Source organism: Parambassis ranga, chromosome 2 (assembly GCF_900634625.1).
Source record: "Parambassis ranga chromosome 2, fParRan2.1, whole genome shotgun sequence".
NCBI classification, from domain to species: Eukaryota; Metazoa; Chordata; class Actinopteri; family Ambassidae; genus Parambassis; species Parambassis ranga.
In genome coordinates, this window is record NC_041023.1 from 37,926,201 (window position 1) to 38,212,448 (window position 286,248).

The 286,248-nt window shown below is 43.0% G+C and overlaps 12 protein-coding genes and 1 long non-coding RNA gene across 40 annotated transcripts; 5 read left to right on the plus strand and 8 right to left on the minus strand.

Moving 5' to 3' along the window:
* The first annotated feature begins 40,992 nt into the window (after positions 1-40,992).
* On the plus strand, positions 40,993-63,915 carry prox1a (prospero homeobox 1a). Its single transcript, XM_028397494.1, has 7 exons — positions 40,993-41,518; positions 43,695-44,114; positions 44,190-44,801; positions 44,987-46,216; positions 48,619-48,726; positions 53,976-54,170; positions 62,420-63,915. The coding sequence occupies exons 2-7, from the start codon at positions 43,764-43,766 to the stop codon at positions 62,603-62,605; spliced, it is 2,682 nt and encodes an 893-aa protein (XP_028253295.1). The 5' UTR covers positions 40,993-41,518; positions 43,695-43,763; the 3' UTR covers positions 62,606-63,915.
* Positions 63,916-90,736: 26,821 nt separating this feature from the next.
* LOC114453123 (sodium/potassium-transporting ATPase subunit alpha-1) lies at positions 90,737-105,367 on the minus strand. Its single transcript, XM_028432796.1, has 23 exons — positions 105,144-105,367; positions 99,013-99,126; positions 98,599-98,658; positions 97,805-97,906; positions 97,627-97,728; positions 97,429-97,542; positions 97,195-97,329; positions 96,894-97,011; positions 96,545-96,813; positions 96,164-96,472; positions 95,056-95,190; positions 94,670-94,865; positions 94,419-94,594; positions 94,198-94,334; positions 93,922-94,072; positions 92,894-93,062; positions 92,663-92,817; positions 92,467-92,590; positions 91,896-92,041; positions 91,686-91,816; positions 91,501-91,602; positions 91,327-91,418; positions 90,737-91,113 (listed from the first exon to the last, which is right to left on the minus strand). The coding sequence occupies exons 1-23, from the start codon at positions 105,153-105,155 to the stop codon at positions 91,085-91,087; spliced, it is 3,078 nt and encodes a 1,025-aa protein (XP_028288597.1). The 5' UTR covers positions 105,156-105,367; the 3' UTR covers positions 90,737-91,084.
* Positions 105,368-107,650: 2,283 nt separating this feature from the next.
* On the minus strand, positions 107,651-116,483 carry LOC114453282 (sodium/potassium-transporting ATPase subunit alpha-1). Its single transcript, XM_028433095.1, has 23 exons — positions 116,316-116,483; positions 115,895-116,005; positions 113,954-114,013; positions 113,145-113,246; positions 112,917-113,018; positions 112,729-112,842; positions 112,510-112,644; positions 112,152-112,269; positions 111,811-112,079; positions 111,430-111,738; positions 111,152-111,286; positions 110,878-111,070; positions 110,631-110,806; positions 110,420-110,556; positions 109,956-110,106; positions 109,714-109,882; positions 109,484-109,638; positions 109,160-109,283; positions 108,941-109,086; positions 108,722-108,855; positions 108,548-108,649; positions 108,349-108,440; positions 107,651-107,860 (listed from the first exon to the last, which is right to left on the minus strand). The coding sequence occupies exons 1-23, from the start codon at positions 116,325-116,327 to the stop codon at positions 107,832-107,834; spliced, it is 3,075 nt and encodes a 1,024-aa protein (XP_028288896.1). The 5' UTR covers positions 116,328-116,483; the 3' UTR covers positions 107,651-107,831.
* LOC114453292 (uncharacterized) lies at positions 116,469-125,698 on the plus strand. Its single transcript, XR_003672430.1, has 4 exons — positions 116,469-116,591; positions 122,838-123,037; positions 123,389-124,092; positions 125,214-125,698. It is a non-coding gene; the product is annotated as an uncharacterized LOC114453292 (long non-coding RNA).
* Positions 125,699-134,557: 8,859 nt separating this feature from the next.
* Positions 134,558-144,161, plus strand: obsl1a (obscurin like cytoskeletal adaptor 1a). The gene is made up of 24 exons (XM_028400500.1): positions 134,558-134,839; positions 135,339-136,509; positions 136,589-136,858; positions 136,920-137,180; positions 137,256-137,561; positions 137,634-137,900; positions 137,984-138,259; positions 138,420-138,534; positions 138,650-138,810; positions 138,891-139,163; positions 139,238-139,513; positions 139,583-140,134; positions 140,208-140,483; positions 140,563-140,832; positions 140,904-141,170; positions 141,240-141,509; positions 141,591-141,857; positions 142,024-142,290; positions 142,368-142,480; positions 142,558-142,711; positions 142,790-142,951; positions 143,107-143,211; positions 143,283-143,549; positions 143,629-144,161. The coding sequence occupies exons 2-24, from the start codon at positions 135,402-135,404 to the stop codon at positions 143,904-143,906; spliced, it is 6,561 nt and encodes a 2,186-aa protein (XP_028256301.1). The 5' UTR covers positions 134,558-134,839; positions 135,339-135,401; the 3' UTR covers positions 143,907-144,161.
* Positions 144,162-148,079: 3,918 nt separating this feature from the next.
* On the minus strand, positions 148,080-155,772 carry LOC114431327 (carboxy-terminal domain RNA polymerase II polypeptide A small phosphatase 1-like). The gene is made up of 7 exons (XM_028398934.1): positions 154,895-155,772; positions 151,194-151,342; positions 150,977-151,078; positions 150,657-150,713; positions 150,205-150,297; positions 149,941-150,126; positions 148,080-149,870 (listed from the first exon to the last, which is right to left on the minus strand). Exons 1-7 carry the CDS (start codon positions 154,962-154,964, stop codon positions 149,742-149,744), a joined length of 786 nt encoding a protein of 261 aa, XP_028254735.1. The 5' UTR covers positions 154,965-155,772; the 3' UTR covers positions 148,080-149,741.
* A 1,301-nt stretch (positions 155,773-157,073) lies between these two features.
* LOC114446033 (striated muscle preferentially expressed protein kinase-like) lies at positions 157,074-185,563 on the minus strand. 7 transcript variants are annotated; one of them, XM_028421444.1, is made up of 43 exons: positions 181,603-181,956; positions 177,543-177,585; positions 176,956-177,124; positions 176,362-176,460; positions 174,602-174,752; positions 172,846-173,634; positions 172,332-172,732; positions 171,889-172,035; positions 171,621-171,803; positions 169,392-169,513; positions 169,204-169,292; positions 168,948-169,123; positions 168,687-168,873; positions 168,540-168,613; positions 168,309-168,467; positions 168,032-168,221; positions 167,730-167,959; positions 167,536-167,655; positions 167,350-167,454; positions 167,066-167,272; positions 166,870-166,993; positions 166,620-166,792; positions 166,438-166,550; positions 166,199-166,367; positions 165,973-166,072; positions 165,270-165,470; positions 164,922-164,979; positions 164,761-164,838; positions 164,504-164,676; positions 164,384-164,410; positions 164,142-164,294; positions 163,745-163,787; positions 163,563-163,628; positions 161,012-163,484; positions 160,775-160,942; positions 160,516-160,638; positions 160,162-160,326; positions 159,468-160,086; positions 159,144-159,383; positions 158,840-159,063; positions 158,679-158,754; positions 158,454-158,603; positions 157,074-158,292 (listed from the first exon to the last, which is right to left on the minus strand). In XM_028421444.1, exons 3-43 carry the CDS (start codon positions 177,086-177,088, stop codon positions 158,055-158,057), a joined length of 9,516 nt encoding a protein of 3,171 aa, XP_028277245.1. In that variant the 5' UTR covers positions 177,089-177,124; positions 177,543-177,585; positions 181,603-181,956; the 3' UTR covers positions 157,074-158,054. The 7 variants fall into 7 exon arrangements, with proteins under 7 accessions (XP_028277245.1, XP_028277262.1, XP_028277239.1 ...); XM_028421461.1 differs by lacking the exon at positions 181,603-181,956 and adding an exon at positions 178,882-179,723 and having other exon boundaries at positions 176,956-176,985; XM_028421438.1 differs by lacking the exons at positions 176,956-177,124; positions 177,543-177,585; positions 181,603-181,956 and adding exons at positions 183,671-184,171; positions 184,719-185,563.
* On the plus strand, positions 180,877-188,034 carry inha (inhibin subunit alpha). Of its 2 annotated transcripts, XM_028421499.1 has the most exons (4): positions 180,877-181,176; positions 186,617-186,700; positions 186,780-187,165; positions 187,248-188,034. In XM_028421499.1, the coding sequence occupies exons 3-4, from the start codon at positions 186,889-186,891 to the stop codon at positions 187,973-187,975; spliced, it is 1,005 nt and encodes a 334-aa protein (XP_028277300.1). In that variant the 5' UTR covers positions 180,877-181,176; positions 186,617-186,700; positions 186,780-186,888; the 3' UTR covers positions 187,976-188,034. The 2 variants fall into 2 exon arrangements, with proteins under 2 accessions (XP_028277300.1, XP_028277290.1); XM_028421489.1 differs by lacking the exon at positions 186,617-186,700.
* Positions 188,035-189,052: 1,018 nt separating this feature from the next.
* On the minus strand, positions 189,053-193,910 carry LOC114430358 (gap junction gamma-1 protein-like). Of its 2 annotated transcripts, none has more exons than XM_028398616.1 (5): positions 193,696-193,910; positions 190,847-191,118; positions 190,548-190,773; positions 189,799-190,476; positions 189,053-189,580 (listed from the first exon to the last, which is right to left on the minus strand). In XM_028398616.1, exons 2-5 carry the CDS (start codon positions 191,084-191,086, stop codon positions 189,567-189,569), a joined length of 1,158 nt encoding a protein of 385 aa, XP_028254417.1. In that variant the 5' UTR covers positions 191,087-191,118; positions 193,696-193,910; the 3' UTR covers positions 189,053-189,566. The 2 variants fall into 2 exon arrangements, with proteins under 2 accessions (XP_028254417.1, XP_028254418.1); XM_028398617.1 differs by lacking the exon at positions 193,696-193,910 and adding an exon at positions 193,533-193,667.
* Positions 193,911-196,033: 2,123 nt separating this feature from the next.
* Positions 196,034-209,638, minus strand: stk11ip (serine/threonine kinase 11 interacting protein). 7 transcript variants are annotated; one of them, XM_028400080.1, is made up of 26 exons: positions 209,588-209,638; positions 209,097-209,164; positions 208,803-209,005; positions 208,634-208,708; positions 208,470-208,565; positions 208,269-208,376; positions 208,113-208,184; positions 207,901-208,030; positions 207,690-207,793; positions 207,519-207,608; positions 207,370-207,411; positions 207,109-207,279; positions 206,949-207,030; positions 206,364-206,864; positions 206,094-206,290; positions 205,899-206,009; positions 205,476-205,707; positions 204,645-204,802; positions 204,340-204,574; positions 202,733-202,842; positions 201,937-202,034; positions 201,177-201,358; positions 198,597-198,681; positions 197,763-197,845; positions 197,117-197,337; positions 196,034-196,695 (listed from the first exon to the last, which is right to left on the minus strand). In XM_028400080.1, the coding sequence occupies exons 2-26, from the start codon at positions 209,161-209,163 to the stop codon at positions 196,555-196,557; spliced, it is 3,594 nt and encodes a 1,197-aa protein (XP_028255881.1). In that variant the 5' UTR covers position 209,164; positions 209,588-209,638; the 3' UTR covers positions 196,034-196,554. The 7 variants fall into 7 exon arrangements, with proteins under 7 accessions (XP_028255881.1, XP_028255884.1, XP_028255880.1 ...); XM_028400083.1 differs by having other exon boundaries at positions 201,177-201,355; positions 209,455-209,622; XM_028400079.1 differs by having other exon boundaries at positions 209,455-209,622.
* Positions 209,639-212,548: 2,910 nt separating this feature from the next.
* Positions 212,549-219,408, plus strand: igfbp2a (insulin-like growth factor binding protein 2a). The gene is made up of 4 exons (XM_028397053.1): positions 212,549-212,967; positions 217,964-218,145; positions 218,643-218,783; positions 218,865-219,408. Exons 1-4 carry the CDS (start codon positions 212,568-212,570, stop codon positions 219,027-219,029), a joined length of 888 nt encoding a protein of 295 aa, XP_028252854.1. The 5' UTR covers positions 212,549-212,567; the 3' UTR covers positions 219,030-219,408.
* A 294-nt stretch (positions 219,409-219,702) lies between these two features.
* igfbp5a (insulin-like growth factor binding protein 5a) lies at positions 219,703-224,173 on the minus strand. The gene is made up of 4 exons (XM_028399544.1): positions 223,366-224,173; positions 221,275-221,477; positions 221,079-221,198; positions 219,703-220,934 (listed from the first exon to the last, which is right to left on the minus strand). The coding sequence occupies exons 1-4, from the start codon at positions 223,688-223,690 to the stop codon at positions 220,797-220,799; spliced, it is 786 nt and encodes a 261-aa protein (XP_028255345.1). The 5' UTR covers positions 223,691-224,173; the 3' UTR covers positions 219,703-220,796.
* Positions 224,174-237,138: 12,965 nt separating this feature from the next.
* Positions 237,139-285,166, minus strand: tns1a (tensin 1a). 14 transcript variants are annotated; one of them, XM_028421683.1, is made up of 35 exons: positions 285,056-285,166; positions 273,517-273,631; positions 272,121-272,158; positions 265,750-265,788; positions 264,610-264,651; positions 261,531-261,580; positions 261,007-261,178; positions 260,880-260,930; positions 260,671-260,793; positions 260,532-260,596; positions 260,172-260,255; positions 258,183-258,295; positions 258,035-258,095; positions 257,857-257,932; positions 257,642-257,771; positions 257,388-257,453; positions 257,186-257,311; positions 247,744-249,399; positions 246,541-246,621; positions 246,149-246,312; positions 245,990-246,074; positions 243,775-243,849; positions 243,568-243,594; positions 243,393-243,465; positions 242,794-243,320; positions 242,621-242,707; positions 242,417-242,545; positions 242,248-242,346; positions 242,101-242,178; positions 241,960-242,031; positions 241,528-241,554; positions 241,123-241,291; positions 239,398-239,466; positions 239,295-239,324; positions 237,139-239,218 (listed from the first exon to the last, which is right to left on the minus strand). In XM_028421683.1, the coding sequence occupies exons 1-35, from the start codon at positions 285,149-285,151 to the stop codon at positions 239,089-239,091; spliced, it is 5,025 nt and encodes a 1,674-aa protein (XP_028277484.1). In that variant the 5' UTR covers positions 285,152-285,166; the 3' UTR covers positions 237,139-239,088. The 14 variants fall into 14 exon arrangements, with proteins under 14 accessions (XP_028277484.1, XP_028277445.1, XP_028277477.1 ...); XM_028421644.1 differs by having other exon boundaries at positions 245,927-246,074; XM_028421676.1 differs by having other exon boundaries at positions 245,990-246,086.
* Between the last annotated feature and the right edge of the window lie 1,082 nt (positions 285,167-286,248).

Here is a 286,248-nt window from a genome sequence, read left to right on the forward strand (position 1 = left end):
ACTGGAACATTGGAGCGAGGAAGAGCCTGAGCCTGTGTGTATGTGTGTGTGTGTCCTTTGGAGAGCTCTTTAAAGTAGAGAGTTGCCCGAGGCAGAGTAGGTTGAGCGTACGAAGACAGGCAGATAATGGAGGGGCATCTGTGTGCCAAGGACTGCACCTCAAAGTCACTCACACACACTAAAGTGCATACAAACAAGCACATGGACGGTACATAACTACCTGAAACACACACACAGCTGCCCACACAATACACATTTTCTGTCCTTGTGTGATTCTATTTATCATTTTTATGTGAATGCTTTTTTTAAGATGTCTCTATCTCTATCTCTCTGCCCCCTTTCCTTCTGTTGTCCCACTACTTCAGTTGTTCTCTTCCTCCCCTCCCACTCTCCACTCATGTCATATCTCCCTTCAATTTCACATATCTTGAATTAGCTGCAGATAGCCTTAAGTACCCCGCAGTCCACTTCAGATAGGCCTTTATTCACAGATGGACAGATATACAGCATGTGTGTGGGGTAAGGAGGGCAGTGATTTAAAGGGCATAAAAGGGCCTAATGTGGGCTTTTATATGCTGTAGGTCACTATCAGAATATTTTATTATTCATTTTCAATTAGAAACTACAAGTGGTGCAGATTATATCACTTGATAATGACATTCAGTGAAATCACCACACAAAACACTGAAAGTTTCATTAGTCAGGAGACAGTGAAGCATCTGTACAGTAAATAAACCGACTCCCATAAGGTCTGCATTAATACCAGCCACAAATCTGCAGAGTTTCAGTTCTGATGTGGAGATGAAATAAAAGGCTCGGTGCCACATCCGCCCGTCTGTTTAATAACAGCCTCTGCTTTTGTTTCAGGGAAATACATTTTACAGTGTGCCTTGGATGATGCGCTGTATATTTATGTGCTGCCAACTTAATTCCAAGCACCTGCAACCTGCGCTAGTCACCGCAGGACAGATTAACGGCCAAAAAACACACACATTTGATTTGCACAAATTGACGACCACAGCCTAAATAGTCGGTTTAATAGTTTATAAGAAAGCAGAAAACCTTAGAATGTGCATGTGTGGACTTCCTTTACGCATGCAAATACACGCTGCAGGTCAACCAAACATCACAAACAAAGAACACCTATTATTCAGCATGTACACATACACGTCCTTACATGAAGAATCTACTTTCTGTTTTATTCACAATCTCTCATAACCTTGAATCCCACAAGAGGAGCAGAAACAAAACAGTTGCTCTCCTGCACGTGGTTCGCCACTGTTCCCAGCATGCATCATTCAGCATCAGTGTGCATCGGTGACAGGTGACTGCCTCAAGTCATATTAAAGAGTAACAATATTGGCAGCAGGCTCCGCAGCTTCCAGGAGAAGCACAATATGCAATGTAGCTATGACACAGAAGATGGGTTCTCTGACAAAAACACAACAAAGAATTTTGCAGTTCCACAACTGTGCACTTGAGCATGACACCGAAACTGAGGCCTGTTCTATGATCAAAGTGGCATCTCAAACTTCACAACTCATTCTGTGCTTAAACAAACCCTTCCATACACTTCAAATGTGAATGTATACTGTGTCTTACAGATTCATTTCCATCTTTTTCAATCCTTGCTATTATCCTTTTGCAGCTGGAAGAGATGCCCTGCTTACCTCTGGCCTCAATGCGTGTCTGCCTGTGCTTTTGCCTGTGAGCCCGGCGGCATGAAACACGTGTGTGTGTCTTTGTCTCCACCAGAGGAGAACGAGGTGCGTACATTAATGACTGTTTTATGTTTCTTGCTATCCGAGTCTCTTTTATTCACGTTGGCCATGACGGCCTAATATCTGCCTGTCAAACAACTTCTATTCAGCGCGCTAACAGACTGGAGACTGATACTTAAGACACACAAAAAAACCACACACCTACGTATACACGCTCACACTCTCCCTCTGCAGATTAGTGGGTGGTGAAGGAGCCACAGTGGGCATTATGTACTGTTCTTGCTCCAATCAATTACTATTCATTTATTCCAAAGGAGTGACCGTGCCCTGATCTGAAGAGGTATTATAACTAGTGTGTGCCTTGCAGTTTATTCAAATCTTTTTTAACAAAACTTTGTCTGTGTTTTATTCTCCTCCTACCTCTGTCACCTTCTCGGCTGTGTGTTCACTTATTTCTCTTGTCTGCTCCCATATCTCCTCCTCCTCCACTTCCCTCTCTTTTGTTCGCATCTTTTAATTTTTCTCCTGCTTTTTGATTACTTCCTTCCCTATTCCTGCCCCCTCCTCACTCTGTCCTTCCTTCATCTCATCCCTGCCTGCATCACTAACATCTCTCCTTGCTTATTTGATTTCCTTTCCTTCTATCTTTTGCTTTAATTTCATTGTAAGACAACCAAATTCAGCTGTATTTTAAAGCGACTACACTCTTATTAAGCTACAGATGTTAAAAAAGACAGAAAAAGAAAAAAGACAGAATTGATTTTTAGCCTGTTTTATGCTCAACCAAAACATATATTTCCTATTATCAGCAATAAAAAAAGGCGAAAGGAGAAACTTCTTGACGGGACAAAAGTTTGGACACATGGCAACAAAACATTTTTGTGGCTCAGCTGCTATATAAATAAATAACTACATCTCTGTGATTTTAGTAGACTCTCTGAGACTTTCGACCCCCTTAGCCACCACCACCCGCCTTCCCTCTCCATTGTGCCCAATGTAAAGTACATAGTAAAGCCTTGTAGTCCTAATAACGTCCAATTTTAAGCCCTTCACATCCATTACCAACAATACTATTACCCCCCCCCCCCCTTCTCCTCTCTCACTCTCTCTCATACACACTCTCTGCATTAGCCTTGGGGAGAAAACAATGTGTGGTGGTGACACTGGTCTCAATGCACTGCTTTATGGTGGGTCCATGTGTTTGTATTGCCTAGATGGTCATTCATAAAAAATAAATATATATTTACTTATATACAGTTTATGTACAATAAAAGGACATTTGTGTTTCCACCTTAACTTTGTGAAGCCACTTCTACAGAGCAGGGGATGATCAAAAATTTTATTAAATTTAAAGAAACATCCATCATGCAGGGTCAGAGACAGCAAAAGTTAAAGACGCTTTATATAGGAGAGACAAAAGGTATCTATCAAAAATGTGTAGCAGGCACCACCCTGTTTAAACAGGGTAAAAGTGATACATAAATAATGGCTGCATTAGCAATAATCAAATTAATTACATTACATTATGAGCTATTTGATTGTCAGGAGTAGTTGTAGCTGAGTGGTGCTCTGATGAAGAAATATTTGCACCTGCCAAAGGAATCATTGTTTGAATTACACTCAACTGCACATCCTAACTGTTTCATTCAGGCTCAGCAAAGATGTCTTGAATGCACTGAACTGCAGCCTGGAATGCACCACTTTAAAGTAATTGAAGATAAATAGACTGGAAGTGAAAATCAAATTATTTTTCCAGGAAGAATTTTTGAAACAATCCAAGCTAAAAGTTCTGGATGTAGCCTCAGTTGTGATTTATTTCAGGTGTTTAAGAATCAGAATTGGACAATATTAATCCCAGGGGTGAATTGTAAAAATCTTTCTTCAAGGTTTCCCCTGCTCATTTCTCGCATTCTTGTTTTTAATCAAAACTCTCTTTTTAGTAAACCATGCGCCCTCTCTCAGTCCTTCTCCTTTATGCTTCGGCCTTCCTTCCATAATTTCTTCAAATCCACATAAGATAGCCCCCACTTCAGAGGTCAGACCTCTTATCTGGGCTTCATAATGGTTTCTGAAAAGCAGAGCACTGTGCATTGCAATAATTAGCAAACCGTCGGACAATAGATGCTGCATAATCAGTATGGAGATGTATGCTGCCTGCCTATCAGTCTGTGCCTTTCCCAAACAAAAACTAAACACTCACCGCATTTCTGCTTCCTTGAAGTGTGTATTCATTTGTGGAGCTTTTCATACAGTAGTTTTGTCACACCGTGCTTCTTCTTTTTTTTTCTGCCCCCCTTTTTCTGTCTGGCTTGTAAACCTTCTCTAATGTCTTCATGAGGTTATTTTTTTACAACTTTACAGCAAAGATTGTGTATATGTGCTGCACACATCCGCACACTGATTTTGTGTGTTTGAGGTGCAGGGTCGAGAGCAACAAGTCACAGCCTGTTGGTCCAGACAGAGTGCCACCTAAACACTTAAACCTCTTCAGCCTCAATGGTTCCTTTACATGTCCCCCTTCAAAGCTAGTTTCCATACATTCTCTGCTTGTTTCAATGCTGCACTGAATATACATTGCAGATGTAACATTATTTTACGACGAAAGAGCCATTTGTCCTTCATATGCAAACAATCTGCATAAAAATTATGCTTAAATGTTCACTAGCATGTTAGATGGTGAAGTGGGAGACAAAGAGGTCAAGGTACCATCAATGCTGGAAGTTTTTGTTTGGTCATGGACCACAGCTGTTGGCCTTCAGCAGCTAACTTTTACCATAATTATTGTAATATAATAAAACTTCAACAGTATATACAGTGAGATGGAACCGTCTGCTAGGCATTACTGTCGGTGCATCTGGTGCCCACAGGGTCAACTGCAGGTTCCCCAGGAACCACTGATCAGCAAAGGTTCGCTCCTTTAATCCTGGAACATCTCCTGGTGGTGGAGCAGTGACAGCGACGTCTCTGAGGTGAAGGTGGGGGGGTTCAGTAGAGTTAGACCCTGTTCACACTGGGGAAATCAATCTGTCTAGAGCGGGATATGGGCCACATCTGGATATATCCGGATCGTTTTTTTTCTGAGTCTGAACAATGCGAATCCGGATATATCTGGATTGATTTCAATCAACCTCTCGGAGGTGGATCTAGACGGATTGGCTTGCATCTGGCTGAACGCAAATGCAGCTAGCGAATCCCACTAATGACGTGATACTTCCGGTTCACAGGGACAGTGTCCGGGACGCGTAAACAAGCTGTATGTAAACAATTGTCGAAGTACAAAAGCTTTGCCCCGAGTTTATTTTCCTGCGATTAAACTGCTTTATGAACTGAAAAAACAAAAGAATGAGCCCAATCGGTGTGTTTTTTTTCCCATTAAAATATTCTCAGACATCTCGGCATGCTAGTTTTGTTATTGTTGTTGTTTGTTGTTGCCTTTGTTTAGTCTTCACCCCTTCTCAGAACGCAAGTGCCACCATGGCGACAAAGAGAAAGAAGTACAATGTGAAATTGTCAAATATGCCAATGAAAATTCAGGAGAGCAGCGGCAAGACATTTTTCGATTGACGCAAATAGGGAAAGAGATAAATTAAGGCTGAGCTTCAAAGTCTGTCTGAAGAAGACAGTAAGAGGGCCAGACTGTGTGGTAGAGGGAGAAAGAAGGTTAGCAAAGGATTAACTATTTGGTTAAAAGTTCCCTCTCTGTTTGCCAATAAGTGGTCATTTTATTTATAGATCAGCTATGAGAATAGGCTGTGCAATGACTTTTATATATATATAATATAATCTGCCTTTATAGAAGAGGCTATATTCAAGAAATGTGACCTGTTAGTGCATCTGAGAATACGAAAAACAATATAGCATGAAAAATGATGGTAAATATTAGCATGTTGTCTTAACATGGGTAAGTTTTTGTGGCAGAATTTTAACTGCAACGTGATTTTTTTGCAAGGAATGTTATCAACTGCCAAGACGGGAAAAAATGTAAAATAATTAACATAAAAAGGTTATAATGCTTCAAAATAAAATAAATCTGAGGGAAAAAAATTAAAAAAAACAAATAAATCAAAATAAAAACTTGAAATACTGCTGTTGTCTTGTAATTCTGTGAAGAGTTTAATAAAAGATGACCTCCATGATCAGAGCACTTAAGCAATTTGTAAAGAAGCATCATTAAAAAAACATCCAGAAAGCACTACTGAAAGTTGGACATCTTCCTTTTTAATTGAATAAGCAGTGAAGATGAAAAAAAAGTTAATTTGTTTTTTTTTCTGTCTTGGTGACCCTTTACAAGACAATTTGCATAAATGCACTGCTGTGTGTGTTTAGGAGCACGCCAAGGTCAGAACCTTTCTATTTATCTGTCACTGTAGATTTTAGAAGGATATTCACCGCTCGGTGTTGTGGATCTAAAGTGAACTTGAAGTTTCCTTGAATACTGCTCAGCAGAATGTGTGTTTATGGGCAGCAAAAGGAAGATGCTATCACATGCTCTTGAAGGACACAGTTCTGATGATGTGCAATCCCACAGTGTGACATACTGCCCGTGCTATTCTATCCCCCCCTTTTGAATTTGCATATGGGGTCATTAATTTTCTCAAAGCCACGGACTTAATGAGTGGATGGCCGAGAAGCTGAACAGGATGCAAATAATAACATTTGATAATGCAGAGCCACAAAAGAGGGGGAGAGGCTTCCCATTCACTAAGAGGGGACTTGAGGTAAATATGCACAGTAATTATATATCAGTGCACTTTAATTATGAGGCGACACAGGGGGAGCGAGGAAGAGAGAGAAAGAAAGATGGACAGAAACAGTGAATTAGACGTATCAGTGTATAAATTAAACATTTGAAATGAAGACAGAGTGAGAGAGGGACTAATGGGAGAAAGCTGTGGTTAGACATGACAGAGACTTTGTGAACCCTTTTGGCATTGATCGCTCATAAAATGATGCCACAATTATACTGACTAAACAAATAGTACATGTTAAGTATCATGTCTTAAAAGTAATCATCGCAGTCCAGGCGGAAAACACGTTAGCCTCTGTGCCTCTCCACAAGCTAATTGGAGTCAGGTGTTCCAATTAGAGATTTAAAAGGTGCCCCTCCCTTTAAATTTGGGATGCTGCCATCTTAATCCAATATATAAAGGTATTGGAGCAGGCAGCTCACAAGCTGAGATCTACAGGGACGTATGCACTTTTAGAACCAGCCTCAAGTGGCCACTTGAAGAACTGCACCTTTGGCATGACTTCTGATTTGCAGTGGTCTAAACCATTATCTGCCCCAATATGTATCAATATTTAGGTTCAGGACAATTGTGTCAATGACAAAACAAGGGAGAACATGTGACTAACGTTCTTAAAAATATAAAGACACTTTTCACAAATTAATTCACTGAGGAAATTTTTGGGATGGATGGAAAGATGGACAAAGAGAGAGAGAGTGAGAGAGAGAGAGAGAGAGAGCTCTTCAGAATGGGAATGAGGAGAATGAGGAGTGGGTATGGAGTGGACAGATGTGCTCTAATGTGTTTTGGCCTGTTTTCTGCATGGACAAAAAAATAAGTACACACAGGCGCACACACAGAAGTCAGTCAGCCATCATATCTGTCATCTCTTCCTTTATGTCACACTCTAAAAGAGGTAAGAAAAAAGTGTATTCTATCCTATTTTTGTTTACTTTTCTCCCCTTTTTCTTACTCTTAAATGTCTGTTCATGACACTTACGCAAACATATATTCACAAATTTGTCCACAAACGTGCATGCGTCCCCCTGTTTACATGGAAAGAAACCTAATGTGTCATCCAAGCACCTAGTGCATTCTCTGCTGCTGATTTCAGCCAATCACACAATTAGGGTGCTGATGACCCATCTGTCCACATGATTGGCTGATGGATGTGCCTGAGTGTGTGTGTGTATACGTGCATGCCTTTGTGTGTGCATCTCAGTGTGAAAGGGTCTGACGAGCCCCCAAACACATCTCGCCAGTGACAATTTTCTTTTGTTACCCGCAACCACCAACATTTTCCGAGAGACAGACACAGAGCTAATGCGAGCCCGTGAACAACTTAATAGCACTTGAACCAGTTTGCCAACTTGGAGAAATGATTTCATTCAATTAGATAATTCTCCTCCTCTCCCTCTCCCGCTCATTCTCTTGTTCTCCGGAATGAGTCATTTGTGATATAATAGCCACATAATGGCTTGAAAGCGGGTTCAGCAGGAAAAAGACAGATGTAGGGTGAATAAAAAGTGAAATGGTGAGGTAAAAGAGGCAGACGTCACGAAAGCAACCATTTCTATGCAAGCACATGGAAAACACACACACACAGGCACACCTTTTACTCTATTTGCTGTCCATTAAAAGTGTGTGGTGCTGAGCGATAGGAGAGGCGATAGCATCTTCTGCGATGGTATCTGTTATCGAAGTACACGCGTCCTTCAGGCGTCCATCGTGCTATCGCTCCTCTCATCTCTCCTCTATCTCTCTTGCCATCCGTCTCCTTTTCCTCTCCTCACCTTGCCTACTTCTCTCATACTTCTTGCTTTGTTTTTTCCCTCTATCCATCCCCTTTATTCTTTAATGTCTCCTTTTTTCTTACTGATAACAATCAGCCAGGCAGGACATCAGGGTCACTATATCCTTACAGTACACAAGCACACAATGAGACACTAGTCCTCTATTATTTTTTTTAAAAAAAGGCCAGAAACTTGGTATGAAGCAAAAATCCAACTTGTACTTCAGGTGATGATGGTGCATTCAAGGAAATTTCTATTTTTTGTTAAGGCCACAACAATTTTCTTTCCACAACATCTGTTCATGTTTTTGACCTACAAATATAATAATAAAAAATAATAAAACCTTTATTTAACCAGGTCAGCTGGAAACCAGTTTTAATTTAAAATGATAACCTGGCCAAAAGCAGCAAAGAAGGGACAATACAAAACAGTAATGAATTAAAAACATAGAGATAAATCATATAAAATGTTGCACAGATCGGAAAAGTAAGCACACCAAAACTGCTGGGGCAGCATGATGAAGACAGCTGACCCCAAAAACAGGTCTCACCCCCTGCATGCCACACTGCCCTGTTCACACTGGAGAAAGTCAATCCAGCTAGAGTAGGATTGAATCCGGATATTTAAGATGGATATGTTCAGACCTATTTTCAAATCTGCACATCACACACGCATGTGCTTTTGTACGCGACCCGGACACTGTCCCCGTGAACCTGGAAGTATCACGTCACTAGCAGGATTCGCCAGCCACATTTGCCTTCAGACCTGAGCCACATTTGAGCCAATCCAGCTAGATCAAATTAGAATTGAAATCAATCCACATATATCCAGATTCACGTTGTTCAGACTCAGAAAAAGACTGATATATCCAGATACGGCCAGATGCGGCAGATACTCTAGTCGGACTGATTTCCCCAGTGTGAACGGGGTCTTATTACAGGAGTACATTCAGCAGCAGACTTAGACTACTGAAGAGCACCACAGAACACCAGGTGTGAACACCTTCCTGCCAGTGGCCATCAGACTGTATAACTCAGAACAGATAATGGTCATACTCTCCACTGGTCTATATTTTAGCACCTTTATTTCAGCTATACACACATTGTGTACAGTCATACTGCTTACCGCTCACTGTGTGCTTTGATTTGGATTTTTTTTTATATTTATATGCTTGTATTTTAATGTGTAACCTGTAACCTCTGGAAAAAGAATTTCTTCTGGGATTAATAATGTTTTATCTTATCTGATCTGTCTCTAAGAGTTCTGCTATTGACATAAAAAGGTTTTTCAAAAAGCTGACAAAATACACATTTCTATAAATCTGTCATCTCAAGCAAACCTCAAGCCTGAGCAGGCTCCTGAATAGGGACCGATGGTTACCTTGAAGGCCCCAATACTCTCCTATTCTCCTCCCTTTACATCATTCTCTATAGCATTTCAGCAAAGCCTTGATCCACAGCTGAATAGGTTATTCCTAATTCCTCTTGTTCCAATGTTAATGATAAGCCTCTGAGTGAAAGGAGGAACAGTGCTTTGTTTGAGTCTACACTGTTGCACAGAAACATTCATTCTGGGTATTTGATTCAAGCAAATCTAGATATTTTCTATAACTTTATTATTACTATAACTGTAACAACAGAATTGTATTTGATTTTCTGTGTTTGAACTTTGCTCCTCTGAGAATGCTTAACACACACCCAGCACTCACACACTACCTTGTCCCTCGCCGACTTTAACCAGTGCTCATACATGACATGCAAAAACTGTCACACACACACATGTACTGTACTCGATTTCTAATCAATTTCTGCATTGTTCTTCAAGTGGTCTCTTCAGGTAAAAGCCTGAATTGGCCGATCGCTTCCATCAAGGATTTCTGCCAAGCACTGTACTCAGCTGAGAGGGGGAGGGGGTGGACATGATGGAAGACAACTCTCTAATTCTTGTCTCCTCCTGTCTTTCTTCCTCACCTTTGCCCGCACATATACACACACACATGAATGAACTCCTCCAGGAGGCAATCAGGCACTTGTGGAGGGGTTGGAGTAGTTCATACAGATGTAGTGCTCTGAGTGCTTACTTGAGTCAAGAGGTCATGTCTTAGCCACCACCCCTCTCTTGCCCCTAATCATCCTCCATTAACTTATTTGTGGGCGCAATTTTTCTACAAGTGTTTTCTTGCAAACAATTTTACATACATTTGTGTCTCTATGTATTCTGATAAATGATATGCATAAGAACAGTGCAGCTGCAAGTGTCTCTGTGTGTGTGTGTGTTAGAAGAGCATCCTCGGAAATCTGCCAGGGGCCACAGGGGTGACGGAGGAAACGAGTGAAGTGAGAGAGGGAGAGATTACGGAGGTGATGGGTGAGATGCTTGATGAGAGGGAAGGAGCCAGCCGAGGAGAGGAGCGAGGGCAGGAGGAGGTAGGGGCGTGGAGGAGGGATGGAGAGAGCGAGGAGAAGAGAGCTCTTGAGAGGAAGAGGGTGGTAATTACTTGAGCTCCTTTTCTTTCTACTTTGGATGGGTTTTGTGAGTCGATGAAACATGTTACAGTTTACAAGTGGAGAAGAAGAACATGCTCTGCTGAAGGAGCTACAATTAATGAAGTTTGTAATAATAAATCCCTTTTTTTTGTTTTTACTGACCCCCTTGAAGGTGGAAACAGTACTGGTTACCCAGATTAGCAACACTATTTCCCATGCATCTTTTAACAGGCTAAATCTTTTGGTGTGATAGGAGAATGGGCCGGCTTTTTCAATGACTACAAACATCCAGAATGTGCACATGTAGCATTTATCTGACCTCTGATGACTTTAACCTGTGAAAGATCTGAGGATTTGATCAGTATGGGTGACAGAGTGGAGTAAATACACCTGCTAAATGTGCACTTTTTTCTCGGTCAGAGCATATCTGACCACCAAAAATCCCATCACAGAGCCGTCCCAGGCTGCAGCCGACAGTAATGATGCATAGGCTAACCTATGACCGTGCCCTTGTCGAAACGCTACCAGTATACTGGCTGATGGATGGAGGGACGGACAGAAAGATGAAGACAAAAGAAAGGCAGAGGAAGGAGTGATGGATGATGGTGGTGCTGAAGGCACGAGACAGAGTGATTGATAGAAAGGGAGAGAGATCAGAAGGAAACAGCAGGTGACAGGGTAAAGACAAAGCCAAGGGACACTGTGTAGTGTCAGATTTGTGTGTGTGACAGAAACAGGGATATACGTGTGTTTAAGGGTCAAGAATGTGTTTTTTTATCTTTTGATGATAAATAGCTCTCTGGTTCACAGCAGGAGCAACAAAAACTCCTCTCATCCGTCTCTTTTCCTCTCTGATCCTCTTTCTCCTTTACACAGCGGGATCCTGTTCTTTGACAAAGGCCTAAAAAATGAAGTCAAGAGGTGGCAAAGCCTCCAACTGGAAGAGCATCTTGCGGGAAGGCAGGGGAGGCCAGCTTATGGAGAGACTGTCTGTCTCATCCAATAGAGCCCGCATAAAACTGATACATTTCCAGATTTTGTAAACACGCTGCTAGCATGCCTATTAAATGGTGTCTTCAAGCAAGCGTCCTTGTCCCCACTTCATTTCTAACATTAGTCATCTATGGCGCCTCCCCGGTGACCATCTCTAAACAGTCATCCAGCCTGAGCATCTCCAAGACACACACTCATCCAGAGAGCTCCCTCCTTCTACCTCCAGCCTCTTTATAATACTCCGCCTGTGATTGCCGTATCCTCAACGGCCTCCCAGGAGTGTTGAATTTCAGCACGTGTGCTTGTGTTTGCTCTGCAGGGACATTCTTTGTAGCGTCAAGAGTGTCACCTCACCCTCTCTCTTTTTTTCTCTTTCAGGAGGATTACCCCATTTATTTGTTTTTCTTTACCTCTAGGACATGTCCTTATATTTTATCACATCTTTCATGTCCTTCCTCTCTCCTGTCTTAGCAATTGTCTTTTTTCCCCCTCAAATCACTGTTAGCATAGAGTTATCAGTGCTTTTACAGTGTTTACAGCTGTTAGCATGCTAACATCTTAGGAATGCTTATTTTTAGTTGTTTATTTAGAAATTTAAAGGGACTTTTACTCAGAAAGCTAATCCTTCCACAGATTATCCTGAAGGGTGCCATGTCGGAGTTTTTTCAGAATAAAAGCACATCAGGTGTACGTCTTTCAGAGGGCATTTTGTTGTGCAGAAAAGGCACTCAATAGGATTAAAACAAACGTTTCCAGCATCTGTTATACACACAACAATAAGAAAGGAAACTTCGTTTCTATTCTCCTTTCCAAATCACCCGATCTTACATCCTTTGAGACCTGCATTGTTCTAGCAAGTATAAATAGAAATCAAGAAAAAGTAAGTAAGAGACACAAACTTTTACTTTTTTTTTATTCTTTAAAGCGCATCCACTTTATAAAAACAATCTTCGTCCATGCAGTCCAAAACGATAAGCCGGGGAATAAACTTCCACTAATGCTCTTCCATGTTTGTCCTTCAAACAGGCCTTCAGTGGCAGTAAAAAGAGGACTGCTGTCTTGGCTGCCATTATGCCGTATAGACAGACAGTATGGCACTAGAAAGAGACGTGTCACCAACCATATGCTCGCTTGAACACAATGGACGTTGAGTGGTTGCGCCTATCCTCAAGACGACACGGGCAGACACACACAGACGCACACTCAGGTGAATGTATCAATACTCTCCTGCTCCTTCCTTTTCCAAATTGAAGGTAATCCCTTCTCATATGGGCAATTTTTTTGCTTTTAATTTCTTTTCCTCCCTCGCCTGTTTGTCTCTTTCTCCTCTGTTTCTATGCCATGCAGCGAAAACAGGATGCATGTGATAGACCAGGAGGCTCCTTGCCGTCCCTGGGCACCACCAGTGTGCACTGTGTGTGTTTCTCTTCATATGTGTGTCAGCAAGATAGATGGACGCAGCTGTTAGCCTAACACTTCCTGTGGCCCCCCACACTGACCTCGCTGTAACCTGGAAGTATTTCTCAACACCACGGCCCAAGTCTTCCTCTTTGGAGCTGATCCAGGGCTAAGCAGCTTGGCTTTCTCACAAAATAAAGGCAATAAATAAAGGTCTGCTTTTGTCTGCAGACCCTCAGAGAGAGATGGGAAAGGAAAACATGTCAAACTGTATCTATGTGCCACCATTGGTGCAAAACATGGCCTAACCTCAACCCTACTGAGGCCACCTGACCCTGCTTTAATGTATTTGTAAAGACAAAAATCAATGTTTTTAGCTCAAACATCTGTCACTCTGTTTTCAACATAAGCCACCTTCTTCTACCTCTTTCTAAATGAATAAAATCGCAATAATAAATGAATAACTAGACCATGAATAAAAACAAAAGGTGACGTGCCCAGTATGAGTGGCACCCTGGAAACTGTGTACTAGTGCATGCTGCATGCTTATGTGAGTAGATTTCATACATCTCAATATGTGTATATGTGTGTGAGTCAAGGGGCAATGGGTTGAATGCGCAACTTGCACTCGGGAGGCCTTGTTGGGCGTCAAGGCCCGGGGCTCGCCTGAAGGCACAGCCCGTCTGGAGGAGCCCTTAGTTGGGTAGCAGCTGAATAAAAGATGGGAGGGAAGTGTCAGTCTGGAAGGCCAGGAGCATTGGGAGGCCCCACGACCTAGCGGTGCAGACACACAGATGCTAGCGAAATTAGAAGGAAGAAAGGAAAATTAACAGAAAAAATAAGAATTATTTGTTGTAAGATATTTGTAAAACAGAATAATTAAAACCCTGCAGTATTAAGCTTCTGTTCATTAATAAAAGAAAGAAAAGTTCCTGTAGCAATGGTCTTTTTTAAAGGAATGTAAGCAACTAGCAAAAAAGTGGAACCTTTAGCAATGATCAGTATTTTAGTTTTAGTTTTGACTGGTTTTGATTGGTTTGTAAGAGTGATTTCCTTAATTTAACTTAACGTAAAAACCAAAAGCACACAAATCCTGTTTAAAATGTGAATATAAATATATACTACTATCAATATCTGTTTTAAATCCTGCATTTTGTGTAGTGTAACACTATGTCTGAGTGGTAAGTGTGTGCAAATGAGTCGAGTGTGTGGGCAGGGATGAGTGCCATCCCTGTATGTGTGTGTGTGTGTGTTTGTGTACCTGAGTGTGTGTGCATGCAGGTTTTACATTTGAATGGAATCTGAAGAGCCTCAATGTGTTTCTCTAGCACACTGCACAAACATGGCTAGTGTTTTACAGACACCTATTACACCTCCTGAAGTGCACGTGTATGTGTGTGTGTGTCTGTGTGTTCAGACACATTATCAGCTGGATATAGGTTGGTTTTAGGAGCTGCACAAATTGGTCTTTGTTTTGCACGAAGCCTTGGAAGATTTGTTATGCAGAAAATATATTTTACTAAACTTTATCTTATGACAGATTTAAAGAAAATAAAATTAATTTCTGACTTGACTTCTACTTAATCTGTGCAAAAAGTATAAAAAAACAAGGATTTGTCAGGATACAGTATATAAAAAGGATATTAGGGGAGACAGAAAGTAATAGGGCCCTGCATCAGTTATCTCAGCCTCTCAGTGTTAGCTGATAGAATTGAAGTGTTTAGCATGCATGCTAATCACTCACACAAGCATGGGATTACCACTGCGCTCTGCCAAGAGTCCTCTCCCTCTACCCAATCCCTCCATCCATTCCTTTAGCGATACCTTCAACTTTCCACTACACACCTAAATATCCCTCCATTTTCCATTTCTCTTTCATCCCTCCTTCTGTCACATCGATGGATGACATGCTGTTCTGCAAGTCGAACGAGACAGCAAGAGTTTAACATCTGATGGACGCACAACACACACACAGGGACTGGCTCAATCCAGGCTAATAATAGATGATTGGTCATCATGGGTGGCGGGCTGGGAAAAGAGCACACTGGGAGTTCATAAAAAATGAATATATTACAGAGAGATGAGCCGTTGTTTTCTGTGTGAAGGGATCTAGTTCAAGCTCTGGGGTTATCTCGCTTATCCACAGTGGCCACTGTGCAAATATTTTACCAAAGATTTCATGGAAGCACCTGGGCTACACTCACACACATTCAGGCCAAAGTCTGTGAACAGCCACCGGGTATGTTATCCTCAATCCAGCGGATGTCATGACGCCCAGTTGTGTAAACGATTTCAGGATCATGGCCTGGGGTTGGGAGGGTGGAATATGTGTACCTGACTCTGTGTATGGGTTGTTACATTTGCTGCTTTAAAAAGTTAATAAAAAAAAAAAACAAGGACTTGACTGATCATATTTCAAGTGATGGATAACTTCAAAATTTTCATTACAGTCAATAAATTCGACGCAGTTTTGCAAAACAGATGAAAATACCACAATATGTGCAGTGACCAAAACCTGCAGTTCCTCGAATGACCACTTAAAGGGACTGGCTCCTAAAGTGAGCTAATTTCTACAGACATCCATATTTACAGCACAAATACACATGTTTACAACCTGGTATAAAACAGTGTTGGTTTCCAGGTGGCGAATATTAGATATTTGGGCTTAAAATTAAAAATAATTAAGAAGTATGACACCTTTGTGTGGTTGGATTTTCAATATACTGCAGGATAAATGCAATGATCGCAGATGCAAACAGTGAATGGAGTGCTGCTTTTCTCAGTCACAACACTGCCACTGGCATTAAGGAGTAATGTTATGGTTGCACATAATATAGAGTATTTATAAATATGTAGATAATGAAGATTCCTGTTGATTGGAGGGGAATGATCTGGCATGGGATTAGCACACACAAAGACACACACATACACTAATTTTTGCTTATTATTCGTCTTCCATTGCCCTCGGGCTATCTGTGTCTTCTGCGAGACAGAGTTTCCTTAGACGTCAGCTATAATGGATGTGAATGATGTGCGTGCATGCTTGAAATCCGCAAAAAAACAACAAACCTTGACCCATTAGTGTCCATCTCGATTAAATGCATTCGTCTCCTGTGCTGTGATTTTGTCTTTCTCAAGGCTTAATGCTCGTATTTCACAGGGACGTACAGACAGTTTGGATGTGTTCACACACAAAAAACACAACTATGATTGGGATGGGATGAATGGCATGGATGAAAACTGGGAATGTCTGAGTGAGATCAGCACCACGGACAGCGCTAAAACAACTCGCATTTAATTTTCCTATTTTAGATGACACCGTGCTCGCCAAAATAATACTATAAGGTTTATTATTTGCATATTATTTTGATCTCATTTTGACTTCCTCTCTGTGTGCTGCATCTCCAGCCTTCTCTTTCTCTGCTGTTATCTCCCTCTGTCTTGGCATCTCTCGCTCACCCTCCATCTTTCCACCCCACCACCCCATTTTAGTCCACTCTCCCTCTCTCTCTCTCTCTTCACAGTCGCCCTGTGTCTCTCGCCCTCCTTGCAAATAGTGGCAGACTACTGCAGGGTCCTGGTGTGAGGTCACAGGCAGACCTTCTTGTAGCATATGGACGTGTTTCCTTCCAAGAAATCGGCAGCCAGATGAGACCACACACATACACAGACAAACAAACACACATTGACAAAATAAGGAAAACACGTTTTCAAATGCGCACACACACGCACACCAACAAGCAGTCTAAGTGTGTGAGATTAAAGAAAAGCAGAAGCTATCTGATCTCGCTTCTGATCTTCTCTCTGACCCAGGGGCTCAATCTACTTGACTTGGCGTAATCTTGGTGTTAAAACACACACACACACATTCAATATGCCAGTAATCCACCGAATCCATCGCTGAAGGAGCGCACACATGAACACACACTCTCTATTAATCTATCGCAGACTCGCGATGACGAGCGCACAAACTCCTACAGAGCCCTGTAATCTTAAATACGCGTCTCAAACGCACACAGAAGTTAAGTGGTATCGAGTAATCTTTAGTGGGCTTCAGTGTGAGGTCTTGGACTCACACACGCTCGAGCATATGCAGATACAGCACACACACACAGAGCTGGTAATCTTCCAGCCAGCTGAAGTGTAATCAAGAAGGAGACAGCCATATGTCTGAGGGTGCTGAGGCTTGGCCTTTCTCCTCCTATTTCTCTTGCTGTCTTTCAGTTTTTCTTTTTGTTTTTGATCTTTTTATTAAACCGTGCTCTCATTTTTTTTCCTTTGCCACTTACTATTATTTTCTGCCTCAATGCAGAGAGAAGAAAAATGAGTCATCTTATCAGTGCTTCAAGACTGAATTCTATTTAAGAAAACACACATTAAGTATGAATGTCATAAATTATTTTCTAGACTTTAGATAAAATTTTTAATGTTGTTATATTATATTTTTCCAGTATAATCTGCTCAATTCTAAATGCAGGTAAATGTGTTTGTATTTAGCAGGCTGTGTGTGTCCCGGTCCCCTATGTAGAGACAGCTGGTGTGGCAGTGACCCTGGCTAGAAGGAACCTCATGCTTCTTCACATCTCCACTATTCCCGAGGCCATTTTTTTTCTTGCGAGCTTCGAGTGCCAGCAGTCATGACGACATGTTTTGTGGCCCCATACTCTGTGTAAACCGCCTCCTAAAAAGCCCCTGATTGTGAAGATTTAGTCCAAATTCATAAAGCAAACAGCTCAAAATGATTTTTCTGCCTCCTCCTCTTCTTCCTCCTCCTCCCCTCCTCCAGTCTATCCCTCTTGTCCATCTCAGTTTCTTATCATCTATTTTTTCCACTACTTTTTTAGTCTTTCCTTAATCCTCCACCCGTCCACTCCCCTGTCTGATGAAATGACCATATCTAATCCTCCAGTCCCCTTGGGAGAGATGTAACTGTATTAAGACAGCAAATCCATGTCCTTACAACTGCTACAGATGTCTTTCTTTATCATCCCCTATTTCTCTTTCTATCACTCTTTCTCTTCACATCTTCCACTTAAATCTTCTAAATCTGCTGTTCATAATCTTCTGCTTCCTGAGCTCCCAAAGTGGTACATGTACGAATAATCTCACATTATGTTTTTGTGGATTTGTTTTAGTTTTTATGTTCTGTCTGTTTTATAATTCCTTGCACTAAAGTCTTACAAGGTTCATAACGCAAAAAGCATGCAGTCTGCTTTTCAGGAATTAAACAAATCTGGATATTCTTTTGTCATGACAGGGAAGAACAACGTTAGGAAATGTGAGAAGATGATTTGTATAGAAATATTGTGTTTATTAAGGAAACTATACTTATGTAAATCTTGAAAAATGACTTACTTTTGCGTCTTCATATCTAAAATTTATCCTTCCCTCCCTGCTGAGCACTGACAGAGAAGGCCGATTGCTGTTCATCAGCAGCTGATGCATACTGTACATGTTTATTATCCTGTCTTCCTGCCTTCCTCACTTCCCCTGCCAAGAACACAGCAGCAGTTATGTGCAGATGTGTCTTTTCTTCTTCATTACACATTAGCCACTCATCCTAGTGGACACTGAGTGAGTGTGTGTGTGTGTGTGTGTGTGCGTTTCCTCTGGAGTCCGTGTGTGTGCGTTTCCTCTGGAGTCCTTCCAGGTGTCTCAGTGCCACCCTGCTGATCAGACAAGCAGAAGATAAGCTTGGTGTTTTTCTGCTCCATCGGCCGCAGCCGCTGCTTCACTCCTGTAAGCAGGTGCCAAAGACACAAACAGAGGAGACCTCACGATAACCTGACCGATACTGCCTGGTTGTTATGCTTCTCTAAACCTTTCCTGCGAACACTGTGGAAACACTTCAATCCAGCAGATTCCTATACTGTATGTAAAGGCACGGTGGTGGTAGTATCATGTTTTAGGCCTCTTTTTCTGCATCTGAGCTAGGACGACTTGCAATCATTAATGAAACATTAACTTCTGAATTATACTGACAAACTGTAAAGGTTAATGTCAGCCTGCAAGCTCTCAAAAGAAAGTGGGTCATCCAGCCATCCAAGAAGTTAAAGAAAAATAAACTTCATGTTTTTGAATGGCTTTCGAGTCAAAGTCCTGACCTTAATCCAACTGACATGTTGTTGAAGGACCTGAAGCAAGCAGTTTATATAAAGAAACCCAACAATATCTCAGAATTAATGCTTGTAAGGGGCAAGAGAAATGAGAAAGGACCGGCTGCTTTTCAGAAAAGTAAAGAGAATAGGTGCAAATTTAAATAAATATGATCCAAAAAATCACAAGAAATGCCCTTGACAAAGTCCTTTATGGACAAAATCTCAAGCTGATCTGCTCCAACAGTGCACCCAAGTTAGGTACAAACAGCGTTCACCTGGTTGTTTCTAAGAAGCAGGGAGGGTAATCAGGCTTTTCAGATCAATTGGACATCAAACACAGCTCAGTGTGTGAATTTTATCCTCTAAACACACAGAACAGCTGGTCAATCGAAGGCAAAGCAAAGCTCACGAACACAAGAGGCTGACAGGTGCGTTTCACCCGGCTTCACTGAACATTAGGCTCACTTTCTGGCCCACTTTAAATCCAGTAAATACTTAAAATACAGTTTATCAAGCCAATTTTCCACATGGAAAGGAGTACAGCCTCTTTTCCTGGGTGTGGGCAGAGCAGCAACACAATGACACTAGTTTCAACTGTTGCCCCTGAGTCATTTCCTCCGGAAAGACAGGGTGACCACACAACGCAGACACACATCTACTGTACACCGAAATGATCCTCATATAAATCCGAAAAACACATTTTACATTATTCAACACTGCAAAGATTGAGGTGAGCTGCATGACTCAGACTCCTCAGCACTGAAAAATAACAATACAGCAAATAACAATACAGCAATGGATTAAAAATACAAATCTTTTCAGCAAGCACAAACACTTGAAAATTAATCAAGTATTCTAGGAATCCATTATTCATAATGAATGCATCTTTTTCAGCTAAAAATCTGAGGATGGATTTTCTCCTCCAAATGAAGACAAATATCTCAGCGTGGCTTCATATTAGCAGGATCTTCAAAAATAACAAGCATACAGAACTGAAGCCTGAATCAGAATCCTGCTGATGACCAGACTTCTTTACATGCATAAAGAATTGTTGTCTTTAGCGCTCCATTCTAAAACATGCTAACGAGGTGTGTCTTTTTTCCAAATAACTTGCAGATCTTGTGCGTCTGGTGAGTTGCCAGAAAAAGGTGAACTCTTATCATCCTTTGGCTCGTTTTTAAAAGCATTCTGAGCTTGTTGGGCAGAATAATATCTTTCCTTTGCGGGCATTTGTGCAAAATGTGTGCATTATATTTTTTACATTATTTAAAAATGTTTATTAAAGCAATTATTTCCACTTAGGGGAAACACTGGCCTGGCACTTTCCTCACGCTAGATGTGTATAATGGGTGCTGACAGATTTACTTTTCATGATTTCTAACGACATAAAAAGGATGTTCGCCACACCTACACTATGGAAGCGCAGGAAACAGGAAACATAAAGTCTTAAAACACACATAAAGGATCGGTATGTGTGCTTCATTTTTGCACACATGTCACAAAATCCAGGGTACATTTAGAATAATGTGCATTTTTACTCTATATATATATATATATATAGAGTAATAAATATGTCCAAAAAAACAATTCATTTGCCTGCAACACTTCCTGTTCAAGGTCACACAAGAGGTGAAACAACTTTTACTTCCAGGGTCAAAGGTTTGGGGCAGGTGTAGGACTGCAGCTGCATCCGCAAGGATGTGATCAAATGTGTGTGTGTGTGCATGTGGCATGTGTGTGTGGGTTTGCGATTTAATTTCATCACTGAAATTCATACACAAGTGAAGCTTTCTGCGCATGATGTCCTCTCTGTTTTGTACTTGTTCCTGACTGAATTCATCCACTTTAATGTGCACATATTGTCATATAACTCACTATGGGAGGGCAGAGGCTTACTCCATACACGCACACACACACACACACAATTTACCATTGATTGAAGTGACTCAATACACTCACAGACAGTGCCGACTTGAAGCAGGAGGACAGAGCCTGTGGCAAGGTGATTGAGGGAGTCCTGTGTGTGTGTTGGGTGTGTTTGTGTGCTTGGTTGGCAAGAACAACTGGTGACATCTGCAGATGAGTGGCATTAAAGACAGACATGAAAGGAAGTCTACATACTTGTCCCTCATTTCTTTGTCTTCCTACAGCTATCGATATTTATTATGTACATCTCTCTCTATCTATCTCTCTCAGATGAGTCAGGGTCTTTAGTAGTGTGTTCCAGAATCGCCTGCCGCCTGCTCTTTAGGGCTTCAAACACACAAGGTGAGATCAGCACAGATCACAGAGAGGGACAAAAAGATGATTGGAGGGAGGGACAGAGAAGACAGGTGGGAGGGAGAGGATGTGGGGAAGGAAACATTCAGAGGGAGTCCAGCAGCAGGAAGGGATGAAAGTGGAGAGTGGGATGAAGAAAGGAAATGAGGTTGTGATTAATCTGCTGTTGAAAGTCACAAATTAGGTGCAATCGGTGCGTTCAAGTGCAGACTGGATGTCTGAGAATCTCTGCTGTTCACACAAGTACGTGTGTATTTTTACCACTGTTCACATGGACAGCTGTTTTAGTGGTGAGAGTTTCTGCCTGCCTCACAGCAGTCATGGCCACAGCAAAGCTCTGGGCAAAGGGAAGTGAAGGGCACCACTAGCTCAAGGCAAAGCCCAATAGGTAGCATGAAGTACAGATGCACACAACTTTTAATTGTAAGAGGACATTTAGCATCTTAAATGAACACGGAACTCAATCTGTATATTCATCATTGTATTTTTCAGTTAAAGTAGTCATTGACTTAACTCTCCTCTACAGACATGTGCAAAACCTTTTGCTAAATACTGGATTAAATCTTTATTAAGGAGAGGATATTACAGCTGCATGTCACTTCACACCTCCAACTGACCAATTTTGAAGCTATATTTTGGAGGAAATGTATCACAATTATGTACCAAGCTGTGTATTTGTGTATCCACCATTGTTGGAACTGGTCTTCAACTCTCCTGATAAGTGAGATAATTATGTTAATGCTAACAGCACAGCTAGCCTTCCGAGGTTCACCATGTCAGCGTTCCTCACGTGAACCGAGACACTCGCCGAAATGTCAGCCGCCGCCTCCTGTGTGTACATGTGTGTTGAAGAGAGATGGCTAGAGATAAAGGAGAGATGGCCACAAGTGAGCAAAGAGACACACACATGCACATTTGCATGCTCTAACACACACACACACACACACCAAGCTCAGATATTAATTAAAGTTCATTGCTTCAGTAATTAGCAGGGCAGGATAATACCAATATGTGACTTATTGCCCCCCCAGGTTCAGCTCTCCCTCGAACTTTAATTGAATGAGCGACATTAAAAACTTCAGAGGCCATTTAGCAAGGTTGACTAAACAGTCGTAAACACCAAAGGAAACACTTCAAGTGCAGGAGAACGGCTTCTCAAAAACCATAAAAAGTCTCCTTTTTCCATGGCTCTAGGGTAGCCATGATCCAAAGTATAGTAGTATAGTAATAGTTTAACACTTTAGGCTCTGAAGAATATAGATAAAGTTCACTGTAGGCATGTTTACTAAGGGACATTTTATGGAGATTGACTGGCTTCCCAAAAGCAGAGGATTGGACCTGCTCTGGTTCTTCGTATTCGTAAATACAACACTCCTAATTTCAACATGTCACTTGCCAAATAGAACCTCTTATTTATTATGACTTAACCCTCCTAATTATCCTTCTCTATCCCATCTTTCCTCGATCTATTTGCCTTTATCTAATCATCAAACCAATCAATCATCATACCTTTGTGGTTCTGCTGTCTCTCAAATCTCATACATACACACACACACAGATATACATCCTCATGTACACATATACAAAGGCTTGCACACAACTACATATACACTACACATTGTTTCTGCTGTGCCTTTGTGCTCCTTTAACCTTGAGGTCTGCAAGTGTCCAACTGTGATAATCTTTCAGACTGCCTTCATTACTATACACACACACACACACAAAGGCAGGCATCAAGGAAAAGCAGATACATTTAAGCAACACACACATACACACAGGTAATAGGTGGAACATTTAAAATCTTTTTTTTTTCTCACTATTGACTATAATCAGCATAAGGCTCATCAGATAGGACAGTGCTATGTGTGTGTGTGTGTGTGTGTGTTATTGGCTGTCCTCCGCCTAACTGGCTAGACGGACACAGCCTCCAGGAATGTCAAACCTCCAACCTGCATTTTGATGTGGGTACCCGCAGTCACTTGTACACCGTTGCCCACCATGTGTTAGTCTGTGTGTGTATGTGTGTGCGTGTGTGTGTGTGTGAGAGAGAGGGAGGGAGAGAGAGAGAGAGACAGGCCCTGGGCATCACAGTAACTAGACAGGTACACAAAAGAATAGAGAGGAAACTTTCAACACCACATCATTAGCTGGTGTGTGTGCATGTGTATGTGTGTGTCTTTATGTGTGTAAATGTGAGAAAATTTTGGTTTAAGTATGTAAATATACATTCTAAATATACATTGGTTACATGTGGCTGTAAATGAGAAAATCCGCCTTAATAGTGTGTGTGTGTGAGTGACAGTGGCTTGGCATGTGATCTGCCCTGCCACTCAGTCTCCCCCCTGTGCTCCCTATTCTCTTTCATTTGCACTCTTCCTCGCCTTTCATCCCTTCGTTCCCTCTGTGACACAACCTGTGGTTTTTGAGAAAGTATGGATTGACTGATTCTTTCAATTATCTGTGTGTGTGTGTGTGTTGGGGGGGGGGGGGGTGTCCACGCTCGATCCAGCTTAGTCTGGCTTGTTTGCAGCCCTCCAAACCGCTAGGTGTAACCTCATAAGATCTCGTTCTTTTGTTTTTTTTAGTTCAAAAAGCAGTTTATTCCTTTGTAGCCCTGTCAAACATAAACTCGTCGTAGTTTGACGCTTGTTCGACCTGGACACTGTCCCTGTGAACCCGGAAGTATAACGTCGCTAGCAAGATACGCTAGCCGCATTTGTGTTCAGGCCCAAGCCAAATGTAAACCAATCCGGCTAGAATTAAAATCAATCCGCTCTAGCAGGATTCGGATTGATTTCCCCAGTGTGAACAGTGGCAATGTGCAATGGGAGGGTCGTCGGCTAACGCAGGGGCTAAAATTCCTCCAAGCAGTTATGGACGACTGATGCTGTTACCAGAAAGCTGCTGTTATTGCTGCACAAGAGGTCTCCACAGACACTGAAAGTATAAGGTTCACATACTTTGTCCACTCACAGACAGGTAATATTGGGTCATTTTCCTGAATAAAGGGCCTGAGGCTATTCAGCAGAAATCAATCAATGATTGCAAGGCCATGAAACTAAAGATGCTGAGGTGTGAGCATCAGAAAAAAATGCCAAATACAGTTTGTGCTTCTTTCCTGATACAAGTTCGGTTGGGAGATTATCTTGATAAATCTTTACAAAGAAAACCCTCAACTGTATTTTTGTTTATTATATATCTAGTAACCTTACAGATTGGAAACGTGCTTTGAAACAGTCTTACGCCACCTTTACAAACTCGCTCAATTTAAGAGAAAATAAGACTGCTCACAATTCATAGTGAGAAAAAAAAAGAATTCACATCCTGAAAAATAATTTCAAAAACACATAAAAGACAAGGTTATGGCCTAGACGGTTACAATTGGAGAATCAATGAAAAAAACTTGTAGGAAGAACTGTGAGTTGTGAGCTCGGGTGCCACTGATTGGACTTTCTCCTGGATTTGGACTCAATTATGTTTCTCTTTTATTTCTCAAGTTTAAGTGTGAAACCTCTTCATCTCTTCATCTACCCTAGGAAAAAAAAAACAAATCCAAAGTTTCTCATCTGCAGCTGTCATTAAAAATTTTTGTGCCAAACATCTTTGGAAGTGCATTTAAGGCGTATAAATGAATCTAGTATAAACAAAAATGGAAAAAAAAATGGAAAATAAGTAAGCCAAGCCAGTTCAGTGTACATGTATTTAGACACAAAACAGCAATCTTTTCTCAATGCCCCTGACAGCATCCTTGGAAAGATTTAATTTTCCCTCAAGTGCCTGCCTCCCATCTCTTAGAAAAGTCTGTTGTCGCGTCTCCACAAGGTTCCCCCACTCGGAGGATGCCATTCTCTTCGGTCTGAGTTCAAGTGTCTAATCTTCTGTGTCTCAAGGTCAGCATTTGTATGCACTCTTAAGTGTCTTGATTCAAACAAATGAGACAAGAAAATTAATCGGAGGCAATATATGAAGTGTTGACTGTGTGTGTGTGTGGAGACAAAAATGCAAATTATTGTGTGTGCCCAACTGAAGTCGGTAGAGGTAGAGCTCAGCTGCTCAGGTCCCGGGCCTGATGGGACCAAGAGAGGGATGAAAGAGAAAGATAAAAGACAGGGAGAGAAAGGTGAAAGAGGGAGACAGATCACTGTGCAGAGCGGAACAGTCACAGGTTGTGTGCGTGTGTGTGTGTTTTTTAAGTGTGTGTCTCAGTTTGCCTCTAAATGTATAGATGTTTGTGTCAATTTATTGTCTTTTTTAGCTATCAGGTTTGGTCTGCTTCCTTGCATCTGTACCCCAAACATCCAAATTCTGGTGACAAAGTAGTGAAAGCAGGTAACACTTGAGGTCAACATCTATATAAAGTAGCTTGGTAGAAAACTAGTAAGCCATAAAAAGTAGCCAAAACTACAGTACCTCCAACGGCCACCCGAGGGTGGCTCCAAAACTGAGTCAATCCCCCCACACATCCATGTTTTCTTTTGATGGCAGACAAAGTGGTGCAGACATATGATGGTTGGTGCTAGCATGCTAACACTGCAATACACAAACAACAGCAGAATACTGTAGAGGATGAATATAAATCAGGCCGTGAGGATTAAATATTCCACTTGTTGTCACATACATGTAAATAAAGCTTTGCACAAAGGTTCCCTTGTGGTTATGATAAAAAGGGTGTTGCTCCTTTGTGTAGGCGCTTTAACGAGTCCATAAAAGTGGCATGCAGCAGTATGCACTGACTATAAATTTAATTCGATAATGTGCACTATATTCTACGCTGTCACATTTTGAAAGGAGGGTGTCTTTAAAATTGTTAACACTGTGAAATGTTCCGGACAAGTTGATGTCAGTTCATCCTTCATCCATCCAGCTATGAATGAGAACATTTTATGTTTGCCATTCATCCCTTCCTCTACTTCTCTTTTTATTCTCTGTTCCCTCACATGTATTATTCACCCCATTTGGCAGCCAGGTTCACACCTAAATAAACCTCCAGCCGTGTTGTCACTCCCTCCTTTTTTCACTCCTCTCTCTGTGTTTGTATCTACTTCTTATTTAATTTAAACCTCTCAAACATTAGGTGATTGATAAGCCTGATACCTGATAGAAAAGTCTGTGTGAGGCCAAGCTGCTATAGGAACATAAAGCAGGACGTATGAAGGCATTAATGAAATTGTGTGTGGACATGTTCGTTTTTCCCACAGGCTGATTCCAGATGGCCTCAAAGACTGTAACATCACATGCACACTAAGTGATGACCCACCCCTGAGACCAGTCTGTGATCAAACAAAACACATGAAAGAAGAAAGTGGAATCAAAAATGTGTGGTGGAGAGAGGCCAAAACCTGCCTCACAATAAGAGCAAAAAAATGGATTGGATTTATATGTGTGTATCTGACTTGATAGGGCAATTTTTCAAGATCAGGAAGGCACCCCCACAAAGCCAACACAAGAGTGGTCAGTGTTCAATCAATGCTGGTAAGTCATCTGGTTCAGATGTAGCAAAATGGGCCCAAACCATGATACTACCAACACCAGATGGGATAGGGTTATATACTGAAATGCAGTTTTCTACCATGAACACTATGGTTGTTCAGTGTTCTTTGCATCTTTGGGTCACAAATATTGCAGCGAGACATTGTTATAATCTTCACTTTTGTTGGTTTTGTTGACTAATAAGACCTCGTTCACACTGGGGAAATCAATCTGGCTAGAGCGGGATTCGGGCCGTATCTGGATAAATCTGGATAGTTTTTTCCAAATCTGAACAACGCGAATCTGGATATATCTGGTTCGATTTCAATCCACCTCTCGGAGGTGGATCTAGCCGGATTGGCTTACATCTGGCTCAGGTCTGAACACAAATGCAGCTAGCGAATCCCGCTAGCGACGGGATAGTGTCCAGGACGCGTGAAAAAGCCGTATGTAAACAATCGTCGAACTACGACAGCTTTTCTCCGAGTTTATTTTCGACAGGGCTACAAAACAATAAACTGCTTTTTGAACCGAAAAAAACAAAAGAATGAGCATCACGGGACACAAAAACGCATGTGGTATGCGCACGCGCAGTTCTACCGCGGCCTGAACGGACTCTGTATATTGCGAGGCGCCACCTAGCGGTTTGGAGGACAACAAACCAGCTGGGTTAAGCCGGATTGAGCTCAGAAGCGTGTGTGCCAAATTTGAAAAGAGGTCTAAACATATCCAGGTTAAAGGCTATCCGAAATTCAATCCCACTCTAGCTGGACTGACTTTCTCTAGTGTGAACAGGGTCTTAGATCCTTGGGTTGTCATCTGTGTCTTGTTTAGCTTTCTGTATTTCAGTCTTTCTTCGTTCGTGTGCGTGTGATGTACCTGTATATGCTACGTGTCTGATCCTGTGTCTTTGCTTCTTCCTCGTTTCACTTCAGGTTTTTTTATTGTCTCCTTGGCCTTATTTTTGAATAACGCTCCCCTTCTGTTGGTTTGACTTTTTGTATCTGTATTTGGGTCCTCATACAGTTGATATAAAAATGTTTGAACGTAAGATCTGGAAAGAAAAACGACTTTCTTTCCACATTGCTGCAGCTCGCTGACCATTCTGTGCCACAGGGGCCGAACAAACACTAAAAGACGAAGCTAATTGTTTCACCCAGAGTCCATTCTGTCTCCCTCATTCCTCTTTACTTGGACCGGTCCTTTCCATCATTTCTTCTAATTTCTCTCAATTATTGTCCCCTTATGCTCCCTCTCATGGCTATCTGTGTGTGGCCTCCCTGAACTGTACGGCCATTTATTGCCTCTTGCCTGACTCATTGGCATGCATTAAGCAAAGTACAACAATAACATACGCACGCGCACACACACAAACAGACTTGCACAAGAAGACTGTCTTAAATCGAGGACATAGGACCAAATTAAAGGTAAAAGCGCTCTTGGTTTTCTTCTTTTCACCGGTTGTTCAAAAACAAGCCATGCTCAGCGTCCTTTTCCCTCTCTCTAATGGATTTTTGATTTTTGCACAGCATGCAACACAATTAGCTCGTCTTTCTTTTTTATTAATGACACATTTACTCTTTTCTTTTCCCTCGCTGTTGTTTATTCTTGCACTAAATTGAGGAGCCACGAGGTCTTAAAAGTGGACGGCAATTGTGTAAATGTGAGGCCATAATAGCCATTTAAATAGAATTTGGGCTTATTATTTTGGGTTTTGTATGAAAACTTTAAAATGTTCTGGCTTTATGTTAAAAAAAGTACATAAATCTATCTATAAAACAAGAAATATCTGGAAATGTCACCATACAAGACAGTAACAGGTATCACAAACAGAAAGTAAATAAACTAATTATTAAATCCAGCAACCATTCAGTGTCACGGTTGACCTTCCTTCCACACAAAACATGAGGAAGAAACACTGCTATAATAAAGGTAATATATATATCTATAATATATGTTTACATGTATGACCTTTGTTTGGTCAACCTCTCAAAGAGATTTTTGTCCTGAGCAGGACATGAACTGGGCTTTTATGATGATTGTTGATTGAGGACATAAACATGTGTTTTCTGTGTGACCCTCGCTGATTCAGCGCAGGAGACAGAAGGTTTCCGGTATCAGTGCACCACACGAGGTTACATAAAAACTGTGCTTTTCTGATGAGGACAGGCTGCCAATTTTCAGTGCTTGTAATGGCTTGCAATGATTCTTCCCATAATGCAACTGCTCCATGCTCACAACTATATTCAGAGAATAAGTATAGGATTATTAATCTAATTAATCTATAGGACAATTATGATATCAGGTGACAACACATCTTCATACACACAAAATAGGGACTAATAAAGGTTTCTTAATCTTAATCTTATTCAAGCTGTATTCAGATATATCTAGATAGATTTTTTCTGAGTCTGAACAACGTGAATCCAGATTGATTTCAATCCACCTCTTGGAGGTGAATCTAGCCAGATTGGTTTACATCTGGCTCAGGTTTGAACGCAAATGCAGCTAGTGACGTGATACTTCCGGGTTCACAGGGACAGTGTCCGGGTCATGCACAAAAGCCGTATGTAAACAACCATTGAACCACGACAGCTTTGCCCTGAGTTTATTTTCGACAGGGCTACAAAGGAATAAACTGCTTTTTGAACCAAAAAAAAAAATGAAAGAACGAGTGACACGGGACAAAAAAAAACGCATGACACATGCACGCATGCAGTCCAACCACAGCCTGAACGGACTCTGTATATTACGAGGCGCCACCTAGCGGTTTGGAGGACAACAAACAAGCCGGATTAAGCTGGATTGAGCGTGGACACACGTGTGTGATAGCCAGATTTGAAAATAGGTCTGAACATATAGAGCTTAAAGGCTATCCGGATTCATATTTCACTCTAGCTCTAACTTTCTCCAGTGTGAACGGGGTCTAATTGGCCTATGCTCTGATAACACCAGCACCAACACCACCAACACCTTCTACCTGCTGAACACTTCAAAGACGAGGGGATTCCTGCAAATTTAACCTCTAACTGGTGGCAGATGAGGTCACACAAGAGATTTTAAAGTGTTTTTAATTTTGAAAATCACATTCATTTATGAGGTCCCAGGATACAACAGTTGATGAAAATCAAGTTTGACTGAATAGTGCTTTTTTTATCACACCACTCCAAGCAGCTTCAACAGTCTTTCCACCTGCTTCACACTTCAACACAATGCCACATGTGGCCTTCACGTATAAGAGTTTTCCTTCCTCCATATTCTGGTTTATAACTCATCCCGCTTTCAAGAAAACACTCCTACTTGCGTCCTTTGTTCTCACTGCCTTTATTCCTTTTGTCATTTTCCCTTATTGTCTTTTATCCTCTCTCATTCCTGCAGAAATCTACCACCAACACACAGACACCCAAACAGACTTCCCCTGCCAGGCAGAGGACGGCCATGCTGCCGCCGTGCCACTGACTAACTTCTGGCACAGAGCGCTACAGACACGAAAATCCCTCTCAAGGAGCAGATGCTTACTTCCTCTTGACATATGCCCCAGAGATGGAGCAGGGAAAGGGAGGAGATATTAGAGAGGGGGGAGGGTGTTAATCTGGAGAAAGGGGGACATGAGGATATAGTAAAGAAAACAGCTCAAAAGGAGCATGTTTAAAACAATGTAACAAATTTTCAAAACCTAAATCCCTTTTAAAGCCATTAATAGTTTTAAGAAAAGCTCTCACTTTGTAATAAATACGAGCAAAGGGCAGGGTCGGGGTCACAGTGTCAGAAAATGAGCTGAGAGGACAGTCAGCTTCTTCTCTGCTAAAGGACAGATGGTGTGATGCGGTGAAAGAAAAGATGGAAAAAAAGGAGGATGATTTTACTGCTTTTTAACTCACATTCACTCTGTTTGGCTGGGATTAAGCACAGAATTCCATTTTAGGGATCTAGGCGGAGACTACAAGGCTGACCCTGGACCTGCTGGAGGGATTATATCTCCCAACAGGCCTGAGAGGGCCTGGGGATCCCCCAGGAAGAGGAGCTGGAGGAAAGTGCCAGCCCCATGTTCCTAACACAATCCTGATGGATTAAGCAGCTTGGAGATGGATGGATGTTTTAGAACAGCTTTCTGCTTTGAAATGTGTGGACAATGGGTCCATACATGATGCTGTGAGTGACAACACATAATCTTAGTAATTAGATTACTGGTAAAGTTCATACAGACACAATGTACTCATCGAAAAGTATGTATGAACCAATGTTTAAATGTTAAAAAATATAATGAATATGTCTGAATACCTACACAGTATAAACATTAAAAAACTAGCAAGATGTAGCATCCACCTCAGCTCTAATTTGTATCTTTCTTCAAGGAATTAACAACACAGAAACATGTGCACACCAACATTCCCATCAACCCGCACTGCTGCAAGGTGAAATCTTTTCATTAAAGAAAACAAACACACACACTCACCGAGCAAGCGGCAAACAGCAAGTCTTTCATTAATACGCACAAGAATTTAATTAGCGGCTATTGATAAGCTTCGTCTGTCTTAAGGACGTGTTTGTTTGTGAATATGTATATGCGTGTGTGTGTGTGTATGTCTGCGGATCTTGAGCTCGTTATGCAGTCATTATACAGTTATCTTCTTGATTTGTGAAGCATGAAGAGGAGAAGCGTGCATGGTGTAAGCCATAAACACGGTGTGTTGACGGATTAGATGGGTGTTTTTAATCATCTTAATTAAGCCTAATTGTTATTTGTTGAATATGTGGCATTTATGAAGTTCATAGGGATATAGCGCATACTAATTAAAATGCAAGATCTGCATTTTATTACAAGAATCTGTGAAGAAAGTGGCGTCAGTTTGATCAGAGAGTAATGACACACAGTGCAGATTATGGCTAATAAACAAGGATACACTGATGAAACTGTAACACAGAGGCGGATTATTGTGCCGTGTGTGTGTGTGTGTGTGTGTGCTATAAGACGATTCTTCTGTGTCTGGGAAGAGTCTATTGAGAACAGTAATTACATACTATCATCTCTCTGGAAGATGTTCCAGGATCACACACACACACATCCAAGCTCCTGCCAAAAGACAACACCCAGGACTCCCCTCCTAGATGCACCTGAGGATAGAAGAACTGTCACCACACACATCCTCACACCTGAGTACGCTGCCGTGCCAGCAAAAGGCCACAGCACCGTCTGTTCACGACACACACACCTACCTTATCTCACGCACACACACTCACTACATCTCTATTAGTTTCCCACTTCCTGTGTTCTTTTTTAGACTTCTCAGTGAAGACACACACACTGTAAGAGGCAGCTCTAATCTCTAATCAAATACAATAATTAATGTTTGAAGTCACTCTGTGTTGGACAGATGTGGACTAAAAAACAGTGCGGTGGGCAGGTGTGAGTAAACACACACAACAGTTGTGTGTGAGTGTATATTATGTGAGTTAATTGTCTAAAGAAGTAAGACATGTCCTCATGTATTATTAATACAATCACATATTTAGCAGGTTGACACCTTACCCAGGTGGTGCACACTCACACACACACATTGAGCACACACATTGAGCTTGTAATAAAATCCCTGGTGACCTGAAGATGAGGAGGACAAGAAGAGGAGGAGGAGGAAGACACACCTGTTGTTAGCTTTCTTCCAGATGGAAGTTGGGACGGACGGATCGAAGGAGGAGACAGAAGGAGATCCTGCGAGAGGAGAGAGATTTCAGGCATTAATAATGGATGACAGATCCTTAGAGACCATGTTAAGGCATTAATAATGGATTAGACTCAGCTGGATGGGGCAAGGGAACACCTCAGCAGAATGTAGTGTAGAATGTTGTAGAAATATTGTGCACTAATTTTGCTGTTTTGTGCACAAATCTATCTTTGAGTCTATTTTTTGGCAAACCCCTGACCCCTCCTGGGAGAGATTTCTGACAACAACACACACGCAGAGTCAGCACAGCAGTAAATATCATTATCAGTGTGTTAGCAACAGTAAAATATCCAAAAATCATATAAAAATCAGAACATAAAGCAACAAAACCTGTGTATTTTTTTTCAACCAGTCTCCTACAGTCTGATATATAATGGGATGTTTTCAGAGACATATCATTACAGCACAGCTCTTAAAAAAAGAACAAGGTAAACCTTCAATTCATTCAAAATTACAGAAACACACCAAAACATTTCCTGAAAGAGGCCAGAGGTGTAGTTTCCAATGAGAGCGGTTACATGGCAGACTGAAAATTTGTGCATAAGAGGAGCGGCAAGGAGAGGGCGCAAGCTAACTATCACTTATACACACACACACACAGATGTAAAATACAGATGCCTCTACAAAAACATATTTGTGTACACAATAGATGTTGGTGTAGCGCCAGTTGAGAAGGGGAAGGATGGAGACACACACACACACACACACACACACTTTCTACTCACTTAAACTAAATGTCTGGCCTGATGGTGCAACAAAGACCTCAGCTTGTTGTCTCTCTCTGGCCAATATGTGTGTATAATTGTTGACACACAGCTGTACACACAGATCAACACCATCTACATGCATGGCACACACACGCGCACACACACACATGCACCATATGGGTGTATAATTACAGTGAGTGAAGCAGCACTAAAGAATAATTACAGAGGCTGGTTGGTTTTGTTGTTGTTGTTGTTTCCAACAAATAAACAGTACACAAACAAGATGGAAGGGGTTGAGCCGCGGGTCGCACCGTCTCCGGGATGGATTGCTGTTCTCTTTTACGTGTTTTACCAATCTGTTTGAGCAAAAATATGTAGACGACTTCCACTTTTTGGATAATGGCAGCAGGAATTTACAGGTGTCGGGTGCAAGTTGAAGTTTCTCCAGTTGAACATGTGTTTTTTTTTTTTATCTGTGCCATTGCAAACATAGCTCTCAGGTCTCATGCTCATTGGTTAAAAGGTGGGATTGACACATTTTCCAGATTAGTTCCAAGTTCCAAGTACAAATACATCCAAATAAGGAGTGTCCACATACTTTTGGCTAACTTTATTTGACTCTTTGCATAATTTTTTCTGTTCTGTTTTAAAGAGTTCATCTCCTTTTTAGACTTACTTTTACTGATCCACTTTTTCCTCTCTCTATGCACACACACACAAACACACACAGTGCCCAGGCAGTCACCTGCGCTCAAGGTAAATGGAGTGTGAGGTTTTACTGGTGCTGTGATTGCGGGGTACGGCTCAGGAGGAAATAAGTGTTTAGTTTGTTTACGTGCTATCAGACAGCAGGTGGCGGAGTCAGCACACCACCTCTTGACCCACACTGGGGAGCGAGGTGGACCGGGGTGCGGGCAGGAAGGGGAGGGGGGTGGTGGTGGAGTGTGGAAAACTTGCTCGGAGTGCCGTCTGTGTAGGTGTATGTCCATCACTATCTGGCAAAAGCCGGTGTGTAATATAAGTGTGCAAAGTGGTAGGGGAGGTGTGAGGTTGTGAAGGTGAGGGTTGTCCCACTGTGTCAGACAGAAAGAGAGAAAGGAGGGAGGGAGCTCTCTTACATGTGGGGAAAAAAAGGAGAGATGAAAAATGGCTGATAAATGAATGCAGCTTTGTTCTACAGAAGGGCCGGGATGAGCGGCTGATGAAGAGCTAACTCTTACTGGGAAATCACAGCTTGGCACAGGTCTCTGTCTTTCATTTGTTTGCTCTTTATTCCAGTTCCTAACCCTCATTTTTTTCTTTTCATTTTACTGTCATCAACTTTTGCTTGACATCGCCATCTAGCTACACCAGTGTACTGCACATACATTTCTTTTTTAAATATTTTTTAACCTGGGTGTTTCTGCTCTAAACATTCTACATAAACATGGATGTCAATAGGGATCGATCCACTTTTGGAGCCAGCCTCAAGTGGCCATTTAATGATCTGCAGTCTGGTTTCGCAAAGCAACGTCCAACAGTCATTAACAGCCCCTATCATACAAGCAATGAAGGCTTCTGTGATAGATGTGACACAAAAAACATAATATATGATTTTGGCATAGTTATAACTTTGCATATTACAGTAAACTACTTCAGAAAAATGTTTTTCAGTATTTCCACGACACTCATTTTGCCTTTGTGGTTTCAGACAGAAGTGACAACCTACTTGAAACCTCATTCATCTGTGAAATTCCTCCATAAGCACCTAGTGGCATAAAAGCATCCTGTAGCCCTTAATGCACTCAAAACTCTTTGGAAAATATAATTTCATCAGTACTATCTTTGTCATGGTACCATAACAGTGCAGAACTGACAAAATAACATTGAGACCTATGCAGTAAAATAAAAGGCTGACAGAAAAACACTGTTAATGTGATTGCTAGAATCACGATCTTAAATACATTCCTTCTAGACATGTTTACTTCAGCTAGACTGAGCTTCACCATTTAATTACTTGTGTGTGTACGTGTGTGTGTGTGTGTGCATATATGGCTCTTGTGTATCTTCCTCCTCATGTGTGTTTAACAACCCTATTACTTGTTTTTTAGTCTAAACTTCTTCCATAAACGGGAGCACAGCTCGGCTTTGGATGGGCCCCCGAGGCATTTCCTTACGTGCGTAGTGACGGGGGAGGGCAGGAGGTAAACCTCTGTAATTCAATTTCAATTAAAGGAGAAGAAGAGGAAGCTTTAATTGATTGTCGTTATGCCAAAGTCCTGCATGCGTGCGTGTGTTCGCTGTACACACACACACAGATGTCCTACTTTCTCCTTGCTTGCAAGCAGGACGTTTTACATCAACACTGTATTTTGTTTACTAAATGTTATATACATAAAATCCTTCAAACTGTCTTTTTAAGTGTTTAACTAAAAAAGATGATTTGAAAAAAATTGCTGAAAGATTAATTCATTTTTATCCTTTGTGAATTTTATTAAATATAAAAGTCAACAAACTCAATCAAACTGTTTGTTTAAGCTACTTTCCCTGTTTATTCTAATGTGCCAAGGGCTATCATTATAATACTCCACGCAAATATGGCAACATTATTACACTGAGCATAGTTTGATCCCCAAAGTGATGGCCACTCAAAAAAAAAAAAAGTCCTGCCTGCCCGCCTGCCTACTGCATTGTGTACAAAACGACACGGGTCAATGAGTAGATGTGAAAAAGGGAGAAAGCTTTTACTAAGTTTGTTTTTTATCCTTGTTTGTGTGCATTATTTGTGCTGTGGATTTTTTATTTTTTTTGTAATCGGCATCTCCTCGTCCCTCATCTGGCTTTTTTTTTTTTTTGGCTCCGCTACAAGGCGTTAATGAAAGCATTTGAAGCAAACATGTTGATTTTTGTTTCCATGGGGATCCAGAAGGCCTGACAATGTCACAGAGGCTTCGGCCAACAGACTGGTGAAAAAAAACACTGCTGCCTTTTTCCCTCCTTCATTCGCATTGTGTCCCACTATTTTCCCATCTTCTTTTTCTTCATCATGCTTTATTTTTTAACTCTGCTGCCTCTCTTGTTTTCCTGTTTTTTCAAGCAGCCCTTCAGCTTTATTTCTCTCTTTTTCTTTGCCACTTTTCTCTTTCCTTTCTGTCTCTGACCCTCTCCATCCTGCTCACTCCCTTTCTTCCTTTGTTGTCATCTATGTGTGAAGAGCTGTGATAAATAAAGACAAACGTAGCAGTATTTGTGTGTGTGTGTGGTTTTGAGAGACGGACGCCAGCTTTCTGATAGCATTGTTAGCCTCTCCACCTCTCCTCACTCCACTGCACATCCAGCTACAGGCTTTCTTCCCTCCCAACACCCCTCTCCATCCCTCCACCCGCCTAGGCCCTGAGCCAGGAAGGCGGCTTCGGGGGCCAGGACGGAGGCTTCATTGTGGGGCTGCAGGGGGCGTTGGTGCTGGAGGATGAGGACCAGGGATCCAGGCCAAGCCCCAGACCCAAGACCCTGATCTGGCTTGCCAGCCGGCCCACTAAAGGGCTTTCGTGGTTGGGCACAACATCAGGGCGAGAGGGGAGGTGGAGGCTGGAGGTCTCAGTTGCGGTAATGGCAATGGCTAGATTAAGACCTTCTCTTAGAATGAGCACAATGGAGAAGGTCTACAGCAAAGCCGCACACACAAGTGCACACACATACACGCTGCCCCTATTCAGCTTCATGCATGTTGCCCATCAGAGGCAGAAAAGCATGAATAAATACATGAGCAGTGTAGAGCTCCATAGGTCTGATAAAAAGAAAGAACACATGAATTACAGGAGCTGAAAGAAAAAAAAGGAAAAAAAAGAAACATGAATAATTTTGATGGTTTGTACTACAGTAATTGTGACAAGAGCAAAAAAAAAGAGGGAGGAGAAAGATTAATTATGAAAATCCTCCATTTCCCTGAGCTGAAATGGAATAATTAGGAAAAGTTAGGAAGTCTGAATTAATTGTAAACTTTCAGGGTCACTGCAGAAGCTGTATCAGGGTTACGGTGGCACACAGTTGGCCTGGCTGCTCTGCTGTAACAGCAGCATGCTGCCATTTCTACACAAAATAACTAGGTGTTGTTTCTATAACTGATAATGCTTGTATTATTTCAAGCATATGTTTTTTTTTAGCTTTAATATACACGATGCATTCACTGAACAATGAAAAGTTGGATAAAAATGTTTATTGTCATAAGAATGCTAAAAATGAGTATGTATAGTTTAAAATAACACAACAAAACACACACTTGTCCCTCCATTCATAATGTGTGATGTAGAGTGTTGTAGGGATTCAGGGTGAGAGGTTAAGGATTACATATATCGACCAATGAGCACATTATTTTGGAGCAAAGGGACTATGCTAAATAGCTGTGTAGCTGAGCGCTAAACATCTTAATTTCTCCCAAAAAACTGTCAAGATTATTAAATGCAACATAAGAACATAAAATCACGTGTGTTGCTTTATTGAGTGCTGTTCATTTTCCTTTGTGTCAGCTAATGTCGATGTTTTTGGTCACAGAGGAGCCGAGATACCTGGTAATATCTGCAATAAGACCTTTTTCACCACCTCTTACCTCTTCACATATACTAGTACTTCTGTAGTCAAAAGTGTGCATGCATGTGCGTGTATGTGTGTGTGTGTGTGTGTGTTTGCGTCAGAGCTCTCAGAAAGGACCCTGGGACCCTCCTCAACAGTGAGAGCTTTTAGCTCTTCTTCGCTAATGTCCTGAATAATGGCATCTTGATGGAGAGCGAGCAGACAAAAAAAAAGAAAGGGAGGAAAGGGGGGAGAAAAGGGAGAGAGAAAGAGGGGGAGGAGATGGAGGAAAAAGACAGAATGATAAACCTCTGCATCCATCTGTCTTTACCTCCAGACCTCCATCAGGAGCTGGCCTGTCATTATTCCCCCTCTCTGCCAATCTATTTTCATTATTCCCTTTTTGTGTATTTTTTCAGCATGATGATGATCAGGGAATTTACTTGCTCTTGCAAAAAGACACATCTCAGTGTGTACATGTACATTGTGTGAGTGCACCTGTCTGTCCACATATAAGGAGTCCTTACATGAGCCTTTTAGCAAAGTGAACTTTTGATGACATTGAGGCATTACATGGAAGAAAGGGGGATGTGCTGTTTTTAGTCTCAGCTGCAATAATGGCTTCTATATGCTGTCCCTCACAAAAGCTCCTCTCTGCTTCAAAGTTGGAGAAGTTTCTTGACATGTACTTTTTCTACAAAAAGGACTCTATGTGTGGAGTTGGAACTGCAGGAACTTGCAAGACAAGCCAGCTTCTTGTTCTGTGCCACAAAAGAATCTGATTTTGGGCCACATTATGAAGCTTTGTGTCACACAGAGGACATATCCTCATCTTATGTCACGTTTCATGTCCAAGTGGCACCTTGATTTATTTATTCCACTGATAGAAAACTTGCATTTGCTTCACACTGATACCTCAAAAGATGCAAAGCTTGACCACAGTTGGTGTGTATGTGTGTGTGTGTGTGTGTATGCTTAGGCTGTCAGTTTGGCTCTGTGGTTAAATCTGACGAAACGAGCAGCGGGGCAGTTGATTAAAAACCTCAGAGCTGCTATTTGGGTTGTAAGGTCACACTGGGATGCCAGTGTTCAGCTGCACTGAGCAAACTATAGGGACTGTTCAGGGTGACTGACCGTGACTAGAACACACACACACACTCTCTCTCTCTCTCTTGCTCTCTCTCTCTGTCTGTCTCTATCACACACTTTCTGTCTCACAGTTTCCACCTTCACTAGTAGGGGTCACTGTCACCTGAGGTAAGTAAATACAAGGATGTTAAACATTAATATGCTTATTTTTCAAAGTGCAAAAAATCCCACTATTAGTGCTTCTGTGGCTTTTTAGGAAACTAAACTCTTAATATAAATATGTTTACATTATTTTTAAATGAACGTTTATTCTGTGCTTTCACAGTGCAGCAAAACAATTTAACACTGTCTCCTTTTCATCCTAATCCACCTATATTTTTTGGCCTTTTTGGCTGTGCGTCGATTCAGATACACAAAGACCAAATATTCGCGCTCATATGAAAAGTTACCAAACTAAAAAACAAAATGGCATCACCCTGGGCGCGATGCTCAAATAGGTCATAGCTGTTTCAGCGCATTGTTGAGTGCGGGGAGGGGGAGGGGGGTTTGTGTGCTTCATTGTGGTGAAGTTGAGTTGCAGTGTCTGTGCCAAATAATTGGCAAAACGATCCTTAGAAAAGCTGGGGCCTGATTGCCTCTGCATGCAAGGACAAACCTGTGTATGCACGGAACACACCTCTGTCTCCTCAGGGAAAATATTTACAATGGAATATTTGACTTTTAATACAGCATTAAACCACACGACAGGGCTGCGGGGTGCTTGAAATAATTGTATTACTTCGTGTAAATGCCGGTTATTCTCATGCGTAATTATGTTAAGAAGAGACGTAGGATAAGTGGCACTGAGATGCAGAGCTCTGATACAAAGAGGAGAGATAATTAATCATGAAAAACAATGAAGGAATTCCATGAAAAAATGCCATGACAAAAAAAACCTGCGTCCTGACAATAACTTTAAATAAAACATAGGTGTTGTTTAGTAGGAAATGAGGATGGCCCACACGCACGAAGCGCAACAGCATACCTCTGCAAGAGAAGTCATTTCTATTTGATCAGTCTGAAATTAATTAAATAAAAAAAAAATAAAAAAAATCAAGATGACAGATGCTTTGTAAATATTTTCATTTCCTGTTTCAGAATCAGAATATTTATAAAAACATAATTTGTGTTAATGTCCTTTTTTCTCAGGAGATCCTTGACACTGCAACCCAGCAATGGAACAAACACACACCTCAAAACCTTCACAATTTTATTTAATTGTGTGTAACGGTGATTAAATGATTGGACAGAAACTTTGACAAGCCAGCAGTGACTAAAATGCGCTGAAGACGCGGTCTGTTTCTCAAAAGGCCTCTGTGCTATAAATAACATTTTGATTTTTGTTCACTCAAACTTGCAATTCTGCCGAAGTGTCCTCGAGCAAAGCCCCGATAGGTGGCTGACTTCTGATCTTTGATGGAACGTTACCCCATCATTTGTCTTTGTGGTTAGAGGAACTTTTATTTTAATCCGTGGAGCCGCTCCGCGCAAAGGTGCGCAAAGTTGTGTCCAATTACGCACAGGAAATTAGAGTCACCAAATGTTTGTTGATATGTGTGGACATACGTGTGGTGTCTCTGAAAAGAAAACAGCCCATATTAATTAAAGAGCATGTTTATTAAGACTTGAGCTGATACGAATTAAATGCATGCAAAGTGGAATTTAAATCTGTTTTTATTGAAGGACTGTTATGTCAGAATCATTTGCTAATTGGCCCGTTAAACTGATTTTGTGGAAACTAATTAAAATCTAAAAACGGACACGTGATGCCCTTGAAGTCCAAATAAACTAGACATTTATTGTGTAAACAAATTTGCGGCTTTTAAGAGAGAGATTGGAGAAACTGACTATCAGTTTACCCTCCGCTTTCTCCTCTGCTCCTCTCCCCTCTCTCTCTTCTCCGCTCTGGCAGCGCGGCGTTTTCTGGGAGCTCCTTATAAATAAAATCCACCGTGCCCGACTCCTCTTCCTTATTGGTCAGGTGGAGTAGTTACCTCACTCCGGGAGCGGTGACGCAGCGTCTTCACGTATCCTTCATGTGTGCGTCTCTTCTTGCGTCTTATTGAGAGTCTTGCCGTCGGTCAGAGGGAGAATGCGGGATTCGCGGCGAGCCGAGAGTGCCGGACGGACCGGGTGCGCTCGATACTAAACACTTCCCATCCCGAGAGGAGAGCGGCGCACAAGAGCAGACTCTCTCTCGCTCTCTCTCCTTGTCTCTCGTGTTACTCTCTCTCACATACACACTTCTGTATGAGATCCTCTCTCTCTGTGTCTCCCTCTCCCTCCCGCACATACACTCACTCACGCCCGCGCGCACGCACGCTCTGCATACGTCTCCACTTTGCCGTAGTAATTTACGGCATTGATCTCAACAGCGAGTGCGGATCTGTCTCTAGTGTTTGCCCTTTCTTCGACGGACCGACTTGGAGAAACGATCCAAGAGAGAAGTAAGTACAAATACTTTTTATTTGTTACGGTTATAATCAGGCCTGCCACTCGCGAGGGGGACAATTTACAGTGAGTGTGTGTGTGTGTGTGTGTGTGTGTGATTTATCTGAGCACACAGGCTTAAGTTAACTTCCACTGTGTCCAGTTCGTGGACGCGGTCTATCTCATACGCCGCGGATACAGATAGTTTAGTTAAATCTTGGAGTGCTTTCCGAAACCACTTCTGCTCATATCGACTCACTTTACGCGTGTTATTCTCAAACTGTCTAAGAGTTCTTGCGCCTTTATCACTGATTAAACTTAAAAATTACAATGAGGTATGGTTCAGTGCGGTTTTTGTATTTTTTTTATTTTTGGTTTGGTATTAGTGTGCGTACCTGCGTATTTTATAGCGGCTTTTAAATGAGAGGATGATTAACATGTCATTTAAAACCGAAGTTTTAATATGATATATTCCGTGAGATGGAGAGCTCTTTATTTGTGTTTCAGCGCCTTTCCAATTCAAGACAAAATAACATTTGAGCAGAATAAACAATGTGATTATTTGAAAACGTTCCCCTGTGACATTCAGCATGTCGCTGCGGTGCATTAACTGTCATTTGGGAAGAGGAAAAATCTCTATCTGCTCTGCGTAAAAGTAGCAAGCAGCTTGCGTTTTCTGTTTGGCCAGCGGTTCCCCCTCTGTCAGAGCGCACAGAGAATAAGCCACCTTAAATGTTTCAAACATTTCTAAAGAGGTTGCAAAATATAACTTTTTTCATGTTTCATGTTTGACTTTCCAAGACAAAAATGTTATTCTTTCTAATCTTTATTTTAAGCGTGAGTAACTCCTTTCACTCATTTCCTTTAAATTGAAGTGCAGTTATTAATCAGTCACTTCCTATTTCAGTTCACAATTATAGAGCAAGTTATTCCTGCTCTTCAAATTCAGGTTAAAACACAAGTTTCAGTTTTGATGCAAAACCACACACACAATCCACACACACACTCTCACATCTCCTTTCACTGTCTGTTTTAACATTAACACACATCTTCTATTTTATTCCTCTGAACTTTTGTTTCTTACACTGATAGATGCTCGCTTTGACCTGAGACATATTTCAAAAGTTCTTTACACTGTTTTGTCTCCGTGTCGCTGTGTGTGTCTGTGCCAGACCTCTGCCCAGAGTAATGCTGAAGAACCAATAATGCAAACAGAGAGCAATGTGTGTATGCATGCATGGTCAGTATCTGGGTCACTGCCCGGCACTGTGCTGAGGGACTAGTGTCTTTTAACAACAGGCATCATATTTAAACTAACCCTTCTTGCTTGCTTGGAAAGGCTCTTTTATCCTGTACAGTAACACAACAGTGTGTGTTGTTGCCCCAGCATTAATGCAAAAGCATGTTTTCTTTGAACTCTTAGGTGACAACACTGCAAAACTGTTTAAGGAAGCAACTTTAATTTGTGAATTATTTCCCTAAGTCAAGACAGTGAAATCACTTGCAAAACAGATGCAAACATGTAACATGGAAAACGCTGTGTGCATGTAAGGGATCACACAGATATTAACCAGCATTATTTACATGTTTAAAAATGAGCAGGGTGTATTTTTGCTCATGCTTTTGCAAGTTTTTTTTTGTTTTTGCATTTGCATTTGCAAGGATTCTAGTGTCAGCCTCTAGTGAAAGTTTTTAAAGATTCACTTGCCGTACAATGGATAAGATGCATTCAAACAAAAAAGCAAAACTTTTAAATATACTGTATGAAAAACTTTTAAATGCCCAAGTGACAACATTTACTTCAAAATAAAACTGTAAAGATATAAAACAAAGAAGTTAAAAGGAGCCCAAAGGGTGAAAAGTGCTTTGAAGTCCCTCTGACAATAAGACATGTCGATTCTCAATGGCTCCTCACAAGACGTAGAAATCAAGGTTAGCCCTCGGGGGATGAGGAGGAAATGAGAAATGATTTTGGTTATTACAGGCAGGTGTTACTTCTCTGTGGGAATATCTCCTTGAACTATTTTAAAGGGTGCATTGTTTCTCACAGTGGTTTCCCTGAAATGTAATTTCACAATTTTTAGTGTGTGTAAACAGGCATAGACGAGTGAGATGTTTTGTTTTTAATCATTAATTTCTGCATTTATTTTGAGATTATTTAATCTTAGTTCCGTTGTGCTTCATGTTGACCAGGTAACCCATCTCAGCTTGTGTGCGTCTGTGAGCACCCCCCTGGTCATGTCTGTTTAGTTGCCCTGCGTGATGCCTGATCATGACAGCACCACCCTCCTAACCAGACAGACCAAGCGCCGACGTGTTGACATCGGGGTCAAAAGGACAGTGGGTAGCGCGATTTTTGGCCGCGCCAGAGAGACCCTGCTCGACAGAATGAACCAATCGCACGGCCCCGATCAGGACGGAGACTGCTCACTGGTCAGTCACGGACATGGGGGGACCAATGGCGACGGAGAAAAGTCCAACGTTCTTAGAAAGTTGCTCAAGAGGGCCAACTCATATGAAGATGCCATAATGCCTTTCCCTGGCGCTACGATCATCTCTCAGCTGTTAAAAAACAACATGTCAAAGAACGGAGGGAGTGACTCAGGCTTTCAGGTAAAACCTTGCACCAATACCAGCGATTCATTAAATGTGTTCCCTTTTATTAATTCTCTGTTTCTGTTTTCTCAGGGGAGTGGAGCTCTGTCTAGTGGAGGCTCTGAGATCCAGGCCGAGGACGCCTGCAGCAATTCCTCCAGGGACAGGGACAGTCCATCTGACTGCCTCTCTCCTGGACCTCCTCTTCCCCCTCCACCTTCCTCCTCCTCTTTCGGGCGGCCACCGCCAACTCCGAGCCTCAACTCTCACGCTTCCTCTCAGCCCCTCTCTCTCTCCTCTTTTGACTTGGACCGACTCTCAGATGAACACCTTCGCGCCAAGCGGGCCCGTGTGGAAAACATAATTCGCGGCATGAGTCACTCACCGCTGGTCCGGCCCAGCGCCGGCGACCACAACCCAGAAAGCAACAGGGAGAATGAGAACAGCAGCAACAGCAGTAATGACCACAGAGGAGGAGATGGCAACAACACCAGTAGGCATGGCCGGAGCGACTGCCCGTCTTCCCTCCTGAGCTCGCCAAGTTCACGTGGCGGCGTGGGAGGCGTTGGTGAGGTTTACAGGGAGAATAAGAGAAAGCAGCGGCTGCCACAGCAGCAACACAGCTTCACCCAGCTGGTGTGCTCCAGGCAGGAGCAGAGACAGGAGGAAAGACGGCAGCTTAAGCTGCAGCTGGAAGACATGCAGGTTAGTTGCAGATTAGGTTGGAAAAGTAGAACAAAAATAGTGCAGCATAAACTTTTTCACGTTATTAAAGTTGTTCTATTTTTATCTCTCCTTCATATTTTCCCATGATATTTAAAGTATATTTACAGTAATGTGTGACCTTCTGGCTCAGAAGACTTCTTTAACTTTCTTTCTCCTTTGTACAGAAACAGCTGCGTCAACTTCAGGAGAAGTTCTACCAGATTTATGACTCGGAGACAGAAGAAGAGGAAGAAAATGGCGAGAATGGTGAGGCTGACCGAGGTGGAGAACGAGAGGAGGATGGGAACTTGTCAGAGGACAGCATCCGCTCTGACGGGCTGGAGGAGAGGCACAGAGACAGAGGACGGCACAGCCATGACGACCTGTCTGAGCTGGACCCGGGTCTGTTTCTGGACCGGGCCCGAGCCCTCCTCCGTGAACAAGCCTTGATAGACGGAGAAATGGAGGAGGACGTGGACAGCAGGGAGGAGGAGAGGAATGGAGAACGGGCGATGAAGAGGAGAGGAGCAGCAGGAGGAGGAAGGCAGTTAGCAGAGACTCTAAAGCAGGAGCTGAACTGTGCCGTGTCACAGGTCGTGGACACAGTCGTCAAAGGTTTCTCCTCACCCAAGCAGACAACCAATCACCATCATGGCTGCCACAGCAGCACGCCAGCTGCTCCTTCCTCATCCTCCAACTCGTCCTCTTCCTGTCCTCCACCTTTCGGCCCCCTGCCCTCCCTAACCCCTGACTCACGCTTTGGTGGCGGCAACTTGGCCCTCAGTCTGAACGGCGATGGCAGTCCTACCCCTAACTACCACTCCTCCAACCAGAGGCTGCACTGCTTTGGGGACGTCATCGTCCCGAGCCCGCTGGATTCATTTGGTGGGCTGAGTGGGGGGCTGAGTGGCAGACTGAGCGGTGTGCCAACGCCCAATGACCAAACAGAAGCACTGCCGCTGGTTGTGCGCAAAACCGGCGGAGGTGGAGGTGACAGCACCAACTCCTCTCTTCCTCCTCCTCCTCCTCCTCCTCACCACCACCCTTCCCTCCACCCGTCTCCCCTTACGGCTTCTCTCGGGTTTAGCCCACCATCATTTCGCCACCCGTTTCCTCTTCCTCTCATGGGTTACCCCTTTCAGAGCCCGCTGGGATCACACGGGGGTGGAGCCGGCTACCCTGCAGGCCCTAAGGACCACCACCGGTCCTCACCCGATTCCATGGACATAACCCGGGAAACTGTCAGCCTCAGAACCAAAATGGCATCCCTTGGAGGAGGCCATCTAGGTCACCATCACCACAGGCAGACCTCTCCGAGCCAGCATGGGCCAGAGGGTCTGTCGTTGGCCCTCATCAAGTCTGAGTGTGGGGACCTGCAAGACATGGCCGACATATCTCCCTACTCAGGCAGCACTGTATCCTTCTCACTGTAAGGTTTTGTATTAGCGTGAGGGAGTCTACACATTCTTGCATTTAGAATAATTCAGATTATAAAATAGTCATTAAGATTATAATTATTGTAACCAAAACCAATATTGTTCCAATTATTGCTATCCTCAGCAAGAGTCACACATCTAATACAGTCAACCACTGAGACATCTTAGAGATGCATCAGCAAGAGGAGGCAATAGTCACACACAGTATCAATTAATCTACATTAATTGGTTCCTGGTTTAAGCCTCTTGTTTCCTCAATGAGTGGGGAAGATGAAACGGGCGCGCCAGGTCTTGCAAGAGTGGGAAGATTAAACAGGTCGCACACTGCTCTCTCAAGCTCTTTTAACTCTATGCAGCAGGTTGTGGTGTTTAAAGGTGCTGAGAAAGGCTCATGAGCTCCCTCTTCACACACATACACACACAAACCCACACACAGTCTAAGACACTCTTGTGCTGTTAGGATCTCTTTCATCACAAAGACTTTGTACATAAACGCTCAAAGCAAATCATATTTCACTTTGTCTGTGTGCATGTGTGTGTTTCGGTGTGTGTGAGGGGTAAGACCTTGTACATAGGAGCTCAAAGCTAATCATATTTCAAAGAGAGGAACAGGCCAATGTTTGGCCTCATTGATGGCAGCTTTCTAAACGTGTGTGTTTTGGGGTTGTGGGCACACATAAAGAGAAGTGTAAAATCTCAAATGTATACACTGATTTCGTCTTTAAAAATTTTAGCTCGTCTTCTCTCCCTTTCACTCCTACTCACTTTCATTTGTCGGCTCTCAGTTGCTTGGCAGCTGTGTGTGTGTTTTGCCTCCTTTCTGTGTATGTTTGTGTGTGCCCGTGCACACACAAACATACACTGCCTTTCATGGCGGGTGTGTGTGGACAGGTGTTTGCAGGTAGCTGTTTATCTTTTCGTTCCTAACCTTTCATATGGAGAGGGCTTCTCCCAGGCCACTACGCAGGCACACACACACACAAACACACTTTCGACTCACACATGTGCTCAAATGCACACGTTTGAAGTGAAAAGGAAGAAAAAGACTTTGAACCTGACAAATAGGAACTCCTTGTAGCTGTGATGAGGATTTGATCACAGTGCAGCCTTCAAAGCTAATTTAGATGTTGCTTTAATTAAAAAAAAAGAAATATTTGACACATCTCTTGATCCTGCTGAGCCACTTCATTCCAAAAAAATCCCTCATTCTTTTGGTAGGAAGGAAAAAAATCTAAAATTGAACATTAGTATTTCAATACTTTTATTAAAAATACTAAAGACCTTTCTATACTGAAGACCCTTTAACAACCCAGCAACCACTGATTTTGTCAAATATTTTGTAAAAGTAACGGAATATTTAATTTTTTTATGAACAAATAAACTAGTACAGGATGAGATATCAGTTGTACAGTTAGTAGTTTAAAAGCCTGGCAGGTAGCTTAAGATGTTTTACATTGATCACCTGAAAGGTTCTCTCTCACTCAAACTCTCTCTCTCTCTCTCTCACACACACACAATCCCTCAGGTCTGTGTATCGTTAATCCTTTTGTACAAAGCTGAGCAGATGTCCTCCATTCATTTATGAATTTATCCTCCCCCTCTTCCTTCCCCTTTCTCTCTCCTCTTCCCCTCCAAATCCTACCCTACACCAACACACACACACACCTGGTAACAAGGTCAAGTTACAGCTGATACAGTGAGCCCTGCACAAAACACTTGCATTGACAGATGTGTGGTACACACCAATAGGAAAGAAGCAGCTAGAGGAGGACATCACTACTGGTGTTGTTTATTAACTGACTCACTTTAGCTACTATTACATAACATTTGCTGTTTTTAAATTCATGAAAACCTGAACACAATGTACACACACAGTGACAGGTTGGTATGAATGTTAAATAAGTGATGGTGTTATTGTCCAGTGATCTGATGTATCTGCTGCTAAATGAATGATGGATGATGGCTGTTATCAAAGGCAAGTGTTGTATCGTGGTTGTCAAGTTACTGTTATTGTTGCACTAGTTTCAGGACGACCCGAACAGTTGTGTTTCTTTATGCTCTTTCCTAGACTGCTGATGCTCCTCTCTCCCCTCTTTCCAATCATATAGGGCCCCTGGGGGTTTCTTTATGTGTGTGTGTTTCTCTGTGTGCTAATTGACCTTGCAGGGGGTTCCATTGATTGCCTCATCTTCTCTGATAGATTATAGAGATGTTAATGTGGTGGGGAAATGGCAGCATGGTGGGGCACAGCTGTCGTCACACACACACACACACTCCCTCAAAAAGGCCTTCCACAATTATTATTTTTGAGACGGTGGTAAGATGTAGATCGTTACATACACAACTCGACTCGTCTGGTTCCTTAACATGTCACTACCCAGATTCAAGAGGGCTTGTCCCCCAACCACCTGAAGAAAGCCAAGCTGATGTTCTTCTACACCCGCTACCCTTCCTCCAACATGCTCAAAATGTACTTCTCTGACGTAAAGGTAAGACCACCCTGCCTTCTCCTAATTCTACTTTTCAGTTTCATGTCCTGTCATGTTGTGACTGTACTTTGAGAGTTTGAACCAAGAACAAGAACCCATTTCCACATCAAACTAGCACATGAATGAATAATTGTTTACTACCGGCACACATTTACATGATACACTGTTGCATAGAAGCATTGGAAGCCATACAAGTTGCAAAATAATTCATTTTGTGTGCATATAATGTGGGATGATAGGAACTTTTTGGAATCAGATTTTGTGCTGTGAAATTCAACTTTCACTGTTGGGTTGCAATTTTGTGCATTTATTATTCAGTGCATACGTGCGTGTATGTGTGTGTGTCAGTGCAGATGGGTGCTCCAGTCTGTCACATCTTTGTAGGATAATTAGAGTTTCTGGCCTTAATCGGCCTGGGGTTGTAGGGTGGTGGTGGCGGTGGGGGTGATAACGCCCACTTTCTTTCTCACACATACTGTAAAAACCCCTCCCAACACAAAGACACACATTGTGACCTAAAAGTTTTTATGCTAACACTGTCACTACATAAAATGAGAACTTTGCTTTAAAGGCAGAAAAAAAATCAGAATTTAGCGAATTTAACAGGATTCACAACAAAAAGAAAAAAAGGTAAATAAGATGACTAAAACAATGAAATAATAGAAAGTGTGTGTGTTTGCGTGTTGGGACAGTTTTGTGAACTTGACAGAGGGAACGCAGGGAAGGGAGGCCACACAAATGAAAGGGATGACAACAGAACAACAGCTTTAAAACAAAGACGCTGATTGTTTTGTGTTTACAGGCTGCTACGTGTTTTGCAAAAGGAGCATACGGCTCCTCGACAGATTCAGGACGCTGTATTCAAATGAGCAGCCACACACACACACACACACCAGCTGCCCTTTGGCTCATATCTGTGGTGACCACTTCCTCGTGGCAGTGCCACATCCTCATCGGGCTGCCATGGCAACAAGGGTCGCTGGGACACCAGGTTGCTAGGCAAACACAAGGTTGCTAAGCCTACCTGCTCCCAGTAGTGAGAGTCCGATTTGTCATTAACTAGGACTCCATTAGGTGATAAAAACCTTATTTTAAAAATAAAACCAAGACAATGAGACATCTGATAAAATTACTTTCAAATCTATAAAAAAGAAAGATTTATTAAAGGTTTTTTTTTCCTAGAAATCTCCAAAATTGTTCAATTGAACCAATTTTTCATTCTTTTTAAATAAAATCTGTTCAATAAAAACAAGCGTCATGACACTAAACTTACTTAAAGGTTCTTGTCAGAGGAAAGAAAAAAACTACAATGTGCTGACACTAATAAATTCTATAATCAGCTTAAATCACAATTTCAATTATCTGCTTAATATTTATGTGGCCAAATCAAGCCTGGCGTTGAGGGTTTTAATTTGGAAAGTGAATAAATTAGAACTAATGAGTTAATGCGTAGGCTCAGTATATGAGTTTATCTTTTGGAGATTGATATTAGCTTTTAAAATTAATCTAGTCTCCAATCTGTGGGTTTATCTCTAAACTGATATTCAATTAATCTCTTCAATCTCAGCAAACATGGATTTAGATTAGGAGATGTTTGCAGTGCTTCGGCCGCCACTTCGCTCAGCAGATTGACAGTATTACAGCCTCGGCATGTAGCCGCAGTCACAGCCACAAACAGTGGATTTGTTTTCCAGAGGAATTTATCATTTTAGATTCACAGAGGGAAGGTATGCTGAGTGATAGTGACACACAAGTGGAGCAGGCATCTGTGTTATAGACAAAGTTTCCAATAATTTCCCTGTCTACTGTAACATGATCCAACCCCAGACCGGTGAAAAGAAGAGTGAAGAGTAAACAGTGGGTTGTTACATGGGGACAACAGTGGCACAGTGGTATAGCAGGGTTGTCCAGTAACCGGAAGGTTGGTGGTTCGATCCCAGCTAGTCATTGTATGACACTGCTTGGCTGTAAAGAATTTCCCTCTATGTAAAATAAAAAAAAAATAAATAAATTACATTTGCAGTAGAGAAACAGACAGAGAAAAAAAATCCACTATCTAAATGCAGTTCCTCAAGTGGCCACTTGAAGGTGACTTAAAAATGAGTCAGTTCCCATTGACATCCAGGTCAAAATGTAGCAGAAATATGTAGTATTAGTATAAAGTTTACTAGTTGTTAACCACGGAACAATGGTGCTCCGTGGTGTGAAGGGACACACTTTAGCTTTAGCAGACAAAAAGAAGCAGAAGAAATGATAGTTATTCATATTTTATGCAAATAAAGATTTATAGGCAAATTTAGTTTTAATTGAGTCATAATCCCAGTTAATCCAGCATATTTATCAGTGGGAGGAACTCCACAGAAATTACTTTGCCTAATAAAAAAATGAATCATGGATAATCCTATTTGTGATGAGTGAGGCTGTTCTTTTCGAGGCTTTGCTAATGTGTGTGTGTGTGTGGAGGAGAGAGCGTTAGAGAGGGAGAGTACCCTGTTGCTGTCTGTGTATGTCCTGTTTCATTGTCCCTTTGCATTCATTACACTCATCATTTCCAAAATCCGGGTCAATGTCTCTCTCTTTTTCTTTCTCTCACCCTTTCTCTTACTCCCACTGCCTCCCCCTCCTTCCCAGGGAACAATAAGTAGCATGTGTTAGAAGGATCAGGCAGATTCACTGTAAGGGAATTAGGGCCCTGAATGGCTTCCCCTAATTGGACTTGAATGGACTTTGTCTATGGGAAACTGGTTCTTAAAGATGAGCCTCTTACGCACAATGGGCTCCTCGCTCGGTGTGGGAAGTGGGTTGAGCTGTTGAACTGTTTTAGGCACAGATGAGCACACACACCAGATCTTAATTGCACCGCAACACCTCTTGCCTTCTGACCAGACAATCATATCATAATATATGTTAGCATAAGATACTGGGGTCACTGCCGTCTCGTCTTCAGAGAGTCAGGGAGAGTAATTAAGACCTCGTTAAGACTGGAGGAGGATTAATTAGACGCTTGCCGGCTTGGGGAGCTCCTTCTAACTCACGTGCACTCTCACTCTCAGGGTTTTTACTCTCACTCGCACTGACACCAAGCAGTGACATTTATCAACGACAGCCCTGAAGACTCTTGCCTTGAGTGGCTGAAATGACATCTCGATGCCGCTCAGCAGGAATCAATTAGCGCCCAACCCGTCTTGTCAATTAGTTACACAATAAGTTACACAGCCAATTTGGCCTTGTCGGGCAACAGCTTGTCTACTGATACTGATTCAACTCAACTTGCAATTATCACATTTGTGTTCAAATCCGTCCCAAGGCGACATTCAAACAGTCACATGGTGTACATACTGTTTAGTCAAGCAGAAATAACCTAAATCATAATTTTAAAAAGTTACTACAACAGCTATTCCTCCAGGATCCACAGGAAAAACCTTCAGCGCTACAACTCGCACAATTCTGCAGATTGTGCACATTCGCACTGTCCTCTATAAAATTTGCAGAGCTACGACGAATCTGCTTGAAGTGGGCACATTCTTAAAGGATGTTTGCCCTTCCAATGTGGCCTGGGGGGGCTGACAACACCCACCATCGGGGGGGAAGGATAGGACTGGAGAGGGAGGGCCGCCCTGACACTTTCTCTGACACTCTCTCTTTCCCCTTTTTCTTTGTAAACACAAAATGGCATTCCTCAAACTCAGCATTTTGCCCCCCCCCCCTTCACCATCACCTCCATTCTCTTTCTGTCTTTTGTCTCACGCCGCTGATTGTGATGAGCTGGATGGGGACGGAGGGTGGACGGGAGGGCAGGTGGTTGAATGACTGGGTGTGTGTGTGTGTGTGTTTAGCAGTAAGGTTTTGTAAATATTACTAATCTGTAGTAGCTTAAAAAAAGGAATCAGGACATCTAGATTTAGGATGTCTGGGACGTTAGCTAGGATGTGGAAAGTGGAATAAATGTCGCAACAATAAGCTGCCAAGAGCAACAGAAGGCAATCTCCACTAGCATTAGCATCTTTGGAGAACTATAAGTGGATAGTATTTTGCACTATTGTGTCCACGGTATTCAAATTCGAATGTGCTTTTTGAGTTTCCCTAGTGGCCAATGTTGGTACTGCAGGTAAAAAGCAGTCAGATGTACAGATCTTGTGTTTGTGTTTGTTAAGTGCTGAGTTATCATGTTCCTTCTGTGCAACTCTTTTGTGGGTCAAAACACCCCCCTCTCCCCACACACACACACTCCCCGCCTGTCCTGACTCTCTTTCCTCTTTTGCAGACACACACATAACCCCCCAATTATGCTCCATTATGTCACCCCCTCTGACCGCTCTCTTCCTTCTCCGCTCATCTTTCTCTCTCGCTCTCTGTGCATTCCTTTTTCCATGCTACCTCCCGCCATTCATCTCTCTCTCTCTCTCCTCTATCTGTCTTTCTTTCCCCCTATCTCTCTCGCTCATCCCTTGTTCCTGTGAGACAATGTCTTGTAACAATACTGAGCTTAATCTCCGTGTCAAAGCCGTTTTTCCCCTTCACTGAACACAAACACACACACACGTGCACTTTCACTGGGCTGTCACTGTGTTTTTTTTCTCTGATTCTTCTGAGAAAGAGAACCCAAAAGGCCATGTGAACATCACACACACACACCAGTAGCCTTATAAAATATTTTAACAGTTTATTGTGCACATTTTGTCAGACATTTTTTGCAGTGTGGTGTAAAGGCCTCCAGGGCAGGAACAGTGTTTGATGAGACTTGTTTAATGTTGGTTTAGCTCAATTTGAATGGCCTCACAATAAGTTAATATTGGGGACACTGTTGTTTGATTAGGAAGGTTTCTAGAGATCCTTCAATGAGGGGCCTGAAGGTGCAGGCAGTGTTTTAGTGGCTAATGAGGTGGATAGAGATTTTAAGCATGTGTGTTTATTGCAAGCACAAATTAAACTGTAATTCTCTAATTTAATGATTACAAACTAATTCATCTGAAGCAATTAATACGTCTTTGTGTTACTGCATGTAAAATGCAAAACACAAAGTAGACGTCGTGCCATAATCCAAGATGAGCACTCATACAGAGGCAAATTTGATGACATACCATCATGCAAATAAACACCAAAGCAACTCTCTTATTCATGCACAGCTCCAAATAGGAAGCAGCAGTCAGCACTAAATCTACTAGTTTATCAATTTTATCATGTGAGTTTCATCAACAAAAGTCTTTATAAATTATGAGCCAAAAATGACACAAGAAATCCTTTTACAGTTCAATCGCTGCATCACCTCCCAGCTGATCAAGTGGTTCAGCAACTTCAGGGAGTTCTACTACATCCAGATGGAGAAGTTCGCTCGGCAGGCCATCAACGAGGGTGTGACCGCCTCCGAGGAGCTGGCGGTGGGCCGAGACGCGGAGCTCTTCAGGGCGCTCAACATGCACTACAACAAGGCCAATGACTTTGAGGTAAGCATGAGGGAGGTGGCTTTCAAACTTTTTTAGAATAAGCCAAATCACTGTAGTTTTGGTTTGTTTAGCTTTCAATTCAATCAAAGTATGATTCATTTTAAGTTAAGTAATTTTAGAGGTGACATATTTTTCTTTTTTCAGAATTTCCACTTCTAAAACTAAATTCAGCATAACTCACTCACACAAACGTCCTCTACTAAGTCAGCTGTTCAGAGCGCAACAGTCACCTCACGATTCTGCTGAGGTGTGGATGTCGCAGTATGCCTGTGTGTGTGTTTGTGTGAGTGTGTGTGTTCGATGAGGCGAAAGAGGACGCCGCTCGAGGCGCGGGTGTCCTTGTCAAAGCGATTTGCAGAAGTCACATTCTCTCCCTCACTTTTTTTTCCTCCCAATATTGGTCCAAGGGGACCTGAGGGCCCTTAAACTATGCAACGTAACATCAGCAGCATTTAGATGTCTATTAGCACACACCTCAATGCTGACACACACACACACATTTTCTATTTATTTATTTACATTTGCTAAGGGAGACCAATGTTAAGCAAGATTTGCACACAGACTTTAAGGTATCCTATTTGGAGGAATGAAAAGCAAATGCTTTGCATACTTTGCATAACAAGAGTCACGTAGCTTTTCACAGGTGTGTATGTAAAGAGCGTGTACAGGAAACGGACACACACACACACGCAAATAATTCATGTGTGTGTTTATTTTGGCTGAGCTTCGGTAGGGTTATTTTTAGGGACTGCAGGGTTAAGGTTCAAACAGGGGCCAGAAGCAGAAGATGTGTGACAGCGCTACACACAGTGTAGCCTTAAAATGTAAATCAATCACTTTTAAATTAAACTTAAAACAATATAAGGTTTGTCCCTCAGTTTCAGTGCATTGCGCGCACACTGAAAACTGAAACTGAGACAGGCAAACTGTTCAACAGTGAATGATCAGTATGTTGACACTGTCTTCACATGTGCACACTGTGACTGCACAGTATCTGTCTATTATTGTTATACAGCAATAACAGACTAAGAAGACGGAGAAACTTTTCAGGATTTTTAAAAAAAAAAATTCTGTCAAAGCCCATGTCCCAACAAGGGACAACCAGACATGAGAACCAAAGCAAATATAATCACAACCATAACAACATATGACCATAAAAGGTGCTGATAAAAACACTATAAAAGCTAAAGTGAAGGTGTGTTTGCAAAGGTACGTATACATTTTCTTCCCCTACTTTGTCCCCTGCTCTGCCTGCCTCCTTCTCTCTCTTCACCTCCCTCTTTCCTTTCCTTTGTCGCCCTGAGGGAACATTACCGGCTGGGGACCCTCTCTCTCTCTCTCTCTCTCTCTCTCCTTTGCTTTCTCTCTCCCTCTCTGTCAAACTCAGAGGCGTGAAACTGGAACCACGGCCGATTCAGCAAGTCTCCTGATGTACACACACACGCACGCACACAGAAGTCTTCTCCTTTTGCCAAATTTAGCATCATCAGAGTTCCACCTTGGTTTGTCCCCCATCACACCTCCCTCTCTGCCTTCCTCACCCATACTCTCCTTTCTCTTCTTTTTGTTTCCTCCCCCTCTTCCCACTCACCGTGTCCTCTATCAAAATGGTTCTCTCCAATTTCTTTCCTCTTCTTCATCACCACCTAACCCTTCTCTTCTTCTTCTTTGCCACTAAAACTCTGCGTCAAATTGTGTTTTGTTTTCCTGGTTAAATCAGAGCTTAATCTTATGTGGAGTCTGTCATTAGTAATCAATCAGTATTTTACACATTAATTGCTGTAGAAAAGGTGAGTGTAATTCACTAGGAGTTTGTGTATATGTGTGTGTTGTCTTACAAAGTTGGCGTAAACAGACCCTAGTAATTATAGCAGCTTCATTAATTACCTCCTCCACCCGCCTCTCCAGCCACATTCTTTCAACTCTTCTTTCTTGTTTACCTCTCTCGCTCCATCCTCACTGTCTTCCTCTCTCCTCCTCTCTCGTCTCTGAAACAATTTTGTGCTAATTGCAGCTCTGCCCACTAACTAATGAGGAAGGCAAAGAAAGGAAGGAGGCTGGAGAAAGGGAACAGAAACAGGGGAATATTCTCATCTTCAAAAAAAAAAAAAAAGTGGGAAAACAAAAAGAGATTTTCTTTGCCAGGACACTCGGGGAAAGGTGTCAGCTCCCACCTCCTGCCAAGAGGGAGATAAATGTTTCCAGTTTTTTATATGGAGAACAGATTGACGGGTTGTTGGTTAAGTCTGCCAGCAGCATTGGGCATACCACTCTTAACTTGCCTCACGATGTATGTGTGCAACTCTCACAAAAAAAACTCAACGTAAATGCAGCAGAATAGACCTGCAAAGGCCTGGAAAGGGATTAGGCTGTCATAGCTTGGTGTGTGTGTGTTGTGTGAGGAGGGACAATGAGACATTTTTATGAAGCCTTCTAGAGGACATTCTCATCTTTCCAGTTCAAGGATCCTCACTGGCTCTGTCAGCACCAAACCACGGCACAGCTGCGCCACACACTTGTGTTCACACACACACACAGACACTCGTTTGTCTAAAAGAGCAGAGGTGCCCTCCCTTGAAGGGTGGGTGTGGTCGCTACCAAAATCTGGTCTTTGACTTTGAGCGACACATACACACAGACACACACCTGGAGGCCACAGAGTGGTCACACACTCACATTTCAGGGATATCTGGTTTCATAAGCTGCGCACTTCATAAAAGGCTTAACTTCTCATGTCTTTCTCCGCCGTTTTAGATTCTTTTGTTTTGCTCTTCTTATTCATCTTTTCACTCATCTTTTCCGCTTCCTCTTCATACAAGCCCTCTGAAGAGGGGCTGAGGTCGACTCCCACTCCCAGCAATCAATTTTGAAAGTAGGATTCGTATCTGCGCTGGAGCTGGGTTTTATTAGTTTGTGGATACACCTAAAGAACAGCCTATTAGCCTTAAGTTTGTCACCCCCCCCCCCCCCCCTCATTCCTCCTCTATCTTCCTGTTGTCCTCGCCTCTTCTAACCTACCCAGAAGGCGCACACACACACAGAGGAGTAATGATCAGCCTTTTGAGAAGAGGTGAATTTCAAAGACTACACCTGTCCTCCTTCCTTTTTTCTCTCTCTACCCTCTGGACAACTACATATTAAAGCACTGTAATGCCATGTTGTTTTAACACAGCAATTGTTGTAAAGTATGCAAAAACTACAGTATGACGCGTCAAAGAAAGAAAAGTAGGAATTAAACTGGCAGCATGTTTTAGCTGTTGTAGACACTGAAACACATGATTAAAATAATAAAATGGGTATTAAATAGTCAACAGTACAGTCTCTAAATACATATTTGCAGGTCAAACATTTCCTCATAATGTTGAAAAACAGGCATCATTATATTTCCTGATGCAAATAATTTGTACATGCAAATAAGTTTCAAGTAAACAAAGCCATACACACACACATCAGCTCATAGTCTACATGAAAACACGCTTGAATCTTCCTTCTTGCTCCGCTGCTAGTTAACAGAGAGCAGTATGGAACAGACAATGCCACCTGCCAGTTTCTGTCACTATAATTATAGCTATCTGCTTGCAGCGTGTGTGTGTCTTAGTATTCCAGTTGAGAAGAAGAAGGCATCATCTTTGTCACTGAGCCTGATTGGAGTCACGAGGGGGCGGTGTATGTATGTGTGTGTCTGTGTGACTTCTTCCTGTAAATGTGTGTGTGCTGTGCATGCAGTGATTCCCTTCCCCTGCCCCAGCTGTCTCCTTAGCTTTAACAATAGGCTTGGTAACAAAGACGTGGCCTTCAGCCTCTATCATGTGATACTAGTGGTCTGCAGCCTCTCAGTCAGATGACCCAGGCTATTGTCCTCTATGGGTGACACACAAAAAGAAAAAATGAAAAAAACGCATGCACAAGGAAGCGCACAACACACACACACACCAATACAAGGAAGCACAGCACGTGTATGAACGTGCACGCGCGCGGTGATACGGAGACACTTGTTAACACTGAAATGATGAGATAGTGAGTGCACACACACAGACGCAATCTCAGGACGCAGACCCTTCCTCTCGATCACATGCAGTCTGAACAAAGAGAAACTTTATTGTCATTGTCCTGGTGACAGTGACATCAGTGACTGATTGACAAAAGAGCAGCTGAAAAAGGAAACATATTGCTGATGTCCTGAAGGAACCTCCCATCTCCACTCTCATCTTAGAACTTCACTCCTACTATCTGAACTAAGTGCTGCCAGAAGTTTTTTCTTGCTTCACTTTGAAATGGCTGCTATCTGCCTGCTGCAAATATGGGTGACTGTGTCAAAGAGCACCTCAGCAGAAGGTTATTGTCTGTGTTATTTATGTGCAGCAGGAACAGGGACAGAACTGAATACTCTGGCTGGCTAAGAGGAATCATGGTGTGCTTTAAGTAACATTACTGTGTGAGCTTTAGGAGCTAAATGAGAAGAAAAGACCTTTGTACAGGACAGGTGTGCAATCTTACAGTGTCAAACCAAAACAAGATTGTTTTGGACACAAATTTGGGAGTGTCCAAGGTGGGGCTGGGTGAAGAAATACCAAGAAAACCAAGTGTCCAAGCAACAAGAAAGAACAACTTCTCAGTGTGTGTGTGTGTGTGTGTGTGTGTGTGTGCATGACTGAAACCAGGTCTGATAGCAGCAAGAGAGAAGGAAAAAGGAAGCAGATGCTTGTGTGTTGGCACAAAATGATACGTCCCCCCCCCCCCCCCCCCCCTCACACACACACACACACACACAACCTTTGCTCAGTCCACAGAAGCAGCAGCAGCAGCATGAAAGAGTTCCAGTATTGTCTTCATGATAGAGGAATAGTCCCCTGACCAAAGAGCAAAGCAGACCTCAAGGCCACAGACAAAATGGAGTAGAAAGGTGTACATGTAGATGAGTAAACTGTGTCAACATCTCCTTACATAAAACAGAAGGCACAACACACACACACTGCCTCTTTCTGTTTGTACACCTTGAGAATCAAACATATGGTGTTTGTATAGTGACTTCTTAAGAGCCAGTTGTGCATGTGTTTGTGTGTGTGTGTTTCCCCTTTTTTTGCGAGATGTCGAGTGAATATAGAGAGGAAAAGCAGGCAGAAAGGCATATGGGACAGGTAGAGTCAACTGAGGACAAACAAACACAGATATCTCTGTCAGTCTCATGGTGACCGCGTGGAGACAAGACGCAATCAATCCTTTTGGATAGAGGGAGATGAAGAAAGAGGCGGGGCAAAAGAGAAGAATAAGAAGCTATTGTTTAACTTGAAAGGTTTTTCTTACTCAAGGTTAATCTACTTATTTCAGTGCAGGGCTATGCTTACACTTGAATTGTTTTCAGACATAATTATGCAACATCAGAGTTTGACTCCCACGAGTGTGACACACACACAAGCCAGCTCTCTTTTGTCAGGTGACAAGAGTTGATCATCCTTTAGGGCTATATTAAGTTTTCTGATGTGTTAAATTGGGACAGTGTATTCATAAAGAAGTAACCTACTTATGAAGGGCTCTCCTTTATTCTAAAAATATTATTAGTGCAACACTGCCCTTTTGTGCTTGTGGCCTACACTGTAAAAACAAAAAAAGAGAAAAACTAAATTAGTGAAACCGCCATCACTGTTGCTATGTGCACATCTCTGTGCTGTTTTTTTCTTTTTACTCAAACTACAACATCAGTAGTTTAAATAATGATCATTTATATTACGTTTACTGCCGTTGTTTCAACGTTAATCCAATAGTGAACAGCAACACTGCAACAATGAAACTAAAAGGCTAACAAATTATATATTTTGACTACATTTTGAAAAATGATTAAAAAAAAAGCAAAAGTGGAAGAAAAAGTTGTACTTCTTTAAGCAAATAAAAGTGATTTCTCTTAAGACTAAATTTCCAAGAGAAGAAAAGGGAATAAGGAGGCTGGTGATGAAGGGAGAAGAGTGAGTGGATAAGAGGAAGGGGAAAGAAACTAGGGAAAAAAGCAGGAGGGAGGGCATCCCAGTAGGCCTCTTTGTTGGGCAGCGATTTAGAGATTTACAGGCTCTTGTCCTTCTGTGTGTGTGCATCTATGTGTGCATGTGTGTGTGTGTGCGTGCGTGCGTGCGTGAAGAGAGAGTAATTGAGCCTCCCTTCATCCAATATTTACCCACCAAACCAGAGCAATCATGCGAATTATGTTTACTGGGAACCAAGTGTCTTTCTTCCTCTTTATCTTTCTGTCTCTTTCTCACTTTCACCATTCCTCCTGCTCCCTCTCTCTCCTGGCAACTAGATACCATATCAAGATCCTTGCCAGGAGTAAATCACACACACACACACAGAGAGAGCGAGAGAGAGAGAGAGAGAGAACAGGCCCATCTGTATTGATGATGGCCTAATTTAGATCTCTTTATTGGACTGATTTACGATGGCCAGACAAATCTGGGCATCTGGACCCAAGTGTGTATCTATGTGTGTGTATGTTTGTCCAGTCGAGCTGACACCCAATATCATCCCTGCTTCATTTCATTCTTTCTGCTTGTGTTTCCCTCTCTTACCTCTGCGTTAGTCAGCGGTGTCCTTTTTGTAGTCTTGCTTCAGCACTTTGAGCCTTTAGCCGCCGCAGCGCTGACACACACGTCACCCTGAAACATTAAAAAAAAAAATCACCATTCAACACACCGAACACGGCAGCAACAGCGCTGCAATGCAAAGACACCAAGACCGGGGCAATTCTAGGTCAAGGGCACGGAATCTCTTACTGTCCATCTATACATGGCGGCTTTTGTTTCACAGCTTTTGCAATTTGAGATGATCAATCAGAAATGATGGATTAATAAAATCATACAAAACAGAAAATATAAGAAGAACAGCTAAAGGTCAAAGATGTGCAGGTCAGTGAGGAAATACATTTTCAGGGCGTAGGGGCTTTTAAGATGAGAGCAAAATTGAACAACTAGAGGATGAAGGGATGTATTCCTGGTGGGAGAGGACGCCACAAAGGCACATTCATCTTTGAGATCAAGCTCAGGTTTCAACTTTTATTCGTCCCTGTGGGCACTTTCACAGCAACCATTAAACAGCATCTTGACTTTGGGGCTTTCTCCATTTTCTTGCTTGGTGTTAGGATGGGTTGTTTGCGGGCGATTTACTAAAACCAAGATTTGTTTTGGAGCATGAGAGTGAGGCAGATGAAGTGCTGCATCTGGCCTCAGCAGAAGTAAGCCAACATGTGCACAACATATGTGAAAACTCCTCTAAGACCTGTTGGGAAAACAGGTGATGAGCTGATAGAATGTGCAAAGCTGTTAACAAAGCAAAAGGATCTTAAAGTACAACATATTGTAGAGCTTTGTTTTCAATGTTACTGCAAGTATTGTAGATATCACCAAAAGTTTTGTGTGTGTGAGGGGGCGCATGTGTGTACAGTAGCGTCTATACAAAGACAATGACAGAGAGACTCATTGAAATAACTGTGTTCTCAAGGGGCCAGCTAAAAAGAGAGAGAGGGTAGGTTGGGGTAGACAGAGTATATGAGAGTCCAGGGAATCATTTAGGTTGTGTGTGTGTGTGTGTGTGTGTCTGAAGTGATTCATCCGTTCTGGTGGCGGCTAACCTTGGCATATCCTGCCACGCGTGACGGGGTTACACCCAGACGGCACTCTACTGTCCTCTACACGTGTGTGTGTGAGTTTGTCAGGGTGTAGAGGTGGTATGTCTGGAAGAGTCAGCAGAGTGTGTGTGTGTGTGTGTGTGTGTATGCATCTGCATGCAAGAAAAAGAAGCAAAGAAGAAGAAAAAAAGAGAGAGACAGGGTGGAGGAAGGGGGGAGAATCCTAGTCAGGTTGTTTAGTGTCTTTGTATGATCTTGCCCCCGGGAGAAAGGGCAGAAAAAAAGAATGAAAAATGTGTGTGTGTGTGCGTGTCATTGTTCTGCTGTCAAACACTGCTACAAGCGCACACATAGCATCAAAACACACACATAAACACACACAAAGCCTTGTGATGACAGTATATTTATGCCTGCATTGGAAAGGACAATTAGATCCCTGCAATTCTTTCATTCTTGTTGAAACTCTGCCACATACACACACCTGCCATTGTCAAGGACTGAGTGTGTCATCTGTCATTATGTGGGTGTGTATAGCAGGACATCGAACACACAGCTGGGGGCTATTAAGAAAAGCGAAGTATTTAAAGGAGGTTCTGAAGAAGAACAACCAATCAGAGCATCCCTCTGTCTCCTTCAGGTTCCAGATCGATTCCTGGAGGTGGCCCAGGTGACTCTCCGAGAGTTCTTCAACGCTATCGTGGCTGGAAAGGATGCAGACCCCTCCTGGAAAAAGGCCATCTACAAGGTGATCTGCAAACTGGACAGCGATGTTCCCGAGGTCTTCAAATCCCCCAACTGCCTACAAGAGCTCCTCCATGACTGACTAGCACGAGGGAGGAAGCCAGGCAAACACAGCAGACCTCCCAGGACTGTAAGGAGGCTGTAGTAAGATGCCTCCACAGGTGCCGATAGAGACACAGGTCTTTAATGAAATGCATTTGTTCATAACGTGATGCAGTGGTTTCACTCGGAGGCTGCTGGACAGGTTTGTTGATTTTTTTTTGTTGTTTTTTTTGCTCAGCACATCTTTTAAAGACTAAAGAAGATGTTTTATAAAGAAAAGAGTCTGATGATGCTGAAATTAGTAAAGTATGTTGGGACGAAACAGCGAGAAATTGAAAGTCAGTGAGAAATTGAAAGTCCTTGCACTTACAGAAAAGTTTCCTCCTCTGCCGTTGTTTTTCCCCTCCACCTTCTCTTTAACAGAGGGGTGAGGACGATGATGGATGAATCTTCAGCTCGTGACTTGAGGTCGGGGGCACACTAAAAATAAAGAAGATAATATATAAAAAAATCTTTTTATTGTGGATGTTTTTGAGTTACATGGACATTTTTGGGGGAAAAAAGTGATGTTTCTGTATTTTTTTCCTCCTTTGTATGAGCTTACATCCTCTCTTCTATGAACCCTTGGTCACAGATGCACACACAAAACTACATTTACACACACACACCTTGAATAGGAAAGCACAGTAGCATTCCCAAATCCCCACCCAGAATAAAAACTGGGCAAAAAAAACAAACTTAGTTGTTGTTTGTTCCTATTCATTTCCTCTCCTCTTTTTACTTCATCCTCCTCTTACTGTACTGAGACTTACTGAGTGTTTGTTTTGACTGTGTGGCTCCACCTGCCCCACCCCTTCACAGCTGCCCCTCTAGGCTTGTGTAGCCTTTGAGTGTCCCGAGCATGAGAGATAAATTTCATAAGAAAAAAATTGAAATACTTAATTTTTAGGCAGCATATAATTTTAATATGACAGGATATAGGTGTCCAAATATTGTGTTTTATTTCTGTTCTCGGATCTCAATTGTTGCATTTTATTCTGAAAGGTATTTGATTTTCAGTTTAATTTTAAGGTGCAAATTCAAAGCTATAGTGATACATCAAATCATGTGTTTGTGCAATATCCACTGCTGACATTAGCATGCTAACATGCTTATGTCAACAACGTCATTCTCTACAGAAGCTTTGTGAATTTAAATCATAACAATTGATTCCAATATAATCTGTCATAGATCACAAGGAACACAATAAAACAAAGTTAGGATTTCTCTCTGCTCTGCTGGGCCCAGAGGGGCGGCTGCACCAGCCAGGTCATGTGTGAAGTGTTTAAGGTTTTAACAGCAGAAAAAAAAGACAACAAACAAAAATGCTGATATTTGTAGCTTGTATAGATGTAATAATTACTCTGATCACTCTGATATTGTTATTATTTATAACTGAAATAATTATTCCTATTAATGTTATTCTGATGATGATGATTATTATTAATGCTTGCTACAGATTTGACCAGTGGTTTACTCATTGTTTATCCATCACACTGCAACATGAAATAAATTATTCTTTGAACAAAAATGAGGGCTCATTTGGAAGTGTGTGATTGTACTTTCGCCTGGTTTATTTGCGCTCGGCAGAGGTGCAGAGGGCGTTGACCGTTTGAATGTGTCTGCCCACACACACCGACTCACCATCAACCCAAGCAGTAACTAGGCAACATGATGGCCACTTTAACTCTGTCCATGCCCCCTCTCACTCTGCCTGTGTGTCACCTCCCTCCCTCACCCTCTCTCTCGCTCGCTCGCTCGCTGGATTCTGTATAGGGGACATGTGATCCCTTGTTGTTGTTGCTGATGAATTGAAAAGAGGAGCGCTGTGTGATTATTGTCAGCACAAAAGCCTCAAAAAGCTGCTGACGCCTAGATTAGGCAGTACAAAGACGTAGGGACACACACAACCACACACACAAAAAGACATAGGTACAGCTCACACACACAAAGACACAGGGACAAGGCCTGCCTGCCTGCCCTCGTTGCCCTACCATCCTTCTCAGTCCTCTTATATACCTCCATCACTGATATTACTCTCTCCTCCACTGTGCTTCCTATCTCACAGATTTTATTTCATCTATCCTCTGCTAACACCACTCACCTCCCAAACACACGCGCCATGCCCTCTGTGTGTTGGCGCCAAACACTAACTGGCATCATACAAGGCCAACCACCATTACCAGCATGGGATAAAGTGCCAGCACTCAATGTGCCTCTCCTTTTTCTCTTCTTCACATACACACGAATACAGCAAGGACTCCAATGCCATTAATAATACAATAAAACAGTGCAATATAATAATAGCTTTGTATAAAACAGTGTAAAACTATTAAAGATGTCTTGTTTAATAAAAGCATTAACTTCTGCAAAAGTAAACAGGCAAAATATCTTTGATTTGATTGGTTTGACACTAAGGGTCATTGAGCAATAAAAAATAACACCATATATCTGTGGAGAGAAATGGGAATGGGAGATAAATGTATTTTGTGTCCTCACAAATGTTTCAATCTATACATAAGGTGGAACAGCATAAATGTGTGCAGATCCAAAGTTTCCAGCAGCACTTAAATGCAACATGCATTTATAAATCTGCACAAGTCTACAAGCAAATCACTCACATTTCAGTTTTAGAACAACTGACAACAGACACACAGGAAAGGAGTCGAAGGTTATCTTTTGCATTAGCTTACACTGCCAAAGCTTTTCATTCCAGCAGGAGGGGCTGAACAGGAGGTGGGGTCACTCTTTGCTCTATATGATCACACACACACAGACACACACACATACTCGCCGTCTGCCTGTGAAAGCACATCTGAGCAGCGCAACAATAAAACAGCTGTGTTTGTGTTGGCCTGATGATTGTTTCATCCTCAATCAGCCCGTCACAAACACACTTATTGTCCGCAGAGGTGGCATGGCAGCGATACATCTTAGGTAACTGCCGCCATTATGGAGTAGGGAGAGAGTTTATTAAAAGGAAACTCTCTCCTCAACATAACTCTAATAGCTGTAACAGTCTTCGCTATGTTAACTGCCACTAAAGAGTGTGTGGGTGTGTGCCAAGTTTTAAAAAAACACAAAATTACTATTTCAGCAAAGAAAAGAGTTTGACTTCATAATTTCTACATTTACATTTAACAGATTGCGTCTTTACCTTCCAAAGCAATTGAGTCAAAAACTCAAAAAAGTCAAAAACACTTATTTTTACAGTCTCCCACTTACATTGAGGTCAGTAAGTATTTGTCCTGTCCTTGCTGTGGTTTATTTTTCATGCTAAAATACATTACATGGTTTACAGGTTGTGGAGCAAAACATTGCACACATCTCTGTGTATTGTTTAGTGTATCATGCTACTTAAATGTGAGGTCAATAGGTATTTGATCAATTTGATTGCAATTTTTTGATTGATTTTTTTGATTGATATGCTTCTTACGGAGCCACTCCTTGGTTTTCCTGGCTGTGTGCTTTGGGTCATTGTCATGTTGGAAGACCCAGCCACGACCCATCTTCAATGCTCTGACTGAGGGAAGGAGGTTTTTGCCCAGTATCTCACAATACATCCTCTCCTTAATGCAGTGCAGTCGCCCTGTCCCATGTGCAGAAAAACACCCCCAGAGCATGATGCTACCACCCCCATGCTTCACAGTAGGTATGGTATTATTGGGATGATACTCATCATTCTTCTTCCTTCAAACAGGACAAATGGAGTTAAGACCAAAAAAGTTCTATTTTGGTCTCATCTGACCACAGGACTTTCTCCCATGTCTCCTCTGGATCATCCAGATGGTCCCTGGCAGTCTTCAGATGGCCTGAACATGGGCTGACTTAAGCAAGGGAACCTTCCGTGCCATGCATGATTTTAAACCATGACGTCTAACCTTGGAAATGGTGGTCCCAGCTCTCTTCACGGCATTGACCAGCTCCTCCCGTGTAGTTCTGGGCTGAATCTTAGCATCATTGATACCCCACGAGGAGAGATCTTCCGTGGGGCCCCAGTCCGAGGGACATTGAGAGTCATCATTAGCTTCTTTCATTTTCTGACAATTGCTCCAACAGTTGTTCTTTTTTTCACCAAGCTCCTTGCAATTACTTGCAGCAAGTGATCAAATACTTATTTGACAAAGTAATTCACAAATAAATTGTTAAAAAAATCATATGAAGTGATTTCCGGATTTTTATTTTTAGATTCTGTCTCTCACAGTGGAAATGCACCTATGCTGAAAATTCTACACTCCTCCATGATTTCTATGTAGGAGAACTTGCAAAATCACAGGGTGATATGCGTGCATATTTCAGTAGCATGATACACTAAACAATACACTGATAGAGATGTGTGCAATGTTTTGCTCCACAACCTGCAAACCATGCAATGTATTTTAGCATGAAAAATAAACCATAGCAAGGACAGCTATTAAGTTATGACAGAATGACCCACATTACCACTACACACACTTGAGGTGACAAAACTGTAAATATATGTAGAGGTCTAAGAAAAAAATGGTTTTAAATAAGATGACTTAATGACTCAAGCAAATAATCAGCTTGAAACTCTACACTTCAGCTTGAGGAAGTCTATCATACAACACAAAAAATAGTTGCCAATCAAACACAAAGTGTTTCTTTGTCTCGCCTGCACAATCGCACAACAGAGGATTCACCCTCCCATCACCAGCTCAGGTAGAACCACTGTGCCCTGTCTGACCTCCTGCTGACCTGTTAGACAGCTAAACTCAGTTCTAATTATTACTGTAATGCACTGACTTGAAAGCATCACTCAAACAAACGACTGATTGAATCGGACCATCACTGGCTGCAGCAAGCTTGTAGAACAGACTTTAATTAGCCAACTCTGCAGGTTTATTCGAATCAGTCTTTTAAGATGGCACCCAGGTGAATGAGGCTAATTGTTGTTCAGAACAGCTGCAGTGAAAGTGCTTTCGCTTCTCCCAGCATGCACTACATCCCTTTATTTCTTCAGGATGTTCTTACCCAAATTCACTCTTTATAATGTCATGAAAATTAGTGCATTCATCCAAATATGCATTATCATTTTGTGTGTTTATCTATCAATATTTATGTCAAAGAATCCATCCTTCCTTCCTAACTGGAATCTATATCCCTCTTCCTCATTCCTCCCTCCAACCCTCCTTCCATCAGCGGTCTGTTCGCTAATCAAACACCATCTGTCCTTCCATCCCCAACCTGTCAGGAACAGCTGCCAGCCGCTCTCTTAACAACACTTTTAACAACCCTGCCGCATCTTCCACGGCCCGCCGCCTGCCGCCGCCTCCACTGGGCGGACGTCGCCGACGAGGTCCACCGCCTCCTTTGCGGGCACATGCACACAATCAGTGCAGCACACATACCTTTGCAAGTGTAGCCTATTAGCTATGAGGGTCACAGATGAAGACAGAGTGAGAACAAGTACAAAAAACAAAAGCTTCCGATGGCCTCTCGCTGAACCTCAGTAACACCGTTATGAACCATGGGCTAAGAAAATAAAATTCCAGACAATGGACAGATAAAATGAAGGCGAGATGGCGCTTGGTAAACGAATGGAAGTCTAAATAGTAATCAAGGGAAGAATCAGCCGCCTGCTCAAAAAAAGGGTTTAGAGCTAATGGTGGGAAGTAAAAGCTCCCAACACTCACACATAAGAACACAATTTTACACACATGCACTGTACAATCACCATTCACACACTGACATAAGAAGACAGTTAACTCAAACACACAAACTCGTACAAACAATTCAATCATCACAAATGTAACACACACAGTTTCCACAAACTGCACTGCTGTTGTCATGAACATGCCAAGACATTTTCAAGTGTTATATCCTGAGGAACTCCCCCAACCAATCATTGGCTCATAGGCCAGATGTTCACTGGTGCTTCAATGCAATGTTCTCCTGGCACAGACACACAGGCGCGCAGTACAACACTGGCTGGCATCTTTGTCGTCTTTCTCCCTTTGCGCATATGAGCTTTTGATATGAAACTGAAATGCCAAGACTGCACTTTTTCATCACACAAAAGGGAAGGAAAGTGGGGTCGGACGGGGAAAGAGAGAGATAAAGGAGGCAATAAAAGAACAGAGAAGAAGAAAAAACAGACAGAAGTCAGGGGGGCAAGGGCAGAAAGAAGGAAAAGAAAGACACCAAAGATGGCTGCAGAGGAGTGTGCAGGTGCTCTAGGTAAGTAAAACCATGCCACCTGGTGGGAAAGGTCACACACAGCCAGCAGGGGGGGTGCTTGGTTGGTAACTGAATGTTCTTTATCGTACCACTAAGTTTGTTATACAACAGGACAGTGAAGTGATCTCAAGTTTGACCTCAGAGTGAGGGAAAAGTAGCCAACAAGTGCTCAGCATATGTGGAAAGACTCAGGAAGCTGACTAAGAGAATGATCAGTGGGCTTACCTATAATTCATGCTCTTCATTTAATAGAACAAATCACTAGCTTTGTTTTTTGTCTTGGATGATATTCATGCACAGGTCAAACGATGTGCTCTAAATGGGTAACCAAACACACAATTTAACACAGTGGCTTCCATAACATAGTCACTGCAGGGGATCCTTCACGTCCATGCACCCAGCAGATGATCTATGGATGTGGTATCTAAGGAGTTTGGAGGTCAATGCCTAGGTGTGAAGTGGAGGGGAGTATAATCCTGCTGTGCCATTTTTGTGGTCTGCAACAATTTTGTTAGGACTGCACTGTAATAAGATGCCAAACATGACCTGTCAGTGGCTACATTATAAAACAAAAATTGCCTGAAGAAGAAAACTGTCTGCAGATTTTAACTTTTTGCAACCACTCCAATTTATCTGCCTTTTTTTCCTCTTCCTGAATGAATTTAATGAACAATATTATTCATACCAGCTCCCCCCAAAACAGATGAGATTTATTCAAAGGTTCTTTGCTTCAAAGAATGGCAGGAATGACTTCATTGAAAATGATTTTTCGAGGACACCTGCATCTTTTGTGCTTTTCAATTAATGCTCTCTGATTAGCTCTGCTCAATGGGTGTGTAAAAGTCATTAAAACAATGTCACATTGTCAAAGACGACAACAAAGCAGCAGAATACGGCTAAAAACTGGCTCACCAGTTGAATATGGTCGCCACTACAAAGAAGCAATGATGATGTGGATTTTAAATGTTACAACGTGAAAGTCAGAGCTGCTATAATCAAAGCTTTTAAACTTTTCATTTGTCGAAAGATGTCTCTGTGCTATCAGACATCCTGGGAGCAGCGACTGGACACCCCGTGATGGTAAAACCCATCCAAGCAGAGAGTGGAGACATCTGGAATGGAAATCAATACAAGCTCACACAGAGCAGATACGGGGGCTTACGCATGCTTATGGATATACACACACATTTTCAGTGTTTGCTTGGACACACATGCACTTGAGGGGGTGCGCCAGCCACGTGTCTCATGTCCAATAAGGGCATTAAGTCTATCAATAAGAGCCTTTCAAGTATACCAGGGGTTCTATCAGATGGCACACAAATAATATGCTCTCATCACCACACACTCACACACACACACTAAAGATCCCTCTTAACATGTCGTCCTTTCACCAGACAGAAATGGAGAGAAGCCTCGGGCCATTCCATTTTAATCCAGACCACCACCACAACCTCTCCTGACATCCCCACACTTCTGTGTCCTCTCATCTAAAATCTAAAGGGGAAACACGGATCAGGGCTTTTTACCTGTTTTTTCAAAGGTAGTCGGTCAGATTCATGTGACGGATGTGATCTTTCATCCATTCATTAATTATATAATTATTTATTATGTGTTTTTAGGCAATTGCATGTGTTATCTTTTAAAGAAATTAGAGCAAAGTAAGTACAAAGAACAGCATATCTGATATAAACTGATTATTCTGCCCCCTGACTTGTCAATTTCAGGGTGTCTGAAGCAGTATATAAAGGATTATATCACAAAATGACATTGGAATGGACCAAGGTCCAATCAAGCATCCATTTGTAAAAATAAGGGACGAGTCTCCACAAACACCTGAGCCAAATAACCTAAAATATGACGCTATATTTCAGCAGCTAGGTGGCATTGAAGTAATAAAGAACTAGGCCACATATTGTACAGCAATCTGCATAAAACATCTCAATACTCCAGCAGAGACATAAAACAGCATCAACAAGTCACTTCCTCTTTCCTTTCCTTCACATATTTAGAAAAAGCTTTTGTGGATAAAGTCTCTTATGTGGTTGTGAAGACCCTAAAGTGGAAAAAGAAATTAATTTATCGAGGGCTGCTAGAAGAGCCCTCTTCATCTCTACATAGAGAGTTTAAATACAAAATGACAAAACGAGTATTATTGCAGGGCAGCTGCTATGTAACAGGCTGATAACATGGGAGAGTAAAGTTATAATGTCAATAAAAATCAATGGAAATGGAGGATAACAAAGAGAACAGAGGGGAAGAATCTCAGGCCTCCCATGCTTGTCTGTCCACACTTAGACTACAAATAAGCATGCGCGGCTTCTTTGAACACGCAGCGGTCAAGGTTCACTGGCAGGTCAGCTGAGGACTGTGTGAACAGAGCATGGAAAATAAAACGCGTGCACAGACAAAGACACTTGTGGACAGCTGTCAATTGGCAGCTAAGTGGGTCTGAGGTGAAACAATGGGGCTGAAGGAGAACGGTGAAGAGTTTTACTAGGGTTAAAAACAAGGTTAAGCTTTCAGGTTGGCATGTGCCAAATCACCGTGAGATTCGGAAGGAATCTGATGTGTGTTTGCAATATCTGAATACAACTTCTGAGACACTGAGCAAAACACACTAAATTTTGAATATAAGAGTTTTCTTTTTCTGTATTTTGATACACTTTTCTACGTATGCTGAGCACTTGTTTATTGAGCTCTGTTACTCCAACTTAACCCAAATAAATGCAGATTTGTGTGTATTTTTATTTCTGAAACATTAACCCAACCTAACCAAAGTCAAAGTCAAAGTCAGCTTTATTGTCAACTCTGCTATATGTGCTGGACATACAGAGAATCGAAATTGCGTTACTCTTCACTCCGCAACATGTAACTAAAAACTAAAGTTAAATATAAAGTGTAAAAAATGTACCTACAATGAGGCACACACAAAATACAAGGCACATAATGAAGGCACAAAGCAGTAAGAGTGCAAAAGATGTATAGTGCAAGACAGTGCAGTTGGCATAATATAAACAGGAATGGTTTAACTTATAACAGCTTATTGAGACTGGTATGAGAGTGCAAAAGATGCAATGGTGCAAGACAGTGCGGTTGGCATAATGTAAGAAAGTCAATAGGGATACAAAAGATTTTAAAAAACGGATTGTTCAAGCCTGACAATCTAAGCCTTTGATCAGGATAATAGAGACTAACATATGATAAATGTTATGAAAATATTGGAGTTTAAATTACAGGAGTTCTAAAGAGCACTGTTGACTGCTAAAGCGTAGCACTTTTTCTGATAAACTGTAAGTCTACAGATGGTAGCTGACCTCAGCCGACCCTAATCTAAAGATAAAAAAAAAGCTTTCCATAAAGCCTACTCTACGCAGAAATATTCTCCATCATTGTAGGAGAAATGAAGACAATTCTTCACTGCAGCAAATAAATGTGAGATCACTGAACTCAAAATAAAAACACATGCTAGGACTTACAAAAAAAAATGTTTTATAAATATAATCTGAGTTTAAGCACTTGGTGACTTGAGGACGTAATCTCCCCAAAGACCACACAGACTTGCTCGGTTAATCCTACTCTTCCTCATCCTCACCACCTCTTCCATCTTCTGATTACAAGCTCCATCTTACACACAGATGTTTCCATCTATTGTATCAAAAAATTAGATAAGCAGACATTCATAGCTTTTGGTATGTTTAATAACACAGTAAATTTAAGACTTTGAGTAGAAGCCTCATTAAAAAAACTTGATATTATGTAGCTCTTCAGAAGAATCATAGCAATAACACAAACTGACAAAAAAGATGGCTGCCATGTGCTCTCCTGATGAGAGCCTAAATTGAGTGGATGCAGGCCCCGGTTAAGCCCGGCTGCATTTTACCCAGCCAGAGGTTTTAAGGCAACATGCGAACTGATATTTAGTGATTGAATGCAGTGCCACCAACCCCCCAAAACCCTCTTGTCATTATAACACAGTTTCTCCTTGAGAACTAAATCTACTTATGATTGTTTTTAGATTTCTTTTTTATACGTTTCTTATCGTTTTCTTTAATACAAAATGACAATCTGGACATCGTAATCCATCATGGATTTAACGATTTCCCCATACGCTCTGTTGCCCCTCCCTGAACCAAGTAATCGTGATGATTTAGCACAGTCTGACTCAAGGGGGATAGAAAGAAAGGAGAGATGAAAAAAGAAAGGGAAAAAGAAAACATGACAAAAAGAAGGGGGAGTTCAAAGTAGTCTCTTATTAAACAGACAAGCAATAAACCAAGTCTGAAATATACATAAATGTTGTCCAAGCTATGTACCCATCACGGCACCCTCCCCTGACCCACCTCTTCCCTTTGGCCTTGATAGTATTAGAAAAATGAAAACTAAATCTTTATATTAGAAAGATTGGAAAAATTGAATTACAGTGCTCATACAGGGGCTGGATGGATGAGCCAGAGCCTAATCTTCATCTCGGACAGAAGGGGTTGGGGGGTGAAAATGATGAAAAATGAAATAGGGTGTATCTGGAGGCAAATGGGAGGGAGAGGGGGAGGAGAGATAAGAAGTTGGGGTCATCACCTGTGTGGTTCGTAAAGCTTTTCTTTCAATCTCAAATCCAGCAATCAGTTTAAGCTTTGACAAGACAAAATACAGTGGGAGGCGAAGGCAGTGCAGCAACCTTACCTCACCATCACAGGACATTTCTCACATGTCATCATAAAGATGGTGTGCTGAAAATCAACATCAGATAGGAATATACGCAGCTGATTCATCATTTTAAAGATTCGTCCACTCGACATGTATAATATTAATTAAAGTTTATCATCAGAAGCTGCTGAGCTGAACATTAACAGTACAACCTAGTGCCCTCTGCTCTGACCACATCTCCACAACAGTTTTAGTGAATATTTCACAAGGAAAAGAAAGACTCTGAAAAATGAGACATCTACTCAAAGAATTCAAATGAAATTCAGGAAGAGAAGAAGGCTGCCCTTAACCCTGACCTTACATGTCCTCCTGCTTTAAAGCAAACCCTGTTTCCAAGACAACAGCATCCTCTAGTGGTGAAACAAGGTGATGCACACGTTTATACATACACTATTCAGAACGGGAAACAACTATTAATAAAAAAATATTAAAGGTAATTTGGTGTTAATATAGGTATACAATCATTTGAAGTCAGAATTGCTCCTTGGGGAGGGCATGCCTGAAAATATGTGAGCATCCCTCCATGAATCACATTGAGTTTCAGGAGCTGTATGCCACCGTGTCCACCAGATGTCCCCATAGACCACCCATAATTCTACTCTACTCTTGTTGGTTTTCAATTTTCCATTACATAACAGTACACACAGTATTGTGTTGCTGTTTGATGTAATTAACCTCTGGATCTGTTAAGGATAAACTCCTTATTTATGGTAATCTGTGTCAGTGACAAAACCATGGCTTCTCATTTTTGATTTTTGTAGGATGTCACTCAGATAACAGTGACTGTTCTTTGCAATCACATTACTGTGCTGCCGCTGCCTCATCTGATGATATCTGGACAGTGAGAGAGGATTAAATAAATCTACAGAGCCACCAGGGGCCCTCAGTGATCTGTTGTGATCTGTCCCTGTAGCTGCCAGCAAACAGCTCACTCTCGTTATTCACAATCAGCTGTGAATGGATGCAAAACCTATTTCTGTGTTTTGTCACGCAATCCCAGGAGCTATGTTCGCCGGCATAGCAAAGGCACAGCCGCAGTTTCCAGGAGGCTGCTAAAACCATCAGTCAGTTGATTAATGCCTTTTGACTCCCAAGGATTATTGAGTGACAGAAAATGAAGGAAGAAAATAATGCATTACAGCATTCAATTAGGCATGACAACACTGATTGTGTTAGAGAGGCTATTTCTAGCTGTGTCCACAGCTTTCACACTATAAAAAAAATGTAAACACACTTGAACACAACATTCTTCTCCTCTGACATGTGGAAAGAAGAGAAACAGCAGGGGGTTGAGAGAGTGACATATTGGAAAAATTCAATCCTCATTCAGAAAGACAGATTGGCAGGCCACTGCTGTTTAGCTGGGCTGCTCGGACTAATGCTGTCAGCTTCACCCAGTGTAAGTGGTGTCTGTCTATTAGGCCCAGTGATACTGAAACCTGCGTGCAGGGATTCTGTTGCTTATGTAATTGCAATGAAAAGAATTATTCAAGCCCCTCTTAGAGGTGACATATTAATATATTATTTGCCTATTATTTGTCACCCTTGCCACTCTTAAAGGGGGTTGAGCTCTCTCTAAGTTGAGTTGGACTAACAGGAAAAAAATTATGTTGGACAAACTGAAACACATTATAATGCTAAAATGTACTTGTTTTGAGTTGGGGCTACGCATATTTATTGGATGGAAATCACAATTTAATGAGGCACACTGTGGATGAAATAGAACCAACAACCTCACAGATTGTGCTGCTCCGACACCTCTATTCTGTAGCCTACTCCTGCCTTCCTATGATTTATTACAGTTTGCTTTGCGAGCGTTTAAATGAATCCTTCCCTGCAGGGTGTGGAAATGTAAACCCGGATTAATAGTTCATTAGAAATGTATCATTTTTTATCCAGCAAAGTGAATTACGGCTCATTTTTCCCCCTCCACCTCCCCGCATGTTAGGAAAAAAGATAAAAGCTACTGATATAATCCTCGTTTGTATTGAATTTAATAGTAGACATGGTTGACTCGCCTCAAAAAATCCATTAGCAACACATAAACAATTAGAAAATCATTAGCATCAATGCTTTGTTTCTTTAAGGCTGCAGACTGATGATCATTTTCTGTGTAGATTAATAGTTTTCATGTTTATAAGTTGGTATTGTGTATGATTGTGTGTGATTACTGACTACTGGATGATAACTGGAGATACAGAGGGATGTGTGTAGCTACTTCAGCACCCTGGCACCAAAATGGACACATCATAAATTTAAGTCTGCAGTAATGATGAGTTCAGATGCTGCTAATGGTATTAATGGTATTGCAATGACTTGCTGAGCTGAGCTCCTTGAAAGAAAATGTGCAGCAGATTGCGATTTTGCTCTCAACCTGCATTATCTCAGTGCGAGAGGCTTTTAAGACAAAAATTCTTCTCTTACATTGGCACCACTGAGCTCATACACAAACACTTTGTATTTCCCTCACGTTTCCCTTGTCAGTAGTCAGATTTAGAGTGTGAGAACGAGGAGAGAGACTGCATGTGTGTGTGCTGCAGGGTCTAACCAACTGTGGTCTGTGGGAGATTGCATAACACGATTAGACTGCAGGAATCTGAGAAAGGACTCCTATTGTTCATAACCGTGAGGGAAACTGTTGTTCGAAACCATGTGACACAAGGTCAGAGTTCAAACTCACAGGAATGACAACATGAGGCCTGAGGCTTCACATTTGCCTTCTCAACATCGAGTCACCTTTCTCTGCACTGCTTTCTATGAGCACATTGGCAGTGGCAGAATACATGAGACCATTTCCATTTTCCAAACAGATCAAACATATCTTGAGCTTACCATTTATATATATATATATTTTTAAATATACTTATGTTTCACTTCCAAAGATGAAAACAGGCACACAGCTCTCCCTAAACATCCAAATGGCATCCCCTGCTGTTAAAGTTAACCCCTCATTCGAGCTCAAAGACACCATGCTAAGATCTGAAGGGTGCTTTACACGCCTTAAGCCCTTGCTGTGTGTTTAAGCCTCTAATCTGTGCACTGAAATTCTATAACTGTTTTATTTCTCAAATTGAGGAACATAACTATTAAATTATTCACAAAAGGGTAAAAAAAGTGGTCACCTTGGTTTAAAAAGCAAGTGTTCAAGAAATGAACAGAAGTCAGTGTAATGTCTGTAAAATGGATGGAAACAAGACTGTGTGTAACCGTGGGTTAAGAGCAGCAGGATCAGCCCTCCTTTGTCTAGTAATAATTAAACTTTAATGGTCAATATAGCTGGAGAGAGGCTGAGAGCTGAGGGGGATACACTAGGGGCTTTACACTGCACTGCAGGAGGAAGAGACAAAAGAAAGGAAGGGGCAAGGCAATGAGAGGAATGAGACAATCAGAGATGTAGATGATAAACAACGAAAACAGTGTGGATGTCTTTGCAACACTGTGGAGTCCTGTATGCGTCACACAACCCAATTAAGACAAAAATGAAGACAAAGAAGCACAGATTCTCCACAGCAATACTGCAAGGAAATGAATGTGTGTTCCTGATGAATATTGATTAATACATATTCAATTTTTCATGTGTTAAAACCAGGCTGAGTTCCTCCACAAACTGACACACCATACTGCAGAGCTTATTAGAAATGAATTGAGGTGGAAACGCTAAAAGAGATGGAAGAAGGTGAGGGAGGAGAGACTGTGATGACACCTGTCGAACTGATCTGTCTGTGGGCTTGACTTACAACAAAAAAAGTATGGTACACAGAACTCAAATTTATAGATTTGCACTGTTTTTAGTTGTGTCATTTGAGATTCGCAGCCTTTTCACTGCAGCTCAGCAGTATCTATTCTGTGTTTTTACTGCAGCCATAAAGCCAGACAGGGTGAGGCAGGGGTCTAATTTATGATTTCATCAATCTGCTTTAGCTGAAAGACGGGGACATCGCTTGCAGCAAAGCAGCATTATCTTCTAAATATCTTTGCTTTCACTGAGACTTACAAATCAAGAGACAAGGCAGGGAGGAAGAAGAAAAAAGGAGAAAGAGTAGCTGAAGGACAAAAGCCACCATACAGATCCCATATGGCTCTTTACATTGAAATTTATATGCGTTTCCTGCACTCAAAGTGTCATTAACTAGAATTCAAAAACAGGTAAGCAGTGACACTTCTAACCCTAATCTGAGCTTTTAATGCTCGCCATGCGAATGCTTAGCAATATCCAACATCCAGCATTGGAAGAAAACCCCTCCATTTACAGCAGGACATCAGCCATCTGTAAATGGATTAAGCAACTTCCCCTGGCAGACAGCACTGTTGGGCAGGGCTTCCCAATGCACCACCACCACCACAACACACACCGCCGCAACAGAGTAATCGACAGTCTGGGAGTTTTCCTGCTGATGATGGACTTTTCTTCTTTTTCTAATCAACTGGTCTACTCCGTTATCGCTCTGCCGTTCTTCATCCCCGCCCCTCTGCTGTCAGTAATGGTCTGGCCTCAGTGACACACCCATGCATACACACAATACTGTGCATACTGCAGTCTTGTTTTGTATTCCCTCAACTTAACACACACATCTAACTGAGACAATGGCACACCTGATTGTGATACCACAGGTTATGAAGAAAAGAAGCCTATGGGACAATGACACAATCCTGCATGTGATGTTCGGGGACATATGGTTAGTTTTATCTACAAGATTATGGTAACACTGATTTCTTTGCCAAACTTTCGCTTCCTTCTGGATAGCAACCACCCTGATGTGGCTTCTGCTGATAGCATCTCATTTAGGTGCCCATAAAAAAACTGCCCTAATGGTTCATCGACTTACAGCCCCTGCACTGCACTGCTCCTCAGTCTGTCTCTGCATCTGTAAAGCCTCACGGGAAATTTCCTCTACTGCAGACACACCCATACAACATAATACCCTGCAGTAAGTAAAGAGGCAAAAGAGAGGCAGGGTCTGCAAGAGAGTGAGTGAAGAAGCAGCGAAAGAAAGTGACACCGCAATTACACTCATGGATATTAAAGAAAATTCTGAGCTGCTGCGGAGAGAAGAGGCAACAGGGAGATGAAAGATGGGATGTGATTATAAAATCTGATAAGTGAAAACTCCCAGACTGCAGATTTGGCTCTGCAGATTACACTCTTACCGCAGTGTGTGCATTCAGCGCGACCACAACAAATAATGAATGCATAATGCCACTGCCGCTGTTTGTTCACTTAAAGAGACTGCCAATCGAAAGTGCTGAATACATCCGTTTTTATTGCCTCTTGTGATTAATAGTGCGCTTCACAATTTCACAATTTCATAATTCTGCTTGCTCAGCTACTCTTTTTGCCATCAATGTGGTGTTAAGCATGTACTGCAGTGCTTCTTGTCCACAGCCCCAGTAAGAGAGGAAGCAGAGGTTCTCTATTCAAACTCCTGTCTTCTAATACTCATCAACCAATAACTGCATCAAATGCCTATTGTGCCAATTTCTGAAGCAATAGCATACAGATATGAAATTCTCTTTGGTTGACCAAAGCCCTGAATCCCATAAAAGTCAGAAACCCACAGCATACAGAAAGCAGAAAGAGAATAAATCTTGTATTTTCCCCTCATCTTCAAGCTTTCTGTTAATAAGATTATCTGGATTATATGTCTGTCTGTCATCCATAACTCCAGCCAAAACAACCATACAACACTTTCACTAAACTGAATTCTATGCTCTTTGGACATTAAGCTTCTTGTGCCTGACCCACTTAAGCTGAAGGCCACTTTTGTTGCTGTGTTTGCCAAGTTAAATAGAGCATTTACTGCTGGTATGGATCTACATCTGAATGTGCTACCTGAAGAATGTATGTAGATGCAACAGATTGAGAACACATCTGCAGGTGGCCTCGTTTTTTTTATTAAAAAAAGCTCGCAAAAAGCGGGTGACCCCTTTCTGTCGAAAGGCACAGCTGCTCCACCTACAGTACCTACATACAGGTACAATCGTATGTATTTCTCTTTGCATATTGATACTGCCTACTGTTCATGTGTGTGAGATCAATAAGTGCTTGGAACTACAGAGGCAGGTAATCAGAGTGATTTATCTGTCAGAGTGTCAATCACCAGCATATTGATCAGCTCTATAAAATGACCCTATTTGTTATATAGGAGACACACAACCTCTGCATGGGAGCCATCTGGGCTGAAGCTGCCCATGCAGCTGCACACACACATACACCATCAGTCATGTACTGCACACACACTGATCTGCGTATTTTATGCATGCAATTTGAGCATAAGACATTCTAGTGTGCATACAACCGTGCATTCATGCGTGTGACTCAGCTGCATCTATCACATGATGTTAGATTCCTCATGTATCTGTAATGCTGCCCACATGCATCCTCTGCTGGGGGGAGGAACACACTCACGCAGGGCTGCTGGCGCAGCAGCAATATGGACGTGCATATATATGATTTAAGGATGCATATATGGAAGCAGGCATGTTACAACAAAATATTTATCTTTTAGATCTTCAGGCCGAAAGATGAGGATTGTGGGATCACATATCCTTAGGATCATGGGAGGGCTTTATAACATACAGGTATTTAGCTCAACTTTAAACTACAAAACTATAGCCTGGAGGTAGTTATTGGTTTCCCATATGTAAACAGTGATTTAGATTACACCTGGGGCAGGTGAGTTCAATTATCAGCTTTAATATTCTATGCAGTGTGCTCCTTATCTGCCAAGGATTTAGCCATTTTCCAGTATGTCTACATTGTATAATAAAGAAAACTGTAAATTATGAGTGGATCATATGGTCTACAGATGGCTTGCAAATCCTTCTCTGCAAAAACCATTGAGATTTGTGTAATATCCAATAAAGAAAAGATAAGAGTGTGTTTTGGTGTTGATACAAGTTCCTGTCTGCCTCAGCGCTTCACCACATGGGAATTAATTAACTTAATCAGACAGAAGCCCTTCATGTTTCTCTAAAAACCTAAATGTGGTAATGCAGGTGTGTAGTGCAGTGTGTGCATGTGTTATTGGCATCTTCCCTCCTATTGTTTGTTCAGCCGGGGAGGCAGTGTACAGAGTGCTGAATGATGGCACAATAACACAGCAGCACACACAGTACATGGTGTGTTTGTTTTTAATATTTGGGTCATCAAGGTGAGAGGTGTACTTCCTCTTTGACTATACTTTCTGTTCTACCATCCAACCTCATTTATCATAATGAAGACGAGAAGACACTGTTTTCTGTGTATGACAGATTCCATTAACGACAATTAGAGTGAGTGCTAAAGGCACTTAATGTTTCTGCTTTCTCCTCTGTTAGATTACATTAGACCATGATGGAGGTAAAGTGGCCAAAAGGAATGGGGTGTCGACTGCCAAATGAGCAAAAAGATTTTAATTTTTAAGCAGCTATTCTTTCTGAATTGCCAAGCAATTATGTGGCCAAAATCTGTCATTATATCAAACATGGATGTCTCTCACTACTGATAGCTTTCTTGCTGAGAAGGAGAATCTTCCGTTGATGTATCTTCTCCTCCCCCTCCTCCAATTTTTGCCCTAATACCTCTCCATCTTCCTCTCCCTCCCATCCCCCCTCTCCGAAGCTTTTTTACCCTGCCACTCTTTTTTCCCACTCTTGCACATATTGCTTCTCTTGCTCTTGTTTTCCTGCCTCGCTACTTCTTCCTCTGCCTCCATCTTTTCATCTTAATCCTATACTGTCCTCTCTTTCCCCCAATGGTCCAGTTTTGTATGTGTCACTGACAGTCTTGCTGGTATCCTCCCTCTTTTTTTTCTTCCCTCTGATCCTTCTCTTTTATCCCATATCTCTCCAGATCACACTTGCTTCATCTATCCAACTCTCCATCCGTGGTTATTTATTATTCATGAATCTCGTTCAGAGAGGGGGGGGGGGGGATAAAGATGCATCTGCAGCTTCAAGAGGACCCTTTTGCATGTGTGTGTGTGTGTGTGTTGGCTACCCGCTGTGCTCTGCATTGGCACAGAGAGGCAGCTTCAGACTAGAAGACTTCTGCTTCTTCTTAAAAACAAAATACTGTACATTTAAGAAGGATGTTCAGCTTGATATGCAGCGATTGCTAAACTGGGGCTGGAGCTTTAACGCAGAACACATAAATATGAAGTAAAACAGTGCACCTCGGATGATAAATTGTCCTATAACATAAACTGCAGCCATATTTATGAGCGTTTGGGATAAACAGGCACTGTGCATGTTTATTTCAATTTCTGTCAGACTAAAAGACAAACTGGCTACTTGTTTGGGTGACTCTTGAATCATATTTCTCACAGGACATGAGCAGCTGATCAGAAATTTTTTCAAGTTTCACCAATTTAGCAGGTATTGGAATTTTTAGCTTAACTACACTGTATACGGCTATAAATAAACAACACACTGTACCCATGAATACATCTTGCGGTGCCCGAGGCTGCTCACGTCCAATCTAATACAAACTGACAGCCACCCACACAAACACACAAGTCCAACTACTTTAGCTTCACACGTTCTCATCAAGGAGAAAGCGAGCTATTTGCCAGTGTGATTTGCATAGCGAGACGTGTTTAATCAATATGATTAAGAAGCACTTCATCTACACATTAAGCAGATCTGTGGTGTGGTCAACACTTTGAAGTTTCCTCCTTTTACTTTTTCACCGTGTCAGCTATAAACCTTGAATCTGAATAAATAGATTTTGCTCATTTGTCCAGCTGTGTGTTTTTTCAACAAGAGGCCTTTTTTAATCAGACCTTTTAAGCACTGTGTCCACTCATGACTGTTTGAAGCAGCTTCAAAGAGGCCTTGATCATACAAAATTCAGTACATTCTAAGTACTGAAGTACAGTACAGTACACAGAAAATTGTTTGTCAGTGGCTAAAAATAGGTGTGTCAGTGATAACACTAGAAAAAGCTAGCCAACCTTGTCCACTCCAGCTTCACTAGTTTAGTTTGTACCTGTTAAAAACAAGCCAAACAGGGTACACTTCACTAGTTCAGTGTGATCATCTTTAAATGCACTCAGTGGGGATCTCCAACAACCATCCCTTAGCTACTTATATATATATATATATATATATATATATATATATATATATATATATATATATATATATATATATATTTCCATGAAAGGAGCTTCCCTTGGCTCATATTCACTTGTCTCCCAATACTTTAGCTTATTTCAGAACTGAACACCATACACCAATTACTGAATACTGGGTGAAATGACCAAGTATTTTTGGTGCTGTCCCTGTCCTAAATTCCAGGTAGGATCTGTCACTGGATGTGTCTGCCAAGTCTGCCTTCTGTTCTTGGGATAACACCAATGCACATTAGGAGAGGGAGACATGGTCATTCTGTCTAACACTTTCAGCTAAAGATAAAGATTTTGATATTTTGCCTAAAGAAATGAATGGCCTTCTTTTGTGTGTGTCTCTGCCACATGGTGGTGTAGGTGGGAAAGAAAAATGGCCTCTTTCCAAGTTGGATATTGACCTCGTTTTTCATTTTTTAGCTGGTGCAGGTCCAGGTGTATCTGCTCCTCTACTCACTCTATTTTCTTGGGCATGGGCCTATTGTCCTTATTGTTCAGGTACTGTAGTGGCATCGGGCCAGTGATAATACAGTCACACTAAATATTTCTTAAGAAAAGCCTTGCAAGTGTAGAATCACCACAAACATTAAAAATCACTGGTTCTTCACCTACCAGAGCACAGTCTCCGAAAATTGGCTGTAGAATGATAAGCCACCATCTTTTTGCCATATTCACAAGCTCATCAATGAATGATCATGTTCTGCACCGAGTCCTCCGACAGTCTGCTTTTCAAACAGTGGCATGATTTTAATTTGGCAGGAAGCACTTGAGTTGCTGTGGCACTGACTGCAGAGAGACTAACTGTTTTGGGGGCATGTTAGGAAGCCAATTTAGCCTGAATTCTGCTGAGGCTGAGGAGGAATAGAAGAAGACAGCGGGGGGAGGAGGGGGGGGTGAGCCGTGACATAATGTTTTGAGGCAGAGCTCTGTCTGCTGGGACTACCATGATGCCTCTCAGTTCCTGGTAAACACACTGCTAACAGCTAGGTGAGGCAGCGGCTAAAAATAGCTCTCGCTGTGCCCACCACACCCACACATCATGTTGCACACACACTCATGCATATATGTATGCAGTGACACATGCATGCACGCAGTCGCACAGGTATCCGCACGCTTTCCTCCCTTTACCCTCCATCTCCTCTTGGCAGCTACTACTTATCATATGCTCTCCAACAGATGGTGGATATGATAATTACCAAACAGACTAAACAGTAAGCAAATGAAAGAAATCATCAGTGTGCCCATCTCACACATACGCTTCTGCCACCTCTGACAGTCTGATAATTCCTTCCAGAAATGGAAACAGAAATCTCAGGCATGATTTCTGCATGCACACATCTAGCCACGTTCATAAATTAAAGATTGCAGATATGCATTCCATAATCACAGTACAACAGTTACTCTTTTGCCAAGAGCGCGCAAACCAATGGTTTTAATGAATCCATTTATTAGGAGAAAGCGTAGAAAATGCAGTTTTTTGGTGCTAAATCCTGAACCTTATTACAAACAAAATAGAACATTCTGTCCTGCCCTCTCTCTTACCCTATAGTGCCCTATTTCTGAGGGTAATAGTCACAAGTATAAGTAAATAATTGCAAACCATACAAATTACAAGGCAAGCCAAGTCACCATTTTTCAGTGAATGCTGAGCTGTAATTCATATTATTTTAGATTAATATTAGGTAACGCAGCCTGAAAGTAGGTCATGTTTATTATGTAATATGATGCACTGTCTTTATCTGAAGATTGAACTAATACTGTGAATCCGACTGCCAATTCTTCACAATAATGTGTCCTAAATAGTCAAAACAAAGCCAGTAGCCATGTCTTATTAAAACTACACTTAGTGAAGCGACCTTTTGCAAGGATTTATTTGTGCTACATAAAGAAGCAGTGTAACCTCAGCTGATGGAGCACAAAGCTGTCTCCACCCTGAAGACGGGAGACGCTCTATATCATCATTGCAACATAAATAATGGCTCCTGTCAGCCTGGAGGTGTGAATCTGCCCCCAAACACATTATTCACACCTGCTCCTATTTCTGCTTTTGTCTTAACATCTCTCCTGTCCTTCTTTGCTCTTATGCTTTCTTCTTCAATTTTGTGCCTTGAGGCTCTAACAATTAATATAAAGGCTATATTTCATAATTAAGGCAAAAACTCTAATGGAACTCTCACAGAGCGAAAACACGCCATCTGAGGAGAAAGATGATTTTTAATTGCTTCTGTGTGGACATATTTGAAGTGACACCTCTGGTTATGGTTGAACAGACTTCCAAGCAGCATTCTCTCCTCTGCTCTGTAGTGAAGCCTAATGTCAGCAAAGGTAATGCTCACATCTGTATGCCTCCAAGTGAGGCTTTACCTGCCTCTCACTTTTGTGTTATCTCTGAACATCTTCCCCTTCTCATCTGTTATTTCCTTTTCCCTACTCATTTAAATCCTTCCCACTTCTTACTTTACTCCTAAGCTGCCATATTCCATTACAGCAAATATAATTACTCTTACTGTGTGTCACTCCCAAGGTGTGATCATGTCTGCCTTACCCCCTGTAGCCTTGAAGCACACATGAGAAATGAGTGTGTGGGTGTGTGTGTGTGGTCCCATGGTACTTGTTTTGCCAAAGGCTGCACGGCCTATAAATCCACCGCTATAACTCTTCCTATTCATAAACATGCATCTATCTTAATATGCAAAATTAATGTGCATGCTGCAGCACCTGATAAATGGGGCCACGCATGGCAGCCAAACACACAAACGAGGAAAACATCTATTGCTCCTTTTTGTGTATGTGTGCTTATGTGTAAACACCATTAACAACTACACCAGCAGCAAAAAAGTAATCAATAACCTAAAAAAAGTTTGTCTGCTTCCAACAGTGCACTGTCAGTATCATTAAATCCCATTTTTATCAGACCGTAATGTCAATTTCTATGATTGATGTGACTCTCAGAACTTTTTCTAAATGAATGGAGAAGATCTAATCAGATAAAGATGATTAATATAAGTGTTATGGCAGGGAGCATAAGATGTTATATGTTCACTGAATCACCAGTAATGTCTTTAATTCAGTTAAATAACTCGGCACCTATTTTGACAATTAATTAATTGATTGATTAATTATTTAGGTAATGTTTTCAAACACTAATGTGAACTGAATGTGGAATAGTTTGGTTCTTGGAGGCTAAACAATTAAAAAACAGTAAATGGCATGTGGCTCAGAATCTCAATGTGAGGAAGGATCTATTTGATTTTTTTCTTTGTAAAAAATTGGCTGTTAATATCTGAGAAAAAGAGACCAGGGTCATGTCTATACATCTTCTCTCCTCACCCCAGTCACCTGCTCCCACTTCTCCCTGTTCTCTCCCCTCCATCATATTCTCTGCCAATGTATGTTTCCTGTTATTTGCGATTTTGATCTGTTATGTGCTTTCAGCCCTGAGGTTGATATCAAGAGGACACTCAAATCTTATTTCATCTGGGCTCGCCCAGGCTCAAATGGCTGTCCAATCTTATTTTCTCGTTCCCTGGTGGCCCCTAACTGAGTTTACGAGACTACTACCAGGAACGAGGAGGGTTTTCCCAAAACGTTAACCCCTAAAGCCAGCTGCAAGCAGGACACTGAAAGCTGCCATATCAACCAAAGTTCTTAAATGTTTTGTTTCATTGTCTCATCTGTCTAGAACAAATGCTAGGGATGCCATTTTGCAGTGTTGTATACTCATGCTGCATTTGTGTGATAGGCAGTAACTGGAGTTGCACACCCACTGAAGACCCTGGATAATGTGTTATCACTTACTGGCACAGTGGATCTTGCCCCTTCGGCCAAATTTAGAGATGCTTTTTAAATCTCATTTCACCCACGTTGGCTGATGATAACTGCTTTTACTTCTCCCAGGGAGCACTGGGAGAGTTCCTGGAAAGACACAGCAGCAATCAGTGTTACAGAGCTCATTATGCATTATGCGTATATATGTATGTATGTAATTCGTTAACAATGCACACAAGCTTTTGATAATGACAGCCAGTTGCATCTTTACCAATATCTGAATGAGTAAACACTCCTCCTGCCATAGCAGAAATGCTGTGCGGCCTCAGAGGACTGTTGTTGTTGTTTGGTCCGTTCAGCACAGTAATTACCGGGGGGAACCCCAAAGCACACACAGAACAGGGGAGAGGGAGAGAAAGCGTAGGGGAGTATAAGCAGGATGACACACTGTTTCCTGCTGAGGCTGAACCCAGTCACCTTTATAGAAATACACGGATTAGAACATACCCTGCAGAAAGTAGTCCCTAAAAAAGGAGCAAATGGAACATGCATCATTGATAAAACAAAGAAAAAAGTCCTGCATATGAACCACATGCTATAAGGTAAAAGTAGGGTAATCTTAAGGGATTACTAAGCCACAAATGTGATACAAGTGCAGCAGACTGACTTATTTATGAAGAAAAACTGCACTGCCGAGCTGTGCCGAGTGGCCACAGACAGAAAGAATATAAATACACTGACGCAACATCTTCTTTCCACTAGAAGGACTGTCAATGAGAGGAGGGCAAATTGCTATTTTTACTTCTTTAATTATAGCAAAAAAAAACTGCATATTCTGTGAGATGTATTTCTATGTTCTGCTGGCTTTGTGTGCAGGCCAATAACGACCGCATTGTTTTGGTGCCACCAGCATCACTGGTGGCTAACTGCTTGGCTTACTCACCCACGGAGAGACACAACCGAGAGCGGGTTTTGTGTGCAGCTGTGTGCGGTTAACACAACACAGCATCTATGCTGATGTGTGTGTGCCTCTCTGTGTGAATGTGAAGTTGTGCGTTTGTGGCCGAAAGAGAGAGAGAAAGTTGGCCGAGGCAGTGGAAAATCTGCGAGCCAGAGACGATGACGTTGGCTGAGTGGAGAAGAACAAACAACTTCCTGAAAACCTATTCAACACTTTGACTGAACACTCGCTCCAACAGACCTTCTCCAGCTTTCTCTCGCTTGCTCTGCTGTTCACTGGCTGCAGCTGAGGTGCCCTGTTGTTAACTCTTTGTGTCTCACATGGTGTCAAAGAAACAGTCAAACATATGCTTATCATTTGCAGCTTTCTTCCATCTTTCCCCATGGGTTTGCGCATTTCAGATTTGCCTTGAACACACACCAGTTCTTCATAAATGTCACCTTCTATGACAGATCACAATTAACATTTTTATACTATTCCCTTTGGCCTTTATTTTTGTTTGTTTCTGCATTAGCAAATTCATGCATCGATAAGGAATGAATGGAGCTACAGGGCAGATTATATACTTCACCAAAATCATAAGTGCAAACTTTTTGGTTTCACAAGTATGAGACAAACAGCTTTCATGTAAATTTACGCAAGTGAGCTCGTCTCATCTTCTGCATTCTTAGACCTGTCCAAGCAGATCTCTCCAGTTTATTACACTCCTGCAGCGGATGATTTCATCATTAGAGACGTTTTGTATCCTCCTGCAGTTCCTGTTATTATTTCTGCAGGAGCAACATGGTTTATTCATCTGTAAAGTTTCAGTGTTGCACTGAAAAAAATAACTTTTGCCTGAGGGCTGCCTCCTGCCTCTTACTGAGAGCACTGTGGATGTAGGGAGGAAGAGAGCACTGCGGCTTGGATTAGCCATCAAGACGACAAAAACAACGACGACGCAGAAACCCATAGTCATTTAAGACACAAAGAGTAATGCAGGCATGAGTGGCTCCATCTTTGCTCTTGGACAAATTTTCTGGCTGTTTGGGTCCTTTTACAAATGGCGGGCAGCAGCTGTTACAAGGGTCTGCCTGTAGCTAGAACGACAATGAGACCTATAAACACATAAGAGTCTATTCATGGTAATATGTCTTTTGGCTTGTGTCTATTTCTCTACTGTAGCCCCTGAGCATCCCTTTAAGCCTGTCTTTAGTGGGTTCATTTTACTGTACACCTCAGTCACTTGACATGTAGCACACAGGACATAAAGTCAGCTGTCAGTAACAGAAGGCTGTTGGGGTTTCCTTGGGCATATGGGTTAACTTGTGATTATTTATTGCCTGTTTTAATGATGCTTGATGTAGAGTATGTCTTTGTCAGTTGTCTAGCTTCCTTAAACAAGTGGAAAACATGTAGGCCTTCAGTGCAAACACTTCAGGAGAGGACTCAGTCCAGTAAAATAGTCTTCTGAGAAGATATGGGTGTGTAAGTTATGAGTGTTTCCCCCCTGCCTGCCTCACCATGCCACATGACTTTATATGGAAAGGAAACAGTTTTATCTCAACAAAACTGGAGCATGTGGAAAGATACATGAAAAAGTAGCAAGTGTCACATTCATGTACAGGACATGAATCAAAGATCACTGTAGATGCAAAAAGTAATGATCGCTGTGACACGAAGCAGCACAGTGCTGTTCCGGGACAGGGAGTGTTGTTACAGTAAGTAAAGTAAAAGTCACATTTTGTTCCGGGGAGATATTTCACTCAGTGACAGAGCATAATATGAACTGTTCCCTCTGTGTCTGAACATACCACACATTGGGAGAAAGACTACTGCTACAACATCACATTTTTTCCTGCTGACTGAAGACACACCATGTGACTAAAAGAACTCCATAAGCATCTTCAGCTTATATGACATCTGTCACCACAATCTAACCCTCTCCGAGCACAGCGTCTCCTCAGAGACAGGAGAGGGAAGCGAGCTGCGCCGTCAGCACGCAAGCGCACACAGACACACACTGGAGATCAGAGAGCCAGAGCTGTCACTGGGGTCAGCCGGGAGACGTGCGGTATCTTGACAGAGCTGAAGTGTTCGCTGACACAGAAACATAGACTCACAGTCTGTCCGCATCCCTTTGTGTGACCACTTGTGTGTGTGTGTGTGTGTCTTCCTGTTAACCACATCACATTATAAGACTTTTACCTTTGTTAAGTCTTCAGTAACATCATCAGATGGTGGGTGGTTCTGTAACATGAAGAGGATGCACAAGTTTAAATGTTGTTTTCATCATCACTATTTAAATACATCTGTGTGGTGTAGGGTCACATGGTGATGATGGCAGTTTGGTTACATCTACAACAATTAAGCACACTGGAAGTGTTATTATGTGGCAATAAAAACATACAATGGTGTGGTATTCGATGCCACGTTGACATCCTTATACGTGTCGTGTTGATAAACTTATAAACCACTTGATAAACCATATTGACTCAAATTTGGTCAACAACGGAAGACGTGTTAGGCTAATCACTTTTGGATAGCAGCTTTACGCTAGCTAGCTATGTACCTGTAGTGTGTGTTGGCTAACCTTACCGCTTAGCTTAGCTTAGCTTAGCTTAGCTTAGAGCACTGAAATAAACGCTGTAACATTTTTCTATGTCACTGCTAATTTTCTTTCTTTTTGTTTTCGTTTTCTTAGCATTTTACTGCGTAATAGAACAAAATACACAACATATTACACGATGTCATCACGACACCTGCATCGAGACTGAACAACTTGGGCTTCGCAGAGGGGGGTGTTTGGAAGGTACCACGCCAGTTGAGGTTTTTGTTAATAAAGCCTGATTTAAGTAATTAAATTAACAATATCGAAAATGTAAGGTAATTCAAAGCTTTATTATCATATCAACTTGTGTTGTATTGTTTAAGTTAATAAAAAATATATTTATATACTTTCTGAGACACATTTTAAGTGGTGTCATTAAAATGCCACAATGCTGTGATGTGAACACATGTGCGCTCCAGAGTTTATATAGACTCTGTATCTGCAGCAAGTATGTTATCACTCAGCAGTCCTCAACTGAGAGCGCCTGCCTGATAAGACTTTCCCTTGTTGTGCTGATAAAAAGCCTGCTCTACAGTTTGACCCGTGGCTCAGCCTAAACCAAAACCTGACCTGAAAAATGGGGATGTAGGCCTATATAATTCTTAGTATGTGTGTAGGATTGTTTAATTAGGCCTAAACCTGGATTTTAATTATTTAATTACACGCTGAGATTAAATGTGGGGTAAACAAACAAAAATAAAAAAAAGCAGTTTATCCTTTACAGTGGATTACTTACATTAGTAGAGATTAAACCAAAAATGGCAGCACATAAAAACACACATGATAAATGAGGACAGGAGTCACTTGTGGGACCTGACTCGAGCGCATTTTATTGAACGTTTATAACTGTTAAAAACATGTATAAAATTGGTCCTGTTTCAGAAACAAGGCACGCATAGTCATGTCAATGTTCAGTGTTCATGTCATTATTAGCATTATCATTTATCAACATCATCATCAGCATCATCAGCATGTTCCATCTCATTATTTGTCTAATAAGTAGTATCAAGCATTCCCTAAATATAAAAACACGTTCCAATTTTTTTTTTCACAGAGGTTAAAATTTTATTCCGAGCAGCAAGACAATATTCATGCAAAGACGGGAGTGGAGGAGAAGATGCGAGCTGACTGGACTGACAGGCTGACAGGTCTTTAATAGTAGGTCTCCCGTTCCACCCAGCCTAAACATGCAGAAAAGAGAAAACACAAACATTTAGAAGAGTGGATATCTTTCATTTTATATTTAAAAACACGCAAAGAGACGGGCACTGTTGGAGGGAGGAGGGAAAGGTGGAAAACAAGGTGGGGGGGGGGGGGGGGGGGGGGGGGGTGAGTGCTAGAAAAAACAAGGAGGAAAAAAAGAAGATAATAAAAGCACGGGTTTCTGGACTCACCTCCTGGGCTGCGTCTGAGGATCAGCTTACGGATTTCATCATAGATAAAGATGAGCAGGGAGTAAGGGAAGGCGCAGAACCACCAGTTGGGCCTAGAAAACACACAGAAAAAGGTGAGAGCCTAATCCAGAGCCCCAGGTCTGTAGGAAAAACATGTGACAGAGCTTTTCTTACTTAAGAGGGTACATTCTGAGGGCGACATCCATGCCTGGGCAGTAGGAGAGGAAGGCAGCCAGGGCGGTCTCTTCAAACAGCCCAAAGATCAGGATCTTGTTCCTGTAAGAGATGAGAGAGGAATTTAAAAGAGGATCTGAAAATAAATTAAATTGTGTGTTGTTTAAAAACAGAGAAAAGCTCACTTCATGCCCTGCTGGAAGACAGAGTTCCTCCTGGTCTTGCAGATGATCAGATCAGCCCACTGCACGATGACGATGCTGACAAAGAAGGCTGTGTGGCAGGTGAACTCCACAATCTTTCTCTGCTCATAAGTCTAACAGAAAACAGGTGTTTTAATAAGAGCAGGCCCAATTCTTAACTTTCCTTGTTCTTTTTTTGGAACAGAGACTCACCCATTGCTGTCCGTAGCTGTCCTCCAAGTCGTTGATGTATTTGTTATCCCAGTTCACTCTGATGCCAACCAGCGTGGAAGGCAGGAAGCCATTTTCAGCCAAGATCACAAAGTAGGTAAAGAAGCCCGCCAGCGCCTGGATCATTCCTGCAGTAGGAGATCAAACTATATCAGTGTCTGTTATCTTTTGCAGTTAATTAGAGCTAGCAATACAACCAGGAATCAGTAAATGATTGAGGAAACAAGCTAGTCTTTTGGGAAGATGAACACCATCAGTGGATGAATGAGGAAGATTATAAATACATTAGATTAGTGAGTGTTTTAAGGAATTAAACGCTACTTTATGGGCATCACTTAAAGAGGATAAATGAGCACAAACTTCATAACCTGATTCTTGGCTTTATTACCATACAGGGAGCAATCAAAAGCTGGAGTCACTGCTACAACACTCCAGTTCTCTATCAGTGCATGCCTATTTATGGTGCATGCCTCTCTTCCTGTTATCTTGGACCACCTAGACACTGAGCTCCAGGAGAATCTACCAGGCCACACACAGCAAAAGGATTTTTTACCGATTTGTCCATAAGCGATGCTGATGAGCCTCTCGTTCACCAGTTTGTCTGTTTTGGGGTTTCTGGGCTGTCTCTTCATGATGTCGCTTTCAGCTGCTTCGTAAGCCAAGGAAATGGCTGGGACCTGGGAGACGGGTTTATCCGTGTTTAGATGTGATTTTTACATGCCAGCAGTGTGAAAGAGAGACTCTGTTACCATGTCAGTTCCCAGGTCAATACAGAGGATGGTGACGGTTCCCAGAGGCAGAGGGATGTTGGCGATGATAAAGAGGAGGAAGGGCGTGATCTCAGGGATGTTGCTGGTCAGAGTGTAGGCGATGGACTTCTTCAGGTTGTCAAAGATCAAACGGCCTAAAGAGTACATATGTGTATGTTAATACACATTCAAACGTAGTGATTATTCCGCTCCAGGAGTACAATCTGTTACCTTCTTCCACTCCTGTGACGATGGAGGCGAAGTTGTCGTCAAGCAGGATCATGTCGGCAGCCTGCTTGGAGACGTCAGATCCGGCGATGCCCATAGCGACGCCGATGTCAGCTTTCTTTAGAGCAGGAGAGTCGTTCACACCGTCGCCTGTCACAGCCACGATGGCACCCTGTGAGGAGAGAGGGGAGGGTGTGAGTTTAAAGCCAAAATTTAGTAACATGTTGCTGACTTAATGCTGAAAAGGAGTTTGTCACATTCTCAGATGGGAAGTGAAAACACTAAGGTAACAGGTGTCACATCCTTTTTGAGGAAAAGCCAGTCACCAGTCTTGCGTTTGAGTGATTTTTCCATTTTTCTGGTGTCACATTGAATCATTTCCTGTTCAGTGAAAGAAACTGTTTATTTGAAAGAAGTGACAGCTGGGATAAAAGTGGATAAAAAGGAGACAGAGCCGCATGCTTAATAATGGGATTGGGATAATAATGGGAAGGTTATTTGTGTCCCAAACACAAGCCTTTTTAAAAGGTGGTATACAACAAATGCGCACCACTAAACCACTGGGATTCCTTGTGATGTAGCAAATCTTTCATCAACACTATTAGTTTTCACTGTATCATGACTGATCTCTGTGAATTTAATGACCGCAAACTTGCATTAAAAAATAGGCAGCAATACTGAGCACAGAATCAGTTCAACGATCAGCAGAGGTTGTTCACTGTGACCCCTTATTAAGGAATAATTCAATAAATGCTTCTCCTTCTGCCTACTACTGCTGCACTCATGAATATTCATGTGTGTGAGCTCACAGCTTGACAGATGTTATGCCTGATTATTCAGCCAACATTAGTCATCAGACCAAAGCGTAAATCATAAATAAGCATTATCAGGAATATAGGAATATCAAATATTCACCTGTGGATTTACATAATAAATACGCTGGCTCATGCTGTGTTTGCCAAACTGTACATCAGGGGGCTTATAAGGGCAGGAAAATCATCTGCGTCACGCATGTCTTGTTTTGTGTGTACCTGTCTCTGGCAGCCCTCTACAATGATTAGCTTCTGCTGCGGGGAGGTTCGGGCAAAAACAATCTCAGTGTGGTGCTTTAGGATGTCGTCCAGCTGCTCTGCGGTCAGATCTTTCAGTTCACCACCGTGCACGACGCAGGCCTTGGCATCTCTGCAGGGAACATTAGGACATTTCAATACAAAGATATATATAGATGAGTGATGCTGACTAAAATGCAGACCAAAATAAAACTAGATAGATAAAATAGATCATGGGGTACGGACGGTCTCTCCTACCTTGGATTGACTTCGTTAATAGGGATGTTCAAACGTGCAGCGATATCTTCAACAGTCTCGTTGCCTTCGGAGATGATACCCACACCCTTAGCGATAGCCTTTGCTGTGATTGGATGATCACCTGTTACCATGATAACCTAAGAGAAGGGAGGATTTGTTCAGATGAGTTAATCTCATTCTCATTTACAAAGTAAAAAGATATGTGGACTTTTAGAGCTCACCTTGATTCCAGCGCTCCTGCATTTGCCCACAGCGTCGGGCACGGCAGCACGAGGAGGATCAATCATGGACATGAGGCCAATGAAGCACAGGTTCTCAGTGGGGAAGTTGACCTCATCAGTGTCGAAAGCAAAGCCTTCTGGGAACTGATCATCAGGCAGGTTGTAGTGGCAGAAACCTAGACAGGACAGAGTGTTTGAGGTCCAGCTCTATTATTTTGTTAATTTTAATCTCAGCAGGGGTTCATCCTTACCTAGCACTCTTTCTCCCAGACCTCCCAGTTCCAGGTAAGCGTTTTGGAAGGCGTCTTTCATCTCGTCGTCCAGAGGCTGCTCCTTGCCCTGCATCATGATGGTGGAGCAGCGGTCCAGAATCCTCTCTGGGGCTCCCTTCATCACCAGCAAGTGCTTGGATTCTCCTTCAGATGAGGAATTCTTGTGAATGGAAAGCTGGGATGACAAAGGAAAAAAATACACCAGGTCAGAGAGAGGACTGTGTGTTTTGTGTGGATTTCCTTGACATTCAATGTATGTAAAACGATGAAGAATGAGTTCAAAAAGTCAGAAAGATTTATCATATCTAAAGGCTCAGTTTCCCTTGAAACTTTCACATTGACAATGATGATTCAAACATTCATACCTGGTACTTGTTGGTGGAGTTGAACGGAATCTCAGCGATTTTTGGGCTTTTCTCTCTCATTTCTTGGACTGATCCACAGCACAGCTCGATGCACTTCAGCAGAGCCGATTCAGAAGCATCACCGGCCACATCTCTCTGATGAAGATAGAGAAATGGAGAGATCAACTGCTGACTCCAATAAACATTCTTAAAGTGTATTCCACTACATAAGATGTGCGAGATAGGAGGTTGGAAGCTAGCCATGAAAGAAAAATGCTAATTTTCTCTCCTTTTTTTCCCCACATATAATTACTGGCCTTGATAACAACCGACCCTGTGTTTACCCTCATCTCAATCATGTAACAGCAACTGTGGAGAAAAAAATAATGAGCACAGAAAGGGAATGACTGATAATTAGAGCGGCAACGCCATCCACACATTTACAGGTGATTAACGCACATAGATACATGTACAGACTCAGGACACGTTAACGGGTTATTAACATAGGGTGAAAACAAAAGACTGGGCTCACAGGAAGGTCTAGGAGCCAAGACACATTGTGTGTGTGTGTGTGTTTTTTTGCTGTGTGCTGTAAAGGGGGTGGAGTTCGGAATAATTATATAGTAACAACACGAGACTGTGTGTATATATACTCCTGGGAGTGCGATATGAGCTTGAAAACAAGCATGTTTATATGAGGTTAAAAATCTGTTTCGATGAGTGCAAATCCAGCTCCAAACTGTTAATGCTTGATAACCAGGGCTTGTTGCAGCAGCCCACTGAAAACGCCAACACAAAGAAATGAAGCTTACATGTTTTTTTTACAAATATGCTTTGAAATGTTGTTTATGATGATTTGAAATGATGTTTGAAACATTGAGCAGTGAAACAAATGTGTACAATGGCTGCAGTCTTGTGTGTTTTTACTTTCATAAGAGTCTCTTGTCCTTAATTAGATTTTCACTCACACTTGAAAAGGAGCTGTTGATGGTTAAAGAAAGGATAAAATCTTTTATAGCTCTGAGAGATAATTGTCTGAATAACATGAACTCGTTTTCCCAGACTAGGTTTATTATTGGGTTTATTTATTCACATAAGCAGACCAAGAAACATGGGGCAAAGAACCCACCTTTAGAATGGCAATGTTGCTCTGCTCAGCTAAGAATACGGCGCGGTTACAGAGTCCAGCAATCCTAGCCAGAGAAGCCCAGGTGGCGGAACTTCTGTCGAAAGAGGTGCCACTCTGGTTCTCGGTTGTGTCAGCCTCATGGATCTGGTTGTCGAACCACATGTGGGCTACAGTCATCCTGTTCTGGGTCAGGGTGCCGGTTTTGTCTGAGCAGATGGTGGAGGTGGAGCCCAGGGTCTCCACGGCTTCCAGGTTCTTCACCAAGCAGTTCTTCTTGGCCATGCGCTTGGCGGTCAGGGTCAGACACACCTAAAGACAGAACTGTTATTCACAACCACACAACCTTCATCAATGAAATCCATCAAAGACGCCACAACTCACAGTGACGGTAGCCAGGAGACCCTCTGGCACGTTGGCGACAATGATGCCAATGAGGAAGATGACGGCCTCCAGCCAGGTGTAACCGAGGATGAGGGAGAGGATGAAGAACGAAACACCCAGAAAGACAGCCACACCAGTGATGATGTGAATGAAGTGCTCGATCTCAATGGAGATGGGGGTGCGTCCGACCTCCAGTCCGGAGGCTAGTGTGGCGATACGACCCATAACAGTGCGGTCTCCAGTGCTGATCACAATACCACGAGCAGTTCCTGTGGCCAGGATTGAAAGAAGAGATTGGTTGTAAAGTCTATGACCTGCTGATTACACATGACAAATCCTGCCATCATACCTTCAACACAGTTGGTGGAGAAGAAAGCAATGTTTCGGGTCTCCAGTGGATTCTCGTTGGAGAAGTCGGGAGTACGGGTCTGAGGTTCTGATTCACCGGTCAGAGAGGAGTTGTCCACCTGAGAAATGAGACAGCAACTGTGAGTGATAAAACACAAGAAAAGCAAAAGGAAGGAAAACAAACTTCCTCCTTGGAGGTTCATCCCTTTGGTTACACGTGATTGGCAGAATGGGAACGGATAGTTCCATAATGGAGAATTTAGGGGCAGGTGACAGAGGATGAATGAAAAAGCTCATTTTACCTTGCAGCCATGGGCAGAGATGATTCGCAGGTCAGCGGGGATCCTGTCGCCACCTTTCACCTCCACTAAATCACCAACCACCACATCCTCAGCATTGAGGCTCTTTTTCTCACCGTCACGGACGACCAGGGCTTGCTACGAGGCGAGACACGACAGAGACAGGCATTTACTTGAAACCCTTATTGTTACTTAATGGTATGGAGCTTGAGGAAAGGAATGAATTATGCGGGGCACCTGTGGGACCAGATTCTTGAAGGAGTCCATGATCTTGGAGCTCTTAGCTTCTTGGTAGTAGGAGAAACAACCAGTGATGATGACAACAGCAGAAAGGACGACGCCCAGGTACAACTGTGAACATCAACTGCATCTTGTTAACATAAAAAGTTGCACTTTCTTCTTGCTTGCTTTGCACATGTAGTAATCTTTTCTTACATTATCATTGGCAGGCTCCTCCTCCATTGCAGCCTGAATACCATAGGCCAGGAAACAGAGAATGGCACCAGTCCACAGGAGCATGGAGAAACCACCAAACATCTGCAGGAAGAAAGAAGTGGGTATTTCCTGCTGGTCTGAAACACCTTGGAAAAATCTGTTCAATAACTCATGTTACCTGTTTGCAGAATTTGACCCACTCTGGTGTGGTGGGAGGAGGAGTGAGGGCATTGGGCCCATCACGGGCCAGAATCTCAGCAGCCTTCGCACTAGTCAAACCCTGAAGAAAAAGGAAGGAGAAGAGACAAACTCACTCATAAGTTGTGTCTGGACATACAGCCAAATTTCATCATTATTGTTTGCCAGCAAACAAAGAAAAACTCCCAGCCACATATTAAAATCCAGAGGGGACAGCAGGTGCTACTAGTCGCCTGGCAACGCAGAATCAACAGAAAAACAGTGCAGGTAGGTGGGAAGAGGAAGAAGGAGGACATATTAAAAGAGAGCAGAGGCAAATAGAATCATACTGTATGAAAATCAGGGCAGAGGAGGAGGAGGAGGATGAGGAGGAGGAGGAGGGGTTTTGGTGGCTAATAAATTATTCACAATAGCTGCAGCATGCATGCACACGCATGCAGAGCTCGGAGACCCCCGGTTAGAGGCACTGATTAAGTATTCTCCTTGATCTTTCCTGCATGACCAGGACAACATTTGCATAAGGAGAGAAGAGCTATTTGGATGGGTTGTTTTTATGAAAGTATTGCAGGTTTTACCTTTGTTATATGAAAAAATTTCAGCAAAGTTCAAACATCTGAGGCTTATTAATCATTCATCATCTGAATGTCAGCTCTCAGACTGAAGAGATAAATGGCATCCAGCCTGCAGCTGATTCTTGATCTTTAGTCTAATCTTCGTGATATATGCAGACACTTCTTTTAAACGACATGCCAAAACATATTTCATCGCACTTACATTGGTGAGGTCTGTTCCATATTTGCGATTGAGCTCATCCAGGGTCAGCTTGTGATCATCCTGCAAAGACAAAGAGGACAAAAGCATTACTTCTATGTGTATCCACTCTATGTATGTTTGTTCAGCGACATTTACAGAGCATTGTGAGCTGAGCTGACCTTTCCCTTCCACAATGGCTACCTCTCTCATAAGGAAGACACAGAGAGGTAGTCACAGTTGATAAAAAAAGGGGGAGAATTAGAAGCCGGCAAACGTCAAAGAAAGGAGGAGGTAGAAGGTAATAAGTAGGAGTAGAGATCATGTAAAGGCAGCAGAGGTAAGAGGAAGAGAATGAAACCCAGCAGGTGAAATTATAAACATACAGATGGGATATTCCTCTTGAAGGTAGGAGTAAAACAAAAGAAAGTGACTCACCATATCCACTTCCTTCTTCAGTTCATCCATATCCTTTTCTTTCTTCTTCCCCTTCCCCTTCTTCTTGCCACCCTGCTCCGAGGTCGCAGCCAGCTCATACTGCTCTCGTCCATCCTGAAAACCCAACACAGCAACAGTTCACTGACAGCACCACTCAAGCTGCCATTTTTATTATTACTTTTACAGAGCTGGCTGATGGCATGGATGCAATGCAGGCAGTGAGAGTACAACAGGTTCTTACAGCTGGAGGGTCAAACATTTGTTGCTATGCACACTCTGATCACAGGCAATGAGCTAATTTATTTTAGGAGCATATATTTATATACTGGAAATTATTTTATTATTACAGAAGATGATTAGCGTTACTGTTTAAACAAAGGGGTAGTGACTGGTTTTATGATTATGGTTTGTTAATCTTAATCTTTTAAGTTAAGATTAATAACTTAATTTCTTCTTTTTTCTGATTAATATCCGGTGCCAATGAGGCTAAACCAGTGTGTGTACGCGTTTTCAAAATGAAACCTTGAACCCTTTCCTGTGTGGCACAAAAGAGCCCATGCATAAGTAATCATGCTGACTGCTGCTGAGGTGTGTTTGAAGCAATGCGAGGATGACTCAAATATGCCAGAAGACATTTTGTCAAACTGCATCTTTATAAAGCCTCCTATGTAGGCCAACGCACTAAACACAGCCCGTCTAAAACTGAGGAAACATTTCAAAGAATCCTAGCACACAGACATGTGATATCAATGTCTTGTAGACACCAGCTCCATCTGGTACTAACCTTAAAAGCTGAATAAACCAGCTCCCTTGTGTTTCTTCAACTGAATATTGGTTTTAGGGGCCATTCTAACTTAAGGGAGGGGCAGGCACCATGTGGTTTGGGGTCAGTTGGAAGATAAGGCCATCTTTGCCTTGTGAGGCAGATTAGGCCGCTAATTACACTTGTAAAGAAGGGCGCTGCTGTCTCAGACTTAAATACACTCATTCACCAACAGCTTTTCTAAACATAACCACCAGTTGTGTGCCTAGACCTGACAGAAATGGTACCCAGGTCTAGCTGAAAAACCTCTGCAGGTAATGTCTAAAATTAGCACGACTTGACGACTCCTATCACACCATCAGCTACTCTGGCACAGACATCCCCTCTCATTATCAGCAGCCTCTGTAGCCGACAGAGCAACAAAGGCCCAAGCAAAGATTGTGTCTTCTAGAAGGGTGAGAGCCAGAGGGTGTGTGAGACAGAGTGACAGAGTGAAGGCGAGATAGTGAGGAAAAAAGAGGGGCAGAAGAAAAGGCCCTGGACATCAAAGTCTACTCTACTACTACTTAAAAAAAAAGCGAATAAAACTCACAAAATTCTCTTCCCTTACACAAAAACATTCACCAATTCCTACAAATAGTATGACTAGAATGGCCCAACACTTAATAGGCTTCTTCTTCTTCTTAACCCATATGCGTCTCAGGTTATCGGAGATCACAACATTAGAAGCCAACATTAGAAGCCAACATTGATTAGCGGCTAAAGCTCATCAATAATGCAAAATTATACAAGGATCAGAGGTGTTAGCAAGGGGGAACCCAAGTGGGCCATTCGTCGCACCACAGCCATTTTGAAAACAAGATCATACCCAAATATGGACGTCCTGATATTCTACAGCCTGAGCCTACAAAGTTTCCCACCAGTCCAAGAGTGTGTGATCCCAGCACATGTTGTTATTGCTGCTCCAGCCCCCTGGCCAGCTAAGCTGGGAAAACACTGAGGCTGGTTCTAACATCAGTCAAGACCAGATCTTAGCCTTTGGACCCCACCACCACCACCACCACCCCATGCCACGCCACCCCACCCAGGGGCCATCTGGCATTAGGCAAACAGCAATCCAGAGCACAAACGATGTTTTCTATGTATGTGTATGCGAAGGTTATTCAAACACAAGCATTCAAACACCGGCATTTGTTTACACCTGACAGTTAAGACACAAGGAAGAGTCCTATCGTCATGCTGCAAATCAGAGTCAGATGCAGATGGTGTTGCAGTAGTTAACGTCCTTATGCTACATGCCCACAGGATGTGTAATTTCCACAATTTCCACACCTACTGTTTATTGTTTATGTTTAAGCAGCTGTGCAATCAAATCTCTCTCGCTTCTCCTCTTAAAGTTTTCTCAGACTATGGTGTGAAAGCAAGACTTAAAGGTCATGATAAAGCATCTGTAGTGTATTCACCTTTGCAACTATATGCAAAAGGGCCTCGTTTGTGCCTTGAAAAGGTCATTTGTCAATTAAAAGATGATGTTTCTCTAGTAGAAGGTTACCTCGAAGAGCAGCATTCAAAGTTGACAAAATGTGACAGTGAAAAACTAAATAAGCCAGTGTTAATGAAGCCTTCTGGACACTGGACAATGGCTCTTTGTTCTCAGAACTCTGCATCAAAAACACAAAACAAAAAGCTCAGGGAAGGCTTCATGTGACTGGTAAGACCACAGGCATGTGGACTATTCTATCCCTCTCTACGTCAGCCTTAATGGAAAGTTGTGGTGTGGTGCTAAATTTGGACTGAGACCAAAACTTTGGACAAGTATAAGGACATGCCCAGACGGATCAAAATCGCTTATTTGGTAACGTCATGTTTGTTTTCTATTCTAAAATTAGCCAGCAAAAAGCAATAAAAATGAGCACGCCAGAAGGAAAGCGGGGCAGGGATTTATGTGAGTGCAGTACATCCTTCCCCCTTCGCCTGAGTGAACAACCTCCTAAAGGCTAAACTGAACATCAGAAGAGTGTTCGGTCAAGCGCCTGCATATTTTAAACCTTTTTTTCTCCCTTTACAGGCAGAATTCCTGTGAGCAGTCCTTCCTGGTGCCAGAGTCTTTTGCCAGATACACAAGCTGCTCATTGAACTGTGCTGACACACACACACAGTCCTGGGACTTTGCCCGGTTGCTACCAGCAACTATTGCCACACCTCTTCAGATATGTGAATGGACAGAATCACGTGTTGTAGTCCCCCCCCCCCTCCTCCTCCTCCTCTCTTTTCTTCCCATGCCACCCCTTCCTCCTTTATTCGTTCATTTCCTCCAACTAAACTTTTTACTGTTTAAACAGTGAAAAGAAAGTGTGTTGATTTACAAGGAGGGGGTGTTTAAAACTCCCTTCACGTCCTGTGCAACTTTCAGCTTTTTCCAAGCTCAACAAATGAATGAAGGCATGAATGCCTTTCTTTGTTGTGGTAAAATAACAATTAGCTTGGCTCCACAGTGCAGATCCATGAGTGTTAAATGAGAATAAACCTAAATTCTGAATTCTGACTGTGTTATTTCTAAAGAGGTGTAAGACTTTATACCGCATGTTAAAATGTCACAAAATGCCGCCGGGCTTCGTAGGGTTAAAGTAAAGCAGCACATGACTCAAATGAGCATAGTTGCATCATTTCCTTTAAAAAGGGGAAGAGCTGAAGTATGCTCGTGTCAAATATTCATACTTCCTGTAAATGCAGGAAGTATGAATGTTTGACACGAGCATGCGTCAGCTTGTAATCACATGAGAAAATGACCCATTGATTCAGGAGACAGTAACTGGGACCTAGGATTAGGCATGGACAAATGTCAGATTTCCTTGTACGCCTGTACATGGATGGAGGAGGAACAGTTCTGTTTTTAGTGTCAATGTTCCACTTTTGCTGAGCAACAGGCTCGCAGTGAAAGAGCTGCCACAGAAAACAAATCGCACGGCTCAATCTGCTTAGCCAACCAGCGGCAGAGAATGAGAGAAAGAAAAAAGATAGATAAAAAAACAGTGAGGAGGGGAGAAAAAAAGAGGGAATTAAGATTGGGTGAAAAGGCAGAAAGAGGGAAACAGACAAGGGGTGGCATGTGACAAAAGCTCCAGCTAATACACAGTGACTGCCGAGCGGAAAGAATGCTAAAACCTCAGGAAGAGATAGAGGAGTAGAGCAGGTACAAACAGAGAGAACAAGGGGGGAAACAGACTGTAAAAGAATGGATGTGAAGGTGGGAGTCCAGTGCCCCTTTGGCTGAGATTAGAAGTGGCCCGGGGCTGATGTGTCGGGTCGGTTTATGGTGTAGCTGCATTCTCTTGCTCAGGATTACAGCCACGAAAATAATGTGGGACTTTTCTCAGAATTCTTAAAAAAAAGATCACAATTTTCAATTTTTCTCAGAATGGAGACTTTCTTAAAGTTAGAATTCTGGGAATAAAACCTGAGATTAAAGTTAGATTTTTTTTTTTTTACAGTAGCCGTAATCCTCTTCTGTACTAATCTGTATGTAGCAAACCTTTAAAACAGCCATAGAAACACCAGTGGATCCTTCATTTTGACCAATTTAGCATAAAGAATTAGCAGCCAATTAGCTTCAGCTAAACATACGAGTGTTCTAAACGTGAACACCAACATGTGCAGAAATTCTCTGTTGGACCAATAAATTCATCTGCAATGCTAGCTCTTCTATTGCCCCTTTGAACACTGCCACCTATTGGTAGAAAGAGCTTCCCATAATGGTAAGGGTGTGTACTTTTCTAATTTTCAATAATTCAGCCTGTAAAGGAGAAATCATATGAAAGACTATGAAATATTTAGTCGCACCATCAGTCTCCTGAAAGCATCTCTGTCTCTGAGATCATCACGGCTTAGTTTCGGTCTGTCTGCAACCCTGCCTCTCAGGTCTGACAGCCAAGTTGCTCAGCGGTGGCAATGCGGCAACTGGTGCCTCTTGGCTCCCCTTAGTATCACACACACACACACACCTCCCTCTCTGAAAACAATCAATCCCTCCTCTTGGCTCACTTCTTGCTTTTGTCTTGTTTACTGCACTGTGCTGAGGAAGCAGGGGAGAGGGGGCCTTCTCATACCTATGCTCCTAAACAACTACTTCTTCCTCACACCACCAAGTCTCCATAGTGCCGATTATCCTCCTTCCAGGGCTCACTATTTGTCTGTGCCAGCCCTGGTTGTATTGGGAGAAAAGGAAAAGGGGGCAGGAAAGGAGGGGGAGATGCAGTGGGGAACTGGAAGGAGGTTGGATGGGGGCAGGGCATGGCTTTCATCACATATGAGAGGACAGGGAAAAAGGGGGGAGGAGGGGAGAGGGGCAGCAGCAGCAGCCAAGAAGCTGAGAGAGAGAAGAGGCGAAGATTTTTCAGAATCGTAAATGAGCAGCAGGAAAAAGACTGAATGAGCCGTTCTGGCTTCACATCTCCCACCAGATCTCTCTCTCCCCGTCCCATCTTTCTCTCCATCCGCCTTGCCGGCTGAATCTCTAATGAGTGCGCAGGATGGCAGGGTGTGGCGATATATCATACAATGGGGTTCAATTTAATGCAAGTTGGTGGAAAATAACAGGCAAAAACAATCCCACACAGGATGACTCTTTATTACACCCTCCTGTGCTTGACAACGTTTAATTAAAACAGCTTCAATGGCACGATTTTGAGCAGACTAAATCAAATTTATAATAAAATATAATATAGCAATTCTCTATTTCCCTTCTATGTTTGCAAATAGCACTACTTCAGTGCTATATACACCTTCTTGCTGGCCTAAAAGCTGTGGAAGGTAGGTGTGCAGATGTGACTTTAGATAAGTTTAATTGGTCCACAGAGCAACAAATCTCCTAGCAGAGAAAAAAAATGGGCTGGACCGTGAACGCATCCATCCCACTGCCACAGCCATTGTCCCCCAGAATGCACAGCTGCGGCTAAAACGTGAAAAAGCTAGCAAAACACCACAGATAGCATCACTTCACGGTCATAAAAGCCAAAAACATATGTTTGCTACTTGAGCTACTCTTCTGCGAAATCACCCCCAGCAGCCGTTCACAGCGTTATTTTGTCAGTTTCTTCGCAGCTAAAAACTTTGATAGTGCAGGCGGTTGAGAAACATCCCGTTATGTAACCGGACACGGAGCGGTTAAGACTAGCATCTCAAAGTTGATTCTGAGCAGTCTGTTCACTGACAGACGAAATTGCCGCTAGAACCCGGGTGGAAACACGGAAGTGTCCTCTCAAGCGGGTTTATCTTTACACACATGTGGCCATTAAACAAACCACTTGTTAGAATGTCGAAGTTTTAAAGCGGCAAACACACACAAAAAAGACAGAAAGCGAATACTCACTCCTCTTCCCATGGCTGCCCGGCGGTTTGTCTTCCTACTTCAAATAAAAAATCTCAAACAAAACTCCACGTTTTGAGAATATGTACAATAAAAAGTTACAATAAAATTAAACTCCTGGATGTGCCCGTTATTGTTTTTTTTTTGTTTTTTGTATTTTTTATTTTTGTTTTCTCCAGCACGTGTCACTCCTCCAGAGCACACATCCGAGCTCGCGAGCTGCCGCGGCAGACCCTCCGATACTTATAGACGGCGTTCCTGCCATTGTGACGTCGACGCCGTTTGCCATGGTAACCCCACGGATGGAGGCGGGGCTTCCTCCGTTATTGGGCGTTTTTTGGCACACACACACACACACGCACAGTCAGCTTGGATGATATTAATTCGATATAAATATCAATTAAATAACCAATAAATATTGGAGCAAAACACAATAATCAATAATAGGAACGATTACAGCTAAAGATGGCTAATGTAGCTTAATTTAGGTTTCACATTTAAATGTAAAATTGTATTCTAAAATTCAGTGTGGTAGTTAATTAGAAGACAAAAGTTTAGCAGCATGTTAGCATAGACTTTTTTAAAAATACAATATATAGTCCTAAATTCAGTTCTATCTAATCTAGTTCTAAACTTCTTCACACACACACACACACACACACACACACTCCTGATTCATCTGCACCTCTCCCAGCTGCACAGCTGGGTTCACAGACACCTCCTTTCCCCTGCTGCTTTGACAAGGTTGTTGCGTGCTGTAAGCGGGCAGCCAACTTCTGAAACTTTTGCTTCTAAATCAAGAGCTGCAAAGGCAGATACACATCACCTGATTTTTTGGCCCCCTCATTAGCTCCACAGCCCCCTGAAAGTAGTCCAGTGGGGCCCCTTCTTATTGTTTTCTCTGACATATTTCTCCTTTGCAAAAAAGGCTGCAAACATCTCTTCTAGCTCTGACCCCCTCCAACTCTGAGGTCTGATCACACTACAGCCATGCTAGCAACCTTCACTGTGCAGCACTCTTGTGGCCTTTTTTGCATCTGTTCCAAGAGCTCTTAAACCCTTTCATCCCACAACACAAATGAGTGATTTAGTATTTTATCCCTGGATCTAAGCCTGAAACCAGAAACATTCAGCAACTTGTTATATGGCCAGAAGAAAGGAAGTTCCAGGCTTGTGTGCACAATGCAGAGCTTCATATTTTACCAGTCTGAGCTAAATGCGGCATTCCTGTCTGTAGCTCCACTGTGAAGTAGACCCGGCCAGGCAGGATGAGCCTGTCATTGGAGTGCTATTGTATCCTGATAGGTATAACATCTCACTCACTGTCTGGCTCCCTGTGTATTATAATGGACTTTATCAGCTGGCCTGGAGAGCACTCGACAACAGCTGACAAGATAAACCTGAGATAGAACAGGAAGATTTCACTGCCTCAGCTCCACACACACACACACACACTGTGGTTGCTCAGCTCTTCTTCCACCTCTTAAATATAAGGAGTAAAAAAACAAAAACATAGATAGATTTAATTCTCAGATGGACACACAGCAGCAAGCCCTGGCATTGTGCAGGCGAGGGTGTGTGTGTGTGCGCACACTCATGTATACATATATACTGAATTTTTGTGATGCATTCGCATGCATGCATATGAGATAACTCGCGTGTTGCAAGCATCGGTCTATAAATAGCCAAGATTTTATTTAGATGTTGGAGCGAGCGAGAGAGGAAAGAGAGAGAGAGAGAAGGTTCTCAATTGAGTTGCCATAGCAACAGGCACGTTCAGGGGCCCTGCTTGTGAAGGAGGGGTGAAGCCATGATAATGTTCTTGTCTGCTACCTCTTTGTCTCTCAGTGAAAACGCCTACAAAAAATATAATTAATTCTTCAACACAAGCGCCAATATTTGTTGTCCTCCCCTTTCATGTTGACGTCCTCACTATCCCTCCGCTTCATTCCTTTCTCTTCCTCCATCCCGCCATTTTATTCTCTGCAGGCTCTGTCTTACACTAGCACCCTCTGCTGTAAAGGAAATTACCTGTGAAGCTGGAGGGAAGAGGGATCATCCTGCATAATAGCTCGATTGTTTCCCAAGTGTATGTGTGTGTATGTGCAGCCGGCCATCTGTGACAAGGGTGGTACCATGATAGCGTGCCACACACACAAGAAGGGGTTCATAATGACCAGGGTAAACACAAGTAGATAGCGCTAGAGTGGTCTCAGTTAATTTTCACTGAGGGCCTCTTTGCGTTAGCAGTCAACAGAGCAATCCATTGCAAACACAATAGTGGCAGACTGGCTCTTGAGATAATGGGCGCACACACACACACACACACATAGTTGACATGCTGGGTAAAGATAAAATGGGATTAAAACGGTTTAAATCCTGATAAAACTGACATGATTAGTCTATTAAAAGATTAATCAATCAACACTAGATTTTGATTGGTGATGGGGGATTTATCACTATTCACTGATTTCCTCATTTTAAAAAGAATGGCACATGCAACCTCTGTGTAAAAGTTACAGAAATGTTTTTTATTGTGCATTACATATACATCAATATTAATTTATCCATGCTTTTTTATGTGTGTTCCTTTCTTTCTTTGGCTCTAGCATCTTCAAAACTTCATCCAACAAATATGTAACATGGCAGAAAATAATGATGAAACACACTCCCACCGTGACTGGTGTGGACTCAGTAGTAGGTCTCCAGCTCCACCCAACCTAGAAACCGAAGGAGAGACCGAATTAGGGACAAACATTTGTTAAAAATAAGCTTCTAATAATAAATATTAGCCTCCTTGAGATTCAAACACGTTATTCACCATGGCTGGGCAGTGTAATGTTCACTGATCTGTACTGTGGGGCTCAGATGTAGCACACACACACACACACACACACACACACACAGCTGCGTCCGAGCCAGCCCTGCATACAGGTTCTGCTTAGCATCGTGGGTGGAATGAGGCATTAACAACGACAGGGTTGGGGGTTCACATCCCATAGGGGGGGCTCTACTATCTGCCACAGTTCACTGGTCTGTGTGAAGAAGCAAAAATAGACACCTGCGGTCCATCTTTTGCACTGCACACCAGTATGTCATGACTAAGATCAACCTTTCCATTTAGTGGAAAGGCCAATAACGCAAGTTAGCAAGTAGAAAATCAGTCAATAAATTGAATATAATATAATAAAGATGAAGCTATTCTTACCGCCTGGGTAGCGTCTGAGGATGTATCTTCTTACTTCATCATAGAGGAAGATAATCAAGGAATAGGGGAAGGCGCAGAACCACCAGCTTGGCCTGTGGGTTCGGATGAACAGACGGAATTACAACAGGAATGTGGCACAGCACAATAATGAGTAACACTTGAGTTTTATGCTATTATGGCTGTTAGTCATGAAACTTACTTGAGAGGGTACATTCTGAGGGCGACATCCATGCCCGGGCAGTAGGAGAGGAAGGCAGCGAGTGCAGTTTCTTCAAACAGTCCGAAGATCAAGACACGGTTCCTGTGGAAACAAATTCAGTCAGAACAATGTTTCATTCAAAGATGTGTTGTGTGCGCCTCTATGTGCACATACTTCAAAATTCCCTGCTGCACGATGGAGTTCTTCCTGGTCTTGCAGATGATCAGATCGGCCCACTGCACGATCACGATGCTAGTGAAGAACGCTGTGTGACAGGTGAACTCTACGATCTTTCTGCGCTCATATGTCTGGTGGGAAAGAAAATTTTCTATTTAAAGTCAAAGCAAACTGACATTTTTTTGGCACTGTTTTGAGACTGGTGATATCACTGACCCACTGTTGTCCGTAGCTGTCTTCCAGGTCATTTACATATTTGTCGTCCCAGAACACTCTGATTCCTAGCAGGTCCATGGGGAGAAAACCATTCTCAGCCAGGATCACAAAATAAGTGAAGAACCCAGCTATGGCCTGCATCATGCCTAATACAAGAAGAAGAGTCAACATACGATTCTAAAACATCAAATAATAATGCACAACCTCAATGTAACTTACCGATTTGTCCATAAGCCATGCTGATGAGCCTCTCGTTTACCAGTTTGTCAGATTGGGGGTTTCTGGGCTGTCTTTTCATGATGTCGCTCTCAGCTGCTTCGTAAGCCAGGGAAATGGCTGGGACCTGGAAGGAAATAAAAATCACTACTTTACTTTCAGGCTCTCATCATTGTCATTTTAGGAGCTAGCTTTACATGCTATACCTTAGTTTGTACAGCAGTCTAAGCTATCTTCCATCATGCCATATGATAATACATGTACATGTACATGTTAGTCTTTGTTTTAAGGGCAAAAAAATGCAGTCAGTGCCATCAAAGAGCTCACCATGTCAGTTCCCAGGTCAATACAGAGGATGGTGACTGTTCCCAGAGGCAGAGGGATGTTGGCGATGATGAAGAGGAGGAAGGGTGAGATCTCAGGGATGTTGCTGGTCAGTGTGTAGGCGATGGACTTCTTCAGGTTGTCAAAGATCAAACGGCCTAAAGCAAACAGTTAAAGCTGTAGTCTTCGTTCCATATTAACACAGAGATAGGTGGATATAGCACAGGTCTTACCTTCTTCCACTCCTGTGACGATGGAGGCAAAGTTGTCGTCCAACAGGATCATGTCGGCAGCCTGCTTGGAGACATCAGATCCAGCGATACCCATAGCGACGCCAATGTCGGCCTTCTTCAGAGCAGGAGAGTCGTTCACACCATCACCTGTAACGGCCACGATGGCACCCTGAAGAGAGACGTCGTGTCAGGATGTTCAAATGTGACATCACTTACTTTAATCCCAATCCGTGTGAACTCACCTGTCTCTGGCAGCCTTCTACGATGATCAGTTTCTGCTGTGGGGAGGTTCTGGCGAACACAATCTCAGTGTGGTGCCTAAGGATGTCGTCCAGTTGCTCTGGGGTCATCTCTTTCAGCTCGCCACCGTGCACGACACAGGCCTTGGCATCCCTGAGAAATAACACAGACGGCAGCGTTAGGACAATCCCAAAAAAACAAAACCGCAGAGAAAATGAATGGACGCTGACACACTTATGTGTGTGTGCTGCAAACACACACTCTAAACTTGCTGATGAAGGAACAGTTAAGCCCAGAGACACAACTAGATTTATTCGTCTGCATTGAATTAATGGTAAAAGCTTTTTTGGCTGGGTAGATTTCAGAGCCTTGTTAGCCAGCAGTGATTTAATTTTGCACTTATTAGTGCTGATATTAAGCAAAAGGAGAAAGAGGCTGCAGCAAGTTGGAAAAAAAGAGTGCTAACCTGGGGTTGACCTCTGAAACTGGAACATTGAGGCGTGCAGCGATATCTTCAACAGTCTCGTTGCCTTCGGAGATGATACCCACACCCTTAGCAATAGCCTTGGCTGTGATTGGATGGTCACCAGTCACCATGATGACCTGAGAGAGGACTAATTTAGTCAGAAAAATGCCTAAAGATGTAGTTGAAGAGGTCACTTGAAGATGCTGCACACCTTGATTCCAGCACTCCTGCATTTGCCCACAGCGTCGGGCACAGCAGCACGAGGAGGATCAATCATGGACATGAGGCCAATGAAGCACAGGTTCTCAGTGGGAAAGTTCACCTCCTCAGTATCAAAGGCAAAGCCTTGTGGGAACTGATCGTCAGGCAGGTTGAAGTGGCAGAAACCTGAAAACAAAGGGATGTTAACCAAGAACTTTCTAATCAAAGATGTGGCTAAAAATTTAGTTAAGTTGTACCCAGCACTCTCTCTCCTAGTCCTCCCAGCTCCACGTAGGCGTTCTGGAAAGCGTCTTTCATCTCGTCATCCAGAGGCTGCTCCTTGCCCTGGATCATGATGGTGGAACAGCGGTCCAAAATTCTCTCTGGGGCTCCCTTCATCACCAAGAGGTGCTTGCTTTCACCTGCGTTTGAGTTCTTATGGATGGAGAGCTGAGGAGAAGACAGGCTAGTTATAAATGCTGTTTTTTTAGCTGGCCAATAGGAGGCATTAACCACTACTGAGTACTCTACCTGGTATTTGTTGGTGGAATTGAAGGGGATCTCAGCAATCTTGTTATACTTGTCTCTCATGCCAGCAACAGATCCACAGCACAGCTCGATACACTTCAGCAAGGCTGCTTCAGAGGCGTCACCGGCCACATTTCTCTGGATTTAGCATAAAGATTAGGAATTGAGATCATAGTAGGGGCATTATTTGAAATGAAAACAATTTGTCTGAAAAGCCTTCAGTTGGATTAATGATTTTGTAGTGCAGCCTGCCTCACATGGAATGTGAATATATTACAAACCTTCAGGATTGGCACATTGCTCTGCTCAGCTAAGAAGACGGCACGGTTGCAGAGTCCAGCGACTCTTGAAAGAGAAGCCCAGGTGGGGGAGCTTCTATCAAAAGCGGTGCCACTCTGGTTCTCGGTTGTGTCAGCCTCATGGATCATGTTGTCGAACCACATGTGGGCTACAGTCATCCTGTTCTGGGTCAGGGTGCCGGTTTTGTCTGAGCAGATGGTGGAGGTGGAGCCCAGGGTCTCCACGGCTTCCAGGTTCTTCACCAAGCAGTTCTTCTTGGCCATACGCTTGGCGGTCAGGGTCAGACACACCTAAAGACAGAACTGTTATTCACAACCACACAACCTTCATCAATGAAATCTATCAAAGACGCCACAACTCACAGTGACAGTAGCCAGGAGACCCTCTGGCACGTTGGCGACGATGATACCAATGAGGAAGATGACGGCCTCCAGCCACCCGTAGCCAAGGATGAGGGAGAGGATGAAGAAAGTAACACCCAGGAAGACAGCCACACCAGTGATGATGTGAATGAAGTGCTCGATCTCAATGGCAATTGGAGTCTTGCCTCCCTCCAGACTGGAAGCCAGGGTGGCGATACGACCCATGACAGTGCGATCTCCAGTGTTGATGACGATTCCTCTAGCGGTTCCTAAATAAAGATTTGATATTTAGTGATGCTCAGTGTTTTATTTTTGAGTCAAGCACTATCTGTGTTCTGTACCTTCAACACAGTTGGTGGAAAAGAATGCAATGTTCCTGGTTTCCAATGGGTTGTCATTGGAGAAGTCTGGAGAACGAGTCTGAGGCTCTGATTCACCGGTCAGAGAGGAGTTGTCCACCTGAAATGGTAAGAAATTTCATTTAACATTTATAGAAATTCAGAGAAAATTCATAATTATGTGAGACTTTAAAATGTATCACTAATCTCACAATAGATTTTAATATTTTTCAAGGAATACATGACTAAAGAACATTCATTTTTTCCCTCATGGATTTTTTATTTATTTAAGACTAATCTCACACACAATCTACTTTTTCTGGTGAATGCTACATTGGATTAAAATATCTAAGGTATGGACCTTGCAGCCTTGAGCAGAGACAACTCTCAGATCAGCGGGGATCCTGTCTCCACCTTTGACTTCCACCAGATCTCCAACCACCACCTCCTCAGCGTTGATGTTCTTCTTCTCGCCATCACGGATGACCAGGGCTTGCTATAAAGAACATATATACTTTTAACCATCCTGAACATGTCAAAGGAACATGTTTTGCTTTCATTACAGTCAGGACAGCCTCACCTGTGGGACCAGGTTCTTGAAGGACTCCATGATCTTTGAGCTCTTGGCCTCTTGGTAATAGGAGAAGCAACCAGTGATGATGACGACAGCAGAAAGCACAACACCGAGGTACAACTGCAGAAAGAGAGAAGAGACTGTGAGCTGGTATATCTTTTTAGATACTAATTAATAGTTGTGGACTCTCATACGTTATCATTGGCAGGTTCATCTTCTGAGGCAGCCTGGATACTGTAAGCAAGGAAGCACAGGACAGCACCGATCCACAGCAGCATTGAGAAACCACCAAACAGCTGCAGGTACAATGAAATAACTTTAGACTTGTTTCACTGGCGGCAAAGGCTGAATTTACATTTCTAAGATTTGAATATTCAAAATCATTCAATGAAAATGTGTGTGTATTTTAAGTCTGCTTTTACCTGCTTGCAGAATTTGACCCATTCAGGTGTGGTAGGTGGAGGTGTGAGGGCGTTGGGGCCATCTCTGGCCAGGATCTCTTTTGCTCTGGAGGAGGAAAGACCCTAAAAAGGAACAAAGAACAAAGAAATTGTATTATGTAAACAGGTACACTGCTATTACCATGAAAAGATGGCAGGTTTGTGAGAGGAAAACACAACAAACCACAACCATGGGAAAAGAGATCTCTCTAATCCCACAATTACAGCTTCCTCTATCAGACGCTGAAAGGATGTCTGCACTTAAGAGTACATGCTTTTACTTTGAAGTATAGAAATGGAGAGAGCGACTGAAGGTCTTTTAGAAGGAGCATTTTTCCATGTTGGTAAGGTCAATAAGACAAGAGTTCCTGCATGAATGAAGCCTTTGTTTTGGGGCAAACTCAGACAGATCAGATTTCAGCTGATAATCAGCATCAGTCGAGCATTTGTCCACTGGGGAGGCTATATCAAAATGTGTAACAGGATTCTGTGTCTCTCTGTGAACACCATGAAACATGAAGAGAAACTATTGTGTTTGTGTAGCAGCAGCGGTTCCTACATTCAGTGTAATTTAAAGGGCCAGTTTTCCTTTTTTTTATTTAGTTATTTCATACTACCATGTGACACAATAGAGTAGTGTAAACGATTCTGTGTAGGATAGTGAACATATGTTTTGCTCTGGGACACAATAATAATCACTCATATTGAAGTGCTTTGACCTCTGTCTTCACTGTCAGATATTCAGTAGCCCTTATGCACATACACACACAGAAACAAACCAACTTGCTCACCCTGTTTAGGTCGGTTCCATATTTCCTGTGAAGCTCATCCAAGGTTAACTTGTGATCATCCTATGGAGAGAGAAAGAGAAGGGGATTGAGAGACATTGCGTAAAAAAACAAATCCCTGTCATTTTAAAACCACAGATATTATCTCCTTTGAGGATTAAAAAAAAAGAGAGAGAGAGCCCCGTCATGTCCTCACAGGGAACATAAAGATGACAAGGCAAAATCAGGATTATGGATGCATGGATACAGTGATTGAAAAGTTGCAGCCAAACATGAGGGCTAAGCCATGATTACATACTGAATGAACTCATCCCAACAGTCAGTTTGCTGCGAGCAAAAACCATCCTGCAGAATCAATGTCACCCAACTGACATACTCATGTTTGCTCCATGTGTGTGAGACATTTTGTTCCACTCTTTCAGACACCTAGCAATAATAGTCAAGATCACAGAGCAGAGCGGACCCATTCATGTGCCTACACTGAATGTGAAAGTGAATGAATAGACATTTTCTTGAATGATCTGCATGTATATCTGCCTCTATTTTATGCACAAAGTGCTGAAATCTGACACAAAAAATGAGAAAGATGGGAGCAATACTTTGAATTTGGAATTCATCAACCTGTCCTGTCACATTTACACTCAGCTCTTTAGATTCAGTCGTGTGTAATTGGTCAGTTCTACCTGGCCCACCCCCACCGTACTGCATTATAATGAGCCAGCAAAGAGTTCCATAGCAAATGTGCCATGGATAATATGCTATCACATGGCCTCAAACTGCTGCTGCTTTTTTTAGCTGTTAGTCAAGAGGGTCTGTGAGGACATTTCTTCATACTCAGGGCTCCAAAAACATCCACGTTTTGATTCACAAATTCTATATTTATTATTTTTTGTTAAACTTGGTCACAATTTTAGCACAATGCCGGCTGCTTTACATTGATATGGAAATGCTTCCCATGGTCTTTAGCTGGACTTTGGCACCTTAGTTAATTGTATGATGGTGCCATAATCATTAACTCCCTAGATACCAGCCTACACTCTTACTACTGCTGTGCTATTATTATTTAACCACAATATGAAATCTGCGGATTACACATCCAACACACTTAAAGGACAGGCAGTAAATGAAGAGAGGGGAGGACACGGTGGGTTGGCCATACGGTTACTATGGCATTGAGACGTCCTTCAAGCGGCGGAAGGACTTTGAGATGTAGTTATGGAGGACAATAATCATTAATATGTCACCAAAATTTTACTACTTAATGACGACCTGCTAGGTGATACTGGGCTTGATTCTTAGAAAACAAGAAGAAATAATCAGAAAACGTGGCACTTCTGTAGAAACTGAGACTTTATAAATAAGCTCAATGGTGCTTTGAGAAGAACAGACGCCGCCTTGTGAGCTGACCTTGTCAAGGGCACCATCCTGTTAAAGGCACCTTTGTCCAAAACAGTCGTCTCCTTCTCAATTACACCTTTATTAAATTCACAGTGCACCGTTTAAATTTAGAGAGTAGATTTGGTGCGGTGAAATCATGCACTATCCCTTTACTATGAGGCCCCGCCTGACCTTGGAAAGTGACCTCAGCGAGACTCAGATTGACAAAGCGCTGACATCAGTGGAAATCAGGCAACTTTACCTCCTGATCTATCGACAGCAGGATGTTTCAAACACAAACCTTTACAACTTGTGAGAGTGAAAGGAGGCACAATAATGTTTGCTGTTTCTGGAAAAGGGATTACTTCAAGATAAGCATGACTTAGATGTTAATTACAACTGGGAACTCCTTAATAACATGTAACAGGGGTGTAGGTAGCAATCTTTATGAAATGTAGGGTCAGACAGCTACATCTCATGTGACTCTTCAAGCAGGGGAGGTTTGACTGTGTCATTACTGTGACCAAAGGTAGGGCTTGAAGAAGACTGACACCAGGAATCACTCACCAGGTCCACTTCTTTTTTCAGATCATCCATGTTCTTCTTATCTTTCCCCTTCTTGCCTTTTTTATGCCCGCCATCTGACGTAGCTGCCAGTTTGTACTCCTCTTTCCCTCTCTGTATAGAAGAAAGTGAGAGAAAATGAGCCTGTGAACAACACGTGCAAGGACACTTCTTCCTTCTCTGTAGCACATGTAAGAGTGTTGCTGTAAAAACATGCGGTTAAACTTGTGTTAATCGTTTCTGGAAGGAAGAAGCTGCGGTAACATGTATTACTGTACTGTTTGAAAAACAAAAATCTACACTCTCACAAAACTAAGGCACCACAAAGTATGTAAGCTGTCAACTTGTGACCAACAAAAGTAAAAACACAACATTAGCCTCTTACAAACAAGGCCAAAACCTGTGACAAAGTTTCAATACTTACTCCCAGCCCCATGGTTGCACTGCAAGTCTGAGACCAGTCAATCCAATTCTCTTTTAAATTGATACTTCTCCGCCTTCTCTCTCTCACACACACACACACACTCTCTCTCTCTCTCTCTCCCTCTCTCTCCCTCTCAGCTGTGTGTCTTCCGCACTCCCCAGAGCAGAGAAGATAGACGGCTCCACATTTGCACACCTTTATACCCACAACCGTTGGCCCACCTGCAGCAGAGGAGGAGGGTGTGGGTGGAGCTTGTTGGGAGATGAAACTGGACAGGTGAGTAGCAAAGCTGAGGTGGGGGCGGAGGTGGTGGTGAAGGTGGTTAAAGGAAGAGAAAGGGGGAGGGGGGTGAAAACTTGCTCAACTTCCCTGTTCTTTCTCGTCTTCCACTTTTTTTCTGTCACCTTAAATTCTATTTGTTTTTCTTTCCTATAACCCACGGCGGCTTTCAGAGTGACGGAGAATCCCTGTGTTTACTGTCTGTGTGTTCACAGTTTACAGTACAAACAGGAACAAACTGCAGTTGAAGAGTGAATGAGAGATAAAGCTAGAAAGTCCAGTTCTGGAGTTTTATAGCAAAGACTCAAAAGGTGAGTTTTTTTCCTGTGAGAAGCAAAGGTGGAATGCACAGGGAGTCTTTGGCGTGCCCTCTCTGTCTAAGGTCAACATGCCCTACAAAAAAAAAAAAGCACAGCTCAGAAATTCTTGTTCCCTTCATCTTAACCAGAGGATTAATATACAGAATGTCCTAAGAAAAAACACCCATGTCTGTGCTGAGAAATGGGCACAATAACACATTTAATAGGAACCAAAGGGGCTCCTGTGGTTAGCCGAGCAATAACAGAGAGGGTTTAAATGAATGATTAAGCAACAGAACTGCGTCCTTGAAAAGACCATCAGGCTTGACTTTCTGGACTACCTTTTGAAAGCACAATGTCATCAGAGATCTAAGGACACCAACAAGTGCACTTCCTGTTCATTGAAACTTGCAGGGAGGATAGCGGACTGTCCTTGGCTGGTCGGCTGGTGGGGGTTGTTTGTAGTAAACTGTTTGTAGTCACTCGACTATGCAGGGAGGAGGAGGAGGAGGAGGAGGTGGAGAGTGCTGTGATGTAAAAATGTGGAGACGGAATGATAGTTCAGAAATGCAGTATTTTCCCCTTTTTGTGGTGCTGCAAAGCATTAGCTAACTAACAACACATGCCCCATGGCACATCAGTCTACAGATGTGTGTGTGCATGCTTCTCATGACCATGCCTCCTCTTCCAACATCATGTTACACACTTTACAGGATTTGTACTTCTTCATGCTTTAAGACCTCCCATGCAGAAATAAGGCATTGATACACACCAACAATAGTGACTGACTCTGTAATTAAAGGAGTATAGGCCCCTGTTTAGCCTAAAACACTGCTCTGCTATACATAAACAGCTTGGGAGTTGAAGACGTGAAACATGGCCTTTGGGATGCAGTAAGCACAGGGGGGTCAGATCCATATTATGAGGGGAAACATTAGCAGCAGCCATGTTGTTGCTGGTCAGAATCTGGCTTTTGTCTTCCCTGACCCTGAAGTAACCATGACACATGCTTGCATTAAAGTGCTAGTTTAGGTGTAAAAATGCACACTAAAACGCACACACATGAAACGGCAGGTCCAAATGTCTATATAAAGCTGCACTGTCAATGTTTCACTACAGAGCAGTCGCAGTCGCACTTTGGACTGAGTGTGACGTCGAGGCATTTAAAATGTTTAATAATCAAACCGAATGCACTGATTGAGAGCACAACTTCAATTCAGACAAATGAGTCAAACGGCAATAAGCCGTCTTTAGGTGGACATTTAGATGTGTTTAGGTCGCAGGGCCTCCACAGACAAAGATCTATTGTTTCTCAGAGCAGAAATCACAAGATTCCAACCTGTGACTTGTTTACTGCAATCAGAAATTGCACCTAATTACTTATGTTCCTGCTCTGGAAACACTTTATTTAATGTGTTACCATTAAACACTTTTACATCTGATGGGAAAGAAGAAGTAAGTAACCACAGACATGACTCAAATCCAATCCACAACATGATGAGAACAGTATGTTTCTTAGCCCACAGAGCTTCCAGCATGCATCACAACTGCTTGGAAATATCGACCTGAACCTCCCAAATTTTAAAGCCAGTAGAGGTCCGGAATTCCTAAAACTTCACACAACTGTTTGAAATTCCCAGCTTAGGTGCTTGCCTCTACCTTGGAAATCTGTAAAAGGAAGCCTCTTATTGGATGGACAATAATAATTGTGCACACAGATTGTTAAAAAATTGCCACTTTCAGAGAATATCTGTGTCAAAGCATGACATCCTGCTTCTTTAACGTTCGTCAAAACCACAGATAAAAGTGAGGAGCTGGAGCTGATCAAAGACACGGAAATTCGGCAACGAGGTGAAGTCAGATAAATCAGTGAGAGAAGATGATCAGAGGAACGAAAGTCTGGAAATGTGTGAATTGTGGGCTTATGTAGAAGCAACTGTATCTTGCACTAATTAAGGCTCACAACAACCAGGTCAGAGAGACACAACAGAGGCAAGCGAGCCAGCCTATTTATAGGTTTGCCCGAAACCTGCTCTCCCAACCAGCTTCTGACAACGCACGCAGCAGCATCACAAGTGGTGGTGGTTTGATGGTTCAGCTGCTCCAACATCAGTGGACAGTAAATTGGATTTGGATCTCTGTCGACTTCAACCCATGTGATGATGACGAGTATTGAGTAATCTCTGAGAGATCTATGCATGGCTCATTCAGACCACACAGACACACACTCTAATCTGGCTTGGGGATTAACGACTGCAATTAGAGAAATGAGAAGGGGAGATGAAGGGAGAACGAGTGATGTGTTTATTCAGATTGTATTCTTTGATTGTTGAGGTCACAGACAAAATGGGCCCAAAATGGGAAGTTTTTATTTTTAGAATTCATCTCTGTGCTCATCTCAATCTTGATATTGGACCGTGTTGTGTATATAACAAGGAACAGACTATTTTTACTCAAATTCCAGAGCAGGGTGTCACTTTTCACAACTTTTATTTTGCAGCAATGTAGAAGTACAACAGCACAGAGAACCAGTGAGGGGATAAAGAAGGAATGAGTCAGTGTAGGCACTGCCGGCCTGGCTGATCCAAAACCCTGGCAAAAGCAACAAAGAGCCACTGTTCTCGCTCTGTCTCTCACGCACTCATAATGCAGTGTGTAAAACCCCACTTTGCTGACAGACCCAACACACACAAACAACAGAATGTGACTTACTGGAAGCTTATAGATGAAATGCTCATATTGAAATGAAATATATAAATAAATCTCAGCTTTTAGGATTATCTATTGACACATAATGGAACAAGTGCAAAGTGTTGCAGGTGCATTTTTCAGCTTGTTAACACCAGGAAAAATCATGTAAACCAACATTTTTAACAAAAACATGTTAAGCTAAAGGACAGATTTCATCAACCAGGATCAAGATCTGCAAAAAAAAGGCTGGCTCCAAAATAAAACCAACAACATGCATTTTTATCCATCCATCCAGACTGCCAGGTGTGTATATCAGACAGAGAACACCAAAAAACATGACTTGAGTAGAAGTATAAGTTTTCTTTAAGCAGCATACTCAAGTAGAAGTATTCAATATATTTCTTGTACTTAAGTATTAAAAGTAGTCTGTTTTAAAATGTACTCAAGTATTTAAAGTAAAAGCATGAGTATTACCTTTTAATATGTTATGTAGTTAATAAAGAAAGCAATCTTTTGTCAATATAGATCAGTGGTTCTGTCGTTGCAGCAAACCTAAGAGGCAGGGCGGGTGCAAACAACCCCATGTTGTGAGGCAGCTTGATCATCCAATGGCAAGCCAGCTCCACCAAACCTGCTCGAAATCATCTGTAGAGCCATACTGCTCTGGCAGTGAGACTGTAATTGTAATGGAGGCACTGCTCCAATGTGTCACTGGGTGGGGGTTTTGTCACTTGTTTCATGACAGTGTGTCGACCAGAACACAACTTAAGGGTACACTATGACAAAGAGGACACAGGGATGGATTCCCAGTCTTTTTACTTATGTAGATGGAGGGAGTGGTGGAATTAGTTTAGTTTAACCTAAACAAATTCCTAGAAGTAATAAAAGTTACTACAGTCAAATGGCCACCAGGCTCTGTGGTGTCAAAATAACATTTCTCCCTTTTGCACAAAGCTCTAATATTAATAAAAGAACAACAAACATATCAGTAACAAACTGTTCCCAAGCTGTACTGGGAATACAATCTCACATGCACCATGCACTTCTTATTACTAAATTATCCATCTATCCTCTAATATTTATCACTATTGAATTAACATGATTTAACAATATAGCATAAACAAGCATATCGAGAGACTATAGGAGCACAAAGGATGGAGAGGAACAATCTAACTGAGGCATCTGTGTCATTGAACAACAACACAAACACTTGTGGGTCAGCAACACACTCTACTGAGAAACATCCACCTTCTCTCAGTTTCTGCCTCAGTTGCAGGCACTTATGTACTCATTAGGCCTCTGTAGCTGCACAGAAGTGTCACCAAGTAACAAGTATTCAACTCATCCAAAATATGTAGTGAAAAAATAAGACTTCAGTAAAGTACAGATCGGGCCTTTTACAGTAGTGAAGTAGTGTTACTTGGTTACTTTAAATCTCTGATAATAGGTGAATCAATACTGAAAACAGTGTTTTTCCCAGACGCGGATTCAGCATCTGTCTGGCTGGGAGTCACATTCAGGTCAAACAATCAGTCAGTGAATGTGTTGAAATCAAATATTGCACATTATGTGCTCCTGATAAGACGTTGCCTAATTGTGTTATGAAATTGTTATCCTGCTTCAAGAAGCAATATTTTTAAAAAGTCCACAGCTGAGTGCTGAAGTGAGCTACTTTACACTGCAGTGTGTCATTACGACTTTCCATTATTGTAAACAAGCTGCTACTTACTCATTTTGGTTGCATCTATCAAAACAAAAGGGCATATAATTTGATGCCTTAAACCCAAGGTTATGTTTATGCCAGCTGAAGCAGCTATAGAATTACAGAATGAACTGTAAGTTAAATAAACTGGAAACAAAACACATTTAGAAATGCAACATAACGTATCAATGAATCACTTCATTCCTGTCGGCCTTCCTGTGCTGTGCATGCAGTGTCTTTGAGTCAGTGAGTCAGGGACAGTGTGGCAGTGTGTGCTGAGTTTTCAAAATAAAAGCCCTGCTGGGAACTGCCATTCAAAGCTGACTAAAGCTGCTTTCCCTGAAAGAGAGCAGCAGCAGGATCTCTACTGACTAACTAGGTCAAAGTTCAAAATAAACAGTGACTTCTCAGAATGGCAGACAGCATATTTAATAGCAAGTTGAAGTGAAGTTGGATGTCAGTCATTTTTTTTTAAAAAAAGTGTTCCTTTTATTTACATATAAATAAAAATCTGCCACATTTATCCTTTTGCCTAACACATCTCTGTGTTTCAACGTAGATATAAATATAGTTTTTAATTTAGTTTCCGCTGTGCTCTTTAGCTGTTAGCATAGCTATCAGAGGAAGCAAGAATCGCCATGGAAACAGAGCAGGAAAAACCTTCAAATGCATTTCTCAATTGCTGCTAGCTAGATTAGCTTAGCTCGTGTCCCACATGAAAAGCCATGGGCACACCAATCATCAAAAGGATGAAGTGTGTGATTCCTTTCACTGTCAAACATTTCTCACTGGAGTTTTAAGTCCACACTGTCCACACATATTCTATCTTGCCACATTTTTACTGGAGCTATTTAATATTACAGGTGTAATGTTCCTCATTGGGGCATCGTAGAAAACTTAAACTGCTTGTAAAAAGTAAAACTACAATGTTGTGACTTCTTTTTTTGCTTTTTGACATTGCCTTCTAATCTCTAAAAAAGGACAAGAACATGTCGGGAGAAGCTTGGAGCAGAGGAGTGAAAGTTGAGGGAGGAGTCTTACAGATAGGAAGAGGAGGAGACTCCTCACATGATTCCTGTGGCATGTCTGCTTGTCCTTGGAAAGGACACCTGCATGTATCTCACAACAACCGCTTCCTTTGTTTGACTGTCCTGTTTTTTTCTACATCCCTATCTCAAACTTTCTTTCTGTCTTTTTTGTGCACCTTATTTGCTTGAAACACACACACTTACAGCCCCTGTGCACTTTTTCCCATATTGCACACACACACACACCTGTAAACTCCCCCACTCTTCCTCTACATTACCATAATCTTGCCGTCACACACATACCCACGCACCCCCGACAAATTCCTTTGCTGACTCCTCCTCCTCTGTGAAGACTTTCCCCTGGGGCCCACACAACCTTCCCGCATGGAAAACTACCAGTGTGCACACAAAGACACACAGATCTGTGCTAACAGTGGACAGCACTATAATGTGGAGACAGAGAGACACAATGAAAAGGAGGTGGGTGATGGTGATGATAAAATTTCCAAACTCTTCCCACCAGACTCACACGTGACCACTTCAGTATTTACACTCATCATGAAAGGCCACCTGATGGTGAACAGACTCCCTTCTTTCATCATACAAGCTGGGGGGAGAGAGAGAGAGAGAGAGAGAGCGAGAGAGAGAGAGGGAGTGAGTCCCGGCCAAAGCAACACCACCTCCCCATGGACTGATCCTCCCTGAAATAACTCTTGCTTGAAGGTACTTTGCTATGTTAATTATACATTTCCATACGCAGAATGCCAGCTTAACCAACCAGCTTAAAGGTATACAGCAGAGTTGAAAATATAGCATCTGCAGTTACTGTGTAGGTCTACAATGCCAAATCATTAAGTTTAGCACGGTCCAGGTCGGTTCCTGCAGTCGGAATACAACCAAAGGAACCTCGCTGACCCTTTTCATCCTTTCCATCTCTTCTTCCTTAGTTTTTCTAATTTTTATATTGCTAGTTTTCCTGGTTTTGTCGGGTCTCCACCTTTGAGCTGGGTTTTCTTATTTTGAAAGTGTGTTTGTGTTTTTATATTGAAGTTTCTAATCCCCATCTTGTTTCAGGTGCCTTGTATTCCTCTCCTCATCTGTTCCCTTCTCCTGTTTAATTACCTGCCCAGCCCTAACACTCCCCCCACTACTCGCCACATCGTCTTGTGTGTTTCTTTTCTTTTTTCGAGTTCCGAGTTCCTTGTGTATGACGTTACCTATTTTTTGGATTGTTTGCCTTTGCCTAGCCCTATTTGTACTTTTGCCTGTGAGATAGATTACTTGGTTTTTGGACACAGCGGACGTTACCGATTCTGATTTTTGCCTAGGCCTTTGTACTGTGGCCTGGTTGGACTGCCTTTTTGTGTCCTAAACCCTTTTGTATTAAACTTTAGATTATTCTTACCAACCGAATCTTGTCCTGCATCTCCACCATTGACAGTAAAAACTATGGACAGAGGAAAATGGGAAATGACTCGCTTCTGGAGCCAGCCCCCAGTGGTTGCGGCATGAACTACAAGTTTTGACACTTCCGCATGGGCTTCAAGTTTGCCACTTGATCTCCACACATTTTTGACAGGTTTTCAGTCCTAGTACTATGTGTGGAGTTCTGGCTATAGTTCCTTCAGTTACACCAAAAGTTCCTGCCTGTGAGTTCCTGCAATGGAATATGGCCAGTTATGTCATTCTCATACCAACAACAATTTTCCAAGGATTTTTCCAATGACTTCAACTATTCTAATATGATGCAAGGCAACAGTTTTCTCCGGCGGAAAAACGTGAGTTATCATTTGTTTACACTAAACATACATTCAGCTTTTAGCGTATGTGGGTACATATTCACTCAACTATTTACCCAGAGAGACTCAGCAAAATTTACCACAATAGGATGGAAATGTTTAGATTTAATATCAGACAATAACAGATGTTTGTATTATTTATCTAACTATATTTAGATTTAATTCTGTTGTCTTAAAGGATTGTTCCGGCTGTATGTTTTATGCCATGTAGCGTAACATCCAGATGTGCAGACATGTGGCACTTTGAGCTGCAGCTTAAGTATTAGTCCAGTTTTCACTGTGCAAAATACATATACGCTACATCATCCCCCCATCCTCCCGTTATGATTAAATACAGCAGCACATCGTTCTGCATACTACTGTAGCTGTGAAAATGTTCTCCACTGCAACAGTTTTATTCACAAGAGCCCTATTTAGCCAAAAAAGACATCATAGTGAGAAAACACACACTCTGACAGTTGGTCTCCCAGCATGTGTCAACAAAGAAGCAGCGCAAATAAGGACAGCTTACTCATGTACAGTGGCACACACTCAATGTTTATCTGAGTGTGTTCTCTCTCTGCACATTACAATGCATCCTCCAATCCAGATTAGTGACACACACACACACACACACACACACACACACACAAATGTCCTCATCTTCCCTACGTAGACTTTTCTGGTGATCAAACTACACAAAAAAATATGATTTCCATAAGTATGATCTCCCATGCAGGGACATTCTGACTTAGGCCAGTGTTGCCTAGCAACAAGGTCGCATGCATGATGCCTGTGTGTGCGTGTGTGAGTTGACTTGACTCAAAAAAAATATTGCGTGTGTGCACAGCTGCAAACTTCAAACGTCTGAGGATGATGTGTGCACTCTTGACACACAATCTGACCTTCGCTTAGGGACATTTTTCTAGAAATGAAAACGGACGAAATGTCCTGACTGAACTTTAAAAAGTGAGAATACAATTATCTCTGGTCGGGTTGTCTTAGGAACATCTGTGTGTTCACTGTCAACTTTTGAAATGAAAAGGAAACCCTTTTTACATATTTATGTAATGTGCATTTTGCAAATCAAGATAACTGTCACTGTATCTGCTTCTCACCAGAATAATCTACACAGAAGAGCAAACCACATTGCTTTGTGCTGCTGTGCACAGCTCTGTCAGCAGTGAGGGTTCACTTTTAAGAAGAAAAGGCTTTCAAGATGGAGATGTTTTCAGGGGACATATCGGACAACATTAACGCTGATTGGATTTGTTGGAGCAGAAACTTCTCCAAATGTAATGAAGAGGAGGAGACGCATTTTCTGGTTAGCAGGCATGTTTAAGCAGTCCACTCATTATGATTCAACCACAAGCTATATTCTGGTCATTTTCACTCCTGTCGCATTTTTCAAACCACTGTTGGCTCTTAGTTTACTGCAAGATAACGTCCCCTATGGAAACAGCACAATCATGAACATTACAACATGTTTTGCACAATATAACACAGTTAAAATTGTCATGACCTGGTGTTTAGTTCTGGTTTTGTTTCCTTGTTTTGGGTTTTCTGTTTATCCTGTGTCCTGTTATCTTTGTTAGGTTGTTGTTCTGTCCCCTGGGTTTCTGTTTTTGTGATGTTGTCTTGTGCTTCCTGTTTTATTTTGATAGCCTTGTCATCCTTGTGCATTGTCTTGTGTTTTACTTCCTGTGTTTTCCCTTCTTGTGTGATCACCTGCCCTACTGTGTGCCACCTGTGCCTCGTTGTCTTCCCTGGTCCCTTTGCATATAGTCTGTGTCTTCCCCTCTGTCATTGCTAGTTCGTCTCGTCCGGTGAAGGGTTTGTTTCTGCCCATGTCTCGTCCATGCCATGCCATGCCATGCCATGCCATGCCATGCCATGCCATGCCATGCCATGCCTTGTTCCTCGCCTACCATGTACTTCTGCCTGACCTCGGGGTGCTCCAGCTAGTAGCCTTGTTCATGCTATGTTTTTTGTTCTTGCCTTTTTACGCCATGTGCCTGTTTTCCTTAATCTTGTTCTGCCACGCAAAGTGTGATTTTTAGTTAGTTATTTTGTACTTTTCTATTTGACCACGTTGAGTGAGATTTTTGGTTTTTGTATTGTTTTGCCCTCCTGGCTTTGAATAAAGGAGCTTTTGTTAATCTTAACCGCTCCATGCCTCTGCATTTGTGTCCTTCCCCTGATGAACCCTGACAAAAATGTCATAAATCCTTCAAAACACAAAGCATAGTGTATTCCCAAAACTGAGACATTTTACCACTTCATTTTAAATCTGATAGCAGCGACACATCTTAAAAAAGTTGGGACAGTGGCAAAAAAAGGCTGAAAAGTAATAAATATATATCAAATGGAGGAGCATCTGACAATTAATATTAATTGGCAACAGGTGAGTAACATGACTGTAACAAAGGAGCATTTGAGAGAGGCAGACACTCTCAGATGTAAAGATAGGCAGAGGTTCACCAATCTGTGACAAACTGTGTCCAAAATGTGTTGCTTTTGGACACTTGGAAGATCCCACCATCTACAGTGCATAATATGATCACAAGATTCAGAGAATCAGGAGGAGAAGGTCAAAGGTCACACCTGGTGGCCCATGATCTTCAGGCCATCGGGCATTAAAAACAGGTATGATTCTCTACTGGACATCACTGCATGGGCTCAGGAAGACTTCCAGAATTCACTGTCTGTGAACACAGTTCACTGTACAATCCACAAATGCAAGTTAAATCCAGAAACGCCAAAGCTCAAGCTAAACGGCTCTGAGGAACAACAGAAAACTGTTCTGGATCAGAATTTCAAAACATTTTTTTGGAAACCATCAATACCGTGTCCTGCAGACCAAAGAGGAGAGGGAACATCCAGCTTGTTATCAGCGGACAGTTCAAAGGCCTGCATGTCTGATGGTATGTGGTTTCATTAGTGCCTTTGGTGTGGGCAGCTGACACATCTGGAAAGGTACCATCAATGCTGAACAGTACATAGAGAGAAGGTTTAGAGCAACATATGCTCCCATCCAGACTTATATCTGCATATCAAATACAGAAAGCCTGATGAGCTTCTAAAAAACGTATTTAAATTTATGCAGGTTGTATGTGATTTTTAGCTTAGATTTGGTCAAATATGGTGCATTCAAGTACAATAAATAAGTTCAAAGACTGGTAATACTTACTATTTTTGTCATTTCTTTGATAATGATAAACAGCATTGCATGAAATGTATATAATTATGTATACAGGAATACACACAGAAGCAATTTTAATGGACTTGATATAATTGTAAACACAGATGGGGCAGAGCTGCACACTAAAACCGAAGCTTCTCCCTTTCCTGGTGTCTGGTAAAAAGAGTGCAAGAAGGAGAGGATTTGTGCTAAAGGGGCCCTTAGGGGCTGATCCTAGCAAGGAAAGAGCAGATGGACTCCTTGAACATGCACACACACACACACACACAGAGGGATAAAAATGGATTTGCAATTGGAGCCTCAAGGGGCCAATATGATGCTGGATGCAGAAAATTATTCCACATAACTTCTGTGGAAAAAAAAATTTGACCACTGTGATCAGTTCAATGGCCACACTCATGAAAGCATGGATTTTGAATGAGGAAAGTGAAAACTCACATAATGCATGCACACACATGGAGAAGCATGGACTTCTCTGCGGGGCTGGAGGGGCGGATCTTAAGAGCCCCTTAACAATGACGGAGCCAGAGAGATGGATTTACTGTGGTGAGGAGGGATGAGAAAGGGCAGCCCTGATGGACGGCTGCAGTATATGCACAGACATGCACAGGCAGACGTTTCAGATGCTTGTTGGAAAAAAAAAGGAAAAAAAAAAATCAATAACTGTCTGACTGAGACACGTCTTCTGTCTTTCCATCGACACACGCTGGCAAACAACTCCCCAAACGAAACACTCATGTGGTCCAAAAAACACACACACTCGCATCTTAACCTCATTACTTGGTTTCCATGACAACAATCCACACCCCACTCTGAAGATACAGTGTGAGTAAGTTCGTCCCACATGTGTGTGGATTAGTGGCATCCATACGATGGCGAGATTATTGAAGCTGAGAGAACAAGATGTCATCAGCATCTGCTATCATGTTCTTGTCACCCTGTTGCCGCTCCATCTGTCTGTCTAGATATCTATCAGTGTCTGGATCTGACTGGTAATCTATTGTTGACTTGCAAATTAAAGTTAATAACAGTTAATTCGGTTATTTGCTCATATCCTACTGGACAGTCTGAACAGATTAATCTCACATAATGAGAATGCATTTTCATCCAGCTATAAACAAACATGGGTAGCTTTCCTATCCCGAGCTAAGCCGAGGCCATCTCTGTCCTCAGGATGGGGACAATTCTGTGTTATTTAACTAGTCTCCATGAACTTTAAACATCCATGAAACCAAGAGACTGGAGTTCCACTGGTGGCCACTAGAGGCTGGCTCTAAAATCATACTACTCCCCATAGATCTCATGTTAAAATGTTCAACTCCACTTTTTACAGGTTTAAAGGCTAAAGGAAGACAATGGATCCTCACATTTAACTGCTAACCTTTTGCAATGCCTTGCATTACAGTCATGTCAGCTGTCTCAGAAAAGCCTTGTTTAATCTGATCATGGCAGGATTTAAAAGCTGTTTGTTTGGCCACTTTGGATAAGTGTGATTTATTACCAAATATGAAAAATTAACATCTTTTGACACTGATTTGTCTCCTCCCATCTGTCAGCCTGCCTGTCACTGTTGTGAATGAAGTGATGACACACACACGGCATCAGCACAGCATGTTGTATGGTGTGGGTAGCTGACATTTCACTGCACAAAATCACATACACATATAAATCCTGATTTCATTTTCTCTTTCCTTCTTTCTTTTTTGCCCCGATCGAGCACACTTGTGCTCTGGATTATGTAATGCTTCATTCCCTGCTCCGACTTTCTGCCATTTAGTTATCTAAATGGCAATGTGCGCAATGAATCACAGAGCTGCCACAGTTTAATATAGCATGCACGTGCAGTGTTATGTAACAATCTAATCAGCATGTAAGCAGAAAAATATTACCTCATGATTATTATCTGGATGTGAGAATGAATACATGAATGAATACATGAATGAGCAGAGAACACAAAGATTTTTTATGTGCCATTATACAATCTACTTCTGCTGTTAATGTGGGCTTAAGATATATATTTATTTATTTATTTATTGGAGCTTAGTGAAAGTTCAATCAGGCAGAGTACTTCATTCATGCATTCATCCATCCCTCCCCTGCAGACACACCTCTCCATTCATAGCTTCAGATCTTAGCTAGTGCATTTTGATCAAATAAGTCATTTTTAAGGTGCCAACAGCTGTGTTGCAGGACACAAAGTTCTCACAGCACAGCTGAGCATGTGTCGGAAGTGGTCATAATTACATTCTTCACAACAGCATGCTTTTCAGTGGCAGGCAGGAACTTATACAGCAGCTATTTGGAGGCTACACGTGACAGGTGAGGAGGTAACTATGGCGATCCTGCAGATAGCAGGAAAGATGCTTTTTGCACTAACATACAAATACCAAAAACATGGAGGGTGGCACTTACTTCCTTTACTTTGTGTGCTTTTGCTGAATAGACACTTTCACCCAGATTGCATCAGGATACATCTTCAGTGCCGTGTGTGTCGCCTCAGGGTAAGCCAGCACCATCATTATCTCTCCTGAGCGGAGAAGTGGGCCAACTTCACCCAGCCAGGAGAAAAGGTGAAAGGCTGGAGGAGAAAAAGACTGTGTGAGATAAGAAGTCATGAATAAAACTCTGCTCTTGCATAATAAACTGATAACTTTATCAACAGCAGATGTATGTTTCCCGTTGAAACTGAAGCTGATATTTACATGAATGGATGGCCGATGTAGCAAATATAACACATAAATCACTGTGACTTTAGCATGCTTTTTGCATAATTTCCCGATTATATCAGGAGCAAAACACACTCAGCTGCTGAGTTAGTGTGGGCGCGGGATAGTTTGCTGGAACGTAAAAGGCACTAGCATCATAAATACAACCAAAATACCCTCTCAGGACTCTGATTGGTCTGTAACACCCATGATTCGGCCACAAGCATATAGCCTGGCGATTTTCACATTTGTGATTCCAGATGACACATTTATTGTAAGTGTCTTTTACTAGCTGAATATTATCTATAGTAAAACCCAGCAGCAGAAATAGCTGAGGATTAGAAGGTGGGTATAAGATATAACCATCCACTTGCAACAATCACCAACCTGTATGAATGGCTCACTCCATTCCCTGAGCATAGGAGGCGACATGAAAAGGCGTATTATGTTATTGACGACATCCTATCAACATCCTGTGATCCTTAAAAAAATATGGCTACTCTGATCAGCATCCCTTTCAGAGAAGAAGAAAAAAAGGTTCATGCGGGGGACATGTGCGTTCTCAGTTGCCACGGTAATGATAGCACCAGCATCAGGATGTGTGCTTTAAATAACCCTCTGTCTGTCTGTCTGTCTCACTGTGTGTTTGTTAAAAAAATATATTCTACACACACACATCCAGCTTTGTTTCTCCCCTTTTTTCACACATACACCTTAGATAAACTGTCACTAATTAGAGACAGTGGTTAATTAAGGTTGACTACCCACAGGAGCTTCACGGTGAGCAGCTTTATGTTGATTGACATGTGGTATGTACGCACATGCTGCCCAGGGATCCAGACATTACAAGCTTCCTGTATGTATATTGTACATTGTAAGAGGATGTTAGAGGGAGTCAGAAGATGTGGATCAGCTGAAAGAAAGGGTCAGCAGATGGTTGCCAGTGGCGACCCGGTGGTGTGACGGCATCCACTGCTCTCCTCACATCTGTCATAACGTCCCTGAGCGTGCGTGTGATCATATGTAATTTAGATCCACATCTGCCGCTAAAGCCCAGCTTGTTACATGACATGACTCTGCCTGAAATGTCAGTGTGCTGTAAATCACTCCGCTGCATTCAGGGCACTTCAAATGATTCACAGAACTGGCATAAAATGTCAATGAACTATCATCCGTGTACAGTAGCGACAACAGAAAATGTGCAGATGGATGTGAAGGTTAACATGTCACATTGTGTAAGGCAGACACAGCCCTCTCTTGGCTAGAGTGTGTCTCCACTTTCTCTCCACATCTGCTTCTGATCAAGAAAAGTAATGCAATATTTATCTGATACAACATCTGACCCACATTATTAAAGCAAATACAACACAGAGCTGGCCAAAAGGCCAAATCTAGGATCTAGGAGTGTGTCGACCAAACACAAAATACAGGTCTGAGTTTACACAGCACACAAACTTGTGGAAAGCCCTCAGAGTAAATGCTGGTGTAGCTGTGAGATATAGAATACCTGCAGTCCAGATCCTGGGAATACAAAACGCTGCCCTAATGCACAGGTATTTGAGGCATGCATACAAGAAATGCAGGCTGGTGTTAAAGGTTACACACACCGTCCTGAACCTGAAGGTCACAGGGTTCATCTCCATGTTTGTACATTTTAGCTCTTTGCTAAACTCCAGTTTATTTGTTTCTTGTACCTGTTTAAAGGCTCACAAACAGTAAATAGTGCATTAGTTAGGGACTATTTTCAGCTGTGAATGAATACAGATTTAGTTTTAGGATTATGTAAGTGAGTTTATAAGCTATTTGACGTAGCTATTTAACATGGTGGAGCTAAACTGGAGGGCTACATCTGGGAATAGGTCATCAACCTTCCTACTGATCTAAATAAGGAATAACTTCCCAAAATTACTATACTATACTACTAGAAAAACTATAACTTTAAAAATTGATGACAACGGTATTCTGTCAGTGCTGCTGCCCTATAGTTCCAGTAACCTGAGTAACTACTTACAAACTTTCATTTTATCAATTACTGAGCTAAAACTGGGGCAAATGTTGAATCAGAGCTAAAATTAATCTCAGGAAAAAAAATAACAATACTTAAGTCCTCCTCTTTCTGCCTCACACACAGATGGTGTTTATATTGAAAAAGCCCTCCTCCTGTCTTTCCCAGAATCCTTTGTTGTTCCTCCCAGCACGTCTGCAGGTTGCATGGAGAAAGTGGGAGGAGCTACAGTGTCAGAGGTCACCTGACATAAAAATGTTCGATGTTTCTTTCTCCCTATATCATCTATCAGTCAGCCCTACGTCTCCCTATTCTCTGTGTACATTTGCTCCCAGCGGTTAAAGATGGTGGGTTTAGGGGCGTACGTGCAGCTGGACACGCTTCCTGCAGTCTCTGGGGTTTCATCCTGGGACCAGGATTTCCAATAAGACACTGCTTGATGCATTGATTTTTCTTGTGTAAACTCACACTATCATCTTTGTTTAGAATTCAATTAGGTGAACAAAATGAGTGGTTATATAACTTTATATAGTAAACAATATGATTACTATTGACATGTGATGTACATTCTCCCTTTCTACAAGCAGGTCAAAGATCTTGCTGTGAAGCTTATTGTGCACACACTTTATCTCAGGTCATCCCCTTAAAATAAAGCTTTAGCTCCACCTACTGGACAAAAGTGACACCGCCATACACAAATACATGTATGTAAGGATTTTATTTCAATGGATTTTTGCTACTAAAATTATAATATTAAAAGGGTTGTTTCTAGCATTTATAGGCTAATTAGCTTTGTTGTGTTATTGTAAATGACCACGACACTCCCTACAAGCCAGAGAGTCCAGCATGCAGAGGTGAGAAAGGCTTGTCTCTTTTTTCCAACAGTTGCTCCCCTGCAGCTGCCAAAGTGAAGTTTCACCTCTGCGGCAGGAAGGTGCACCCACAAAGGAATGTGTGTTTCCAAAAACTCCCTCTTGATCCAGCCTGCTTCAAAAGCAAACAGCTGACTTTCAGAGGGAATTAACTTTATATGTAAAAAAATAAATTGTATAATCTTAATTTGATGATAATATTCTTGACTGACAAAGCATGCGGTCAGGCTCAATCCTCCAGCTTTTTATGCTGAAACCCAATCTCAGGACAAAGATCAGCTTTTGATTCCTGATGTGGTCGTCACACCTAGCAGCTGCTGGATGACGGCATAAAAAAAACTACTATCAGGAGGCCTAAATGGAGCCAGCGAGTCCTCCAAATGAGTCACACTATTAATTTAACCAACACCTGCTTGTATATCATTTATTATATGTAGTTTTAGGGCACATTCAAAGCTATGCGACCTGCGCTGGAGGTCGCATATTTATGACAACAGCTCACTGTGTTTTATAAGCGAGTTGGAGCGATATCGTAGACAGCCATTGTCTGAGAATGCAGGCAACGTCACATTCAGATCTGTCACAGAGGGAGACCACTGTTAAGTGCATAAGTGCTGTCACTTGCCACAATGTCCATCTGTCATTCATCTCTCTCAGTCAACCAGTTTTGACCTGCACTCTCAAAGGAGATGAATTAAAGGAAGTGGCATCATCATCTGTTTCCTAACACCTCAAACGTGAGGAGAGCACTTAGCAGATCATAATGGCCTTCTGACACTTTTTCTTATCAGTGTTCACTGAGGGCACTGTCACACGCCATTAATCTGCTGGTGTTTGAGGGTTTCTGTTCAGTTTGCCTCCACTAAAAATCATAATCTATTTTTAATTTCCAATGGAATTTCATTTTAATTAAAAAACAGCAGCAAATCCACAGTGTCTAAAAAATATGTATTTTCATATTTTTTTTTCACATTTTCCATTGCAAAACATATCTGACCACTACATTATTCTCTAAAGGGGAAAAATAATAATTGAAAAACAAATTCTTAGATAATTATCAAAATTAAACTAATAGATTTTTATTATTTTTTGCTGAAAAACCTGAAATTTCTGAAATATTAACATGAGGTAAATTACAATTTAATTTCATTTTTTTATGCTTAAATTTCCACCCCAAAACAGAGGCTATTTATAGCTATTCATAACCTCATGTCACAGTTTAAACTTATATTTCTGTAATTATAATATAGAGATGACATTGCCTTAGCTGTTTTAATTAAATACTAATTTACTTTTTACACTTTTTTGCTTCGCCTTTTAATGTTTCTGCCAGGATCAGGTTTAAATGTTTGTGAATCCACAACAAAATCAGAAATAATTTTAAACAAAGGTCTAAAATCATTTTGTTATTTTACCATTAATCATTTCTTGACTAATTTGGCCCTATTCATGGGTCGGCGTGACTCATGACACAAAGAGCTCCAGCAGGTGGGGTGTCCTTTCTCTTCTGAGGTTTAACTCAGGATATCTGCAAAGCTGAGTGATCTATCTTTAGCGATGCGCTCTCTGTGAATGGAGAGCCTAAAACTTTATCTGGTCCTCCGTCATCGAAGCTGCTGGTATTTTTAGGGGGTTGGTGGCAGCTGCAAAAGCATTCAGTGACCCCCCTCCCCAACTCCCTGCCCTCCATTCCTACACTGCCTCTTTCTCTTTAGCTGCTGGACAGTGATAAGAGTGTCAGAGCTGAGGCATAAACCAAGCACTCCTCTGACTGACTGAGGCCACTTTCCTTCAACCTGATAGGACACAGAGGATGAATGATGTGAAGCGGAGTACACAAACAAGCTAAGGAACGAGAAGCTGAAGTCATAAATAAAACGAATTGCTAACGGAGAGCTGAATCAGCTTTTCAGGAAATCGTGAAGACATAATGCTATAAAGACAGCAACTGTTTCGGCGAGTGGTAAGTCTGTTTTCTGATCACTTAAAACTGCTTAATATTTTCAGCCCTGATGTCACTGCTCAAAGTAAAGCTAACATGAACACATGACTACAAGATCCATGCCACTAAGGAGACGTACAGGCCACACAGGTCCCATACGTTAACAAGTCTGTTTTGTCCTGGTTAGTTCCTGCACAGTTTGCATGACACATGGTCTCCTGTGTCTTTTTTTGGACAGACCACTTTATAAATACACTCTTCAATGAGCTACAGCACCAGCTGTGAGTCAACCAGGTTACTCAAACTTCACCAAAACATGCTTTCTTCTGTTATCACAAAGACAAAAATCCACTGTTGCACACAGAGACTCACGTTTGAGTTAAAGTTAATTTTGATGTTTGATGTCTAAGAAAGATTAGATATTTGTCGTAAAATACACAATTTCTGAAGTTGTTTGGTTATATCCTGCTATAAAAGCAGCCTAAAATATGTTAAAAACTGTGGTTTCCTTATCTTACAGCTACAAAGATAAGAAGCTAAATTAGAGCAAAAGGACTGTCTTCATTCAAACCACACAATCACCATGGATATCTTTGGTGGTGCTCCTCGCGTTCTAGGCTACCCACGCCCTGTTTTAGCACAGTGGGGAACTGACGCCACACTCAAGTGCCAAATTGGCGGGGACCCTCGCCCAGATGTGATCTGGGAGCATAAAAATGTCCAGATCACATCTGGAGGACGCTACCAGCTCTCAGAGGAGGGCAAAGCTTACATGCTGACCATTAGTGGAGTGACACAGCAGGACGCAGGCCAGTACATCTGCAAGGCTAAGAACTGCATAGGGGAAACGTATGCAGCAGCCTCGCTTAAAGTGGAAGGAGAGGACCAAGATGGAGAGGTCAATCGTGTGAGAAAAAATGGAGAATCAGCAGGACATGTAAATGGCTTCTGCACGGCACAAAACGGTGAAGAGAGAATGAATGGAGAGCACAAGTTAAGTGCAAAACGAGAAGAGCTTGATTTAACATCCGATGATAAACCACGATTCCTCATCAAACCACTTTCTCTGCGAGTGGACCGTGGAGAGGACGCCGCCTTCTCCTGCAAAATCTGGGGGGCACCGTTGCCTGAGGTGATGTGGGAGAAGGACGGTAAGAAGCTGAGTGACATCTTTGAGAGTTCACACTTCAGTGTGAGCAATCAGGATGGTGGCTGGTTCCAGCTGAAGATCTACAGGACACGCATGCCAGACAAAGGTGTCTACACCTGCAAGGCCATCAACTGCAACGGCAAGGCCCTGGCAGGCGCTGTGCTCCTTGTGGAGCCGGTGCCGGAGCGAGGGGAGAGTAAAACATCCTCAAAGCTGTCACCCAAGCACAGAGGTGGATGGCTGGGTTTGCAGAGAGAGGAGCAACCTGTCAATGCGTCAAAGGTTAAGAAGTTTGCAGTGGCGGAGGGGAAGCACGCTAAGTTTCGCTGCTTTGTGACGGGGAAGCCGAAACCTGAGATAGTTTGGAAGAAAGACGGGGTTCCCCTAGAGCCTGGCAGACGTCATCTGATATTTGAGGACAGAGAGGGTTACTACACGCTGAAGGTTCTGTACTGCAAAGTGCAGGACACAGGGCTGTATGTGTGTGCGGCATCCAACACTCTGGGGAACACACTGAGTGCTGTTCACCTGTCTGTCAAAGGTAGGTGGGACTTTCTACTAGCTGCCTCTGACATAACGTAGTAAAGTATTCTCAAACTAATGCACCTGTTTCTCTTTAGGCCCAGTTGTGAGGTTCAGGCGTCCTTTAAAAGACGTGGAGGTGAGGGAGAGGGATGTTGCTGTGTTGGAGTGTGAGGTGCCCGATGAGTCGCTCCCAGCTGCCTGGTATCTGGAAGACCAGAGGCTGATGCCCAGCAGTAAATACGGGATGGAGCAGAAAGGAACCAAGCGCAGGCTCACCATCCATGACGTGGGGACGGACGACGATGGCGTTTACCTCTGCGAGATGCCGGATGGAGGAAAAAGCATTGCTGAGCTGTCAGTGAAAGGTAGGCGTTCTTTACTGTCACATAGGTTGGAGCAAAAACTCATGAAATTTTTAACTTACAGGCACAATTGTTCGGAAGCTTCCCCGGAAGCTGGAGGTGCTGGAGGGTGAGAATGCAGCGTTCTGTGTGGAGGTGGAGAATGATGACATGGAAGTCCACTGGTTCAAAGATGGTCTGAAGCTAAATGAGACACACCAGACCATCCTCAAGTCTTTTGGCAAAACACACATTCTGGTCTTCGTCAACGTCGCCTATCACGACTCAGGTGTAGTGACGTTCGTCGCAGGAAGATCGAAGACCTCATCACGCCTTAAGGTCAAAGGTACCTGCAGGAAACACACAACAGACATGTAAATCCCCACCCACACTCATTTATTTTCTTCTCCATCCTTATAAGCTACAAGGCACAGCCCTCCTATTTGTCCTGGTGGAATCACAATGGACGTAGACAGGCCCAACAGCGCCCTGCTCACCTGGGTTCCGGCCCCAAACAGCCCAACCTCCACCCGCTCTATGTTTGTGCTGGAGAGGCAAGAGGTTGGTTCTCAGGAGTGGCAGAAGTGCTTCACATCGGAGACTGCCACATCAGCCGAGGTCACAGGAGACAGTGTGCCGTGTGAAGGCGACTACCGCTTCAGAGTCTGCTGCATCAACAAGTATGGTCGGAGTGGGCATGTGGAGTTTTCCAAAGTGGTCCATTTGGGTAAGGAATGCACTGTGAAGATGAAAAACACACGTTTAGACAGAATAAACAACATAAACATTTTCCCCTTAGCTCCTGGGCCCAAGATCCGCAGCCGCCTCAAATGCTGTGAGGTGGAGGAAGGAGAGGACGCTCAGTTCTCCATCGACCTGTCTGCCTCTATGGTGGGAACCTGGTTCCTCAACAGTGCACAACTTCAGCACGGTGGAAGATTTTCAATACAACAGAAGCAAACGCAGCATTCACTGGTGATTGGTGCAACTCAGATGACAGAGGACACAGCAGAGATCACATTCATTGCCAATGGAGTGCGGGATTCAGCCGTGCTCAAAGTCAAATGTAGGCGCAAAACAAAAGTGTGTTTTTTTTTGTTCGTTTTTTAATTTAGTATGTGATGAATGCTTCTGTTTTTTTCTATGCAGCTGCTGTGATAAAATTTAGCCCTCTGTTAGAGCTGGACAGCAACAAAAAGTTGGACACGGGCGATGCCATTGTGCTCTACTGTGAAGTCTCCCACCCCTTCGCTGAAGTGTCCTGGTTTAAAGACGGCACCGAGCTCCAGCCAAGCGACAGCCTCAACATCCAGTCGGATGGGAACATGAGGAGGATCGTGATCCAGTCAGCTGATGCGTCTCACTCTGGAGTATACACGTGCGAAACTTCAGGGGATGCTGTTAAGTTCAATGTGGAGGTTGCAGGTAATTATAGACACTATATAGTTTTTCATTATTTTTATAATAAATGTAAACAAAATATATTACATTTGTGGCAATTACCCAAAAAATTAGTTAAATGGAATTTCATGTAATTTAATAATAAACATAACAAAATAAAATAATATAACTTTCTCCCTCCCAGGTCCTCCTGTGGAGTTCACCCCTGTCCCTGAGGAGGAGCTTCACAAAAGCAGCATGGAGCTGGACCCTGTGGTGCTGCTCTGCAATGTCTCCAGAGATGATGCCGAAGTTGTTTGGTAAGCTGATTCCTGTTAGAAACAAGAAGCACAAAACTTTGGTTTTTCAATTAATTTTACAGCATTAACATACACTTAATGGTGGGTTTATAGACTGTACTAATCTGTGTCCCAGGTATAAGGACGGCTGTGAGATCCAGCCCAGTGACAACATCACTCTGCAGACAGAGGGGACCATGAGGAGGTTAATAATCCGCTCTGCAGAAACCTCAGATGCTGGAACGTACGCTTGCCAGGCAGGAAACAACAAGATGGAGTTCACCGTTAATGTCAGAGGTATGCTGACCTTTCTGACTACTGCTGGTCATCCTAACTTGATATGTGTGATTACAAATACATGATTCATGTTTTGACAGAGCCTCCGGTGATGATTGTGGAGCCGAAGGATGATGTAGTCATGGAGAGCTACATCTCAGAGGAGATACACCTGCAGTGTGAGCTGTCGCGCTCCAATGGGAAAGTGAGATGGTTCAAAAACGGCCAGCAGGTGGAGGAAAGCGACTACGTGCGGCTTCCATCTGAGGGTCCTTACAGGAGGCTGACTATCCTCTGCAGCTCAGAGGAAGATGGAGGAGAGTATGTGTGTGAAACAGATGGAGATTCTGTCTTTTTCCAGCTTACTGTCACAGGTAAGGAGTGCATCACATGTGTGCATCTATACAAATATGTGGAGTTTCATTTAAATATCGTCTTCCTGCACCAGAGCCACCGGTGACAATCATTTCTCCCAGTGAGCAAGAACTGGAGCTAACCCATGTAGCTTCAGAGAGGTTAGAGCTCAGCTGTGAGATATCCCATGCGGATGCTCCTGTGCGCTGGTTCAAAGACAGCCTGGAGGTGGAGGAGGGTCCTAATCTGATTCTGGAGGTGGATGGAGCCACACGCCGACTGGTTATACCCAACCCCACTGTGGGGGACACAGGAGAGTATATATGTGATACTGAGGATGACTCTGTGGCCTTCCTGGTCACTATTACTGGTAAGGATTAAGAGTACAGGATTGTGATTTACATATTTTGTATTTTTAACCATTTAATTTTCTCTTTAGAGCCACCTGTGGCGCTTTCTCGTCCTAAAGACACTCCGGACCAGTTGGAGAGCTTTGATGGCAAACCAATTGTTCTGGAGATTGAGGTATCCCGGTCAACTGCAGATGTCACATGGCAGCTAAACGGTGCAGAAATCAAGCAAACTGCCAACATCACCATCACAGAGGACGGCCTTATCCGTCGTCTCACTATTCACTCTCCCACTCCAGAGGATTCAGGGAAATACACCTGTGACGCTGTTGATGATAAAATAGATTTCCAGGTCAAAGTTTCTGAACCACCTGCGAAGATTTTAAGAAAGTCAGACATCAAGACAAACCTTATGTTTTTGGTTTCGGATGACATTGTGCTGGAGTGCGAGCTCTCCAGATCCACTGCTGCTGCCAAGTGGTACAAAGATGGCCGCCGTGTGGAAGGTGATGACAGGTTCTGTGAGGAGGAGGAAGGTGCTTACCGCTCACTGGTCATCCTCAATGCTGAACTTGGAGACTCTGGAGAGTACTTCATGGATGTTGGAGATGACAGCATAGGATTCCAGGTTACAGTAGAAGGTAAAATAAATTTAGTAGATGTGTAAAGGAATTTACTGAGAAAAATTATAAACTGGATGAATCTCGTCCTTAGAGCCTCCAGTGACCATTGTAGGAAATTCACCTGATCCTGACTATCAGGAAATGATGGCAGGTGATGACCTGATCCTTGCCTGTGAGGTGTCCCGTGCCAGCGCCCAAGTGCAGTGGTTCTGCAATGACAGGCTGCTCACCAATGATGCCCGAACCTCCATTGAGAGCTACGGCACTCTGAGGAAAATCATCATCACATGCATGCAGTCGTCAGATTCTGGGAAGTATGTGTGTGACGCTGTGGATGACAAGATGATCAGCGTTGTCCGGATTCAAGGTATGATCCCAGATCTCAGAGGTCTCAGACCAAAACATACACAATAAATCTAACACTTGTGTCCATCTGTTCATTAAAGAGCCTCCGGTTACATTTGTGAACAAGGAGGACGACATTGTCCTGATGGGTTACGAAGCAGAGAGTGTGACACTGACCAGCTATGTGTCAAAGGAAAGCGCTCTTGTCCGTTGGCTGAAAGACTGGACGGCCGTTGAAGGTGATCGTTTCCGTGCACTCATGGAGGGCCACAAACGCACCCTCACCATCGAGCCTCTGAGGCGTTCAGACGCCGGCGAGTATACCTGTGACATCAACACAGACCAGGTCCACTTCAGCCTGCTAGTAAAAGGTCTGTCGAAGCTTTTTAGTAGCTCAGTTTGGCTTTAAACATCATATAAACCTCAATTTTCTGTATTACAGAAATGAGAATTAAGTTCACAAGGCTGCTGCAGGACACTCTAGCCCACGCTGATAGCATGGTGACCCTTCGCTGTGAGGTGTGCAAGCCAAAAGCCGACGTGCAGTGGCTCAAGAATGGTGTGGAAGTGGTTCCAAGTAGGAGGTTTACCATTCGCGCAGATGGAGTTGAGCGAAGCTTGACCATCCACCGTTTGACCCGAGAGGATGCTGGAGAGTATGCTTGTGAGTCCAGAGATGACCGGACTGCTGCAACACTCAGAGTTGAATGTAAGTATACTTTTGGGTCACATTTTTCAAACTTTATGGAGCAGCTTAATAAGCGTTCTCCTCCCTCAGTGCCTCGAGTGGTCGAGTTCCTCACTGAGCTCCACAACACCACCGTGCTGGAAGGAGAAGACGCCACCTTCAAGTGTGTTGTCTCCCCCGAGGATGTCCAGCTGCTCTGGCTCATGGATAATGAGCTGATCACTCTGGGAGACCGTTTCCAGTCAACCCAGAATGGCCTGTGCCACACACTGGTCATCAAAAAGTGCCATATGTTGGACTGTTCGAGGATCACAGCAGAAGCCGAAGGAAAGATAAGCAAAGCCAGTCTCAAAGTTCAGGGTGAGAATGTTTACAATATGAAAAACTGAGCACCAGTCCTTCAGATACAGTGAGCTTTAATCCTCCTCTTGTTATCCCCAGAGGCTCAAGTCATGTTTACAAAGAAAATGGAGGCTGTTATGGTGGAGGAGTTTGGTGACGCAACTTTGGAGACAGAGATCAGCCTGGAGACGGGTGAGGTCCAGTGGATGAGGCAGGGGGTGGTGATTCAGTCTGGTCCCCGGCACACACTGGGTCAGAGCGGCTGCAAACGCATCCTAACCATTCACAACTTGACTCTGTCGGACCGGGGGACCTACCGCTGTGAGACTCTGCATGATCGGACACAGGTCAAGCTCAATGTGGAACGTAAGTGCTCATGGTGCAAAAAGGTGCTAAGAATAGCTGTAAGTGTGAAAAGGTTTTTGAAGCAGACATGCTGTTACACAATACTGTGCTGAGTGACACTGTGACAATGAGCTACTGCTGTCTTTCTGTCTATATTTAAACAACCTCTCTATGTCCTCCAACGCAGCCCGTAAAATCTCCATCCGCAAAGGCCTCACCGACCAGGACACCTTCGAGCGGGAGACAGCAACCTTTGAGGTGGAGCTCTCCCACACGGATGTGGAGGGTGTTTGGCAGAAGGACGGCATCCGGGTGAAGCCAAACAACCAGTGGCGAGTGAGCACCAATGGACGGATCCACAGCCTCACCCTGTCCAACCTGACACTGGAGGACACGGGCACCATTGTATTCTCAGCTGAAGGGGTGCGAGCCACAGCAAGGCTCACAGTCAAAGGTAAATACAGATGACCGTAAATATCTAAGCTTCATGTTGAAATATTCTAGTATTTGTACCACTGATTGATCCCACAGAGACACCGGTGTCAATCCTGAAACCACTGGCAGACATGAGCGTAGAAGAGGAATTTCCTGCCAGTCTGGAGTGTGAATTCTCCCGGCAAAATGTTGAAGTCAGATGGCTTAAGGTAAAAAATAATTAAAAATGTAATTGCTATATTAAAAAAATAAATGCCTTTGACTTCTTTCTTTTTTTGTAAATCAGAATGGGACAGAGCTCAAGCCGAGTAAAAACTGTCGGATCTACTCCATGGGTCGGAAGCGGTTCTGTCAGATCCTGCAGTGCTCCCGGGCTGATGCTGGCTCCTACACATGTGACACAGGGGAAATCAACACTTCCTGTTCATTGGATGTTTATGGTAGCTATCCAAAGCTGCTGAATTTAAGCTAAAATTCCATCTAGGGAATCATCATCATTTTCTTTACTCATCTCACAGAGCATGAGCTGAAGATAGTGCATGATCTGGAGGATCTTTACATAAAGGAAGACCAGAACGCCGTCTTCATGTGTGAAGTTTCTCTGGAGGATGTGACAGGAGAGTGGTACAAGGATGGCCACAAGATTCGGCCTACCCCCACTATAAAGATTCGCACTGAAGGTCAGTGAGGGTTCATAAATTGAGTCATTGTGTTGACACCAATCTAACAGTCTAGTGTAGGAGGACCTCTGGTGGTCAGACAGGGAATGACAAGGCCTAGAAAGAGTAGAAAAAAAGAGAAATAGTCCTCACATTTTTTAATTGTCTTCTTCCAGGGAACAAACACTTCCTCCTAATGTGTAACATCAAAGCTGAGGATGCTGGAGAAATCCGGTTTGCAGCCAGGGATGTTGAATCTACAGCCTACCTAGAAGTAGAAGGTGAGCCCATTTTCTTTTCTCCTCATATCAGAAAATTAAAATGGCACGTAATAAATCTCCTCTCGTTTTAGAACTTCCTGTTTCTATTGCAAAACCACTGCGAGACCGGACAGCCCTGGAGAAACACCGTGTCATACTTGAATGCACCGTTTCCTCACCACGATGTAGCGCCACCTGGTACAAAGGCAGAGAAGAGCTGGTCTCTTCAGATCGGGTGGACATTCTCATTGATGGATGCTCCCATAAATTGGTGATCCAGGAGGTGGCCGTGGAGGACGAGGGCACCTACACCATCGAGGTTGGGGAGCACACGTCCAAAGCTAAACTGATGGTGGAAGGTAGGTCAAGTGGAAACCTGCAGTCAGATGTCTCACTGAGTCAAATGGCTGATGATCATGATGCTTTGTGTCACTACAGCCCAGGCCCTTGTGATTGTAAAGGAACTAGAGGATGTAGAAGTGAAAGAGTCAGAGGCAGCGTCTTTCCAGTGTGAGGTATCTGTTGCCATAAACAAGCCTCCTGTTTGGACTTTGAATGGAGTCACCCTTCAGCCGGGGCCCTCTGTCCGTCTGGAAAATCATGGTACAGTCCATAAACTCACCCTGAAGAGCACCAGCGTTAACATGAGTGGGACAGTGAAGTTTACCATGGGCAAGGCCAGGAGCAGCGCCATGCTCAGTGTGATGGAGGAGTAGACCAATGATGGAAAGCAGCAAGTGACTCTTGAGAGAAGAAGAAACTAGAAGGGAAGAGTCCATTTGTAATGTGCTGGTGGCTTGCACTTCCTTATTCTGTGTTAATTTCGAAACTAAAAATTCAGTGAGGCTATACAGCTATACATTTTTTTACAGTTTAGATTATATTTATTTTACTTATAAAGGCAATACATTCTTGTATGTTTATAAAAATAAATTGAGTCAAACACTTATTAAACTTGTTTTCTGACCAAGGAAGTGTCCATTAAGCTCGAAAGAAAAACGGATTGTTTTGCATAATAATGAGGCGATGGCTGGCCCCAATATCAAGGTTGATTTGCAAATATTTTGATTTTTTTTTAATTGCTTCTATCATTTTTAAACAATACAGAATAAAGTGAATCCAGAATGAGAATATGCATCTATCTTAGTGTCTCATTGGACATACAAAGTTTTGTAGAACATTTGTCATAAATCAATTTCCAAAACGTCCCAATAATTTCACAACTGTCAGTACCAGGTTAGCATTAGCGTATAGGTTTGATAATAGCATACATTTGGCTAACAACTAACAAATAACTATTTGTGATTTCTGTTATTTGTTACGTATAATTTGTTTCACATTATTTTTTTACAAACGCTTACCTCGCTCCAGGAACTGTCCCCATAACCTTCATCCATTGAAAGCGCTCCCAAGCAAAACAAAGGCGGTGGCCGCCATCCTTGTTACAGCTTACTGTGGCGCCTCCATGAGGCCACAAAGAATACGTGCTGCAGAAAAGGCCACTGTATTGATTTAAACTGTCACCTAGTGATGGCCACCTGACACCAATGCTCTGATACAAGCTTCGGAGTTGCAGCAGCATTTATGTTGAACCATGTTGATAAAGATTCTCAGTCATCCAGGTCATCATACGTAGAGAAGATTGAAGCAAGGCGTCTGGACTTGTAGAGTTTTCTTGAAGACGTTTCGCTGCTCATCCAAGCAGCTTCATCAGTTCTAACTGTTTGGTGGGGAAACATGGTTTATATGTGGTTGCAGGCCTCGGTGGGTGGGTCTGGGTAAAACTTAAAAACAATAGCACTAAATGTTTCCATTATAACCTGTGATGTTCTGGCTGACTGGGCGAGGTGTGTCTAACGACTGTCTAACGACTATGAAACTGCCAGAGGGGGACTGGTTGACAGCCCTTTGTTCTTGCTGTGAGTAAGTGCAAACTTCCTGGGAATGGATGGAATCACTGCATTGTATGTGGTAGAAAGATGATGTCTGAGGCCACCACCTCTGTTAAGGGAAGGTTTTTCCACCTTTACATAGATGGCTTCATTGACTCCTCTTTCAAACCACCTTTCCTCTCTGTCTAAAATGTGAACATTGTTGTCCTCAAAGGAGTGTCCTTTGTCTTTGAGGTGGAGGTGAACAGCTGAGTCTTGTCCTGAGGAGGTGGCTCTCCTGTGCTGAGCCATTTTTCTGTGAGTGGTTGTTTAGTTTCTCCAATGTACAGATCAGAGCATTCCTCACTGCACTGGACTGCATAAATCACATTGCTGTGTTTCTCCCTGGGAATCTTGTCCTTCGGGTCAACCAGTCTCTGTCTCAGTGTTGTCATTGGTTTGAAATGGGCCGGGATGTCATGGTTGTTGAAGATCCTGCAGAGTTTTTCTGACACATATGGAATGGAGATGTTGTCTTTCTTCTTGTTGTTGGGGGGTCTTGTTTTTGTGGCTTTGATGAGTGCCCACTTGGGGTAGCCACAGGTTTGCAGGGCTCCTTCCTGCTCCTTCTTCTTCCCGTCTGAGCTGGTGGGTACAGTTTGTGCTCTGTGCTGCAGGGTCCTAATGACTCCCAGTTTGTGTTCCAGTGGGTGGTGTGAATCAAACAACAGGTACTGGTCAGTGTGTGTGGGTTTCCTGTACACTTCCACATTGAGGCTCCTGTCCTCCTCAATATGTACTGTGTAGTCCAAGAAGGCCAGATTGTTGTCCCTGGTGTCCTCCCGAGTGAACTTGATGTTGTTGTCCACTGCGTTGATGTGTTCTGTGAACCGTTCCACTTCATTGGTCTTGATTTTGACCCAAGTGTCATCCACATATCTAAACCAGTGGGTGGGGGTGGTTCCAGGAAAGGAACTCAGGGCTCTTCTCTCCACTTCTTCCATGTAGAGGTTGGCCACAATAGGAGACACAGGTGATCCCATCGCACAGCCGTGCTTCTGTCTGTAAAAGTTCCCATTGTACTGGAAATAAGTGGTGGTCAGGCAGAGGTCCAGCAGGTCACAGATGTGGTCTGGCATGAGATTGGTTCTCTCCAATGAGTGTGCCGTCTTGTGTGAGGTACGTCCTTACCATCTCTGTGGCTTCTGATGTAGGGATGCAGGTGAACAAGGAGGTGACATCAAATGAGACCATGGTGTCGTCTGGGTCCATTCGGATCTTCTCCACCTTGTTCACAAAGTCCTGAGAGTTGTGGATGTGATGTGGTGTGTTACCTACCAGTGGTGTCGAGAGTTCAGCCAAGTGCTTAGCCACGTTGTTTGTGCTGCTGACGATGGGTCTGAGGGGGACTCCTTCCTTGTGTATCTTCGGGAGTCCATACAGGCGTGGAGTGGCTTCCCCAGGATACAGTCGGAAGTAGAGCTTGCGGTTGATGATTTGGTCCTTCTCCAGTTTTTGTAGGTAGCTGACTAGTTTTTTCTTGTAGTTGCCGGTGGGGTCCCTCTTCAGTGTCTCATATGTGGCTGTGTCACTGAGGAGTGGGCGTCCCTCCTCCATGTGTGTAGGTCAGCTGCATTTTTAACAGAGAAAACAGTTTTTTAGTTTTTGGAATTTGCGTTTTTGTCGTTCCTTACCTTTGGTGTGCTGTGCCGTCTGGACTTTTTCAGTCAGTTTGATGACTTCATCCATGACTTCGCTGGGTAGGAGGGTGGCAAGCTGTGATCTTGTCTGCTTCGTGGTGGCCATGAGAGCGTCTATGGTGAAGTTGATCTGTCTAATGCTTTCGTTGAGGAGTTGGTTCTGGGCTTTCTGCAGGATGGTGTCTGCTCTGTGACGGTGGATCCGAGACGTAGGCTGATTGGGGCTAACTTTTCCTGTCTGCATCTCAGGCTGAAGCGTATTTGATTCCTGTAGTCTGCCAGTTTCCTAGAGGTCTTTTCATGTTCCCTCACCAATCGTAGGGTGTCCTTCCCAAAGTGATTGGCAACATGTTGAACCACTGTTTCGAAGCTTGCTGTGGTGCAGGAAAACCCACGTGACCGATGACGTCCTCTCAGTGAATCACATGACTGGTTCAATCACTCGACACTGCTTCATAACTTGAGACTTTGCTGAAACCGGCTCAGTCCAAAACAGTGGAAAAAATATTGTTTAACAATAAAAATGTTTGAATTACTATCCAGGCATATCCACAAGCTCCTATTGCAATACATACATTTATAGAATCAACTGACCAAAACCAATTAATCAGTCTTAACTAAAATATATGTACATCACACACCTGGTTACACTCATCACGTAATCAAGTGTCCTATTTCACCACTAGAGGTCACTAAAACGAAGCTTTGAATGAATGAACCCATACGCGACACAATTGATGAAGTGGTTCAATACTGCTTCATTGCTTCATTTGGACATCACTACTGTCGCCCACAATGACCGTGAATTCTCAGAACTAATGTTATTATTATCCATGTTAAATTACTAAATGAAGACGCGTTTCAAACGATTTCAACGTTACTTAAAAAAAAAGATGGCGGACTTCCGGGTTCGTCGATGTACGGTATCCGACGTGGCCAAAAGTAATCAAAGAACAACAATATGAAACAGCAAAAAAAGAACTTGGGTTTTATATACACTAAAATCGAAAGAATTGTAAATCTTTTAGAAAGACAATTTAGAAATAAATACTGATGCATTTGAACGTTTCTAGCAATTAAATAAAATGTAAACAATGACAACATAGCAATTACATTTTAAGAAATTATGTGTAAGAACAGCTAGAAAAATTGTTTTTAAGAAAGGATAATGCTCAACACTTCTTTCATTTAGCATTTATGGGAAAATGGCATTATAACATACATGTCCATACATAATTTGGTATGATAAACAACAAAAAGTTCAAAAAATTAGGTTACATCTATTGAATCATGAATACAGTAACTTGAATATTCCATATATTAATGAAATTTGTTTGCTTTATTACTGTGCAAAACAACATATACATATCTACTGAATGTGTAAGAAGTACAGTATCCGCGAATGGGCCCCCATTTTTTTCAATGACAAAATGTTCCTATAAATACTTCTGTTTTCCATCAGAACTTAACCGAACTGTGATGATGGCTTTTCAAAACTTACCCTGTTATGTGCCTACAATAGTAAGATACAACCACTGTTATTTGTTTGCTGGTGCGGCATATTCTACCTGCTAATGTATGAGGTAACCAACCTGGTCTTGCATGAAAACAGCCAGACCACACACTGTAAATATTGTATTGGAGGGCAACTCCAGGATAAAAAATAAAATCAGTTTTTTCATATAATAAACAAGCTAATTTGATTGACAAGAATTTGTTAAACATAGAAAAATAATGCGGTGGAATTAATGGTCATCTCTGGCTTGCATCAAATCCACCGTTTCCATTCATCAGTGTCAACACATGGCATTGTCAACGCAAATGAGGGACAAGTCTGGACCAAAGAGATCTCTGTGAGGTTACAGTGTGACTGCAAAAGGTAAAATCCATCCTTGTCCAACATATTTAAACCACTTTGTTGTTACTAAACCGCTACTTGCAGAATGCCCTAGGCCACTTTGCTTGAATTTGTCCTTTTGTTCTACATCTATTTCAGTCGATCTCTGCTGAATGTTTATTAATAGTGTTCAAGGGTGGATTTTCTTTTAAAACCACACTTGTGTGTCCTCACATGGCAGCTCACCCCCTTCAATCCACATTTTATGACAAAGTCCTGAAATTGTTTCCAGCCTGTGTACCGTGTCGGGAAAAAAAAAAAAAAAACTTTGAAGCTTAACATACCTGACCAAACAAGCCCTTCTCTTAATGGTCAAACACTTTGTAAGTTTGTGCTTAAAAGCAACAAAGAGGCCATAAATCAAATATAAGGTGTGGCAATATATGCTGCAAAACATAACCCCCAAATAATGATCCCCAATTATCATGAAAATGTTTTTCAGCTGGGTTTAGTATACACATTGTGCTAAAATCACTTTAAATTGTTCTATAGACTACACACTGTGCTTGTAAAGTGCTGTCCCATCCATTTTAAGTCACTGCCCCAGCTGAGTTTAAAGATTTTTTAAAAACAGATTCATCCATAACACTGTTGTTTCAAAACACCTGATCATCTAAAATCTCTAAAATGTCACTTGGTTTTAGACAAATAGTGTGGCAAAAAATTATGTTGTGTGCTATTCCAACATGTTTAAAATTAAAAACATGTACAGTACATATCCACCTTCTGTCCGTTCCGAGTTTATTTGCACGTAACCTTCCCAAAAGAAAAATTCCTGTCTGAATCCTGCATTACTCTGCAAGATGAGGCTGTTAAATCCATGTCCAGTACCCAGTCTGTGTCCAGAGAACTTTTGGACTCAGTGATGTTCATTCATCCACTGTGTGGAAGCCAGTTTTCTGTTTGGCCAGGAGGTGGCAGTGTTGGTGCTATTACGGTCACTGAACCCTCCCGAGCAAGTTGGTGAAGCAGCTTGTGTTCTGGTGGGCAGTGATAGCTGGAGCTGGAGCGTCGTTGCTGGTGTGTGCATTTCTTGTATTTTTTGTTCAGATCCGAGATGAAGAAAAAAAATGTCGAACAATGTTAGCTCGTGGTCCCTTGGTGCTTGAGGACTGTGTAGACATTATCCACTTTGCTCAGCCTCTCAAAGAATGGGATGAGGTCCAGAAGCTCAGTGTCAGACATGTCATCGAACCATGAGGCCACAGGCACCTGGATAAAAACACAAGTTACACAAAAGATGCATAAAAGTAAAATAACCACTAATATGCAGGATACTCACTGCGTTGTCTGGGTGGAAGATGTAGGAGGCGGGGGAGTTGTCAACGATGATGACCTTGTTGAGGTCGCGACCGAGGCGACTCAGGTCCTTGACGTAGTTCCCTCGGTGGAAGACACAAGACTCCCGGAAAAGGCGGCAACGAAATGCACCCCACTTGTCCAGGAGATCAGAGACGGGGTCTGCATACTAAAGCAGAGAATGCAGATTTATAGACTTGCACTTTTACAGCCGATGGATAAAACTTCCCGCTGGGTTTCTTCACACCTTGGCTAAGCTGGCGGTGAACAGGACGCACTCAAACAGCTCTCCCATCCTCTTCAGAAATTCATCAACATGTGGCCGCTTCAGGACATACACCTGGAACACACAGATGCACTAAATACATGTTTCTACAAGTGACTGAGGTAAAGTAGTATAACCTTTCTGTTTCACATGCAAATAAAGGCTGGATATTTTCATAAAGATATGCAGAGAGGCTCCTTGAAGTGTTTTTCTTCTTCCTGTTTGCAGCTGAGGGCAGCGTTCCTGAACCAAGTCATCCAGAATAGGCTGTGCTTGTCTGAACAAACCTATCCTGGATTACTTGAATCAGGCCCAGACCCATGGCGTATCATCCATCTTCAAGCAGCTGTCTTCAAATCCCTTAAACACTGACAACACTTGGCAATTGACACACGGCTCAACATGGCCAAAATGATGTGTGATGCTAGCATTACCTGGTGTACTGTTCCATCTATTTCCACAGGAATTATGAAATCTGCGTTGTTTACAGGCTGATAAAAAGACAAAAAAAAGAGTTTAAGACAGGAGAAACAACACACCGCTCTCTTAGAACGCAGGTAGACAGCTGACAGTGTGCATATCATAGTGTTTGGATTGTAGAACCAGCTAGTTAGGGTTTGGCATTTGTCTGCAACAAGATAAATGTCACTGTCGGAGCCAACAACAACCAAGAAGTCTAGGGGTGTTTCATAGCTCTCCAAGTGAAACTATGTGCTTTAAAGACATTTGAGATTTACACATTACTTTCATTTACCTTGAAAGAGCTGTGAACTAATGTCTCATCCAAATCTATAACAACACAGATTTTTCCCGAGTCTTTTGACTTCACTGGAGGCAGCAGTGGCTTCACCTGGATCTAAAAACACCATAAAATAATAGATGTGTAAAGAAAAAGTATACAAAAAAATAATAAAAGAATAATTATTGTTGTATCTGTTGCTGTCAAAACACACCAAGAAAAAAATACATACCTTGGAAACACTTCCATTCTCTTCCACCAATAAAGGGGCATTGTTGTTGACTGGTGGTGGTTCGGGCTGGTCCCGACATAGACAGCAAAAGAGGCTGGAAAAGAGGCCTCCACTCCTGGGCTTCTTGGAGGATGGAGAGGGAGAGGAACCTGCAGAAGAAAATTTTTGACTACATCTGGGTTCATGGAAATCCAAATTATTTAACTTAAATATCAGCTTTTGTTGTAAATGTGTTTTCTATATGACACACTTTGTTTCTGTAGTCGCACTTTGTACACTAAACTGATGACTCCAGCTCAGTGGTTGTATAAAAACAGTAAAAAAAGACACCCAGCAACTTTCCTCATACCTCCGTCATGTGCACAAACACTCCTGGAAACACACGTGCCTGCCAGGAGCTCTTGCGTAACTGCCCCTCTGATGTCAGCACAAAACTCCCAATGAGCATCCAGCTCCTTTAAACTTATGTTAACAAGCATACAGGCTCTAGACGCAACCTTTTTTTCATTTTTCACCCTCCGTCATTCAGACTGAAAACTAACTAAAGGCAACGCAACAAAAGCTCCACCTGGCCCCTGCCAAACTGATGATTATTAACCAGACAAACTTGGCACATGCTGAATGAGGGTTTATTCTTGCAGTTTCAGGAGCGTCCTGCAGCCTGGCTGCTAGCGTTTTGGATCATAATCAAATATGCACATTTGAGCTGAGGTTTAGCTGCTAGCAAGACAGTGTGAAGTGAATACATTCCCTGCATAATAAGATAATTAAATGATGAAACATGTTTTTATTAAACAATGTTTGTGGTGATGAGCTATTCCTCATTCATGACTTCATCATCATGTCATGTGGAAAGATAAGTAGGGCGACTTATTTACTGGAAGCAATTTAAGGTGGCACCAAGAGATGTACACTTTTTTTTTCTTACACATTTTTTAGCTACAAACATCTGTCACTGGCACTTTGCTGCTTTCACAAGAGCTGTTTCATAACTTTTTAGTGTTACATTTTGTCTCTGTGTCTTTATGCACTCTCTCCGTCTGTCCGGACGTGACTGTGTTACCAACACACAAACCTCTGTTGTCCATCTCTCACGCCTCTTTCATTCCCTCTGCGCCATTCCCTCCTACTCCATTTGTGGATTCAAACCCCGTCTGACCCTCCGCCGGCCTCTGCCGTGCTTGGGCCAAAACAGGAAGAGGAAACAGACGGGTATCAGTGCAGGAAGCCACTTGCTATCATGTTTTAGCATAAGCCTGTGATACTATTATCCATGTAGGGAGCAAAACTATCTCAACTAAAACTGGAGGAAGAAGAAATGTTTAAGTGTCAACTCTTCCCTCCCCTGTGACTTCATTCACTCTTTTATGTCTTTAGGATTTTCAGCATTCACTTCCATGTCCTTATTTGCTCCCTGAAGGCTGGCTTCACGTCAGTGTTTTTGTCTTTTCAAGCGGGTGCCGACTACAAAACACACGTTAATTGATAAAAAGGCACATTATGAGGATGACAAAGAGAGAGCTGATTTATGGAGTACACAGGAACACACTGCAGGCTATAAGAAATATCCCCGGACTCATGCCTAAACCTGAGTTAAACCAAAAAGAGCAAGCCTTGTAAAAGTTTCTCGGATCTTTCTATAAAATGAGGCTGTTTCAGTGACTGACTCTGTAACATTGCACTGTGGAGGCTGTACCATCTGTTCCATGGCTCCTTCTTCTACTTCTCATGGCTTAATATAGATGTTTGGGTGTGTCGCCGTGTTGCGGGATGAACGAAGGACCAATCGGATTTCTCCCTGATGTGCAATGGATAACAATCTAATACAATTAAGGAGTCTCTCTACTGATGCTGAATCAGATGAACAAGTGTGCGTGTTTACACTTATATTATTGTAATCTGTGTTATTCAGAAAATACTCATTCATCTATGTTATTTACTAGGATCGAGCAAAGATAAATTGATTATTTGCTGTCAATTATAGCATTAGGTACAGTTTTTGTTTATTAAATTATCAAAATAACAGAAAACATGTATACTTCTGTTCTATAATTACACAGCGTCTCTCCCCGTGAGCCCAATATGAGGAAAAACCCTAAAAAGTAAGAAATTGCTTTTAATTTTTCAGCCTTTTAAGCTGTGTTTTTTGATATTGTCTTTAAAAAAACACATCTGGCACAAATGAAAGACTCATTTGTGTGCTGCTTTGTAAAAATCCTCTATTAACTCTGTGTAAAAACACAGAAAGCTGTTTGGCTTGAACAACAGTAACACATTTTTTAATCAGTAAAAAAACACCCAATGAGTGAGAAACGATATCAGTAGAATTACTGTGTAATCAGTGTTGCTGCTAGGTAGCAAACACATACCAACCTAATCATGAATTAGACTGTTGACTGTGTTGTCACACTGGAGAGTAAAGTAAAGTAAAGTAACTCAGGAACCAAACTCCATCTTATCTTATTATTGATTTACCCAGCTCTGCCTGTTTCCCAAAGACAGAATAAATCAAATGGAATCAGCATGAAATAATTCCCTGTGCATGAGCTCCCTTCAGACTGGCTTATCAGCTTTTTATGCCTGTCAGTGATTTCATTTCAGCCCCTCAATCAAGATAACACATGGTGCTAACAACCAAAAACAAATAAAGGCAGCCTTTGCCTGAGCTTTCCTGTTTAGCTTATTCATTCAAAACTTAGGATGCACAGATTTGACCTACATGTCTGATACTGCTAATAAGACAGCTGACCTACTGTATTTAATCAAGATAAATGAGGTAAGTGTGTAACTAATTACAAAAAAAGAGCTATAAAACTCTCCAATACAAGCAGACACTAATTAAAATGTTTCAACTGGTAATTATCAAGTCAACACGTTGAAAGGAACACCATAATAAATGTTGATTATTATATTATCCTGGTTCAATCATCTATATAGTCATTCTATGCTCTTAAGCTGCAACAACTAATGAATGAGTGGAGGACATTTCCGCTGGTTTATCAATCTAATTAAGACTGAGTATTAATTATATACAATCAATCAATAATGCAAGCAATCATATCAATAATAGGTAACAGAATGCATCTGAATACCAGAGCCCACAAAAATTTAACCACATATCAGTCCATCTATTAGCATGTTAAGCAATTGTGCCAAAGGTGACCCAACAGTTGAGAAACACTAACATATCTTGATCTGAGAACACAGGCAAACCTGATCCTTCAGAGAAACTAAACGTTTCAATATGAAAGTGAACATGCTGCCACATACATGATCACCAATGTGAATTTATACATTAGGCTGCTGTTAATCCTGCTTAGGCCACACATATCACAACAGTAAAGTCTTCACCTCCAGCCACATCAGCATTGCTGGCTGCTGACTGACTGACAGGTCATCTGATTACTCAGTAAACTGCATTTGCACACTGGTGTGTGTACAGAATAATCAATAACATCACCGTGCTGCCACATGATATACAATTTTGAGATGTTTATGTAATAAAATGAAGCACCTCTGCTTTCAGAAAAAGGCCGCAGCCCTGACCTGTGCAGAGCACTGAGTTTCAGTGAGTTTGTGCAGCAGTGCCGGCTGTAACGTGTTGTTACTGTAAGCAGATTACTGCGTAGGCTCCTGCTAACTCTGATCTAAGAGCTGCAAAACTTTTTAGTGACAGAGGACGAACAAATGAAAACACTCACCCCTCTCTGCGCCTTTACTTCCCTCTTCATCCCGGCTGACTTGGGTGATAACTGAGGACGGATTGTCCATCACATCCAGGTCTGATCCAGACTGCTGACCTCACACTTTAAAGTTAGAGTTTGTTCGCTGACTCGGTACTGCTGCATTAAAACCAACTTCAACGAAAACAAAGCCGAAAGCGCGCAGGAAAACGTCGCAACAAGTTGCCTACAGCACGTCCATTTTACACCCAGGGGTGTCCGTTCAGATGCCCGCTTAAGCTTTCAAAGTGGGGAAGTTACAAAACATTTGTCAAGGAGTTAGTAACTTTGATTCAATATGGTGCTCGACTCCGCTCGCAATTTCAAGATACAAACATGGAGGTTTCAAGGTTTCCCATTTCACTTAAAGTGGCGCAGTGAGGGAATGGCAGCAAAGGACGCTCCTTCTTCTCGCGTCTGTACGTTTGACGATGATCCCTTAAAGTAACCCGAAACAAAGTTACTCAAAAGTTAGCTAAGCTAGCAAGCTAGCTTCACCGCACTCACTTCAAGCAAGAATGACCCTCTTAAACGCAACCTAAACACAGTAAATATATGTTGTACACTTCTAACAATTTATATCACACCATGTGATAGATTAAAACTCAGCTAAACACCAGACAGCGAGGCAAACTCAGTAACTCGCACGCTGTAAACACCGCGCTCGCTTGCAGATATTTTCACCGGCAGGTTTACGTTCTGTGGGAGGATGTTACAACCGTACCCGTCGTGTAGTTACAAGAAGCAGCGATTTACTCAAAAGCTAAACTATCTCTTTATCCCTTTTCTTTTGTTTTGAAGGACTAACAGCGATGAAACGCCCAGTTTGGGTCCCCTTGAAACTGCCTCAGTAAGGGAGCGTCGCACAAGTGCAGACTGTGGACGTTCTTTTCACAATAACATCAAAAATAATACCCACGAATCCGAAATTATTATTATTATTATTATTATTATTATTATTATTATTATTATTATTATTATTATTATTATTATTATTATTATCAGCATAAGATAGGGACTGTCTTTAGCAACAGAATGCTTACAATACAATAATAAGAAGAATAGAATACTAAACTAGCAGAAAGTAAAGAAAAAGTTTTTTTTTAAGTATTTATTCACTAAAATGAAAACTCAAAAATAATCTCAGTGTGAACATAATAAACCTAACCTTATTTGCTACCACCTGTGTTTAGGCAGCATTGTTCTGTCCTCTGCTAGTAAACAAGGCAAGGAAGTAAACAAATGTTTGAATGAAGTGCAGCAGTCTATTGAGATTCTCCACAGCCTTTGAGATTCCCGGGAAGGTTCTCAGCAGGAGCAGTGCTGTTTGTGTTGTTTCACAGCTCCTGAAATTTAAAATTTAACCCCCGTTATGTATACATATATTACTGTTTTTTCCTTGTATGGAGTGATATTGTTAAATATCATGTATTTGACGTGTATTTGGGGACGAAAACCTCCATATTTCACCATTTTTGGATGTGAATGTGTTGCTTGGAGGAACATGAATAGTTGTTTCCTCACTTAGTTCATAGTCAGAATCCTCCTCTATTTCAATGTCATGATCAGGATGAGTTTCAGAGCCTCCAGGTCTGCCATCAGTTCAGGTCTCATGCTCATTTTGATCTCTGACAGCGAGTATTGCCCTGTGATGGACTGGTGGCCTGTCCAGGCTGTACCCCTACACTGAGTGTCCACTAAATGTGGGTAGAGTTTCCCATGGGAACAGAAGAAATTCCCATGAAAAAAAACCTGCTTTCTTGCACTTTACATTTGAGGTCAAGAAGACGGGAAAAGGGTTGTCCAATAACCAGAAGGTTGGTTGTTCAATCCCAGCTCCTCCCTAGTCACTGTTGTGTGTCCTTGGGCAAGGCACTTTACCCGCATTGCTTCAAGTGTACTCACTGGTGTGTGGCGCGTCTTGTCAGTCATTGTATGACATCGCTTGGCAGCAGCCTCAAGAAATTTCCCATCTGTGGGACTAATAAAGGATTATAAAATTAAAAAAAATTAAATTAAAATATATCTGTGTGTGTGTGTGTGTGTGTGTGAGAGAGAGAGAGAGAGAGAGAGAGAGAGAGATTGGGGTTCTGACCCTATTTAGCCTCCACTTTGACTCCTGGGCTGAACAATATTTAAGGGGAGTAATTTTCCCAATGTATCAATAGTTTATTACATACTATTTCATAAAAACAACTTTGTCCACATATAAACACCGCAAATTGGTACATTTACAAATCTTCAACCATCCAAATTCATACAAAAAAGGAACACTGTGAGAGCAATACACAAGACGTTCTATTGTTACAAGGACTAATTTATGTGCATCTCTTTCAAATATGCTCATAAAACTTTGTTCAAATATTTTTAAAGTTGTGAATAGGAACCAATGGAGACACATTTTACAAGAGGAACATTTTGGACATTCATCCGATTTAGGCACTGACTAGGTGATCATGATTTGAGCAAACCTGACCAGCCGTTACTGACAAACCATGGCGATAAACCTGTGTAGGTCTTTTCAGAGTAAAATGTAAAAATCTACATTACAGATTAGCTTTTCACAGCTGTATTACACTTAGAGTTTTAACCACAGAACTAGACCACAAATCTCCCTAAAATAGCTCATGTTCACTGTGTGTCTTAACATCAATCACAAAGACACTCTTTGTTTTTATCCTTTTTTTCCCTCAATTTGAAAAGCGAAAATGCTCATGCACTCACACACACACACACACACACACACACAAATAAATTAACATGAAAAAAGTAAACAATTTCCAAAAGAATATTTTTGGTTTTGAGTTTAAAAATGTGACTGAATGCAAAAATAAATTAGCAGCATAAATCATGGTACATTCACATGAGTTGTTTACTACTAAACTGAGTGACATAAACAAGGAGAAATACTAATGATACGCATGTTCCAGGCTGATCGTGCTAAAACAAATATTTATGTGCAATTTCAAAATTCACAATGTGATTGAGAAATTGTGCAATCAAGAGAAAACGGAAGAACATCCTGTGTCCTCAGGAGCATTTAACCCACACCTCACAGCAGTGTGACTCTCCTTCCTCCTGTGTCTGTGTTGATCAGATTGACCCGACTCTGCATGTCTGCTGCTGCATTTTCATTGTCTCACTTTGAGCTGGGGATGTGTGGTGCGGTTCCAGACCCAGGGGACTGGGGTGAGCTCTGGTAGGTGCGTAGCAGCACCTTGTGCTTGGTGGCGTCCTCTGTGCGACGACACTGTTGTTCCACCAGGAACTCTTTGAGCCGTCCAGACGTGAAGGTGAGAGTCTGTCTCCTCAGCTTCATTAGGTAGGAATCCTGCAGCCAGGCATGAGTGAAGCAGTCTCGTGTGGTCGGCCGGGCCCTAAATAACACACACATGTGATCTTCAATTACATTTATATTGCCACCAGACTCCATTGAAAAAATGGCCTTTTTTCCTCAGAGAACACAGGAACTACTGCAGTCTACCACTGCTTCTACTAGCTAACTTTTTTGTGTAGTTGTTTTTTTTACCCCACTCACCATGGGTAACTACTCAACATCTTCTTGAGAAAAGCGGAGGCACTTTGGGACACGTTTGAATACAGTTTTGTAGGGTCGAACTTGGCCATCAGGATTTTAGTTTCAACTTTCTGAGGGTCTTTATCTTCAAATGGCAGCCGACCGCTCAGCCTGGAGGAAGACAGAAGAAAAGTAGTCCACCAACTCTCACCTTAACTGACAAACTAAAGAGAAATCATGACTTACATGATGTAGGTGACAACTCCAACAGTCCAAATATCTGCAGGAGGACCAACCACTTCACCTTTTACCATCTCAGGAGCTTTTAATTTGAAAAAGGAAAAGAATAATGTCACAATTTCTGTTTTCAAAAAGCAGCTGAGAGACAAGTTGACAAGTGTCTGTACCCATGTATTCCAGCGTTCCTGCTCCTGAGTCCTGGTGCTTGAGGCTGAGAGGGTTGAAACTCTGAGCGCTCCCAAAATCCACAATCTTGATGGCGTTGAGGTTGGTCACCATGATGTTGTCAGACTTGAGGTCCAGATGGAGGACGCGCCGGCTGTGGAGGTACTCGACTCCCTGCAGAATCTGCACCAGGTATCCCACCACGTCGTCCTCAGAGTAACGAAACCTTAAGTATGCAAAAAAGAACTTTTGCTGTATAATTCTGTGTGAGTTTGTCATTGTAAGGTGAAACATCTGCTATCTTACCTGTCAATGAGGCTGAACAGCAGCTCTTTGCCGGTGCAGTACTCTGCCACCAGCACCAGGTAGCGTGGTGTGACGTAGGCCTCATGCAGAGCCATGATCTTCTCATTGTGAAGAGATTTCAGGATCTCGTACTCCTTCAGGACATCCTGCTTGTTGTCCTGAGTGTAGGGAATGATCTTGGCCATGTAGATTTTACCTGTGGCGTTCTCTCTGCACTCTCGAATGACTCCAAACCGTCCCCTGAAGACATCAAAGTCATCTTATGATTTCAGTTCAGGTTAAAATGACCCAGTCTCACATACTCAACACACAACACAAACTCACCTTCCTTTCTCTTCTAGGAACGTGTACGGTTTCTGTGGAACTCCTTGTCGTAGAGCAGTGGAAGGTGTAGCACGTCCTGAGGGGGTTCCTCGGGTAGGGGTACTGGCTCCCTCTCCGATGGGGCTCAGACTGGAGGTCTGGAGCACCTGCGGGGTAAAGGAGACGGGGGTCGGGGCAACATGGGCGGTGGTGTTTGTGGGGACATATGTGGGCACTGCGGCTGGTTTTGTTGGAGTTGAGGGCGGCGTTACAAGAGTTGGAGGTGTCTGAGTCATGGGGGTCACCACATTAACTGGACTCTGGGGTTTAGGAAGAACAAAGGGTGGAGGTGCTTTGACTGTCGGGGAGGAAGGAAGAACGGAGCTTAACTTTTCCAGCGCTGTGCCTCCAGATGGCGAGGGAGGGTTTGCTGAAGGGCTGGAAGGATGGGAGTGTGGAGGTGTGGGAGTGACAGCCATTTTGGGTGAGAGAGATGGAGTAGAGGTGGAGGTGGTGATGGAGACTGTGGTTCTGGGGGTATTGTTCTGGACTGGTTTGAGTGGAGGGACAGTGACTGAGGAGGTAACAATAGGCTCAGGGACTGTTTTAACTATGGCGACCACAGGCGTAGCTCCTCCACCTGTGGGAACAACAGTATGAGGCTCATTCATTTACACTCTCTATGAACACATATAATATTTCCTTTTTAAAATACCTGATGTGTCCAGGTTAACTGGAGCAGACCAGTTGCTGTACGGCCCCTGTCCGGCCTTGTTCACGCAGGAAACTCTGAACCTGAAGGTGCCTCCTTGTGGCAGGTCTGTGATGTTGTAGTAGCAGTCAGCCACTCCAGTGGCCACAGTTAACCATTTAGAATCACCTGCAGGACAGAGGTGAGCTTTATGTGGCTTTGCTGCATCTTTATAGACACACAATGGAGTTAAGCACAGATGCTGGATTTCATGTTAAATATAAAGGTAAAATGTACTTGTAGTCCTGGTATTGAACACTAGATGGCAGTGCTGGCGTGCTAATTAACTGACTCAAACCATTAAATTTACCCACTCACCTTCTGTTTTTCTTTCCAGAGTGTAGCTGCATGGGGATTTTGTGTCTGCTGGCTTCCACAACACCAGGGCGGTGTTGTTGTAAGTCTGAGGGACTTCAGGGGTTCCTGGTCGTTTTGGGTGGCCTTCAAGGGTGGAAAACAGGAGAATGGGTCAGAAAATGGAAATGTTAGATAAAACCAGCTCATATAAGCACAATTGTTCAAAGGTAACCCAACATTTCTCCACACTGGCCCTTTAAGATGAATAAAACAGACTTACAAGCTATTGAAAGTGTGCAGGAGGTAGTGATGGTCGCTATTTGATTGATCGCCACACATTCAAAAACTCCAGCATCCTTGTGGTTGGACTTCATGATCATAAGAAGCTGCCGGCCGTCTGGGTGGGAGATCAGGCTGATCCTGTCATCCACCTCCAACGGCTTCCGGTCTGAAACACAGAGAAAAAGTTTAGCACCATTGTTTGGATGATTGTTATCATTAAGATAACTAGAGGTACCTTTCATCCATGTGATTTCTGGAGGGGGGCTTCCAGCTGGAAGGCAGCTCAGAGTGACAGACTCCCCTTCCAGTAAGATGTGGTCTTTGAGTTTGATGTGGAACACCGGAGCGAAATCTGAAGCCGAGCGGATGAACTCTTCATTCTTTGTTTCTTCTTTGGGGACTGATGAGGGCAGATCAGATTGGGAAGGAGTTTTCTCCTTCCTGCTTCGTGTCCGACCCCATCTGTCCCATCGGGATCTTCTGTCACTCTCTGAGGTTTTCTCAGATTGGATGCTGGAAGTGGAGTCCACTGATTCCTTGGATGCGGCGGCGCTGGTTTGTGTCGCCAGCTGATTCTCAGGGATGCCCATGCCCTTAAGCCCACGGCCTTCTGAGTGTGAATGGCGGTGGCGAGAGAACAGCGGTGTGCTCCTTCCCTCTGCGTCTCCTTTCCTCTCCTCAGACTGACTGCGGATTTTTGAAGATATTTCAGCCACTTTGTTTTCAAACTTCTGCCTCATTGCCAGGACAGGAGAGTCTGTGACTTTGTTTGAATCTTTTTGAAGCAGCTCCTTCTGACTCCCCTTGCTATCTTTATCCTTCCTCTCCTCTGACTGAGTCCGTATTTTGGCAGAGATTCCTGCTACTTTGGACTCAAACTTACGCCTCATTGCAGAAACTGATGACTCCTCAGCTTTTCTCTCATCCAGCTCCTTTGTGTCCAGAGACTTACTGCGACCAACAGCCCATGAAACCCTCTTGTTTGCAGCTGATTCCTGCTTTTCTTCCTTTGGTTTTTCACCCTTCTTTTCAACAGATGTAGACCTCTTCGCCCGTAAGGACAACCTCCCGATCAGCCCCAGGCCTGTTTCCTTATCTTCTTCTCTTAGATCTTGAACTGATTTGGATTTCTCCTGCAGCCCCTTGGAGACCATCTCCAAAGGTGCTCCCCTTGGTCCTGGCCTGTAAACCTCCTCTCCTTCTGCTGCCTTTCGGTTCAACACAGGTGATCTCTCTTCTGATTTGTTCCTGGTCAGCTTTCGAAGGCCACGCGTCAAAGATGACTCCCGCTTCTTAAACCTTGCTTCAAAGACCTCCTCTGAGTCGATGTCTTTGATATCTGTTCTGAGCACTGGCTGACGAGCGATGGTGGGAAGATCAGAGTTTGATGAAGAGGAAACAGAACCAGGGGATTGGTCTGCTGTTGCTACTTTGGAGAATACCGCAGGATGTTCAGGTGATGTATCTGCTGACTCATTTGCAGCAGGAGGTGTTTGAGTGATTTCCTTTTCATGAATATGTAACACCTGGTTTCTTTTGCTCTCTTCTACTTCATCCTCCTCCTCTATTACAATTATTGGAGTGATAACAGAGGGCGATCTAGACTCAGGTTCTACTTTATCTGCATGTTCTGGCTCTGTTTTGGTCCTTGTCTTCCCATCCTGCTCTTTCACTCTATGTTTCTGCTGTTGGTCCGATCTTCCTGGTGCAGACTCAAGTGTTGATTGCTCTGTCAGTGCAGACATTGAAATTGCCTCCTGGAGTTTCTTCCCATCTACGCTACCATTGCTCACAGATGGGATCTCTAATGGGGCTCCGAACCTGCGGTGCAGGGGCATAGGCTCAGAGTCCCCCTGAGTGAAGGAGGCGCTTTTGCGAAAAACTTTGGTCTTTGGCATGTCCTCTCCTGTACTCTCTGAAGATGCAGCCCTGGTGAGTGTAGATTCTGCTGTTCTAGATCTCCTTAAATTTCGATCTAAAGATCCCGTCTGCCTCTCGTCTTCTATGCCGAGTGTTTCGAACAGGGGTCCTCGCAGGCCACTCATCTTTTTGTCCACATTTCCTCCTCTGAGCAGCCGCTGCCTCATCAGTTCCAGTTTCAGGGCATAATCCTCCTGGCTTAGCTTTGCTGCTCCAGGGCTTGGGCTGCGATTAGGTAGCTCCATAGAAACAGCCTTTTTCAGATTCTTGCTACTTGCTTCTGAAGCCTGATCTGCATTTTCCTCTTCTGGGTCAATGTGGAGAAGCAGTGCTGAATCAGCAGAGCTGCCTCTCCTCATGGTAGCCCGTCTTGCCTTTGTCTGCGATTCATCAGACTCTACACTGGATCCTTTTTGAAGTGGAACTCGATTTGTCTTTTCAATTCTCTCTTCATTTGGGATTTCCTCTTCATCTTTCATCCTTTTACTCGTCCCTCCACTGGTACCTACTACAGCTATGTTTTTCCTTGTCCCATCAGCACCGGTGACATCCTCATCCCCTGGGATCTCATTAAGGGAGACTCTTGAACCAGAGAAGACCATGGACAGAGGCATGGGGATAAAAGGAAGCTCATCCACGTCTGCGTCAGAGTCTGACGAAGAGGAGGGTGGAGGGGAGCCTTCTTTTAAATGCCGGGCCACAGCGATGGAGACGTGGCTGGACGAGTCACTGAGGAGCTCGGGGATGGAGCGCATCACCATCTTGGATTTGTAGCTGATCAGAGAGCGCTTAAAAAAAGACGAAGAAATTCATTTACCCAATAATATATTGAAGTTATTTTTGACTTTCACATCCTGTTGTCTCACCTGCCATCGCCTCCTGGACAAAACCTGCTTCAGCATAGCTGTGCTGATACTCTTGTTTGTTGGTGACTGCAAGACAAAAAGAGCAGAGTCGTCATTAACCTTGGTGAAGAGAGATATAAATAAAACCTACAGCACAATGAAAGCTTGAGGCAGGACGTTAGACTTATAAAATGGCAGCTCACCTTGAACCAAGGATGACGAAGGCACTCAACAGCACTGGGCCTCCTAAGAGAGTGAAAGCAGTTAAGGTTTAGACATAGTGGAAGTATTTTGGCTGTGCTAAATTTAATCTCATGTCCTCAGACATAAATGTCTCATATTTGTGATTTCTTTCTTGCAAACTATAATTTTTCCTAGTATTTTTTTCTAATGAGTGCAACTCATGTTTATAATTTTCTCATTAATTTGATTTTTTTTCTTAAATTTACAACTATAATGTCAGAAAATATCTACATATTTACTTGTACATTTCAGTTTTATTCTCAAAAATCTGAAAAAATCTCATTCTTCATTGATCTGTTGAGGATGGGCTGTTATTTGTAAATGTAAATCACTGGACACTGGAGTGAAGATGCTTACAGTCTGTCCACAACCAAAAGCTTGATGACAAATCCCTTTGCTTCTTTGCAGAGATCAGAAAACATGCTCTCCTCAAACGCCACATTGTAGTTCCGGATGTTTAAGGCAGTGGCTCTGTCGTTCTCACCAGCAAACGGAGACACCCCTGTAAGACTAAAACACATTAAAAAAACAAAAAAAGATCAATACTAAGGAGAAGTAAACACCATTTGTGTACGATGATGTTCAAATTTGCAACATACCAGAGGTAGGTGATGACACCAACAGGCCTGTGGGAAAAAGCAGGACAGATGAATGATTTGAATTTGGCAACTACCTGCGGTGTGGAGTCACTTCTCCATGCAAGAGAACAGGTGGCTTACCATATGTCTGTTGCTATGGAAACGGGAGTTTGGTTAACAATCTCTGGTGCAACATATTCTGGCGTGCCGTATTTGCAGTAATAATCCTCTGAAGCCCCCAATTTCAAAGCATTTCCAAAGTCGCAGATGCGGATGTGGTCACTGGCTGGACTTGCCATTAAAATGTTTTCTGGCTGGAAGGGGTGTAAAACAAGAACGACAAGAGTATAAGAACTGTAAACAACCTTCACTTCGGTCAAACTGAGGTGAAGCGATACCTTAATGTCGAGGTGAATAATGTTTTTTTGGTTGAGATAACGAAGACCCTCCAGAACCTGCTGCACACTGCTGCGGATCTGTAATGTGAATCATAAGGGGCTAAAACATAAAGCCACGTTACATAATAACAGCGCAGTGCAGTCAGCAGAAGCACACAAACCTCCAGTTCCATCACTGTTGTTTTCTTGGCCATTCTTTCCAGCAGCTCCTCGTGACATCTTTACACACACAGATGAGGAAAAATACTGCGACTTGACTGCACAGTCCAAGTGGTAGGTGCATGAGAGATGAATTATAAATGAGCAAAACTCCCACACATCCAATCTATTGCTAATTCCGCTCAGAGACAGTGAGTCACAGAGAAAAAGCTGCTTCATTCATGCCTCCAGGGGACGGCAGAAGACATTAGTATTAATGCTTTCTTGAGATGCGTTTAAGTGCACTTTTGTTTGAAAATAAACCAGAGAAAACTGGAGACAATCCTGTTTGCTAAGCATAAAATGGATACAACTCAGTGATGAGCACCACCACATTCTTCTTCTCAAAAGCATCCTGGAAGTAGAGGATCCTCTCGTTGTCCAGCTCGGACAGCAGATCCATCTCTCTGAGAGCCAAGGCTTTCCTCTTTCCTCGAGCGCAGATGAATTTGGCTGCGAACTCGGCCTTTCCTTTCTTCTGCGTCACCTTCTTTACGTAAGAGAAAGCCCCCCTGAAACAAGATTCACACACTTTAAGAGTAAAGTTTTACTTAACATTGGAATTTGTTATCATAGCAACAGTTTTTTGTGTTAAGCTGAGACATTGATTTAAGATTATTATATGATTTATATTAGTCTGAGCAAGCTAACAAACCAGATTTGCAGAACCACAAGCTTGTTAGGAAAAACAGTAGATTTAACCAACGCATTTATCACTTCTTGTTTATAAACTATACATTTTGTCTGCTATTTGAGAAAGCTATATTCTTATTGTACAATTCAGTCAGAGCCGATCTCAGCCAAGTCAGACCAAAACAAATCATCTGTCGGCTGATATTCACCCCACGCAGGCTGGTGACTCATCTTTCGTTTCAGTCTGCTGTTGTTAAGCAGGTAAAGCTACCCCTCCCCGTCCTACCCCACCTCCCTCCCACGGCCTGACCCCTGAGCACTCAAACAGCCATTAGCGTCAGCGCTGTGTCTGAAGAGAAACGAGGCAGCACCACCACTTACCTCCCTATCTCTTTGTGGATATGATAGTAATCTGTCAAACGCCTCATTTTCCTCAGAATGGTCCCCTCGTCCTCCATTGGCTCGGCTGCTTCTTGTCGCTCTGCAAGGAGCACAGGCATTGTAACAGATGCTTTCATTTTTCAACAACAGAACATCTCCTCTTTTATTTCTCACTGTATTGCTAAATAAAAGTTCTCAATACAGAACTGATTCTAGTGTGGCAGACCTGTGTGAACTGTGAGCTCAGCCTTGCAGGAGTTGGAGCCAGCCAGGTTCTTTGCAGTGCAGGTGTACACCCCTGAGTGTTCGGGCTGAGCGTTGAGGATGACAAGCGAGTATTCCGGGTCATCGTACACAAACGTGAAGTGGCTGCTCTCGCAGAGAAGCGAATCATCCTGCAAATGACCAATCAGCTGTTCATATTTACTCATTTGGATAACATCTGTGTTCTGTTGAGCATCATACCTTGTACCACAGTATATCAGGGTCTGGTTTCCCTTCAACCACGACAGCCAGGCGAGACGTCTCCCCGACGTGCAATTCCACATCCTCCATGATGGATTCAAATTTAGGAGCAACTACAGAAGAAGGTGATGAGATTCTTGTTCACATAAATTTTTATCATGTGGGGATGTGCCTGAACTGACCTGCCATAGCCAGCTGAATGGTGCAGAGGTCGCTGCCAAACTGGTTGCTCGCAGTGACCACCAGCTGACCCACGTCTGTGCTCCTGACACGCTGTACTTTCAGGGTGTGCTGGTCATCGTCTGGCATGCTCATCTCGTACATCCCGGGTCTGCTGACCAACACTACGCCTCTCCTGAAGAGAAGTCAGATGATGTATCATGCTGCCTCTGTATCTTTAAATCATAAATCATTCAAAGGAAAAGCGCTGACCTTTTCCAGGTGACGGCTGCATGCGCGTGGTTCAGGGTGATAGTGATGTTCGCAGGTTGGTTCTCAACAACATACACAACGTCTGGTTTCTCCGTAATGACTGGTGCTTTCCTCATATAAGGTCCTGCACACATCAAAACCTTACACTTAGCATTTGGTCAACATGCATATGTTGTCTTTGTGCTGCACTGGATACCTCTGTCTAGCAGCTGGACCAGATCAGTAGCAGGTGATGGTTTGCTCAGCGTCTTCCCTGTGGACGTCAGCACTCTGAAAGCGTAGCGGACTCCCTTTGACAGAGAGGTGACAGTGTAGTTGGTCTCTCTTATGTTAGACACCACGACGGACCACTGGATGGAGCCCAGAGGCTGCTGCTGTACCACATACAGCAAGGAGCCAGCATCTGCAAACACATATGCTGTTTAAATCTGTCATCGGGGTGACATACAGGGACATAGTGAGGTCTAAAAGAGAAGCTACCAAATGAAGGATCAAGTCTCTTTGGTCTCTTCCAGCTGAGGGTGATAGTTTTTCCTGTTATGGCCTCGATCACAGGTGGCCCATCAGGAGGGTCAGGAACAATACCTATTTTCAAATACATAAAGATATGAGGAAAATCTTGTATTCTGTAAACTACAGCATCCAACATTGAGCATTTGTCCCTACCTGTGACATATAGATGAGCATAGCAGGCTGCTTTGCCCACTTTATTAGCAATGACGGCCTTGTAGACTCCCCCATGAGCGTGACAAGCATTCCTGATGACCAGATTGTGGACATCCCTGTCTGGAGAACAGACACATGACATTCTTATTCACCATCGATTTCATTGTTTTGCTTGTTATGGGTTCTTTGCTTACACTGAGTCATTTTACGATCCTCGCTGCTCTCTATGCGCTTGCCGTTGTGGTACCAGGAGATAGTTGGGTAGGGCATGCCTGCTACTTTGCATTTAAGGACTGCCTCTTTCCCCTCGATCACCTCCACATCAGCCAGAGGTTTGAAGAAATCTGGCATGGTCCTCTTCTCCACTTCATTTTCCAGCATTTCAGGCTCCTCTGGGATGGATGGCATCTTCTCCAGCTTGGCCCTGGAAAGAAAAAATAAATGAGTTTCTCTGATCTCCACTCTTTGCACAACTTTTCTGTCTTTTTGCTCTTACATGTGTGAAGTGATGGCAGCTCTGGGCTCTTGCATGTACAGCTCAGCAGTGCATTCAGACTTCCCGTGAAAGTTCTCAGCCACTGCCGTGAAAAAGCCTTCTGTGTCACTGCTGACGTGGGCGATGACAAGCGAGTGACGACCCCCCTCTTGAAGGATGCGAACATTATCACTTTCCTCCACTGGAGTCTCTGTGAAAATGTTAACATGGTAAATAAAACATTCTGAAGAGTGTGACTTTGACAAAATCATGCACACACATTGATGGAAATTCTTACCAAAATGCATCCATGTGACTCGTGGAGCGGGTAATCCGCTCACCTTACAGTCAAAGCGTGCAGTACGACCTTCAATGACCTCCAGGATGTCCAGTTTACGAGTGAACAGCGGCTCCTTCGATGGAGTGACTCTTAGGTTTGCACTTGAGGTCAGCTCCTCTAAAGATGCACATGTACGTTAGTCGTCAGTACTTATAAGGTGTTATTAAGAACAAGGTGTTTGCATCTCACCTTTAGCAGTGCTCAGCTTGCAAGTGTATGTCCCACTGTCATCCTCGTGCATTGAATTCAGCATTAAACGACATCTACAGAAAAGAACAAAACACCTTTTAGAACTAGAGTTGCTGCTAGCAAAACTAAGGACACAAATAAACACACCTCTTCCCATCAAAGTGCATCTTGCAGTTGAGCAGTGCCGGCTGGATCAGCTTCCCATTGGAGAGCCAGTCCACATCCACATCTGGAGGTCCTGTGATGTAGCACTCAAACATGGCCGACTCCCCAGCCCTAACTGCCACGTCATTTACTTCCTGGGTGATTTTTAATGTCTTTTGTGTTTCAGGTGCTGAAAAAAAACAGATTAACCCTGAGGAAATACTCCTTTAACATGACTGAACATGACAGTTATTCATCACTCACCTCTGACGTCCACTCTGCATTCTGCCTGCTTGAAACCATACTCGTTGACGATCTTGCAAACATAAATCCCTGCGTCTGACCTCTGAGCTGAGCTGATTCTCATTTCACTGGCGTCATCCTCTGTTTCTCTCAGAGCAAAGCGCCCTGTTGTCTTCACTGTGACTCCGTCCTTAAACCTGGTGCCATCAAAGTTACTGTTTAATAATAGAGGAATGTGACAGTTGATGTCATACATTTGAGATTAAGGCAGTATTACCAGTGAACAATTGGTTTGGGCTGCCCTCTGATCTTCGCCGAGATGACAACATCTTGACCTTCAGTTACTCCCTGGTCACATGGCACCACCTTTTAAAGAATCACAGTGTAAAGATGGCGGTAGATGCAGCTGTGTCAGGAGGATATGTCCAGCAGAAACCATCTAGAAACTGAGCTGCTGACTCTTACTTGAAATAAGGGAGGCTCTTTGAAGTGGACCCTTTTCGTCAGACAAGGTGAGTCCCTAACCTCCATCGCCTCCTCCTGCGGACTCAGGTACTCCTCATCTGACTGGACTGTACTGCTGACATCTGGGGAAACATGGCAAACAGCAGCTATCACACATTGCATGTGCTCTGAAGACAACAGGAGAGCAATCCTGGCCATAAGCATTACAGAAACTTACTGCTATGTCTAATTCATTTTTATTTGGGTTCATTAAAAGGTCAGCTCTGATTTGCACACTTCTTAATAGAAGTAATTAAGATCAAATCCTTCTGAAATATGGTGAACACAGCACTAGGGTGGCTTGGTAAACCTTTCCAACAAGAACAATCTGTCAGAGCTTTCCAGTGTTTACAGTCGTTGCTTGCTTTCCTGCTGATATTTCTGCCGAGATGAGCAGCTGTCAGCGTAAGAGTGGTATGTTCAAGCAGAGTGGGCCGCATGCATCACACACACACACTCCTAAGGGCGTAGGGACCACTCTGAAGTGACCGTAACTGAACAGATATTCAATTAATCCCTTAATCCCTGAACCCATCATTCACTTATTCCCACAAGTTCCAGAGTAGACACAGTGTCTGGAATCCCGGCAGATTCTGTTAAAGTCTGAATGAATTCAAAAACATAATGCCACCTTCTCCCCTTTCTTCCCTTTAGCTGTTAAACTCACACATCAGTAATAAACAGATGACACTGACACAACTGACTGAAATGAAAAAAATCCATCAGTGGAAAAGAATTCTGCTATATATATGTGAAATCTTGGTTTAAAAAAAAAGGAAAAACAACCTACCTACAGTCACATCTCTGAGCAGCGTCTGAGCACCAGGGGAAAACTCCCTGGAGTGTTTATGTAAACCTGCCAACTCTTACACAACTGCTCAGCAGTCTGAGCCAGCTAGCTCCATTCTTTATTCAGTCCATATTCTCACAGAAATAATATACAAAATAGTTGATTAATCACTGAATTTATTATATTATTGTAATATTTGCTACATTTTAATTCAAAAAATGTAATTGCTATGATATTGTGTCAAAATTCATGGCTAGAGGTATGTCCTAGGCTAAAAGCATCCGCAGTATCTGCAGACCTTAAACTGGACTACTCAAGCTGAAAAAGTGTTTTCACTGAGACTATGGCTGAGGGCCACCATTTGTGCTGACAAGAATCCATTTCTGTGCATAAGGCTTGTTCTAGTTACAGGACTTGTATAATTGTTCCCCACACTGCATCAGCACACTTGTTTATTTATTTTTAAACACAAAATATAAAAGACTTTTGATAGTTCATGCAAAAAATACACAATATACTGTTAATCTCCTACACCATAGTGAGCTTTGACATCCTTTGAAGCCAAATCAATCCCTCCCACTACTTTGGCTTTGCCCTGCCAAAAAAGAAAAATCTACTGTTCCCACCTAAACCAGCGAAAATGAATCACATAATCTCCCTCCACATTTTGACAACTCCATCTCCAAGCCCTGTAGCGTGAAATCTAGAGTGATGAAAAGCTCCATGATTGCAGCACGCGGGAACATAAAGCAGACAGCAATTACCCGAGAGAACAAGAGGCCGGCTAAAAATACTCCAGCAAGTTAGACTCAGCTGGCCTAATATGGCAACAGAGGCCCTGTGGTGGTGGTGAGGCAGCACCAGAGAGTGTGCTCTCATTTGTTAACAAAATGGTGCAAGCTGCATATACATGAGCTGTGAGAGCGTTGCAAGCATTTCACACAAACCGCACAATATAAACACAATGACACTGCAGGCGCATTTATTATAGGAACCTTTTCCAAAAGGAATATTTATTAAGTTTAGAATTTGAATGCCGCGGCTGCCTCTGAGACTCAGGAGACCTTAGTGTGACGGGGCAGCTCTGTGCTTTGAATCCACATAGAGGGGGAGCTCGGCGCCTTCAAGAATTAATAGGTTGTCATGGCAACTATCGCAGCGAGGAGCCCCGGTTGGGATGCTGAGCTCCAGCAGGCCTTTGTAGTCATTAAGACAGAATGTCAGGCGGAGGAGGGCTGGCAGTGGATTAAAGCGAGTGAGTCAACACGTTCATGTATTTCAAGGACGGCTTCGTTTTCATGTGCCTCTGTCTTCATTTAAATGTGTGTTCCATGCTTGTAAATGTGTCACTGTAACGCCAAATGTGTGATGTCCTTCCATGGTCTCTCTCTCTCTCTCACCTGATTGGATGTGAAGCTGGGCGCTGCAGGACGATCTGCCCGCTGTGTTGACAGCTGTGACGCAGTACGACCCCACGTTGTTCGGCCTCATCTCCTTTATCAGTAGACTGTGCTGCTCGCCCTCTGATTTAACTACATGGAAGGCATCGCTCCGGATCTCCATGTTATTTTTCCTCCATGTTACTGAGAAGCCACAGAAAAACACATGACAAACTGGGGAAGAATGTATGCATATGAATAATGTAATCAATATATTGCATCTCTTCACCTGTGGGGGCTGGGTTGCCACTGATGATACATTTCAGCATCACCTTAGAGCCACCAGGTTCTGTGGTGTCCTTCAGAGGCGTCTCAAACCTTGGGGCCTCGGCTGGCTCCTCGTCAGCAGAGAGGTAGGAGTCGTCAGACGAGCTCCCTGGAGGCGACAGGTCAGGTTTATGAGGAACAGTAAATGGGTTAGGCCTTAAAATGGGCTAGTTTCCTTTTTTGGGTTTCCATGTGAAATGAGTTCAATCAATGAGTCTGTGTCCGATGGCAACAAGTCCCAGTACTAGATTAATTTTCCATGCTGGACAATATAACACACACACTTATTATTTTAATGTGCACTTGTTCTAGTTCTTTTCTTAGCCACTTGTGATGACAGATTTGTGTGGGTGCTGCCTGTTATGTTATCATTCTTTATAAGTAATGATAATAAATTTATCCTACCTTCCTCTGGAGACCTGGGTTGAGCAGAGCGACCCCTGCTGTTTTTGCGAAGTCTACCATCCCTCCTCCTGCTCCTGTCGGTGGCCTTTTCCATCTCCATGGGTTCATCCTCCACCAGGATGGTAGGGATATTCACTTTTAGGGCTGGAGATGTCCGCCCCACCTCCGCCTTCCTCTTTTTTAGGAGCGGGCTGATGGAAGGAGAAGCTGACGGGGTGTTGCGGGGGGGCTTGGGTGGACACTGGAACCCTGGTTCCCTTAAATTTTTTGGGCATGACGTGTTCCCTGTTGGGCTCGGTGATCTGTGGTCTGCTTTGTGGTCTCTGGAAGAGGATGAAGATTTGTGTGATGAGGCAGCCAGTGTGTCTTTGTCAGCTGCCTGCAAGCTCTGTATGGTTTCCCTGCATACAAAGACATAAAGACTGTTACATAACAATGACAAATGTGGAATAATACTAGATCAGTAAATAATTTCAATCTAAAACAAATCCATCAGTAAAGAAAATCTTCAAACCTGATGAGGCTTGTCCTCGTGGCTGTTGGCAATGGTTGCCTTGGTAACTGGTGAACTGGTGGTGTCTCCATGGTAACAGAGATTTTCCCTGTGCTTCCTTGTGATGAGTTATCCCCTGGTTTCCCTAGTGAACCTGGCTGTGTCATCTTATCCTTTCCAGGGATGTTACTGTGATTCCCCAGACCTGCTCCTTCCTTCTCCCCATCTTTTCTCTCCTCCAGGGCTCGATCCCTTGCCTCTAGCTTTTTAACTACTTGAGGAGGAATGGGCTCTAGTTTCCCTGCATTCAGCCTATCTTTGTTTGACAGCTGCTCAGTTGAATATGCCTTCTTCAAGCTTGGCTTCCCCACAAGTTTCTTGATCCTCTGGAGCTCCTCTGCAAACTTGCTTTGGTATGTCTGGACCTTCTGGGAGTAGCTCGTCCTGTCCTCTAGAGAAGAAGCCCGTTGCTTAAATGCAGCTCTTTTCTGAGCTGCTCCCTCCAGGATCCGGCTCTCCTCTTTGCTGGGGCCTCCTGACTTTTTTCCACTGTCGTCTAACTCTAAGGACAGTGCCACTCTTGGCAGATCCACACTCCCCCTTCGCTCCTCAAAAGCCCGAACCTTGTCGAAGATCTTGGGTCCAGCACGAGCCAGTTTGGGTGTCATGACAACACTGTTAACACCAGATGACTGGCCTGTCTGAGAGGGTTCCACTTCTTGTTTTTGGGCACTGATGCTGTTTTTGTGTGTGCTGAGAGGTGGCTGGGAGTGGGGGGAGAGTCCCTCTGATTCATCAGCAGTATGAGTCCTAGAGGGGTGAGGGTCGAGGGGAAATGGAGGTGTGTGATTAGATCTTGTAGTACAGTTGCGAAGAAAGTCTTCGGAAGAGTAAAGATGTCCACGGGTGTCATTTTGTCTGTTTTATATTCACAACTTGTGTCTTTGCTCTTGTTGAGCAACACATCAGACAATATATAATGATGCAAAGACAAATAATAGTAGTCATGTTGCAGCAAAAAAACAACAAAACACTTTTAGTACACAAATATAGAAAAAAAGTGCCCTTGCTCTAACTTTGTATACAAAAACACCATGCCTAAAAAGAACCTGTGGATCACATGATCATTAATTAGTGAGAGCATTCATGCTATAAACAGCTTGGAACAAAGCCCATTCATGCCACTGCAAACCTATAAAGATATGCTGTTAATCCAAAAGTGAGGGGCTGCTGTAGAAAACATGCAGTGGGTAAAAAGTTATCACAGTTTCCAGAAGTGCTGAATAATAATTATATTGCACCACTGTATCCTCTGTAATGGCAAAAATATTAACATAAACAATGATGCTTGGTTAACTTATATTATTCATCATATTTCATGTTTCAAGCCACACTCACAGCAAAGAGAGAGTCAAAGGAAAGTGTGATCAAATAAAATGAGTAAAAAAATGGAATACAATTTTTGCACATGAGGTCTATGGAGGATATAATGTCATGCCGTATGTGTCGTATCTGCAATTTAGGGTTTGTGGCCAGTCTTTGTGTTTTTTTAGTAAAATCCTGGAAATAAAAAGCCATGTGCTATAACGGCATAGAAAATGTTCTCCCTCTGTAGAGGCTGAACATGCTTCCATAGTAGTCGCTGCCTACAGAAACACTTTCCTCTGACCCCTGAATGGGCCGGGCCAGGTTAGCATTTGACGCCCGGATCAGTGGTTCCACGCCCAGGTGACGGACGGGTGGGGCCCCTTCGGCAGAGCCCCCACCGAGGCCTTGCCTGGCTGGGTTTGTGGGGTCCAAGTGAGGGCCTGGAGGGCGGGAGCCAAGGGCGCGAAGCTCTCGCTCCACCACGGGGTCATAGGTGCCGGGTAGGGTGGCCCTGCGGTCTGAAGCATCGGGGTTATAGTCCATCATCCTTCCTCCCTCACCTGGGGAGAGGGGGAGAGACAGTTATAAATGTGATGCCTTTCTTATAATCAAACTACAAAACAGGAGCATCATTAAGAATAAAAAAGAGCATGCTGGATAAATAGTCTATTGATTGCCTAAAAACAGGAAATGAAACAGAAAGAGCTACGTCTGAGGCGTGCAGTACTTAAAAAGATCCTCGTACATCGCAAATCAGGTAATGATTGACATTTTAGTGATGAGCAACGGAGACAGGAATGCTTTGGCAGCGATAAGAGAGAGCAGTCAGCATCTCGGGTTAATGAAGAGAACCTCGAAGGAGTCGAGCATATAAAACTGCTTGACTGATTGAATGAAATAATACTGACTCAGCATGAATGATATCATAAAGATGAGGAATCTTTCAGGAAAAGTGACACTACAAGCCAAATTGTATCCCACTCTGCTGCATCAAACAGGCAGAACGTCTTCGTTCAAGGCACTAGTTTGCAGCAGAGGCACAAAGAAAACAAATGATGTATCACCTCCCTCCCTCATTTGATATTCTATTTTTTTAGCTGCTAGTCTCCAGAGGGACGTGACGAAGGTGTAGTCAGCCCGCCAACACGAAAGCTAAGAAAGTGCAAACAGTGTGTGCGAGGGAAGAATATAACATTTCTTTGTGTGCGAGGAGGAAGAGAAGGGTGTCAATATTTCTGATCTATATTCAGACATCCTGTTGCCTGGTCAGGAATGGTGGTGAGGGCATGCAGGTTCTGTGAATCCACCACACAAATATACACTTTGAGGAATTCGATTCGACTGTGCAACACTTGCTACTGCAGAAAATGTCCTGAAAACTCTGTATTAAAGAATCACGAAAGTGAAATGTTTGATGTGGTCTTGATAAGATTACACCAAGAAAGTTGTTTTATAGAAAAAAAAAAACATGTAATGACGTTTTGGCCTGTTAGTGCTAGTGAAGGATTTGAACTGTTGAAAAGAATTATTATTTGCACTGTATTTCATATTAATAATTCAAATTTGCAGCTGAGCATTTAGCAACGGGGAATTTTTACTTGCTATTTTGAGTGTTCACACTAAAAGCATATAGTGCTTTAGCACCAGGATACTTGTGAAGGTCAGAAAGCTGAGCGTGAGACAACATTCCTCTCCCTAACTGGATCACCTTGGCTACATAGCAGAAGGGGATGTTATACTATGTAAAAGGAGGGGTCTTGCTCCCTTTTACATCCTAATTTTATTTAATAATCGATGCCTGGTTTTAGCCTCATTTATTCAGCAGAAACAGTCTCCATTTTTGTGGCTGTGTGCTCCCTGCGGAGCCACACAGTAAGACAGGGACCTGAGACAGGTTCCCTGCAGAAAACTAGGGCAGTGTGTCACACTGTTGCATCACACCATGAGGGATTAATGCATTCTGCCATATCGGATTTCTTCCAAAGCACATTCTGGGACAAGCTGATAACAGCCTTCTATAAATCTATCAATCTGATTCATAATTTTGTACAAGTGTTTTTGGCAGCAAATATTGCTGCTGCAGTAAATCAGACTGAATATATCAGAAGACTTCGGTTGTAGTGACTGCTGCAGCTGTTATATATTCATTTGTCTGCATAAATGATATACCCGAAGGTCCTCTTCGGCCAGCCTTGTCTTGGTGCCTCCCGGCCCCTTCTTTGGTTTCCATCTGAGGCTCTGTGGTCTCGTCCTCTGTGGTCTCAGAGTCTGAAATAAAACCACATGAGTTAAGATGGATGAAAAAAAACTCAAAAAAGAATTTAAGGAAAACAACAGCAGGTATGAATGACATTTCACGTTTGCTTAGCAGCACACATTTTGATGGGTCCTTGAAAAGAGCCGCAGAGAGCCCCCAGAGTGAAATAAATGGGCTAAAACTTGAGTGTGACATGAAGCCAGCTGCGGCTTATAAAATGCATGGGGGTGGGGGGAGGGTTATGTTAGGATGCTCTTCCCTCAGGTCTGGAGCTCGCAACAAAACAGCAATGCAAAAAAAAGGGAATTTCACAATAAAACAGAAAGACGACAACCAAGAAGAGACATTGAGTGCTGATCTATCAAGCAAAACAAGAGGATGCAGGAGAGGGAAAAGGCCTGAGGGAAACAGAAAGCACAGACAGGGTCAAAATAAACAGCCTGAGGCCACATTACATCAGAAACAGATGAAGTCAGCACAGGGTGAATCAAGACAGGCAGCTTTACCATAGCTTTGCTTTCGGCAGGAGCGGAAAACTTCGCTTCCATAGTGGCAGCAAGAGAGGGCAGACGGGAGAGCACCGTTACTATGGAAACCAGCATCTCTCTCACCCACACGACCAATCCTCTTCGTACCCATTAGAGTCTAAAAATCACCAGCCAAACTGCTGGGTGGCTGACAGATATGTTTACTGGTTAGAGAGCCTGTGAAGGAGGAGGACCACAAAAGAGGTTGCACCTCATTGCGCCTCAAATCAAGTCACATCCTAATTCCATAATAGTAATGATCACATGAACAATCACCATTAGCATGTGTAGATCCACCCATCTGTATCAAATGAAGTGAAATAGCTTGCAAGGGAAATCAATATAATTATGGGGAATATAAAGAAATAGGTATTGCCAAATATTATACCACAAACCGTCAAGGACATTATACAGAGCAAAAATATTATTTTGTGTGAGTGGATGTACATCAACATAACCCACACTAGTGGCAAGCAGTAAAACATAAAGCAATATAGGTGTCATTAGTGAAATAAATCAGGAAAACATGTACAACAATTGGTGTAAAGCTCATACTGACAACACACCATGGGTAAATCTGCCAAATGTCCGCGTGGAATGCCCAGTTCTCTGAAACAAGATACAAGAGTACAATGCATTATTCAAAAGCCACCACAGCCAAAAAGATTGGGTTTTACAAGAACTGCAGAGGTCCCATTTACTCTCAAGTGCTGCTTTTGTCACCCCAGACTTTAATCTAAGCAATTAAAGCTGTGAGCTGCAGCACAAAATTAATCATGTACATGGAAAAAATATCATCCAAACTTCAAAATGGCACTCTTTGGAGAACAGCGTGCAAATGTTACATCCAAACTAATCGAATTTTTCAAATTTTCCTTTATTTCTCCCTCATTACATCCCACTAGGTGGGAGACAACAATGAGAATTTGAAGATTAATATACATTTCTAAGATGACCTCCTCTCCTGCCGATGAGTAAGCGTCTGTGCTGATCAAGCACTCGATAAAACTGCTTCCTGGACAGCCTGTCAATCAGCACCAAGGGGAGCTCACAGCATGACTCACTGCTTTGCAGTGGATAGAAAGCAAAAGTAGCAAAAAAGTGACAAACATGAAATGACTCATTTCCCCTCGCTTTTGCTGTGCACTTCCCCATTGGTTGCTGCCTTTTGTGCCTGGCAATTTGATTAACTGTTGCCTGCTGTTTGACAGAGTCCCCTGGAAGCTTCCATCATTGTCGTGATCTCCATTGTTGTGCCCTCACGGCAATCATATCAGCGAAACACAGCTGCAACCGGCATCCTTTAAAAATTTGGATTTGGCCAATACTTCAATAAATATTCTAATCCTAGCAGAATTATTCTGACAAATCTGCTGCTGGAAGCAAAAGAACGCATCTCTAAGGTTTTGATATTGAAAAGAGGCGTCAGAAATCTGATTTATCTTGTGCGCTCCGCTCCCTTCATAGCTGTTGTGTGGCTGCCCCGATTCTCCTGTCTCCATGGAGTGTAGCCTACTGACACACTTTTCGTCTGCCCCAAATTTGTGAAACATGTTATATGAATTACTTATATTTAACAAAACAAATACATTTTCATGACACGCATGTGCACATGAACAAAAGGAGGACGTGGAATATTACTTATTAAAATATGCTTTTCTACTCTGCTTTTCTGGGCTGACTTTCTCCGTCCTGATAAGTCCTCAGTGTCTCAGCTTTTCACCAGCAGAAATGAAGTTGTCATCTCCTACAAACAGCCATAATTCTTGCATTCTTACTGCTCTTATATATTACATAATCAACACATTTGCATCTCGATCAGGTAAAGGGTGTGGCATGCCATCCAAATATATAAAAATACCACCAATATCGCCCACAGCTACAACCATAAAGGTGCAAACTCACCTGAAATCTCTTCTTGGACCAGATTTTCTTCATTTTCAAGCCTCCCTGTCAAGCGGCCAATAATACCTGTGGCATAGGCTCACAAAAGCATCCCTACAACAACGACAACAGCAACAAAAAGCCCGGGGTGTGGCATCAACAACAACACCAAAAAAATTCTAAACGGGATTCGGCTGCCTTCTGAGCGTGGGTGTGTTTACTCTCCAGTCTGGCAAGGGAGAAAGAGAGCTAGAGCGATACGGAGAGAAGGAGAGGATGCAAATAAGCCGAAGCCAGGTGTCTTTGTGTCTGAGTGTGCATCCGCGTTCCTCTCTGACGTAGAGGCTGCCAATTCTCAGCTGGTTTGCTCCCCCTCTGCCTGCTCTCCGTCAGTTGAGAGCGCACTCTGAACAAGAAGAGAAGGACGAGGAGGTGGGGGTTGGAAGCCTGAGCATAAGGCGTGTGTTGGTCTTGATTGCAGTGATGAGAGCGGAGGATAAGAGGAGGAGGAGGAGGAAATGAAAACAACTGGCTTCAGCAGAGCAGCAGGAGTGGATGATGAGAGCGACAAAGAAGAAGAAAGAGAGGTGGTGGGATGAAGACTGAGAATGCAAACAGAGGAGGTAACAGATGAAAGAATAGAGGAGATACAAGCGAAAACAAATCTTCACCCCATCCTCCATCTCCCAGTCTATTCCCCTCTTTTCATTGTCATCCTCTCTGAGGAAGGGTGCAGTCTTCAGCTAAACCCATAAGCCATCAAATATTAATCCATATTCCATGTCTGTTAGCTTGAACCTGCAATAGGGTCAAGGCCTCATGCAGCTACTTGGGCTAGAGATCAATTTACCTCATTTATGAGGCAGAAATTAGTTTTTTTTTTTTACACATGTGAATCAAAGAGAACTTCTCAGTGACAAGAACATGCGAGATCTGCCGCCTCAGACCTACACACTTTGTATTAATCAGACTGTGCACCTTCTCCATCACATGAGACTAAAATTAATCACATCAGATCTTTCTTGCTCTTGCAGCTTCTTCCTCTTGGTGAATATTTGCATTGTTTTCAGCGAACACTAGATGCAGTGGATTGCAAAATGTTATTTTAACAAACCTCTCTCTGTTCACCCTTGCACTCCTCCTCCTCCATCCATCACCGGCGAGAGGCAGAATGTGAAGCAATCGATACCAATGCTTTATGCGTGATATGGGATACACCCCCAAGTAACAGTTCAAACGCCCCCTGATCAATAATACCCATCATAACACAAGATTCCACTGCCGTGATCCAATGAAAAAGAAGATACACTGGTGAAGCGTCCATCTTAGAGCTGCTTCCAATGTTTTTTTTATGCCTACTAAAAGCCACAATGAGTCAACCAATCTCTGACAGCCATTAAGAATCAGATTTTATTGGTAAATGTCATTTATCTTCTGCAAAATTTGTCATCCTGAGAAATCCTGAGACACTGAGCGAGCATTAAAAAGCTGCATCCCACAGTTTAATTAGCTTAAAACAACCAGAGGGTGAGCAGACTTCACGGAAACCCATTGATTTTGTGACAAGGGCTGGTTTCTGTGGAGCAGGTCTGATGGATGCCTCCCAGGCATACAGCTTTATCAGCAGCAAGTCTGGCATCATCTCTCAGCAAAGGAAAACAGATTCTGCTGCTGTTACGTCACACCAGTGCCAATCCAGACAGTCCATAACATAAACAGCATATCTGCTATTTTCTTTAGACTGTGTGCAAATTTAAGTCAGTGCTTTGGCCCCAAGTTGGCCTTCTGTACTGTACTGCTGGGAGGAATGGATTGACCAATCAGATGCTTCACTCTTGTGGTCCTGTAGGCTTGAAGCACAAAAACAAAAGAGAGAGAACACATAAAAGAAACTAAGTAAGTGCTGTAGTTTGGAAATCCCGACGGCCAATGTTGACAGTCAAAGTGCAACCCGATCCTACCACCTAATCCTGACCAAATCCCTGCGGGTTTCCGTGAATGACTGTGTACCAGCACGATGGAACACAAACACGCCGCGTGCCAGGCCAAACACCAGGAAAAAAAAAAGTTAAGAAAAACGCCATTGGCTTTGCCTCAGCTGCCTCGTGAGAATAGAAAACCTAATTAATTGTACTGCATCCTTAATCCACGTGGAGAATGTGAAATTTTCAAGCAGCTATAGATTATTTCTGCTCTGGTATGCCAGTGTGAGACGCCCGCGATCCTGGATTGATAAGAAATGACGAGAGCAGGAATGGCATGCTGTGTATACTGCCTTTAGAAGACACTGTGACTGCGAGGACCATGGGCCAGCAGGTCTGTACAGAGAGATGGTGATATTATAAGGACGGCTGTAATTTAACAATCCATGTAAATAAGCTAAAGGTCTCAGATTTAGCTCCGTTTTGGTGTTAAGTTTTTTTTTTCCTCTTTAAAGAAAACACAAGATGCTCTTTTTACTGCAATTCCATATGCTAGGTTAAGGCTAGCTCTTGGCTAAAAACTATTAAGTATTCTTTTTGATTCATTTAAATATGCACAATAAGAAACAGTTGAAAAAAACTGTTGAACCTTCAAGTAAAGCCTGCAGTAAAAAGCTTTATCCCTGAATCCAATTAAGCAGGGACAATAGCAGCCTCCGGTGCATTGCCTTGTTTTCATTTCCATTACAGCTGTTCCAATTAGTTGCAGATCATACAGTGCTCCCCTGCGCCTCTGACTTCATCCTGTTCACACACTCACCTCTCTGCTTCTTGCTCCTCGGCCCGCTTGCGCCTTCCCTGACGCTCCTCAAAGCTTTGCGAACATCTAACAGCTCCTTCCGCAACATTCTGTCGTGAGATCTCCCATCTCCTCTCATAACCTTCCAAGGTTTACCTACACCGCCATCATCTTCCTTCCCCGTGTGATCTATTTCAAGTCCTGTATAAGTACAACCCCTTCAGTTGTAACGTACTTTCCCTTCTGCACCCCCTTTCAGAGAGCCCACATCCCTCCCCCCTAGTTATAGCAGGAGATTAAACACACAGAACGACCTTTGCTGTCCTCTGTAGGTCACTCTGCTTGAACTATGCAGGAGTTTGGAAACTCTAGCACACGGCAGACATGTTGTAATACACCATGAATAATATGCTACAGGGAGGTAGTTGGGGGATGATACACAAGTTGTGATGATCTATTTCAGAATTCGGGCCTTGACACTGGAGGAAGCTAACAATGTAGCCTTGCATCAGTTAAAAATACATTTAAACCAGATCAGACTATGTTATCATCAGACTACGCAAAACAGCAGATGCTTGCAGGGATCTGACACCTGGGTGCAAACTAAGAGTAGCTTTATTCAAAATCATCTTAAAGGCTATGATAGTGTCCAATAATAACAATAATAACTGCCTGTCAGATTTATCTTGTGGTCCCGACCATGTCACAATACAACAATTATCAGATGTACAATTTTTCCAGGCTTTTGAAAGTATGTTAATAAAAGGGTGACATAACATAGTCAAGACTTCACACCTCTGACTCGCTGAGCGATGCACAAAAGCAGCCAGAAGAGCCATTAAAACACACCTCACGCAGACCAGTACATACAAACACACGACCCACTCCCTCCTCGTCTCTTTTTCATCACACTGACCATGATTGAGTGTGACAGTGCCGCGTCTTGACCGCGGTGATGCTATAATTATCTGTTATGTCTGCTAGTGCAATTGGAGAAGGGGGCCGGCGGCACCCACACATCACTGGAGCACGAGCCCTCTGGCTGGCACGGCACATACCGGTCCATAAATAACCACAAGGAGAGAGGGAAGAGGGGAGATATAAGAGGTCAGGAAGATAAGAAAACAGTGAGATAATGGGCAAAAATTAGAAGAGATGGGGAAAAGATTATTTTTTCTATCTTGTGTATGATTACTAATGGAACAATAGCAACAAGCCTCTCCACCATTTTTTTGGCTACCATGGCAACAAATCCCTGAGCAGCATATTCTTACATGCACTTATTTACATGACCACAGGAGGGTGCGAAGCTGGGCATGTGCTGCCTAAATCTAATTTCAATCAAGCTGAAATTAGACTGTGAGAAACAGTTGAAAAGAATTTGTGGATCAAAGCAAGGAGATCCGAGACAGAGAGACGTGGAGGCAATGAGTGATACGCCAGCTGCATAGTGTGAGAGCTGCTGGCTGACATGTGAGCTCAGCTATCTCCACAGGACGAAGCGACAAGATGATCAAATCGTCGAGGTTCAAACAAAGGACGGTCTTATCGATACCACCAAATTCTATGTGTATATCTCAATGTGCATACGCCAGCTGCAATCAAGAGTTGAACTAAAAAAAACACACACAAGTCTCCCAGTGACATCCTTATCTCTGCAAAGCAGTGGTGACAAGATAAACTAGGAGCGACAGGCAATCCATTGAAAGCCAGCAAAGGCAGACAGTGACTTCACTTCATAACCTGAATTCAGTGAGTGAGAGCTGCAGGTGGAGGACGTGACATAAAGTAACACTCTTACTGAAGATTTTCAAAAACCAATGTGTGAATTTATGCTGACAGCCCGGCCACCATGAGCGCGACTTCACACACCAAAGCATTCTAATTTTGGAAGCAGCATCTTCACACCTTAATTCGATTTTACAGATTAATCACTCTCTCATTATTCTGCCAGCTAGGTGCCAGCTTACACAGAGAAATCTAAGCACATAAACCTGACGTAACACAAAGATTTATAAACCTGAATATATTCATGGAAGTCCACTAAAAGCAGCTCTGCAGACTGCAACATTTTATCATAAAACATTACCTTCGCCGAGGTCCATGATGGCGAGGACAGCACTGCAGCTTGCATCTCCCAGCTCATTGGTCGCCACACAGGTATACAATCCAGCGTCGCTAGTGCGGCAGTCCCGTATCCACAGCCCACCTGAGTCCTGGGCCTCTGATGGAGGAATGGGCTCATCATTGTGGTACCAAGCCAGTGAAGGTTTTGGATACCCTGACACGGACACCCTCAGTCGGATGTCGCAACCCGTGCCTACTGCTGCTTTGCGGAGTTTGCGGATGAAAGCCGGCGCTGCAGGCTCTGGCTTTTCAACCCCACTGTCTTGAAGAACTGTGATTTTGGCCCTCTTAGAGGGGATGTTGTTAAGACAGGGATTTGGCCATTCTGCCATCTTGATTGCTTTATTTGGTTGATTGTTTGTTAATTGATTGGGCTATCAAGATGAGCAGCACTTATTGAAAGATCCATTGGTTCAGATGTTTGGGCTCACAGCAAGGACAGAGGATGTTTGAGCACCGGCGACTGAAAAGAAAAAAAAATATAACAATCAGATACTACAAGAAAGCAGACTTTAACCAGTTTGACTTCCAAAACCTTCCTTTATGCAACAAGCTTTTCTGCCATTTTCTGGGCTACCGTGACAACCAGTCACTTCCTGGTTTGATGTACAATAAAAACAAAGAAAAGGCCAGTGTATGAGGATGATATATTTGTGGTGCACCTTATTTGGTACCATCAGAGGACATTCTCATCCAATAAGATAAGAAGGGGCAAAAAAAGTTGTCATGTGGGCAGTGATGATGACCCACTTTGTGTGTCTGACATCTTGAGGAGGGAGTTCAAAGAGGGAATGAGCATACTAGTCACTGCTTCCAGCAGAGGACACAAACAAACAACAATTATCAATCGCCTCCTAAATACTATCTAGAAGGGATCTGAAACTGAAATGCAGTGAATTAGTATGTTCATAATTAACAGAAAATGTACTGATCAAATAATGTGTATTTATAGTCCACATATATACTGAGTCTGAAATACACCTAATAGAAAGAAATCCATCTTACCTCACCTTTGCCACAAAATCCAAAAGGAATCCCTCTGGACATCCCCGCAAAGTCCAAGTTAAGGTAACAAGATCCATGGAGCAAAATATTACATCTCAAATCATTTGCTTAAGTCTCTCCGTGTCCTTTAGCGAGCATGGGCTGTAGGTGTAAGTCCACCCTAGATCATGTAGCATTAGCAGCAACTGCCATGGTCCCTTTCAACAGCTTTAACCCCTCTGAGGAGGCGAGGGGGAGAGAGACACAGACAAAGAGAGAGAGAGAGAGAGAGAGAGAGAGAGAGAGAGAGATCCTTCTTCCCTAATGTCAAACCACTCAGGCCTCCTGGTCTTGTGTGTTTTCCCCTTTAGGTGCTTCTTAAAACTACACTTTTAACCTTTTCAGGCTCTTCAAGTGCTTCAATCTGTCTCCTTCTCTTCCCATGTCACTGCCTTAACTCCCCTAACTTCCTTTAGGTCGGGGACAACAGCTCCAATAAGATAAGATTATCAACAAAAAAATGTGCATGTGTGTGTGTGTGTGTGTGTGTGAGAAAGGCAGGGACGGCATGTGTGTGACAGTTGGAGGTGCTATAAAAAGAAAGCCTAAGAATACACTAGACTTTATACATGCAACTGCTGGACAGTGATATAACAACACAACAGCTGCACTGACTTGTCTGTGTTGTTAGTTTATGTTGTGTTTCTTTATGCTTTAACCAGCTTCCCATTACTTACTTACTCCTGTGTTGTGCAAATGTGAATTTAAGGAGCCGTTGCTGTGGTTACAGGCCCTCCAAGACTTTCAGCTAGTTTGAATAAATCTAGTTAAAGCCCTGGAGCAGGATCTCACTGTTTTGGATGATATAATAGATTCAATTGGTTTCCACAGCAACAGTTACCATCTTACCTGAACATCAGCCAGTATACAGGATGCCATTATTTCAGACCTGCACATTTATCTGAGAACTAGAGAAAAACTGAAACCAACAGGAGAGTGAAACAATATACAGTTGTTACATCGGTATCTATGGCATTGTACTAGAAAAAACATAACATTTAGGCATGCCATGTTTTCTTTTCTGTCTGTTTTAGTCACATTATACACATAATTTTGTCTGCTGGTAATGTATTTTAGCGCCCTCTTCTGGTAAATGCTAGTACTTCACCGTTCAAATATCCATGATAAATCGTTTGTGCAATAAAACGCATTGTTAAAGGTTGTAATAATCACAGAAATGATTTATGAAGCATGAACGAGCTTCTGTTAGCTACATGTAGCACCTGCCCTCTAAAAGGCAGAACCGGTTAGCAATAGCACCAGTTAACATTAGCATCTTTCACTAATATTTATCACTACTTGACACTACTGACTCTTCCGTCACAACTTTCCTGGAGCGTTGTGTTTTGAGCATTTTAGCATTTTAGCAAACACGTTTCACATGACAAGACGTAAACAAAGCGGAAGTTACCTTTTGAGACTTTGTTGTTGTTCTGGTTGCGGAACAGCTGCCTAAATGGTTCTAATCGCATTTATGACTTTCAAGTGTAACATTTAACCATGGTAGTGCAACAGTAATTGCACGATTACAGATGAGTGTGTTACCTGCGGTTCTTTTGTAGACAATATCATGTGCGCCATCATTGCGCAATTACCAGTTCGTGCCACAAGGGGTCGCTGTTCTGCAGAATAGTCTTGTTTTCACCAAACAATACACGATAAATAATAAAAAAGTGCAAATATTTAATCACCCAAACAAGCTTTAGTGTATTTAATATGCAACAATTTTGCATTTAGTCATTTTTTTTGTAGAATTGCAGAATAAAACAAACCTTGGTGAACATCTGCATTCTGGCACCTGCTAAAACCGGATTAAAAAACTGCCCTTGTGCACAAACTAACAATGAAAAAAAATGTTTCTCAGAGCAGGATTCAAAGATTCAAGGCCAGCCGGATAAGACGTGTTGCCTTCAAGCACACAAAGGCGTTTTGTTTAGTGGGAAAACAGGTGTGTGATACAGCCACACTTTTAAAAATGTTTGTGTTAGATACAAATATTATGTGTGCACATTCCCTTTGTGAAACAGATACAACATTCCATCCTTCGAGGCCAGGCTTTATCTTCCGGTGAGCCAGCAGACCTCACTTGACTTCAGTTGCAGACCTGAGACAGTAAAAGAGGAGCTTGGTGCAGTCATGGTGTCCTGTGCCATCCTCATCCTGGGCCCTTTCTGGGTCTCCTGCCTGATCCGAACCTGCAGAGGAGAAGAGCTGTCCAGGGAGGTGGTGTTGTCCTATTTGAAAGAGCGGGTTCTGGAGGGCCTTGGGTTGGAGGTGTTGCCAAGTGACACTTTGCAGGCTCCTGGAATAGAGAGACACACCAGAGTCCCCAGGACGAGCAGGACAACATGGGTTAATGATCAAAACAGTCAAGAACAAGAATCCTCTGAAATTATTCTGTTCCCCAGTCCAGGTGAGAGGCTTTTATTTTCTTAATTTAAAGTGAATCCATTTAAAAAAATTATTCACTCACATTTGTATATTTGCTTTCCCAGCATCCTCCTGTGCTACATCTGGACCAATCACCTTCACATACTACTTCCAGCCGTCTATCAACACCCAGGACACCGTGGTCACATCTGCCCACTTCTGGTTCTACGCAGGAGAAGGAGCCAACTCCTCCGCCCAAGTCTTCATTATCACCTCAACCCAGCAGCTCCTCCAGGCAGCAGAAGCTCCAGCCCAGTCCAGCCCTGATGGCTGGATCACCTATCACCTGGATCAAACCCTGCTAGGCTCAGTGGCTGAGGGTCCCTTCCTGCTTCAGGTCCACTGTGCAGCCTGCCACTGCAGCAACAATGAGCCAGACAAGACCCCCTTCCTCCACATCCACTTCCATCCCCAGGGTCCGGCTCGATCACCCCGCCACGCAGAAGCAGCAACTACCATCCCCTGGTCCCCTTCTGCAATCTATCTCCTCCAGAGGCCCTCTCAGGAGAGGCCTCACAGCAGAGACTGCCACAGAGCCGAGATTGACATCAGCTTTGAGGAGCTGGGCTGGGAAAACTGGATCGTCCACCCAAAGGTTATAACTTTCTACTACTGCCACGGGAACTGTTCGGCTGGGGATCGGACCATGACGCAGCTGGGGATCACTCAGTGCTGCGCTCCAGTGCCTGGGTCCATGAAGTCCCTGAAGGTCACCACTACGTCTGATGGTGGTTACTCTTTCAAGTATGAGATACTGCCAAACCTTATGCCAGAAGAGTGCACCTGTATCTGAACATTTAAAGGGCCAGTTCACCCAAAAACAAAATAAAAGCCTTTCCCCCTATGTTTAATATGCACAAAATATTTGTTAAATCTTTTCATATATATATTTTAACATTTTTTATATATTGTATTAAGCATGTATGCTGTCACAGTATACACACACAAACATATCTGTGTATATATTTGCATCCAGATAGATAGACCTATGCATAAAATCACATACAGAATGTGCAATGGATTATTAAATAAACATATTTGAGGAAGAAGTCTATATTTGTGTGATCTCGGTCATTATAAACCCACCTTTGATTGCTTTCACATTATGCAACTATCAAATACAATCTTTGTAAAATGTGTTTTTGTGCCTATATTTCCCCATCAGCATTATGTTGTTGTTTTTCCTTCATGTGGCCTCTAGAGGGCAGCGTAGGCCTATTTAAACCCCAATTCCTTTACAGACACCAAATCATTTCATTCAAATATATTTATTTCCTCTGAAGACAAAATAATCTCTACAGGTACAAAACTACAAAACTTGCAATAGAAAAAGAAAGAATAAACCACTGAAAGATATTTAGACTGGAATGTCGTACCGTGCAATAAGCGGAAGTGAGATGATTACTAGAATACAGCATCAAACAGCTCTTTAGCAATCAGGATGAAGGATGAATGGAAGATCGCATGTTTGCATGTCACGTGCTGTCATGCTTTACTAAACAGGGGTGGGCTGTTCCGTCCCCGTTTGAGCACAAAAGGAAAGAAGTGGTGTGTGTCCGAGGATGGAAAACGGTCTCACCGGAGAAAAATGTAAATTTCAGGGTGGAATTTCATTGTTGACAGTGGCCCAGGAGGCAGATATTTCCAGCTGCTTGGCAAAAAGGTAGATTATTCAGCTTTCTGGATTGCTTTTTGTCATGCGAGATTCTCCATGCCAACGGTTCCTTCGAGCTATTTCTAATTGATTGTACATGATTCAAGCATTTCCCAGGTAAATATGATTTGGCTGATTAGATACAGGCATTCTACAATGGCTACTAAACCCTAACATTAAATCTGTTTAAATTAAACATGACTCATCTAAGCACAGGTTGTTGGGAGAGGGAGGGAAAAAAAACAGAAAAACCCACACACAAATGCTGCTGCACACGCTCCAAACCCGACACGACCTGAGGCTGGGAACATAACAAGCCTTGACAAAGTGGAATGTAGATATTTGGCATATTAAAAAAAAGTCCCTTGTAAAGGGAAGACAAAGCAAAGTACACCCAGCCGGAGGTGTCTTAAGATCAAGATAATCCTAACAAGCAATGAAAGTGGACTAGGATTACCGCACGAGCAGAACGTGTGGCAGGCTTTCAAGTTTAGAGTCGTGGAGATGAACCTTTTGTCGCAGCTTAGTCAGCATTTCCTCACTTTTTACTACTGACCCCAAATACTGAAAGGCACGTTTTTAACATGAACACACGCGCGCACACACTCACACACTCACACACACACTTTGGTCTCCCTCAGTGGTCTGACTGCATTCCCATATGTGCTTCCCCCCACGTGTTTAAGGCCAGTAGGAATGGAAGGACAGACGCTTGAGGCAGGAAGCACGCTCAGGCATGTATTCCTGCAGGAGGAAGAGATGACACGATGATGAACATCGACAACACCTCACTGCAGCTTCATTTAGATAGCACAACTGTTCAATACGCTCTAAAATGAGCAAAGTCTATGCCAGGTAGCTAATGTGAGTTGAGCAGAGTTGAGCTTCATGGTATGTGTATAGAGAATGTAATAATTAAATATTTAAGTATTAATGTAATATTGTATTGGTTTGTCTGTTACCTTTCCCGCTTGCCTCTCCCTGGTTTTCCTGGGCAAAGTTGAGGCGGTTCTGCTCGGCAGCTGTCTGTGCTGCGTTGTTGACCTCCGGGCTGCTGCTGCGTGAGGGGCTTCCCTCGTCCGCCTGGTAGGCGAGGTCGAGGTGCTGCTGGGCCAGCTTCAGGTGCCTCCTCAATCGCTCCAGCTCCCGGGAGGATGGGGCCTCGTCTCCAAAGCTCTCCCGGCCGGAGTCCCCCATCGGCAGGTCCCTCAGCTCCCCTTTCAGTTTCTCCTTCTTCATGGTGGCGTTATACCCCGGTGGGGCTGTAGGCATGGAGCGGGAGGTGGGAGGGCGGGCCCGAGCATTTAGCGTGGCTCGCCGGCGGAAGGTGTCACGGATGCCACCGACTCCCAGGTGGATGATTTCCAGGACGGTGAGGAGCAGGCAGAGGAAGGACACCACGTACATCACCATGAGGAAGATGGTCTTCTCTGTTGGTCGGGACACGAAACAGTCCACTGTGTGCGGGCATGGTGAGCGGGTGCAGACGTATGAGGGTATCACCTCAAAGCCGTAGAGGATGTACTGACCAAAGAGGAAGGCGACCTCGAAGGACGAGCGCCATAGCAGCTGGCACACGTAGACTTTCATGAGGCCGTCACGGAGGATCCGCCGCCGGCCATCGTGCTTTTTCCCTGAACCTGGAAAACACAACAACAGGTCAGAATCTTGGGACAAAATAGAACTGAAAAAAAACTTGTGACAGACATACTTTTCTCTTCTTTGTCTGCCTTTTCTGGTTCAATCTCCTCAGCGATCATTGGGTCTTCCTCTCCATTGTCCTCCACCTCTTCGTAGTCACGCATAGCCCCACGGTTGACGATGGGTATCCTCTTTTTGTGGTTACAGCTGGGCTGGTACTCGGAGTCTGCCATGCGGGCGATCTTGTGCATGGCGAAGCCCAGGTACATGATGGTGGGAGTGGTGATCAGGATCACCTGAACAAAGCACACCATCGCTATTTAGAGACACTCCAGATCTCTGGAAGATGATGTTGAATCTGCAGCTCACCTGAAATATCCAGAATCGGACGTGTGAGAGGGGCGCGAAGGCGTCGTAGCACACGTTCTCGCAACCGGGCTGCTGCGTGTTGCACACAAATTTACTCTGCTCATCGTAGTAGATGGTTTCGCCACCGACTGCCGTGAGCACGATGCGGAAGATGATGAGCACAGTCAGCCAGATCTTACCGACAAAGGTGGAGTGGTTGGAGATCTCGTCCAGAAGGCGGGTTAGGAAGCTCCAACTCATGGTGTCAAGGTGAATGGAGCGCTAAAACAGCTCTGGATACAGAGACACAAAACAATCATTTCAGGGCATTTTATGAAGATTTTACTGCTGAGACATATTTTTAAATAAATAGATCCACCACTTGGCCTCTTAAATGTAAATACAGAACGTTTTTTTAGACTTTATAAGACATTTAGAGTCTTTGGGGGCTGGGAAACCAGTTTGTACCATTTGTACAGAAACCCAAAGTAAAACCATTCATATTTACAGACCCTTATGATGTCACAAGGGGACAACAATGTCAAGTTATTTGTTAACATGAAATATTATCTATATAATGTTAATGCAGCAAAACAACAACCATCCTCCTGAAATGGGCATGCTCATTAGCATTTAAAGCTACAGGCTCTTGTATTGTGGGACCTTTAAAAGCCTGGAGGTGAGAAAAATGTGATTACAGTCCCTACTACACTGGCAACACTTTGGCAACTCCCTACCACACCAAGCCCAAATGTATTAATTCAAACAAAACAAACTGTTGGCAGGTTGCAGCGAGCCATGAGGAGACCTGCTGTGGCTTTTGCCCTGCAGGAATAAAGATACTTAAAGCGGTGAATGGATTCAGGAATGCATTTCCTGACACACTGCCTGGCATTTAAATAGTTTACAGCCACAACATGGCATTTCAACAACAAGCCAAGAGGAGGAAAATATATTTTGATAGAAAAGCTTCATCTGGAAGCAAAAATTTTAAGTTTATGAGACATTAAAAAAAAAAAGCTTTATTCCGCAAACCTTCCTTCTCTCCATTTCTACTTTTAGAATCCAGGGTGTAGCAAAGAAAATAACCAGAATTTTATGACTCACTACAACAGAAACTGTCGACACTACAAGCATCTATGGACTCGCCTCCTAGGATTAACACACATAACTCAGGCCTCCACTTGCCAGGTTAATCATCAAATGCTGAGAAATGGTGGAGGAATGGTGACGTGCCCGAGCCCGACCTGAAAAATTATTTAAAAAAAAAAGAAAAAAGCTGAGGACGACAGCAGACATAATTGTAAGATTCATTCATAGCGGGGGCCTGGTAAGTGTCGGTTTCAGTCGTGGGAATGTCTGAGCTCTGTGCCAAAACAGACAACTGTGTGACCATGAAGGAGAAGTCAGACTGAGACACGCAGTACAGCTGCAAGGCGACATCCGTTACAGCCATAACACAATTACACCTGTAAGTGGTACAGGTGCTAAAATGTCAAGATCCTTTCACACATATTCTGGCTCATATACCTTTGAAACCTTGACCCATAGCTGCATCTGGTATATGAGCATAATTTATGAACAATAATAAATAAATATGCAGAACTGCAGGGGTGAAGCCAGGACCCAACTTAATTGTTTGCATTTAAAGTGACTTCAGCATAGCATTAGCTGGCTATGGAGCAACAACACACCCTAAAATACATTCCATTACATAAATGACACATTGATTCTTGTAATGTGTTGCAACTAAGTGCAGCCGTTAACATGGAAAATTAGGTAAAGTATGTGAAAACGTGCACTTTTGTGCACTGGGTTTGGATTCCACTGTAGACACACACACACACACACACACAGTTTACTCTGACCACCTTTACAGCAGCCCTTGTTCACACACTGTTAAATGACCTCACCACTGTCATCCACTCTGGATAAAACCCACAAAAAGCAAAAAACAGCATCCCCGTCACCCATATTTGACCAAGACAAACTTAACTAAAAGCAAACATTTCTCTATGCTTCCAAGCAGTAGCTTATTTGCTCATGTGGGATAAAGCCAGCTCAACTGACTTAATGGCTTTTCTGCTTCAGGAGTCACAGACTCCAGGAGGAGATGGAGGAAGAAGTAGGAGTAGGAGGAGGAGGAGGAGAAGGAGGAGAAGGTGGGGGTTGAAGGGAAAGTTTTTTGGGCAAAAGGATCTGGACAAAGCGAAGGCGAGTTAACATTCCTGCCTAACCAAAAGCAGAAAGCTGGATTTTTAGGGTTCAGGGAGCAGACAGAGGGCACATGAGAGGAAGCAGCAGCAGCCATGCATCTCTTAAATGTCAATCACTGCTCCTCTGTGCTGTCACCGCCTCCAAACGTGGAAAAAAAGAGCCTGCTTTTATATTTTTAATAAAAAGTAGCTGAGAGGAGGTTTAAAAGGATCCTGTTGAAGGCTGTGAACACGATTTGCTGAGTCAGACTGAATTGTTTTGGAAATTGTGGCATTCCTAAAGGAAAACAAAGTGCTGCCAAGATTCAGTGGGAGAAAAAAAAAGTCCACTGAAGATGAAGCCATCATTTGTTACAAAGAGACAGAACCAGGATTAGGTTGGAAAGCTAAAGAATTACTAAGTTAAAAAAGTCTATCAAACTACATGACTTCACAGCGCTTTGGTATTTTTCCCCTCTGGATTTCAAACTGGCGAAAAGAAGACGACTCACCGCTCTCCGGCGCGCACGGCTCCAAAATCTCGTCACGCAGACGCACGGATTTATCAGGGCTGCTCTTTAAGATAAACTTCTCCGCCACCACAAACCCCCAAAAGAACATAAACAAAGAAAACAAGCCTGTATGAAGTAAGTTTTCTCGCTCCCGAACCCTCACCTTCTGCTCCAACCCGCGCGTCTTCTCTCCTCGCGCTTAATTGCTTCACCAGGTTTTTCTAATTAACGCGTGCTCTCATCGGCGTCTGCGTCCGTGGCAGCCGTCACTGTGAACCCATTCGGCCCGTGTTGACCCCATGTGTCGGGGTCCCGAACAGGACGACAAAAGAAGGATGTCTGATTCCTGTGGACTCCTGCTCCCCTCCTCCTCCTCCTCCTCCCGCACCTCCTCCACGTAACTCGGCCCCATTCACAAGAAGAGGAGGCCCCTCGCCTGAAACCTGAGATCCACGACGCGGACTACCGTTCTGCCCTAATCACAAAGCACCATGGGAATCCTATTATACGTTTTAAAATATGATGATGCTCTGCAAGTGTCTCAGGTCTCCATAGGGACACCGGAGGAATTCCCATGTTCAAGCCTGTGTCTAACTTGCTGAAGCAGGCAACTATATAAATTCTTTATATTATTCTCTAAATATACACGGCCACTGCAGTGGGCCCACATTGCAGCAGCAGCACTGCTATAAATTCTTTATTTATGAAGGTTGTAATGTTCAGTGTTTGTCCGTTTATGGTTCAACTTTATGGTTATTGTGGAGGCTAAAAAAACTTCACCTAATATAATCTGTCTGTGTGTGAGGACATATCCTGGGTTAGGCTCCAAAATGCTTAGTCTAATCCTCTGGATCTGATAGCATCTTTTTGTCAGACCCTCCTTTCCTGCGTCTTAATCCTCACATCCAGTTTGAAGATAACCCAGATGCAGATAATCCACCGGTTAAAGGGCCACTTTTCAAGATTGAAATGAAATCAAATTTATTAGAAGAATGTCAAGAGATAACTTTGTTTGTGTACCAGAGGCAGCTACTGAAAAAAAACACATGATGTAATACTCTGGTGCAGAGATCACACATGCAGTGTGATGTCATGGAGCAATTTGGGCAGCTTTAAGATTGCTGTGTTTACATCAACTTGTGTTTTCTTGCTGGTGAGGTAGTGTATCAACCCGTGACGTGTAAAATATGTGGAATGCTCCTTTAAACTGTTTATCAATGTTGTTTTAATGTGCTGTAATCTAACCTTTCTGTTTGGCCTGCGTGACCTGGATCCCACCAAGAGCTAAGCCAGCTTTTGGCCAAACAACAGATTTCTCACTGTCATGGACGCTCCAGCTGCACGTTTGGAGGAGGAGGCTGTGGGAAAACCGCATGGCTTCCTCTCATTATTTCCTTTGATTGTGATCAGCATTCACCTGCAAAAATGATTCATTTTAACCCATGTGATTATTATACAGCTTTAAAATAAGAGCTGGAAGTATGAAATTCAGATTAAACAACTGGTGGTAAAATACCAAAGGAGGTGGGACGTACCTCTCTTGGGGCTCAGAAATTCCTTCCTCCACCCCTGCAGAGAATATATTAACTGCCTGATATGAAGCTCCTCCTCCTAACACATGTTGTGGTAATGTTTTAGTATCAAAGCATGATTGCTTATTTCCTCCAAAACATAAAAAAAATCCCTGCAATCATTATGACTCATGGATTTTTGAAAGCTGACTTTGTTGGATCATTAATTAAAAAAACTGTGAAACTACTTGAGGAAAATGATCCCAGATGCCAGAAAGTAGAATTAATGATGCAGTGTCTTACATATCTCTCCACAAAAAAATAAAAACAACAAAAAAAAGTGGAGCATTAAAGCTGCGGGTGAGTAGTCTGCAGCCATTTGTGTGATTTGTGTGTAAGCCCATCGCTGCTTTGCTTTTCTCATCCATGTGGCTGCAGCTGAAGGTGAGCCAGGTCTCCGGCATGCATGTGCACAGCACATGTACAGCACCGGTGGCTAAAGAAATATTTACACTGTGAAATTATTTCACATACCTTTCACACAGCTGAGCTTAATTTTTTTTTTTTTTCGCAGTTTGGCGTCAAGTGGACAAAAAGAGTTAATCTTCTGCCTTCACCTGAGCTACACAAAGCAGAAATCTACAGTTACTTCCTGTAATATGTTGCAATTTAATAAACATTTCCCAGTTTTGTTCTGACTTACACAGTTTCCACTACAATCTGCAGCACCGTTAGCTCCAAGCAGACCTGCCAGAAAATGAGATAATTGCAGAAGTCACCTGTCTGAGAGGAGCATTTTCTTCTGAGTAATGGTGGACAAGTTTCGGCAGGTTATGTTTTGACATCTGAGTCACGGGACACAGAAAAAAGCAAAATGTGTGGTGACTAAATGTGGGTCAAAGGTCATTTTTTGTTGAAATTAAAAAAGTACACCATGTATATAAAAATAAGACAGCAATCTGCATTACAGAAGACACACACACACATATATATATAAATACATATAAATATATTTTCTTGCTGCCCCCCCCTAACTGGGGGCGATGAGACGCAGTAACCCCCACAACCTCGTGTCAAGCGTGTGATGCCACATCTCGCTGCACCTTAAGACGGCCAGACAAGGAGTGTCCAGCTGAGCAAAAGAGACCGGGGGGGGGGGGGGGGGGGGGGTGATTCCTTTTTTTCTTTTCTTTCTGTTTTTTTTTTTAGCCTCAAATCCTCCATTCTGCCCTTTCATTCCAGCTTAATGCTACAGAAGGTGCAACATGGCATCCAACAAAAGAAACAAGGCACACTTCGGATGGTATCTGCAGGAAAAATTATGCAACCAGTGCTTTTACAGGCTCAAATGAGTGCAATCACTTCCAAGTTCTTGGCTTAGAGCAACAAGCATAATGGGACCATACTGAGTGCAGAGAGAAAATAAAGACACAAACTTATCGTCAGTGTACACACACACACACACACACACACAGTCTTTAACTTCATACTCTGTGCCCTCCCCCTCGTCGTTATGCCCCTTTGTCTTGCAGACTTGTGTGCAGTTTTACTCCAAACATGGCCTCCCACTGTGCTCTGACCCAGGCCAGCAGACCCTGGAGGAGCTCGCCGCTCTCTGAGCGCACACACCACGTCTTCTCCTGTTTCACAGTCTGCAGAAAACACAACATGAGAAAGTCTGAAAATTAGCATAGCTCATTCAATCACAAGTGAGCTGAGCTCCCGGTTTGTAAAATATGATATGTGTTTTGTTATTGTAGCTTAATATTAAAATCCATTTTACACATTATTATTGTATTTCAAGTCATAATTTCTTTATTATTTCATATTTTCTTTTCATTTTTGTGTCTTTTCTTCAACAAAATCATTCCATCATCACACAAAGACAATATAACTGCATATAATTTTGCTAATATTCTAAACCTTCAGGAGGTAAATCACTGTTTTTTAGCTGCTTCATTTGCTTCCTTGTAGTATGTGTTCTAATATTACACAAAGGAAAAGTATGTCAGTGGTTTGACGCTGCACAATCTCTGCCATCTGGAACATGAATTCTTTGTGTAAGGAGCTCACCTCATCGTAAAGCTTAATGTCCATCCTGCACTGGTCGGTGGGCCACAGGAGGACGGAGCTCACACAGCTGATTGGCAGAGTCTCTAAAACAGTGACATCACCGCTGCATGGATCTGTGTTTTCGTTCACTGCTGGACTATTTTTCCTCCACTGATGGTCCTCTCTGAGCAGATAGAGGGTTTCCCGTGTTGCTAGAACAGTCAAAGGCGTCCACAGCTCCTCTGAAAGACAGGTTGCACATTAATTTAAAAATTTTGACAGATCTGATCTTGTGCCATAAAGAAGAGTCATGGTTCACTGCTTTGTGTCAACGTTTCATGTTCGAAAGCCCCATCTTCATAGCAAAAAAGTGGAAGACAGATCTCAACATGTTAAAAAGACGCTACTTGAGATTCCACATGTCATTGCACAGCTGTGTGTAGCCTGCAGCTACCTTGGCTCTCAAAGCGTCTGCTAGCACAGACGGATAGGCATCCTGCAGCAGAGGTGCATGCACATGTCACCCAGATGGGTAAAAAAACAGAATGTTTCTGTTGACTTTTTTTTTTTTCTTTCTCTTCTTTAGGACACGATTTTCAAGAATTTTAAGTGTTTATTGACTCATTTTTATGCCTAGCGCCACAGTTAGTAACTATTTAACCCCCACCTTGCAGGACAAAAGCCAGAATATAGAAGAACTGCAGCTGTCCATGCTCTACATCTGCCTGGATGTCCTCGCACACCAGCGGCCTAAAAAAAACAACAGACTTTAAAGTAAATAAACAAACATATATAAACATTACACCTTAAGTGTGGTAGCGTGTGGCTAGCAGGAAGTCACTGGATGTGGAGAATTACACAGTGACTGCGAAGCAAAGGGGATAATTAACATAATAATGGCTGACAGGACTTGTATTGCGCAAACATTGCGAGTGTGGTTAGCTTCCACAGAACACATTAAGGGGCTGCTTGGATTTGGTTTTGCTTATTGAGCCTAGGAGACAAATTTGAGGTGAGTTTCTCAACATAAAGGCAAATGTCACTCAGTGAAATTGGTATTTATTTAACTTCTTCTGGTTGGATTACACGTCTTTGCCAGGTTGTCTAAATGGTTTCACACACAGTCTGCCTGTGTAATTATTCACAGTATGTTTTACACATTTTGTAAAGCAAATAAAGGTGTAAAAAAAAAACTACTGGTGGTGATAACAAACTACAGCATGCATGCTTTAGGATTTTACACTGCAACACATGTTCCAAATTAAGATGTGGTTTACCAGCTAATTTAGTGGAGCCGTTTTACAAAATGAAGTCTAAAAAAAGCTGATTGTAATGAAGTAAAGATGTGCGAGAAATGTGCTTCATTAGAACTTCTACGGGGTGCACCGCCCAACCGCATACAAATGCGCACAACACTATTCAGACCACATCTTTCAGCGTCTAAGCAAATAAAAAGAAAAATCAAAGAAGCCTGCTGTTTGTTAGCTGGAGCGGAGCATACCAGAGGTGGTGCTGAGGAGCGAGTCTGGTGGTGGAGATGGATTTCAGCTTGCTGTCCGACTTGTGAGCCATCTCGCGTACGACTCCTGAGGAAATAAAATAAGAGAGGCATCTTTAAGTAATAATCATAAGTAATTAATGTAACAGTGCAGAATTCTTGTCTCCCTCCTCTTCTGGCTGTTGGGAGTAATCACAAATGTTGTCAACACAAAAACTGACTTTAATGGCTTTCTGGGCCTAAGAAGAGCTAACAAAGCTGCAAATTACTCTTATTTCTGTGCATTTACAAGGAAGGAAATGATGGAAACTTTCAAGGTTCCTTTTGAAACATTGCATTTGTGCAGTACTGTTGCTGGAAGCTCTGTGCAAACATGAGATCTCTGCTCATGTTCATGAGACATTTAGGACAGAGCTGAAGATCTGTGGTGTTGTTATCAGGCAAATAATATACATAGAAGAAGAAGAAGAAATCAAGCTGAGACTGAAAGCAACGTCTAGCAGCAAAATGTCACACCCAAACATTCATAGAAAGAGCTCTACACACAAAAGGCAAACCCAATCCGAGGCTGCTATTGTAACTGTAATAAGGAAGCCACAAAAGTCTCTGGTTGCAGGTGTAAGATTTCAACAGCATTGAAACGGTGGGTGAGAAAATGTTGGGAACACAATCCACTAGGTCAGTCAGGAATTATAGCGCGTCATTGAGTGTGACAGTGATACACTACAGAGAGTAAATGTGCAGCGTGGATTCTCGGTCAAGTTTGAATAGGACAGACTTCAAAAAGGATTTAAAGGGACTCTCAGAGGGAGAGGTGAAGAAAGAGGACAATGCAGGGTTAACAACAGAAGGAGGAAAGATGATGAATAAACAAGATGGGCCTTAATAATCCTGAAGGTGTGAGAGTCTCAAGGTGACACATTTTCTGCAGTTTGTTTATGAAACAAGATAACTCCTGACAAACTGCAAGCTGCAACTCACAACCCTGGACTGAAACTATTATTAATTGTTATTTATCTAGCAATTCCTTTAACTATTAACTATTTACCCTGGTGTATTCTGTCGATATTTGGGTGTGAAATTGTTGTGGGTTTTGTCCTGTAGTTTGTCAAACAGAGTATGAAGGTAAAAATCTTGCCCCTATTCTTTGTCGTGTGTCAGATATAAAAACATAAATGTCTGTTTTAGATTTAACAGAATGAACGCACAATGGCTTATTTGGACTTCTGTTGCCTGTGAGTCTGAAGATAAGCAGTGAGTGTCAAGACTATATGAAAGATTAAATAATGTGAGGTGCCATCCAAAAAACTGAAAGGCGGAGAGTGCTGAGAACCAAGTCTGCAACAACTGCTCAGTGTCAATAATGCAGTTTCCTCTTCTTTCTTGGCTGATATTTCACATGTAATCAAACACCACATCTTCCAGAAGCCTGGTGCCATCTCTTTAATAAAGCTGTATCAGCCTCTCTTGAAGAAAGAAGCACCAAGCTCCGAGCTGTCCCTGCTATAACCACATCCTCTCTCTGTCTCCCAGCCAGCAAGTCCATCGTCATTCCAGCTGTGGTTTTAAACTTTGTCCACATGATAGAAGCCAGCTTGGACGACAGACAGAGTTTGTTATAGTTAAGCTTTTCCGTGCTTCTTCTTGACAAAATATTACAACAGCTGCTTTTGGGGTTAATTTGGCACTGGCAACACAGAGTTTGGCATCTTCAGGATAGAAAGAAATACAAACATACGTGTAAGTATCTCGCGCAACACTAAACATCAGGTTTCATTCATCCTTTAAGGACACACCTGGAGGAACAAAAACCCCAATATTTATGTTTTTCACTTTGTCGGCTCTGTTTTGGAGACACGCTGTGGTTTTGCTGAAAGCAATCTGGAATCATTTTCAGCCACAAAGAATATAGCGCAGTAAATGAGCTGTTTATGGATTTAGACAGAAAGAAAAAGCTCTCAGTGGACAGAAAGGAACTCATGTTGTAGGGAAACAAGGAAAAGATGTCACTCAGATATGACAAATTTAATTAAGCTAGAAGTATGTACAAAAAAAAAGCATGCTTTAAGTTGCTTGCTTGGATTAAAAGATAGATACCACTTGCGATACATTTGATTTGATGTTCTGCTTCCGTGCTGAGTATCAAAATATACAAATATGAATCCTCAACAAAGTTTTTCATACAGAGCAAGCTTTGTTTTCTTTAAAGCAGGTAACTGTCAAATTACTTTTTCCATATTTTTCCAGACATTCCAAGCCCGAGCAGGAGCCCCCTGTCTAATAAAAGGTTTTCCCCTCAGTCTCTGGTTCTCCCTCTGCAGACGAGTTGGTCTGGGCAGGATGTGCTTGGTCTGTGTGAGCCTAACACTGAGGGGGACGGGACAGAAATTTGTAGCGCACATATGGTATAGTATTAGTTTGTAAGGGGAGAAGGCTGCTTCTCAGCTTTGGAACATGTTGTTCATGTTGTTCATGTTGGACAAGTTTGTGTGATCAGTATCAGTGTGTCTTACATCAAAGTTAGTTTCTTACAAAAAACAAAAGATTACAAAATTATGGAAAAAACAACAACACAATTTTTACCTGTCAGGAGGCCAAAGAAGCGTTTGCAGCGCACATTGTCCCTGACGAGCAGGGTGTAGGCCACGCCCCCATCCCCGAACTCCATGTGGATGCTCTGTGAGCCCAGCCCCACCTCCAGGTAGCTGAGTTCCATGATTGGGTAGCTGTCCTTCTTCTGCAGCCAATCAGTGAGCTGGCCACTGCTGGGAGGAAACAATGTGAGGCATCAGAAAATGTGTTGGATTAAATGGTTTACTTGAAGGTGTGACTGCCAGAACAACACTTTAAAACATGTTTGTCAAAGTTTACAAATCAAGGCGAGCGCTTATGTAATATGTTATTTTTCAGGGATTAAGACAGAGGTGTGGGTCATAGCACTGTGCAAAGAGCAGGAGAAGTGGTCTGTATCAGGACAGAGGCTTGTGTCTGATCCTGTTTTAATGGGTGAAGAACATTTTTGTTCATTTGTGTGACAGAGGAGGGAAAAAAGAGTGAGCAGAAGGAGACACTTTAAGGTCAACGTGTTTTCAAGATGTGACCCAGAAACCTGGGCAGGTTATGCAATAATATCCACATTCTAAACGGATAGTGTCGAGATTTGCAGCCACAACAAAGGCCATAACTGTTACCTACAATGTGGAGCCCTCTTTTATATATTTAAATTTGATCTATTTTTTACTGTCTGGGCTCATTTTTACAGCGTGAAACAGCATGATCAAGGGTAGAGGTGCAGAAAAAAAGCAAAAAAATGTCAAAATGTGTGAAAAAAAGATCTACTTACTGCACATCTGATGTCATTTCCAGGAAATAGATGTGCTTGTCTGACACAACCAACAGTGAGGGAACCTCTCCTGGCTCCCCAAATTTGACAGCTGACATCTGAAAGACAGAAAAACATTGTTTTCCTCAAATATATGTGCTAATACTGTCACTGTAATAGTGACACAACCACTGATGTAGTTCTTGTTAAGGTTCACAAACAGCCTGTGAGCTTCATTTCTAAAATAGCAGCCAAAGTGAAAGGAGAAGTGAAGAATCGAGCAGCCCCTGTCACTGGGTAAATAAGCACAACCAAGATGAATGGCTTGAGACCCTGTTTCCAGCTGTGGTATGCTCAGTCGGTTCCACTCTTTCGTCTTCGTCCAGGTGTCTTGTGGAGAAAAGCAACAGCCTGCTGACTTAAAGAGCTTCCAGGATGCTTTTAAAGATGTCTCAGAGGCAACAGTGGGAGTGCAAACTAGTCAAGGAGTAAAAGAGGGATCGAATAGGGTCCTGGGAGGTTTACTGACAATGCTCTTGGCCGACTGAGATGAAACCGCAGATGAAGTGTAGCGGCTCTTAAAGTTGTCACCACCCATTATGCTGGAGTCTTTGGGACCATCGGGGAGATATGTCAGTAGTTTTTTTTTTAAAAACCGCAATCAGAAAACAAACAAAATAAAAACACTGTGCCGCTAGATCTGAGTGCTCGGTTACAAGCTGAGTCTGGAAATAATACAGTTTCATGCCTCCAGTAAAGATTTAAAGACCCTGAAAGCAGATTTCTCAACCCCATCCTTTCACAGATTGATAGAAACCTTGAGAAAAGAGTGAAGCTCCTCATCTTCCTCAAAGACCTCTACATCTAGGAAGAGCTTCAGCCGATGGTCCACCACCTCGTAGTCCTCACACAGAAGGTCCAAATCATCTGCAATTACACCAACAATTGTTCAGCATCACAAAATGCATACAAGCTTTACATTTTCTCTCAAATCATATCAAGCAAGCTGTAGTTTCCTGGCAGTGGAGCGAAACGTACATATTTCTCGGTTTTATGAAACTATAGCCAGGTTTTACTGCAGCAGACGTTAGCCAACAGCCCTCACACAGAAAGGCATTTAAGAGCAATAAATCCACAGAGTAGAAGCAATAGCAGTTATTTGAATGTTGATGAATGGTTACAGCTAATCAAAAATGACAAGGCATTGACGTACGAAGGCCAAAACAAACCCACAACCTTTGATTTGAAGAGATCAGATTAAACAGACCGCTGAACTTTCAGAAAATACCACAAAGGTGAAAGGTGCACACACACAGGATGACGGTGTCTTAGGAGACAAAGGGCTTCTTCAGACCCTGACAATGGGCGCACTGTGTCACCAAAAAGCAGATGAGTCTGAGCTGCCTTCCTGAGCTCTATGTGGCTTCAAAGCAGATTACATGGTTCTGTCTCTACAGCGCTACATACAGCAACAAAAAAAGGCAGAAAGCTGTTATTACGACTCGGCCCTCCCTCTCTCAGGCTTTCATTCCTCTCCCATCACTTCCAGTAATCACTCCAATCTGTCTTGTTGCACATGTGGTTCATCTAAAAACAGCAGACAGATGTAGGGGTAAATCTGTCACATAGATACAGAGCGTCCTGAAAAGGGACCCAAATACTTCCCATCCCTACTCACTTTCAATTAGACGTCAGATCTATAGTAGCAGCAGTAAAGCTGATGTAAACAGTTTAATCCACACACCACAACTGATGTGTTTTACAATGACTATATAAACTGTAGAATATGAATTCAAAGTAATAAAAACCCACTTATATTTTACTGTTCTTTGGGCTTCTCTCCAGTTAACACTCCTGCCAATATCACAATGTTGTTTTGAATGTAAAACAAAAAATAGCTGACATGATTTGCCTGTTAATCAAATCCATTAACTGTTCCAGAGTTTTGACATTTTATACACTCACCCACTGGTTTCCAACTGATTGGGTGTAGCCGAAACGTGGAGCGAGGGCCACAATGTGACAACATCGACAAAGAGAAATTAATGTGATGTAATGATTTTTGAGTATTGTGCTTTTATTTTCAGTGCACAATTTCCTGCTTCCTCTGCAGCTGTAGTATTTAATTATTTAATTCTATTAGGCTGATATCAATAATCAGGATGTTATTAATATGAAATTTTGAATGTTTAAAAAAAGGGTTCCAATCCACTGACTGGATAGATGAAAATAAACTGTATGTGTCCGGGACTTTTTGACCTTTCAGTTTGATCCAAACCACAATTACATACGAGAAATCTCTTGTGCACCACACAGACCAAACTTTGATCTGAAAAGAAGTGATCTTCAGAACAGAACAGAAACCATGTCTGGGAAAGAAGTACAGAGCTACTTGAGATTCAAGACAGGAGGTCCAAACCTCACCATCTGGGGTGGATCGGCCTGTAGGCTCGGCTTGGATTTGGGGTGGTGTAGCTCCACTGGCAGTGTAGTGATAGCTCCCTGTGAGCTCCTCTTTACTCTGGCACTCTGTGCTGTAGAAGCTGCTGGAGTCACCAGGACAGTCACTGATGAAGGAGCTGCCCTGCGCGGTGACAAACATGGGGTCTTGGGTAGTGGTTGCATTTTCCAGTATGGGACTGCTGCGATTACTATCAGCCTGTTGTGTTACAGAGAAAACATGAAAGTCTGTTTCAACATTTTTATACCAGGATACAGATGTATCTGACCTTATTGATACTCCGGGTGCTCTGGGTTATATCCAGGTGATCGTCTTCACTGTCAGGCCTTGATGAGTGATGGATAGGTGTACTGCTGTAGGGGGCTGCTTGGCTGACCACCTGAACCACATGGTCACTACCACATTCTGGACAAATGTGAATTTTTCCTGAAAAAAAAACAAACAAACTATGAACTAAAAAGCTGTGACATGACTTAGACTGCTTGGCAATATACATTCTTTTCATATGAAGAGTACCTGGAGTGCATGGATTTTTGTAACCCACATGCAAACAAAAAGTCTTAAGTTCAGACACGTGTGATTTAAAAGGTGTTTGCTGCCAACAAAGCAGCGTGGTTCCAAAACATCTGTCTGACAAGGCCTGTGCACAGCCCAAAGCATGTCTGAGCAGGTCTAATGTCAGGTTTGGCTGCATGGCTGGGAGGTGGCTGCTGGAGCAGAGACTATTATCTGTCTTCTGCTGATTACAGAGATGGGAACACAGTGGAGAGATAACTCCTGGGACACTTTGTTTTGAAAAAGTGAGCAAACAAGCAATAGGAGTGCGATAGCGGAGGTGGAATCATGCAGGTGCTCTGACGTCTGGTGAAGTTCCTGATGTGAGTGTGTGACCTTGCAGTTTTTTTCCACAAAGGCAGATTAAACTGATCATTCATTTGATGTAAGTGACTCAGTTTGACTGATGAATAAATCAGAGGTGTGTGTGCTTCTCAGATTTAGATGTATTTTAAAGCCTATGAGCTGTGCTTAAAGTTAAGCTGGAACCTTCAAGTAGATTAATAGCATTAGCCTCTCCCTGATTCCTTTTCTTCACTCTCACCGTTGCTATCATCATCCCACTGTGCCTCTGTTGGCTCCTCTCTGTCCCGCTCGCCCACACCTTTCAGTAGCACCGCACCCCTTTTCCTCCTCACCGGTCGGCCAGCTTCCTCCTCACCTGGGCCGAACTCTGACCTACAGCGAAGGCACTGCAAACGAACACAGCCGGGGCCCAGCTCAGAGTCACGGTGCTGGTTATCCTCCACCACGTGCAGCAGGATCTCGGTCAAGGCCTAGTCAGCAAAAAGTGATGATTTTACATTTCAAATGTTGATATCTGGCACATATTTTGGATGGAAAATCATAATAAACATGGAACAGATTGTACTGCTGGAGGCTGATGAAAACTAAATGCTGTGAGCATGGCCAGACTCGTCCAAGACATCAGTGGGTGGGTGTTGCATGCAAGCTTATGTCAACTAACCTGCAGTGCCTGTTGTGGCTCATCATCCAGCAGGACATAGCATCTCCTTCTTTTTGCCTCGCTGATGTAGTCGAATTGGAGCTCCACAGCTGGAAACATCTTTTCTTGATCCTAACAGTCAATCAGTCGCTCATCACAAATTTCAAACCACTGTATTTTTGAATCTTTCTTCACCTTTTTGTTTATTCCTCTTACCCCTCGAGTCCAGGCAGCCTCTGTGGTCTCCACCTGGGACAGGCTGTCCAGCTCCAGGCGGCGTCTCTCTTGGCCGCACTGCACGTCCACCTCCAGCAATAGGCCTTGTTTGATGCGCAAGAACACCTCCCTTCTCCTCTTCCCCTCATTCTCTTTGTCAGAACAGACACCAACCAGCAGGGGGTGACACAGGTCCACTAACAAGAACAAAAAAAAAGGTTTTATTTATCTCCAGGGATACAGGTGGAGCAGGGTTTTACATCACACTACCTCCTAGGTCCTCTTCTTCTTCATGATTGGTATCTGCGCTCACTATTCTGCCAGAGCTTTGAGATTCTGGGCTTGGCTGAGGTGTGCTCACCACTCCATGGCTCACCACTAGGCCATCCACCACACTGTCCTCAAGTGTAGACTCAGTGAAGTGAGTGCTATGACTGGGCCACTGTAAGGTGGACTCGGTTTCAAGGTCTACATCTAGATTGTTGGACGTCTCCAGCTTGGGTTCTGAGGAGAGAAGCGGTGGTGGGAGGACCTCAGGGACTTTCAGAGGAGGAGACGCCTGTCGCCCAAAATCAGTTGACAGGCATGGGGGGGTGTTGTTGAGGCCGTTGGCAAATGACTGAGAGATTGGCTGGTTTGTACTGACAATGGCAGGGATAGCAGAGGTTGACCCTCCTTCTAGATGGTGCTGGTATCTTAGCCAATCTTCACCAAGCTGCTCCCTGAAGCTGGACATGCGCTCAATCTCCTGCTTGTGAGGTAGGACAATATCTGGTGTAGAATAAGCTTAATTTTAGTAATTATAAAAGGAAAACATTTGGAGTGATATTACCATGTCATGCTGTGATAACAAACCCTGTGTGGAGGACTGGGGTCTAGGCCCATAGTCTGTATCGCTGGGTTCGGAAATGCTGGCCCTTCGCACTTTTACCTTACTCTGAAACACAACATAAAAACACAATTTTGTCTGCCGCTTGTGCAATTGCATGATACATCAGAGAGAAGTCACTCTTACTCTAGATTTCTTCTTGCGAAAGTGTGAGACCACCACTTCTCCAACAGACATGCTGTCACTTAGCTCCCCGGCTCCACTGGACACTTCCTGGCTACCCCATTCTGTTGGCGGCATAGCAACGGAAGGCAAAGTCTGTACCTGGACGATCAGCTGACCTGGTTTTGGCAGAACCTGCAGAAAACAATGTATTGTGTAAAAGTTTGTTTGAAAAAAATGTCTGCTTTAACTTCCAAAATAGATGATCCCGATTAAGACACTTACCGATATCTCAAATGAGGACAGGAGGATACCATCAAGTCTGAGCTGAAAAAACAGAAAATAAACAGCTTTTTAGTGCTGTTTTGGTATTTTTCGATGATCAGCATCTAACAAATTGAAAATAAAGTCTATCTATTTGCAGTTTTTCTTACTCTGTGGCTAGCAGCCTTAGGAGAGAGATGTCGAACAGTGCAGGTGCGGTGAGTCTTCTGGAAATACAGTGGGTTTCCTTCCAGATTCAGCTACAAGAAGACATAACATAACATACCATCACATGTCCATTTAATCTGACCATATCTGAGATCAAATGTGTGTAACCATACTGTGTTGAGGCAGTGCAGCAAGGAGAGAGGAGCCAGCTGGGAGTGCTCCAGCAGGAGGTTGTAGGCCAGGTCTAAGTGCTGGAGCGAAGACAACTGCTCCACACCTTAAATCCAGACATGAGATCAGTCAGTTAAGAACAAATCTCCAGCTTAAAAACTTAGTTTGATTCATGTGCTATTCTCTTTAACAAACCAAACCGACATGCCTTACCGTTGATTGTTTCCAGTTCATTGTTCCTGAGGATAAGTGTGAGAAGCTTGGCCCTGGCACTCGGACCCAGCAATGGCGCCCTCTGCAGGCAGTTGTAGCCCAGGTTCAAATGCTCCAGCTCACTCAAGGGCTAAGTGGAAGCAATGCAATAAGAAACATATTTAAAAAGTACATTTCGATCTGAATGAAGTACATTGCAGTACCGAACCTACCTTTAGAAATTCAGCACACTCCTGAATCTTGTTATGGCTTAGATCCAAAGATTTCAGGACATTCAGTAAACTCTGTCAAAAAGAGCAGAAGAGCACAAATACAGATCAAGACTGTGATTAAGATATTAATGATACATTTGTGTAAATGTGCCTTACTAGTGACTGGTCAAGGCAGGCTATGGAGTTGTAGCTGAAGTTCAGAGTGTGAAGTTCTAGCCAAGGCAGTGCAGAACTCAGGTCGCCTCCACACAGAGAAAGGAGCTCCTAAACAACAAACCAGAAAGACAAAGAAATCACTATCCACACATACCATTCATGCATTCTCTGACACCTTCTGATATATTAGATTGAGAGTACCTCCAGGGAGTTGAGGCTTTTTGAGCAGGTAAAAACTTCCAGTTGTGAGTAAATTCCTCTCAGTCCCTCCAAACAGTGTGGAGGAATTCTCTTTAGCTAGTGACATGTAAAGATATAGTGTGAGCTGGGATATGGAAATGAATGTAGAAAATGTTCATGTTTACCTCCAAACACTTGAGGGACTTGAAAGGAAAGATTTTCACCACAGACTGGAGTCTCGCCTCTGGCGGGTTGATGAGCTGCGATTAAAATCCACAATAGATAAGAAATTAGAGCAAAGCAATAATAAATGCCTCTACTTTGAGGTCAAAATCTGACCACCGTGAAGCCCACCTTGAGGGAAATGGTCTTCTGTAACATGTCAAACAGAAACTGCAGCTGTAACAGAGAAGCAGTGTCGGCAGGGTGGGAGGGCAGAGCGAGGAAGCCATGCTGCTGGCTTCTAGAAAGAAGGTACTGCTCAAACAGCCTGGTGAGCTGCTGCAAGCTGGCAGCTGGCAGGGTCAGTGTGCTGCTGCCATCCAGCACAACGTCACCTGTAGAGTAACAGACAGACACCAAAATAAAATATAATTATGTCTTCACTGCAACAATAAGCTTAATGCCTTGGGTAGTGCACTAACATACCATTGTTTCGGAGGAGTGTGGCAAGGCTGTGTACAAGAGGGGACTGGCCAGTGTGAGATACAGCCATCCTGAAACATGTCAAGCAAGGAATAATGTCAAGAAAATCCACAGGAATACTAAACAGCAGTACCATAGAACAACAAAGTTAAGGTACTACCAATTAACACATTTTTGTTGTTTATTTTAATACAGTAAATAAAAATGACAAAATAGTTCTAACACGTCTGTTCTTGTAACTGTTATTTCTGTCAGTCCCTTCATACAGCTAGCTAACATTAGCATCCAAAAACCCCTAACGTTATTTCGGCTAGTGTAAACTAGCCCAATCATTTCCTGTTAGCTTAGCTAAACGACGCACCTCTTTGGTGACAGTCAAACAAACTGACAGCTAACATCAAGGTCTTACTCCGACAGTTCAGCGCTAAAGCATGTTAGTTACAGGGCATTAAGTAAAGCGACGTTTTGGTGAGCAATTGTTGGTTTCGTCGTACAGGGCACAGTGATGTTGACATTTTTCGTCACATGACCAGGAAGTGCCTGGAGTCGCTACGGTGGCCCTGATATGGCAAAAAGTAGAAATCCACACTTATTTTTCCTTTACCTTCTTGGAAAATATGGAAAATAATAAATAAACGATATAATTATTCAGATTCTTACATTCTTTATTTATAGCCGATAATTTAAACGTATATATACGTAAAAATACGTACGTATAAATAAAGAATGTAAGAATCTGAATAATTATATCGTTTATTTATTATTTTCGCAAGCAATCAATAGCATTTCATAGTGCAAGATTTATACCATAAACACTAATACATAATGTAAACGTTTGGATCGGCTGAGGAACTGAGGAAATCTGTGCAGCTGCGTGTGCCCACTAGGTGGCGTGCTCAAGCAAGGAGCTCATTTGAAGGCAAGGAATAATGCACCATGCGTTAGTAGCTGTATACATCTGATTTTACCATATTTCTATTTGAAAGAATATAAAAACGCTTCATCCAGTAGAAATTTTACACTTTACAGCTTTAAACCCTCATTTATCCCCTACACGGACTTTGAGGTTTTAATAAATGCCAGCTGCTAAATTTACCAACCTCAGCCTTGCATCACATCTGCCTGTTGGCCTTTTGGCAGATGTTATTCTGACCATATCCGAGTCACAGCACCAATAAAAAGAACCAACCCAGCCAGGGAGCAGGGAGATTAAACCTGAGTCTGATTTCAATTACATAGTGCACACATAGACAGCTGTTTTGAAAAATAGCCGCAAGCCCGCAACAAAACCTTGATTTGGTGTTGTGATCATTATGGAGACACAGATATAACAATAAGGCTGTGATAACGTCAGCATATCAAGAGCTTTAACTACTATGCATTAACCCAACAAATTAAAGAGAGCAGTTTTCAGCAGGGGCTTTTGTTGGAGAACACTTAACTCTGTGGCTCTATAACAGATACTTCATGACGATTTGCATGGGCAAATAAAGCGAAAACTTTCCTAATTTGCACATGCATCACTTGTTGCTAGGCAGCAAACAAACACAGTCACACTTGGACACAAAAAAAACACACACACACATAAAGCATTTTTTCCATTTGGGACTTGTGAAGCGAACATTTCCATGTAAGGATTTATGTACTGCAATTTGGTAAACATTTCCATTCAGCGAGATGCTGCTTGTTAAAAAGGGACTAACATGCACAGTTGGTTAACTGGGCCTGCATGAAAACTAGTCTTGACAGCTAAATGAAGTCAGAATCCAGCTGTGTATCTGCTGTATCAGATGATATATTACTTTTCCAGCTCATCAGCAGTCAAAGCAAAGAGGAGTCTTAATTAAAGTGAAGCCAAACACTAAACAGTGCACTCATTCATTGTCAGAGTGTGAAGAAATGAACATGAGATTGCCTGTTGCAGTTGATAAGAGCCAAAATAAGGCTATATTGTTGTAATTATCAGTAAAAATAAACACATTTTTTGCATTATAAAGTATTCATTAGGGGATAAAATCCATGTTTTTAAAGTTTTAGGGGACATGCTGTACTGTAATTAAGTAGGTGACCTCTTATACACACAAAACACTCTGTGTACACATACTGGGGCACGTATACTGTATGTATCCTCAGAACATCACTGATTCCATACCTTTCTCTATCAATGTGGAGTTTATCCAGAGTTTGTGTTTGCTTAACAATTCCATGGGGAGGAATTTAAGTAACTGACCTTGCTGGGGATTACTTTGCACACATGGGCAGATACTGCGGCCTGTTAGGCCTATTAGCCGGTGACCATCCCAGACACAAATCCTCGCCCCCGGGCTCATATTTATAAAATGCCAGGCCTTCTCTCCCGCTGCTTTTCCATCCATGGTTTCATAAAATGACATATGAGGTTCTATGTGCAAACAGCCCTCTGGGCATCCTCCTGACTCACACCCCTGAGATACAGGACAGCTTCAAATGTGCCCTTTCTCCCTCTCTACGCCTCCAAGGTGAGCTAGGGATGCCGTTCGTGAATGGGGCCAAATAGTATTAAATCAGGGGGCACCCACAAAACAAAATAATCTGCATTTATATCTGCGGGAGTAAGGTTACACAGGCCACGTCTATTTCTGGGCCCTTGGATAAACACCTATTAGTCTACTGCACTGGACGGGGTTAATAGAAGCTTGTTTGGTGGACACCTCAAGGTTTGGCCTCACCGATCGATAGGAAACATTGCTGTATAGGTGCACAGAAGCATTACTGTACACAGGTATATAAGTCAGTAGCAGCTGGCAACTTTTAATTGAGTGTCAATGGACATGTCAGCCACTACGGGGGAGGTCTTTCCATGTAAGGAGGGCCCTGCACATAGTCCTTTTGTTTGTTTGTTTGTTTATTTATGCATTCTCGGGAGCAGGGGCAGACGGTGCTGATTGAAACAAACAGGCTACAGTATGTATAGTGATGCAGCGAAGGAGCTGCGCTGCACTGCAAGTTCTCTTTTTATAACAATTTTATGAATCAGAACACAGTTTTGCAATACCAAGGTCAGGAGTAGGGCAATATTTTATAAAACTCCAAAATAAACTATAAAGTTTAAGCAGATAATTTATGTAAATGTCCATTTAATAGCAAAGCAGGTCCATGTTTTTTTAAATTAATTTAATACATTTTAAGGAATATTTTTCCTGAAAATTTGGCATTTGTGCACAAAACACATTATTATTTTATTTCATAATAGAGAATTACTTAAATTCTTTAATTTATGGCACTGTTATATCCTCTCCTCTATTATTTTCTTTTTTATATCACCAATTTAGATCATTACATTATTTTTATTTCTCTAATTAACACCATTTGTGGCCCCGAGAGCAAACCTGGGAATTTGTAGGACCCAGCAGACCTCCCAGCCCCCCGGCTTCACCTGTTCGCATGCACATTTCTTCCCCTTTTTTCCACTTGGGATTGCCTTCCATCAGCCCCATGATAATGACCAAAAACCTCATGCCTATCACAATGCTTTCGTACGCGGGCTGCAGCTTGCTGATCTTCTCCGCGTCCCTCGCCGGCGCCTCCCTGGGCGAGATGGTGTTCCGCTGCCCGGGCTGCACCGCGGAGCGCCAGGCGTTGTGCCCAAAGCTTACCGAGACGTGCGCAGAGATAGTGCGCGAACCGGGCTGCGGGTGCTGCCCCGTGTGCGCACGGCAAGAGGGGGAGACTTGCGGCGTGTACACCCCGAGATGCGCCGGCGGTCTGCGTTGCTACCCGACGCCCGACTCGGAGCTTCCCTTGGAGCAACTGGTGCATGGCCAGGGGCAGTGTCGGCGCAAAGTGGACACGGAGACGACCACTTACAGCCAGGAGCACCGGGAGCAAACCAGCGGTCAGTCAGTTTACTGGAAACCTGGTTTTCTTCTATCAATTTTTAATGACACTGTCTAGACTGCTGCCTGAGTAGAAATATTGCATTGTCATGAAGCCCAAATGGGGGACTAGTCAAGATCTAGAGAGCATTTTCTCTTTACTGCATTCTATTTTATCATATCACACATATGATTTTTAATAGTGCAATCGTGTTAAGCATGTTACAGGGGGGTGTTTTCCTTTTAAAGTGTTGAAAGTGATGGTGTGCATGCAGAGACAACACTGTTTTCCAATATCCTCCCCTTGCCGAGAAAATCTGCTTTTAAAACAGAAGGAGCTGCAAAATTCTCAGAAGTTGGGATGGACACAGAAAACATAGTTTTATTGATTTTTCCTCAGGGGAGACAAGAGAAAAAAAACAGAGAGAGAGAAGGAGCTTTGACCAGAAGTAACAATAAACTCATGTTGACGGTTACTATGTGCCTATACCTGGAAAAATGTGCAGGTGGGATCATAATGGAGCAGGCCAGCATGGTTTGTGTTTAAACAAGAACAGGCCACAGGGAAAGGAGAAGAAGAATAAAAAAAGTAAAGAATCCCGGCTGATTTTGTCTAGTGGAGCCTCTAAACTGTTTGTTTTGGTCTACGGTGGAGTTGTCCTCTGACAAAAAGGTCAAAAATGAAAACATTTCAGCCGTTGCATAACACATGGACACACCGTGTCAAGGCTTGCTTGCAGTTTGATATATGTTTCTGTATGTGGGTCAGGCTTGAAGCTTCATCTTGCAGGTTGAAAGCTCCTAAAAGTTGCTTTTGGCTTTGCAGAGCAGAGACTGAGCCCTAAAGATAAAAGATTGCAGCCCTTATTTTTGCAAAAATATCTTTCTTTTTTTTTACGTCACAGATGTTTGCCGCGCTCTCCTTTTGTACACAGATTTTATTTCCCTGCAATAAATTGTTCTATCATACATGGTAAAAAAAGGAAGTGATGAAATCCCTGATGAGCACTCAGCTCACAGTGGGCCTCCAGGAGGCCAAGAGCAAAATTGCTTTTTCCACATTTCAACTTTGGGATTAAAAAAAAATTAGAGCAACACATTAATGAAGTGGTTGTCATGACATCATTGATGTGATTAGGGTTATCCACAACAGAAGCACAACAAAGCAGCAAAGAGGCCAAAGGTCAGAGCCAATCATTCTGTCTATCTAAAAGCTTAGAAAAAGGTCAGTTTACATTATTTTACATCTAGTTATATAAAACTGCAAAAAGGGAGGGAATAAAAATATTGAAAAAGTGCAGCTTCCTTACTGTCACAGACCAGATAGCGTCTCATAAATCTCCTTTGTGTGTGCATAGAAAATGTTCTGTACGCAAACTGCACAGAAAAATTCCAGTTACGAGGACTTTTACTTAGGAGTCTGAGGTTCAGGTCCCCTGACAACACAAGCTGCTTTGTTTTCACTTGTTCTAAAGTTACATTTTGTTTTTAATCACTGGCAAATATGGCAAAAAAAACCAACCGGTTAAGGTTATGTATTAATAATAGGGTAAGTGATAAGGAGGGGGCATCCTAAATGCAACCAGAGAAATATGCACACGTGTTCTGACCTGAAGTTGCCATTTGTGGAAACAGCTCAAGGTTTCCTCTGATTCTGGATTCATCCAGGGAAAGATTAATTCATATGGATATGTGAGGATAATTGTTGGCCCTTGATACAGACCATTAAGATTAACCAGCAGGACTTCAATGTGAAACTGCAAGATGAAATGAGATTTAAGTAGCAGATTAAATGTAGTTTATTTCAGTTTTTAAATTGGACAAAATACATATTTTTTTGTTTTTTAGACCCATAGTTAAACCAAACACCCACAAGTTTCCCACTAACCTCTCTGTTTATGGACAGTATCACTCGATATTATGTTCCCACAGAAACCTGGACCCAAATAAAGGTTCCTTTAATCAGATTGGATGAGCGTTTAGTTGTTTTGTCTGGCCTCACACAATATATGACCTCGGAGTAGAAGAAGTTGATTAAAAAAAAGCTCACACAGAGCTTAGAAAAAAGTGAGGTTTTGGCTATATAGTTGCTTATTAACAACCATTTTCCATTGTTATTTGTGCAGAAACCTCTCCGGAGTCAACTCTACCTGATGTTTTGCTGCATCAATACTGTTATAAAAGAGAGAAAATGAGGTGGAAAGAGCCTCCTGTGCCATCTGGTCGCTGAAACAACATTGTTAGCTAACAAGGGGCATTCCTGTGTACCTGCTGGGCCGTCCAGACGGGGCCCGCAGGACTGAAATAGCTCTGAGATAATCCCCCCTTTCCATCGCAGGCTTTTCCAAAAACGGGTATTTGTGCCATCTTCCCCCGAGGCATCAACTTCACACATATCTGTGCCAAGAATCTCCTTGTGCCTAGTGAGATCTAGAATGACCTCCCATCCTCCATTTTGGTCAACGATGATTAAGACAAAACAGGCTATTGTCATGGGGTAGTATGGTTAAATTATGAACAACAATCTGCCTGTAGATGTGCTAAAATGATTTGGTTTCAGGTTAATATGCAAAAAAAGAAAAAACAATGACTGTAACTAAGTACAAGGAAGTGCTGAACCCTCAAATGTTTTCCTCGGTGATGTTCCTCAAGTGCAATGTGCTCCAACTTGCCTTAGTTCCTGTCCCAGTTCAGGTCCTGTAGCTGAGTTCACCCAGCGGTGGATGGTGCACTATGCATGTACGTGTTAGAGCCTGTGTGACGCCTGGGAGGTAAACACATCTGGTGCATTCGAAGGCCTTGTATTGGAATATGAAGTGGCCTACGTGCCATCTGGGAATTCAACATAAATCAGATATAGAAAGGAAGCCTCTCCAGCCGTTGTGTGAGGATTAATTCAAGCAGTAGACTGGACAGTAGGCCTGCTGCTCTGTTGATACTGCTGATCCCCAGCCCACTGCTGTGGACTGCAGAGGCCTAGTGCCCCCTAAACGTGGGGTCCTGACCCCGCTGCGTTTGTGCATGAACCTTCATGTGTCTGTGTGCGCCCAGTTTGAGCGTGCATCTCGGGTTTCCTCAGCAGTGACAATGTTGCACTTTGATACTGCAGGGATTATGTAAGACAGCAAAACAAAAGGCACCCCAGCTGCCAATATTTCACTTGTGTTTATCTGCATGCACATGCGAGCACACACCTGATTTCAGTTGACTTTTGCCCCTTTTTTGTGCAAAGAAACTTCAAAGAAAAAGCCAGAGAGAGCATAGAGGAGCGTCATAGGGGGAACCGAAGTCCAACAAAACAAGATCTATCTGATGGCAAAAGGCGCCAGCACCTTGTTATTGCTTCGTTTGGAATTTCCTTTCTCCCGTTCTCTCTTAGGACTTTTGTAATCATATTCTACAACCGGATGTCAAATTTACCTCTTGCAGGGTGCAGAGAATACCTCTTCAGTCTAACCCCACTACTTAAAACACACACTTTCTTTCATTAAATGCCGTTTCACAAGTCTGCACGTTACAGCGTGGCCTGCATAACTGTGAACTATCCACTTCATGTTTGACCTTCTCCACTGTCTCTGCATGTTTCCCCTTATTTCTGTTCTGGTGTCAAGTGAAGCCATGATTTCTGGCAAAGATTTGCAAGGATTTTTTCCATCTAAAATCAGCTGGTTTGGAGAGACTATCCTCGTCCGCTCCCTTCCCCGTCAACCCTCGAGCCTGAAGTATGCTCTGTTGTGAGAAACAACATGTTGGGTTGGACCTGATGGCCTCTCACATTGTTTGCTCCATCTGTCTGAAGAGAGGTTGATATTTTACAAGACTCCAAGGAGAGAGGAGACGGTCAGTGTTAAAAAAAACTGCCTGGAGGAAGCCGGATCTCCACATATTTATGTCTGGCCTGAATGAGTGAATTATATCATGCACACAACAAAAGCATCAGTCAATAACAGGTACCTCATGGCAAAAAAAGCCAAATATGTGACATAATATTGCAAAATACCCAAAACTATTGCGGACAAATTATGCCAAATATGAACCAGGAGGACTGACGGACCCACAGAAACCTACAGGTCACAGAAGCTTCGTCCAGTAATGGGGGGTCGCATTTTGTGCCGGAGGGGGAGTGTGCATTAGTGTATTCCAGATCCTATTTTTTAACCTTACCTAACCCTAACTTTTTTAGTCCCCCCTAGCTACCCTTCCATGGTGATACACCTCTTCATTAGAGTGATGAAAAAGTGATTGGTGGTGATTAATTACATATTAATGTAATGCAGTGTGAATGAACTGTCCGATCATATCAGCACTTTAACTTCTCAAACTGAATCACATTTTTAGGGAAAAAGCCACCATGGAAACCTGACTGTGACTCAAGTTCACCGGTGGCCAACATTTCTCAGACCACAAGCTTGTTAACAGAGCTGCATGTGGTTCCCCCACTGGATTCTGGTGACTCATTGATTGTGCCGATTCATTTTAGAGCATTTTAACAGCGGTTTGGACACTTTGTAGTTACTTTCCCTCACTCTAAAAGACATTATCTTTTAGTGAAATGATTGTCAAAAGTATGGCCAGATACATATGCACCGAGTGGTGCCAAAACAACCAATGGGCTGTCTTTATTCCTGCTTTTAACCCCTTCACGGTCACTTCTTTGCCATCTGATCTCACTTTACCTCAGAAAAGTTAATAAATTGTACGCAAACAAAAATGTCATTACATTTAATAATTTTTATGCCTAATAAAACAGAATATGGATGCATTTCTCACTCAGGAGTTCAGGGTCAGCTGGTAGAAGTCCATCTATTCATTTCTAAAAAAGCTTTTTAGCAGAGAAAGCAGCTAGCTGTGTCACTCTGAAAAATGATGTGTGTGATTTGGAGTGTTTTTCAACCCACTTCCAGCCTCTTAAAAGCCCAAAAGTGACAGCTAGAAGGGAAACAGAGTGCCACTTAATGCACAGAGAGGTAAAAATGTTGCTGATTTATTATCAGTCCTTTCACTCTTCCTCCGCAGGTGAGACAGTGGAGCAGCAGCCAGAGCAGGGTGTGAGCGAAATCCCTGCCGCCAGGAAGCCCACCAAAGAGACAACCTGGCTGGGACCCAAAGAGAGTGCAGTGCGCCAGCACAGGCAGGAGTTGAAGACCAAGATGAAGACTAACAAGGTGGAGGAGGTGAAGCCAAATCGGCCTAAACAGGTGAGTCAAGAAGGGATAAAAATCAGTCCCTGCGGAGCCTGAGGAGCTCAATGTTGCCTCCCTGTGGTGCAGCAGCCACTTATGTCTGTTTTGCATTGTAAAGTGCTGCCATTAAAAATAATTGAAAGAGCAGTTGATCATAAATAATCACACTGCACTTTAAAATGGTAATACTGTGACAGTTTCACAGGGTTTTTCAGATATGAGTGTACCAAAACCACTGCTAACAGCACCGTGGCATTTTCCATCCACCATACAAACCATTTAAGCTTATTGCTCTACCAGAACTGCCTCAACAAGGCATTTGGCTCTGAGGAGTTGTGAGGTAACCCTGAGGTCACAAACGAGTTATTATTCATCACTGGCAAGCAACTTTTGATTCATTGTGTGTTAATTTGTAGTCAAAAATGTCATGATTGTGTTACTTTGTGCACAAAAATGTGGTGGTACCATTATAACAGTATGCCAACACAAATAATGTTTGTTGTTGTCCAAAGACTCAGTGTCAGCAGGAGCTGGACCAGGTCCTGGAGAGGATATCTAAGATGCCCTTCAGAGATAACCGAGGTCCTCTGGAAGACTTGTACGCCCTGCACATCCCCAACTGTGACAAGAGGGGGCAGTATAACCTCAAACAGGTGAGCACAGCGAGCACACGATGCTGTAATATGCAAGCATGCGGTCATGCGCTGTTTATGATAAATAATTAAATTTTTCAGTGCAAGATGTCTCTCCATGGTCAGAGGGGGGAGTGCTGGTGTGTCAACCCTCACACTGGCCAACCTATCCCATCAGCCCCGACCGTGAGGGGCGACCCCAACTGCAGCCAGTACCTCAGGGAACTGGAGCTGGAGCTGGAGCTCCCTGATGCAGCCCAGATCTAGTGCAGCACCAAAAAAAAAAACTGTACATGGGAACAAAGAACATCTGAGTAAGCTATGTATTATCTATCTGTGTGTATGTGACACTGACATTTGCTTGCAGCAGAAGATGTAACAGCAGATTATTTGCATAGATCTTACTTAACTGTGCTTTACTAATTGTGACTTTGCTCAGACTGCTTTGTTATTTTTTTTGTACTGTATGTGTTGAAATTTGGTGTTTTTAGGTGTTTAGCTTGTAGACTACTGTTGCTGCTCACGCTTCACTCTACACCTGCAGTATTAAAGATGAAATGTAGTACACGTTAGCTGTAGCGTGCACTCAATGTTCAGCTAAAGGACATGATAAACAGACAATGCTATTAAAACGATAGTACTTTCAGTCTCTGTGTGGTTTTATTTCAAGATGATATAATTATCTTGTAATGCTATTTTCACCCTGCAAATATTATCTCTTTACACCTGTGTTAATGTCATGCAAGCATCTAATAATGCTATTTTCACCCAGAGTGCAATCAGTGTAGAGACAATGCAGTGCAGGAATTCACACTTCAGGTGTCGCTCATTAGCCTGATTAATCAGGAGCCACTCTTCTTTTTGGGTGTGGCCTTTAAGCATGCACACAGGCCACGCCCACTCACTGATATGTCACATAAAAAAACAACTGGTCACATGATTCAGGTACAGGAACTTTATTTAAATAGTGATTTGCCTTTACAAAATAAATGAGCACATTAATTACTGATAAATATTTTAACATAGTGTTCACATTAATTTCTTATTCTTTTAAACTGTGTTCAAAGTGTCACTGTGTTGTGTTTACATTGAATTAACAATGAGACTATAAAGTGAGGTGGCATTAGGAAAGTCATCAATCAAACGACAGAAACAGGATCTCTTGAGCAAAATTGTCATCATAGCAGCACTCAACTGAAAGATCAACCTTATGTCAGCAACCACATCCGCACCTATAATTGTTTCTTTGCTTTTGGACCCACATGCAAATCCGAATTCAAACTGGCGCGAGGCAGAAGGCACTTGGATTTCCATAAAAACTCAGCCACCTCGCCCTCTGCAGGTAAAAGAACCCGATGAACCCTGAGAGCGAGTCGGATTTGCCTGCGTTGCGGCGGCGGAGACCCTTCAAATGGAAAAAAAATACGCTTTTGCATACGATTTGTGAAGGGAAATGCATGGCGCCTTGCTTGTTGGACAGTAGCTTGAGCTACCAGGGGCCTCACATTGAAGCTGACACACACACACAAACACACACACACTGTACATACATTTACAAACAGTTGAGAAAGGCCCTTTAAAAGCTAACCTTTAACAGGTTTTGGTGCTAATTAGTGAAAAACAGGCCTGTGATTTGCCTTCCCATCTGGAACAATTACTCTATATGAACCAGTGAGACATTGTTCAGTGAAAATCCAACTATTACCCACAAATACAAAAAAAAAATATATTTTTTGATTTAGCCACATTTAAAAGATGTCTTGTCTTTGAATTCCTTAGAGTAAATTTAGCACATGTTACCAGTATCATACGAATATATATATTTATATATTTCTCTATTATCTAGGATATAAAGAGCTGAGTTGGTAGCTAATCTCAAACATATTACAGAGGAGCCAGACCTACATGTGCAGATTAAAAAAAACAAAAAAAACAACGCAGTCCATGACACCTGACCATAATTTCCTGATTGTCAGTCTAGCTTGATTGGCAGGCTTGAAGAAGAAACACAGCTAATCAGTGACAAGCTGGCCCTCATTCGTTGCTGTTGCTGCTACTGTCCAGGTCTTTGCATTGCAGGTCACTGCTGGTGTAGTTGATACCAGGGACTTTGACGCCGAACCGGTCCACGCACCAGCAGATTCCTCTTTTTCGGCCCCGTGATGGCTTACACTAGAAACAAATTTGCAGTTAGAGCGGGGTTAGGAGGAGCCGTTAAGAATATTTATACCAAAGTGTCTGTGACAAGTACCCAGGTGACAACAGCCAAATATGCTATTTTCACCCAGGATGAAGGTAGCCAGCTGACTTCCGTACCTGTTTGCGCTTGAAGAAGCCCTTCTTGTCACAGTTGGGTACGTACAGTGAAAGTGCCAAAACCTGATAAGTGTCCTTCATGCTCTGGATGAAATTATCTAGTCTCCTCCTGCAGGGCCCCTATGAGAAGAAATACAAGTTTATAAACTGGATGAGGATTGTAATGAGGTCACATCATGTTGTATGCATTACTTACAAATTCAGGCTCTAGTTTATCGATGCTGAGAGGCACGAAGTCCATGTTGCTGGCCTGTCCCAGCCTTGCCAGCTGCTTCTTGCGGTCCTTGGCCTGCTTCATGGCCTGGGCTTTCCGGCTGCTTATGTGATCTCCATAGATAGGCACCTTGGTTTGTGCCGGATCTACCACGTGCAGGATGGGGTCTGCAGGGGATTGCCCATCTGTTTGGAAGACAAATTTGTCCAACATTTATTTCTCATCATAGTTCCCTCTTACCTGAATTGCAGCTAAAATTAAGCAAAGTCACAGCAAAACATGATGATTTCATTGCACCAGCTTCTTGCTCATTTAGCATTTAGCACACTAAGTGGCAACCAGCTAGTTTCAGATTGGATGTGTTGACACACAGGACAACACAGCCTATTTATGGCAAAACAGGTTGCCAGTTTGGGGTATATGCAGACCAGGGGTTTTAAAACTTTTATAGCAAGTGACCTAAATGAGGTATTTAGTCTCACCCTGGCACCCAGACCAATGAAAACATGCTATTACCCTTGTCATGTGGCAAGAAAACCAGAGGCAGCCGCAGCCCAGTTTGGGTTCCTCGTACATCGGTGTAAAAAGGAGTTGCAGAAACCTCAGCGACGCCCCTCTCTCCCCTCATCGCCACCTTCTATTCATGCGACCACTGCTGCAGGGTGAGCGGCTGCCGCTTCCTTTTCCCAAAATCACTGATATCTCATTCAATTCACAGCCTTGAACAAGCAATAGCCTCAAACGTGTCCTAAGCCACAGCTGGCCCATTTCCACTGCTGTGTCACGCACTTGTTTCTGTTTTGGCAGATTCTGCACATAAACCCCCTCACCCCTCTTTTTTTATGCACTGACGTGATCACTAAGCTACTAGGCTAACTGTGGTGAAACAAGGTCAAAGCCTTGTTGCTTAAACCCCTAGTGATGATGATGATGGCGAAGGAGATCACAACGACGTCAAATATGCCTTCTTTAAATGACAGGTTCTTGGAAAAAAAATAGGAGAGATTTGCTTCCTGCTGACACGGTTTGCTGTGGCAGTGTTAAACCCAATCACTTGCTAATCCTCAAATTTGTCTAATCTGACCTGTGCTGAGTGATCTTTCATTTTTTTTCCTCCTCAATCCTAGAGAGAAATCTGTCCAGATGATGTAAACACTCCTATTTTTAGCCTGATATGGATGACAGCTTTTCTGATCTTTGACAAATGTGCAAAATGTGCTGGTTTTTGTTTGATTAATGTGTTAGTACACCCAGCAGGGGATGCAGAGTTAATGGAGAAGTGGGGAGGGAAGGATCAGTAACCCACGCTCAGCCTACATTCTGCTGAATCACTGCACAGCCTGGGCCTGCCTGCCTGCAGCACCGAGACAGAGAGAGAGAGAGAGAGAGAGAGAGAGAGAGAGAGAGAGAGAGAGAGAGAGAGATGGGTGGGACTAACAAAGAGTGGTGAGAGAAGATAGTGTGGGAAAGGAAAGAGGAGATGAATAGATTTTTTAACAATTTCTCAGATGCTGAGCTGCTGATAGTTGGAAAAGATTTTAGAAGGGAGAGGATGGAAAAGAGCTGATAGCAGCCAGGGCAGGGAAAGAAGAGATGAGTCTCGAAGACTAGGGACACAAAAGGTGGGTTAGGTGTGGTGTGAGGGGGTGAGGAAGCAAAGATAAAACGTAGAAAACTAGAGGACAGTGGACTCAAACAGAGCAAAGAGAACACCACTTCTAATCTACTCCCCTTGTTTTACACCCTTTGTGATGGAGACCCTGAGGCAAAGGGGGACTCACATGAAACTTGTTGATTTACAGCCCCTTCAGAACCAAATTGACAGTTTGAGCTGCACTCTTGTTGCTGACAGTTCAAGGGGTCAAGGTGCAAAGAGGCTTTGGTGTTTCTTGATAATGACAGGTGTCCAAACCTTAAGAGAGCTGTGAGCTTACCCACAAACAGAGAGGGGGACACAGGGGAGGGAGGGAGGCTGGAAACATCATCACCAGTGTGCGCAGGTCAATTCTCCATCTATGAGCGTTATAATTCTACATAACCACAATATTAATAATAAATAACTTGTATTGTTACCTTTTGGATGCAGCAGTTTATACAACTTCTCGTTCCTGCACACTCCCCGGCCGTGCAGCAGAGCGTGCAGCGGCTTCTCCTCGCCGTTCTTAGGCAGACAGCGGAGCCCGCGCGTGCACGGCCCGGTGTACACGCCGCATGGCTGACCCTCTTCGAGCGCGCACGTCAGGCAGCAGCCGCAGCCGGGCTCTTTCACCAGCTGACAGCCAACCGGCACCGGCGGGCACATGGACAGGGCCTTCTGGTCGCACGGCTCGCACGGTACGTACGACGAGCCGCAGCTGGTAATGCTCAGGACCACCAGGAGGGAGACACTCAGTAGCATTGTGCGCTTCAAGACTGCTTCGAACGATTATCAACTAAATCCTCTCTTTGTAAAGCGTTGGAGTCCGAACATCAGGGGGGTGTTGGTTGCATCCACAGGTGCCTTTGCGCGCTCAGGTCTTAAGTCTCACCACATCCACTGACTGCAATCCACAATACTGCAAAGTCAGCGATAATTCAATTAAAAAAAGCAAGAAATAAAAAAAAATATCCAGAAATCTCTCCTTTCAGAGATGCCCGGTGCCGTTTACGCGCAAGCTGCTCCTCTCCAAAAATAAAGCGCCCGCTGATTCCCGCTACCGCTCTCTCTTCTACTCTCTCTCTCTCTCTCCTTCTCCTCCTCCTCTCTCGCTGTAGGTTATTTTACCCGCACGGATTGTGAGCAGAATGTATAATCTGAGGCTTTGAGTTTGCCTTTTAAAAAAGAAACTGCCAGAGGCGAAGCCTATAACGATGGGTATGTCAAACAACGTTTGGAGGGGGAGGCGCACTTGTCAACTCAGTGCGCTGCGATGCTGATTTCACTGGGCGGGTGCTGGCATGCCTCCAGATCTACCAGATACGAGACGATGCTCCTGAAGGCGACTGAGGAAGACCTTATCTTCTTCACTGCAGAGTGGCCAATAAGGACTGTGAACACTAAATTATTATTCATGTTTACGCATAGATCTTAAGAAAAGGCGCTGCCAGAAAACTTAAATGTTAATGAATTTTTATACACTATAATCCCTTTACTGTGCAGTTTCACTACAATTTGTCAAATGCATGTAGCTGGCATCTAATTCTTTGCTTGCACAGAAAGAGTCCAATAATAGCTAGGCCCATATGAGCCATTTAACTAAGGTTTGGCATTGTAATGCTAATATTTCAGTTTATCACAGGCTGGTTATAGCAGTGTCTGACAGTAGTCAAGGAACACCCCATCCCATAAAATTGTGTGGTCTACACACACACAAAATCCCAACACTCAGATCTTTGCATGTGCAACTTTACAGCTCCCCTCAGATATCAAAATCATCCAGTCCTGTCTCTGTTTACTAAAGCACTGTGACTTTAAATATTTGTGGGACGATGTCCTAACCATGACAAAGTCTCTCTGGATTTTACATGAGGAGTTTATGTTGTTAGTAAATATAAACCAAGATGAATAAACTTAATGTTTTTGACCCTCGTTGGTGTTTACATCCTGTTATTTCTCATCTTGTGGTTTAAATGTCCATAAATATGAGACAGAACTGAAACTGACCTTTTAAACCATCACTGATTAAAGCGTTTATTCCTTCTCTGTGTCAAGTTTCACTTCCTTTTTTTCCTCTTTGCCCCCTTTGTGGAACTTCTCCAAACACTTATTTGCATTTGCCCTTGACCTTATCAGGTGTCGAATGATGTCGAATGTAACAAAAAGGTCATTTAACCGGCTCGCCGCTCTCATATCCCCCGTCATACCCGTCTAAAGTGGAAGAAAGAGCACCATTCAGATTGACACTTCAGCAGATCACAGGTTCCAACAGAAAGACTCTCTCCTGCACATTTATGATTCATAAACTGATGATTTATGACCCATGGCATTTTGATAATATGTCTACGCTTGTTTTGTTTTCTCCAGATGTGAGACAAGGAGGATCTGTGGTCCGAGTGCTGCTAGGGTTCATAACCCCTGTTAATGTGTCTGTTAGGGTTAGGCTTCCTCTATAGTTTGGGTCTTGCTGTATACAGACCATATGATGCACAGATGGTGGCTGAAGCTGCTCTTTCTGAAATTTCCCTGGCAGTTAAGCCCTGCACTATGTGCATGTTTCAGCATCTGCACTGTTGGAGCTACTTCAGGTACATGCATGTTTCCTTATTTAGCCAGATTTGTAGGGAAACATGTGCATCAAAGGCACCTTTACCAAGAAAAGGCTCAAAGAGCATCCTCACAAGGTCAATCAATTCATCCAAACCATTCAGTGTTGAGCCCCAAGCACCTATAGCTTGAAGCCTTGACACATAATGCACTACACATTGCTGGACATGTTTACATTTCTCCATCTTAACAACTATTCAATGAATTCAGAAAGTGGTGCATGTGTGGTTGTGAACCTATAAACCATGGATCATCAGAAAGAAGCCACAAATAGCACAAAACCAAGCATGCTCGTAAATCTGCAACTCCAACGGCTGATGAAGATTATGTGATTAAAACTCCAGTACACAAGTGTAACTTGTGGCAAGATTGTTGACTGAAGTGTTGTTTCCAAAGCCAAAGAATCAACTTAATCCATTAATAGACTTTAGGTATATTGACTAAAATGACTCCACTGACCTTCCTGATAAAACAATACAGGAAAACCTATTCAGCTTGATTATACAGGTCTCACGTCATAAACCCGAGGAACAGTGTGCTTGGATCGCTGCCAGGAACAGAAAGGTAGTGTGAAATAAAGCACACATCTAGCAGCCAAATGATGTCATGCTGCTCATGCTTGGGCATTCCCCACCCTGCAGTGCTGGTTTGCATCCAACTCATACAGCTGCAATGTCTGGTAGAGAAAAAGATGAAAGTGTCATGACAGATTAGGTTAAAGTTGGTTAAAAATGGGCTTTTATTTTGTAGTATCTTGGGTACCTGTACTACTTCCTCTCTTGATTCTCATGAATTGGTATTTTTCTTCTGAGAATTAATTGCTCTTTCTTGTCTACGATTCTTTCCACCATTGTTCATTCTCAGCTTGGCTTTCATGTCCTGACCTACTTTGTTATCTGTCAAAAGACACTGAAACAGCTGCTGCTTGCGCTTGTTCTAAGGCAGATAAATGGGAACCAACTTGAGCGATGTCTGAACGGGTAGAGGATGATCAAAAGACGGGAAAAAGAAGCAACATCAGGAGAAAAAAAGAGGTTCAGAGGTGTGATACAATCTATGGGAAACTGTGCTCGGGTGTCACGTTTCTGTCCGTCCACAGGACCTCAGGCTATTACAGAAGAGAGGAAGGGGGAAGGAGTATGCCAAACAATGAAGTAATCTTTGTTAAAGTGATACCTTGAAAGGTAGCAGTGGATTTGGAAGGCTGAAATCCTACTTGGCGTCGATGTGTATTAGGGTTATGGTGCCAGTTTGTGTGATCTCGGATCTACTAGGGTTTACTAGGGTTTAACATCAGGAGTTTTTAGTAAAAAGATAAATTAGAAGAACATCTTGAAGAGTCTGTGCCCATTGTGACTACTTCGTGTGACTGATGCGCTCCATGTGACACAGTCAGAGCTTACTGTAAGCGACAGAACAGAGCAAACCACTGAAAATGTGCTGAGGCAGCATGCATTGGCCCTCCTCCAAAAAACATGCACTTCCCAGAATACAGTAAGCGCTTGATTTACAGAAGCAATCAGAGGACTCCAAGCTAGATAAACTCATACGTTTTTTTGTGGGTTTTAGTGAAGTGTATTTTTAACATATCTTAGACGATATAGCCTACTGCATATTTATATGCCTGATGACTTCTGAGGATGTTTTACATCAATATTAAGCTGTGTATGAAAACATCATCTGCTGATGTTTTTCAATGTAATTAATCTGAGTTCATCTAATGAAGCTCCATCAAGGGAAATTCCCAGGAAAAAAAGCCCCGACCCCTTAACCCTGCATCAGTAGGGATCAACACATAAAAACAACTTGTGCCATTTTCTGCCAAAATCTGCCTCTTACTGTAAACTGTCTGGCTGTGGCTTTCTCTGATTCACAAACTTGTTAAGATGACTGTGCGTTTCTATTGCCATGACACAGCATGTTGCAGTCCCCGACACCGAACTACACAAGGGGACAGCAGGGGAAAATGTCGACCGCAAAACCAGCAGGGCGCCACAAGCCACGTGCAGGAACGATAGGCAGAAGTGCGGCTGTGGGGTTTGGTGAAGGATTAGAGGAAGCAGTACGTGAAATGGTAGATTGGCTTAAACCCTGTCAGCACATCTGTGTGGCCCTGGCATCTGTGGATTGGACAAAGGCAGATTGACAAAAATTTTGGTGCGTCTGTGCCATTCTAATTAAAGTTTCTGTGAATTCATGGAAGGCGAATGCTCAGATCTGCCGGCAGAGCAAGCTCTGGTTTAAACAGCATGCAGTGAAGACTGGTAGCTCTCTTTAGGAATTTCCATTGTCCCATGTTCAAAATTTCTAAAACAAATGTGTTTTCATCTCCGGTTATCAACAAATCAAAGTCAAATTCAGGGTTGGCTTATGACGCTGTGACCCCGCAGAGCACCTGCAAAGCCCAAAGCTGGAGAAGAGCAAAACAATTCTTGGAAACCAGATTTTTGGCATCCTTGTTTCTATCATCACTCAAACAAAAACACTTTCTCAGAATTTGCTCGTCTGCAGAAGAAAATATGGATGAAATTGGCCGGAGGAATCTCTCTGAGGAATTGTTGTGAATTACTGCAGTGAGGCTTCGGGCCTTGCTGTGGGAAGCTGTGGTCACGCTGTCCTCCACATTTTGTTGCGCTCCCACTGGTGTCGCAACAACGCACTGACTGATGGTTTAAATTTAAAATTAAGGGTCTTTTCCCAGAATAAGTCCCGCTGTGGTCAGGGTCACCGTGAACTGAACCGTATACTGGCATTAGCTTTTGTGTATCATTTGCGTCACTGTTTCTTCGCAGCAAGTGTAAGATAAGGGATTTCTCTACAACTGTATTATCCTGAGCCTCTTTATGCAGTGCACTGGCCTTAACATACCCAAGCTGGGTTGCATAGATTTCAGTATACATGACCTGCGTTCCCTGATTTCAATGAAATATTTCCACCTTCTCAGGTGTGGCCAATTTGCCCATTTAATCCCATACACCAGGCACAGGGGTTTGCAAAGGAGCGTCAATCTTTACACCCAAACCCTAAAGACAAAAAACAACCAGAGGCTGGATCTTCACAATGCAGGACTGTGTACCCTCCATCTTACACAACGAAGCGACTATGTAATCAAGTTAATCAGGTTGGTTCCTGTCCTTTTTATGTAATTTGCCTCCAAATTCATTGAAATTTGCTGACGAGGCTCACACACACCTCACTGGAACCTTCAATCAAGCAGTAAATATGTCAGATATGAATGCTCATAAAGCAACACCCTTCATTTAATCAAATGTAGTATGGTATTATATAGGGGGTGAAAAGCATGCTGTGGGGCAGATGAAGCCCTGACAAAAAAAGATGATTTTTTCCCCCTCTTCTATCAATTCCCTTGTGAGTGCTGGCTTGTATAAACACTGGTACACATGTTTTACACCCTCAGAGGTAAATTATCTTGGCTTGCGAATAATGATGTGTCAGTATGTGGGGAATCTGCGGTTTGGGGGAGTACAATCTGAAGGTTTGTTTTACGATGCTGGCACCGCCTGCGTCAGGTGAGCCTTCTCAAGACATGCAGTCAGTGTCCTTCAGGATCGTGCATACTGTAGCAAAAGTCAGAGGCCAAGGACACCAGCATGACAAGAGGAAAAAAAAAACATGAAGTTTCCATAAGCATTGCAGATTTCTATCAGAAGTGCTGAGCTTGTCAGTTCCGCATTTCTGGGCGCCAAGATGCTGAGATTGTAAACTAATGGGAATTGTGGAAATGTGCATGTTGAAGACTGTTGCTAAACAATTTTTTTTAAAGTCTGTCTGTCTCTTTCCCTCTCTGGATCTGATCCACAACTCTGCCTTGAAAAAAATCAGTCAAGTATCAGATACGTGCGGCGCAGCAGCTTCCAAAAATCAGCTGGCCTGAGTTCTCATGTTTGGAGATCTATGCACTGCTGCCAGAGCTGTGTCTCTTTCAGGGTATTTGATATAGTAACAGGACGGCATTGTTCATCTGGAATGAGTCAGAGGGTGTTGTGTTATCTAGACAAAGAGAGTGAGAGACACGTTGTCGTCTTGTGTTTTAGCTGCTGAGCCTTGATGAGGCAGACATTTAAAAGAAACATGACCAAAACATACATTCCAATGTTTTACTTTAGAAGACCGGTGCCTTAGCGGCTAGCTTATCTTAGCATGAGAGCTGTTGCCTGAAGTAACTCTTTAAACCAAAACCTGCTGTTACACATTGTGTTTAATGCATAAACAACACAGTATGATACTGTTAGCGCCTCTCCACACTAACAGTATAACACGCTTTATTTATTGTTTAGCAAAAATATTCATAGCTGCGGGCCATAAAATAATCTGGCACACTATGCAAATATAAAAACTTATATTATAAATGTTATATTTATCCTTGAGCTTTTTGAACAGCTTAATGCTAAGCTACCTGGCTTCATATGTACAGCATAGGCATGTGTGGTATCAATCTTCTTAGCAAACTGTCTGCAAGAAAGTGAGAAGAGTTTCACAAAATGTTGTTACACTTCCTTCTCTCTTCCATGCCTGCATCTTTTAAGACCTAATTTCTAAGCCTCCTTCTCCTTCTCCTCCTTGTCCCATCAACAAAAAACCGCAACTCTTGTCTGCAAAGAAAAACAATGCAAAACAAACCTTTCACTAAGCTGTCACTGACACGTCTTAATACCCACTACAGCCTTGATTTAATGACATGTCATGAGCGCGAGCCTGAGTCACTCTTCTTGGCAGACATAAGGCTCTTACAATCACACTCAGGAGTTGATGGAAATGTGTCAGAGGGATGCACCTTTTTCTTAGCTGCACACACAGAGCCGCTCTTGTTTTTGAGCAGAGCCGGATGCGACGTTTTGGCCATTGCATAAAGGGCTTAACCTTTCTTTACATGACCGCATGAGTCCACATGGTTCTTGCGAAAGTGCGTGAGATGTTTAACTTAAATCTTTTTATGTTTTAGTGTATGCGCAAGGCGAGAGTCTTAAAGCCTTCCAGGATTATGGCTTTAGACAGTTGCATTTCCCTGGGATTATACTGCATGTACTGCTTGTACTCTTCTTGTTGCCAGTTCATGTTGTTCCCAAGCCAAGTTAATGAACCCGCTGACATTAGATAAGAAGACTATACACACTAATGCACCCGACAATTTCACCTCATGACCTCTTGACACCTTTCCAGACTGCATTTTTTAAATTTACTCTCAAGGCTTGGTGTGAGGGATCTTTTGCACACTCGAGCCTGAACCTGAGCAGTTGAGGGAAGCTCTTCCTCCCGCTTCCATCCAGCTGATCCAACTCAACTGCGGCCGGCAGAGAAGCAAAGTTTCCGTCTCCCTCTCTCTCTATTTGCAAACCAGCTTCCTTCCCCAGCCAAAAAGGCAGAACAGGCTGCTATTAATTACAAAGAAATATTATCCACTTGTGGGAGGTTCGCAGCAACACCAGTATCCAAAGCAAACAGATATGGTGAGCTTGGAAGCTTGGTGCCTTGTACAGCTGCCATGCCAAATCCAGGCCCCACAGATCCTCTTACAGCAGATCAGAGAGAGAGGGAGGAGGGGAGGTTTGTTATCATGCACACTGCAGTATCATAATTCTTATTTCATCTTCACTTTTTGATATGGATGTAAAGCTGGATTCTCCACACAATCTGCTGCAAGAAAAAATTAACAAAATTCTGACTGCATGATAAATACTTTCCGGCATGATAGCAGATGGTCGTGTGGGAGGGTGGTGGGTTTTTTTCAACAAAACGTCCAACCATGCAAAACAGCACAGGAGGAAAGGGGAAACTGCATTCATTACACTTGAGATATTACATTTTGTTGTTGCAAGCCTCTCCAAGGTTAAGAACCATAGAGATTGTGCTGATAAAACATCTGGCTTAGGTGGCTCATGCGGACTCAAACACATGATGAAAATATAATTGTCAATTTACAGTTGAACCGCTAAAAAGCTTGGGGCCCCCTGACAACGTCCCACACGTCGTAAATAGCCATTATTCCACTGCAAACTGTGAGGAGGAGGAGAAGGAGGGGGTGCGCCCAGTGTCAGGATGATGGATGAGGTTAGAGCATGGTGTTGTGATGCCTGTTGAGGTGTGTGTGTCGAGTCTGATGTTTGTTGGACGTGCTGCTGTTTTTGTGCGTCCTAGATGGGTCAAGGACATGAAAAAAAGGGACTATATTCCATTAGCCATCCTGACTAAAAACAGGCCCCCCAAATTGTGTGTGTGCATGTGTGTGTCATCAAAGTCTCCATCAACAGCTTCTTTATACAAGAGGGAAGACAAAAACAGCCCCAGCACGGCGCTGTGGTTTTCTGCCTCACACAACGCTCGCTGGACACGTGCTGGATGGATGCATGCTTGTGCAGCAACAGCATGAAAGAGAGGCAGATTAACACATACATGGCAGCTGTGTCAATTAACACTACTTGGCACTGAGTCCCAACTGCACACGCAGCTTGTCCAGAATAAAGTTGTCTATTACATATGGCAGATTTAACTAATTTAAAGTCTAAAATTGAACAAGTGCACCTTACTCAAGTGACTCAACATATGACACCCCCCCCCCCAACCCCCATACCTTCAGGCAAACAGCTCAGTTCAGCGAGTTCATCTCAGGCCCGGCAGAGGAAGCAAGACAGTCTTTTGTTTCACTGCAATGACATGTGTGTTTCTTCTTTTTGACTTTATTTATCCTGCAGAGTTTTGATGAGCAGGCACGCTCGCCTCTCTGCTCAAAAGTTTCACAGCATCACACCTGGGGGCGGCAGCTCTGATTGGGTTGACCTGTGATCAGCTCCAGCTGTGCAGTTGTGAGTTGCTAAAGGGTCTGTCTGACAGTCAGAAGGCTGAGTAAGGATTTTTTTCTCTTCCTTTTAGTCTTCCAGGCAGAGTTGGGATCTGAGGTGGTCAAACACAGCAGACACCATAGTTTGAAGCGCTGATTACCGATGCCAGTGATTCATCGATTTCTTTGGCAGGTGCTGTGATTGCTGGCTTCCAAACCTCTTCCACCCCGATGTGCTTTCTTCCCAAGAAAAAGAATTTAGACATCTTCATGGTGCACTTCTGCTTTACACATTTTCAGTTTTGGCACCATCAATGACTTGGGTGCACCACTTCCAACTATTGATGAATTGAAACAGTGGAAACACTCAGAATTTCCTAAGAAAGCCACATCAGTGAGGTCTTCATCATGGTGATGGCCTTCTGAGATCTGGTAGGTGGGCCTTTACTGCGATGACACAGCTATACAAGGGGGTCCACAGTGGTACACTGGCACCATTTTCCTAAATGTGAGGAATGAAACATTTGAAGGTCCAAGGTACCAATTCCTACAACAAAATTAGGATCCATGATGACAGTCCCCCATGTCAGGCTCCAAGCTATGTCCTTGTTGCTAAACCAGGGGTGGTTCACACCTAATCAGGTGCTGTCTTGGGCGTTTCAATGTGATAGAACTGGAGGAAAAGCATCAGACAAGATTCTACCCAGCCCTGATGCTGCACACGTCTCCTTTTCCCTTGCTGTGACGTCCAAAACGTAATCGAATACTGTTCCCTCGGGTCACAGAGAGGAATCAAAAGCGTCACATAAGCCTAATTCGACATTTCAAAACAACCGTCTCAGAAGACAAATGTTATGTAGCCTGATCCCAGCGCACGGCTGCAAATGTTTGATTGTGCGTCAAAACAGCAAGCGATAGCGGCAACATGATCACAGTGGTATGTATGGGGATATACTATTACCGTCCATGCGGCCTGTGTTTTTTTTCTCTATTGTAAAAACATGATAGTATTGGTATCTATTGCAAGGTTCTGGGATCTCTGCTACAACCAAGTGAGTTTTGTCAGCCATGTTTCGTTTGGAATACAACCAACCCTGAACTATAGTTCTTTATTATAAGAAGGCTTTGATAGGGATCGCAGTTCACAGCACTGGATGCTCCACCTTTCCCATTATGTAGAAATGTAATGATGACACGGCAGAAAAAAACATTGCACCATTTCCCCACTGGAAAATAACATACATAAAATGAAGATAAACAGTATCATATGCAAGATACAGCGCTAACTCCTACTGCCCTGCAGGAATTCCTGCTATGCTTAACTGATTTACATGCTGGTGAACACATGCAGTTTAAAGCAGAATTAGGGGGTAAAAGTACGCTGGAAATAGTGTTTTAGGACAAAATAGGGGATTTAAAAAATACTTTTTTTCAGTTCCCTGGCAGCTTCACATCTGAATGAAGGGTGTAGGTTCCACCGTTGGAGGAACTCGTCTCAATTTTTATTGCCGTTGGCAGAATTCATAGACTAAATAATGGTTGTGTAATGGAATCGGTGCTCGCCTTAAACACAGGAAATCAATGGTGGTGGTCATGTTCATTCATGCTGGTAATTATCACTGCCAACCCCCTCAAAGCAAAGAAATTATTAACTTTGGAAAGACACTGACTGTGCTGCATCGATCCAAGGTTTCAAAGCACTTAGTGCATTTTGATACAACCTTTGAGGAGAGATCGGCCCTGCTGTGAGAGGACGTACTCCAGCCAGTGCCTTGGAAGGATTTTCACATTGTATACATGAACAACAACACTTCAGAAACTTCTGTCTGAACCAAGCACAGGCTCCTTCCCCAGGGGCTTCATTGTAACAAGATACACTTAACGCCCAGATATAACTCAAGTTTGGGAGGATTCGTACAGTTTACATGCTGTTATCGTCTTAAAACAGGTGACCTCCTCCCGTTTTGGCCTATTTCTGGACCTTTGGATATCATTTCTGCCATAGTTTGAATTCTTTCACCTCTCAGTGTGAAATCACAGCTGCAAAGTGTCAACAGCACATCAGGCATGTTTAATCTGCTCCAATTTACGTGCGAAGAAACGTGCATTTCTACGCTATGCTAAGCTAAGATATTATTATATAAAGCTTTAGGATGCAGGATAATTTGGTCAACATACATGTACAGCTTAGCAGCTACTGAAAGGTGCAGCCAGCTAGCCTGGATCTGCGCAAAAGTCAAATATTGACCAACCAGCATCTCACATATGACTTCTGCCCCTTTACTGCAATGCTGTATTTTTTCCCTGCAACTCTCTGTGAAAAATCAAGTGTATTTCCTAAAAGGCTGGGTTCAAATCTCTTCTGCAAATAAAATACGCCTTGTTAAAACTCAAACATGTCTTCAAAACCGCAAAATCAGTCCAACTGCTACATGGAGCAGATTCAAGAGGAAACATTTATCCTTATCCTGATCCTGGCGGGCCAGAAACCTGCATGTTTTCCTCCAAAGCTGACTGACATGCTCGATCGGGATGCCTCACAGTCTCTGCTCAGTCTCATAAAACTTTAAAAGCTGAACTGGATCCTCACACGTCAAACTGAACAAGAACGTGGATGTGCCAGATAAGAACACTGATGAGCCCTATGATGCATGATCGCTGTTCCGGAGAGATTTCACACGAGCGTGAAGCTAAAAGGGAGTCAGTGAGCTGTTGCAGGGGACGCAATGGAAGCCTTACAGGGCCTGTTCTGCTGCTTTGGCTGGAGGACAGCTGGCCTGTCTCAGAGCCGGGGCGATCCACGGCCTCTTTCTGACCAACATGTGGATGTTCAGAGAAGCCCAGTTTCCAGTCGTAATAAGTCTGAATTGAGCGCTGTTATCTTAAGGAAACCCTCAGGAGCTGTGAATCGGTCAGACTGAGGATATGATACAAGTTAGGAGTGTTTTTCTTAGCAAATGAGCTAAATCAAGGCTTCCACTGAGATAATCACAAGCAGGAAACAGCTCACCAACATCACCAATGAGCTACTAATAATTTCCTAAAATATGTTTCACCATTCTCTTCACCAACATATAGTGGAGGTGACACTTAATAATAAAAGCCAGTTCTCTGAAAAACACAAAAAAGCACATATAGTAGGTGAAGTGCCATCCAAAACAAGCAGGTTGATTTTTCCATTTGATAAGAGCGGAGTGGGAATTTTCCCTTGTTTGAATATTTACAGTTCAGTGGCATCTGCATGTTGAGGGGTCAGGTTTTTCCAAAACAGCCGAGCCTCCGTGCGGGAAGGTCATACCTGGGTGAGATGCCTCTCACAGACTGAACACATTTCCATTATGGCTCTGGATGACCAAGGGAGAGGCTCATGTTCATGTTTTGGCCAGGTGTTGCATGAAAGTGATAAAAAAGGAGCTGCAGTTTTGACATGAGATCACTCTTTTAAGCTCATCTGAATGTATTTGTGCTATTCGCACCCATTCTGTGTGACTCAACTTGACAAATGTCATTTATCTTAATTTTCTGTTTATATAGTATAGTATATATACTATATAGTATAGTATATATACTATATACTATAGTAATATATATATATATATATATATATATATATATATATATATATATATTTTACATTGAATATATATATTCAATGTAAAACACCTACAGCAGCTTACCACCCGACACTCCTCCTTTCAAAGACAAAAAGACATATGGTTATGATTTTAAATTCACCGACTTGGCCAGATTGATCCCAGAGGTATCAGTGGACGCTAACTACTGCAAAGCTGATCCCCGTCTGTGACCTCTTGTAATAAGGAGCTCCTTGTCAATCCATGCACCCACAACAGCAAGAGCACGCGCCTCCTCTTCCAGCCCATATATATGTAATTTGTCAAGGGGAAATGTGTCATGCATACTTGTGAGTTTGAACACCGTCTACAGCTGTGAGAACTGCTCAGAGTTTTGAAAAAACGCGTTTCTTTACTGGTCAGTTTTCTCATGCCCTGAGCAAACATCGGGCTACTGCTCAGTGTTCAACCACAAGCAGCACACCTGTTATCAATTTACTATTGTGTGACAGAGGAATTGTTGACAGATTTTTGGTTGTAGCAGGTTGCTTAGATTGGAAGCTAACCGGTCTATGGTTAAACAAACAAATAAAAAAACTTTTTAAACTCAAGAAGGAAAGTAAACATACCAGAAAGTGCAATCAATCAAGGCTGCCTACATCTGCATCAACAACACATGTTTGAATGCAGTAAGATGTGCTTTCTAAGAGGTTTCATGTGGGTGAAGGTTTGGATTTTCAGGCATCTTTTTCCCATCAGAGTGTGACCAAAAGCTTCACTTTTATCCCTGAAGCAGCTCCTTAAATCAACTTCCACAAGGTGCTGCTGATCAGGCAGCTGCAAACCTGACGCACATTCTGGTAATTGAGGCTCTCTGAACAAACACCCACACTGCTCCGACTGATCTGTATTGCTTTAATGTTTTTTTTTTCTCCTTAAGCAATGACAATATGATGTAAATGAAAATCTGAGACCCTTTTGCACATCCATAGTAGCACATTCATACAACAGTCCCATCTGTACAAGGGGGTCACAGAGTCTTTTTTTTTGTATTTTCACTAAAAGGTAACTCTTGACTCAAAGCCAACAGGCACAATGCATCCGTACCTCTTTGCTTTCAATGAAGCGCCACCATACATTCCTAAAACTGTGACAAATGTTTTGAAAAAGAAAATGTCAGAAAATAAATAATAATAAATAACGTTGAAGAGAGGAGGGGTGGAGAAGACACCATCTGGCAGCTTTAACATGATTTATTTGCCTCCAGCTCCATATGAAATGTGAGTATAAGTGCTTTGTTTAATCCAAAGGGGCCTTGAGATGGACACATTTTTTGTTGAAAAAACTGCTGCTAAAGCTGAGGTGTGAATGATTTAATAAAATAAAATAAAATAAAAAAAATGCAGCTAGCTAATTAGCATAGATGTCTGAATCTTTGGCAAAAAATCATAACTGTCATGGGTGGTGTATTGCATTTGAGGTTCCCTTTTTTATTGAATTTAAAAAAAAAAGATGCTTCTTTCCATGCAATTCACTCATGCCCTGTCTCGTTCTGAAAAAAATAATGACGAGCCGAAAATGTACAAAGTAATGTACACCATATATTCAAACACATTTCAAAATCATCAGACTTTGAAATCATTAGCCAAAATAAGTATATATTTTTTTTCTCAACCCATTATCTTTATCTAGACTGTACAATATATGTATATATGAGTAATCATGAGGGACCAAAGCAACAAAAATAAATACTTTTTCGCTATGTCACCTTTCAAAGTAGTATATCTATGTACATTTATATCAGTTTTCCTTAGCTTATTGTGAATGGTTGAGCGTGTGTGTGTGTGTTTGTGTGTGTTCACAAGCAGGCATTGAGCACAGTGTTTTTTTTTTCTCCCCATATCTAAACGTGAATTTTGACAAACACTGTGGGAAAAAAAGAAGAAGAAATAAACCCTGGCTCAAGTGAAAGAAATAAAAATCTCACCATCTACTTCTACGTTTTTAGGACTCTGAGGAGAGTACAAAAATGTTTCATGCAGTCTTTGACAAGTCATACAACCTCAGTGTCTTGTTATTATTATTATTATTATTATTATTATTATTAATAATATCATTAATTTTTTTTAGCACACACAGCATAGAATGTTTTCAGTGATGGTGAATGCTATGAGAGGAGGAGGAGGAGGAGGAGGTGCATTTTGGGACAACAACATGCATTAAAGAACAGTGCATAGGTCCAGGTGATGGGGGGTAGGGTGGAGGTGGGGGGTCAGGGGGATGGGGTGGGGTTCGATAACCCGATCCCCTCCCCTCCCCCGTGCTGACTTCCAGTGTGTTTTAGTGGCAGCAACAGACTGCAAGCAGGAAAAAACAAAGTCTGTGCAACTCCAAGCCTGAGCGAGCAGCGCCATCTTGTGGAGAAACTCCTCTCATGCTAAGAAAAAGGCTTGGAGAGGAGGCTGAGGTGATGTGCAGTGACCTTAGCGTGGCTTTTTTCTTCTTCTTCTTCTTTTATAGTTTTTTTTTTTTGTATTTTTTTGTGAGTCTGGTCTGCTGTGGGCAGTTTAGATCAGTCGTTGTTGCACTGCAGAGCCCTTTCCAACACACAACAGACCCAGAAATGACCACTCTAAGGGTTTCACAATGACTTTTGTGGAAGGTAGAAGAACCAAGTTTAAAGATCAAGCTAACATGCATAATGTCTTCAGACACTTGTTTTGCTAAAAGCCATCAAGGCCGACTTTTTTCCTGAAGACAAGTTCAAGATTTCTTTTCTTTTTTTTGTTGTTTCATCTTTTGAAAAGAGGAAATAATAATGGCTTAATAGCTACATCATTCTTGCACTTGTATTGCAACTACCTTTGGTAAATCAAAAAACAACAGAAAACCCCTGAAACGTACAAATCCTTACATATTCCCCTGACTTGTTCCTTTGTTTTTTAAGCTAGCAAATTTCTTTCAGCGAGGAAACTCTCTCGCTCCATGTTTGTCACGTGCACGGCTCCACACATCGCATCCTCTATGCTCCACAACTTCCAACAATGTCAAGACAGCAAGGCAGAGAAAGGGGTAAGGGGAAAAAGAAACAACAGGCAAAAAAAAAAAACATCATCGGGAGCCTCTGGCGAAGAAAAGACACCAACGAGGATTTGCAAAAATGGCCATTGCCATCTGAGGGTATTTCACCGCTTCATCATTTTGGACACGAAGCTGACGATGGCAGAAGCCGGCTGATCCAGGTCCAGCTCAGCGAACAGGTGGCTGACATTGTCTGTTGTGCTTCCTTGTTTTCTTGCAACAAATCCAAAAAGCCTGAAAACAAAAATCTGGAGTTAGTACTTTTTTGTCTGCATTTTTAAGCTCAAATGTGTAAAGGAGGTAAACTTACCTAACTAAGCCGCCTCCTTCTTTGCCCCATCTACAGAAAGAAACAGAGTTGTCAGAGTTTGTTTTTTGCTTAAAATTTGTGCACAGGAAAGACGTATTCTTACTTTCTGTCCTGGGGATCGATGTCACAGTAGGTCATCGTGTTGATGGGGTAATGTCGCCTGAAGAAAATTCTGCAGAAGAAAAGACTTATCAACATACACCTCTGATGATATAATACTCTTAAACATGGGCACTACAGGCAAAGAACAATCCTGCTCTGAATCCCAAGTAAGTGCATTGTCAAAGGTGTACCCCCAGGTTTAAGGTTTTATACACCTCCTTGCTGGGCCTGATTATCCACTCCACCATGGAGTGACATATCCATATGTATGAGGGATCAATACCTCCAACTCAACTAGGGATGTCCCGATCCGATCACATGATCGGAAATCGGGCCCGATTACGTGATTTCAGACTCGATCGGAATCGGACATTACCTCCCGATCAGGACTCGGATATATACTTTTTAGGGCTGTCAAAGTTAACGCCTTCTGTGCAGGGTGGCTCTGTGTCTTGTAGTGCAGGGGTATGACAGCTGCTTTTGGTGCGACAGGTCCTGGTTCGAGACCTCGATGTGCTGCGTGTGTGAAATCTGCCATGTGGCCTCTCTCTCTCCCTCTCTCCCCCTCTCGCTGCCAAAGAGGCTGGATGACAAAAGGCGTCACTCCGGTGCGTCGTAGCGTATAAAGTGTGCAAAGTCCGGCCGTCAGATTTAATATGGCCCGCGGCTTCTGTCTTAAAATGTGTCAAACCAACAGGTAGTTCTTATTTTTTTAACTCATTGCGTGACGTTTACGGGATGTTCTGAGCAGACCACGGTCAGCTCGCTGTCTGCGTCGCCACGGTGCGTCACAGTGCTGCAGGGCTCGTTACAGCAACACAGAGAGCTGTGAAGCTGCACAACACTGGTTCAACACTTCCACACAATTCACCACAAGACTAAACATGCTCATGAATACAACGTGCCATCAAAGAGAGTCCGCGTTGTACGAGTGAAGTTCTCTGCCTTCTCACTGGCGGCATTCGCTGCAGCGCCACCCAGTCTAGTCCTCTTGCCCAGTCCTCTTGTGCCATCTCTGCTATTTTATGTGTTTCTGTCTACCTGGCGGCGTTTTTAAAATTCGCTGATGCGCATACACCACGCAAACGCGTGCGCACACAAACACATGTGCGCACAGGTGAGCCCACTCCCAGCAGCAGGTAGAGTGCGTGTTGTTTGGCTCTGTGCTCATGACCTGCTAGTTGGTTTGACTTAACTCCATTGACTATGCTCAGATAAGCTATGGTAATAGGCCTACCACTACTCATAATAATAATATTAATATCATTAATAATAACAATAATAATAATAGTGTTGATAATTGGGGGCCTTTCCAATGTTAAATGTTCTTTAGAAATTAAAGTTTATTGATCTTTGAAAGGGTGTACTTGCATTATATGTCATTATCATTATGTTAGTTGAACATTGATTTGACAATATTATCGCTTATCGCAATAATTTCTCTTGGCAATTAATCGCCCAGCAAAATCTGTTATCGTGACAGGCCTACACACACACGGGTTTTGCCGCAATGAGTGCCTTTATAGAAAGTATCGGATCGGGATTCGGTATCGGCAGATACTCAAAATCAAATGACTCAGACTCGGACTCGAGGGCAAAAAAACCTGATCGGGACATCCCTAAACTCAACCATCTACATGGACTCCTACCAAGGTTGCGAGAAAGTTCTACTATTCTGTATCAGGCCCTCCCTAACCCCACCTGTGTCATCCAAAGTAGAACTCACTTCCTCTGACTGTCGGTGAGGGTGATGCCCTGTGCGGACACTTTGAAGTGGACGGTGGTGGCTGCAGGTAGGGGGTTGGTGGCCAGAGTCTGGCTGATAGCCTTGGCGATGGCCTGAGGCCCCGTGAGGGACTCCATGTCTACGGAGTTGATGTAGAGGACGTTGCACGCTAGAAGTAAACAAAGTAAACAAGGATGTTGGGAGAGAAGTGTGGTGCATGCGGGTGAGTGTGAGGTGATGGAGTTTACAAAGCATACAGTGAGGTTTGTCATGCACTGCACAGCATTGTTTACATATTTAAGAACTCTACTCACATGCATTTCTTTTAAAGCAATCTAACTGCAACTGTGATTGCAATTTTTTTACATTCAAGTGCATGGTAGAGCAGAACAAACCGGTATTTACCATGTGCTTCCTCTGGAACTTTCTGAACTGTAAGGTAAGGGTGACAGTGTGTGAGCAAGTGAGCTAATTTTTCCAGCTAACCATCTATATTAACCCTCTAAAGCAGTTTCTGGATGTTTTACACTCCTGTCACATTTGCAGTCACAGTGGGTTCATTGTTCACTACAACATAACGTCCTGCATCTCTGCACAAACATGGCTACATGTTTGTGCTGTGTTTCTTTACAGAATCTAATTAGTTTAAACAGTTTATTATTGGCATTTTTAACTAAAACAAGTGTGTCTAAGGAAATAAAATCATTCTAAGCTTAGATTGGTAATATTTTCATGGACCATGGGGAATTTAAATGTCCAGTGATTTTTTAACATTTTTTACAGTTTCAGGCACACATTGGAGTTGAAATGGCATTTTTAAATCCCAGTAATGCTTACCTGCTCCTTGCTTCAGAAGTTCAACAACTGGATCAGTAGGTGTGGCGAGTTCTAGGGCCTCTTCATTGGGGTCTAGAAGAGGGAGAATTTATGTCAGAAAAGCAAGAGTTTACGAGCAACGATCTGACAGTACAAGCTGACCTTTGGTGGGGATCATCAGCTTGCAGGGCAGAGCCAGTGGGGTCATAGAGTGTTGGTACACCAGGGCGGAAAGACATCCTGCAAGGACAAAAGCTATCAGACTCTCTTTCTTGGTCTACATGTCAGATCTCAGTGCAGTAGGCTCACCAAAATAGGGTTCATTTGGACAACCCTTCAGACGGACGCCTTTGGGGCTTGTCTCGATCAGGAAGTGCCTCACCAGCTCATTAGTCAGGTCGCCAACCACTAAAGAAGATGAAAATATGTAAAATGATTTTATAAAAGACGCCTGATCTAGATGTGTGGACTCCTTTACCTTTTTTGTTCTGCTGGACGGTCGGAGGGGGGCAGGCCACCTTCATTGCCAGGCCATAAGCCCCACGGAAAGAATGGCTGTCCCTTATAATGAAGGCCCCGGGCTCCCTGTCCTTCAAAAGATTAATGGCTAGAAGAAGGAAAAGAAAACAATAAGTTTACACTTAAAGAAAAAAAAAATCAAAGCAGTGTGTGTAGTGCTCACCTTGCTCTCTGGAGATGTCTGGTTTGTACCAGAACTTGGATGTGTCCTGGACAAATTTGACGTTCATCTTAATGTCAGGATACCCATCTGTTTGGATTTAAAAAAGGGACAGTGGTTACATTGAGGATACAGACCTGCTGCCTGCTGTGAAGCCTCAGATTCCTGTCCCTCACCATAAATGGACTTGGGGACTTCCGGGAGTGTGTGCGTGGAGGACAGGTTTGGTGTGCTGCCACCGCTAGCTGGATTAAGGTTCTTGTTGTCTGTCCTCTCTGCATCACCGCTGGACATGTGTCTCTTTTCGGGGAGCTGTGGAGAAACAGGGAAGGAGGGGGTAGAAGGTGGCTGGGTGCTGCCCTGGCGTGAGGCTGCGCCCAGCTCATCGGGTGTGCTGTGGCCGCTTGCCGCCATGCGGCGCCCCATTATAGGACTAGGAGGCACGCCTGCCACTGCTGATTTGGCGCTGCGGCTGACCAGAGGACTGGAGGGGACGCCGGCTGCCGACGGGTGTCTGGCCAGTGATGGGCTGGCTTGTCCCAGGCGTCGCTGGAGGGCTGGGCTTGGCGGGGTGTTGGTGGCTACTGTGCGGTGGAGGGTGTTGGGGCTACCGGGGACAGTGTGGACGCCCATGATGTTGACCTGGGAGCCCTCAGGGGAGGCGGGTCTGTGCTGAGCACCATCTGAGGAACCAATCCTCCTCCTACAAAAGCAATCACTATCTATGAGTGTGTATTGTGAAGGATGCTTGACTGATGTGAGTGTGACGACTCACCCATCAGCGCTGTGAATGGGACTGCTGGAGGAGAAAGGAGCTTGTGCCCTGGAGTCCCTGAAACCACGATTATCTAAGATACACACACACACACACACACACACACTTTAAATGGGATGCCGTTACCAGGCAATATACAAACACAAAAGCAGAGACAGGAAATGATTGCCCTTACCTTGCTCTCCATCATTAGAATCAGAGTCTGACAGAAAGCAAGGAAGAGAGTGCAAAGCAGGGTGTGTTAGCTGAAAGCATGAAACTGTTTAGAGCACTTGAGGACTACAAAAAACAACGGCCTATCAGTGAAATATGCACACACTTTGTAAAGATTTGGTCATCTTTGTTTTGTTGTTCTATGCCCACACACAGTGTAAATACTGACCTGACCAACCCTGCTGATGAGGCTTCAGTCCAAACGCTGACAGAGGAGTCTTGGTCAAACCCGGAGGGGAGCGAGCTGCAGAAAACACAGATTTCATTAGGTGGTGTGCACAAACAAAACCACAGTAGCCCTTGATACGGTTGATCAACAATGACAATGAGGTGAATTTGACTGATGCAAATAACAGGACTGAATTAATGAGGCTCAACATCAAGCACTTTTTTGCCTGATTTTTACCCTGTTAAATGAGGCTCACACATGTAATGATGAAGGTGCTGAATGATTTTCAGCATGCTGCCACACCAAGCAATGACTGGTTAGACTGAACATGGAGGTGAATCACTGTAGCCTCAGGAGGTACTGGATGAGGTTAGCGACATTCCATTTTTTTTGGAACTCACATAAAACCACAAAAGAGCATCTTACAACAACGGGTGTGTGTTCAAGAGCAGCTGCAGAAGAAAGGAGGGGCTAACATGTCATTTAGAGACATTTAATTTGAAGGTGCAGCATTGGCAGATATACTCCAGCGTGTCAATGTTTGATGCTTTTTTTTGTCCCTGGAGGACTTTTATTTTAAAAGAATTTTCTCATGAAATACTTGCAAGAATCAAATGTCACATAAAACAAGGGTAAAAGATTGCAGAGAAACAGAAGCAAAACAATCGAAAAAACAATCATTTGCACACATCTGTAATCTGACTTTATGTTTGCTGTGAAGCAGGAAATTAAACAAATTCTAAATTTGTTTAGTGTTTGGGAAGTAAGACACTACAAAACCTTTTCTGATCCCCATATGTATATATTGGGCTTTTTGTCAGCAAAACCATTGTGCAATCTGCATATTTATTATTATGCATTTATTTAATCTTTTTTTATATATATACTATATTATGTATTGTATTGTTATATTAGTCCCAAACAAAGCAGGACTGGTGATTGTATGAGAAAATATGTAAAATCTCCTGATTTGAATGGGACCTGTTGCCATGGTAGCCCAAAAGAGTTGTAGATGGAGGGCATGCCCTCCCTATTCAAATCCTTCGTGGAGATCATAAAACCAAGACGCACAACTTCGCCATACAAATCTTCCAAACCTTTGATGACGATGGATCTCACCTTCATCCTACTAGTGCTGGGCTTGTCTGAGACTTTGAGCAAGTATGTCTACAAGGATTTGAAAAAGACTTGGGATAAGGCTTTGGAATACTGTCGGCTGTATCATGCAGATATGGCTCCTATCAACAATGAAAAAGACATCCAGAAATTAAGGGAGCTCTCTGGCAATATGACTTCTGCTATCTGGACAGGAATGGAGAAAGAATCCACAGACGGAAGGGAATGGAGGTGGTCAGGAGGTGGAAAAGTGACTTACTTTTTTTGGGCACCAACTCAACCTAGTAATACAGCCAATGAAGACTATGGCCTCCTTATAGATTTCCAGATGCATGATGCATTTCAATCTACCACTGGTACGATTTTCTGCTACAATGTGATCGTGGTGAGGGAGAAAAAGACTTGGGAAGAGGCTCTGCAGCACTGCAGGAAGCACCACAGTGACCTGGCCAGTGTGGTGTCTGACACAGAGATGATGCTGATCCAGAATGAGCTGCACAAAAGCACCACCACAGAACGTGTCTGGATTGGTTTCCGTTTCTTGTCCGGGTCCTGGCTGTGGGTTGATGGGCAGAATTTGGCTTACAAAGCTTGGGGTCCACAAGGAGAGCCGGCATGTCCAGGAATGATGCTGGGGTGTGCAGCCTTAGAGGTGATTGGAGAGGGACAGAGAGGGCCGGGCCCTTCTTTGTTTGTTGACACCACAGGGACAGTGAATAATTATAGAGACGCTGTGTGGCAGGCTAATGACTGTAAGGAAAAGCTCCACTTTGTTTGTTATTGATCTAGGTTACCATTTATTTTTGTGGTTGTTCATTAGTGGTTGTTAATGATCTATTTTTCCTTATATTACCTGTTTATTGATCTGCATTATCAGATATCATATATCAGATGTTTGATTGTTAGCACTGTTGTTTATCATTTTGTTTGTTTTGTAAATAAAACTACTGTGTTTTTTCACCAACAAATGTATCTAAAAAGATCAGATAAAAAAAGGTTTTAGAGCGCCCCCTGTCTGCAGGCAGAGTGAACCTACACATGTTGAAGTAAGGAGTCTGTGGTGACACGGGAAAGCTGGAGGTTGGAGGGGAATTCTCACCACCGCCTCCAAAAGTGGGACTGTTGGAAAACCTGTCGGCCGCCTCGGTGTCCTCAAATGCCTCCCGGTAGCTGTGCATGGGACCCTGGAAAAGAATCTGTTTTATTTTAATCGTTTGTCTGTACTATGCCAAAGAGTTAGAAATCTAAATTTAAATACCTCTCTGGGTTTTCCTCCCGGGTTGAGGGACAAATTGTTGGCAAAGTCTGTTGAGTGCACTGCTGACGTGTCCTCGTGGCTGCTCTGGTACTGGCCCTCGCTCGTCGTCCGACGCCTGCCTGTCTCGTGCATCGCTTCTGGGGTCATCCCTCTAGAGCGAACTCCTGAAACCCCCGCCAAAACATTGTCAACAAAAACTTTATACAACCAGAAGTAGGACCTGAAAAGGGTCGATAACCCTCATCCAAAAATTGTGTACAGGAAAGATGTGTAAAGAAAGTTGCAGGAGAAGCAGTGGAAAAGGAGAGAAAATAGAAACTGATGATGAAATATTTGATTTTGAAAAACATGAAATAATGTCAGAAATTAAAAGCGAGGGAAAGTGGACAAACCAGAGAAGGAATAGGAGCGGTGGTGGTCAGATTGTTGCGGTGTCATGCTTTCACTGATGCCCCGAATACGAGCGTTGTACTCTGTTCCAGGGGGGTGGGGATGGGGATGGGAGGCAGCAGGTGGAGGATAGGGAGGAAGGTGAGAAATGTGCAGAGGAAGAAGCAATGGTGGGGTCACGCAGCAGAGAAATGATTGAACAGAAAAAAAAAAGAAAAATCAGAATAAAAAATGTTCAAATTAACCCCCAGAGGCCCACTGTTGTAATATTATGTCACATTTAACCATACAAAAATACAACTCAACATGTTGCTTTCTCTTTAAAACCACATTAACATCAACAATGAGGTTTGTAAGGGCTCATAGCATATTAATAGACGGAATCATAGGTCTGTCAATGGAATGAAATGTGTGGATTCTTACAAATATCTGAGAGAGTCTGAAGAATCATTAGTCGACTGTATCATCTATGGTGTGTATGACATCACTGAGGCCATAACTGTATGAGGCGATAACATATATATATATATATATATATATATATATATTGGTATATATATATTGGTTTTAGTGAATAAATAATTCTACAAGTTTGTCATTAAAATATTACTTGTATGATCATCATTTTGGTGTGATTATGAGCTTACACAGATTACTATTATGAGGTTTTATAAGCAGTAACGACTGCAAATGAACCTGTGAGTGATATCACTGAAATTCTGCTACCCTTCAGGTCCAACATTGTAATAACTTTCTAAACAATTTCCTTCTATATTTGGGTCTCTGACGGTAAAAAAAAAAAAAAAAAACAGCCAGACTCTGCTTGACCTATATCAACCTTTTATAAAAGGTATTTACACCTTTGGTCCACTGGGAGGTGCAGGTGAGCTTCCATTGCATCATTATGAATGCAGACAATGCCTGGAAGCTGAAGCCTCTGAATGCTTGGCTATTCTTACTGCCATCCCATCTGCACTCTCACCAGCTCTGCTTTATTTCAGCTGCAGAGCTAATTTTATGAGCACAGGTCATTCCTCTGGTACGGCACCCCCACATGATGAATCTGTAACAGAAACTGCTCACGTTCTGCTTGCTGCTCAAGATCCATTTAGGACAAGCTGGAGTTCAGTCCTGTTCAATCTACCTTAGCCTGTATGCTAAAAATTCATCATGTTTTTGGAAAACTAGATTTCTTAAAGCCTTACCGGCGATGCGGTGAGCCACCAGGCCTTCCAAGTTTAGCGTCTCCTCCTCTGTATCTTGTTCTCTATGCAATGATGAAGAGGATGTATCCTTAGGCTGAGGAGTAAGAGCAGGAAGTGGGGAAGAAGAGGCACTGTAGCCTGGGTATGGAGATGAGGTCTGCAGGTCTGGGGAGTGCGAAACCCCACCACCTGGGTACGAGGTCACAGGTTTATTTGGTGCCTGCTGGTTGTGATTAGGGGAAGAGTTGGTGGGGTAGTGGTGGTGTGTGTGGAGGTAGGGCTCAGGGGTGTGTGTCGGGGTGGTGTTTTGGTGCTGGTATCCAGCGTTGGGCCTCTGGGGAGAATATGCTGGAGACTCCATGACTGGGCTCTGGTTGGGCAGTGTTGACACCCTCCCAGCCGATCGAAGGGGCTGATGGACTGGCCCAGAGTTGTTGTAGCTGTGGATGGCAGAGTCAGCTTGATACGAAGGCCTGGTCAGGGTCTGGGAGAAGGGAACCTGGGATGAATTAAGGCTGTTCTCCCCAGGGGGTGCACTGTGGGACTTAGACATGTGCGAGTTGATTGGATCCAGGTCGAGCATTAGCATGTTTAGTGCCTCAATGGACTGCTCGATGTCACGCTGTGAGGCTGAGGTGGGAAAGTGGGGCAGGCTATGGGTTGACTGAAGAGGTGGGCCAAAGGGATCATCTGGTAAGCTATACTGGTGCCAGGCATTGAGACCTCTTTGAACAGCCTCCCGACTGCTGGTGCTCCTCTCAGGGGCCCTTGGCATCAATTTAGGGTTGGTCTCTGGGCTGTCTGAGGGTTGGTTCCCAAATGAATGTGAACGGTACATCCCTCCTCCATTTTGGTAATTGTTGTATCCCCCCTGTGGCGATGCGGAGTCCACAGATCTCTCCTGCATTGCTGTAGGAGTTCGTACTCCATGCACAGGCATCTCGTTCAGTTTTTCTCCTAGAACTGCTCTCTCAAGGTATGGCCCGTCGTTCTGGCCACTGGCAGGTGTCTGTGGTGGGTAGTACAGGTCTCCTGGTGTCGCCTGACCCTCTAAGGATGAGAGTGTGCCCAAGCTGTCCACACTGTTGCCCTCTTGGCTATGAGGAAGCTCGTCGTCAAGAATATCTGTCTCACGCTCCTCTGTTGAAGGGGCACCAACTAGCCTTGTGTGCCCCCCATTGACATGCACCTGCGCTGGGACCAGATGTCGGACTCCTCCACCTGGACTGGTGGATGTGGACAGGTAGGCCTGTCTTGGTGCCTCGAGGCCGCTCAGAAGCTGGTCGAGCTCTCTTTTCTCTTGCGGGCTGAGTGGTGGGGCAGTTGCAGTAGGGTTGTTGTGGCTTACAGCACTGTGAAGAGACTGGCTGTGCTCATCGGTACGATCAGTCTTGATGGATGCCGTAGAGTTGCCAGAATCGCTGCTCACAGAGAGGGTGTGGTCAACAGCAGGGAGTGAGGTGTGGCCTGTGACTGGAAGGGTCTGCTCAGTGGTTTGCAGGGGATGGTTGGCGTGCTGCAACGGGTTCTCTGCATTGGTTAAGGGGTTTTCATGGACTGGGAGGCCATTGATGGTGACAACTCCCTCCAGGGAGTCTTTCTTGCGGACCCGGGCATATAGACTTCCATCAAGTGGACCTTGGGTATGACCCACATCTGAAAGAGATGGAAAAAGATTTATTTAACAGTAACCAGTCAAGAGAAAGGACAGACTTGCATAAATTAGACTCGGCTCCAAGTGGGTGGAGTAGTACAACCACGCTTACACCACAACCACACTGAATCTCCCTACTCTACCCCCGACTCTTTTGACCCTGAGGTCCAGCATGCAGCACAGCCATCAGCAACACAACCCCTCCAGGGTCTATTAATAGCCAATTTGCAGGTCTGAAGCCCCTGTCACGTTGCGTCAGCACAGGCCCACATGGTCTTGGGCGTGTCCTGTCCGAGACACAGCTGACCTGTGTGAGCCAAAGGGGACGAACAGCAGTGCCAGGTTTTGAAAGACTGAGAACTGTGGACTGGTCTTGTTGATTTCTGGCTGCTGATTCATGCTGGCAAAGCCGGGGTGATTGCATACATGTCAACAGTTATAAAAATACATCATACGTTGCATAGGCCTATTTTTATGACTGATGTTTTTAACCAAGGAAACCAGAACCTGAAATTCATCTGAACATCTTAACTAAATTCCAAATGCTATCATAGGATGATTTCCCACTAACACACCTATTCAGTAGTGTTCACACAGGGGGCCACAACAATCTGCAAAACACTGCACCAGCGCTGGTTTCTAGTATACACATGCAAAGCGATAGACAACGTATACATGACAATTTGGGAGACCCCTGAGGACAGATGGTGGATCACTCGGACCGCAGCTATTTCAAAACCCATGTCAACAACGGCTCACAGGCACAGTAGCAACAAGAATGAGAGGACAGGCGAGGAAGCCGTAAACACATTTGTTCCTGCGATTGGGGGAATCCAGGTTTATTAGTCCAATGCTATGATTTCATAAACCTTATCCTAATTTCTACATCATCTGGAACTGGAACCATCCTCCTTACCTGTAAATGAATTTTAACTCCACTGTCTACAAAAACATTTCCTCTTCATTTGGATTGAAAAAAGCCAGTCAGTCCATACATCAGTATGTCCTTTAGCAGCCTCTCACTGACGGAACTTTCTCCCTTTGGGCTCCTTCTCTCACTCTCCCTGTCCTCTCTGATTCATGTCCTCCCATCACCCACCATGTGCTCTGCCGGAGCGAGGTGGGGCCATACCACTGAATCTGCTAAAAGGGGGGGCTGGCACTCTGGGATAATCTCTGACTTGTTCCCGGCAACAGAGGAAAGTTAGGGAGGAGGGACTGGGACATGCTGTCATTTTAAATAAACATCTCACATGCTATTTGTCTGCACTGCACAACTGGATCATGATGTCATCAGGGGGATCCCTTCACTGTGAATAACTGCATTCTGCAAGTTGGGGGCCTTATATTGAGTGTCTAAGAGCCAGCCTGCTCTGACCTTAAACAGAACGCCCTTGTTCTTGTTCATAAAAGATGATCTTTTAGCACTCCACGGCTAAAACGACTCAGCTTTGACACTTTTTTTTCTAGCTGCTGGGTTGACCCCATTTGAGGTTAAATCTGGAAAGCAGACACTGAAGAGGAAATCTAAACATGCACAAAAAATGTTTCTGTGGTATCATAATTATAGATGTATTACCGGAAAGCATTTTGAACTTTTTTTTTGGTGTCTGACACTAATTTTCCAAAAAAAAATATTTTTTAAAACTCAACATAAATGAGGGGCGACTGAATCATTGATGTTTCCAGACTGAATCTCACCTTTCTCTTGCATCACCAGGTTGCGACCTTTACATTTGCCTCACATTCCTGGCATGTGCGTAAACTCTTAAACAAACATGAGCTTGTATACACCAACATGCATGGAAACAGACCAGTGTTGAAAGAGTGCGACCTTTAACTGTAAAAGTGAAGGGATAAACAGGATGTCTGCAAACAGCTTGTATGTTGGAGTGCCCTTGAGCAAGATCCTGAAAGTCTTTCAGCTTCACAACTATTGCTATTTCTGCTGATTGTGGGTGTGTATATGTTTAAAAGCTCGTTTTGTATTTACTTCCTGTTGCTGCTAGGACTCATCATGTGCTCCCAAACTAGACATCCTTTTTCTGAACCCAATTTGTCCAGTACTGCAGTGTCTGCTGAACACCTGTCCTGGTGTATGGTGGTGGTGTAGACCGTGGACAGGTTGCAAGTCTATCGCCAACATAGAGAGACCAATAACCACCCACAGTCACACACACAGGCACAGGGAGTATGTGCGAACTCGCCACAGAAAGACCCAGTTTGGAACCTTCCTGCTGTGAGGCCACAGTGCTAACCACTACACCACCGTGACACCCGATGCTGCCAAACCTTTCTGGCTGAAGACGAATTTTGAGGCAAGCACAGTGATGGACTTGTGATCTGTCTGGTGTGTACCCCGCCTTATGCCAATTGACAGCTGGTATGGGCTCCAGACCCCCATGACCCTGCACTACCGTACAAATAATGTATATGTAGATACAGGAAAAGGAATGACACCAACAAACTGCTCTTTATCTGGACACATAGCTTTGCTCTGGTGTCAGTGAGTAGCAGCGGCAGACCTTCACTTACATATATTGGCAAATTAAAAGCATTTACACACAAAGGAATAGAAACTTCTATGACAGGTGTGTTCCTTTCTTGTTAAAATGCCAGAGGCAACACACACACACACACACACACACACACACACACACACCACCTGCCTCTCAGCTGCATTCTCTTACATGTTCACTTGAGTGTCTCGTTGCTGCATCCCAGCCTTGGAGGCAATTAAAAAGCCATTTAACCACCTGCGGCCAATGGTTTATTATAAATAGACAATGTGCTACAACCACTGTTATTGTTGTATCAAATGTACCAGCTGGGATGTGGATTATATACACAGTTAGTACATTTGAGATTAGCTGACAGGAGTGAATGAAGCTTAATTTGTCAACGCGAGGAATGGGAATGTATATCCCCATGATATATTATTATATATATGACACCATTAGATTATTAATAGTGATGGAAGTAGAGCCAGTTCACAAGGGTTGAGATCCTTCCTTTTAAGTTTCCAGAGCTGGGCTCTTATAGGGGTCACGATGACCTTATAAAATGTTCCAAACCCATTTTTACAGAACACACAAGCATATAAATATAGAAGCATACCTAACTTTTAAAAGATTTAACTGATGCATATGGTGGGTACGGCAAAGCAAAGTAGGAGTTTGGCAGTGATGAGCAATGAAAAAAATGGTCTCCATTGGTGGTGATGTCAGCACGAGTATCTCACAGCAGGATGTGACTTTCACCTTCGCAGCTTTCATACCACGGTGATGACGGTCAGTCTGCATGCCAGCAGAGGTTTGACTGACAAAGTGACTGACTTGTCCTAAACACCCGTGTGTGAGAGACACAGGGTGAAAAAATATACCCTAGCCGAGCATTTAAAACTATCCTTTCATTTGCAAGAGAAGAGAGAGAAACCCGTCTCATAACGGAGGATGTGACAGTCCATCATCGAAAAAGGTGTCATGGTTGGCGTATCAGTGACTGGCACAAGGAAAACTGTTGCAGTTTTATATTTGCAGTGTCTGCCGCTCATCCTATCTATCACTGTCTGCCAGCTGTCACAGTTTGAGGTGACGTGACGTGAATGTATCAGTGTCCGTCTCCGAGATGGCTTTCAGGGTGAAGTCATCCATCCGTCTGTCTGTCTGAGCGCCTGTCATAAAAAAGCCATCCCTCTGACTGTCTGTGTATTTGACTGCCAACCTCATCTGATTCGTGTCAACTGGAAGAAGAAGTGTAAGGTCAAGCTGCAGATTGAGATTATCTGCGCTTAAATCATTACTAGTCATCTTCTGTATATTTTCAAAAATGTACTTACTACTTTGCAAAAGAGCAAAGGAGCATTTACAAATGATCCATGCTAGGATGTAAATAGTACAATAGATGGCACTGGTTAAGCAAAGCTAACAATCTCACAAACCTGCCTCAACTCTCTTTTAAAAACATATGAATCATGGATTATGTAAATTTTTGATGATCCATATTGTAAAACTGTATTCTTGAAAGAAAATGCTATTCGCACCCATATAATGCTATTATTTCCCCGGGTGACTTACAAAAGCTTTTCTTCTAGCTGCTCTACAACCCTAAGTGTAAATAGCCTAACTGCTTCCATTTGACTCAAATATGATCAGGTACACAATCAAAGTAAATGAATATTGGATTAAAATGTGTCCTTTAAAGATCCATAATTTGAAGGTGAGGCTAATGCTATTTGCAGGTGTGTGAACCTAAACATGCTATTTGCTAATGTGTGATTAATGTAATATTTTGCCTGGGTGAGAATAGCCGCATAGCTTCCCTTTGAATATTTTCACATCGAGTGCAAATAGTACACTAAGTAACTGAATATTGGAACAAAATGCGCACGTAAAATAACTTCAAAAATAGTACAACAACAACTAAAAGTGAACTAACACGAGGGTGTCTGGGCGGCATATCTGTATCTGCTTTCTGTGCATCTGTCCATCCAGTAGCTGTCATAATAGTGAGTTTGCCTGCTCTCTACCTTGATGTCAGTCTGTCATCTCTGGCCCTTTTGGGAGCTCTGGAGAGCCAAATTTACCCCTCAGAGACAGAAACCTATTGCCCTCTGTAGGTGCAGAAGTACAGTAACACTCACATGGACAATGTTGGCCCAATTTCAAGACAGAGATTTGAAACAAAACAGTGTAATTGAAGCAATAATAGGAGAGAAAGAAGGACAGTGAGAAAAGCCGTATGGAGACATCTCCACAGACAGTAGGAGAAAGGAGGCATTAAGAGATGAGAACTGGCTCAGTGGGGTTTCCACTGCTGGGATTTGAACCTGCTGCTACAGCTCACCATGCTGTCAGCAAGAGGCCTAACTAGAAGCATTAGACACACACACACACACACACACAAAGGTTGCTTTTAAAATACCTGCACTCCATCTCATCTGATATGCTTCAAAAAATTACTGCACTGGGTTTGAGTGTAAATAGCCTGATAATAGTTGCAATGTCTTGTGCGCTGACATGAAGCTATTCAGCCGAGGTCTCTAATACTTTTGGTGTACCCAAATTGCAGCCCACTTGTAAAATGTTCCACACACAAATTGCAGCCTCCATGACTCATTTTGTGCCGTGTAGGTGCCAAATGCACAGGATGCAACGACGTCGACATGGAAACGCAGTAAACACACAAACAAACTCAAACTTTTGCAAAAATTAACACACATTTTTGCACATTTTGAAGCAATAAAGCTGCTACTACTCACCAGTCAGCTCTTGTTGTTCTTTTAAATGTTTTTCATCTGTTCAATCCTCCTTATCCTTTCTAATGCAGCGTTCCTTGCTTTGAAAAAGTCTCAGTGTGCCTGTCTCTCTATCTGTCTCTCTGTCTGTCTCTATCCAGCTATTCCAGACATGTTTCAGGGCTCGGCCCCAGCCAAATATGGGAGGAGGGCGGTAAACAAGGAAGAGCAGTCACTGGGCCTGTTGCCTTACTGTACGCCACACACACACAGGCACACTCACTCCTATAGAAAACATTGCTTTTACATACTGCGTCCCATATGGAGCTGCTAATACTTGGATATTTCTTATGATTTTTTCAGATTTCTACAGAAACAATCATTTGGTGGCACAAACCATGGCCTTCTGGCTGTTTTGACCTTCTGGGTTAACAGCTGCCTCCTGGGCTATTAGTAGAGCAAAGGCAAGCCGACAAAACACAAGATGCATGGCACACACCACATAAAAAACTGCACAAACATACAAAATGTTGTATGCCCCAATAACACAAACAGCTGGACAAACACTAAATTCACCAAGTACAGCTTTAAAAGTAAGGAAGCCTCTCCTCACATTCCACAGAGCATCAGTGTGACATACTCCAAGCTTCCTAATCCTGCAGACCCCTTTTAAGACACCCATCTTTTGTCGAGTCCTCTCGACTACATTTCCAAGGTCGGCCGTTAAAAATGGCGTCAGGGAAGAGTTAGCTGAGTCCCCAGATGCATTCTGACATCAACGCCAGAGGATGAAACATTCGTTTAACACCAGGACAAATAAACAACCTGAATTCTTTAAATGATACCTGATGAGTGAGTAATGTCCACTGTGCTGTCGTGTTTAAAAATAGGTCATTCTGTCATGGAGCTTATCAGTGTTATTCATTTGGCAGTGGTGCATGTGGTCACCTGGGTGTGCCAACAAAATGTGTATTTAACACCTGATTAAAATACTCTGCATGCCTGTTATATATAAAAGTGTTCTTTCTTCCCAGTGGTAACTTTTCCAACACTGAATTCCAATCTGTGTTGTCATTTTTTAAAGGCTCTGAATGTAATGTGACCTACCTCTGGATAATGAAGAACTATTGTTATATTTGAATTGAACAATATAATAATCACCAATCTTTGAGGCTGTAAAAAAGGGCAAAAATTGCAGTTCCTCAAATGGCCACATGAGGGTACTTCCAAGAGGGAGTCAATCCCCACTGAACTTTATATTAAAATGCCTAACTTTAGAGCAGAAATAAACATATATACACCTGGGTTTCACATAGGCTCCTTTGCCCTTATTTGGATTAGGGTGCAGTTAGGTAGACTCCAGACCTGCAAATATGGTGACCCTACCTCCAAAAACCTGCAATATTAATCTTTTTTTATGGTCTATAGTGAGCGAACAGTAGCCAGCTAACCTTTGCCAGCTTATTGTAACTTAGCTAGCATCTGGCACTGATTACTCTGGAAAGCTAGCTAATTTAGCATCCAAAATAGTTGATGGTGTTTCTACCAAATAATAATTTATTCATGTTTGCCTACACTAACTCCATGTGCATTAGAGCTAGCATAAACATATTTTATGCATCCAGTGTTCTTCTTTATCAAGTCTGTCCATCCATCCACACTTTACTAAAAAAACGACACCATGCTCCAGCTTCCCTTGAACATCCAAATTCTTGCATCTAAGTGTAAGAGCGAACCCGGCAATTAGAGGAATGAATAAACCGTCAGAGATGTATTTCTGCTGAGTGAGAGAACTCTGCCACCCATTCAATTAGGATCAAACTTGCAATCCTGGCGATTCCCGCTGACCTCCTTGCAACACAGCAATTACTGCAACGGTTCTCTGGGGGATGTTCATAAAAATGAAATGGGTCTTTGCAAAGCTGTATAAAAAAACCCATATATAAAAGTGGATGCTGCACCACAATGGCTGCCAAGTCCTGACTCAACTAAGGGTGAGAACATCCTTCTGTTTGTGCAAATTTAATTGATTAATTATGGATCTTATCATCGCTAAGGGGATCCAAGGGACTCAGAGAAAGCACTTACATCATTTATGCTCATTTTATTTTATTTTCATTTTTGTCTTCTTAGCATTAAATTATAAGTTTCTTAACTCTGGCACAGAAGCAAAAGCTTAGAGTGGATGGAAGTGGGTTTGGGCACTTGGGGCTGCTGGTGTGTCAGGTTACAACACCCCCTGGGGAGGGGGCTGCCAGTAGCAGGGTGACTGACGCCCCCCTATTTCTGCAGCGGCTATTTAAAGGCCTAATTGACAGGCTGGAGGAAGAAGAGGAGGGTGTGTGAGCTTTACAGGCAGCACATAGAGGAGCAAAACAGCAGCTTAAGATCTATTGTGACCAAAGAGTCATGGGTTCTGTAGTATAAAGGAGCCATGACATCAAATTTTATAAATCAAACTATCAAAGCAGGATCTGCAGATGACACGGTGACACTGATAGTCTCTATTACCAACTGTGGATGAGTAGAGACAACCTATCCATCAGACATACCGTGCTCACTGACTGAAGTATCCTCACAACAGGGGTTAAAGTTTTCATACGAGTCCCAGCGGATCAGAGGGTCCTGGGTGTTGTAGTCCACAGAGACGCTTGGCCCATTCTCCAAGTGGCCCAGGCCTGAAGAAAAACAAAGCATCATGGGTAATGGGGTTGTGTTGAGTATTTGAAAGTGAGTTAGAAAAAAAATGTCTACCTTTGATTTTTTCTGGTCCGTATGAGAAAACAAACTCCACCTTGCCATACTCTGGGAACCTCTCATCTGTACAGAGACACACAGTACGACCATAGTTCAAGTCATTGTGTAAAAATGCTGAACCTACCTCACCACCAGAGGACCCTGTTTCCTCTGAAATTAGATTTGGCACAAGTAACAAGACCACGGGGAATGCACAGGGATCCTCAAAGGGATGCGATCCACCCACTGAAGCACACCTTAAGAGCGGTTACCTTTGAACGTCTCATCCAGTTCGTGCTTGCCGAAAACCACCCCAAGGTCGTGGATGGCACAGGTGTGGAACTGCACCCTGAACACCACATCTCTGGTCGGGTTTCTGTACCTCTTGTGGTAACACTTTAACTGTGATGACAAACAGGAAAAGGTGACATCAACACATTAATCCCTGCATTCTGGGAGTGCCTACTTCATATTTAAGGGAACTCACCAAGATGTCACCCTTCAAAAGCAGACCAGGCTCGATGGTGATACAGATACTGGTGTTGCTGTCTCCTTGTACATTGCTGTGGTAAAAAAAAAACAATAATTTAAAGTATGTCACATGCTTAAGCTGTGCCCTGGATTCAACACAAACCACACTTGAAGTGGAATATAAGTTTCCATACTATATTCCTGACGTATAGACTGGTTGCATTGCCTGGTAGATCTTAAGGAAAGGACGGCAGCCTGTAGGTGAAACAGAAAAGCAGCTAATTAAAAAAAAAAACAACAAACTTCTTCTTCTTCTTGCTGTATATTTCGTCAGATACTTGCCTCCTTTAGATTCAAAGTTTGGTATGCCGTGCATGATGACGTGATGCAGGAACAGAGGCTTGTTGTTGATCTTTATGTGTCCGGACAGAAGGCCATTGAAGTATCGCACATACCTGCAGACAAACGACACACAGCATGTCGACTCGACTCCAGGGACCATGAATATCCAGATTCTCCTACTGAGCATGTAAAGACCTTGTGGTTATTTAACACACCAAACACCTCACCTTCCTGTGTGGCTTACCTTTACCTCCACTGTGACTATGAAATAGCCTTTTATCCACTACAGAAAATGTCAGAGCGAATTGGTGTGTACAGAGGCCAGTTGGAGGTCTGTATAGTTAGAGTGGTCTGGTTGTTAATGATGATAATCATGATGTTACCGAACGTGACCTTGACCGTGGGGTCACTGCATGAAGACAACCCCCCTCCTTTGCTCTGCTGTCAGTGGCCAGATGGTTTAGCCTCTGTAAAATTCAATTAGACCGAGCTGGGACGCCATGTTTGCAGCACTGAGGGGAGGCCTGGCTCACAGCATGCGTGTCTCTTCCTTGTACTGGACAACTTTCAACATGTAACAGGGATTGGTAGAGCTTTAAGCTGCTATAAATAAAAGCAAGAACTTTTTAGACCTCTTGAGACCAAGTGGGTTACAATCTATATAACTCTGTGAATGACAATCCATCATTCAGAATCATAATGAACCTTACAAGTTAGAAACTAGAACACTTTTTATGACACTTTTATAAGCTGTCTAAAGGCACTTTTAACAGGTAAAAAGGCCAGCTTTCTTTTAGTGTTCAAATATAGCAGCAGACAATAAAATTGTCTAATTTTTTGAGTCACAGATAAACTCATAGTAACACTACAAGAGCCTGAACTACTTTTTTGGCAAGCAAAATGCCTGGTTGTGTTTTGTTCCACAAATCAAATCAACACATTACCAGCTGTTTCTGACCCAATGTCACACAACAGGCAGCCAATCATCTCAGCAGGCATTCGGTTTGTTTACCGTGGCTCGCTACCATCCCACAACAAACTGCTAATGCTAATCATTTAGCAGCACCGAAAAACACTACACATAACACCTTTATTCTAACCTTTTACAAGCTTTGGTGGCAGCAGCGGACTGAGCTCATCTCCTACTCTTGATGTTAATGTCACACATTCCAGACCATAATACTTGCAGACTCCAGGGGCAGAGATAATTATATCCAAAGCAGGAAATAGCAGCGGGGCAAAGGGCAAGCCTATAGACCTGTTAGAGAATGGTTGGCTGCCTAATTCACTAGCTGAAATGAAGTGGTGTTAAGTCCCCTGTGGTTTCCTGTGTTCCTTCGTTGATTCCCTCTAACCTTTTTCCTGCTTATCCTTTCCGAGAAGCTCAGATCTCCCTCCTCAGGTGAAGAAGGGAGACAGTGAGGGGTCAGCCCTTTCAGCAGTTGACTATGTAATACTGCAGGCGGGGCTAATTAATATCGCAGATTTATGGCTTAATGGAAGATGACTGAGAAGACATGTCTCCCTAGAGTGAGCTGCATTCAAAATAATACATTGCTTAAATACCTCTAAACCTCTCTTGATTGCTTTGACCCGCTCTGGTTTGGAATCGGCTCTCTTTTGATGGATTATTGCTCGCTGCTAAAAGTGGAGGGATTGAGGAAGGAAAAGAGGAATTGCAGGAAAATATGCTTAAAAAAACAAGAACAGCCTCCCCGTGGGATCTCTCAGACAGACTAGATAGATCACCTCCCTCTGTGCTGTGACATTTACTCACAATTATCCCAATTAAAACAAGGATTAGAGGAAAACAGGGGGGAAAGGGAAACAATTTCACATTCAAATTGCCTCTTTTGGCTCCGCCTACTTTTTGGCTAATCCAAAAATTTGCCTAAAATTGTTTTAAAGTGGCTAAGATCAATCACTTGGTTTTGGAACCATCCTCAAAATGCCTTGAAGCACAACAGCAGCGTCAAGCAACACCCTTACCTTTTCTGTGATGGTTGAGTTACAGGAAGTGATTTGTCCTCGTAGAAGCGTCTCATGGCGAACCTGTCCAGAGCCTGGTCAGCACTACATGACACAAAATTAGACTTATTTGTTGTACCGTTTTAAAGATTACTAATCATCAACAATGGAAAAACTGGTAGAGATCTAGCAGCTTTAAATCCTCCTGGCTCTGTCCCACTTGTTAACATCTGGTTGCATTAAAAAGGTTTCTTCTCACAAGGCCAGAAAAATAAGCAGGAGTGTTTAGCCAGAATAATCACATCAGTGTTTCATTTTCAAGACAGCTGCTCAGGACTTTGACAGATCCTGTCCTTATAAAACCCTGCTAGGAGCAGATACCTTGCGGATATGTTGCTGTAGTGCATGTACGCAGCCACCACCACCCCTGTTCGACCTCGGTTGCCCTGAGACACAAAGACACAGGGAGTTAACCACCAGCGCTTCACACACTTTGTCGTTTGACGAGTCCCGCCTTCACCTTGTTGTGAAGTACCACCACGTTGTGCGGGTCTGCGTTGAGCCACGTGTCAATGGCTTTGCACATGCTGCAGATCTTGTCCAGTGCTGGTGCGTGGTTGTCAGGCCAGCCAAACTCAAAAACCTGAGGATGAGAAAAATTAGGCCGGAGATCAGGTTTCATCCCAAATATGGCTTCTGGATTCAGAAAAAAAAATAAAGTACTGGTACCCTGTTGTTTAACTTTGATAGGTCGGCCCTCTGGTCGCTCAAATTGAGCACCTGAAAGGGAAATACAGATATTAAAGCATTTATATGATCCACTGGAGAGATCCTAGTGTATGTGTGTGTTCCTCACCAGGTAGTGGTCGCCATGTTTTGACCGCAGCATGATCGCCACCTCCTTGAGGTTGGTACCGTAGCTGCGGTCATCGGCGCCACCAGGGAAGGAGACAGAGATGATCCTCTCCGTGATGTAGACCAGATCCACCTCATAGCTCTCCTCCATGGCCTGAACCACGCTCTGACTCCTGGAGACAAAGGGATCAGACTACACTCAGCGATCTACTGTTAGAATATTTCTCCATCTTCTCTGCAGGACTAACGACGAAAGTTCATCCCAAACACCCTCTTGATCAAATGTAAACTCCTGCAGCTCACGGCTCATATATTTCTTGGAAGGGAAGAGATTTACAATCCTTGGCTGACTGTTGACGTGACCTCTGCTGATGTTATGCAACCGGTTTCATGGGCCAAACAGTGATTAGGTTTATTGGTTGGTGGGCATACAGGAAAGCCCTGCATGGGAATTTACATTCCTAAAGAAAGGCCAATCCAACAAAGGATTTAGGGAGCAATTGTAGTTTTTAAACTCAGACTTACCGTGACTGCTTTCGCCTTATCTCCACGCTCTTGCAGGACCTTGTGGATCCCTAGAGAGCACACAAACAGAGGGAGAAAATAGCTATTGAAGAAGAAGAAGAAGAAAGTACCCTTGTGTTCCCTTCTGTCTCTGGTCTTGTCAGGACTTGGGCACACAGCTTAATTATCCTGTCCTGTATCTAGTTATTTACAGAGAAGTCAAGCTGTTTCACTGTGATAGGACTGCAGTGGGAAAATGTTACTAAATATGCCGCACTGTCGAGGAATAGCTGCATAATAGATGCACAGCAGTTCCCTCTTCCTCTCACTATTTTGTCGGGGAGAAGGTGTCATCCAAAAAAAACGACAGCTGAATTTATCCCCCAAACAAACTGTTGGTCAAAGAGTGGTGTTGGCAAGGTGTGCAAACTTAAACACCAAGGGATACTGCATAGTCCTCACAGATGAAGCTAATCCAGCCCCCGAGGAGCCAAAATGAGGAAAGCATAATTCTCAGTGATCTGACAGGAAGCAGATGTTAGGCGAGCGGCGGGGCGGCAGGCGGATGGTGGTGTTTGCAAAATGAAACAGGCTGCTCACAAGAGTGCATTAATCATGTAAACCTTTCTATGCACCAACACCGCGTGAATTTTCGAAACTATACGATGCTATTTAATTATCAATAAAAGTTGCAATTAAACAATATAGTCTATGTATCACAAAACTAAAGCAGTTATTAACAGTATACATATCACAGATGATAGATTTTTATCATCAGCCATCCTTGTGTGGGCGTGACCTACCTTGGCGAATAGGTACCCTGTGCTCCACCTCCACGATGAACGCATGCGAGCCAAACGCCTTCGGATGGAGCTGCCCAGAGGCATGGCTACAATCCCCCTATTTCTGATTATAATTTACACTAAAGGATTTCCATCAAAATCTGTGATTTAAATGATTATGTAATATACTGTACCACAACCTCTTCCTTTCTTCTTGGCTGCCGTCACCCTGCTTTCTCCCTCCTTCCCGCTTTGTGTTCTCCAAAGCTACTCCTCCCTTGGTCTCATTATCTCTCATTATTTCTGACTCTCCACCCCCTCCTCTGTTGCTTGTCCCCCCCTCCCCCTGCAAGATCTTTCTGTACAGCATGTATGTCTGCTGGTTTGACCTTAATTACCCATAACAATCCGGTCAGCAGCCGCATGAGGTGATTGCTTGCAAAAGCGTAAAATATGAAATGAAAACAATTTTACTTTTTGATTTATAGTGTCTGCAGCTTACATGCATGTATTCACTCTCACTTGGAGCCAAAACCTGATTAAAAAATCCCCATGGTGCACTTGGATGACCCTCAACAGGCCCCCACACTGACTCAATTATGGTCACGATGGGGCATTTTGAATGAAAACCACCATAGATGTATCCTGTATGGACTAACCAAATAAACATTCCATCTGTCCACACATGTATGGAAAACCCCATACAATGATGGTTCTTAGATTCAAAGCAGAGAATAAGAAAACTTTCTTTGAACTCCAGCCTAAAGCAACTCGATAGGAAGGGACGGGAATGATAGATCTGAAGGATGTGACTAATGTTTATGTGAATATGTCATTGTCAAATTGTTTGTGGCCACTTTCTATAATTACAGTAAAAAAGGACAATTAGTAGCCTCTGTCTCTGTATTTTTAGTGTATAAGTACGCCCACGTTACCCACAATCCCTCAGGATGCTGCTAACCTTTAATCAATTGTACTAAAGAGGATGAATATCAAGAAAAAAGTGCCTATATATGTATTGGTGGAGTAATATTACACTAAGAGTGTGAACACAGCTGCTGGTGTGGTTACCATAGAAACCTAATTTCACTTTCAGAAATGTCTGTATTTATTCTTATGCTATAAACATTTGCATTTCTTCCAGCTTCCAATAGTTAGCTGTTTACATAGACCTATGTTTGCTTATGTTGGTTGCTAACAACAAACTAGCGATGAACTTGGATGGACAGTCACTTGTAAGTGGGATTTATTTGCAAGCTACAACCCTAGATATTGCACCAATGAATAATATGGCAACCATATGGGACAGGAAACTGTACAACATGACATGAAAGATGCTCTTTCCTGTGTGTGCATGCATTAATCTCCATACAAGCTGTTCATTGTGTGACTTCACAGCATTCCCCCTGCTGCAGATCTAAACACTAACAAACATTTCTGTGACTCAAGAAAAACAACAACAACAACAACAACAAAACACAGACTCCTGCTTTCATGTAAACGGAGACCACTGAGCCTCCTTTTAATCTGAAAATAATCTACACAAATATGTTGCTTTTGTTGTGCCTGCTGGCTCAAATAAACAGTTTTCTTTCCGCATTAGCAGCGGTTCTCTTTCCCTCTTATTTTTCCGCCCCGTGCCCACACCCTTCATGTTTCAGCAGTGTCGACAAAACGTACACGCCTGCAGCCCTGTGAAGCTCAGGCCAGGCCTTGGCATGGATTCCTGGCAGCGAAGAAGAGCCGGCAACAGATGTCACTGCAGCTTTCGGGATTGTGTAAGGTAAATATATCTTCACACAGACAGGGGTTAAACTGTTTAGCTCAAGCCACCTGGATGATTGTCCTTAAATATAACATTTGCGCTGGATCTTTGCAGGATAAGTGCTGGTGAATTTAATAACATTAATAACCCTCATGATTGGCCGCACCTGTGCTCTGATTGGTCAGCTGCTACAGCATGTTCAGCACAGTGCTGCCACCTTCTGCATCATGCAAGAAGTCACCAGCTTGAATGCTAATTTAATGTCCAAACATCACATCAAATGTGATCAAAAATTAACAACAATTGTTTTTTTTTTATAATAAAATTTAATGAGCCTGTTGTGATCTCTGGGGTTGGACCTTGATACCCTTGATTTTGAGATTGGGCCAACTTCCAAGCTATTGCCATGGAGATGTAAATGCATTACATTTACAAATACACACACAAAAAAGTATGTGGCATACTTTGTGTACACTTTGGAACAGCACAGTATGAATGAATGAGTTTTTTAAAGCATGTCTTCTTGGCATTATACAGAAGAGGTGTTACTTACCGGTGTATCTACATGCTTTAATGGCAGCTGAGGAGTGGGAGGCTGGAGAGAGAAGCGAGAAAGAGTCAGAGGGTTAGTCATTGTTTCTTTCACAGCGAGGAAGAAACAACATGGTGAGAGAAAGGATGAGAAGGTGGAGAGAAAGATGCTTGTTATTATTTTTCCGGAACATGTGTTTAATGTTAAAGGATGAGATGAGAAAGAGAACTTGGCGATGATCCACGTGTTAAGGGAAAATCTGCAAGCCGTGATGCGCGCTCTGTAAACAAATCTGAGGGACTGTTTAACAAGCTGTGATTTAAAAAAGAGCAGAGCCCAAAGTAAATAAGAGAAGAAATGTTCCTAATTTGGTCATAGCATCTGTGGCTGCTCCTAGAAATATAAAGCAGCACTGCCACTGATGATCAAATAGCTGTAAGTGTTGGTTTTTTAATCATGACCTAACATTTGCTGAGTATGCATTCTTTATGGGAGTGAATGAAAATTCCAATTTCGAGCTCGTTAAAATGAAAATGACTCGGTGCATAAATCACGTTTTCTCCTGTGAAGCAGCAGCCCCCAGAGGAACAAGGAGATAATCGCTCTGACTGCAGCCCACTGTCTCACTGCTGCTTAAAACAGCATCCTCAGAGTTTCAGTGTTTCACTAACATTAACATTAACTACAGCCATAATAATGTTTATAGTTTATTACTATAAAGTTCCACAAAACATTTACTTTTCATTTATTAGTTTTAATATAGAATTATTTAGTTTATTTTAAAATTAATTAATTAAATCAAATTATTTAATATAATTCATTTTCTTAGCTTATTATTTGTTTTTTCTGTCAGAAAACCTATTGTAAATTTATTTTCTAAAATCTTTTTTACTGCTTTATATAAATATATACTTTAATGAAACCGTTTCATGTTCAAATTATGACCATTATCACTGCCAGAATCTGCAACATCTCATCACCTCTGGAGCTTTGAGTTGTTCAGTAAACATTCCTGCCTTTCCTCTAATGGTTATAGCGTCTGACCTTTGACCTTACAGAAGCCTCTGTGTGTGTGGCTTTGCCATAATTGCAGGATGCACCATTCACACTTGTAAGGTGAGGATCTTTAACTGTCGTTTGTACACAAATAGGAAAACTCACCAGCTCATAGTTAGTAGTCGTCTGACATGATGTGGTGACCTGGAGATCAAAAAAAGAGAGAAAAAAAGAACATAAAAAAAAGTCAAGTAGAATTTCAAAAACTGCATTTAGGGCGGAAGAGACATTGCTGAATGTTTCCTGCTTAATGCCTGAGTATTCCCATAAAAATCAGACCAGAAATAACTGCTGCATGTTTCTGTGTGTGGGAACCATCCACTCCCAAATGACACTGAGAAAGAATACTTCCTGTAAATGTCAAAAACAATCCAACAGTCTAATCTGTCTGACAAAATAAAGTGCATGTGACTCAAGCTCCTCCCACTTTGTGCTGCAGTAAACAGTAGCTTCCCCAACAAATGGGCCTGGGTGGCACACTTTACCAGTACTATGAAATGGAGAGTCAGGGGCCAGAGCTTCCAAGCAACAAGATCACTGGTACCCTAATTATACTATCACCAGTTCTTGACATTGCAATGCTACATGTAGCATCTTTAAATAGCAGTCACAGACCAAAATATCATTAGCAGGCTCCTAATAGTCTGCACTCCACTCTGCACTGATTACAGTGTGTAAACATGTCTTCCATCTGATTGTATTTGTGTGTACAGATAAACACACATGTGAGAAGACGCATGGCAAAGCATGGTGCATGGTGAGAGCATGCTATCAGCACACAGCAGGCAGGCGGGAAGGAAGCCGCTGTGATCAGCTGGCTGCGAGAAAACAAAAGACTCACTGACTTCGTAATGCTATCATCAAGCGTATCAGAATGCGGCGGCTGGATAACATCGTGGCGGAGCACATCCTGGCATCAGGTCGCCAAGATTCACACAACCAGCTCCTGATGTGCACAGATAAGGAAATCACTAAATGTGAAATGTGTTTCTGACTTTTTATTTTATAAATAACACAAAAAAGTTCCCATCGTTCACTGGGAGCTTCAGGCTTGTCCACTCATGCTCGAGCTCTTTACTGCCCTGACAATATGTGAGGCTGCTGCTGACATTCATATATCAGTGTCCCCTCGAAGCAGGAGTATCTGCCTTTCTCCTATCCTCAGGTTCACTGATGCTGACCTCCTGGAAGTGTTTTTGGGGTGTGTGAAGGGACCAGAAGACCGCAAATTCCAAAAGAAAGAGAGTCAAAGTGGGATTAGTTCATAATCTCATTGAATCACGAGGGGCGTCTGGGAAGCTAGCGAAGTAGAACAAGCCTCATTGGGGCATTGGGGGGGCCCTCTGCCTCATTAGAGGGGCCATTAGAGGCGAGGTAAAGGTCAAACAGCTCAGGTGAGAGATGAGTGTCACACTCAACATTAATTAACACACTCCTCCATAATATTCCTCCATCCTAACTGATGGGAGAAAGCATGTGTTTGCCTCTGTGCATAAATCATCTCATTGGCTCGGATTATGAAGCCTGCCATTGGTCTGACCACAGTCAAAATTCCTCAAGCCCTCCTCCTGCCCACACAAGAGCCGCTGCCGCGCTGATGGCAGCCTGCCTGAGAAAGTAAATTCTTCACTTTGCAAACGGGGGCCAAATAAGGACCGGAGCTTACACGGCCCCTTTTGGAGGGGAATACTTGGGGGAGGTTTGTTAAATATGGTCTGACATTTTTGACACAATGTCACGTGTCAAACAAGAAATCTAAAGGAGACAAGAAAAAAAAACAGTGTGAAAAAGTTTGAGAGAGCGAAAATGATTTTGTCTAACTGGCTAAAACCAACACAAGCTGCTACCGGTAAGAAATCAAATGACAAAGTTTTAGCTTCACACAAAGCACGCCACAACACAGCAACGTAGGCCAAAGACCACGGATCAGTGGGCTCTGGCTCGGCTTCCTACCGCCAATCGGCAGATGACAAAATACCCCATTAAACAAGGATGTGATGGATATCAGATGTGCAATTGTGGCTTTGGACACAGGTCTCGCCAAATGTGAAATGCCGCCGCTTCAAACACGGGAAGGGATGATTTTGTAATCTCACCTGAAACAGTTGAAATCCTGAATGTTTTGATCATTATTTCAACCACTAATAGCACAGTGAGAATTGCCAAAAATAAACAGTCCACACAGTGTTAGAAAAATTGTTTTGCTTATGCTCAGACAAAGTGGAAGTGCCATGCAGGGGCATCACTGTTATGCAAACAAAAGCTGGTAGTAAAGCTACATTCCTCCCTCTTGTTTCGCATCATGACCTCTTGACCTCCCACTGCCACCCCTGTTAGCTCAGGGTCAGAGTTGACTGATTGCCACCATCACTCTTTCAAAGTGTGAGAAAGAAACATGAAAATATTCTAGAGAAAGCACGCGTTTGCCTCCCCTGCCACAAATCGGAGGATAGCAAAGGTCTCGTTCTCATGGTAGCAACATTCCCACGAGTGTGCGGCAAGAAGTGTGAAATACAGAAAGAGGAGTTTTAACAGAACTGCAGAAATACATCTTACCTGCTGTTTTCTCCTGCTCTCTCCTGACTATCTCGTTGCCCCCTCTAGAAGAGAAAGAGGCAAGACCAAAATACAGACACTCTCCTTCCCCCCCTCCTCCCCCTCCTCCTCCCCCTCTTTGCTCAAAACAACAGCAGTAATCCCAAACGCGTGCCAGAACAGCTACCAGTTCTGTGTCTATGAGTGCATGTGGATGTCCATGCAGCAGCAGCAGCAGCCTCTGGACTGGACCAGGATGCACTCTTTTATACTGCTAGCTCGGCTTCCTGCTGTCAACTGCCAAGAAATTTCCAAACACGCTATATAAGGCCAAGAAAGTGGCTTGGGGCTCCTTATGATTCCGGTACCCAAAAGAGAGAGAGAGCAAAAGCCGTCCGGGGGCAGACGGTAACTGTATCCCTCCCTCTCTTTCTCCTCCCTCCATTCCCTCTGTGTAGCTGTTGACACATGCTTGACAGTGAGAGGGAAGCAGAGAAGAAGAATGACTTTTCTGTTCCACACGAAGATCAGTAATAATTCAGCTTTCTTTGACACATTTGTCATTTGTTGTGTCAATTTTGTGTCCTGGGAATCAGTTAGTGCCATGTAAACCAATGTGATGGTTGATATTTAGCCTATGGTGAGCCAACATCTATAGCCACTGTCACACTAGACTGGACTAGAACTGACCAATAGAAGACCAACATCTGGGTGATGTTGAGCCAATACAGAACTGATATGGTAAAATCAGGTCAATGTTTGACCCAGTTAGAGTAACATCTAGACCAATATCAGACCAACATCCAACCAATTTCTTTACTTTCATGCAGGCTCAGATCAAATGTGTCTGTTATGATGCATTCAAGTGCAACTTTTTGGTCCCAGCTAGCTGCTAGTTTAAAAGAAATTAATCTCTGAGCTCATGCATGCTACTGACTCCACAACAACTATATAAAAAGGTCAACTGACGGGGCCACCTTTTGTAAAATACTCGTAGGAAAATATTTGCCTCCTGCAGCAGGGTTCTGAGCTCTGAGGGTGAACCCGGCTCTTGACCTCCAGACGAGGACTGGGGTAAAATTGGGCCATCAGTCATCTGCTAGCACCGGGTTATTAGGCCGTCCGTACCATTTGTCTGCCAATGCTATCTCCCAACCACCGCGCTGCATCTATACTGCTGAAGGGTGTTGCTATGGCGACGTGCTGTGATGGCTCTTTGATGTAACGTGTTTGCGCTGGGGAAACAGACCTGCTTCTGTGAAGGGCTGCTGAGGAATGAGGAGGCTTGGCTCCGGCGAACTGTGTGTGCCTGTGTATATGTGTGTGTGTGTGTAATGGTTTTTTCTCTTCCTCACCTCTCTCTCCCTACCTTTTTCACTTTCATGCTTGGATGGCTACACTCTTTTCTGTGCCAACATTCTTGAACGCTTCTCATCCCTGCTTCTATGCACGTCTTACTGTGTTTTTGGTTTTGTTCCACTTTCTGCCTTTTGGGTGAAGATAAAGCAGATAAAACAGAAGAGCCTTAGAAGGAAAAAAAAACCCTGAACACCAGTGAAAAGTCGTCACAGCAAGACCAAATTTGTGAATCTGTGGGCAGATCTGTGGTCTTGCATGTATTTGATTGACATCTGTCAATGTAAACAAACTTTTGCATGTGGGTAAGAGGTTAAAACACGGTGCACAAACAAGAAAAAGTGCAGTACCTCAAGTGACCACTTGAGGATGGCTCCACAACTGAAGCCTGATACAAGGTCAAGATAGCAGCACCCAGAGACACCTTTTTTTTTGCACGATTGCACCAAAAATTGGTGCAAGCATCAACAACAAGCTCTGAAACACCTGCTATTTGTTGACAAGGATCGGGCTCTGATGTATCAGGAAAGCACTCATAAGTGCCAGACAGGAAGTGACTACTTACAACCATGCTAAGTATAAACAGTTTTACAGTAGCTGATAAAAGAGGGCTCCAGCTGCACATTTTGCAATATTAAAGAGCTTCTTGGTTGCATTTTATAGAGCATGTAATTTGCCCAAGGTCTAATTGAAGGTTTTGACACATCCACACATGTTAGAATGTGGATTAAAATGCTAGAAAGCCAGGATTAGCTCTTTAACCCCCCCTCCACAACCTCCAAATCCTGCACAGGAAGAGACCCACCTCAGACTAGAACCACCAACTTTTACTCACTTGTCATTTTAAATGCATGTAGCCCTGTTAAAATCAAACTCTGCCATGACTTTTAGCATAAAGTGTGAGAGGATGTGTAGTTGTTTTCCTCCAAACTGGCTGACAAGGACGTCCCCTGGATTTCTCTTTCTTACTACAAAGGAGCTATGAAGGCTTCTAAAAAAAGAGACTTTTGAATCTGAAAACTATGATGTATAAATACAATTGTGCCAGACTGGTGCTAGCAAACCACGATTAAAGGACCAGTGTGTATAATTTAGTGGCAGCTAGTGGTGAGATTTATCATTACAACCAATTCCAAGCCCTTCCTTAAAAAGTTTGTCCAATCCGTAGAAGCATAGAGGCACAGCAGCACTACTCAAAACAGGATTGTATTGGTCCTACAGTCACCCGGGATGGCTAGACGACTTCTCACATTAGCAATCCAAACAAATTTGTCTTGCGGCACGTGCAGAGTTTCATAAAACCACGCAAACATGTAAACAGCATTGTATAAAATGCAGCCAGAGAAACACTAAAGCACTCTGCAGCGATGTTGTTTACATGAGAACTATTCAAACTTCATGTACTCTCCTCCAACCCAATCCCATCATTCCTCTCTGCCCCAGGTCTTTTCCCTGCCAAAACCACACCTGTGTCTTCCAACCCGCCGGCCCGTCGAACAGTACAAACCACTGCGGTGGCATTCCAGGAGGCTCCTCCAAGACATGGCAGGGATAAATCAGAAGGAATAATAAGGGCTTGTTTCCACGCAGGGGGAGAGAGAACAAAGAAGCTTACACATGCTAAACATGTTATCTGTCTAACCTATTTCTGTACTATTCAGAATAGTGGGAAACACTTAAAACATATTGACAGGTTGAGCTTTTAAGCCTCTTTTAGCCCCTGTTTTGAATACCCTGGAAACCAAAAATGCTATAAGGCAGTTCCGTTAATGACAACTTGTGGTCATTAACGGTGGCTCCTGACACAAGTCCGTCCCTACATGTTTATTGTGGCTGGTTTTTAATACACCCGCAGTTAAAGCTCATTACCACAGGGGCCACCAAAGACAACAAATTGTAGATCTTTAAATGTCCTGTTTTACAGGTCTATAACTATTCTATTCTATAATCATTATTTTTATTACTGTCTTGCACACGTAAAAAGGAACATATTGTCTGTCCGCATATGTTAAAACCCTTCATCACACCCTCATTAAGATCAGCACAGGCAGCCATAAACAAACCATGCAGACAATTGTTTTTTAATGTCCTGCACTGTGACATAAGCTGACATAGTAAACCCATAAAAGGAAACTCAGCTGCAAATCAACAACTTCATGATGCACTTAGGTGCACAGAGACAGGTGTGTATGTTCATTTCACTAACTGGAATTAGCTTATTAGCAAACAAGGATGCCAAAAATGTTCCTCCTCCTCTTCCTCCTGCACATTTCCACACCAGGATGAATGGCTCATGACGCTCTCCTGATTGCCACCACAAATGGCTTTGCCTGGTTGTGAAGGTATTTTGTGTTTTTGGGGGAGAGGACGGATGAGTCAGGGCAACCCGGAGAGGAGGAGAAGAAGAAAAAGGAGGAGGAGGAGGGACACTGCAACATTTCTCCCAGTCAAGACCACTAAGAACAGCCTCTCGGTCATTGATTCCTCCTCTTCTTCCTTTTAATTCTTGCTGATTAGAAGGAAATGGAGAAATATGTACAGTAAAGTTGAGAAAATACACAAAAAAGAAAAAAGGTTTTTCCTACCTTCACTTCACATTTTCTATGGCAGGACAACCGGCACGCTGAAACAAAAGAGGCAGTATTGTTAGTGTGCTGAAATCAAAAGGGAAATAAAGTTTGCAGTAGCAAAATGTGTGCAGTTTTATCTGCACTGAGAACTGAACGTGCTGTGGTGCTGCCCCCTGGTGGCAACAGGGTGCAAACACCCCCTGCTTACACTGGATGCTTGACAGACATGTTTTGGTGGTTGAGCAGGTATGACCTCCTGACCTCACACATATAAACACACACACTTACACACACCTGCTGTCTCAGTAGGTGGTTCTGATAAGGAGGAAGAAGGGAAATAAGGAGCTGCCCTTTATTGGAGATGAATGGAATACTTGTATACTTAGGATACTAGTAATGACATGTGGAGAGCCAATCAGAGTGGCAACTGTCCAAACCACCTTTTACAATTAGTATTTTTCTCTTTTTATGATTTTTTTTCCTTCACTTTGATTAAGCTTTTTTCTTTTGTTTTGTTCTGTCATTTTGCTTTTCATAAAACACTTGTAACTGCACTAAAGTTGATGTTGAGTTGAGATGCTGACACTTCCTGGTGCAAAGTGCAAAGGACATTTTCAATACACAAGTGTGTTTTTCTTTTCCACGAGGATGGATGGGATGATACATCTCCATCTTTCCTTATTTTTTCCCCCCTCTGCGCCTCATTTTCTCTCTCTCCTCTGCCTGGTTCTGCACCCCCCCCCATCCCCCCTTTCCCTCTTTCCTCTCTTATCTAGGCTAATGCAGCAGCAGCAGCCATGCTAATTTTAACACCAAATCCTCAGCCAAAGCTCTCTACAACCCTGCTCTCCTACTGCTGGGCTTCTCTCTGTTTGTCTGCTTCAGTCCTTTGTACTGCAGAGAAGGAGGAGAGCCAGAGAAAGTGTGTGAAGAGAGATGGGAGGGGGAGGAAATGTGAGGCTGCCCGGGACTTCTTCTAACAATAATTTCCCCTGGACTTTTCCTGGAGCGACAATAAAACCTTTAGTTCTTCTAAAATTAGAACAAAACATGTGACTGCATGGATTGTGGAGGAAGAGGAGGGAGGCTTAGATGGAGAGAAATGGAGGCTTCACCAGCAGACATATACAGAGCATACTGTATACACAAAACACAAAAACACAGCTGTAATGATGCAACGATTCAACCAATGAGAAGAAGAGAAGACAAAAACTACAAAACTATAAAAACTACAGAGGTAAGAGAAGAAGAAAGAAGAAGAAGAAAGGGAATGACAGCAGGAGAAGAAGACACAACAACAAAATCTACAAAAACACAAAAAGATAAGAAGAGGAAAAGAATACAAAAGGAATGAAAAAGGAAAACAATGAATGAAGAAGAAGAAGCACCATATTTATGAATGAAGACTCACCTTTGCAGATGAGGCCCTCCTTGGTGATGGCCTGCTTGCATATATCACAGCTTTTGGCCTTCTTGAATGGCTTCAGCTTGAAGGTGTGTGTGTGGACGCCCTCCAGCTCGTCGGGCTGCGGGAGGGGGTTGGAGAGCAAGAATAATTTGATCTCATGCACATGATCACCTGACATTTTTGCACACACACCAGTACAAGATGTTTTCACTTTGAAGTCCTCTAATTAAATGACTAATTCATGATGAGGAGTAGGAAGATGTGCACGCCTGGAAGTGTGTGTGCATGCAGATACTGCACTGTGCATGTGTGTGTGTGTGTTGGGGAGACGCTTGATTTCAGAGCAGCCTGAGGACACAGCAGCTGTAGAAGCTGCACCAAGAGGAAGAATATTTCTGAGTATTAAATCATTTTAAAAGCTGATAAATTAAAGAATGACTTTCACATCACTCAAAGTCAGATGAAGGAGACCAAACCTCCATCTCCTCCTCCCTTTAAATGTCTGAACAACCTCCTTGGTGAGTCATAATAATAATGATGCCATTTCCTTTGTGTATTTGTGCAGCTGGGCCGGTCTGGGCTGGGCTCGGCCGGACTGTAAATCCAAGGGCTCCTTATTGAAAACAGTATTTTACAGACACCTTGTTTCAGCTATCACCTTGAAAGGATGAAGTCCTTGCAGTAATAATCAACACAATGATATGAATCATTAGCTATCATCATATCAATCATAAGCTAAACAAGCGTGAGGGCGATCAATGGTTCATTTGTTGCTTGTAGATATGCAAGTCTTTCCTATTTGTTTAGCTTTAAGCTAATCTCATGATTCTCGGGTATATCACACTGTACAAAATGTCAAATTTACACAACTAATATAAATTCACTACAGTTGCTACCTGCTGCTAATTTCAATCACAACTACTACAAGATGGACTTCAAAGGCTTCCAGATGATGAAAGTGGTGTAATCCCCTCCTTCATCATCTCTGAGCTCATTTTTCTGGTTGCTTCCAGAAGCAACCAGCCCTTCTTTTCTTCCTCTCCATGTGCTGCAGTCAATTTGGCTCAAAGCTTTTTTGCAAAAGTGTATTTCTCAGCATTTTCCTTTCCCTTATCTCCCTAAATCTTAATGGCTTTTGTCACACTGTGACACGCTTGGAATCATGGCTGACCTTGGCTGCACAGAGCTGCACGCAGCATAGCAGGTAGCTTAAAAAAAAACAATATGCTACAGTGCTGGCATGCTGATAATGCTTGTAATTAGTATCAATCATTTTGGAGAAAGTTTGCAACAAAAAAAAGCTTCTTTCTTAAAGTCCCGGTGACACAAATACACACAAATAAGATGGACATTTTTTGCAGTGTGGGCGTGAGCTGGGGTTTAAAAATAGCATTTAAAGCACCTTGGTGCCACTCCACCGCCCCTGATGTTAAAGATGACCTGGCACAAAGCCGACCGGCTAAACCAATCAGACGCAGCCAGCTGTGTCACAGCCAGGTGCCATGGTTACCTGGCTGCCACGGCAACTGGGGTTAACGTGTCCTGTCAGATGATGATGGATGAGGCAGGATAAAAAACACAAGTTTGCACAGACAACTTGATGCACAACCAAGACCCAGAGTTAGAGAACAGGACACCAAATGGCTCTTGAATGTCAGCTTCAAGGGTTGAACGAGGGAACAAATGGGAGTAAACACTTTAGCTAATTTACTAATGAATGCCATCAGTTTCTTAATCATCCATCACATATTTTATTATGTTTCATGCAACAACTTGACTCCTGCTAAGCTGAAGTTTTACCAAGAAAGGAACAATAAATCAACTTTTTGACAGGAGAGAAGCCAAAACAGAAAAAAAAAATCCCCAGCCCTGTCCTCAGTGTTGTGTTAGGGAGTCTCCCAGGAGAGAGAAAATGGAAAGGAAGAGAGAGAAGAAGGCAAATGGATGCAGATGGAAGGAAAAAAATGAGGGGATAAAGGGCTAGAGTGAACCGTCTAAGAGCTGCATATGCAGGAAAGAGGTGTTTCTGCGAGTGTGTGTCCAGGCATGTAGACAGGAGGCCCAGTAAATCAAGCCTCTGTGCTCCTCTTCCCCTAGTTGCACTTAGCTAATGAAAAGCATCACTATGCTACCTCGACCACGACCCCACTTAAAGCTGGGAGGAGGGGGAGTGAAAGAAAGGGAGGCAAGGAGTACGTAGTCTCTCAAAGGCACCGCTCTGTCCTTTTACTCAAGGATTATGCATGTAAACAAACGAATCCTGACACATACAAACAATCCTATTTTTCTTTGGTTCATTTTAGCTTTTGCATGACTGCATGCTAACACTTTACATTCCTAACAAAAAAATAGGAAATGACTCATTCAGACTTGCTATTTTACATCTCAAAAAGAAACAATTAAGTAGACTTAATGCTAAGCTAACTAGCATTACTTTGATTTTTCCAAACACTATATGCCACTGAATTATAAAATGACTTGCATGTAAAGTGGAAGAGCAGTGCCTGTACTGCTAAACAAGGTAACATTAAAAGTTAGCAAGGGTCAATGTTGGAGTAGTAGCTAAAACAGGTTAACAGAACTGCCAAAATTTGAGCAGAAAGTGTCTGTTTTTGCTAATATAACACATGTTAAGCTAGTATATTCTAAAAAACAACACTTGTAGGCAAAAATTTAGCTTCAGTTGCTAGTGAATTTTGGGAGTCCCCAAATTTTGCTAGCCAAGCAGCTTGGCTGTTAAATAAACTGAGATTCCTATTGCTGCCTATCATAGCAAACGATACACACCACTTTGTCTAGAGGAGTCGCAACAAGGCTAAATGTTTGCGGACCTCCTGTTGCCAGGTACCTTTTGAACTGCTACATCTGGGACAAAACCCGATGCTCACACACACTCTCTCCCTGGCTCCTACATGAACACAAATGTCCTCACATCCATTCCCACACGCACTGCCGACAAGTGAAATGCAAAGCCCCACATATGGTTCCATTTATAGCTCCGTTAGAGGAAAGATTTTCTGCTTGGATTGGAAGGATGGGTTCAAAAACACCAAGAATAAAGACGTAGGGTATCATTTTTCATAATGATGTAATTTTTTCACAAACCCTGTAGCGCATTAATTCTTCAGTCGGTGTCCCCTGATGGAAGAAGTCAATGGATTTGAGTGTAATGTTGAAGAATTCGATTAAAAACGCACAAAGAAAGTGAATGCCTGATTTTCTGAATGAGTGACTACCTGGCTGATGGATGAGGTAAACAGATGGAGATGGAGACAAGGAACGCCAAAACGCTGGATGACATGATGAAGGGAGAAAAGAGAGAGATGGAGAAAAAGTCCTGCGACCAACCCCCTGAGATGAAACAGCAGAGCCACACCTGCTTTCAATTTTCACCAAATTGAAATTCTGTCAGGAACAATGGGCGCCTTTGTGGGACAGAGAGTGGCAGGAAAACAGAGACTAGAAACAGGATAGTATTTGTAATGCTTGTATCCAAGAGTGTATCAATATTTGCATGTTTTGTACACTAAACTCCTGGAAAGCAGTTTTCCTAAACATACTAAAATACCTCCAACAGATGTTTTGTTTAGTACCACATGCATGCAGGAAACCCTGCTAATGATTCATCATATACAAACCCATAGAGGCAAAATTAGATCCTACATTTTGTCATTATGCACCACCTCCCGTCCTGCTCTTATATTGTTCTCACATTTCTCAATCATACGGGAATCCCTACCAGACTCCATTGAGAAAAACCAGAGCACTTATCTACCCTTGCCTTATTTAGTCAATTTGTCAGTGTTGCTGTGTGACTTTGGTGTGTTAACACATTAGCTCAGATCCAAATTGATGTGTTAAATCATCACACTTACACAGCGGTAGAGGAACAATGCCTGTATTGTGTGCCTGTATTTGAAAAGAGTGTTAAAAATCTATCCAGGAGCATTTACCTACAGGAAAACACCGACTATAAGCACCTCATAGAACTCCACTGAACTACCCTTTTCTTTTTATGACACCTTCGGGGTTATCTTCTTTCATCATGAATTGCGTCACATTGCTCCACTCTGATTGGCAGCCTCCACTTTTGAACTCCCTCTGAATCTCAGATGCACAGATGGCATATCAAACAGCTGAAATTAGCACAGTGGCCAAGATCAAGTCCACGAGATGGTTTGGAGGACTCAGCACAAAACTTAGAGGTCCTCAAATTAGATCCACTGAGGTGTCTTTTCTTATTTATAAACATTTTTTTTGTGTAAAGTGAAATCTCCAGTCATTATTCTGGTTATAACACCCAAGAGGCCCTATTCACTGTGATTATGGCTACATCAGTCATTGCCAGCACTGAGGCACCAAGGCATCCATAATCATACTGTAGCTCAGGCTGTTACAACTCATAGACCTTTAATATAAGAAGTAGAAGAAGAAAGGAGGTACACAAAACAAAAAAATCTGAATTTCTACTTTAAAATATCTCCATCCATACAGCATGGGAGCATGGATCGATGTACAAGAGCATGGAGGATGTTTTATTTATGGTGCTGAATACAGACGATCCCAGCGGACTAACACTGTAGGCCAGTTGCCAGATTGTAGCAGATCCTTTCCTCTAAGCATCAGCAAGCCGTCTACCTCGCTGCCTGTGTGTGCAGTTGCATCAAATCAACCTATAAAAACACAAGCGTGAGGCCGCAGCTGCTATACTGTTTGCACGATGATGATCAATATCAGGTGTAGACGGAGATCAATGACCTGTGATCATGAAGTCTAGGCTGTTTATGATCATTAGTCAGCCGCTAATGAACTTTGAACGCCATGCCTGCTAATGAGCTCCCCCTCACTTTGAGTCCACCTCAGGAAAAAAAAAACAGAGGTGCAGCTTTGAAGTGCAGATTTTAAGTATTTCTGGGTTCCCTTGTGTTATTACACAGCACCGTGTGTGCAGATTATTTTTTTAAGCCATAAATGGGGGCAAAAAAATATGATGCAACAACTGTAGATCAATTGATTGGCACTTCATATAGAGAAAAATCTGATGAAATATGTATTTTTAAGCCAAAAAAAGGGCTCTAGTGTGCAGTGGATTTTTTTTGTTATGGTTTTTGTACGATATGCATGTTTTCACTCCTTAGATTCTTCTTGGGTCCACTAAAATAATATTTAACAGCATAAATACAAAAAAAATGCTTTTTTTTTTCTAAAGCTACACACCCCAGCATCGACTAAACTTTATGGGCAGAGATCCAGACTCGCGGATGAGATGCGGGGGCAGAGAAGAGCACAGTGCCCAGGGGAAGTGTACTGAAGCTGGGTCAAGGCCTAGCCGGTTGTGGCCTGGGGGGCCTGGAGGGAGGCATCCGGTCACATCGGATATAAATCACCTGGTCACAGATACACAGAGCATTGTTTAGCCAGAGTGACAGCTACACTCTCTGAGGACAGTCTTGAAGATACAGTACCACACAAACCATGCATGCCTACACACACACAAATGAAGGAGTAGGAAAGGACAGCAGGGAGGATGCTGCAGTGAGAGACGGCTCTGGCTGTGGACAGTCAGCCTGTGTGGCAGCTGAACAGGACATGAGGTCCCTGTGGAGGCTGTTAACCAAAACTAGGCCTGAGTGCAGTTTCATGTCATTTGGAGGTGGACACCAAGATTGAAACCACACCATCACTATTATTAGTACATGCTGAAAAACCTTTCCAAACCACAAAAATACAGGTTGATGAGACTTTTTGCCCTTTCAAAATAAAAGCCTAAATATACTGCTGCAGGGAAGTCGAAAACCTCCTTACTCAACACAAGCTAATCACACACATGTCGCACACTCATACAGGAGTGACACACACAGATGCGTGGCAGGCAGGCAGTAACGGTCCAATCAAAGCCTGATTGATTTTCAGAGCTCTCTGGGGATTCTGTTCAGTCAATAAGGGACTCTGTTAGACAACAGAAGACATGATGGATCTACCATACGTCTTGGCTTACAGTGATTCAGCTGGAGTTTTTGAGCAGCCTTCAGGTCAGGATTTGGTTTATCATGTAAAGTAAAAAAATACCCCTTTGTACTGATGACAAAAGCAAAACAGATGTTTCTCCACTGATCAGTATTTTTGAAAGTGGTCTAAGCCATGTGAGGAGCAAAGGCTGGCCTGAGCTCCTGAAAAAGCTCCCTGCTGGGTGTAACTGAAAGGTGCCACAACACACTCCTACAGCACCTACAGTGGACACACCAAGACCTCTAAGCAATGGAAGAAGGCAGTCTGGGCCAATGAATCACTTTCTTTAACACCATGTGGATGACCTCTACAGGGTCACACTTTCCACAGAACATGTCCACCCTTTCATGGAAATGGTAGTGGCCTCTCAACAAGGTTTCAGGAATGATTTGAGGAACCGAAGTTCAAGTCGTTGAGTTGCTATTGGTCAACAATAACAAAAATAAGATGCTAAAAATCATATAACAATTGCCCAAGTTAGCATATTGTGCAGCAGCAATGAGCTCACACAAGTATTTGGCCAGCTTTTGTGGCTGCTTCTGTCAAATCTAATATTCTCCCCCTGTGCGTGGGGATGATCAAATATTAATAGCGTGTATGTGAGGAGCTTTCTTAGAACCTCGCACGTCACTCAGCCTCTCCTCCTTACTCCTCTCCCTGCTGATGTCACACCTCGCAGCATTCATCAGTACTTCCCCTTCTTTGCCGTCTTCTTTTTGGATGTGAAGTGTGATGATGTCGAGATTGGAAGCGGTGCATCTGGCAACTCAATGCCTCTCTCTGCATATGGAGTGAGTGGGAGCTTTGCCTCCACCCTGCCTCTCTCTCTCTCTTTTTCCCCTTACATCTAAATGGCTCTCGCCTCCACTGCAAGCTACAGAAAAGTAGGACAGATGCCTCATTTAACACTTGGGTGCGATCATCACACACTGTATATACATTATACAACACAAAAAGCAATAAATGCACCTTCTTTATCTGAAGCCAGGTGTATTATAGCATCCAGTTTTTCATGCATCTGAAAAGGTCCTTAATGCTGACTTTATGTGACAGGAGTTTCTTGTGTCCTAGCTAGACCACCCACATCATGTGTTTTCAGGGGTTGGCGTGCTTGCCTTTTTCCCTGTCTTTTCTTTTTTTTTGTTGCTGCGTGGAAAGCCCCCGGTTCCTGACACACTCAGTCAGTCCCAGATAGGAGGTGCAGTGAGCAGCAGCAGATTAAATTATACAGGAGAACCCAGAAATAGCTCCAGTGCCGAGGCTGCGTGGACCAGACGCAAGAACACGCCGGTGCGAGTCGCCACAGAGCAGTCAACTAGATTAGTCCTGCCCAGATCACAGAGCAGAGCTGACTACTGTAGATCTGCAGCTATTCCATGCACCGATCAGACCACTTGCATGACCTTTACGGACCAAATTTTGGTCTATTTCCAACTTTTAGCCCCATGGAACACTCACAACAGGAAACACCAGTGTTTCTGTGATGCTATTTTCAAAGAAACTATTGACCATGAACTATTAACCTCCTTGTGCCTCAAGTGTAAACATAACTGCCCACTTGACAACATCATAGAAGGTCATTTAGAGCATCTGACCAACCTGTGAGTGAGAAAACCCATCAGGCCAAAAAGTGTGACAGTAAGTTTGTTCCCCTACGACCAACATCACATCAACAATCTCTTACCCAGAACATGCAGGAGAGGCAGACCCAGGTCCTGGCCGTCCCTGCCAGAGCAGAGGGCAGCGACAGAGAGACGGAGGGCATCCTCACAGCTCTCTGGGAAAAAGAAATCCACGGTATTCCCAAAAATTCCCGGTGGTTCCACGCAGGCCCCGCCGACGTAGATCCATGCCAGACGTGCGAGGTGCACACAGGGTGGGAAAGGGAATGCTGCTCTCGTTTTCTCTCTGATGGCCTTAGTCAGACTCCCTCATGTGAGCTCCCTCCCTCTCTTGCTTGCTTGCTCTACCTCTTCCACTCCTAGGTCCCTCTCTCTTATTTGCTCTCTCACTTCTTGCCATCCCTCTTGAAGTGTGGTAACTTTATTCCACAGAGCCAAAAAAAGGGGGGGGGGGCTGTATTTTTCTCCCCTCTCCTCAAACGATTCTTTTTTAGCCCCTCCTTTCCTTTCTCTCACACACACACTTCATTCATTGACCACCCTCTGCCCCCCTTTAGCTTTCTTGCATTGCATACCTCACCTCTCTTTCCCTCCACCTCTTCTCCTCTCGCATGCTCGCTCATGTCTGTGCTAATGTCACTTCAATTTTTCATCGGCAACCCCTTCCTGTTTGCTGATCTGCTCTCCTCCTTCAAAATATCTGCAGGAGGACTCGCCAGCTGCTGAAGGGCCAGACAAAAACTGGCAGGTCCCAAACATAAACTGCACCAAAAACTGCAGTTCCTTGAGCAGCCAGCGCTCCTACATTTCACAGCACGGAATACTTGGCAGCACTGTGATGCATTTGTAGCCCCTTTTAGCCACTTGTTAGCAACTTAACCTGGGATCACCACACGGCGGGCTACTGCATGTGCATGTATACAAAGCACGGCACTGAATCAACATTATATCAGTGGTGCAGGCATATTACATCACTCCACAGTCAGATCCATAAAGGGCTAAGAGCCAATTCATTTTGAGAAAACACCCTCTATTGATCCCCGCTGCTCTCCATCACTTCCACTGTAACAGTTACCTCAATCCATAGGCTAACCTGACACATAATATGTGTGTGTGTGTGTCTGCCTCTTTATTAACATAATATCAGCAAACAGAACACACTGGGGAAATGGCTACGGTGCTCTTAAACTGGTTTTTAAATTGATTTTTTTTTGGTGTTTTGATACATGACACACAGTTTCCCTGCAAGCCCTGTTTGTCTAAACTGGGTTGCTAGCAGCCTCTAGTGGCCTCCAACCAACCCTGAGACAGAATAAGCAAATGGGAGCTGCTCACATATCACTCATGCATGCATCTAATGCCATTTTTTCCTCTCTGGGTAGAGCCAGAATAGCCTTTTAAGTGATACTTTACTACCTGGAAAGCACATTGATTTTTGGGAGCGTTGTACTTTTTCAGTACAACATTTTTGCACAGTGAGGTCAGGTTCTTAGTCCCTTATTCCCAACGCAACATGCCGAAGCTCACTGAAAACAGGCAGACACACTTACACATACACTATGTTTCCCACACTGACAAAGAGAGGAGGAGAGAAGTTGGAGATATGTATTGCATGGAATGGGGCAGTCTCCTCCTCTGTCGCTGGAGAATCTATCACATTAAAGCTTTAATGCTAGAATAACAAAGCATCCATCATGCTGAACGCTGGGGCCAGAACACAGTGAACCATTCAAGGAACACGTCTGCAAGTCTCTGGGTGCGGTACCTCGACATTTCTCAGGTAAGGTTGTGATAAATACATGGAGCGATGAATGAAGTTTTCATGCACATGCTGGAGAGGCAAGAGAATAAGGAGCCATTCAGGAAGACAGCTTTCCCATCTCCTCCTTTGGAGGACTGCCTGATGTGAATTTACAGCCCTCTGGGACATTAATTAAATGAATGCAAATAAAAAGAAAATAGAGACAAGAAAGAGAGGAGGTGAGATTCAAAGAGAAGCAACAGGAAGGAGGCAAAGCAAGGAAATGAGAAACTGAAGAAGAAACGATTAAAAGAGGTGAGAAGCAGAGGAAAGATGGAGGACTGTAACCCTTCTATACTACCACAATACTGTCACCATAGTAACACATATGGAGAAAAGCTTCACACAGCATCCCTCTCCCACCTCCCCCTACAAAACCGCCTTGCATTCGCAGCCCGTCTCCTATAGTAAACCCAGCCCCTATCATGTGGGGACTGTGTGAGCCGCGTTGCCATGGAAACTGAACACCTCACAGCGGTCCTAAGAGGGAAGGCACAGAGCCTTACCTCTCCACTTTCACCTCCAATGCCGGTCACATGGTCCAGCTCTAATTGCTGCAGCTGGAGCAACAGTGTACAAACACTGCAAAAGGTGCACTTCAGTGCCGAAAACACAAGCTTATTGTGTCTGGGTTATTTTTTTGCGCAGTTTTGTCCAGTAAAGTAAATGATGTAAAGTACAAATTGATGCACACAAGGCTCTGTGCAAGGTAAGGTAGATTTGTCATTATGCATATGTCCATGCTGGCACACGGTGGTTATGACACCTAATTTCATGTGATCCCACAGACACCAATCTTCTGCATGTACAAAACACTGTGCCATTGGACAAAAAGGTCCACTTAGACTTTGGAAGATTGTGGCACTACTTTGTTTACTTGTGTTAGGGGTCCCAGCCTTCCTATGGGACCTTAAGACAGATGCCTTGGGCCCCTGGTAAGGCAAAAACAGTTAACGTACGGCCTACTGGTGTTCCATTTTTGACTATTGATGTAAGAATTGCCCCGCTTGAATGATAAAGCTGAGTCAAATGAAAAATCATAATTAATATTTGTAGGATGAAGCAAAAAAAAGGCCACTGCTGAGGCTGAGGTACTAACATAATGGCGTGTATAGCACATATAATGTCTACAAAGGCACAAACACACATACAAGAGAGTGTGACGGCGGCGGAGGGGAGTGTGGTGGGATTGAGCGCGAGTGTAGAGATAAGGAGCTGCGGCAATGGGAGGCGGAGGAGGAGGGGGGGGTACTGCTGGGAGGGTGATGGGGCTCGGAGAGACGGGTGGCTGCAGCACCACGTACGGCGTCACCCCCTCTTTTCATCATCGCCAGACTTTTTCAACGCCACTGCTTGGTTCGCATGGCAGCAAGAGAGCAGGGAGAGTGTAGAACCTTTGGATTTGAAGTCCCAAACGTGGTCTTTGCCTCATATTTTTACTATTTAGGACAGATGACTTTCAAACTGTTAATAAAGATCTTTTTTTGCTCTGGAGATGTTTGGGCAATGTCTCTGGTGCCCTTGCAAATAGGAAAGTAGTGCCATTTAGCCAAAGAAAGACAAAATTGAAGGATTGTGGTGTAGTTTTAGATTAAAAAATACAAAAAAATCAGAGGGTCACATGAACTCTGTTTGGCCTCACACATGTGCCGTCGGAAAGAGAGACCTCAAGAAGAAGCATCGGTTAAACAGGGAAAATAATCATCCTCAATAATGGTGCATTACACTCCTGCATCTGTGAAAGCAAGGTGACCCTATGTATCAGGAGAAACTATGATTTCCTCCTGGTTCTGCTGGCTCGGTTCTCCACCATCTTTATCTGGAGCAGCTGTCTGGAGACCACTTGGAGATGTAACACTGACCTTGAATCAGCAGTCCAACCAGCCCATGGTCCAAGACTGGCATGCCGAGCTCGCCTTTCACGGCTACGTCATTTGGTGGTTTAGGTAAAGCCGGCTGCATGCGCACCACGGTTGAGTGGTGTGATTGAGACCGAGGCCTGTCCTGATGTATATTTCATACAACTTGGGAATTTCTTATGCAATTATTGTAGAAGGAAATCACCTGCATGGGCTTGAGAAATGTGCACAACTCATTTGTGAAGTCTTACCTTGTCTCTTTTGGCCCCCCGCAGAGGGAAGAAGCAGGCGAAGAGGAACTTGCCCCAGCTGATGACGGCAGCCAGGCACCAGTTGAGGCGAGCCATGCCTGCGTCTGTCCCGTCTTGTCTGCCAGCCTCTTATCTCTTTTCCCCCACCCGCCCCCCCCACCCCACCACCAGCACCACTATCACAACAGGCTTTGGGTTAGGATCCTGCACAATCCAAAAAAAAGGCCAGCCCACGTAGAGACACAGACCCTCTTGTCCTGGTCCAGGGAGCAGATGTGAAGTGAAAACCTTCCTTCAAGTCAAACGACGATTTGGGTTTTCTGACAGTTTTGGACACCTGACTGGTTGTGTGTCTGCAATTCCAATGCAATTTTGCAATTTTGGGGGAATAAAAAGGGGGGAGTGGGGGGCAACTGGGACTAGACCCTGTGTTGGTCTAGAGGAACCCAGAGCATCAGGACCCTAAAACTGCCTTCCTGTCTTCCTGTCCATCTGCCTGCTTCTGTCTCCACAGCCCGGTGTAGATGAGTCAGTCCTCAAAGTGTGATGAGTACCGTCGGCTGCATAATGCGAAGAGCCCGTCGCTGATCGACGACACTGTTACACATACACACACTGGCATGCTCACACACCGTCTCTCACACACACGCTCTCGCCTGTGAATAACGCTGTCCTGGCACATACGTCCACAGGCAGAAGAGCCCCCCTCTCATCACACGGCTCTCCTCCAGGCTCAGGATCCCCGGTGCTGCTTCGCACTCACACACTCTCCGCTTACACACACTTGTCCATCTCTTTCTCTCTCTCTCGCTCTCTCTCTGTGCTGCTCTCTCACACACATGCACTGATGCTGCAGCACTTACTCAGTCAGAGTGGGAGGAGGGGAGCAAAAGAGTGTGTGGGGGGTGGGGGGGGCAGAAAGAGAGACCAGGAGCAGAATGAAAGAAAAAAGGATGAATAACAGAAGGGAATTCATTTAGTGTTTATATTTCAGAGGTGATGTGTGAAAGTGCGCATTAAATAAGGGTGAAAAGAGTGAATGGAGGAGTCAAAATGGATGGACGGGAGCTAAAAAAACAAAAGTCGTAGAGAGGAGAGAGGCAGGAGGGGAGAATGTGTTTGGGAATATTGAGCAGAGTAGTGAACACACACACACACCAGAATCGCAATGTACACACACAAACGGCAAGGCT

Excerpts from the sequence above, each read along its gene's own strand:
- prox1a (XM_028397494.1), top strand. The coding sequence starts at position 43,764 with ATGCCTGATCATGACAGCACCACCCTCCTAACCAGACAGACCAAGCGC. Across the intron at positions 48,727-53,975 it reads TGTACTTCTCTGACGTAAAG|TTCAATCGCTGCATCACCTC; the intron begins GTAAGACCACCC and ends ATCCTTTTACAG. Across the intron at positions 54,171-62,419 it reads ACAAGGCCAATGACTTTGAG|GTTCCAGATCGATTCCTGGA; the intron begins GTAAGCATGAGG and ends TGTCTCCTTCAG.
- LOC114453123 (XM_028432796.1), bottom strand. Across the intron at positions 92,818-92,893 it reads CGTCACAGGAGTGGAAGAAG|GCCGTTTGATCTTTGACAAC; the intron begins GTAACAGATTGT and ends TGTACTCTTTAG. Across the intron at positions 91,603-91,685 it reads GTCTTCCAGCAGGGCATGAA|GAACAAGATCCTGATCTTTG; the intron begins GTGAGCTTTTCT and ends CATCTCTTACAG.
- LOC114453282 (XM_028433095.1), bottom strand. Across the intron at positions 113,247-113,953 it reads ATGGAACCGACCTAAACAGG|GGTCTTTCCTCCTCCAGAGC; the intron begins GTGAGCAAGTTG and ends GTTCCTTTTTAG. Across the intron at positions 110,807-110,877 it reads ACTAGGAGAGAGAGTGCTGG|GTTTCTGCCACTTCAACCTG; the intron begins GTACAACTTAAC and ends CTTTGTTTTCAG.
- obsl1a (XM_028400500.1), top strand. The coding sequence starts at position 135,402 with ATGGATATCTTTGGTGGTGCTCCTCGCGTTCTAGGCTACCCACGCCCT. Across the intron at positions 140,833-140,903 it reads CTTCAGCCTGCTAGTAAAAG|AAATGAGAATTAAGTTCACA; the intron begins GTCTGTCGAAGC and ends TCTGTATTACAG. Across the intron at positions 141,858-142,023 it reads GGTCAAGCTCAATGTGGAAC|CCCGTAAAATCTCCATCCGC; the intron begins GTAAGTGCTCAT and ends CCTCCAACGCAG.
- LOC114431327 (XM_028398934.1), bottom strand. The coding sequence starts at position 154,964 with ATGGACAATCCGTCCTCAGTTATCACCCAAGTCAGCCGGGATGAAGAG. Across the intron at positions 150,298-150,656 it reads TAGATGGAACAGTACACCAG|GTGTATGTCCTGAAGCGGCC; the intron begins GTAATGCTAGCA and ends TGTGTGTTCCAG. Across the intron at positions 149,871-149,940 it reads TCTTCCACCCAGACAACGCA|GTGCCTGTGGCCTCATGGTT; the intron begins GTGAGTATCCTG and ends GTTTTTATCCAG.
- LOC114446033 (XM_028421438.1), bottom strand. The coding sequence starts at position 184,040 with ATGGCAGAATGGCCAAATCCCTGTCTTAACAACATCCCCTCTAAGAGG. Across the intron at positions 174,753-176,361 it reads TGGCCGAAGAGGACCTTCGG|GTGAGGGAGGAAGGATGATG; the intron begins GTATATCATTTA and ends CCCTCTCCCCAG. Across the intron at positions 167,455-167,535 it reads TGCTCATCTATATGTCACAG|GTATTGTTCCTGACCCTCCT; the intron begins GTAGGGACAAAT and ends ATTTGAAAATAG.
- inha (XM_028421499.1), top strand. The coding sequence starts at position 186,889 with ATGGTGTCCTGTGCCATCCTCATCCTGGGCCCTTTCTGGGTCTCCTGC. Across the intron at positions 187,166-187,247 it reads TATTCTGTTCCCCAGTCCAG|CATCCTCCTGTGCTACATCT; the intron begins GTGAGAGGCTTT and ends TTGCTTTCCCAG.
- LOC114430358 (XM_028398616.1), bottom strand. The coding sequence starts at position 191,086 with ATGAGTTGGAGCTTCCTAACCCGCCTTCTGGACGAGATCTCCAACCAC. Across the intron at positions 190,774-190,846 it reads TCCGATTCTGGATATTTCAG|GTGATCCTGATCACCACTCC; the intron begins GTGAGCTGCAGA and ends TGCTTTGTTCAG. Across the intron at positions 190,477-190,547 it reads GGCAGACAAAGAAGAGAAAA|GTTCAGGGAAAAAGCACGAT; the intron begins GTATGTCTGTCA and ends TGTGTTTTCCAG.
- stk11ip (XM_028400080.1), bottom strand. The coding sequence starts at position 209,163 with ATGGCTGTATCTCACACTGGCCAGTCCCCTCTTGTACACAGCCTTGCC. Across the intron at positions 209,006-209,096 it reads CACACTCCTCCGAAACAATG|GTGACGTTGTGCTGGATGGC; the intron begins GTATGTTAGTGC and ends GTTACTCTACAG. Across the intron at positions 208,566-208,633 it reads AGTCCCTCAAGTGTTTGGAG|CTAAAGAGAATTCCTCCACA; the intron begins GTAAACATGAAC and ends ACATGTCACTAG.
- igfbp2a (XM_028397053.1), top strand. The coding sequence starts at position 212,568 with ATGATAATGACCAAAAACCTCATGCCTATCACAATGCTTTCGTACGCG. Across the intron at positions 218,146-218,642 it reads AGCCAAATCGGCCTAAACAG|ACTCAGTGTCAGCAGGAGCT; the intron begins GTGAGTCAAGAA and ends TGTTGTCCAAAG. Across the intron at positions 218,784-218,864 it reads GGCAGTATAACCTCAAACAG|TGCAAGATGTCTCTCCATGG; the intron begins GTGAGCACAGCG and ends TAAATTTTTCAG.
- igfbp5a (XM_028399544.1), bottom strand. The coding sequence starts at position 223,690 with ATGCTACTGAGTGTCTCCCTCCTGGTGGTCCTGAGCATTACCAGCTGC. Across the intron at positions 221,478-223,365 it reads TAAACTGCTGCATCCAAAAG|ATGGGCAATCCCCTGCAGAC; the intron begins GTAACAATACAA and ends TCTTCCAAACAG. Across the intron at positions 220,935-221,078 it reads GCTTCTTCAAGCGCAAACAG|TGTAAGCCATCACGGGGCCG; the intron begins GTACGGAAGTCA and ends ATTTGTTTCTAG.
- tns1a (XM_028421635.1), bottom strand. The coding sequence starts at position 285,151 with ATGGCTCGCCTCAACTGGTGCCTGGCTGCCGTCATCAGCTGGGGCAAG. Across the intron at positions 273,632-285,055 it reads GGGGGGCCAAAAGAGACAAG|CCCGACGAGCTGGAGGGCGT; the intron begins GTAAGACTTCAC and ends CCCCTCCCGCAG. Across the intron at positions 241,555-241,959 it reads ACTTCTGAAGCAAGGAGCAG|TTCAGAAAGTTCCAGAGGAA; the intron begins GTAAGCATTACT and ends CTTACCTTACAG.